Source organism: Artibeus jamaicensis, unplaced genomic scaffold, assembly GCF_021234435.1.
Source record: "Artibeus jamaicensis isolate MK-2021 breed Jamaican fruit bat unplaced genomic scaffold, CSHL_Jam_final contig_3126, whole genome shotgun sequence".
NCBI classification, from domain to species: domain Eukaryota; kingdom Metazoa; phylum Chordata; class Mammalia; order Chiroptera; family Phyllostomidae; genus Artibeus; species Artibeus jamaicensis.
In genome coordinates this window covers 19,582,327-19,790,118 of record NW_026521723.1, presented here as the reverse complement: position 1 = coordinate 19,790,118, position 207,792 = coordinate 19,582,327, and the positions used below count along the sequence as shown (strand labels likewise).

At 40.4% G+C, this 207,792-nt stretch overlaps 3 protein-coding genes across 4 annotated transcripts; 1 reads left to right on the top strand and 2 right to left on the bottom strand.

Moving 5' to 3' along the window:
• Window positions 1-588: 588 nt before the first annotated feature.
• SLC49A4 (solute carrier family 49 member 4) lies at window positions 589-72,155 on the bottom strand. The gene is made up of 9 exons (XM_037132348.2): window positions 71,404-72,155; window positions 61,034-61,127; window positions 46,366-46,631; window positions 38,936-39,065; window positions 32,006-32,114; window positions 28,876-28,943; window positions 25,436-25,563; window positions 9,520-9,702; window positions 589-1,655 (listed from the first exon to the last, which is right to left on the bottom strand). Exons 1-9 carry the CDS (start codon window positions 71,759-71,761, stop codon window positions 1,540-1,542), a joined length of 1,452 nt encoding a protein of 483 aa, XP_036988243.2. The 5' UTR covers window positions 71,762-72,155; the 3' UTR covers window positions 589-1,539.
• A 998-nt stretch (window positions 72,156-73,153) lies between these two features.
• On the top strand, window positions 73,154-122,722 carry HSPBAP1 (HSPB1 associated protein 1). 2 transcript variants are annotated; one of them, XM_037132358.2, is made up of 8 exons: window positions 73,154-73,349; window positions 85,892-86,077; window positions 94,042-94,220; window positions 104,682-104,818; window positions 106,933-107,104; window positions 109,763-109,846; window positions 121,885-121,995; window positions 122,113-122,722. In XM_037132358.2, exons 1-8 carry the CDS (start codon window positions 73,286-73,288, stop codon window positions 122,644-122,646), a joined length of 1,467 nt encoding a protein of 488 aa, XP_036988253.2. In that variant the 5' UTR covers window positions 73,154-73,285; the 3' UTR covers window positions 122,647-122,722. The 2 variants fall into 2 exon arrangements, with proteins under 2 accessions (XP_036988253.2, XP_053519114.1); XM_053663139.1 differs by lacking the exon at window positions 109,763-109,846.
• An 8,644-nt stretch (window positions 122,723-131,366) lies between these two features.
• On the bottom strand, window positions 131,367-175,087 carry PARP14 (poly(ADP-ribose) polymerase family member 14). Its single transcript, XM_037132370.2, has 17 exons — window positions 174,695-175,087; window positions 170,445-170,578; window positions 169,248-169,281; window positions 164,510-164,719; window positions 162,194-162,430; window positions 157,520-159,768; window positions 155,023-155,259; window positions 154,048-154,269; window positions 151,198-151,282; window positions 146,024-146,173; window positions 145,605-145,667; window positions 145,101-145,268; window positions 142,794-143,000; window positions 139,715-140,314; window positions 138,294-138,427; window positions 133,499-133,673; window positions 131,367-133,169 (listed from the first exon to the last, which is right to left on the bottom strand). The coding sequence occupies exons 1-17, from the start codon at window positions 174,879-174,881 to the stop codon at window positions 132,883-132,885; spliced, it is 5,379 nt and encodes a 1,792-aa protein (XP_036988265.2). The 5' UTR covers window positions 174,882-175,087; the 3' UTR covers window positions 131,367-132,882.
• Between the last annotated feature and the right edge of the window lie 32,705 nt (window positions 175,088-207,792).

The following is a 207,792-nucleotide window of genomic DNA, read 5'->3' as shown; positions in this document are numbered from 1 at the left end:
AGTAATAGAATCTTCCTGCATAACTGAGGTGGGTTAATGCATAGTGCTGAATTTATCAAGGGGGCAAGGAGGGACAACTGGAACTATGTGTGAGTGGGTGCGATGATTTATGCACACAGGCAGAGATGACCAGCTTTCCTTAACCATACTTCACCATCTTGGGTGGCCGAAGGAGCTGCCTTGTACTCTGCCCCAAAATACAAATTATATATATATAATATGTATTTGGCTGACCAGGAAGACACAATTTCAAGTGAGGAAAAAAGGAGAGAGGGTTGAATGAAGCTAGGAATAATAAAGGCAAAGTATTATTTTTGACTTTGGGAGGAAATGTTTGGTTTTTCTGTGTGAGGGGAATTAGGTAAATGTGAATAGTGGTAATAATCATAACCCTGCAAGAGAATATTTTATGTCGCAATGAAATACATGCCTGAGAGCCATTCAATAAGTCATTGTTATTTTTTACAAAGTTATCATCCATAGAAAGAAAACCAGTACTGACAAAATACTGCCCTCTCCAATGCACTGACCCCATATGAAACTGGATGTTTTACAACCTGAATTAAAATACAAGAATGTAATCAGAAATCACTGAACAGAAGTTTTAATGTTGTTAAGTTCTTATTTTCAAACAAGGCTCATTTAATAAAATGTAACCCCTGTAAGTATTAGCTGATGCCAGACTTATCATATATATATACACACACATATATATATGCTGAAGACACAGAGTGTTCCATGTGATTTGTCATATTTCTTTTAACAAAGTGCTAAATCAGAAGGAAATTACGCTTTGCATACAATTTTAATGAATCTACATCAAACATTTAGTCACCTTTAATATAACTTTTAAAAGCCTAATAGATGAAACTGTATTTCACAGAAACGAGGGTAAGTTAACACCGAGACACAGTGTGTTCTGAAGACACTGGAAAGCGCGTGACCACCACCGTAAAGGTGGCCACCGGTCTTTGACCTAATTAAAAATAAGGAGTCATGTAAGAAATGGCTTTATTAGGAAAAAAATGTAGTGTACACGTGGCTAATTTTTATCATTGATAAACCTCTTGGCTGTTTCAGAGTTAAAAATCACATATGAGGTTTAAACTTCTTTAGAAGTTGTTGGCATGTCTTCCTATTCTGATATGTGACTTGGGGAGGGTTATCTCCCTGGGGCAGACACTCCGTGTCTTTTCATAATTACAACCCGTCGGTCAGTAGTTTAGCACTGGCACAGAACACAGAGGCAATTATTCAGGTAGTACCTCGTGTGTGAGACATCGATCACACTTCCAAACCCAGAATCACGCACAGGTGTGCGATTTCTAGAGTTTTTAAGTCTCCTTTTTATCACTCAAGTCCCACATTATTATTACTTAGTAGTAATTAAATCAACGTGACCATCTGTAACCCAACAAAACCTCTGAATGAAGTTTCTCTCTTCTCCTTTTTATCCTGTTAGGTGTGCAATTCCAAGCAAATGTGCAGAATGCAGTATTGATTTCCAGTCTCTTTATAAACTCCTTCAGATCTGCGCTATTAAACGGAGACAACCACATCAAGATAGAGTCTGTCATAGGATTCCCTGAAGCACAGAATGAGGAGGAGACTGAGCAAACACGACCCAGGAAGGCACCAGTTGAACCAAGACAACTCTGTAAGACAAAAACGTGAAGACGTAAGCGTTGGGCGGTGTGCCGGCAGCAACCCGCTCTGCGTTCAAAGGCACTTGGGATCAATGCGCCTTAGCAGGCTCCACCACTGGCCTTCGATAAACAGTGATGATCTGGCATCCAAGTGATGCATGTCGCGTATTACAGAGCTCTCATGTGGAGTGTTTTTAATCAATGTTGTTAATAACTTTTCATCAATTTAATCCACCATGACTTGGATGGCAAAAAAAATCTATTAACTACAAAGAAAAAAAACCAATCACCTTTAACTGTTAGTTCGCTAATTATTTTTTCAGTGCCCTCTAATCACCCTCACTCTTGTCCTTGTTTAGAAATATCTGCTGAATCAGAAAGACAAATAAAATCACCTGAACTTTGAGATAACATTTTAACATATTTTTTGGATAGAAACATCAAATTCTCAGCAAAAAAATCAAGTCATAATTCATTGTAAAACAGATGAAAAATATATTAAAAAATAAAGTAAAACTTAAAAAAAATACTAATTCTACCCTCAGAGAAACTACTGTGACTGTTTCAGCTTATTTTTTTCTAGTCTTTTATTTTTTTTCCTGCAAGCATAATTGTTATGTGTGATGCCAATTACCAGAAAACCTACAAGAATCATCAGAACAGACGATTCTGTTGTGACCTGATTTAAGGGCATCAAGAACATGCTTCTTCATAAAGCCTTGCTCATGACTTCTGGACCCTGCAACAGCCCATGCCTGGGTCTCTTGCTAGGGCTCCAGGCCAGCTGTTTAGAGGCTGCCTCCGCCTATTTTTCCTCCAGCTCCAGCAGCCCTTGAGCTCTACATCTGTTCGGCTTTCCTCCACCCCGACCCCTTTTCCAGCCAATCCCAAGACTCTGCGTGCAGAAGTGAGCAGCTTCTTGGGATTGGGGGCAGGGCAGGGGGTAACTTCTATAGTTTAATATTCATTCAGCAGTTTTGATTTTATAAAACAACAAATGAGATAAAGAAGTTCCCTGGTACGTTTTTCTTTGGGCCCTGCTATCGGTTTATATTTTCCTTTGTACTTCTAAAGAATGCTAATATTGCTCTAATCTTCAAAATCATCCTGAAGATTTCCACACTGCTGCTTCAGTGTAATCCATAATTCATATGAGTGACTAAAAGAGCAATTTATGCTCAAGAATGGAAATTCAACAATAAACCGGTAAGAAATGGTGCTGAAATACCTTTTTTTGCTGTAATATGCTCACAAAACATGCCTCCCCACCTCTCAATTTCTACATTTTAAAAGTTAGACATGCTATTATATAGCATGTAACAAAGACATGTATTTCAATGATAGTTTTATGCAAAGCTGTTTTCTGTGCTTTTCTTGGATTGAATATAATCTAATACTCAGAAAGACTGAGACCTCTGGGATCTTGTCTTTATTCTGATATTCCCTGAAACGACACACAGGTGTTCTCTGTTTTTATGTTAGCCACGCAGTGTCTGGAGTTCCGATGCCAGTTTTACTAGGCAAAAAAGCAGCAGTAAAAATAAGGAAGAGAAAGAGCAGCAAAACACTGACAACAGCACACCGCTTGTGGTGAGCATTTGGACTTTAACGTCAAATTTGCCGCTGCATTTTATGGGGAGCTAGAACAAACACATGATGTGTTCTTGCTCCTCTTAAATCTCATCATTTTTTTTTGCCAAAGCAAAATTTGTCAATACTAAGCACAACTTAGTCAAATACTTCCAAAGCAGGCCTTATTTTATCAGAGTTGTAAAAGTATTCCTTCTACCTGGGTTCAAACGGATCCTTAAATATGCCGCATAATGGCCTCATAGGGTCACGGTGGGTTGGCTCGTTTTTAGTTACGCCTCTCTCTGTAAAGTCAAGTCCACCTTTCAGGAAGTGGGCCTGACTCAGCCAACTGTTAAGTGTTCTCTGAAATTCTTTGCCTTTTAAGAAAGCAAAAGGTCCGAGCTGGGAACAGGCACACTTCCCACTGATAACCACTCACAAAAACCGTAAGTTAGGTACTCTGACAAACCGGAAATGGTTCAAAAGCCTCACTGGGCTTAGCAACAGCCAAGCCAACTGCTGTCCTTTCCTGGCCAGTGTCATATGACGTAATTGAGCCAACATAGTTCTTATCCAATGAAATTTTATTCTTATCCTTGAAATCTTTTAATGTGAGCATATTTTCTAACATCCCTTCCCTTTGTCCTTAACTGGAGAAAATATAAATCCATACTGTAAGGCTCCACAATTTGCCTCTATATTTCTAGTATTTATTATCCACACTCTAACCTGAGCACTCCCTTTGCCGATGTATATAGTTCAGACAGGTGCTGTTCCCCTCAGTGAAGAGAACTGCGCCGAGTGGTGATGCTCGGTTGGAGCCAAACTAATTAGGATTCTGCTCGTCCTCTTGGGAAGCAGTTTCCTCCAGAAGCAGTGTGGTACTTCCCACTTCCTCCTTCCCTTCAGCAAGCGACACCAGGCGCTTGTCTGGTTGCATGTACCGTCACCCAGAGCCAACCTTCTATTTTTGTGTGGTGGTTCAACCGGAATCACAATGATGTAGCAAAACTGTCTCCTTTCTCATTTAAGAGGAGCCAGCTGACACCGTGATTTCACACACAATGTAACAGAATTACCCAACAGACCAGACCATCGACCATCGAACACACTGCAGTGTTTTACTCCTTACATATAAAAATACTTCTCACCAGCGCACAATCTGCTGAACCTGCTCTAGCAACCAGTAGTCAACCCCTCCCACCTCAGCCAGGCGCCTGAATCTTTTGAGCCACAGTGCAGCCTCACAGGCACGGTCAGCTACTTTGAAATGAAAGAACTGAGGTAAAAAACAAAACAAACAAAAAAACCCAACCTCTACTGCTTTTAGTCAAAACCTGTTGCAAAGCTTCTAGAACAGCAACCAAAAACCCAGATAACACAGATTTCAGAATCAGTTACACACTACAAAACAGAACACTGAGACACGTTTCAGGGCATCTGAAGAATACGAAACGCTCCCACACTGACTCTGAGTGAGGTGGTCAGAGGGAGGCATCGCGGCGCCATCTGAGATAATTGGCCGAGACTCTCAAATCAAGTATTACAGGAAGCAACTGAGTTTTACGTGCATGTTTATATTAGGAAACAAGTAACAATTTTTTTAAAAAGTGACCATAAAAAAGCCAAGCCAGAAAAACTCTTAAGAAAATTCCGACACTGCCCCAGTCACCCAAAGCAGAATCAAAACAGGACGTGGGAGACTAGTGACCATGGGCTCCAAATAAGCTGGTGGCACTGGCATAGGAGCCGGTGTGACATCTGCTGTCAGTGACGGTGATGGGCACAATCTGCAAGCAAATCACCAGTGGAGCCTTTCTTGCTAAGCAAACCAATCTAACGTGGTCATTTTGGGGTTCGTCTGCACAGCCCTGAAAAGCTGCTTCGGATGTAATTGCCTCCCAGAAAGCACATTGTGGGGAGATAAAGCTCCAGTTAGGAAGTGTAGTGCTTCTCCGAGGAGAGACTTAAAAAACCCACAGATCTTTGTGATGATTAAATAGCTGGCCTTCTAGTCATGTAACTAATAGTTGAACTATAACATGTAACTTAACTTCTAGGTAAATTTTTCAAGTTTTAAAAATGCCTAAATTATGACACTTGAACAGTGGCTTTAATGGAAGGAAATTCAATTTATCATAGAATTTATTGAGCCCTGGCTGGGTGGCTCAGTTGGTTGGAGTGCCATCCTGTACAGAAGAAGTTGTGGGTTTGATCACTGGTCAGGGCACACAGCTGGGTTGTGGGTTCCACCCCTGACCAGGGCGTGTGCAGGGGGCAACCCGATCAGTGCTTCTCTCTCACACCGATGTTTCTCCACTTTTCCCTTCCTCTCTAAAATCAATAAAAACTTATCCTTGGGTGTGAATTACAAAAGAATGTTGAGGGTAAAAGATATTTTTAGGAAATAATTTTACATAATGCTCAGAGTTGCAATTTTTGTGTCCCCATACCTCAGCTGTAAGGTGTGGGGACTTGGTCACACAACACCCTAACACGACAGGACTTCCAGGACAGCATCAGCTGTTCTGCATGAAAGCGCCTCTGCACGGTTTTCACAGGTCTAGCAGCCATAGCCTTTGAGAGGTGTGGGGTGTGTCTGTGTGTGTTCAGTGGACACACTCACAAACATACACACAATAGCATCTCTTTCAAACTGAAGCATAGATACTTAAATTCCCAACTCCAACAATTCCCAATTGTTACTTACCTAGAAGGAAATAAAACAAGCATTTGGGGAGTGCCAGTTATGCCCTGGTCTAGACTCTTGCACAGAGGTCTTCTCATTAACTTTATAAGATGTAAAAATGTGCTCAGATTTTTCTTCCTGAAAATCACCTTGTTGGAGTAAAAGTGTTTATTATTTATAGGAGACCATTCTGCGTGGCGTGGGCCCTGCTCCCACTGGGAGATGCACAGGACCCATGCCACGGATAGGTTCTCCCATGGGGAATCAGGCCCTGTGCCTAGACTGCTACGAGACTTGCTTTTGCTAAAACTCCCTCATCCTGAATTGAGGCAGAAAACATTTACTGCTAAGTGACTTCCTAAAATCCATGCTAAACCTTCCAAGGACCAGTATAACTGGTTCACCACTTTTGCCTTTTCATTTGTAAATATCCCTCTTCTGTGATGTGATTAGTAGCATCCTCTCCTTTGTTTTCTGTAAAAGGTAACAACCTAAAGGGAACCTGTGCATAGTTAATGAGGACCTTCATGTAATGTGCCCAGAAAGACAATAAAAGCCCATCGAAGCAAGGTCCGAGGCTTTTGGCTCCTCTTGAGAGCAAAACCGCCCACCCTTTTTCTCCACAGGATTCGGTAGTCCATGTGAATTTCTTCTGTCTCAGCTACAACGCCGTGGACCCCACAAGCTGGGGTCTGCAACAGTTATTTTAAAAGTTCCCATAATGATGGAGTTCAGGCAGAAACCTTTAACATTTACACAGACATGTGTAAGAACATGTGATCAGACACCAGCCAAAAAGAGGAAAGCTTATTTTCCCTTGCTAGATAAATCTTTGATTACATCAGTGAGACAGGAAGTAGAAGAAATGTTGCTAAATCTGCTGCCTGGGTCAAAGAAACAAAAGTATCTGCCTATATCTGGTCACTATGAATCTGCAGAATGAGCGCCCATTGCCTAATGTCAATATCAGTGAATTCACGTTCAACAGATTGACAGCTGCAGCTGGATCTAGGGGAGTGACAGAGACACTCTCCTGGCCAAACACAATGGCCAGGAGTGCACTGGGCTCCACCACAGTCAGTGTAGGGATATTCCCTGCCTTAAACTGGTCAATAAATACACGTTACAGTCTAGAGACCACATGCAAGAGGTGTATGGGGGAGTAACAGTATCTGGCATCTACTGTTGTTTTTATTTGGAGGACACACCTCTACTTCCAGCAGACAGGAAAAACCACGCTCTAGTAGGCTGCAAGGGTCGCCGACCACACCTGTGCCCATGAGCTGAAAAGCTGCCCTGAACGGGCAACACAGCCATCTCTGGTACTTCACCAGGCAAAAGAGAGGCACTGAGCCTCTTTTAATTGCAACTGTGACATGAGTGAAGTAGATTAAAGGGGCTATATCATAGTTATTAGAAGATTCTGTTTAGAAAACTCACTGGGAGCAAATACCTTAGCCCAACGCCGGGGATGGCACGCTCCCTAATGGAAACATGTTCCAGGAGGACAGTCGAGAGTGGTCTGATGCCATTAACGGCAACTCCTTTACACGATCAAACATACATCAAGTTTGACCAAGTTAAAAGCTACTTCACACGCATTACTCATTGACAGAAATAATCTAGTTTGCTGTTAACTAGAACAAGAAATTAATATATCATTTGTATGCCTTTTGCTGTTAGATGAAAGTACTGTGCCAAAAGCTGTCTGAATCCCAGGGCAAATTCTGTTTCGTCAGCTTTGAAAGTTTCAAAAATGTATTTTCCTAAGGAGGTAAATGTGGTTACTATTTAAACTATAAGCCTGTCAGAAAGTCTTCCATCAACAAGTAGTCCTCTTGGGAGCATCACTTTTTAGACCACTTATTACTACATTTGAATCTTACAGATTCCTTTATGCACAGATTAACCAAATGGACTGATATTTATTTGATGGGTAGTTAGGAGAACAGCAATGGGTAGGAGGAGGGAAGGTAATAATATTAGATTAGTTAAAATGAGAAATAAGCCCTGGCTGGTATAGCTCAGTGGATTGAGCATGGGCCTGTGAAGCAAAGGGTCGCTGGTTCGGTTCCTTGTCAGGGCCTGGGTTGCAGGCCTGGTTCCTAGTAGGGGACACATGAAAGGCAACCACACATTGATGTTTCTCTCCCACTTTCTCCTTCCCTTCCCCCTCTCTAAAAATAAATAAATAAAATATTTTTTTAAAAGAAATAAAATGAAATATAAACCTTGCAGAAATTGATAAAAACTTTATATTCAAGAATCACAAGTAAAAAATTCTTATTTTAAGATGCAAAATAAGCCTTGGCTGGTGTAGCTCAGTGGATTGAGCACGGGCTGCGAACCAGGGGGTTGCCAGTTCGATTCCCAGTCAGGGCACATGCCTGGGTTGTGGGCTGGATCCCCGGTGGGGGCCACCTAGGAGGCAACCACACATTGCTGTTTCTCTCCCCCTCTTTCTCCCTCCCTTCTCCTCTCTTTAAAAATAAATAAATAAAACCTTTTAAAAAATAAAAATATGCTCCAAAAATCCTAGATAATTATGTCAAAATTTTCTGAAATAGTAAAACAGAATTTGGATTACGGAAGACAGAATATCAGAGAACACCAAACAACTGTTCAAAAGGAAGCCAGCACAAACCTACGGACCCCAACGGCAGCTCGGCCTGCCCTCAACAAGCCCGGCAACCTCTCCAGCTGTCCCTGCAGCGCCCCCTCCTGCCCCCTTGAAGGTCGTCCGAAAGTCTCATTCGCTCCTGGAGTCCCTTCTCAACTTTCTTCCCATCAATCAAGTCTTAATAGATCAAATGCCTTCTGAGCAGAAAGATGCTGCCACGAAGAAAGAACTCCTTCAACAACCTGCCCAACAAAGGTACTGCCTCCGGGCCCACCGACACTGCCCTCTCCTCCGGCTCCTTTTGTCCAGGGTGAACTTCTCCCTGGGTTCAGGACCCCATCCCTGCCTCCTTTGTTCCGGTTCTCCCATTTCTTCAAAGGTAGAGCCCTGGGGTTCTAACTTCAACCCTTTTTCTACTCTATACATGCCTTGATCATGTGTAGCTATTAAAACTTAATGAAATAAAAAATCTAGTTCCTTAGCTGCACTCACTTCATGTGGCTAGTGGCTACTGTATTGGACAGTACAGTCAAAACACGTTTGCATTATCAGAGAAAGTTCTGTTTGGGCAGAGCCGTTCTGCACACCCTGTGTATCCTTGGATGAGCTATCACTCTTCACTAAGGCTTTAAACCATGTACCCCCGATATTATCAGCAACTAACACCCTATGTTAAGACAGGAGAGTCTAAGTATATTTTTAAAGCAATAAGAACCTGCATATTAGAATCACCAATGGGGCTTTATATATAAATGGTGGGCTCTAGTCCAGGTTAATTAAATCAGAAATTCTATGAGGGGTAAGGCTGCATTAGATCAGATTAGGATGCATTTAAAAAAATAAATAGCTAGAGGTATTTTCTTTTATTGGTACGTAAAAGCCCAAATAAAGTCATATGCCCTGGTGAGAATTCTCCATATGAACTCCCTATACAGCAGTGCCACACACCTCTCTGCTGACACAGACAGTAATCAAAAAGTCAAGTTTCTTACCTGTGTGATAAAATGTGAGAAAAAATAAAAGTACTCCCATGAATATATTACTTAAAAAAGTGACAACTCCACAAGTAATTCCTTCTGGAACTGGGTAGACAGTTTCCACAAAAAGCTCAAAAAATATAGGTATACTGCTATTCAGGAACACTCCCAGGAGGATACAGGAGGCGTACAACGTCACTGGAAGAAAAACACACACATTTTAGTCTCCCGGCAGCAGCCGCGAGTCGTATCAGACGGACCTTCTGGGTCTCCTCTTCTGTGAAATTTGACTCTGCAATTTCATCTCTTGTCACTGGCAGTCAATAAAGTTTGACAAAAGCATCATACATCTGTCAGCTCTTCACTCAGGTGAGCAGACGGGGAAAGGTTTTGTTGCTGGATGATTACCAGTTTATTTGCTTTATCTTTTGATGGATTATTCCAAAGCACAGAAACAATCTTACCATGATAATATAATTTAAAGGACTCTTACTTCTTAGTCACACACTCCTGGCAAATAGAGAGATAGATAAAATATAGCAACTTAATTAGAAATCTAGACTCGTTCTATAATTTTAAAGAGAACTTAAAAATCTAAGAATAAACATAAGAAACATTATGTGTTACTGAAAATTATATATTTAAAGAGGCTGGTTAATATAGCCCCTTAAGTACAAAATAAAATTCAGTATGCAATTCCTAGAGAAATGCTTGAAATAGAATTAGTTTTCAATTGTTTTAAAATTTGTAACATTTTTGGACAGAAAACATTTTACCCAGAAATATATAATCAATCCCCAATTAACCAACGAAAAGCCTATTTACCCCATTCTGTAGTGGAATCTTTGAATAAGGACATTATTCTTTTTCTTAGATGAAAGTTTAGAGAAATACATCCCACTCCAAATAATTGTATCACTTGCTATTATCTGCATATAAACCTTCATAAACTTTAATTTGAAGGTGCAAATAGAACCAATGAGAAAAAAACTATATTCTATTTAGAAATCTAAAACATCTCCTATAGACTGGGAGTATATCATACCCACTAGTGATGAGGAGAATTTATTCTAAGCTCAAGGTTACCAGAAAAATATTTTTAATAAAAATATTTGTTAAGGATGGGGAGCACTGGAGGGGTGGGCTGGGATGGGAGTAAAAGACAGACAACTGTACTTGAACAATAATTAAATAAATACATTTAAAAAATATATTTAAATACATTTATACATTTAATAAATAAATACATTTAAAAATATTTGTTAAGGAAGAAATTTCTGTACGGGAACTACAGAAAGCGAGGGAGTTATGTAAAACCTGTTATGTATTATTCATAAAACATATCGAATTACCAGAATTTATCATAACTGCTTACAACAATTAATAGTCCATGACGTTGTTGAAGAGGTAAAACAATAACATCCACTGTTTTCTAATAGAATTTCTCCAATTCACCTCAACTCCCACTTCCTCTTCCAATTATACTGGTCTTCCTGGGTCATAAATATTTTGTGCATTCAATTAACATAAACAGCTGGTGATTACTTTGACTTTTTTTGCACGCATAGCACAGGAGAACGCAGAACAAAAGATGACAGCGCGGAACAAACACGCTGCTGGCTAAAGCGGTGACCACGTTATCCACACAGCTACATGGGAAGCATCGGATACTCACAATAAATACCATTTAAATCATGAAGTAACAGTCAAGAGAGTCTTAGAAACGACAAAACCTAACACTTCTCGCTCACTGTTTATTTGCTAGACACAGACCACGTAAATCAATCAACCCGTTCAGCTTAACAACATGACTCATTAGCAGCCCATTAGGAAACCTAGGGATGGAATATCACTAATGGATTTTGTAGAATACTCTATCTATAACACACTTTATAATAATTTATTGGTCAGTTAGTGGTAATCAGAGCAGAGATGGCTCCTGACCCAAACAGAGATGAGCCTAGGAATTTAAAAATGACAGAAAAATGCAAACCCTTAAGACCCCAAAAGTGTTACTTCTAAGTAAGAATTCACAAACCAGTGATAGACTTACTGTTTTTTTAAGGAAATATGTTTGGAAATAATCCTTTTTGACATTTATATTTCTGAAGGAAATATGCCCTCACATGTAATTTGTGATCAGGCAAATTTAAAATGTAATACCTAAAAAATAATCATAATCTGTATTTAATAGATTAAATGCATGTTGTAAAAGAAAGAACGGTAACATAATGATGAGGACATACTGTAAAGGGACTAGCTATTGGTTTAAAGTCTTGAAAACAGAGACTTGATTTTACTGATTTTTATCAGCCATGATAAAAAAAAAAGAGCAAGAGCAGGAGAGAGACTCGGGATGCCCCCGAGGTGAGCTCAGTGAGGCAGGGCCTCGTCTGAACCCCTCAGGGCCACGCCACGCCCATGGCCTCATTTTATCCTCTGCACAAATTTTTGGACTTTGGTTTCCTAGGTACCTAAATTCTGGGAAGGGAAGAGGAAATCTTTGTCATCGGAAAAATAAAATTTGTACTGTGATCAACTTTGTTGATGGAACTGTAAATAGTTCCTCTTCTGGTGGGTAATTGAAAATGCCTATCAAAATAAATAACACACAGTTTGACCCAGCAATTCCAGGTCTAGACATTCATCCTGCAGCTATTCAGGTACAAGTGTGTAAAGCAGACTCACTGAAATATTGTTTGTAGTATAAAATGTATTAAAACCAAGCTAAATGTCTATCAATAGGAGGTTGGTTGTTAAAAAACTTACTAAACAATGGTACATTATGCAGCCACTAAAGAGGAATGAACTCCAGCCCTGGCCAGGTGGCTCAGCTGGTTGGAGCATCGACCCAAACCCTGAAAGGTGTGGGTTTGATCCCTGGTCAGGGTGCATATGGCATGTGGGGGGCAAGCAATTGATATTTCTCTCTCACATTGATGTTTCTCTCTCTCAAACAAATAAACATATAAGAAAAAAATGAATTAACTCTGTAGGTACTGATATTAAGAACATCTGCCCTGGCTGGTGTAGCTCAGTGGACTGAGCGTGGACTGTGAACCAAAGGGTCACTGGTTCGATTCCCAGTCAGGGCACATGCCAGGGTTGCGGGGCCAGGCCCCCCAGTGGCAGGCATTCAAGAGGCAACTACACATTGCTGTTTCTCTCCCTCTCTTTCTCTAAAAATAAATAAATAAAATAAAAAAGAACATCTAAGATATATAAGTAAAAAAAGGTGCAAAAGTGATACATGAAGGTCTGTCCAGAAAAAGCTCAGCCACTGTTAACATAACAAGAACAGTTTGTGCAACATCAGTATAACCTGGGTGCCAAGGAGAGTGGACTGGAATGTGCGTGTGTGAACAGTGAACAATGACGACTTCACGGTACTAGTCAGTGGGGGTGGTAGACGCCACTGAGTGAGCATGTGTACTGTGTGACCATCACATTCAAAATGACCGGGTGAGAAGAGCAATGGATCTGCATCACATTTGGTGTTAAGCTTGAACATTGCTCCACGGAAACTATTCAGATGATTCAGAAGGCTGCGGCCATGGGCAGCTGGTGACTGGCAGCTTCACCACGACATGCCCATTCATGCATGACAACTCATGCAGTCTTTTGGAGACACATCAAATCCCCCAGGTGACTCAGCTCCATTCCATCCCAGATTTGGCACCCTGTGACTTCTGGCTTTTCCCCAAACTAAAATCACCTTTGAAAGGGAAGAGATTTCAGACCATTGATAAGATTCAGGAAAATGCAACAGGGCAGCTTGTGGCGACTGGGAGAACTATGCGAGGTCCCGAGGTTCCTACTTAAAGGGAACTGAGGCATCACTGTCCTATGTACAATGTTTCTTCTACCTTGTATCTTCTTCAATAAATGTCTCTATTTTTCACAGTACATGGCTGGATACATTCTGGACAGACATTGATTTTTTTTTTTTTTAAAGGATATGTCAACATTTGTAAATGTATAGAATACTCTGGGCAAATGCTCAAGAAAGTGACATTCAGGGTTGCCCCTAGAGAGGGAAACTGGGGACCGATGGGGGGCGTAGACCCTTTTTCTACCTGATTTTGACTTTTTTACTATGTGTATATCTTACCTATTTGACAAAATTAAAAGAGAAATTTCACCGGTAATAAAACAGTGAATTGGTAGCTGACCCAACTGCACTTCACACAAGTCCGTTAGCGCACTGGCTCGTCAACACCGTCCAGGCCCAGGGGGCATGTGACCCAGTCCTGGTGCAGGATCCTGCACCTCAACGCTCCCACTTCACCTGTGAAACCCCCATGACACACCGGGAAAATGTGCCGTGGTGGATGATAACCTCGGAGGCCGGTAATGGAAAAGCAAGTACTTTCATTCAATTCTTTTACTCTCAATGTTTGCTTCCTGTGTTACTATAAAAATGACGAGCTAAGGGTTGTTTTACACCGGATAGATATGCTGAAATCACTTCTTATTGTGGAAACAAAAAAAATCAAGGTAATTTGCAAGGAAAGGGTTAAATTAAGATCTTCCTAATCAGAATGGGGGAAAGGTGGCCGGTCCTGACCGACTGAACACATTCCTCCCCAGTGTTCTGGGGCTCGCCTGAAGGAGAAGCTGATTATTAGAGTCTGAATTTGACTTCCATTTCAGTTTTCCACTTAGAGTCTGGTGCAGAGTCTTTATACACTGGTCTGGCAGATCTTGTCGGTGAGTGTCAGCTATTAAAAGTCAGGCAGACAAGATAATTCCATGCTCATCAGAGAGGGTTCAAACTACATGATCATTAAATAGTTCCATGACTTTCTATAGTACTGATGCTAAAGTTGTAACAAACTGTATTTCAATTAAAGAGCCGAGGTAATTGAGCAGAACCAACACAATGCTGATGAAGAGTTCTTTCAAAGAAGCTAATAAAATTTACAAATTCAGAGGCCCACAATTTAAACTGTAAAAAAAAAATCCTCCCATGTAGCGTAAAATACAGTCACAGTGGATGTTTCTCTAACATAAATTAGAGTAAAACCCTGAAAGTACTGGTCCCCCAATCCCACTCCCAATGACAAACTAAGTTACTAAAATTTAGGGAAATAAAACTATGTGTAAATACATTTTTATTAACTAAAACAATAAAAGTTTAGATGAGTAGCAGTTATAAAGCAAATCATAAAATTTCAGGTAAGAATAATAATTATTTCCACTCAACATTTAATGAGATTCTCAAGATATCATCAATAACAAAAAATTCAAATCTTGGATTTATATAACTTTTAAAACATTTTTTTTGAAAATGCTTCCAAATATATTATTATATTTGATCATCCTATCAATTCTTTGAGGCAGGTTAGGTATTTTACAGATGAACTGACCAAACAAAATTCTGAATGTCAAAATGACTTATTTAAAAACCATGCAAGTTAGCCGTGGTAATAATAAAAATAATGAAGGCCCACAAAATCGAGAACATTTCCCACCAACCCACTGAGTCAGATTGGAAAAAAAAAAATAATAAGCTTGGTATTTCTTTTACTCAATGGTACCGACACAACAGGCACACCTCCCAAATCTGTGTTCAGCACGAAGCTGGAAGGGATGCACATTCAGACAGACGGCAGCATCAAAAATAGAACACCGAAAGGTTACAAAGAAAAAGATGAACTTTAACCGCATAAACACAAAATGGGTCCAAAAATTATGGCTTAGATATATAACAGGGAACACTAGCTTCAACCTGTCTTCCAAACCATTTATCAGGGGCCTGCTGTCTGTGAGCCACTATGCTAGAGCGATAAAGGACATACTCTGTCTTCGAATCATTCCCAATCTAAAGGGATATGAGAGATGCCTATTGGCTCAGCAGGCAGTTTGTACACAAAAAAGTATTCAGAAGGTAGTCACACTTCATTGTCTTAGAAAAAGCTATGTCCAGTCATGAGAAACAAGAGCCTCCCAGTATTAGGTGCTGAGGGCAGCAGGAAAAGCGTGCTACATTCTAGGGATATTTTGAGCAGGACAATGACAAGCCATGGTAGGTTTACAAGAGAGGTACCATGCTAGTCAGTGATGGGAATCCATGTCCAGTGAGAAAAGGCTGTAAGAACTAGGGGACGTTTCGATTAAAAGGCTAAGGTCAGACATGATAAATATCTTCAAATGTTTGAGGACCATCAATGGAAGAGGGAAGGAGCTGACTTGCACTGTGGAAACCGTGTTGTTCCAGATCAGCTATCTCAACAGGAGGACGAATCTCCCAGGACCCAGAGCTGACTAACAACAGAACTGGTAATGTGTTTCTTCTTTTGAGATGTATTCAAATTGCAGTCAGAAGATGATCTATCTGGATTGTCATGGAAGAAATACACTGACATATTTATGGTATGATAAATAATATCAGATGATGACTAAGGTTCAATAAGCATATCATTAACAAAATTAAACTGATGTAGGTCGGCAAGTTTAACTAGGATATTAAAAATAAAAATGTTACAGGTGATTTTAGGGAGATAATAATAATAGAGGCCCTGACTGGTGTGGCTCAGTTGTTTGGCCATCATCCTGCACAGCAAAAGGTCAACAGTTCAATTCCCAGTCAGGGCTCATGCCTGGGTTGTGGGTTCAGTCTCTGGTTGGGGCTCATGTGAGAGAGGCAACTGATCAATGTTTCTTACATTGATTATTTCTCTCCCTCTCTTTCTCCCTCCCTTACTCTCCCTCTAAAATTAAATAAAATCTTTAAAAAAGAGAATTTGTTTATAGTTTTATGAAGAAACATAAAAAAGAATTAAGATTATAAAATAACAATACATTTTCATTGTGAAATGTTAAAGATTATAATCAAGAAATTTCCCTAAAGAGTAGGTTTATAAAATTAATATACTTTATTAGATACATTTTTATTACTGTGTATACTGACTAAATTTTTATTTTATGATAGAGTTAGGAAAGTAAGTGGGAATTATTAGATTAGACCTTTATTGAAAATATCTTTATAACTTAAATTTGATATGACAAGTGATAATAATACTTTTGGAAATAAAGGCACATCTACCTACAAAGAGCAAACATCCACATTGTGGGCTTCGAGCCAAGACGGACCCATAGGCAGATACACTTTGACTCCTTGCACAACCAAAAGGAGGACAACAAATTTGAAAACAAAAAACAACCAGAACTACCAGAAAAATCAAACTGTAAGGAAGTCCAACAACCAAAGAGTTAAAGAAGAAACATCCATCCAGACCAGTAGGAGGGGTGGGGACGAGCAGTCAGGGCAGAGAAGATGTGTGGCAAGGTGGAGGACCAGGTGGGTGAGGAGGCAGCTGGTGGGCTAGGCAACCCCACATTCATGTGCGGATAAAGTGGGAGGAACAACTGGAGAGCAAGACAGACCATGCAACCCAGGGTTCCAGCGCTGGGAAATAAAGCCTCAAAACCTGACTGTAAAAACCTGTGGGGGTTGTGGAGGTGGCAGGAGAAACTCCCAGACTCACAGGAGAGTTTGTTGGAGAGATTCAATGTACACAAAACCACCCACCCAGGGAATCAGCACCAGAAGGGCTCATTTGCTGGTGGGAAGCAGGGGAAGTGACTAAAAGCCAGTGGAGAGCTAAGCAGGTAGCATTGTTTCCTTTTGGACCCCTCCCCAACATACAGTGCCACAATGCAGTGAAGTGGGTTGCCCTACCCTGGCAAATATCTAAGCCTCTGCCCCTTAGAATGCAACAGGCATGCCGAGAAAAAAAAAAAACCCTCCAGAAAAGAATGGACCAAATCTCCAAAAACAGAACTAAGTAGTGAAGAGATAGCCAGCCTATGAGATGCACAGTTCAAAACACTGGTAATCAGGATGCTCAGACATGGTTGAGTGTGGTCACAAAATAGAGGAAGAAGTGAAGGTTATGAAAAGCGAAATAAAGAAAAACATACAGGGAACCAAAAGTGAAGGGAAGGAAACTGGGGCTCAAATCAATGATATGGAGAAGAAAGAAGTAAACATTCAACCAGAACAGAATAAAGAAACAAGAATTCAAGAAAATGAGGAGAGACTTAGGAACCTCTGGGACAACTTTAATCATTCCAATATCCAACTCATAAGGGTGCCATAAGGAGAAGAGGAAGAGCAAGAAATTGAAAACTTATTTGAACAAATAATAAAGGAGAACTTCCCCAATCTGGCAAAGGAAACAGACTTTCGGGGAGTCCAAGAAGCTCAGAGAGTCCCAAAGAAGGTGGACCTAAAGAGGAACACACCAAGGCACATCATCATTACATTACCCAAGATCAAAATGAAGGAGAGAATCTTAAAAGCAGCAAGAGAAAAGGAGAGAGTTACCTACAAAGGAGTTCCCATAAGACTCTCAGCTGATTTCTCAAAAGAAACCTTGCAGGAAAGAAGGGGCTAGAAAGAAGTTTTCAAAGTGATGAAAGGCAACTGTGTTGTCATGTAGGTCCGACCTACATCCAAGATTACTCTATCTAGCAAAGCTATCATTTAGAATGGAAGGGCAGATAAAGTGCTTCCTAGATGAGGTCAAGTTGAAGAAATTCATCATCACTAAGTCCTTATTATATCAAATGTTAAAGGGACTTATCTAAGAAAAACAAGATGATCAAAAATATGAACACTAAAATGACAACAAACTATCACAATGATCAACAACTGAACCTAAAAAAAAAACAAACTAAAACTAACTAAGGAAGCAACTAGAACAGAAAGAGTCACAGAAATGGAGATCACATGGAGGGAAGGGGAAGGGAGAGAATAAGGTAAAAGGTACAGGGAATAAGAAGTATAAATGGTAGGTACAAAATAGGGAGAGGTTAAAAATAGTATAGGAAATGGAGAAGCCAAAGATCTTTTATGTATCACTCATGGACATGAACTAAGGGCCGGGGGAGGAAGTAGGAAGAAATGGGGTGTAGGACTGAAAGGAATAAAGGGGTGGAATAAAAATGGGACAACTGTAATAGCATAATAAATAAAATATATTTTTAAAAATTCACATTTTTAACACCATAGTTATTTTTTCATAGATTTCGAGCATGTAGAATAGACAGAATACGTACATACGCACACAGAGATATGCATTTCTGTACCACAGAGCTGCGTCTCTCTTCTCAGAGCCTCACATTTTATTCCTAAAAATGATGGCTGTGGCCTTCATGATCTACCGCTAGTTAAAATATGCAGTGCCTGAAACTGTGGTTCCCAAAGAGGATGGATGGACATATTTCGTTGCAATATTCATTAATGGAGATACTTTTTTCTGTCTTTGTACTACTCATCTTTGGTGCCCCTTGTGTAGCCTTTTTGTTGACACAGTCGAGTCCTGTAAAGGTTGACAGTTGTGTGCAGTGTCTAAGGGCTACATGGCAAAGTAATTATCTGACAGGAATGATGCACAACTAATAATCCTTTGTAGCGGTGGGCCCAGAGTAGAGACTCGTTGTGAAACCAGATATTGTAGAACTAGGTTTAATCAGTAACTTTCCTGTTCCCAGTGACTGACTTTCGGTTCTGAAGAAGGCCGTGTACTATTAAGTCACGAAACACTGACTGATCCCCTGGTCAAGCCCTCTATCTTCAAGAAATACAGATTCTGCTGGAGGGCATATTTTTTCCTAAAAATGTCACGGATAAACAAACAGCACAGGGTCGTCCTCATAGCGCCCTAGGAGCATTTCATGACTCTTAAGACTTGTCACAAATTCATTTTCTTCTTTTAATTTATGTTCTATTTTTTTCATTCTTGATCAGTCATAAACATGAGTAACAGTCACTTAGTTCACAAAACTGAAAATAATTAAGTCACTTCCAGCCTTCTTTCCTTAACACTTAAAACCCCTAATTTCTTTAATAACATGCATTGGTTTAATTATGTTCATCATTCTTTTCTGAATTTTCTTATTTACCACCCTTTTGGCAAGTGTTTTTATTTCCCTGCATGCTAATTAAAATGGGAAATAATTTCCTGAATAAATGCAAAATACATGAAAATATATTAAGAGGATTGCTCTTTTACAGGTGTCACACGCCCTTCAACACAACCGAGTATGTTCTCTTCCCTCGAACACCACCCCAAGTCAGTGGGCAGCCAGTTACCACCGCCAGGGGGCGACCGTCCAGCTAATCGTCCTCTCTCCTTCCCGCCCACCTTCCGCGCTGCTGGCTCCGTAGTGGCAGGCAAGAACTTGGATCAGGCGGAGAACCTCTCCCAAGGCAACTTCTGTTGAACACTCAAATTATATTGTTTCAGCAAACTCAACACCAAATAACATTTTTTCAGAATGCCATTTTCAAAGGATTCATCTGTTCTGTGAAAAATGACTGTGTGGGTTGTGGCGAACGGGGCTGGATGTCAAGCTCTCAGATGAGGTGAGTAATGTAGTTTCATCGTTTTGTTCACGGCAGAAGCTTCGAGACTTTGAGATGTACATTATGTAGTCATGAGTTAATTTATTTGCCCTATTGTAGATACTTCAATTAATGAAGATATAATGTGATTTGAAATACTGAGTTTCCTTGAGGACATGAAAGTGCACTGCTGTAGTCCCCAGGAGGACGTATGCCAGTACATGCACCAGAGCAGTGCGCCCCCACGCGACACAAAGTGACCCGGCTTCCCTCTGTGCGGCACAGCCGTGCCAGGCACAGGGGCTACGGGAAGACTGCAGCGAAAGGTCTTGGTGGCGTGGCACTCACAACGAACACATGGGCTGAACAAAATTAACTAGTTTTTAACTTATGTCAACAGTCATAATGAATGCATATATTTGCAAATACTTTTACTGTACATTCTTCTTATGTACAAAAAGCAGTCACAGAGATACAAAGTTTGCTAGAAATGAGAAATAAGACTAGATATTTCCCTGACTAAAAACAGAATGACTGGTAAAAAGAAAAAGAAACATGAATTTGCTGTTACTGACTTTAAGTAGCCTAAATGTCTAAGATTGTCTACCATTAGATTTTAAAATAAGTTCCCTTTGTGAAGTCTCTTCAACTTAAAAATTAAGTCAGATTTTTATAAAGGCTGTAAGAGTATCTGACAGATTTATTCAAATGCTCCATTGTTCCATTAAAATGTGCCCTTTTGTCTTGCTACAGTGAGTCCCAAATAACGAAGAGTGGCCATGATTGCTGACTATTATTTGCAATAAGTCGTATCTACTGAAATCAAACATGGAGATAATATACATTCCCTTTCTCCCTCCCTTCCTTCCTCCTTCCTTTCTCAGGGCTGGGGGTAGGTACTGTGCTGGGAGCTGAGGCCAGAATTTACAAGGCGCAGGTCCAGGCTGCAGATTTCCAGACAGGGAGGGGAGATGCAACATATACTCAAGTAACTGTTAAGTGGTATCATAAAAGAGAAATAAATATACTATAATTAAGAGAAGGAATGTGACCAAATCTAATACTTAACCCAGTATATTTATGAAATATAAATATATACAAATATTAAAAATGCATCATTCAGGAGTATCTAAGTGACATTCAAAAACTTACTTGCAACTGAAAACAACAGCAGAATTTATAAATTCAGTAGTTAAGATAGCCACATCAAATTCAACCTTTCAGTAATGGTCTTGATTTAATTTAGAATTCTGCTTTCCTTTCTGTCCAACACAATTATTTTCAAGGACAGACTGGGGAAACATCTTGACCTGGGTTAATTACATCACTTTTCTTTTAAGATTAAAAAGATATATTATGCCCTGGCTGGTGCGGCTCAGTGGATTGCACGATGGCCTGAAGGGTCGCTGGTTTGATTCCCAGTCAGAGCACATGCCTGGGTTGCAGGCCAGGTCCCCAGTAGCAGGTACCTGAGAGGCAACAACACATTGATGTTTCTCTCCCTCTTTCTCCCTCCCTTCCCCTCTGTCTAAAAATAAACAAAATCTTTAAAAATATATATATATTGTTTTCAAATATAAACTTTCTCCTGATTATAAAAGTAAATATGTTCACTACACAAATCCCAGAGAAAAAAAGGAGGTAAAAAATTAAATTCATTCCTAGTGCCTGCATTCCAGGACAAAACTGTTAATTTATGTTAATTAGAAAATACATACAATTTAATGAAAGCACAATCTTATAATGAATGTCTACACTTAGTTCAAAGAAAAGAAATCTGCTTGTCAAACAGAATAAAAACAAAGACGCTGAAATAGAGAACAAGTGGGCAGCGACCAGAGGGGAGAGGGAAGGGAACTTAAGGGGAAAAAGGGGGAGGGATTTTGAGGAACAAGTATGAAAGACACAGAGATGAGGACTGGGGGGGGGAATGGAAGGGAGGGGGGAGACCGGGCGGGGGGTGGGGTGGGATGGGAGAAATAGATTAAAAAAAAATGTACTTGAAAAGTAACTAAATAAAATTTAATATTAAAAAAAAACTGAAAACCCTGGTGCACTTTAAATAAAAGGCATGGCCCTCAGGCCCTTTGAAGTATGAGTCTAAAAAAATAAAAAAATAAAAAAAAAGAAATCTGCTTGTTAGGTACTTGTGAGTGTTCTTGGAAAACCTGGCAGATGTACACTGACATACAGAATCACAAAAAAAATCTGAGGGGAATGCCATGAATAAAAAAAGTTATAAACTAAAACTGTTCCTTCAGAATGTTGTACAACTGCTAAATTATGAAATTTTACCAGAATAAAATAAAATAAAATAAAATTCTGGCCTAGAATCCTTTCTCAAATTGCTCAAAACCCAAAAGTTAGTGTATAAAAAGTATATGGTATCCAAAAATTATTACTCTGGATAATGGGGCTTTACAGGAAAAGCGATAAACATGACATAAATGGTCATGGAAAAACATGATAAAAAAATAAAAAAGCTAACCAAATACTGGAGCACAGAGAAGGCCCCACAGCGTCCGCTGCAGAGCAGTGGTTGCCACGCCCACTTCCCCAGCACGCCTAGTGGCGCAGTGAGTTTTTCACGGTGCTCTACAGCCAAAAGTAACCGCGAGTGATTCTCTTAATTACACAGTTAGATCCAATTTAAAAAATATATATGTCCTAACAGTTTAGTAGCTATTTAAAAAACAATACCCATACACTGAAAGAACTATGTTTTTAGTTCATTCTTTACTAACCACAATAACTTAGTAATGGGATGGGCGCACCAGATGGGCGCTGTTCGGCTTCTCGAGTCTTGGTACAAGATCGACACCGCCACTCTCATTTCCTGTTCTGCACTGATTTTGGTGCGGTATTTGCTTTTTATCACAGCAGCCACAGAAAGCCTAACTTTCCCAAGATAGGCCATCATCAAAAAGAACATGGCAGGCTCTCATGCTGAAAGTGGGGACTCCCTGGAGCCAGGGGTTCGCACAGTGTCTGGCAGATTTCGAGTATCAGTTTCCTTTGGAAATTCAAAATAACTTCGTGTTGCCCTTGTGAGTTTGCTGTGGCACTCCAGGGCAACTGGCTTGGCATGGTTTGGTAATTGTGGCTGTAGGACAACCTATCCCATTGCCCTATTGTTACCACGAAACTGCTAGGAACTCCCGAATAAATAGGTGTCTTGGAAAGATTTGATGCCTCTGATGTGTAAGCTGCTGGCCCTCTCACCACAGAGTGCGCGAGTCCTAAATGGGACATGCAGGATACTTAGTATTCTGGAGACAAAAGGCCCTCCTCTCATGGAGTCCCACAGAAACACATGCTACTGGGTACTAGGTGGCTACAGAGACACTTTCAGACTGTTTACTCCGACCCACGCAAGTGCTTGGTGTAACAAATAATCCTGCAGTCTATCTTTATAACAAATACTCCCATAATTAAACACATAATCCACCAGGTGGCTAAATATCATTTGCAAATAGAGTAAAAAATATAGTACTGGGTTGGCCAAGAAGTTCGTTTAGTTTTTTCCCCTAAAATAAAAGACGCAGTTTTCATTTTCACCAACAACTCCATTGATCTGCATATTTTGAGTATGTCAGCTATCTCCCGTGTGGTATAACACTGACTTCTCAGTTAATGTCTCGATTTGATTGCTGTCAGCTCCAACTGGTCCACCTGCCTGTGGAGCACGGTCCAGCGAGAAACCTCCAGCACGAAACTTTGCAAACCACTTCTGACACAGTCGATCAGTCACAGACCTTCTCTAGACATGGCACAGATCTTTTTTCAGTTGTGATTGCAGTTGTGTTTTCACTTCTGTTTTTATCCTTCTTGAAATAATAATGCATAATATGCTAAAAATGTCATGGATTTTCTTCCATCTTTAACATTAAAATGGCTACACAAAAATTCACCAAATTTGATACGTTTTTTAAATGCACACTGGTATGAAAGCTGTCATGGTACAACTAAGCGCTACTAGAGCCGTCTCATGGAAAAGAATAAACGGACTTTTTGGCCAACCCAACACTTCCCACTAAGCTGTGCGGTTTTGCTTTCTGTGGTTTCAGTAACCTGAGGTCACCTTTGGTCTGAAAATATTAAATGAAAAATTCCAGGTAAAAATAATTTGTAAGTTTTAAATCGCACACTTTCTGAGTAGTGTGAAGAAATCCCTCACCTGGGACGTGAATCATCCCTTGGTCCCACATCCACGACACACATGCTGCCTGGCCATACTCACTGACTAGCCTTCTCTGCCATCAGGTCAACTGTCGTGGTACCTCATTTTACTTAATAATGGCCCCCAAACATAAGAGTAGTGATGCGGGCAATCTGAATGTGCCAAACAGATGCCAGAAAGAGGTTTAAGTGAAAAGTTACGTATGTGTAGGAAAAAACATAGTCTATCCAAGGTTTGGTACTATCTGGACTTTCAGGCGTTCACTGCGGGTCTTGGAACGTACTCCCCGGACAAGGTGGGACTGCTGTGTGCATCGTCAACAATCTCTGTTAAAGTAAAAGAAGAAGCAATCCCAGAGCCCTCTTGGTTTACAGAATAATCTGTCATAGTAATTTTACAAAGACTCTCTGGTAGGCAGGATAATGTCCCCCCAATTCCCACTCCAAAATATACTCATGTCTTAGTCCCTGGAACCTGTGAATATGTTACCTTACGTGGCTACCAATGGGATTAAGGTTACTAATCAGTTGACTCTAAAATTGGGATACTATCCTAGATTATCTAAATGGGCTCAAAGCAATTATAAGGATCCTTCACTGTGGAAGAGGGAGACCACATGTGAGAGTTCAGAGGAAGATCTGACCTTGGAAGGAAGATGCAGATGGTGCAATGTGAGAAGGTTGTAACAGGCTGTTTTGGGCTTTAAAGATGGAGGAAGGGACCCACAAGCCAAGGAATGTGGGCATCCTTTAGAAGACAGGAAAGGCAAGGAAATGGATCCATCCCAAGTCTGCCCACACTCTCATTTTAGCCTAGTGAGACCCATGTTGGACTTCTAATGCACAGAAATATAAGGTGATAAATTTGTGTCCTTTTAAGCCACTACCTTTGTGGTGACTTGTTACAGCAGCCAGAGAAAACTCATATAGACCCCCAATGATATCTGTAACAGCATGAAAAATAGCAACTATAGATGCTTCGGGTCAATTGGATGAGCTAGGTAAGACACTTTACTGAGTGTGCTACAAACATCATAGCTTTTTGCCTGTGTTCACTACCCTTTCTGTTGCACAATGATATGATAGCTATGAAGAAGAAAAATGTTTCTGTATTATGCTTCAATATGAAATTTAAAAGCATGTAAGACTTTCCATGCTTTATAAGCTTAGGTTAAAAATTATACATCTTTTTTTTTATATGTAAAATACCAGTGAAAATATTTGGTTATTTATTGAGGTTTTTTTTTTAACGGGATGATGATTTGATGGCTGGACAAGGGGAGACCTTTTTGTATACTTAACAATTACTTACAAAAGCAAGAAAAAGCCTTATTGTCAGAGTATACATACTTCTAGGAACTAAAAATACTTATTCAAAGTTCTAAAGTCTGTGTTCACCTGTGGTTAAAGGCAGGTGTGTGATGCTGTTCAAACAGGTCAGGGTAAACCACGTGGATGACAGAGTAGCCCCAGAAAACAGGAGGAGAAGAATTAGTTTCAGCATACCCCTGATAAAATCTGCAAACCTAAAAAAGAAACAACATTCTATTAATTCTAGCTGGATTTTAAAAATACTATTTAAGTCAGTGATACACTTTCATTTAATAAAATTAAATGAGAAATTAAATTTCTCAAAATTCCATACATTCTTTTAAAAGCAAATTAAAAAAAATTTTAAATCGATACATTTTGCATGTGTGATAAATGTTACTTTGTGATAAATGTTTTTTTCTCTTACAAAACACACAAAAGGTGATCTCTCTTCGGAATCTATAACTTACAGGGTGCATTCTCAGCTTTTAAATGCCGCTTTTTCTTTATCTTTTTCTATAATTGCTCAACATCCCGTAATGAGTGCACATTGTTCTAGTTTTAAAAACAGGCTAACTGGTTGACACAAATTTGCAGAGATGGCTCTCCCAAAATTCAAATTCAGAGAATGAATGGTTGCACGAGTCTTTGGGTCCTATGTGATCTGGTCTCTGCCTCCATCCTCCCTTTGCCTTACTGTGCTCCAGCTGGACCGCCCTGCTTCTGTTCCTCATACGTGCTGGGCTCTTCCCACGGCATGTGCTTGTCCTGTCTGCCTGGAATGCTGGCGCTTCCTCCTGCTTGTTCCTCAGGTCATTCTGGTCTCAGTTCAACAAGGCTCTCCATGCTCCCTGAGAAACCCCCTCCATCCCACTGCTTGATTGTCTTCACAGTATTTATCTCTGTTGGAATATTTTTGTTTAGTTTATTTTCTGTCTTCCCTATTGGACTGTAAGCTTCACGAAAGCAAGAGCATAGCTTTGGGAATAGTGAATACAATTCTTCAAACCTTGTGTTCCATAGCATTTTAAGTTCTTAAAAATCCCTGCTTTTTTCCCCCTGAATTAATATGAAACTAAAAAGCACCTGGTAGAGATGCTCATCATTTAGTTATGAAGAAAAAATTTTCCTTTTGCCAATTGCTTTTCCTCTTCTGCTGCCTAACGGTTGATGGTAAAGGCACAACCGTCTGGCTGTGCCTGCAAACAACTTACTCCGTCCTTCAACTTGTTCCTATTGCAGAACAGATCCCACCCCAAATATGACATTTACCATGTTCTCTTGTTTTAAAATGATTTTACTTTCTTTTTTTTTAATTTTAATTTTTATTTATTTATCTTTAGAAGGGAAGGGAAGGAGAGAAGGAGAGAAATATCAATGTATGGTTGCTTCTGGTGCATCCCTTGCTGGGAACTGGCCCCTGCTGGCAGCTGGCCTGCAACCCAGGCATGTGCCCTGACGGGGAATCGAACTGCGATCTTTTGGTTCGCAGGCCCATGCTCAATCCACTGAGCTATACCAGCCAGGGCTGATTTTACTTTCTATTGGAATTATGTGGCTGTCCCTGTCAACACTCTCAATACTTGCTTTCATTTTGCTTATCTGACGTGATGTGGTTAATCACATTTGTAAGCACCCTCTGGACTAAAATGACTGCCTGTGAGTGCTGATGCCACCTTTTGGTGGGAAAAATGGGGGCAACTTTGCCCAGTGACAGGTTTGTTCTCAACTAGGAAAGTTCACAGACAGAAAATTATTTTGAAAAAGATTCCACAGCTTGATAGCAACATCCCTCAAGAAAACCTAAAAAGTTTGTCTTAATTCCATGTTCACCATATACTTTTACGATCTATATTTTTGGTATGCTGCCTGAACTTACTTGCCAGGTAGGCAGATGGCCAGGTATGAGAGAATAAGACAGTTTCTGGTACAATCAGAGCCGAGTGAAGTGGAACAGGGAGACAGTTTCACAGGGCCAGATCACCAAGAATAAACGGACCACTGGGATCTGCTCTTTTTGGAGACCTAGTCTGTTCAAATGGGCTAATAACATCAAAGTGTATTGTTAGGACCAGTAGGACATTTAGTAGTGGCCTTTGGCAGCATAATATCATAAAAAATCATCTGAAGTGCTCAGGTCTATAAGGAGATTGCATTCTAGAATGCAATTACACCAAATGGCGTTATAAATGTAATTTTATGATTTACTTAAGGCCTAGGAGATACCTACAATTGACTTCAAATCCCAGTGTAAAGATAATAGTTTTTAGAACTTCCATTTCAACAAATTAAAAAGAGAAATGTCCTCATGTTAATTTTTCCATCTAGTTCTATTTCTGCGTAGCAAAGATTTATAGAAAGAAAATAAAGAGAAAGGAGAATGTGAGATGTCATTTCTGATATATAGTGGTTCCCTCCAACCTATTTGGTGCTCAGAATAGAATTTGGTAAATGATGACTCATTCTAATTGTCTTGGACATTTAATTACAATAATTGGGCATGGTTTTTGTTAAATGTGACAGGTCAATGCATTTTGGTAACAATATAGTGATTTGCTGTAGCTATCTTCCTATTCCTCTTCTTTAGCTTTTAGATTTTATTCTTATATTTTATTAACTTATAAAACCCTCAAAATAATTTAGAAATTACAGTGTCAATTTATTCTTTCATTATCCCGGAAACACTATGCAAACTTTAAGATCTAGATATAACAATATCCTGTGTCGGTCATGCTTAAGTGTTTAGATACTGAGGTGACTTACACCTGCCTTATTTCATCTCTCCAAATATGTAATTAGATTCTTCCTCTCCTGGTAAAGCTAGCTGCCTGATTTTGCGTTCAATTAAATTGGTAAAATTATTTAGGAAGTGAGTATCATCTCTTTGGAAAGACCAAGAGTAGTTTTATAGGTAGCCACATGCAGGAGTGACATTCATTCTTTTCTTTTTTTTAGAATGAAACTTTTTCCTTCTTCTGCCTCATTCTAAAACTGTGTTACCATAATGTGTCAGATCACAGGCAGTTTGATGAAACTGTACGTCTTTGTGGATATTTTTCTACCAGAATGGAATAACAATTTAGACACACCTGCCGAAAAAACCAGAAATAAATATCTGCTAATCAGGGTTTGGCCTTTTCATGAAAAATCCTAGACATGCTCTTACAAATGATTCTTTTCAATTCTTTCCTGTTCTCGATAACTATCAATTTGCATTTATTACTGTGAAACCTTTTTTTGGGTTCCATTTGTAGATGTTGTTCTCTAGCAAAGTGGACAGAGGCAGTTTAAATAAATACACTGGAAAAAGGTCTCCAGCCTACAAAGACATTTCAGCACCAACTACTCTTGAGAAGGCTTCTTGTGGCAGCAAATTCTATCCACTGCACGTCAATTTTCTCACAGCCCGAACAAGGACCTTGGCCTATTTTACTTTTCCTTGAAATCTGACATTTATTTAGAAAAGCCAATAGTCCCTTTGGGAATTTTGTTTGTTTCTGGCCATGTTGAACATAAAATATTTTTACCTTGCCATGGCTATTCCGACAACACAGCCTCCAACTATTGACCAAAATCCAATCCAGCCAGCATCTACCTGTTAAGAGAGCAGTAGACACATTTAATACAAAACGATCATGTTGTAATTTAGGAGGCATGAAAAAAATCCTCTATAATCAATATGTTAATAGCTAAATGGCAACAAATCTAGGAAACACCATTTAAGAAAATGAATCAAATGAAAGGATTCATGTGTGACTAATATGAATATCTCATTAATATATCTTTAACCTATTGAAATATTTATATCAACAAAATAATCAATGTCACAACAAATATTTTTCAAATATGTTCTACATGCCTAGCATTATAATAGGAACTCAAGAAAACATGAAAATGACAAATGATGGTCACTGACCTCAAACAGTTTAAATATAGCCAACATACTAGGAAATACATCCAGCAACAGCTAGTGATGTATTAACAGAACACATAAGGGATGAGAGGGTAAATATAGGGTAAATATAAATAAATATTGACTGTGTAAACAATAATGATAATGCCTGTATTATGTAAAATACCTGACAATAATAGCACAAAAATGCTAGACAGTTAAATGGAGTTAAAGGGTTCTAAAAACTTTTTAGACTATTTCAATAACGCAAAAATCAACTATACTCCTATATGCCAGCCAAGAGGAAACATAATTTTTAAAATTACCAGTTATAATAGCTTCAAAAAGTATCAGATATGTGGGAATAAATCTAACAAGTATATAGATGGCATCTTTGCAGAAGATCACAAAGCATCACTTCGGAGACATTAGGGACTAAGCAAATGAAGGAAATAGAATAATCTTGGTTTGGAAGACACGGTATTAAAAAGATGTTAATTCTCACACTGATGTATAAATTTAAAATTTTTCTTCATTGAAATCTGAGTAAAAAGGGGTATTATTCTACTGAATACCCAAACTTACAACATTAGAAAACTTAAGACAATTTGGTACTGGCACAAAGAGAGACAAACAGGCTAGAGGGGGAAATGGGTTAGAACCCATTTGTGCACACGAGGGCTCTTCACAATGACAAGGGTGACACTGGAGAGCGATGGGGAAAGCCTGATCTTCACAAAAGCTGCTATAGGTTAACGGGTGTTTACATTGGGGAGAAATTAACTCCTACCATGTGACAAGGTTTCCAATTGTAGGTCTAAATATGACAGGAATGACAGTAAAGCTAGAACAGCACTATCCAACAGAACTTTCTGTGAAGTTAGAAATGAAATATATCTACACTGATCAATATGGTAGCCACAAATCACAAGTGGCTTGAAAAGCAGCTAGTGCTATTGAAGAAGTGAATTTTTAATTTCTATTTCAACTTTTTAAAATGTGAAATTAAATAGCCATATGTTGCTAGTGGCTACTGCACTGGACAATGTAGTTCTACAAGATATCATAGGTGAAATACATTTATGAACTTGGAACAAAGATCTCTCTCTCTCTCTCATTATAGTCTGTCTGCTAACTCCAACAACTAGACTGCCTCCAAGTTGGTTTCTATTGACTACGTTATTTGTTTTGTTTTTTAAAATATGGCTCAAATTTTCCTGTTTCTTTGCATGTCTTATGTTTAGGTGGTTTTTTTTCTTTATGTATAGTATATATCATGGACAACACAGTATAAAGGTTCTGGATAATTTCATTTTTCTTTAAAATAGTTAATTTTTATGTTAGTAGGCAGTTTGATTACTAAACGAACTTGTGTGGGCTGATTTTGTGTTTTATTATGGCAGAGAGGTAGAGACCAAGTTGTTTCCCAAGAGCCTCTCGCTTGGCAGGAGTCAATCGCCAAACTGTCTCCTCTGCAGGTTTTTGTTGGGGCTTGTTTGTAGGCTTTGTTTACTGGGTATAAGTAGGGTAGGTCTTCCTCTTTCTAGGGCGTGGTCCCATATTCTATAGTTTGGCCTTTCTGGTGTCTCCACAGAACCCCAAGGTGTTAATGAGGTCTTCCCACTCTGGCTGGGCCGGAGCTCCAAGCGCCCAGCATTGCTTGCCCTCTACGGTGTTTGTTCTGCTTTCAAACCTACAGCAGCCTCTCTGTCAAACCTCTGGTAGTTTTGCCCTTTACAGGTGCAGTGCACCTGTCACTTGCTGAGGACCCCACACCCCACACAGTCTTCTGGGGACCCCTTCTGCACGGCTCTCTTCTTTACAAATCAGTAAGAAAAAGAAGCCCAATAGGGGGCAAAAGATATGAATGGGTGTGTCACAAAAAATGAATATTCAAATATCTAACAAACACTTAAAAAGATATCACTGCAATGGTGTACAACTGCACAGCCATCAGCATGTCTCATTTTAAAAAGGCCAACTTTGTCAAGTGCTGGGAATGATGTGGAACAATGAGAAATTTCAGGTACTGCAAGTGGGCCTGTAAGCTGATACAACCATCGGGCAGATGTTTAGCATCACCTAGCAAACCAGGTATGCACTATAACCAGCAATTCCATTGCCAGCTACATATCCAACAGAAATGCGTACAGAGGGGCATCAAGAAGCATGCACGAGAAGGGTTACACAGCACTGTCTGCGCCAGTCAGGGCTGTAAACAAGTGAAATGCTCACCAAAAGCAAAACGGAGAATTTGTTTCCTATTCATACAGTGGACTATCAGACCAGTGTGCCGTATTTCTAGCATGTGCCCCTAAATCTCTGCCCCTCTCCATCATACTGTCTGGAGGCAAGAGGAAGCAATGAACGGCATTGAGAATACAGGTGAAATGGCTATTTTGAAAGACATGAGGTATTTTCATCCTGAGACTGGAGAGACGGTAAGAACTTAGATGTAGGAATAGCCATATATTCTATGATGGGATCTTAATATTTATACAGTATAAAGCAAGAAAAAAATGGAGCCAATAAAACTTAAGTTTTTTTCCTAATTTTTCTGTAATTAGCACCAATAATAACACCCAAATAAATGTGAAATTTGTAACTTAACAAAATCTAGGAAGAAAAATCAATATTGTTTATAACTATTTTATATGGACCTTGCTTTTGCAATAATGGTATAGAATAATGTTTTGCCCAGGCCTTGAAGCTGAAACCAAGAACATGTAAGACACCCACAACATAAAAAGAAATAAAATGCTTACCTGGCTGACATGCACTGGTGTTAAAATTAAGTCCAGAACTCCGGACCAGCCGGCAAATACACCAAGTGGTATGGCATATGCTAAAGCGATCATCAAAAATCTCAAATTGCTGTAAGAGATACGGAGAAGAAAACATTACAGGTTCAAACTCTAGAATTTAAACTCTCACTCACGAAAACAGTCATTTGAAAATTGGAACATAGGAATCAGATCTAAAAAACATTTATCAGTTTGTTAATAAATTCAAAGTTCTTTAAATTTTTTACTTTTAGAAGAATAGTCTTTTTTGTCCATATTGTTTAAAATTGTCAATGTTTATTACATAGATGAATTACTAACATTATTTCATAGAATGAGTACATAGGTTCAGTTCTTATTGAAAGCATAAATTATAGTTGCTTAGGTGGGTACTAGACTTATCAGGTGATCACTTTGTAAGTTATATAAATGCCTAATCACTATGTTGTATACCTGAAATAAAATATTGTTATGTCAACTATAATTGAAAAATAAAACATTCAAATGTTAAAAAATGATGGTTTCTCCTCAAACAAGATAGAGAAAAAATGATTAAAAACAAATACATAATTTGTTAGTTTTACCATTTTCAGAGTGCATTTTAACTTTTATTATCATTTGTCTTACTATTATTTTTGTTTTATACTTATTTCACAGGCAATACAATTCATAAGGCTGAAAAACATACAGGTATAAAATAGGGGGAAACCCTCTCCCTGGAACCCTTTCTTCCCTCTTCCCACAATTACCGACGTTACCACGTTCTTGGATAACTTCCTAGAAATAGTTCATAGTACAGGAGCCAATACAGATATGTATGAATATGCCCCCACTCTTTTACATAAATGACAGCATATGACAACCATTTGCTGAACTTTACTTTTTCAACCTAAGTCTTAAAGCTCCTCTACAGTCAATACACAGAGCTTCCTCATTCTTCCTTACAGTTGCACAGTTTTCCATTATGTCAGTATATCATAATTTATTTAACCAGCCCTGCTGAGATATAGATATATAATTTTATATATTTTATATCATATATAGTTTACACATTTATATATCATATAATTTTATTCCTTTGCTCTTACAGGCAAAGGAATGCATGTGAATACAGGTTAAATAGACGTACACTAGCCCAAGGGGAAGATCAATTTCTAGAAGTGCATCTGCTATATCACTGAGTATGTACATTTGTAACTTTAATACAGAATGCGAATTGCCCTCTACAGAAATTGTACCTCTATGTACCTATCAAAATGGCTAAAATACAAGCACAGTGATAACACCAATGTCTGGTGAGGACGCACAGAAACTGGAAAACTTGTGTGCTGTTCATGGTAATGAAAAATGGTACAGCCGCTCTGAAAAATGGCATTTTTTAAAAAATGAAAATATGTAATTACCATCTAATTTAGCAATTTATTCCTGGGCATTTATTCCAGAGAAATAAAAACTTATGTTTATACAAAAACCTGTATACAAATATTTATAGCAGCTTTATTTGTAATAGCCAAGAAAAGCAGAAACAACTCAGATGTCCCTCAACAGTTAAATAAACTGTGTACATGAATACTGTGGAGTCCTATTCAGCAATAAAAAGAAATAAAAACTGACACACAAAACCTGGATGATTCTCCAGGGAGTTACACTGAGTGAAAAAGCCAACCCCGAAATTTGTGTACTACGTGATTCCAGTTATATAACATTGTTGAAGTGACAACATTACAGTAATGAGCCCTAAAGAGCTTCGCCAGGGGTTAAGGAGTGGTGGGAGGGAAGTGGGTGTGGCTGCAGAAGGCAGCTGGAGTGATCCTTGTGGCCATAACAATGTTCTGTCTTGAAGGTGTCAATGCCAATACCCTGGCTGTGAGGCTGTACTGCTGCTGTGTAAGGTGTTATCACTGGGGAAACTGGAGGAAAGGTCCATGTTTTCTCTCTGTTTGTGAACCTATAATTATCTCCCAATAAAAAGTTTAATTTTCTCCCTCTTTTTTATTGTTGTTCAAGGACAGTTGTCTCCATTTTCTCCCCACCACCCACCCTCCATCTGACCCCCCTTTGGCTTTGTCCATGTGTCCTTTATACATGTTCCTTAACAACCCTTCCCTTCCCCCCAAAAGTTTAACTTTTAAAATATAACTAAAAGTAGATATTTTTCACAATAGCTACTAACAGTTTTTTAAACTATAAAGTAATAATAAACTGCAAAGGCCCAAGAGCTGGGTTGGGGAGCAGCGGAAGAAGCCAGTCAGTGCTGTCGACTGACCCCAAACTCGTCTGCACGTTCAACACAGGCACAGTTAAACTTTCAGCCAAATCTTTTAGAAACTCAAGAACTGTGTTTTAAAGTTTATATGGAAGAATAAAAGTCCTTGGAAAGCAAACATGTCCTTAAAAAAATATGAAAACAGAGGCCACTGCCCTATCAGATATTTGGACAAACCACCGTACACAGCCGAAGTAACAAAAACATATGGGACTGGCTCAAGAACAAAGAGAACGATGGGGGAAAGTAGACACAGAAACTCAATCTCCACCGAAGGTGGCACTACAAATGAAAGGGCTAGGAAACCTGTGGCAAATGGTGCTAGTTCATTTTACGGAGAAAACCCCCCAGAGAAACCCTGCACCACCAGTTAACACCACATAGAAGGGGTAGGTTGAAAACCTAAAAGAGAAAGAGAAAATCAGAAAATTGATAACTAAGGAATTCATGGACAAAAATTAGTAGGCAGAACAGAAATAAATATTTGAACATTAAAAATTTTAAATCAACAAGGAATTTATACCTAGAATATATATATCATTAAGAATATGACAGCAACTACTATTAATAAGTGGGCAGGAACTAAGAGGAATTTATAATAGATGAAACCTAAAAAGCAAACAATTACATGATAAGAGTCTCAAACTTATTAATAACCAGGAAATGCAAATTAAAGACTTTAGTTTATACCTACTCTACTAGCAAAAATGAGAAAGATGGATAATACCACGTTTGCTGGGCACACAGGGTAAAGGCACTGCTGGTAGGCGCAGGCGTTTTTTGGAGAACAGTCTAGCAATATCTGGCAACTCAGGCTCAACCCATCTATGATCCAGCAATCCTATTGTGGGGTGTGTTTTCCAAAGAAATTCTCAGATCTACTGTGATGCCTATGAGGATGTCACTGCAGCAGTATTGCGGGGACAATGAATTGGAGGCAATTTGGGTCCACAGGGGGAGTGGGTTGATAAAACGTGATGATTTCATCCCATGGATTACAAAGAACTAGTTGTATTCAATCTTGAAAACAGGGTGCTAATATCACAAAAATGAATTATCCACAAACCATATGCCTCCTGATGGAAGAAGAAAGCATCACTTATGAAGTAGTCATATAAAACCAAAACCAAAGCAAAAGCAAAAACATGAATCGCAACCTAGCTTTAGCTAACAATTTATAGGCGATATAAAGGGCAGAGACACACGGCAAACTATACTAGAAAGAGGCAATCAACCAAATCTCAACATTGGAGACAAAAGAGTTGGCTCCCCAACAAATAAATGACCAAGAAAAAAGTGAGGTAGAAAGGAAACCTATAGGTGATGATAACCAATAGATTCATACAACTGCATTGTGTGAATCTAATTTGGGCCTAATCCAAACAGTTTTAAAAAAATTATGACATTTATGAGACAACTGAAAATGTAGACAGTGATATGATATTAGCAAACTACTGTCCAGAAGTTTTTTAGGTGTCACGATGGCACTACATTTATGTTAAAGAGTCCCTATCCTTTTAATGTATATTACACATATTGAAATATTTATGGATGAAATGATTTGTCATCTGGATTCATGACCCTGGACATGAACAGAGGTGTGGGGATTAGTGGGGGGTGCTAGCTGGAGGAGGACAAAGGTAAAAAAAATGGGGACAACTGTAATAGCACAATCAATAAAATATAATTTAAACTAATAGATAAAGGGAGAGAATGTTGACATTTGGCTACACAGGTTAAATGCGTATGAAGATAAAGGCATCATACGAACAGTAAATAATTGTGGTGGTAACTCTGGCAAGCAACTATTGACTATTTCTCCCCAGAAAATATAATTGGTCTAGAAAGGAAATTATTCCAATTAATCCATAAAGTAACGAGTAGTCAGGGGTTCTTTGAAGGACAAGAGAAAATTGCATTGGTAGGCTAGGGAATAGAGCATGGTGGCCTCAAAGAACTCACCTGGCAAGCCCCAGAGCAGAAAGCAGCAGGCAATCCTGCAGACCGAACCGACAAATATGGGACGAGACAGGAATGTTGGGCTTTAGTAACAAGGGTTGTTTTTTTTTAATAGAGAAGATCTTACACTTTTTGGTTTAAATGGAGCATAAAGCTCTTGATGCTAGAGCAATTAGAAGCAAACAGAGGTTGTTCAGAGAGATAATTTTAAGTTGTTTTTCCTTATCAGAATAATCTTTTATGTAACTCCTTACCTTAAAATTAATGATCCTTCAATGACCACTCATTTCCCACATCATCCAAAATCATCAGAATAGCATGATATGACCCTAACCTACATCTCTAGCCTTAGCCATTGCTATCTAATTTCTGGCTTGGCATAATAAAAAACTTCAATAACATTTTTAAAAAGCTATCATTTTAACTGTCATCTCACAAATGTCTGCCACTGACAATAATTCAATTTAACTATTTTTTCTTTGCCTGTTAAGTGGAAAGCAATGTACTAGGTACTGTAAAGATATGGTTTTCCAAGACCTTTTACAGCACTCCAGAGCAACAACTATATTTTTATTTTGTGACCTACCCATATATATATATATATATATATACTAAAACCAAAGTCTGACAAAAGATATATATCATTACTACAAGTGATGCAATATTTTTTATTCTATTTTATTCCATTTTTACTTAAAAAAATAAAAAGGTGATCAACCTACTTCACTTGGCTGTGAACCAAAGTTTGAAGAATAATGTTACATAGCTATGCTAACATGGTCAAGCCACTAGCCAAGTGTGGCTATTCAGCACTTGCAATGTGGCTAGTGCAATTGAAGAACTAATTTTTAATTTTAAACACAACTTTATTTTTTTGCTAGAACTACAATTCACTTTAGCTGCTGCACTGGGTAAGAAAGATTTTGTGTGCATGTTGCAGTATGTGTTGCTTTTTGTATTATAACCTATCACTGATTATCTTGGTGTCAGTAAACTACCTCATTTCTAAATATTTTTTTACATAATGACATAACACTGTAATTTTCTTATTTGAATGTTTTATGGAGAAAAGAGTAAGAGACTGGAAGAAAATATGTTGCAAATTTCACAATGAATGGCAATTGCAATTTGCTGCAGGAGAGCAATGTCTGTTGTGTAAAAAAAATTTAAGGTAAGTGGGTAATATTAAGAGATATGTTCAACAAATACACAGTGAATTTTATAAGAACTTCCACAGAAGTGAAGTAAAAGATCTTCAATTAAGGCCCAAACAATTGTCTGTAGAATATAAGACCTTTCAAATAATATTAAAGATGTGTCAATTCCAAGCTTGAAAAATTGCAGGTACTTATTTTTAACTTTTTAAAAAATTTACTGATTTTTAGAGAAAGGAAGGGGGAGAGAGAGAGAAGGGAAGAGAGAGGAAGAGAGAGATGAAGCGAGAGGAGAAGAGAGAGAGAGAAATGATTTGCTGTTCCACATTTTTATGCATTCATTGGTTGCTTCTTGTATGTGTTCTGATCAGAGATCAAACCTGCAACCTTGTTGTATTGGGATGACACTCCAACCAACTGAACTACCTGGCCAGGGCCTAACCCTTATTTTTATTTTTATTTTTAAATAAAATAATGCAATATGGGAGACACTGCTCAGTTGTTAATTTAATAAAATTTAAGTAGAGACCAAGTATTTCTAATGAAAATTTAGCATCTGAATTTATATGAGCTGTAAGTGTAAATACACACAAGATCCCAAAGATTTTGTATGAATAAAAGAATGTAAAATATGGACTACAGGTTAAAATACTATTTTAGATATAACAGGTTAAGTAAAATATGCTACTAAATTCATCTTTAGCTGTTTATTCTACCTTTTTAATGAAGCTACTAGAAAATTTTAAATGCTCTATTATGTGGCTCATATTTTAATTCTACTAGATGATATTACTACACAGGGCACGAAGACACAGTTGTTGACCACAAGGAACTTACTCACCATCTGGTGGGAGAGGAACACTAGAAGAGAAAGAACCGACCAGAGAGAGTTGGCAATGAATCACTAGAGACGGGAGGGAAAAGTTCAAGACCAAAGTTCTAATGGCCCAACTGCAAACCGCGATCACCAACTGATGGTCTATAAAACTAAAGAATTGATTCCAGCACTGCAGCAGTGAAGCCTAATTTAAGGGCAGCATTTAATTTAATTACATTTCAATTATAGCAATAAAGTATGATCCTGCTGAAGGTATATAGGCATTATTTATCTTATTTGTTTTGCCTAGCATTGTTTACTTTAATATGTATTAAGAAATACAGAATGAATAAAAAGAATTTACTTATAGGAAAAAATATAATAAACACATAAAACCCACGATCTCACAGGTACTATTATGTGATATGGTTCCTCATAAAACAAAATTATTTAAATAAAAGATATGATTTTTAAAACATTAAGTAAGTAATAATATAGGTGGTATATAGAGAAGGCAAAAATTATAGAGGTTTTTGTTTGGGGCAGTTTTTTAAGATAGATTTCTGATAGGAAGGTATTTAATCAGGTTTTTATCAATTATTTACAACCTGATTAATAGGTTACTGAAAAATTAGTATTTTAAATGATCTCAAATAAAGGTGGAATTCTGTTGAAGGTGCTAGTCAAAACCACTCGGTGATTCTCAGAATATTTACCTTAACAGTCTGCAAAAGCTCCGCCGATAACTCAGTCGCTGGCTCGCTGCAGCGACACTGGGAGGAAGAGGCGGCCGCGGTGGGAAATAAACTAGAGTTGCAGAAAACAGCAAGCAGACCACTCCGAATTCTGGGAGGGGGGGAAAGGAAAATGTTAACCAGGCAACACAAAAAATTCAATATTTCAAGTATTATTTATCTAACAAATATTTATTGAGCATCAACTAAGCACCAGGCATACAAATATAAACAAAAATATAGTACCTAACCAAAAATAGCTCAGTCTTGTGAGAAAGATAATATATAGAGATATAAATTTCAGCAGGTCATTGGTAAGAACTCATACTATAAGCATAAAGTATGGTGATAGATACAACAGACAAAAAGATTGAGGTGGTAAACAAATGTTACTCTATGGAGAAAAACACATTAAAATCCACAGCACTGAACTGTAAGAGATCCTGAAATAGGTCTAGGATGACTGTCTAATAAGCATGATCCTCGAAAATAAAGAACTCACTAGTAAAAGCAGGACAGGAGGGGTCTGTTTGATCAACAATAGGGTATTCTGATGTAGGACAGACTCAATTTACAGGCTATATGGGAATTTGAACAGAACAGGGAAGCAGACAAAGTAAGAAACCGAGAGACAGAGAGCAAAACTTATTAACACAAGACTAGCTAATGCAGAATAGTAAACAATTGGAACTAAAATGAATATCCCAACAATCTCAGTTTGGCAGCACCATAGGAGAGAGAGTTCCTAGGTATTCTGATTATCCCCTCCAGAGTTCTGTCCCCTAGAAGTCCCGCTTTTTGTTAACTGTGCCTAATGTAGTAGAAAAGTTGGGAAGCCTTGTAGAATCGACCTGCCTATGCTATCAACTTTGGAACTTGAATGAATCACTTCCTTTTTCTGGGCCAATAAAGGGATTGAATTAAGTGATTTCAAGAGGCACTTTCGGCAGGATAATTCCAATACACAGGCTAAAAAAGTACAACGTCCTATGAGACATTCAATCACAATGTCTTTATTCTTCGTCAATCTGAGAAGCAACAAAAGTTAATGAATTGTTTTACTTTACAGTTATTTATTAGTAACAGTGAATGAGCATCTTCCACATGCCTACTGGTCCTTTGTAGTTCTTCTGTGGTTGCCTTGTTCATAATCTTGCCCATCTTCCTACTGGCATTTTTGTATAGACAGTTTGAGGTATAATTCATATAACATACAATTCATACATTTAAACACACAATTCAATGTTTTTTTGTATATCCACAACTGTGCAACTATCACCTAAACAATTATAGAATTTCTGCATCATCCCAGAAAGAAACTCTATACTCATTACCTGTACAAATATCCCAGCCGTAGGTTACCATTGACCTACTTAAGTATCTATGGATTTGAGTATGACGGACATTTCTTATAAATGGAATCATATATGTTTTTTTGTGACTGGCTTCTCTCACTTGGCATGTTTCCAAGGTTCATCCATGTTGGAGCATATATCAGTACTTTATTCTTTTTTTGCCAAATAATATTCTACTGAATGGAATATACCACATTTTCCACTTTTCCTGTTGTTAGCTTAATTGTTGTTTATTTAGAAGAATAGGGCAGAGGGACAAAAAGGTGTGAGGTGGAATTAATTCAAATACAAGCAATTTGCAGAGCAAGCCCATCAGATGTAGTTCCCCTGCTTTCGGTGCCAGTATGGTTTGTTCTTGTGGCTTCTCAGGAGGGTGTGGGCCATTGTACACAGGTTTTCACAGTGGGCTTAGAACATGAGCATAAATCTTGCAGAAATATCACAAGGGCCCTTCCAAAGTTATCCCTCCTGTGGAGGCAGGATAGATGAGCTTCCGTGTCCTTCTCAAAGGTGCGTGAGTTCTTCCCAAGCAGGCACCTCACCCCTGAGCACCTGGTCCTGTTCCCAGACTTGCCTGGGGCCTGGCAGATCTTGAGTGAGCACAGAGGTGTCTGGGAACTGGGAGGACACTTGCAAAGTGCTTCCAGAAGTTCAGTTGGGAGGGTGGGACCTAAACTCCTAGCGAGTAGGAAAGGAGGTTACTCAACCTAGTTATAAAACAAACACAGTGACTTTTCCTCAGGACGAAGAATACCCAGAGCACCAGTCAGCAGCTGGGGAGAGTGAAAAGAAGGGCCAGAAAACTCGAGCATCAACCCCGAGTCCTCTTCCTCCCTTCCACTGTTAAATTCGTTCCAAACACTTCTGAGGAGAGGGAGCAGAATAAAGACTTGGACAAGTTGCACAAGCATTTAGTGCCTGGTTTCCCCATCTGTGTGTCACAGGCTTTTAAAAATATATATTTTAATGTGCTTATTGATTTGAGAGAGAGAGAGAGAGAGAGAGAGAGAGAGAGAGAGAAGGAAGAGAAAGAGAAATGTCTATTGGTTGCCTCTCATAAGCATTAACTAGGGACTGAATTTGTAACCTAGGTATGTGCCCTGACCAGGAACTGAACTCCCAACCTTTCTGTGTACGGGATGGTGTGCCAACCAACTGGGCTGTCGCCCAGCAAGGATTGTCACAAGGCTTTTGACTCCCTATACTGCCCACGAGGGAACTTTTAGCACTGGCTGATGCCCATCCAGGCGGCTGGGGCCAAGGTCAGGCATTTGGGTTGTTTCTGCTTTTAGGCTGTTATGAATAATGCTGCTATGAACATCCATGTACAAATTCTTGCATAGATAGATGTGCTTTCATTTCACTTGGGTATATATCTAGAAATGAAATTGCTGGGTTATATGGCAATTATGTTTAACATTTTGAAGAAATGCCAAAATGTTTCCAAAGTGGCATTTTATCTTGCTACCAGCAACGCATAAGGGTTCCAATGTATAATCTCTGCACTCTCTCACCAACACTTATTTTCCATTTTATTGATTATAGCCATTCTACTGGGTTTGAAGCTTATCTATTATGGATTTCATTTGCATTTCCCTAATGACCAAAAACAGTAAGCACCTTTTTCATGTGCTTATTGGCCATTTGTATATCTTCTTTGAAGAAATGTCTATTCTGTTCTTTGCCCACTTTTCATTTGGGTTGTTTGTCTTTCTATTACTAAATTGTAGGGTTTTTTTTAAGATTTTATTTTTAGAGAGAGGGAGAGAAACATCAATGTGTGGTTGCCTCTCACGTGGCCCCCAGGGGGACCTAGCCCACAACCCAGGCATGTGCCCTGACTGGGAATCAGACTGGCGACCCTTTGGTTTGCAGCCTGTGCTCAATCTACTGAACTAAACCAGCCAGGCAGAATTGTAAATTTTTATAAATATATTCTGGATTCAAGTCCCTTATCAGATATATAATGTGCAACTATTTTCTCCCACTCTGTGGTCTTTTTACTTTGTTGATGGTGCTCTTTGAAGTACAAAGGTTTTAATTTTGATATAACCCAATTTACATATTTTTCTTTTGTCGTTTGTACTTGTAGTGTCCTTTATGAAAAGGCTTTGCCTATAACAAGTCATGGAGATTTGCCCCTATGTTTTCTTCTAAGAGTTCATAGTTTTAGCTTTCACATTTAAGTTTACAATCCATTTTGAGTTCATTTTGTGTATGGTGTAACGAAGTGGTTAGAATGGATTCTTCTGCATGTGGACATCCAGCTATTCCAGTACTACTTACTGAGAAGACTATTTTTCCCCCATTGAATTGTCTTAGCACCTTTGTGCTAATTGCAATTGACGATAAATGCAATAGTTTATTTTTCGGAATCTCACTTCTGCTCCATTGATTTTTATGTTTATCCTTATGCCAGTACAATGCTGTTTTGATTAGTGTAGCTTTGTAGTAACTTTTGAAATTGCAAAGTGTGAGTTTTCCAACTTTGTTCTTTTTCAAGGTTGTTTTGGCTATTTTGGGTCCCTTGCATTTCTATGTAAGTTTCAGAATTAGCTTGACAATTTCTGCAACAAAGGAAGCCAAATATTAAGTGGAATTGCTCTGAATTTGTGGATAAATTTGGGGATATTAGCATCTTCACAATATTAAAGTTTCCATCACTTAAACCTGGGATGTCTTTCCATTTCTCTAGGTCTTCTTTAATTTCTTCCAACAGTGTTTCATAGTCTTCAGAGAACAAGTTTTATACCTATTTTGTTAAACTTATTCCTAAATATTTTACTCTTTTTAAGGCTACTATAAATTACATCATTTTCCTTATTTCATGTTTGGATGGCTCTTTGCTAATGTATAAAAATTCAATTGATTTTGATACATTAATTTTGCATCCTAAAACGTTTTTTTAGGATAAACTTGTTCATTCTTACTAAATTTGTTTTTATTTTAATTTCATTGTTTTTCTATTACAGTTGCCCCAATTCCCGCCTCCCCTGCAGTGGCCCCACAGTCACTCCTCACCCTGTTGTCCATGCCCATGGGTCATCCATACATGTTCCTGGACCCTCCCCCTTTTCCCCCTTCTCCCCCTCCCACCTTCCCTCTGGTCACCGTCAGTCTGTTCCTTGTTTCCAGGCCTCTGGTTCCATTTTGCTCATTTGTTTTGTTAATTAGGGTCCTGTTTTCATTTTTGTTTTTAAATATTTTATATTTTTAGGAAGAAGGGAAGAGAGGGAGAGAAGCATTGATATGAGAGAGAAACATGGATCTGTTGCCTCTTGTATGCACCCCAACCAGGAACCAAACCCACAACCCAACCGTGTGCTCTGACTGTGGGAATGGAACCAGTGACCTTTAACATTGTGGGACAATGCCCCACCAACTGAGCCACATGGTCAGGGCCTAAACTTCTTTTTTAGATCTAATATGTTTTTTAATGGATTACAGACAAAATTCTATATTCAAGATCATGCCATTTTCGACTGAGATAGCCTTACTTCTTCCTTTCCAATTCAAAATGCCTTTTATTTCATTTTCTTAGTTAGTGATCCTGGCTAGAACCTCCAGTGTAATGTTAAGTAGATATGGCAAAGAGTGGACATCCTTGTCTTGTTCCTGATCTCAGGGGGTGGGGAGTAATGCATTCAACCTTTGACCAATAACCATGATTTTATTTGTGGATTTTTCATGTATGTCCTTTATTAGGTTGAGGAAGCTCATGTCTTTATTTCTGATTTTCTTTTATCTTGAAATGGTGTAGGATTTGTCAAATGCTTTTTTTCTCATCTATTAAGATAATCACGTGGTTTTTTCTCCTTTACTCAATTGATATGGCATATCACATCAGTGAGTTTTGAATGTTCAGTCAACTTTGCATTACAGGAATAAATCCTGTATGATTATGGTGTGTAATCCTTTTTGTATGTTGCTGGATTTGGTTTGCCAGTATTTTTTAAGGACTGTGGATCTCTATTCCTCAGAGATACTGGTCTATTGGTCTGTAGTTTACTTATGATGCCTTTGTCTGGAATAGTTTGGTTTAAGATTCATTAATGTTTTAAGGTAGCAGTTCTAGCAAATATTTTGAATGGAATGAAGGTTTATGGGACAATATTTCAGGAATGCAGACTGGCGAATATAAAAGCAATGAAGAAATAACTGTGAAGCTTTGAGTAGGGTTATCTGTTATAGCAAAAAGTGCCTAAAATGCAGTCATTTAAAGACTCAGTCACTGTTTAAATGTTCAATTAAAAAAATGATATAACCAAAATAAAATTTAAAATTTGTTTTAACTGCTTGAAGTTTGATTTACTTACTTACTTTTACATTTCAATATTTTTTTCTTTAAAAGGAGTAAGGTGTCTACAGGAGGGTTAAATAATTTATGTACTGCTACTACTCCTGATTTCACTTTTATTTCCTCCAAACCGTATTCTGAAATATAAATCTCGTCATGTAACTCTCAGCGTAAAATTCTTTAGAGTACAGCCACTGCCCACAAAGCTGTGAACTTCAAACCTTTCAGCCCTGATGAGAAGGTTTGCACGGCCTGGCTTACCTCTCTAGCTTCATCTATCACTACTCTCACCAGATGTAAGCCACTCTGGGCTTCAGACTGCTTCAATGCAACAGGCTTTCTCCTCTTACCAGGCTTCTCCTCCAAGATACAGGTTCTCTCTGCCTAATACATTCTTCCTCCTGACCTTTGTACTTGGCTAACTCTGCCATCTCTCAGGTCCCAACTTAGCTGCTCTATCTCCAGGAAACTGTACTTGAGCTCCAAAATCTGGTTAGGTGCGCCACCTCTGAGCACTTAGAGCAACTGTAGGCCTTTGGCAATAGCACTTACCACCCTGTTTTACAGCCGTGTGTTTACCTGTTTGTATCCTTTGGGACATTGTTAAGTCCTATGAGGACAGGAACCCGGTTACCTCAGTGCCTAGCGCAGTGACAGATCCACAGGAGGTCAAAATATATTTGTTAAGGCAGTTACTGAATAAATAGATTAATACAAAGTTTATTATAATCTGGTTCCTTATCTTTCCAGCCTTATGTTATGCCACTTGCCACCTACATCCAAACACACAAATCCACCCTAACACAGCCTTACCAAATTACATGCAGATCCCAAGACATATTGAGCTCTCTCCAGTTTCTCTGCCTTTGCGGTTGCTGTTGCTTCTGTGCACGACACTCTAACTCACTTAAACATTTAGTGAACTCCTATGAAATTCTTAATTTTATTTATCACAATCTTGGTGAAACCTTCCCCGACTCCTTAAATTCTCTCCAAACTCAGGCTGTTTAGGCCTTCCAAACTCTGTAAATGTCTATTTGTATTATAATGATCTCATTAGTGATCTTACCAATTTCTGGTGCTTGGCACAGTGCTTGGTCTATAGTCAACACATAAAAACATTTCTGAATGCAGAAGGAAATAATAAACAGGTGTATGGGGAAGGGAATGTATTTAGGGAGATCTGTAAGAGACTGTAATGTAAGAGTAGACTATGGCTCTGGAAATAAAGAAAAAGGATCTAAGGTTTCAGATGGATCATTATCCCTTATTCATAGACTAAACATACAGAGAGTAGAAAATGAAGGAAAGAATAAATTGTGGGTGACATGGGTTTATTAGATTAGAGAACATGGCTAATAAAGGGGACACTGCAAGGGAGAAAATGGTTTAACACCCACCAATAGGTGCTTAACTAATGTTTACTGTTGATAGTGCTGTTTAGTTTTATATACTGGTCAGATATCTAGAAAAGCATTAGACAATATGTTACCAGAACTTAACTGTAAGTGGATGGGAAAAGGAAAGTCACGAAATAACCTTCCATGCAGCAATAATACATTTGAAACTTAATAACTTCCTAGAAAGGTTAAGTTTCAAATGGGCATATTATACAACAAAGTACATACATACATACATATGTGTATATTAATTAGTCCTGTTAAGTATTTCATCAGAAGTGATCTAGTACAGAAAAGTAGAGTGAAGATGCTGGAATAAAAGATAAAATATAACAGGAGGAAAACAAACTTCAAAAATACCTGCGTATAATACAATCTCTATACGATCTTGAATGTGGGCCTTGCTATTCTCTGAAGCAAGAAGAGGCGACGTCCCATTGGGAGCTGGAACAAGAAGTGGTCCGACCAAAAATGCACATGCTCCACCAAGATAGCTGAGCATTGATGCAATAGCTGTGGCAGTGGCCCGCTCATCTGCAGAAAACCACGTTGTGGAGAGAAATGGAGCTGCATTCGTTACCGTTGGACCTGCCAGTCCATTTAAAAGCTGTCCTCCATGGATCAGTCTGGAATTAAACAAATTAAAATGGTATGAGGGAGGCGAAGCGGGCATTTTCTAAACAAAAAGATAGTAGCCAAATAGCAGTAAACTAGGGCAGTAAGAATACATATCCCACACCTGAAGGGTAAAGAATGTTGACTCTCTCTGAGGGAGATTAACTACAGTAATAGTTACCCCTTATTCATTTCACAGATATTTACTGAAGCATATGATCTGTACAACATGCTTCCAAATAACCTCGCTTCATTTGTTTTAACAACAGTATGTGGGAGCTATTATTGTCCCCATTTATTGAGATGTGAGACCTTCACTGAGAAAGAATAAGAAACTTGCCCAAGTGCTAACAGGCAAAGCAGATTTAAGTCTGACTCCAAAATCCATTCTCATAAAGAGACCTAGCAAGTGCCACCAGCCTATAAGTAATACAGTTGGGGTCCACATTTCATGCCTACAAAGAAAGAGAGAAAGAAAGAAAAGAAAGAAAAAGGTTATTGGTGGAGGAATCAGATGACCTGGCTTGCAACTAACTAGTTGAATGGCACTGGGTAAAGCATCTTTTTGGGATTCTATTTCTTCTCCCACAAAATGAGATTAAGTTACATAAGCATGTACTAAGCATCTGTTATGTTAAGGTACAGTAATCACAGGATCACTCGGTCCCTTCTGGCTCTAGGTCCCCGACTGGCATTAACTGTAAGGGTTGGTGAAGAGCAGTTTCTGGCTGCCATTCCACTTGTTCTCTTGCCCATCTTTTCTCAGTATTCTGTCCAGTGATTCATCCTGTTCCGTGCTGACCAAACGCTTTCCCCGCATTTCCTGCTCCATGCCCAACACACACATTCACATTCATGAGTAGTCTTGAAGAAGAAAAGAAGCCAAAGCCCAAAAATCATAGAGAGAAAAGGGAGGTGACTCCACCTCTTCTGCCTTACAGGTAAAGGGAAGGGCAGGGACAGAATACACAACATACATGATAATTACTTTTTTTTGGCTTATTTTGCTTTTTAAACACTGTGTGAGTGTTACATTCTCTTTTTAAACAACTGCCACCTTATGCTACCTATTTAAAGGTTTTTCTAATATGGAAGGAATAAACAAGCCTATGAGAGAGAGGTAGGGCCCCAGCGTAGAAGCATAAGTGGGAAGCAAAATATGTTAATTAGGCCCGCTCACATCTTTGTAAATGCTGGGAAACTTATTTAAAGGCAAAACAGCTCCAAGTGTCATTACTAAATAAAGACAACTAAAGACATTTGAAACTCTTCTTGTTTTCTAGATGACAAAAGAACTATTTTCTACATGACAAAAATAATTTAAAGTGTTTGTAAACCAAGTACCTCCCCCGAAAGTCAGTGAATCCCCAGCTGTCACACAGCAATTTCACCATAAAAATATTCTTGAAGCAATGTCATTAAGTGGTTTACTCATGACTCCCCTAACCATGACTTGCGATGGCGTAACACGCAGACAGTGAGCAATGGACTGCAGAAGTAGCTGCTTTGATGTGCAGTGCGGTTAATGAAGTGTTCCTGAAAGACTCATCTCATCTAGAAAGAGAAGGGTTGGAATGGGTACACTTATTATGCCTAAGACTGTTAAGAGTAGAAGGAGAACATGGAAGAAACAACCTATCAAAAGACAAAGCCGAACAAAAACAGGACACAACAGTACGAATCCTGATAGTTAAGGTTAAAACTCAAATTGTTGCCATGGCTTAACATTTGGTACCCACTCTGCAGAATCAGGAATAGACTATTTTTCAAATAGCAAACCCAGCACTCAGAACATGTGAGCTTATAATAATGGAAGGATCATTCGAGTCCAGTTTACTCAAGTCTCAGATCAGAGTATTTCTCTCCGCAATGTGGTACACTAGGGAAAGTAGAAACTAAAGCAGGTACGATACCAGGGGCATTTCTAAGTCACTGAACTTGGGGGGTAAAACTAGAACACATGTATTATCATACTGAAAAGTCATCTCAGGAACTAAAACATGCTGATTTGGAACTTAAAATTGCTCTAATTTAAATAATTATGTGCTTTTTGTATTAAAAGTCATCATACACAAGCACTCTCTTCACAAATGAGCTTATCAGGAAAACTGGGACCTGTAGGATCTTGGACTTACCCTGTGAATTCACAGGTAACCTGGCAGGGAAACCCAGTCTTGTCTTGCCAGCATCTTTAAGTTTTTCCACACATAGTCCCGCTCCTTCTCACACTTGTACCCCTGAGTCCTATCCTGGCAGTCACTAGTATACCTGGTGATAAGCACCTGCTGTCCTGGTGAACATAATTTAACACCAACCTGTATTAACAAGATTTTTACGTCTGTCCGACACTAGTTTCTGTCACCTACCATTAACTACTTCTATTTTATCATTGTTTGTAAAAATATATTTGAAAATAAAATTCAGTTCGGGACTTTTGGCCAATATGAAGATGTAGGTAGATACACTGTGCCTCCTCGCACAACCAAAAGAAAGACAACAAATTTTAAAACGAAAACAACCAGAACTACCAGAAAATCGAACTGTATGAATTGACAACCATGGAGTTAAAGAAGAAACATTCATCCGGACTGGTAGGAGGGGTGGAGATGGGCAGCCAGGGCAGAGAGGACTCACGACAAGGGCGGCTTGTAGACAGGGTGAGGTGACTGCTGGCAGAGTGGGCGGTCCGACATTTGCGTGTGGATAACCTGGGAGGAACAACTGGGGAGTGAGACAGAACACACAACCCAGGGCTCCCGTGCAGGGAAATAAAGCCTCAAAGCCTCTGACTGAAAACTCCTGTGGGGGGTTGAGGCAGTGGGAGAAACTCCCAGCCTCACAGGAGAGTTCCTTAGGGTCCTAGAATGCACACAAGCCCACCCACATGGGAATCAGCACCAGAAGTGCCCAGTTTGCTTGTGGGTAGCGGGGGGAGTGACCAAAAGCTTGCCAGGAGCCCAACAAGAGGCCTGGTCCCCTTTTGGATCACTTCCCCTCATTGAGCACCACAACACAGCAACATGGGTTTCCTCGCCCTGGCAAATACCTAAGGCTTTGTCCATTACTACATAAGAGCCACGCTGAGAAAAAAAATGGCCCAAATAAAAGAACAGATCAGAGCTCTAGAAAAAAATACAACTAAGTGATGAAGAGCTAGCCAACCTATCAGATGTAGAATTCAAAACACTGGTAATCAGGATGCTCACAGAAATGGTTGAGCAGGGTTGTAAAATAGAGGAAAAAAATGAAGGATATGAGAAGAGAAGTAAAGGAAAATGCACAGGAAACCAATTGTGAAAGGAAGGAAACCAGGACTCAAATCAAAAGTTTGGACCAGAAGAAAGAAATAAATATTCGGCCAGAACAGAATGAAGAAATAAGCATTCAACAGTATAAAGAGAGGCTTAGGAGCCTAGGGGACAATTTTAAACTTCCCAGCGTCTGAATCATACAGGTGATTCAGATGAAGGGGAGAGGAAGGAGGAGAAGGAGAAGAGGGGGAGCAAGAAATTAAAAACTTATTTGAATAATGAATTTATCCAGACTTATTTGAATAACTTATTCAAATAAGAATTTGAATAACAAATAAATAATAAACAAACAACTTCTTCAATCTGGCAAGGGAAATAGACTCCCAGGAAGCTCAGAGAGTCCCAAAGAAGTTGGACCCAAGGAAACACACACCAAGGCACATCACAATTACATTACCCAAGATTAAAGAATAGGAGAGAATCTTAAAAGCAGCAAGAAAAAAGAAAATAGTTACTTATAAAGGAGTTCCCATAAGACTATCAGCTAATTTCTCAAAAGAAATTTTGCAGGCAAGAAGGGGCTAGAAAGAAATATGTCAAGTCATGAAAGGCAAGGACCTACATCCAAGATGACTCTATCCAGCAAAGCTTTCATTTAAAATGGAAGGGCAGATAAAGTGCTTCTCAGATAAGGTCAAGTTCAAGGAGTTCATCATCACCAAGCCCTTATTATATGAAATGTTAAGGGGACTTATCTAAGAAAAAAGAATATAAAAAATATAAACAGTAAAATGACTACAAACTCACATTTATTAACAACTGCACCTAAAACAAAAAACAAACTAAGCAAACAACTAGAACAGGAACAGAATCACAGAAATGGACATCACATGGAGGGCTATCAGAGGGGAGTGGGGAGAGGGGGAAAGCGTACACAGAATAAGTAGCATAAATAAGTAGGTAGAAAATAGGCAGGGGGAGGTTAAGAACAGTATAGGAAATGCAGAAGTTAAGAACTTATATGTATGACCCATGGACCTGAACTAATGAGGGGGAATGTGAGTGGGAGAGAGTACGCAACGCAGAGGGGGATAAAGATGGGAAAATGGGACAACTGTAATAGCATGACCAAGAAAATACATTTAAAAAATTAAAAAATCTCACTTATCTAACACATGCATCGTCGCATCAGTTCCAGAGTTTAAATTTAGCAGTATGAAAATAAGGTGTTTTAACAAATATTTTGAAAAAAAAAAGTCTTTAAAAAAGACACTGAGGGTGGTCTAAGTGAGGCCAACACTTCAGGGCTGTCTCAAGCACAGTGGACTTGGGGAAGGTGGGCAGAAGTTAAGAGTGTGAGAAGGCGTTTTGTCTCCTGGGCAATAAGCTCTGGAGCAGAAAGGGAGCCCTCTGGAAACTGACTAATTAATTCAAGGGGTCTAACTCTTTTAAAAAATTTATTTATTGATTTGAGGAAGATGGGGCGGGGGAAGGAGAGAGGAAGAAGGGGAGGGGTGTACAGGAGGGAGGGCAGGAGAGAGAGAGAAAGGGAAAGAGAAGGAAACATCAATTTGTCGTTCCACTTATTTGTGCACTCATTGGTTGATTCTTGTATGTTCAACACCAGCAATCGAACCCACGACCTTGGTGTATTGGGACAATGCTCCATCCAACTGGGCTACCTGGCCAGGCCCAAGGGGTCTTACTCTTGCTTCCTCATTTGAAACTTCGGGTCTGATAAAGATGGTGTATACTCACAGTTAGGGGACAGCAAGTCTGACCTTTGCAGGTCAAGCTGTGACAGATCATCCCAGTCTCCTCTCACTGATCCTAAACTTACACCTTTTCCCTGTCTCCCACCACCTCCCCTTTCCTTCCTTTCTCTCTCAGGTCTCTTTTTTTTCTCCTTACCTACCTTCTGTCTACATCCAAAGCCTGGTTTGTGCCATCCCCATAGGCCGGGTGGAGAAATAGATAAGAGGTAGGGGAATTTCCACAGAGACCGAGAAGAAGATTAAAGATCTATATTTTAAAACTTACAATTCTGCCTGGCTGGTGTAGCTCAGTGGATTGAGCACCAGCTGCAAAACAAAGGGTCACCAGTGCAATTCCTAGCGGAGTACAGTCTGGTCTCTAGTGGAGGCCACATGGGAGGTGGCCACACATTGATGTTTCTCTTCCTCTCTTTCTCCCTCCCTTCTCCTCTCTAACAATAAATAAATAAAACCTAAAAAAAAACCAAAATAATATTTGTAAGCCACTGTATTTAAAAAATAAAATCAAATCTGTAAGTTTCTCCGGCACCTGCAGAACTAGATGGCACAGACTCAGAAGGTTGAGTACTGCCCACTAGTGTCAGTACTGCTGAGGTTTGCTGGCCTGCGGTCGGCCAGGGGGACACCGAAAAAGCCTCACCAAGTCCTGCCCTTGCCCTGCACACTTTCCGCCTTGGAGAGGCCGAGGCCTCAGTGGCATGCGGCATGGCATTCGTACACAGCTGCATTCCTGTTCAAGTTATTCAATATACCACAGCTTTTCAAACAAATGCCAATAGCTAAAGTGCAAACTGAAGACCTACAGTTCACATTTTCTAATGTACTCGACATTTCAGGTTATATTTAATGACATTCTGGTATCCTAACCTTTTGCTTCATCCTGGAACAGATACCTATCATTTCTAATGTATTTTCTATTTAGAATATGTGATGTTTTAGCATTAGAATTTTTATAGCTGAAGTGACTTGAAACCTCACCTAGATAACCCACCATTCTCATTTTACAGATACAAAAATTGAGTTCCAGAAAGGTTATTAACATATTTAAAATCACACTCAGAATTTTATAACTTTCCTACCTCTTAAAGTATTGGGGGAGCTCCAAAGTCACACAACTAGCTAATGGCTAAGCCAGGACTAGTAAGTAACATTAGAACTGATTCCATCAGCCCACGGATTGTTCTACTCTTCCACATGGTCTCATTCTGAAGGTTCTCTGTTCATAATAATAAGAATAACAATAATAATTGATTGTGAAGATAACCTTAGGTTCTTGGATCCAAAGACATACTGTAGCTAGCATATTTTTATTCTGTGCATAAACCTACTTTACAAACTTTCGGTTTATTACAACTAGCACTGGTGATAATCTTGGAAAGTTGGCCTCTTAGAAACTTAGGAGATACTTCCTTAGTGTAAGTACTGCATTTTTAACTTAAATTCTATGTATTTTTAATATGAAATAATTTAGAGTCCATAAAAATACTTGCCTCTAAGGCTCAATATGCCAATGGTTCACAATTTTTTTCCCAATTCTTAATCATCCTACATCAGAATACAATCATGTTATAGAATTTCCTGGATACTGAAAATAGCAAAAGTGCTGGTAATAGACTTCTAAAAAAAACGTAGCCCAAGAAAGACAGGGCAATAAAAGGGGTCAGAGTTGTTACATATGAATTACAGGAAAAAGGAAGATAGGAAGGGAGAAATAGAGATGATGGCGGAAAGCAAATGAGCCTTCTAAACACTGTTATAATAGCCCCAGTTTTCTTTCATAAAAATCTATTTCATTTTTGTATTCTTAGTGATTTTGGCCAATTATATTTCAATTAAAATATTTACTGAGTATCTATTATTGTCAAGGTGCCTGCAGCTAAACACTAAAGGGAATATAAAGACGACTGTAACAGTTTTGGCCCTAAAGAAGCTTATAATAATAACGAAGTAACAGTTATAGAAAGCACATAAAAAACAGTGAAAGAATATTGGATTAGGTATCAGAACACTCAGCGTCCAGTCTTAGCTAAACTTATTAACCATGTAATCCCTTTCTTCCAAAGTACTTTATCTACCTCACCAGGTTTTTATTAAGGCCAAATGCAATAATCTCTTGGCAAAGTACAGAGGAAAGTGAACTGGTCTGAGGTGTCTCCCTCCCCCCCGCTTTGTCTCATAACATTTTTCTTGTCTCCTAACTTTTATTTTGAACTCTTAGCTTAAAAGTACCTATACTAGAAAAAAATCCTCCGGAAAAATGGAATACATTCAATAATTCAATTAAATAACTCAGACTACCACTACTAATATTTTGGTTGTTTTAGTCATTTTCCTTCCATTTTTTTCCCCAATGAATCTCTCAATCAATACTTAAGCATAGGTAACCACAGACATGATACACAGTATACAGTTTTATGCACTAAATCTTTTAACTTTACAGTCTGTCATAAGGATTTTATCATCTCATTAAAGATTTTTTTATAATTTATAATCATAATTATTAATGGCTCCATGATAGTCTATTATGTATATGTATAAAAACCCACTTAAGCATTTTCCTTTTTTAAAAGATTTTACTTATTTATTTTTAGAGAGGGGAAGGGGCGGAGAAAGAGAAGGAGAGAAACATCAATGTGTGGCTGCTTCTCATGCCACCTGCCCCCTGCACTGAAGACATGGCCCGCAACCCAGGCCTGTGCCCTGGCTGGGAACTGAACTGGCGACCCTTTGGTTCGCCACACCAGCCAGGAATAAGCATTTTTCTAATATTTGCTGCTTATTTTCTAGTATTAATAATGCTGTTGTGACCATCTTTATATGTAAACATTTGCCACTTTCCAAATTCTTTCTTTAAGGTCAATGAAGCAAAGGCGTGAACATTTAGGCCTCATAGAACGTACTCCCAAATTGTTTTTCCAGAGGGTTTGTAGTAATTTTCCTTTCCACCAGTAGTGGCTGACAGGCCCTGCCGCACCAGCAGTATCACTGAAATACACACACACACACACACACACACACACACACACGTAACTCGGTGCACTAATTTTCCACTGCTCTTATAACAAAGTACCACTAACTTAGCAGATTTAAAACAATACAAATTTATTACATTATAGCTATAAATAGTGCAACAGGGGTCTCACTGGCCTAAAATCAAGGTGTCTGCATGGCTGTGTTCCTTTCTAGAGGGAATACATTACACAACGGTTCTAGAAAAGTTTAAGACGGCTGTTCCCTAAAGCAATCCTAGGTCCCCAAATCAGCACCAGGCAGAAAGTGCACTGCAAACGCTGTGCGGCCCTCGCAAGGAGCACTTCCCCCAACATTCACTCACAGACGTGGCCACTGAGAATACGGGACCAACGGAGAGCCTTCCAGAGGACAGAGCCAAAGCTGCAAAGAACCAAAGGCACAGTCCCAGAGAGTCACAAAGATGGAGTAGAACCCGGAAATCCTGGATTTTGAGTCAGACGCAATAATTGGGTAAGACTGTGGGTTTTCTCCTTTGAGGAACCTGTTCAAATTGTTGATTCCAGGATTCAATCCAGAGAATGAGTGAGTAGGACTGGAGTGAGGTCCAAGGATCTGTATTTCTAATAAGCAGGTAGTTTATGGACCGTACTTCAAAAAATATTGATCTAGACTCAATATATTGAATATGAACCTTAAGTATTTTACACGGAAGAATCTTAGTTCTTAAATCTACTACCTGTTCATTTTCGCATCAAAAGGTTTACAATTCTGTACTAGGGAAATTTACATATACAAATTTACGTATCTTGTATTTCTTTTTCCTCTGCTGTTATTATTGAATCTCTAATTATTTTACTTAACTGGTGTTCTCTGTCAAAAAATAATATATGCACACAGTGGAAAATATTCCCAAGAGTAGGAAAGAGTTTAACATAAAAAGTAAACCACCTTTCCATCTAGACTTCTAGTTCCCCAGAAACAAGCCATGGTAACAGTTTCCTTCAGAAACAGTCCTTGCCAAACAATGGCACATATATCCTCCCACTTTTTTCTATGTAGGAAGATATTAAACACAATATGTTACATAATAAGTAAACTTTGCCTTTTTATAAAACTCTTAAAGTATGTATTTTGGAGATTATCCGATATCAGCCCTTACAAAACTTTATTTCCTTTTCACAGCTGCATACTATTCTACTACATATGTCACCATAACCAGTCCTCTGTTGAAGACAGTGGGTTGTATCCAACCTCATACCATTACCAACAGAGATGCACAAACAAGGCTGTTCTTGAAAACTGGTAGAGCTTTATATGGGAGCTAATTTTCTAGAAGTGCAAATACTGAGTTATAGGATATATGCATTTTGAATCTGATAAATACTGCCAAAATACTGTATCAGATGTATACATCTGATACAATGCACATAAGATAAACAACACAGAGGTAGAACACCATTTGGAAGGTGGTTAAGACTAGTTATGATTGAGGAAAAGGCTTGTCAGAAAGCCACTATTCTCTAGACTTACAGGAGCTATGAAACAGGAAGCCGAGGGTGCAGGGACACTATTCCAGAAGGCTGGGTCAAAAGTTCAAAAAGCTCAAAGAGAAACAGGGCCACAAACAGACTGCTAAATGCTGTTTCAGTGCTGGACAAATGCACATTAATGGTCTTTATCCCTTTGCGCTGAGTGTCAGATGGAGACAAGCTTGAAAGTGATGGTCTATTGAACCTACTAGTCAAAGATACATATTCCAATTGCGGCAGTTTCATTTTAATGGCTGTATATGCACTACAAATAATACAGCTTAAAGGAAATACTGCATAGACATAAAATGCCATCTCATTTTAAGGGGATAATATTCCTACATTTTTTATAGGTGAACACACAGGGATCGAAAATTCAATTTATATCCTTTTTTCATAAACAATTCAATCTCTCTGGCCTCTTTATTTTACTTCTTCTATTCCTTTCTTTGTTTATATTTCTCTATGAACCCTATTTCTTTTTCATACCACTTTCTCCACCAACGGTGAGTCAACTCTTTGTTATTCCTTGAATTTTATATCTGGGAAGGATACGAGACTAGACAGGAAGAATAATATGCATGGCCCAAAACAGAAGAAAAGCTAACAAAAATATTAATAGACATTTTTAAACAAAGCATTGTTGAATTTAAGTTTATACTGAAGTTTATACTTAAAAGCTGTGGAAGTTTACAAAAAAACTGGATGCATGAAAAATTTAAGAGCATCTCTTACACAATAATGACACTCATCTGTTAGATCCTCACACAGAAGGGCAGGAAATAACAATAGCTTTCCATAGGAAGCCAAATGATTTTGCTGTCTTCCCTTTAAAATATGAAACACTTGGCCCCACCTGGGAATCAGCACCAGAAAGGCCCAATTTGCTCATGGGTAGAGGGGGAAGTGACTGAAAGCTGGCCAAGAGCTGACCAAGTGGCACTGTTCTCCTTTGATCCCTCCCCAACCTATGGCGCCACAGCACAGTGAGTACCTAAGGCTCCACCCCTTACAACTAAATGGGTGCACCAAGACAAGGACATATGGCCCAAATGAAAGAACAGATCAAAGCTCCAAAAATAAAATTAAGAGGTGAAGCCATAGCCAACCTATCAGATGCAGAGTTCAAAAACACTGGTAATCAGGATGCTAACAGAAATGGTTGAGTACTGTCATAAAATAAAGAATAAAAGTGAAGGTTTTGGAAAGTGAAATAAAGAAAAATACACGGGTAACCAACAGTGAAGGGAAGAAAACTGGTACTTAAACAAACAATTTGGAGCAGAAGGAAAAAAAAATCCAACCAGAACAGAATGAAGAAACAAGAATTTAAAAAAATGAGGAGAGACTTAGGAACCTCCAGGACATCTTTAAATGTTCCAACATCCGAATTATAGGGGTACCAGAAGAGGAAGAGCAAGTGGAACACTTATTTGAACAAATAATAAAGGAGAACTTCCCCAATCTGGCAAAGGCAATAGACTTTCAGGAAGTTCAGGAAGCTCAGAGAGTCCCAAAGAAGTTGGACCCAAGAAGAAACACACCAAAGCACATCATAATTACATTAGCCAAGATTAAAATGAAGGAGAGAATCCTAGAAGCAGCAAGAGATAAGGGGACAGTCACCTACAAGAGAAAGGACTTCCCATCAGATTGTCAGCTGATTTCTCAAAAGAGACCTTATAGGCAAGAAGGGGCTGGAACGAAGTATTCAAAGTCATGAAAGGCAAGGAGCTACATCCAAGATTGCTCTATCCAGCAAAGCTTTCATTTAGAATGGAAGGGCAGATGAAATGCTTTCACATAAGGTCAAGTTCAAGGAGTTCATCATCACCAAGCCCTTATTATATGAAATGTTAAAGGGACTTATCTAAGCAAAAGAAGATAAGAAATATGAACAGTGAAAGGACAGCAAACTCACAGTTATTAACAATCACACCTAAAACAAAAGCAAACTAAGTGGACAGCTAGATCAGGAGCGGAACCATAGAAATGGAGATCACATGGAGGGTTAGCAACAGGGGAGTGGGAGGAGGAGAAGGGGGAAGAAGGTACAGAGAATAAGTAGCATAGACAGTGGCGAGAAAATAGACAAGGGGAGGGCAAGAGCAGTGTGGGAAATGTAGAAGCTAAAGAACTTGTGACACATGGACATAAATGAAAGGGGGGGAATGGTGGGGGAGGGTTGTGCAGGGTGAAGGGGAATGAAGGGTGGGGGGGAATGGGATAAGTGTAATGGCATAATCAATAAAATATATTTTAAAAAAGGACTTACCTAAGAGAAAGAAGATGATCAAAAATATGAACAGTAAAATGACAACTTAAAACTATCAACAACCGAACCTTAGAAAAAAAACAAAACCAAAAACCAACTATGTAAACAACTAGAACAGGAAAAGAATCACAGAAATAGAGATCACAGGGAGGGTTATTGGTGGAGTGGGGGAGGGGAGAATGGGGGAAAGGTACAGGAAATAAGAAGCATAATTGGCAGGTAGAAAATAGACAGGGGAGGTTAAGAATAGTATGGGAAATGGAGAAGCCAAAGAATTTGTATGTATAACCCATGGACATAAACTAATGGGTGGGGGTGCAGGGTAGAGAATAGAGGGGGAAAATGGGACAACTATAATAGCCTAATCAATAAAACATGCTTTAAAAACAAAAGGATGAAAAATTCCATTCCAAATGAAAGTCAACATCTTATCCTTAAAATTCCTTCCTTCCTCCTCCTGGGTCCCTCCAGTGAAACCTCAGTCACCTTGCCTTCGATCACTTCCCCTCATGTTCTCTCACACCTGTGCTACCCTTTCCATTCCCACTACTTCCCAGGGCAGGAAGTCCCTTCTGACTCTACTCTTTCTCTCATTCCCCTTATCCAACCCACCAGCAAATGCTTCAAAACATGATCAGAATTCGACCACTTCTCACCACCAACAGTGCCTCCACTGTGGCTCAAGCTACCATGTCTCACCTAGCTTATTGCACTGGTTTCCTAACAGGTCTCCTTACTCCCACCCTTGACCTCCAGCCTCATTCTATAAAGCACACTGTGCCTATGGTTCTCCTTTGCTCAAAACTTCCAATGGCTTCCTGGCTCATTCTCCCACCACCACGTATAACTGCTCTGCTCGCATTTTCTATCACTCTTCATCTGCAGTCTCTCCCTGGGCTCTGACACATGCCTCCCCGCCAAGCCGCATGCGCTTCCCTTCCCACTTTTTACCCTTGCTGTCTGTCTACTTAAAATTCTTGTCTTCTAGATAATGCATCATTCCTTCAGGTTTTTATCGAAAAAAACTTCCCAATGAGGTTTTATCAACCATTCTTTCTGAAATGTTACCACCCTTCCCCTGACATAGCAAATCTTTCTTTCCTATTTGATTTGTTTTCTCCACAGCACATACTATGTATTTTACTTGTTTAACTGCTTTATTGCCAGCCTCTCTAACTGAAGTGTATACTCCACGAGGCAGGGATTTATCTCTTGTGTTCTCTGCTGTATTCCCCATGCCCAGAACACATAGTAGGATCTCAGTTAATTATGTTGAATAAATGAACTAATAAACAGACAGACAGACAAACAAATGCCTGGAGCTTGGGCTCTTTACAGCATCTTCCCTGGTCTCCTGCCAGCAGCCTCTGTAATTAATCCTACGTAACTCTAATCAGTAGTTTGCCTAACACAGGTCTGATTCTTTCGCTGCTCTGATGAGGAACCTGAGGGGCTCGCAACTGTCTGGTGAGGAAAATACAATTCTAGAGAATGGCATCAAGACTCTTCATAATCTGGATGATCTTTTCTCAACTCATCTCTTTAGATCCCATCCTTATAGCTTATGCTACAGACCAGTGTCTCCCAAACTTGAGTGCTTAATGAGTCCTTTTTTTTTTTTTTAAAGATTTTATTTCTTTATCTTTAGAGGGGAAGGGAAGGAGAGAGGGAGAGAAACATCAATGTATGGTTGCCTTTCATGCATCCCCTGCTGGGAACTGGCCTGCAGGGAACCGGCCTGCAACGCGGGAATGTGCCCTGACTGGGAATCGAACCACGATTGTCTGGTTCGCAGGGCCGCGCTCAATCCACTGAGCTACACCAGCCAGGGCTTTTAATGAGTCCTTTTTAAAAGGAAAAAATCTCTCAGTGGCTTTCAAGGTCACATGTAAAGACCTCCATTTTAAGAAAATTAAACACTATTTTAAGAAATGGATGTCCTGGTAAATAAAAATGTCTTTTAGTTACAGATTATTACTGGTAAAATCATTCTTATTATAACCACAGGAAAACAAAATTTTAAAGATCTTCTTATACCTTGCACCCCCCGAGAGGAAATCCACGGACTCCAGTTGCAGAAATGAAACTACCTACCCACCTCAGAAGAGACCTGTGCGTACCTGGCTCCATGCCTTTGTTTCCGCTATTCCTGTCCCTGAGTACCCTTCCCCTAACGACAGTTACCGAAATTCTACTCATTCTTCACTGCCTACTTTAATTATCAGCTCCTTCATGAACTCATCTAAAACTTCTCTCAGTCTTTCAGGGCAATTGTATACCTCTTCTATGGCATTAACTACATTATTTTTTCCTTATGTTACACTATTACTTTCCTGTAGTTATTATAGCACCTGGATAGCATGAAAATGAGGTTGTTCTTTTTTAATTTACATACTAGTATATAGTATCCTCCATATGACAACTAATAAATGTCCGCGGAACTAATCATAATAGAGGGAAAAAGTAAATGCTACCATAAATATGACCCTCTACTGACTGTTTTAAAAATAGAACTGTTCACTAAATATTTATAAGCAAACATATATAACATACTCATAACAAAAGAAAAAAAATGTGGAGAAAACACTTTAAGTTGTCCATAGGAGTTACCTTCTTTTAAGTATTAAGTCTGATATAGGTACGCATCTTAGCCCAGTCCCCAAAACCATAAGGAAGGATGTCAGAAGCACAGTTATCCGAAGACCTGAAAGGAAACAGATATGTCTGGATTATTTTCTATTTTTCTCTTCAAGTTAAGTCCAATGTTAATGCTAAGAACAAAGATATTTGTACTCAATCATACCGATATTATATCCTAGTATTACAGCTTTCTCTATAACTCCCAACATGGAAAAAAGGCCTCTCCATGCTGAAAATGAAATTATTCTAACTTTTTTTAAGAGACTTTTCTTTGACCTTTTTAAAAAAAGATTTTATTTATTTATTTTTAGAGAGAAGGCAGGGAGGGAGAAAGAGAGGGAGAGAAACATGAACGTGTGATTGCCTCTCACATGGCCCCCACTGGGGACCTGGCCCACAACCCAGGCATGTGCCCTGACTAGGAATCGAACTGGTGACCCCTTGGTTCACAGCCTGCGCTCAATCCACTGAACTACACCAGTCAGAGCAAATTATTCTAACTTTAACAGAAAACTTGAATTATCATGTTAAGGACAGAGGAAGAAGTTCCACTAGGTCTCATTTTTAAAAAAAAATAAATGGCTAGAATGTTTTGTTCATGTTATGCTAAAAATATAGAAAATAATTGTAAAGGACTAGGCATTTTAATTTTATATCTCTAATATAAAATTTCTCATTCTCAAGTATAAGCTGAAAAAGCTCTAAGTTTTGCCTAAAATGTTTTTTAATTACTTTATTGTTGTTCGATTACAGTTGTCCGCATTTTCTCCCCACCACTCCCCCCACCCCCTCTAAACCCACCTCCCTCCCTTGCTTCCACCCTCCCCCTCGGTTTTGTCACTGTGTCCTTTATAGCATTTCCTGAAAACCCTTCTCCCCACTGTCCCCTCCCCTCTGGCTATTGTTATGTTGTTCTTAATTTCAATGACTCTGGTTATATTTTGTTTGCTTTCTTCTTTCTGTTGACCTAAAATTTTTTTTTATATGATACATTATTGCCTTAAATTTTCTCCAAAAATAACTGACCAATTACATATTTTATATTATAATCAGGATAAGCTAATGCTTGTTATAGGGTTACAAGAGATGATTTTTAGAATCCTTTGATTATTAACATAATCATGGTCTTTCTCTTTATTTTTCTTGATTTATCAGATGGTTTTCAACCCATAGAAAGATTTTGCTTTTAAAAAAAGTAGAAGATAATGTGGGTTAGACAGCTTTCCCCTTTGCATCCCAATACAATCAACTCTTTTGAAAATGTGTGCCCCTGGTTGGTCACATGGACAAAAGAGAATGTGAAAATAAGGAAACCAAACACTGACAGAACAATCGAGCTACAGCAAAACAGTACAGTGGGACTACATCTTCCTGCTATTGGAAACCTGAACTTGTTACTACTGTTCACTGGCCAAAAAGTTCGTTTAATTTTTTCTGTCGGATGGCTCTAGCAGTGCTTAATTGTCTTTATCTTCACTTGAAACAGTTTTTGTTAGATTGTATTGTGACAGCCATCATATCAATGTACATTTTTAAAAAAACTTAAAAATGGGTAAATTTCGTGCAGCCATTTTGATATTGAAGATGGAAGAAAATACACATTTTCAGTGTATTATGCTTTACTATTTCTTTTTTTAAAAATATTTTATTTATTTATTTTTCGAGAGAGGGGAAGGGAAGGAGGGGGCTATATTTAAAGAAAGTAAAAACACAACTGAAATGCAGAAGACGACTTGTGTGGTGTATGTAGAAGCTGCTGTGACTGACTGAATGTGTCAAAAGTGGTTTGTGAAGTTTCTTGGTACCGTGGTCACTTTGGCCAAATAATCCTTTGCTGTGGGGCTGTTGTCTATGCATTGGAAGGTGTTTAGCAGAATCCCTGGCCTCTACCCACTAGAGAGAGCTTACATGCTCAAAACATCCAAATCAATAACATAATTGGTGAAAATGAAAAACGTACCTCATATTTCATAGAAAAAACTAAACAGAATTTCCTGGCCAACCCAACTCTAACCTAACACAGCCTCCAGTTTGCAAGCAGCCACATCACACCGACAACGCACACTGAGCACGCGGCAGAGGTGGCAACACTCCTTCCAATTTCTCCCAAGTCAACGCCTCTTTGATACCATTTCACAGTGAGTGGACGGAATGTTTAACGCAAACTTTTTTCAGACCTGTCTCTTGTTTGTACAAAGGGAAGATGGTTAAATGGGGGTCTCTCTGGTTGAAGAAAACCGAAAGTCATCAAAACATTAATTATTCAAGTGAGGAAAACACACTTGAGGTCTGGATTAGGTACATGCACTCTACATTGAGGATAACTGGTGATATGACCCGGGTTAACTTTATAATATTCTTACATGATCTGAACATGCTTAATGCAATTAGCCAGAAGGAATAGTACATAAAATTGTGCTTCTTGGTAACAAGTGATACATATATACTGCTCATTTATTGCTTCTACTAATAGAACACAGATTTTAAAATCCCATTATAGCCACAGCAAATAGAGTGTAATTAATAAAAGCACATTTATAATCATCAGCATCCTAAACTTTCAAAATGTTGCTTGCATAAGTTATATTTGGTGCCCTATAAGATACTGAATAAAATTTTATAGATTTGGGACTATTAGGCTTATATTTTATATAATATTTGTTTTTCCCTAAATATTTGGCTTGTAATTAAGGTAGACGGCCACCAAGTGAGCAGTGGGGCATCGCTTATGGCAATATGATCAAAATAACCAGGTTCTCTATTGCTATAGTTCAAGGTCAGCACACTTTTCTACTCAGTTATGCTTTTTATCAAGCAAATGACAATATAACAGCTAATATAAATATTTAAGAATAAAGCTGTAAAAAGCTGACTATTAAAGCAATCTCACAGGAACAGCTTGTGGCTTTCCTGCTTCTTTTAAATTGTTGCTAACTAAGTATCACTGAATCCACGCCTGCTGATGCTCAGCTTTGCATAGAATGCTTTATTTCATTCAAATCCTGACAAGGCAGGACTCTATAATTGCATGTAAAGAAAAAGACATCAACTGACTTTGGGAAGGAGGGGTAAGAAGACCCTAGGAAAACAGGCTTAAGAGACATCTAAGACATTTATATAAATAGATCCCAAGTGATTCTAGTACCAGAGCGAGAGTGCAAAAACCATCTGATGAAATGTATCAGAACAATTTCGGAAAACCAAGCGTGACTGAAAATAAAAATAAATTCTATTCAAATATGGAGTCCAGACACTGCAGGGAATTTCCTTCCAATAGATGAGATAACTCCTTTTTTTTGCTGGGAACCTATTTGCTACAGAAACAGAGTCTCTACAACAGGTGCCTAAAAAATCAGGATGCACATTGACAGGAAACACACACACACCCACACACACCCTTAGCTGATGCCTGGGAAATCAATTATGGCTCCAAAGTTTATCTGGTAAAGGCTGCCCTTTTCAGGCTCCACACTTTTAGCAGCTGGACTGAAGATAAGCTCTGCTTGTCTCTGGCAAAACCTCCAGTCTCCCTGTGCCCCAAAGCACAGCCTTGCCACCACAATCTGCCTTGGAGACCATCAGGACTAATCACATTGTGTTTTTCCTGTTTACATGAGTCTCGAGAGATCCTATGTTGGGATCCAAGTTGTATCCCAAAATATGGCTTCACATATCCCCTAATCTAACCTCACCTCTGCCATCTCCCCAATGTTCCACCCTGCCTGCCTTCTGCGGTACTCAGAATCAGAGGAATCCCTATATTCTCAAGTTCTTCTCTAAATATTCTCGTCACTGTATTCCCACTGAAACCTCTAAGGACACAGCTTCCCCAGCCATTCGCACAGCTCATTGTTACTCTTTTCTCCCAATGCTTTTAAGATTTTCTCTGGTTTTAAGCAATATGATTAAGATGTGTGTTGTTACAGCTTTCTTCATATTTCTTCTGCCGGGATTCTTGAATTTCTTAGATTTGTGAATATCAATTTGGTAATTTAAAAAAAGATTTTGTTTTAGGGAGAGGGGAAGGTAGAGAGAAAGAGGAGAGAAACATTAGTCAGTTGCCTCTCACATGCACCTCAACCAGGTACCTGGTCCACAACCCAGGCAGGAGCCCTGATGGGGAATTGAACTGGCAACCTTTGGCTGTGTGGAATGATGCCCAGCCAACTGAGCTGCACCAGCCAACTGAGCTGCACCAGCCAGGGCAAATTTGGTAATTTTTCTGCCATTATTTCTTCATCTTCCCCCTCACCCACTTCATCTCAATCCATACCCTCTGCCATTACCTCTGTCTTCTTCTGGGACTCTAATTACATGTATATTATTAGGCCACTTAAAACTGTCCTGAATCTCACTGATGCTTGTGGGTGTTTTTGTTTGTTTCAGCCTTTATTCTGTGTTCCATTCTGGATAGTATTTACTGCTATATCTTCAAGTTTACTTACTTTTCTTCTGAAACATCTAATCTGCTCTTAAATCCTGTCCAATATACATACATTTTTTTTTACATCAGACACAGATTACATTTTCATCTCTAGAAGTTTAATGTTGGTCTTTTTTTCTATGCTTCTCCTTGCTTTCTCCTACCTTCCTGAACATATGTAGTACATTTAGATTAGTTGTTTAGATATCTGTCTACTAATTCTATCATTTGTGACATTTATGGGTCTGTTTCTACTGATTGCTTTTTCCCCTTTTTATGTACTGAACTTCCCTGCTTCCTTGCACTAAGTTATCTTTGATCTTTACAAGGAGTACTTTTAAGCTTTACTAGGTGGAACCCAAGCAGCCTTTAGTCTAGGGATCATCTTCCTTTACTACTGAGGCAATGCCCTTCTGAATATTCGACTCTACCTCCTATGTACGTGTGATAAGGTTTCTCTATTATGGCTGTTTGGAAAGTGAACTATTCTCAGCCTCATATAAACTTTGGGAATTGTTCTGCCTACTCCTTTTTGGTTCTCTTTTCTCTAGACTTGGGTAGTTCCCTTACATGTGGTCCACTGATGTGCCGAACTGAAGACTGAAGAGAAACTCCCTGTAGATCTAGACCCTTCTCTCTGTGAAGCCTTTTCCCTCTCTGGTAGTCTATCCTAAGAATTCTAGCTTGTTGGCCTCTTTGAATTCTAAACTGTCTCCTCGACTTAAGAAAACCACAGGGCTTTATTTGGCTTCGCCATCTCTTTGGTGATTCTTGGAAATTCTCTCTAGGTAGTAAGCTGAAGCAATCATAGGCATCACTGTCCTCTCTGCCTGTTGGCCACACACTTTGATTTTAGTTTTTGCTTTTAGTTATTTAAGATGGAAGAATGATTTCAGTTCCTATCTCTCCACCATGGCCTAAACAGGCATCAATTTAACTTAATCAGACTGTAATACTCAGCAGTCCTGGCTGCAACTGTCTACAGACCACCACATACCTGCCTCTAGGTCATTCACTCTCACTACTGAAAATGAACTAGCTCGTCGTTACTCATCAGGACACTACTTCTTGAATATATCTGGCGATTTCATATCCACTAGATGATCCTTTCAATATCCTGGCCTCTCAGTCTCCTGACTTCTTATTCTACAGTCATGTCCTATACCCCACCTCAGTCATACGCTCTCCTGAGTTACACTCTGACCTTAAGTTTACCATAATTGCATCCATGACAATTTTAAGCAGTCTGTTTTTCAAACACACCTTGTTTCTTTCCCTCTAGTACGTTAAATCTTCATCTAATTGGAAACTCTCATGCACCTCATGTGTTTTCTTTTCTCCTTTACCCAGTTTAGATGCCACAGTCCATTGTTATCACTGTCTACATAACTCTCTATTCTTGGCCTGCATTTTCTTAGTCCTACTCACCTGGGAAATCTGCAACTGTGGTTAAATCTCTCTGCCAACTCTGCCCATGCCCGTGCTTGCCTGACAAAACAGGCTAGAGGAAAATACACAAACGTGCTTTTGATATCAATGCCCTATAACAAAGCAGACCCTTGGTGTCCAACAATCCAACTAACTATACGTGATGCATCTCACTATGATGTTTCGGACAATCATAAACATATACAATGAGATTGGATTTGTCCTGTTAGATTATAATGGAGATAAAAAATTTCTATGTCCCAGTTACGTCACAGCTGTTGTAACATCATAGCACAAAGCATTACTCACGTGTTTGTGGTGATGCTGATGAAACAAACCTACTGCGCTGCTGGCTGTATAAATGTATAGTGCATTGAATTATGTAGAGTATATAATACTTGATAATGATAAACAACTTTTTTACTGGCTTATGTATTTACTATACTATGCTTTTTATCATCATTTAAGAGTACTCTTTCTACTTATAAAAATGTTTGCTGTAAAACACTGTTACACAGGCAGTGGCCTCATACATCTTGCCTTTACAACATACCTTGATTGCACCATTTTCTTGTATGTTTGATTTAATCTCATGTTACTTTGTACAGTAACAAGCTGTGCAGGCTTGCAGTCTAGGAAAATAGGCTATAACACATAGCCCGGGTATGTAGTGGGCTATACAATCTAGTTTAGTATAAGTGTACTCTGTGATGTCCACACAATGATCCCATCACCTAACAACGCATTCCTCAGAAGTTATCCCTGTGGTTAAGCAGCTCATAATGATAACTTCTAGTCCATTTCCCCCCACTTTCCTAGGAAATCGTTTCATAACTTATCCTTTCTCTTCAATCCTCCAATAACAGTTCCCATATCTTCACTTGTGAGGTGACAATTTTGCTTCCTATATTCTGAGAAGTATAAGCAAAGATAACTTCTACAAGCTCCTATCACTCACCATATGCATCTATATCTATACGCTCTATCTTCTCTTCTGCTACTATTGGAGAATTAGCTGTCAACGATTCTACCAAAGCTCACCTGTCTACTTGTGCTCTGGAGGACTGCATGTCTAGCCTACTCAAGGATATGGTAGAGCAGGCCTTACCTCTACCTCCAGCACTGTCAATTTCTACTGGATCCACTGGGATAATGTATCACAGAAATATGCTTCAATATCTCTTATCTTTAAAAATGTCTTCTTAGTAGCCACATTGCCTGTGGCTATTGTCCCATTTCTCTGCCACTTTTTATAGCATAACTGCTTGAAAGAAATAGCAACACTCATCTTCTCCAACTTTATCCTTGCAATTTATTTTGAACTCATCCCACCACTCCAGTGAGACTATTTTTCTTAGAGGACACCAATGTGCTCCATGTTGCTAAATCCAAGGCTCTAATGTCAGTCAACACTAGCTGGTTCTTCCTTATTGTTGCAACTGCTATGTGTTAGAATGGCCACAAGCTCAGTCCTCTTCTGAAGCAACCCCCAACTCCACAGGTGATCTCTTTCAGCTCCAAGACTGAATACATTACAGGTTGACAGATCACAAATTTAGTGCTCAGGCCTCTCCCCTGCACTCCAAATTTGTAAGTTCAATGGACAGTTTAACCTGTCTACTTGGCTATCTAATAGGCATTTCAAATCCCTGATCTTCATGCCATCTGCCCCCAAATTGCTCCTTCCACAATCTTTTACATGTCAGTAAAGTGCAGCTTGATTCTCTGACTTACTAATGCTAGAAAGTTGAGAAATATCTTAGACTCCTTTCTTTTCTTTCCATACCACCACCAATCCATCAACAAATACTGGTGTCTACTTTCAACATATACCTGGAACCTAACTACTTCTCAAATCCCCCACTGCTATCACCCTGGCTGGAAGTCACCATCAGTCCCATCCGTGTTATTCCACTACCCTAATGAGTCTCTCTGGCTCTTGTTCTCAACATAATAGCAGAGCCATCATTTTACTCCTCTGCTCAAAGTCTTCCAATGGAGAGAGCCACCCTTATTCCTCAATGACCAATATCTTTACAGTGGCCTATGACGCCCTGCATGATTCAGACTCCCACTATCTCTGACTGTATCTCCTACTGTTGTTTTCCTCAGGGCTCAACTCAGCCACACTGCTCATGGATATGCCAAACAAGTTTAGGACATGCATCTTTTCCCAAAACAGTTTTGTCCAGAACTGGCAAGTCTGGCTTCCTTTTAATCTCAGGTCTCTGCTCAAACATACCTTATTGGTAAGACCTTCCCTGACATTCTATACAGAGTATCACCCAATCACATCCCCCTTTTCCCTTGTCTCGGTTTATTTTTCCCCAAAGCACTTTTCACCATTTGACGTAGTATATATTTAATTTTATTGCTGTTGGATCCTGGATCTTCTTACTAGAATGTAGACTCTGTGAAGGCTATCTCCCCAGGGCTTAGCACACATTTAGGTGCTTTCTTCTTCTTGAACCTGTCTTCATCTGGCTTCTAGGGCACACTAGCTTTTTGTTTTCCTGTTATCCTCACTAGCTAGTCCTTTTTTATCTCCTTGCTGGAAATGAAAAGTGGTGAGAGCACAAAATCGATCTCAGGAGGATAAGCGGTCTTCTAAGCTAAACTGGACGGGGCCCCTGGCAGCAGGAAGGCCAGGGAGAAAGATACGTCAGAACGCAAGGGTAACCGGAACTCACTTCCTACGTGTGCAGATGGGACATGTGCAGGACGGCCAACATACACAAGTTTATTAGCCTTCTCCTACTGAAAAGGAAAACCACTTCCTAAAAGACAGAATTCTTAAATTTATTTTTTATTGCTTCAGCCAGTGGAAAATATAAAAATGAATTCACCATACAGTCATGGGAACTCTGAAACAACTTATCGTAATTTATTTTCTGAAGAGAATAGGTAGTCCTCAATTTTTCTGGCCAGGATAGTAGATCGAATTATAATAATAAGGGTAAAAATGAGCATTTCTCTGCCATAAAAATAAGGTTGGCTAAATTTAGCGAATAATACTGAAAAAATGCTCCTGATTAAAAATAAATAAATAAATAAATAGAAACAACAAAATAGCATTTCCCTCTAAATTTAGCCAACCTTGTAAGAAATGACTGAGAAATTGTCACAGAGTGTATGAGGTTAAAGAAAAATAACAACTAAACACAATCTGGAACCCTCCATTGTTCCAGTGGAACAGGGTGTGGTGGGGGGGAGACACTAGAGAAAAACTGATGAAATTTTTAAATAAAGACTATAATTTAGTTTAAAAGCAAACAAGCAAAGAAAACTTCCATTCAGTACGAGAACCTGGACCCAACCTCAGCACCTAGTGCACATTCTCTGCACAAGAAATTGCTCTACCTGGAAGTCCCACACCAATCAAGACACGCCTTCCAGGGCTGGGCGCCTTTCATTGTCAGAAGGTTCTTCCTTGTGTGGCTTCACCCTTGGCAACTCCTCCCAGTTTAGTTCTTCCTTCCCGAACCACACACACATGAAATCTAATTCCTCTTTTACTTGATCTCCACGTTTTATATTCTGACTCAAGTTTCTTTTTGAAGCTTGACACACCCAATTCTCTTTATGTTACACATCATGATTTTTACATCCTATTTATTCTTGCCACACAACTTTTAGAGTACTTCAGTTTGTCAACAGCCTTAAAATTAATGCTTAGAACTGAACACTGAAGTAGAGCCTATCGAATTATTTCTCTTCTTGTTTTAGACACTACACTTCTCTGCCTAAGATCATCCTCCCTTTTTCCGCAGCTACATCATATTTATCGTGCATCGTTTACTCACACTTGTGTTGTAGAATTCAGTGCCTTGACATTCAATCCTATGACCTTTTTATTTTCTTCCTCACAGAATCACACTGGCAAGTGGTAAAGTGAGGTACCTGTCCAGAGTATTCTTCTGTGAAGAGGAAGTCTCACTCATATGTAAGTTTTTTTCTGATAATTATAAATCTCAACTGACACAGCCACCTAGTCACATTCCCACACTTTAAAGCTGTCATGCACTTTTTCCCAGAAACCAGAGTCAGATCCGAGGATCCCAACAGCTCTTCCTGGGCTAGAGTCATCTATTATGCAAAGGCAACTCATTACTTCCTTACATGTGGGCATCATGTTTATTTTCTGATCTTTCACCCTCAACATCCTTCTGAAGTCAAAGCGTCAGTCATTTTTGTTAGGTGTAAAATGTACACAGCACGTGCACAGGGATGCTCCGAGGTCCATAGTATGCAAAATCGTGAACAAAAAGAGAACGCTTAATCCCTGCTGTTGCATAATGGGCCTTGATAAAAATATAATAGCTTGCAAATAAGGTTTCCCGGATTTGTTGCTTTGGGCACAGAGGGTTCCTAATCAAGAATGGGATGCCGGCAACACTTCCGTCACCTCACACAACCTCTAAGACGAAAACCGAGGGAGGAAGATCCCCCAGCACGGACCGCGCGGACCGGGTTTCCCGGAACCCCTCACCTCTCTTGTCCATGAGCCACATAAACGCGAAGCAGGGCAGGAAACCTATGGGCCCCCACAGCACGAGCAGCGCGATGTCCCAGCTGGAGAAGCCGTAGGCCTGGCGCGCCGAGTTCTGGATGGGGCCCCAGGTGTTCCAGACCAGGCCCTGCGCGAACCCCAGCAGCGAGAAGAGCAGAAGCACCAGCCACCGGCGCCCGTACACCCGCCCGAGACCCGGGATCGCCACGGGCTGTGCTGCCGCCGCCGCCGCTGCCGCTGCCGCCTCCCGGCTTCTCCAGACAGTCCCCGGTGCAGGGCCTAGCCCGGGCCCCAGCAGCGGCTGCCGTTCCTCCTCGCTGCTCCAGCCGGAGCCCATGGCGACGCGCGGCCCGCCGGGCCGTGCCCAATGCGGTCCGGGTGGCCGCCGAGGAGCTCCGCGCTGATGCTGCGAGAGGCGGGAGGAGGTGGAGACGGAGGCTGCTTCCAATGCCCTCCGCCTCGGGGGGCCGCGCCTGGTGCGCCTGCGCCGGTGAGCCGGGACGACTGACGGGCGCAGCAGCTGGAGAAGGCTGGGGTGCAGGGGTGGGATGACCCCTCGGGGGGGTGAGAGGCGGAGTGGACCCGGCGTCCCAGAGGAAGGACGAGGAGGAATCGGAAAGGCAGGAAGGAGCGCGGCCGAACCGGGGGGAAAGAGAACTCCCGGAGAGACTGTATTAGAGGAGGTTGGGCCAGGAACCCGGGTTGCTTGAGGAAGTGTCCAAGTTGTACATCATGTGCCTAATAAACAACTCGGTGACCTCTGGTCACTTAAGCTAATGCTTGCTTCTATATTGGATTACCCTTTTTTTCCTTGGGTTTGCAACTTCAGAAATTATAGGGAAAGGTAGCATGAGGTGGAGGCCTAGTACAGACCAAGATGTTGCCACTTGAAAATCCTTTTGTCTTTATGTACAGTAAGTACTGCCTAGTTTTACCAGCTTTTTGTATTACATACCCAGTATAATAAACTAGCCAGCTTTATTCATATATAAGAGCTATAGGAATGTTTCTATTTTCTCGGGTCATTAATAGGCGATCAATAAAGGACTGTGTTCATTAAAACTGGAAGGTTTGACCCCAAATGACTTAGATCCATATCCTTACGATTTTGACGCGACGGAGAGTAAACGAGAAAAGTGGGGGTTGTCGATCTCTTGATCAAGATGCCAGTTGTTTATTTTGACCTACAAATCCAGAAGTCTGACAGCTGTCGGATAGTGCCCTTGAACACAAGCAATTTGGCATGTGTGGGTGGGAAGATGAGTCGCAGGGAACACAATAAAAGGACATGTGATCTAGTTTCATACTCCCCAGCAGCTACTAAAACAAATGGAGTCATGTTGCTGTCAGAAGAGCAAAAGAGGTGGGAAGAGAACGGAAAAGCGTGAAAACCCCTACTGCGCAAGGCTGGTAGCGGTAAACGAACCGCACCACATTCCACCGCTCCCGGCCCCGGCCCCTCCCCCTGCCCCCAAAACCAAACAGCCCCTAAAGCTGCAATACAATTAAGCAGACGAAAGCGCCGAGGCGAAAAGGATGGGCCTGACTAGAAAACGAAAAGAAGCACAAACGAAGCCAAGAAAACAATATTGAAAGGATAAAGTCTGGGTAAGGTAAAACAAGCCACAACTGACACCATGAAGTTACATAACAACAAAGGCGGGATAAAAACAAACCTGCGTAGCCCCGCCCCACGCCCATCACGTGACTTTCACGTGAGCAGCGCTTCCGGAAAAGCCTGGTGGCAGGTTCTGCGCTGCCTCTGGGGGGCGGTTTGCGCACAGGAGTCTTGCCCCTACTGGGGTCCGGGTCGCGCTCCGCTCTACTTTTGGGTTTCGGGCGGCCTGCAGTGGTGCTCGCCATGGCGGCAGGGCGGGGGACGACCGCTGATACGGGCCCTGCGGATAGAATTGGAGAGGAGGAAGGTAGGTGCCAATTGACTCTCTTGGCACCTCTCATGTGGCCGTTTGGTCTAGTGGCACTGCGTTGAGCTGTAAGGAAAACTATTTGTAGCGAACGTGGCTTTTCTCAGGTTGAGGCATCCAGATTTTTTATCCTCACCCAGGCCCTGCCTGCATCCCCGGATCCTACCGGGGGTGGTGTACGCAAGGCGGGGTTTTGAATGCTACGGTGGATTAAAATTAAATTTGTGAAATTGCAGCCCACCCTTGAGGTACATGCAGGTATCTGGGATCTTTGTGAACAGGGATTATGAGCTTTGTTTGATTTCGGTGGAATCCTGCTATACAGAACGGTTGGGGTTTGTAAGCTCCTGAGACTTGAGATCCGTGTTAGCAATTACTGGAAGACTGCACCGTTCCTGGTACCGCTCTGGGGACTGCCACAGGACCCAGCGGTCGTTTATAATAATGTTTTTCCCCAGTCGAGTAAAGAGATACAAAAGGAAAAAGAATGACTAATATAAGCGTGACGTAAATACTATTAGAAGTGCACCCTGGGTGAGGTCTGTCACTGGGAGGAGAGATCCCAGTAGGGAAAAAAAAGCTTCAAGGTGCGAATAGTTGGAGGTGGGCCTTCATGATTGGATGAGGTAGTGAGAAACTCAGGTGGTAGTAATGGGGAGGCGTGGGAAACAGCAGGAAAACACAGGATGGACATGACTGGAGATCAGTCATGTTTGCCTAGAGGGGGAGATGACCGTTCCAAAGAGAAGAAACGAATTATAACTTTCTATCTGACCACAGTCTCCTGCTTTTATAAGGAGGAGACTCAGATGCTTGTGTACCTTAAGGAGACAGTTTTCGAACTTCATCTATACCTCCAGGTCATTGATGCTTCCTTTTTTGCTCATCTGTATCTCCTAATTCAGTTCAGAGTTCATGTCATGGTTTATCATTATGATCTCTCCCTTGAAAATACACTGTCTCTTGCCCCCCCCCCCCCCGCCTTTTATTCTTCTGGCAAAACCCATACTCTAGATGAACCCAATTTTTTGCCCTCTTTGCACCTCCACCCATACAGATGAATTTTGCTGGGAAAAGGCCTGGAAAAACTGATGATACTATAAGATGAAAGTGGTCACCTTCTGGAATGTTCACTCAGCAGTGGCCTGAGATCCTTTCGATCATCTGTTTCTGTGTCAGCCTACTTGTACGCTCTTTTATCTCTTATTTTCAGCTGATGACTTCTTTGTAAATCAGGTCAATTCTGCATCTAATCCACCACCTTTACCTCCTTCACTATCAGATCCTTGTCCAGATCATCCACATTTCTCACCAAAATTGCTACTATATCTTCAGGTCATGTGCCCTGTGTCCCAACTGGTACACCTCTAAACCCCTCTCTGTTTGGGAGCAAAAAGCGACACTTCCTTACTTAAAATTCTTCAGTGAACGTAGAATAAAATCCAGATTCCTAACCATGGCCTACCTAAATCTTGGATGTGGGCTCTGCTCTTGTCTCCAGGAACATGTCAGTCACCCCCTTCCTCTTAGCTGCTTTTCACATGGCTGGTTCATTGATCTTCAGGTTTCAGAGTATGTCACCACCTGAGACCTTATCAGAACAACCTATTTGAAACACTCTTTGTAGTTTAAATGGCCTCTAACCCTAAATGTTCTATGATACACCATGCTACTTTTATTTTACTTATCACAGTCTGTAATTACTTGTTTATTATTGTTCTTCCATTAGACCTTATGTACTTGGGCGGTAGGACCTGTATCTGCTTTTGTTCACCTCAAGCAGCAAGTACAGTGCCAGGCATGATGGACATTTAATACATATTTGTGGAGGGAATGAATAAGGGCACCCTGTACCAAGTCCAGAGGCAGGAGGAGAGAGAGCTTGGCTTGTTCCAGGAACTGAAAGGAGTTGGTTTGAGCAGTGGTGAGAGAAGAAGAGGGATCCTGAAGGGCACCTTATACCAATTTAAGAAATCTCGACTTTATGACCATGGGAAGCCTTTGAAAAGCCTGGCGGTGGGGGGACAAGTAACATGATGATCACATTTAGTTTTAGGAAGGTCACTCTGGCTGAAGGGTAAACCATAGATCCAAGGGAGAAAGACTAAAGGACAAAGTACTTAATCCCCATTAGTTTCAGTTTTCTTCTCTGTAAAATGCATGATTATTGTGAAAGTTTAAAGATACTTATAGATCATCTGCCATAGTATCTGGCAGGAATTGTGTATTTAAGAATGGTAACCATTTTTATTATTAATAGAAGAAGCTGGCGGCATTGGTGACTGACTGATGTTGAAACTGAGGGAAAAGAAATTAGGGATATCTGAAAATGTCCAGACTGAGAAACGACGTGTAAATTAGGAACCTGAAGAAAAGGGGAGGTGGCCGGGACAGCACTGTTGAATTTTTATGTGGATGTGTAGAGTTTAGTTTGGAAGGGTGCTTCCGAAGATGTCAAATGTGCAGCAGGGGAAGATAAGCTTTTTATTTTTTATGGTATTCACATACCATAAGTTCATCCTTTCAAAGTGTGCAGTTTACTGGTTTTTACTATTTTCATAAAGTTGTGCAGCCATCACTACTATAATTCCAGAACATTTTCATCACGCCCAAAAGAAATCTGGCACCCATTAGCAGTTGCTCACCATTCACCTCTCTCTCCAGCTCTTGGCGGTCACTAACCTACTCTGGGTCTCTACGAATTTGCCTATTCTGGACATTTCATGAAAATGGAATCACATAACACAAGGCCTTTTGTGTCTGGCTTCTTTCCAATAGTGTAATGTTTTTAAGGGTCACCCGTGTTGTAGCATGTACAAGTATACTTCATTCCTTTTTCTGATTGGATAATATTCCGTACATAGTTTGGATGTACCGCATTTTGTTTATCCATTCATCACTTGATGGACACTTAGGTTTTCACTTTTGGGCTATTAGGGCTAATACTGCTGTGAACAAGTATATGCAAGTTTTTGTATGAGTGTATAGTTTCAGTTCTCTTGTCCGTATGTCTAAGAGTGGAACTGCTTGCTGGGTCATATTTAGCTTTTTGAGGAAATTGGTGATTCTTGATCTGGAAGTCCTAAGGAGGGGGGAAAAAGTGATCAATTCAGTTTCATCCCTGGTAAAAATGTACTATTCTGGTGAGTGATGGCAATAATGGGGTGGGAGGGCATACATGTGTGAGTGGAGGGGATGTGTGTGAAATCTCGATACCTTCCTTGTAATTTTGTTGTAAACCTAAAACTGATCTAGGAAATAGCCCTAAACAAACAAGTATGAAACATTTTGTTAAGAGTCAACTTAGATTCTGAGTGTGAGATGTTACTTCCAGGATCACACATTGGTTAAAGCATTTCAGTGAAATAAAAATTGTAATTCTTTAAATCTGACTCTTTCAGATTTCAGTTGGGCTCTCATAGTTTTAGTTATAGCTAGGTTCATAGCTCTGTGAAGAGAAGGATGTGTTCTTCCTAACTGCTCCTTCAGTCCTGCTCAGGGAGGTATCTCATCACAGGGTTGTGCAGACTTGAGTCTAGTGTGTGGCTGACACTCCCATACAACTAGATTTACTCTTTGGTAGTGATGCCATACTGTCTGTGTCATTCTTGTTCTCATTTTTTAAAAAAGGTCAGGGGAGGCCCAGGAATTTAAAGAAAAACAAAAATCTGTGTGATGTCAAAGAGTAAAAAATTCCCATGCTAGAGCACATGTGTAATTCATATGTAGCTAAAATATTTCACACTTGATAATGATGATGAATAGTAGGGAAAAATAATACTACTGAATATTTTTTAATTGTGGTAAACAAGTAACAAAAAGTTTACCATCTTTGCCATTTTTAAGAGTACTGTTTAGTAGTGTTAAATATATTCACATTGTTGTGAAACATCTCCAGAACCTTTTTGTCTTGCAAATGAAACTGCCTTCTCCACCCTCTGTCAGCTCTGGTAACTGCCATTCTAGTTTCTGATTCTATGAATTTGCCTATATTAGATACTTTGTGTAAATAGAATAATGCAGTATTTATCTTTTTGTGATTGGTTTCTCTCACTTGGGATAATGTCCTCAAGGTTCATTTGTGTTGTAGCCTGTGATGGGATTTCTTTAAAAAATGTTTTTATTTACTTAGTTTTAGGGAGAGGGGAGAGAAGGGAGAAAGAAAGGGAGAGAAACATCCATGTGTAAGAGAAACATAGATTGATTGCCTCTCGCACGCCTCCAACTGGGGACCTGGCCTACAACCCAGGCATGTTCCCTGACTGGGAATCAAACTCGTAACCCTTTAGTTCACAGGCTGGCGCTCAATCCACTGAGCCACACCAGCCAGGGCTCTTTCCTTTTTAAGGCTGCATAGTATTTCACTGTATGTCTTTACTGCATTTTGTTTATCCATTCATCTGTCAGTGGACGTTTGGGTTGCTTCCACCTTTGGTTGTTATGAATAGTGCTGCTGTGAATGTGGATGTGCAGACATCTCTTTGTGACTCTACTGTTGAATGTTTTTTATGAAACTTGAAATAAAATAACCAATTTATTTTGGATTATGAAAGATTTACTCAGTGGGAGCTGAAGTGATGGGACTATTTTGGTAGCAATTTTGAAGATACCTTGGAGCATTTTAAAGAGCTTTTATTGAATCTTTTGAGACACTGTTCTTTCTAATGCTCACCTCACTTAAAATGTATATTTACTTTTCCTTGCTTTAGGTTTAAGACCAGTATTACTTTTGGATCTGTCTGGTTCATAAATGGATTAAAGTAAGGAGGAGGGGTAACTGGGCAAGAGTGACCAGTGTAAGAAGACAGGAAGAAGAGGGTGGTAGCTGTCCAGCATGTAACTGTCTCCAGCCTCCAGGTGAACTGCCTTGGGTGTTCACTACCTTCATGTATTGGCATTGGCAGGGTAAAGTCACAACAGCCTCACCATTTCTATTTGTGGTATCTTCAGTGACAACACCTCCTAGACCTTGAAATTCAAAGGATTTATAACTATTCATCCATTTACTGAAGTATTATATTAACTTCCAGAATTTTATTAGTTTGTACTAATGTTTAAAATAGTGACTGTAAAATTAAAGAATTATCTTTGGTGTACATTTTACCATTTAATCTTTCGTCCTTTTGTTAACTAGTACTTGCATAATAATTCCGTGAGTGGCCCAATGTTCATTATTTTTTACCCTAATATCGACCATTCCTACTATCTTCCATTTCAGAGGTTTTAAAATTTCTTGTTTGTGTTTCCACTAGTTGGCAGACTGATGAAACCCTCACAGGTTTATATGTTTAATTTAGGTTATAGGTTTAATTTAGAAATAAATTAGATCACCATGCCAATTTTTTATTCGTGCTGTATCACTATGGTGAGTCTCTGTATTTTAACTTGTGGTGTATTCTTATGTCACCTTCTGAAAGTTTTTGAATAAGATTGAAAATATTAAATTTAAATGTTATCATTATTAAAATTTCTATTAAAATTCAATGTGACATGAGCTGTGATTTAATTTTAATTTCAGGATCTTTGTTGTATTCTATTACTACCAGGAGAGTATTCTGGAAACTTGTGTTAGTTACATGCAGATTCAGGGAAAGTTCCTGGGACTGAAAATCTACCTCTGTAAGAAGAGGGCAGAGAAAGACTGAAGAAAGAGGCTGACCACTCCAGTATGGTAATTAGTGGAGATCAGTAAGGGAAATCTACATATGAGAAGCATCTTGGCTGGCTGCAGGGTGACATGGTTTCCTCCACCTCTTGGCAGGCGTCCAAGAATTACATATGGTAAAGGGGAGCATATCATAGTTACTAGTACGTGAATGCGACCAGGTACAGGAAATTACTTTCTTACTTGTTCAGGATAATGGCCTGATCCAGGAACCAGCACCTACCGAGAGGCAGGGGAAGGTGCTGGTTTATGTCAGAGTGCACGTGGATTACAATCAGACCATCTCTAAAGGGCGTTTGTAGTAAGCAGTCTCAGTTCTGGCTCATGTGCAGCTCTCAGTCCTGTAGTGGTGACATCATGGAACAGTCTCTCCTTCACAGCTTAGTATATTTTTCTTATTCTTGTCTTGAATTGTAAATCTTATGTCCAAATGCACACCAGATATTAATTGACTGAAGCAGGTTGCTAGGAAATTCGGAGAAATTAGATTTCAAATTATCTTGTTCTTTTCATTAATTAACTAAAGAAAAAACTACTGAGAAAGGGCAATTTGCTTTTTGATGTTATTTCATGATCTCCAAAGAATTAGTAGTTAATAAAGCTGTAGTAAATTGCCTGAATAACATGCTATATTTAGAGGGAGGAGAGACTTGTTGTACAATACCTAAATTACTAATCTGTTTTGTTTAGAAGTTTCTAAGTCATCTAATTAGACATTGCTGCTTCCAGCAGTTTTAGACTTAAATGCATTATCCTTTAAAGGCTGTTAAGGTTGCTTCATAATTTTTATAGCTCTTTGCAAATACTTTTGACATGGAATGACTGGTGCATCCCTTAGGCTATCTAATTATTACAGTGTAGATTGCATTCTTCTCTAAAGGAAATTGTAACTCTTAAGTGTATTAATTTAATGGCCCGGTTCATTGTTGATTAAACTTTCAGAAACCAAATTAGTTTTATCTCACAACCAGCTGATTGTTTTATTACACCGATAAAGATTCTCTAAATATGCTAATTTACAGAATTAAATTAAATCCTGCTGCTCTGCACTGTATCTGTTTTGTAACACTTTTCATTCACGGAGCAGGTTTGAGCATTCCCTATATTCCAGTCACTGCACCAGCTGCTTTAGTTTTTAGAGTTTCCTATTAAATAGTGTCTTGCCTTTTTGGGTCAGATCATTAAATACCTTAAAAATTTAACATTATGTTAGAGGAAAAATATGAATTTACTTCTTTGAAGCTATTCTGTCAAAACACTAGTCATGTTGTGGGAACTCTCAAAGCCATACAATCTACTGGCTCTGATTTCAGAGAAGCAGAATAAAGAAAACCCCAATTCCAAAGAGTTGGTGTTTCTATTTATCTCTGCCTTTAAACATCTGGAAGTAAAATGTTCAAAGCTTGAAAATTTTGCAGCTGTAGAGCTGACAGAATGCTGCAGGGTCAGACCAGCCATGGTGCATCCCACGTAAGCCACAGTACATCACAGGGATGTTAAAAAGAGAAAACAACAAAAAACAAAATTCAGCTGAGTAGAATGTAGACATCTTACTGGCTTTATTCAGCAGTTCATGAATCAGGCAGGGTGAGAGTACGGAAGTTTTACTAGCAAAAAGTGGATTGGTTGTGGCGAGGTCATTTTCCTTAGAGAACGTCAGGGTCTGTCAGGCAGCTTGCCTCACTACTGCTGACCAGGTGATGCCTCATTGGTTTACATTCCGTTTCTAGGAGAGGCTGAAACTGTAGTCAAGTCTTGGATTGGTGACTTGGGGTTTAACATAAGTGACTCCATTTTGGGCCTGTTGTGTTTTTAACAGAAAGAATATGGTTGTCCTTGAGAACAATAGCCTCAGAAGGCTAGGTATTATACTAGTTATGCACTAAGAGCAGAGTCTTGACTATAAGGAGTTAATTTTTTTTCTTTGTGAAAGGATTCAGGAGGTAGAATTTCACTGGGTTTGGCTCAGTGGCACAAAGCTGGGCATCTCTGTACCCTTTCAGCTGAAGTTGCAATTTCCCGGGCCTTTCTTTTATCTTTCAAGTTGGCTAACCATTATGTCTGTTTTCCAGGCCAAAGGTAAGAGAGGAAGAAAAGGGTAAAAAGGCTGACTCAGCAACTTCCAGATATATCTCCAGCCATTCCTATCTGCAGAGGAGTCTAGGAAATGTAATTTATTAGCTATTCCCATTGCCCAAAGTTCTTTTAGTAAGAAAGGAGAAAATGGGTATTGGGTAAGGTAGGCAACCAACAGTCTCTGCTGCAGGGGTTAACACCACACACACACACGCACACACGCACGCACGCACAACGTTTCTCCCTCCACAAAGTCACATACGGATTTTTTATCTATGAATCAATCTGAAGCTTTCCTGAATCTGTTCACCTTTTCAGCTTATATTGCCTCTCCTGAGTTTTTAGTGCTAGTGCAGGTCCCTCAGTCTCAACTCTGTGGAACCAGGGTTGTGCAGGGGAAAGAGCACTGGACTTGGAATTGGGGGACCTGACACGGTTCCAGTTCATCCCCAGGGTGTTGACCTTTGATATCTGAGCTACCATGTCTTCCTTTGGGTAGTAGTAATAAAATACCTCTTCAGCCTGTGTTTTACAGGGTTGTTAGAGGATCACATGTGCATTTTTATTTTAATGTATATAAAAGTATGTGGCAAATTTCTCCATCTTTACCATCTCTGCCTTCATCACTGCCCCTTCTTGTTGTTCAGGGCCCTATTAGACTTCTCACATGGCAATTTCAGCAGCTCTCTGGGTCAATTCCAGTCCCTACATCTCTACACATTTCTACATAGCCCTTTATTGTTAATGGAGATAATCTACTGTGGAGAAAATGTTTAGTAAGTAGTTTTTACTTTTAAACATTAAGTTGTTTATATTTTCAGATTTATGTTGTAGTAGTAGATGTTTTATGTATTTGTGTATACATATATAGTATATGAGAATGTATGTATAGTTTATGATTAATTATTTTGTTAAAAGCAACCCCCCCCCCAAAAAAAAAGCAAATTCCATACCCTGGCTGGTGTGGCTCAGCAGATTGAGCTCCAGCACACAAACCCAAAGGTTGCTGATTTAATAGGGCACGTGCTTGGGTTGAAGGCCAGGTTCCCAGTGGCGGGTGTACAAGAGGCAACCGATTGATGTATCTCTCCTTCTCTTTCTCCCTCCCTTTCTCTTTCTCTAAAAGTAAATAAATAGAATCTTAAAAAATAAATAAGCAAATTTCTATAACATGGGTTACTAGGTTAGTGGGTGCTTCTTTGAGACATCTGCTTTATTTTCCCAGTTGTTTTTTAAAGGATAGTTCTAATTTATATGCTATGAATAAGAGAGTATTATGAATGTATTGTGGCTTTTTATGCATAGTCTAGCAAAACTATAAAAATATATAATAAAAATGTAGCTTGTCCATTTTTTACTCATAGAATCTAGGGACTACACGTCCAGAAAGATGTAGTGCATTGCAATCTTGGTAACCTTGCATTTATAGGCCAGTATTGGTTCGGACCCTAAAAGTGGGAAAAGAAAAACATCTTAAGGAAAGAGAAAATTTTTTTTATCCCTCGTCGCATGCTGTTTTCTGTAATAAGACTCTTCAGTATTTAAAGGTCACTTTAAGGCAGACTTGGGGCTTCTTTGTCAGTGAGACCTAAGGGTGCTGGCACCCTCCCTTGCTCCGTGTCGTCCCCAGCTCTCCTGCCCGCCTGCCCGTCCCCACTCAGCATCCACACTGATTTCCTTCTTACTTGGAAGCCCTGACGACGTAGAAGGTGACAGATCATTGTCAAATGTCAACTGCTGAAGGCTTAGAGCCTGCTTATATTCACCAAGGGTTTACAGAAGGATTCCGAGTTTTTGTCCTTGTCTGAGAAACAAGGCCAGATTGGCTTAAATTTTTATCGTCTTTAAAAATAAGCCTTATATTCAGACAAGTACTTAAGTTCCTCTATGAGTCCTTCCCCATCCCTCTTCCTTTTATCAGAATGTTTAGGAAAAAGTTGGATGATGAGAGAATTTGTATTATTTATGAGCTCTTTTTTTTTTTTTTTGGTTAAGTGTAATTATAGATTAGGTAACTGAAATACATGGTTTAAATGACTTAGAGACACATAAATACATGATTTGGGGGTCAGAGTATGAAGCGTTTTTTACCTTTGCCAAAAAACTTTCATCTTAAGATGTCTTTTACTTGTTCTTTTATTTAACAAACATTAATATTTACTATTCTATCCAAAATTAACATTCTCTGATTCTGTGAAATTTATTGAAGCAGTTAGTGCATAGCCCCTGTGTGGTTTATAGATGCAGTTAAGTCCAAGGATAAACATCCTGGTACCTAGTACCTTTTTTATCCCTTTACATCTTTTTTAAAGTATATTTTATTGATTATACTGCTACAGTTTTCCCAATTTTTCTCCCTTTATTCCCCCTCCATCCTGTCCCCGGCCATCCAGCATCCCCCCCCCTTAGTTCATGTCCATGAACATATAAGTTATATATATAAGTTCTTTGAGTTCTGTTTCCTATACCATTTTGATATCTCCCTGTCTATTTTATGCCTACCAGTTATGCTTCTTCTTCCCTGTGCCTTTTCCCCCTTTATCCCACCTACCACCCCCTCCCCACTGACGTCCCTCCATGTGATGTCCATTTCTCTGATTCTGTTCCTGTTCTGGTTGTTTGCTTAGTTTTTGTTTTCGTTGTTTTCTTTTAGGTTATTCGTTGGTAGTTATTGTCATTTTACTGTTCATATTTTTTATCTTCTTTTTCTTAGATATGTCCTTTTAACATTAAATATAATAATGGCTTGGTGATGATGAACTCCTTTAACTTGACCTTATCTGGGAAGCACTTTATCAGCCCTCCATTCTAAATGAAAGCTTTGCTGGATAGAGTAATCTTGGATGTAGGTCCTTGCTTCTCATGACTTGGAATACTTCTTTCCAGCCCCTTCTTGCCTGTAAGGTTTCTTTTGAGAATTCAGCTGATAGTCTTGTGGGCACTTCTTTGTAGGTAACTCCATTCCTCTTGCTGCTTCTAGGATTCTGTCCTTCATTTTAATCTTGGCTAATATAATGATGATGTGCCTTGGTGTGTTCCTTCTTGGGTCCAACTTCTTTGGGACTCTCTGAGCTCCCTGGACTTCCTGGAAGTCTATTTCCTTTGCCACATTGGGGAAGTTCTCCTTCATTATTTGTTCAAATAAGTTTTCAATTTCTTGGTCTTCCTCTTCTCCTTCTGGCACCTCTGTAATTCAGATATTGGAACATTTCAGGTTGTCCCAGAGGTTTCTAAGTCAATCTTCCCTTTTTTTAAAATTCTTGTTTCTTCGTTCTGTTCCGGTTGGATGTTTGTTTTTTCCTTTTGTTCTACATTGTTGCTTTGAGTCCTGGTTTTCTTCCTGTCACTGTTGGTTCCCTGAATATTTTGCTTTGTTTCATTTTGGATATCTTTCATTTGTTTTTTCATTTTTCAACCAAGCTCAGTCAGTTCTTTGAGCATTTTGATTATCAAGGCTTTAAATTATCAGATAGGTTGGCTGCCTCCTCATCACTTAGTTCTCTTCTGAAGCTTTGCTCTGCCCTTTCACCAGGGCCATATTTCTTTGTCTCAGTGCACCTGACAAGTTATAAGGAGCGGGGCCTTAGATATTCACTCTCCTTGCTGCTGTGTGGTGCTGCCCGTGGGGGAGGGGCCAGAGTGGGGGCAGTGCAGCTCACCTGCTGGGCTCCAGCCCACTTTCCAAGGAACTGTTGAACTGTCATGCGAGACTGGGGGTTTCTCCCGCTGCAGCAACCCCGTAGTCCACAGTCAGCTCTGAGTCTCAGTTTCCCCTTCAGCCAGCCCAGTCCGTGTGGTCCGCTGCGTCGCAGCAGGCAGCCCCGCCCCCACGGTCCAGTTGTGACACTGAGGCTTCTCAGCTGGCCCTGCCTGCGGGGTCTACCACCTTGCCACGTGTTCTTACTAGTCTGGTTCTGGTTGACTGTTTCTTTAATTCCTTGGCTGTCTGAGTTCCATGCAGTTTGGTTTTCTGGCACTTCCAGTTTATTGATTTTAGATTGGTCGTCATCCTCCTTTTGGTTGTGCGAAGGGTTTCTACCTACATCTCCATCTTGGCCGGAACTCCCCTTTTAAATCTTTTAGTAAAAATAATTCCCCTTTTCCTGTTGACCGATATATATTTATTAATTCATTAGTCTTTTTGGCATAAACATGTGACAAAGCAAGTAGAATTGTTGCTAACTTCAGCAACTCTACTTGTTCTAGAGATGTTTGTACCAGCATTTCTTACGTAATCTTCTATTTAGGAAGTTATATTTTCAAAAAATGCGTATCTTAAAATTAAAAATTAAAATTGCATATTTTAAATAAATAGTTGGGAAGCCTCTTAAAAACACAGAAAATTGTAAATATTTTCAAACATTTAAAATTTAAAATAAATATTTAGGCCCTGGCTGGTGTGGCTCAGTGGATTGAGCGCCAGCCTACCAACTGAAAGGTCTCCAGTTCGATTCCCGGCCAGAGCACATGCCTGGATTGCAGGCCAGGTCCTCAGCTGGGGCATGCCAGGGGCAGCCGATTGACGGTTTCTCTCACACATCGATGTGTCTCTCCCTTTCTTTCTAGCTCCCTTCCCCTCTCTCTAAAAGTAAATAAATAAAAATTTTAAGAACTTTTTAAAAAGAAATATTTAAGAATTACAGTTGAGGCTAAGTATTTCTGTGAACAGTAATATGTGAAGTGTAAATGCAGTGTAATTACACAAAAAGATTTGCCATAATAAAAACAGCGCTGGCTACTTTTTTATATTATATGAAGTAACTTTACAGTTATCTATATGTTGCTCTATTTCTCCCCCTAGGTAAACACGTCAAACCTTTCACGCCAGAGAAAGCAAAAGAAATTATCATGTCTTTACAACAACCTGCGATCTTCTGTAACATGGTTTTTGATTGGCCAGCACGACACTGGACTGCTAAACACCTCTCCGAGGTCCTTCGTGGCAAGCAGATTCGATTCAGGATGGGAATGAAAAGCACAGATACGGGTAGGACCATGAGTAATCGTAACAGCATTGCCTCTTCAGTGGCATTTCCACATTCCCAGTAGTGGTTTCTTTATCTCTAGAAATCCTTTGTTTGTAATTCTCTCTTTGAGCATTCGCAGACAGGGAATATTTTATTAGAAGTTCTAGAAGGACATGTGTGTTCAGATTGTTTTTTAAGAAGGAACAACCTGTAGTTTGTGATTTCAAGTAAAATGTTTTTGTTCATGTATGGGATAGGCACTTCATAAATCATTGTTAATGTGCCATTATTACTGTTCCTGGGTGACTGAAAAAGACCAGTGCTAGTCTAGTAGTTGCTCCCACTTTGACTCCTATAGGTGTGTCCTTTGATTTGTGGCTTCAGGCACTATTTATAGTGCTCAGTCTTGGTTGATATTTTATCTCTGCTTTATCCGCTGTGTGACCTCTATTGCATTGCATAACTGTGAAATATATGTAAAGCTGTAGTTTTCATTCTCTTAAGCAATGAGATTTTGCCAGCTCCTTCTCTTTCCCTAAAGACTTGTAACATTTTGATTGTTTGCCTAGTCAGATAAAGCAATTGTTGTAATCTCTAAAAAATAGTTAATTTAATGGAAAGATGCCCTGGCTGGTTGGTTGGAGTGTTGTCCCTTGCACTGGAAGGTTGCCGGTTTAATTCCCAATCAGGACACTTGTCTAGGTTGCAAGTTCAATCCCCAGCTGGGGCATGTACGATAGCCAACAGGTGATCTCTCCCCACCCCACTTCTTCTCTGTTGGGAAGCAATAAAAAAATGTCCTCAGGTGACCATAAAAATTAATAATAAAGGAAGGAAATAGTACTGTTTCTAATCGAAAGGAGTTCCTAGCCATTGGCTTCAGAATGTGTGCTTAACTTATATTTAGATATGGGTACATTTGGTAGTTTAGAAATTCAGTGTTTTAAGTACTGCTGTGAAGTGGTTCGTGAACATCCATTAATAACTGAATTGGAATAGAAAATATCTCAGCTTCTCCAAGCTTCTTTCTTTCACGTTGACCTTGTAGGAGATCTCATAGAAATATTTGGATTTTGGTGTCTAGAATCTCCTTGTAGTTCCATGACAGGTGAAGCTGAAACTCTGTGGTTTTCATTCTGATTATAGACCAAAATGTTTACTGAATTTTAAAATTAAGTGCTAGACCAGCAGCAGCTGTGTAAAAGTCAGCTTATGCTTCTTGATTGTAGTCAAATATACCTTCCACTTTTTGAAGGCAATAATTTGGAGAAACATGGGAATTGTAATTTTTTCCCCATTCTGATTAGACTCCAAATATAGTACTACTACTGATAGCTAACAGTTATTGAGAGCTATTGTGTCAGGCAGTGTTCTGTGTGATTTATACGTATTAACTCTCTTAATCATTTTCAGCCCCTCTTAAAACAGTACTGTCACATTATCCTGTTTTATAGATGATGCACAGTAATTTGACATTTTTAAGTTGATATTAAGCATTAAAGAAAGAGAAAGTAGAATGTCTTGGTGATTGTGAGGAACTCCTCAGACTTTTTCCTAAAGACATTTTGTTGTTTTTTTATGATTCAGATAAAATTCACATAATGTAAAATTCACCATTTTAAGTACACAGTGGTTTTAGCACTCGGACAGTGTTGGGCAGCCATCACTACTATCTAATTCTGGAACATTTTCATCAGCCCGTAAGGAAGTCCAGTCACCCTCTATTCTACCTTCTCCACAGCACCTGGCAACCACTGTCTACTTTTCTGTTTTTATTGACTTGCCTATTCTGGATACCTCACATAAATGAAAGCACACACTATGTAGTCTTTTGTATCTACTTTCACTCATTGTAGCATGTTTTCGAGATCCATCCATGTCGTAGCATGTACCCGAACTTCATTTATTTTTATTGTTGAATAGCATTCCATTATATGTATATATCACATTTTGTTTATCCATGAATTAGTTGCTGGCCATTTGGATTGTTTCCACTTTTTGGCTGTCATCAATAAGGCTGCTATGAATATTTATATACAAGTTTTTGTGTGGACATATGTTTTCATGTCTCTTGAGTTTATACCTAAAAGTGGAACTGCGGAGTCATACAGTAACTTTGTGTTTAAACCTTTTGAGGAACTGCCACACAGTTTCCCAAAGCGACTGAACCATTTTACATTCCCACTCCAATATATGAGCATTCCAATTTTTCTGTCCTTGCCAGCACTTTTTCCAGTTTTGATTCCAGCCATCTTAGTGGTTATGAATTATCTCATTATAGTTTGATACACATTTTTCTTGACTAATGATGTTCAGCATCTTTTTATATGCGTATTGGCCACTTGGATATCATCTTTAGAAAACTGTCCAGATCCTTTGCCCATTTTCTTTCTTTCTTTTTTTTTTGCCAGTCAAACATTTCATTTATTTATTTTTAAAATATATTTTATTGATTATGCTATTACAGTTGTCTCATTTCCCCCCTTTATTCCCCTCCGCCCTCGCCCACCCGCATTCCCCACCTTTAGTTCATGTCCATGGGTTGTACAGACACGTTTTTTGGCTTCTTCATTTTCTATACCATTCTTACCCTCCCCCTATTTTCTATCTACCGTCTATGCTACTTATTCTCTGTACCTTTTTCCCTTCTCTCCCCCTCCCCAACTGATAACCCTCCATGTAATCTCCAATTCTGTGATTCTGTTCCTGTTCCTTTGCTTAGTTTGTTTTTTGTTTTTGTTTTTGTTTTTTTGTAGGCTCAGTTATTAATAGCTGTGAGTTTGCAAGTCCCTTTAACATTTCATATAATAAGGGCTTTGTGATGATGAATTCCTTTACCTTGACCTTATCTGGGAAGCACTTTATCTGCTCTTCCTTTCTAAATGATAGCTTTCCTGGATAGAGGAATCTTTGATATAGGACCTTGCCTTTCATGATTTGGAATATTTCTTTCCAGCCCCTTCTTGCCTGCAAGGTTTCTTTTGAGAAATCAGCTGACAGTCTTACGTGAACTCTTTTGTAGGTAACTGTCTCCTTTTCTCTTCTGCTTTTAAGATTCTGTTCTTGTCTTTAATCTTGTCTAATATAATTATGATGTGCCTTGGTATGTTTCTCTTTGGGTCCAACTTCTTTGGGAGACTCTGAGCTTCCTGGACTTCTTGGAAGTCTATTTCCTTTTCCAGATTGGGGGAGTTTTCCTTTATTATTTGTTCAAATAAGTTTTCAATTTCTTGGTCTTCCTCTTCTCCTTCTGGCACCCCTATGATTTGGATGTTGGAACGTTTGAAGATGTCCTGAAGGTTCCTAAGCCTCACCTCATGTTTCTGAATTCTTGTTTTTTTATTCTGTTCTGGTTGAATGTTTCTTTCTTCCTTCTGCTCCAAACTGTTAGATTTGAGTCTTGATTTCCTTCTCGTCGCTGTTGATTCCCTGTAGATTCTTATTTCTCATGTGACCTTCATTGCTGCCTGGGTCTTTTTTATGCTGTAGAAGTACCCACTGAGTTCCTGGAGCATCCTGATAACCAGTGTTTTGAACTGTACATCTGATGGGTTTACTATCTCTTCGTCAATTAGTTGTTTTTTTTTTCTGGAGCTTTGAACTGTTTTTTCATTTGGGCCTTTTTTTTGTCCTGGTGGGCCTGTTATATAGTAAGGAGCGGAGCCTTAGGTGTTCACTAGAGCAGGGCAAGTCACTGGTTGTTATGCTGTATGTGGGGAGGGGTCCAAGAGGGAACAGTGACACTTGCTCCACTCTCTGCCAGATTTCAGTCACTTCCTCTGCTTCCCACAGTCAAATTGGGCCTTTCTGGTGCTGATTCCGGTGTGGGTGGGCTTGTGTACATTCTAGAACCCTGTGGGTCTCTCCAGCAAACTCTCCTGTGAGGCTAGGAGTTTCTCCTGCTGCCGCCTCAACGCCCACAGGTGTTTTCAGTCGGAGGTTTGAGGCTTTACTTCCCTGGGCTGGAGCCCTGGGTTGGCCTATCTCACTCCCCAGTTGTTCCTCCCAGTTTATCTGCACGCAGATGTGGGACCACCAGTCCGCAAGCCACCGCCTTGCTGCAAGTCCTCTCTGCCCAGCTGCCCGTCTCCGCCCCTCCTACTGGTCTGCATGAATGTTTCTTCTTTAACTCCTTGGTTGTCAGACTTCCATACAGTTTGATTTTCTGTCAGTTCTGGTAGTTTTTTGTTTTTAAATTTGTTGTTGTCCCTTTGGTTGTGCGAGGAGGCACAGTGTGTCTACCTTTGCCTCCAGTTTGGCCGGAAGTTGCCCATTTCTAATTGAGATTTTGTTTACTTTTTTTAATTGTATTTTTTCCATTACCATTTATCCCCCTTATACTCCCTCCCTCCTGCAATCACCACACTGTGGCCCATGTCCATGAGTCCTTTTTCCTTTTTGTTCTATCCCTCTACCTCCTAACCTCCCCCCAGAGCTGCCATTCTGCTCTGTGAGTCTGTCTGTTTTGCTTGCTAGTTCAGTTTGTTCATTAGATTCCACATATGAATGAAATCATATGGTATTTGTTTTTCTCTCACTGGCTTACTTCCTTTAACATAATGTTCTCCCAGTCCATCCACACTGTTACAAAGGGTAAAATTTTCTTTTTTATGGCCAAGTGACATTCCATTGTGTAAATGTCATAGTTGTTTTATCCACTCCTCTACAGATGGACACTTGGGCTGCTTCCATATCTCGGTGATTATAAATAATGCCGCAGTGAACATAGGGGTGCTTATGCTCTTTTGAATTAGTGTTTCTGGTTACTTTGGATATATTTCCAGAAGTATGCTCTCTGAGTTGAAAGGCAGCTCTGTTTTTAACTTCTCGCGGTATCTCCACACTGCTTTCCACAGTGGCTGCACCAGTCTGCATTCCCAGTACAAGAGGGTTCCCCTTCCTCCACATCCTCCTCAGCACTTGTTTGTTGATTTATTCATGGTGGCCATTCTGACAGGTGTGAAGTGGTATCTCATTGTGGTTTTAATTTTCACTTCTCTGATGGCTGGTGAAGTTGAGCATCTTTTCCTATGTCTCCTGGGCAGCTGATCTCTCTGATCTCTCCTGATCCACCCTCATCTCTGCTTTTCTTATTTGCCTATAGTACAAAATTTTGCATTTAATTATATGACATCTCAGATTCCCTGTTATTCTAGTTAAAGCTTTATCTTTGTCCGAATATATTCTAACTAATGAGTACTATTTATTTATGTTCCCACAAGCCTGAGCACAGTGCTAGTTATAAACTAGGTACTTGATAAATGTTTCTGAAATAAATGAGTTAATGAATAAATGAACAGACTTTAAATTGCCATTGCTATGTAATGATTCTGAGGATCTGTGCATGATATGTATAATACACAGCATAAAGTCAGAAAATTTTCAAAAGGCTTTTTTTTTTGGTATTGTCTTTTTCTTTTAATCTGAAAAATGGTTGTCAAACTTTTTGGTCTGAGGTTCCCTTTACACTTAAAAATTATTGAGTAGTCCAATGAGCCTTTGTTGATATGGGTTATATCTCGTGACACATCATTAGAAATTGAAATCGAGGCACTTTGAAATAGGAGAACATGAATACACGTTTTACTAGCCGTCAGAGCGGTTGGCGTCAGTACGTAGTGTCCACAGCTTCTGGAAAACTCCACTGTACACTTGTGAGAGGATGAGAGTGAAAAAGGCAAATAGTGTCAAGAAAAGAAAAGGGAAACCATTTAGACCTCACAGACCCCTGAAAAGATCTTGGAGAATTGATAATCTAAAGTATTCCTTTGGCACACTGTGACAAGAAAAAACTCTGAGATCTCTTAAATTACAGCAGGCTGGAGGGTAGAAAGGAGATGAGGGAGGCTAATCAGTTAACTGCAAGGCAGAACCTACGAAAGACTGTTACTTTCCTGACTATATGTTGAAACTGAACTTCCGGTGGTCGTTTCCTCCACTATACAAGAGAAAGTAGCTGGTACCGCAGCCTCGGGGGCGGGGGGGGGGGGGGGGAGGGGGCCCTGCATCTTGCTGACGTATGAATTTCCCAGACTGTTGCCCACAACCAATCCTGAAGAGCAAACAGTTGTTCCTTACAGACTACGCCCCTATCCCAGACTAGCCCCACTTCACCCTCTCCAACCCCCACAATCTACAGCCAATGTAAATTCCTTCAAAACAGCTGATATCTTTCTTCCTGAAACTGTTCACATGAAGGAGTCCCAAGGATTAGACTGCCCCAGGACCTGGTCCTTTTTCTGGCTGTTTTATGGCTCAATAACCCTTTTCTTTCAGAAAAGCTTTTGGCTTTTTTTTTTGTTTAACAACATTGAATCGGCCAATAGTAAGGGTAGACTTTAATCTGAAGGTTAAAACCATGTCTTTTTTTTTTTTTAACTTGGGACATTTCACTATTTTATTTAAAAATGAACAGTTAATTTAATAGTGTCTTTAAAGAATTTTTTAATTAAATTTATTGGGGTCATTGGTTAATAAAATTACATAGGTCTCAAGTGTGCAATTCTGTAATACATCATCTGTATGTTGCATTGTGTTTACCACCACCGTGTTCGACCACCTTTACCCATTTTGTCTCCCTCCATCCCCTTTTCCCTCTGGTAACTACCACACTACTGTCTGCATTTATGAGTGTTTATTGTCTCTTTGTTTTGTTTCTTCATTTTTTGCTTTCAGTTTTATATTCCACATATGAGTAAAATCAAATTGTTGCGGGGAGAACTTGGTTCTTGCTGATGCAGTAAAGAATCACAGATCAGCATGTCTATTAGCATGCAAGCAAAGTTTATTAGTGATACGTTCTCATGGAAGAGAACAGGCCTTGCTGAGGGCTGGGAGGCGGGGGAAGGCGTAGGTTCAAGGCAGGGCAGGGCAAGGCAAGGGCGGCTAAAAGCAAGGGTGGCAAAAATCATCAGGTCCTTTGTCCTGAAGACAATATAGTCAGCGGGATGAAGTGAGAGGGTTACATATTGATTGGTGGGTAAAGGTGGTGTCAGCTTCTCCCAGGGGACATGATTACCTAAACTTAGGCATGTGTGGAGGTCTGTTTCCCCGAATTCTTATCTTGCTCCAGACCACATTTGTTCATCTTGTTGTAAAACAAGATATGTGACAGGGGCCAGTTAATTAAAGTTGGAGCAGTTACGCAGAGTTATTTATGGGCTCTTTCTGTAAGCACTGTGGACCCCCTGCAAAACAGATATGGACCAGAAGCGGGCAGTTAACCAAAGTTGTTTTATGGGCTTTTTCTTGGGCATTGAGGACTCCCTTCCTCTTCCCCCTTTTAGACCTTGGGATGAATACACAGTTTCAAAGCTTTCTTTCCGAGACAGTGGAAATGAAACATATAGAACTTAAGGCCTCACCTTCTTCTGTTCTATCATGGTGTTTCCTGTGATGTTGGAACACCTGGCAATATTATCCGACCAGGCTCAGGACTGCCGAGTTACTGGATGAGACACGTCTCCCTCCTCCTCCTGTGTCGGTTTACTATCTATCCTACCTAACAATGTGGTTCTTGACTTTTTCCATTTGACTTATTTTGCTCAGCATGATATTCTCAAGATCCATGTTATCACAAGGGGCAGTATTTTATCTTTTCTTTTAAAACATTTTTATTGTTGTCCAAGTACAGTTTTCGGCCTTTTCCCCCCACCCCTCCCCCCACCCCACCCCACCCCAGCACGCCCCACCTCCCTCCCCTATCATTTTTTATGGCTGAGGAGTATTCCACTGTATGTGTGGTACCACATCCTTTTTACCCCATCGTATATTGAAAGATACTTTGGTGGTTTTTATTTTTGTGTTTAATCCTGAATATTGTGAATGTTGTGAATTGTTTTAATTATATAACAAATACAAAATTAATTTTTAATTAATTTAAATTATAGTTAACATTTTTGGTTGACATGTTTAATTTTTTAGTAAACAACAATTTTGGAAACAATTTCATGTACATTTAAAATTGGGTTCTCTTACATTGCAGTTCAATTTGAAACCGGATGCAGTTACGTAGAAGCTACACTGGAGGAGTTCTTGACCTGGAACTGTAGCCACTCTGGTACTCCTGGACCATTTAGGGATTATGATTATTCCAGATTCTGGGCTTATGCTGACTATAAATATGTTGCCAGTCTATTTGAAGACAAGACAGATATTTTTCAGGTAAGTCAGTATCTTCTTTTTAATCATGGTAATAATTTGTTTTTGAGAAAAGACCACAAATTAGAGTTTTCCTGGTATCTTTCTTCTTCACTGTCTTTTTTTCTCAAAAGAGGTCACCATGAGTGTTGTTTTATCCACCCAAGCCAAACGATCTGAACAAGGGAAGTGAATGTTTGGCGCACACAGATGACCAGACTTCTCATTGTTTTTTCTACCCTCCAAATTTACCTATACACTTTCTCCACTGTGTATAAAACTTCATTTCCTCTGAACCTACAGATGAGCTCTTGGTCTGCCCTGTTGCAGATGGAGGTACAAAGCTGATCACATGAAGACGCATTTCTAGAATCCTGGAAGCATTCCAGACTGCTGCTTCCATCTCTCCCTGCTCCAGGGTTTTATATAGGTTTATGGCCTGTGCCAGATGCTGGGCTCTCAGTGTTTGATTGTAGAAGTCCTGCGGAAGTGTGGGCATACTTGCAGAAGTAGGAATGTGGACCTTCTTTGCCATGTGTTGATGTAATTGCCGGCAGAGTTTGCAGGCTGCAATATCCGCTTTCCTTTCAAGTGTTTTCTACTTCAAACTGCCAGTTTATCTTGTGGGGTGACTTTGCAGATTGTCTGCTCTGGTTTCTGTGTTAGTCTTAGGCCTGGGGCACAAATGGGAGTAGTTCCAGGAAGCTGTTAGCATGGCTTTGCCTTGCCCACAGTCAGGCACAGCTCCAGACTCCCTTACCCTGCCCCATCCTCTGTGGAGAGAAGCCTCTGGCCATCGCTGCAGGCTGTTCACCCCCCCTCCTGCCAATCACCACCCCTGGACTTCCCGCTCACCTAGGCTGGTAGTCCTTGGACTTCTGAGTAGTTCTTTTATTCACCCTGTATTTTTCTTTTTCACGTTGAGTCAGGGTGTAGATGTCGATATTTATGTAATTACTGTGACACAATTGTTAATACTTTGTAGCTTCCCTTGATTAAATTATTAAAATGTTTACTTAATTTTGGCTTTTTTATTAAAAATGAAAAATATATCATCTGCTTCATAACTGTTAGTTGAGGGTATATTTTCATTTTCATAGCCATCTAAGAAATACCTCAGTTTTCAAAACATTCAGTAGATGCTTTCTGAATCCAAAGTCCACACCAAATCTACTCTTGACTCATTTTTAAATAGTCATTTTGAGGTAATTTTTTTTCTTAGAAACTTAGTTGTTATCACTTTATGGATCTTTAACGCTGGACCTTTTAGATATCATAGTTGGCTTTTGGAGTATTTTGTTATATTTCTTATACCCCCCCATCCACCTTGTAGAACAGATTAATACTTGTTTACTCCATACCGTACTTTAGGCAAAACATTGCGTAATAGTAATATTTATCAAGTACTTCCTTATAAATACTTGGTGCTTTTCTAAGTGCTTTACAGTTACAGTAACCCTATAATTTAATAATTACCCCTATTTTAAGAAGAATGAGACACAAACTGGTTAAGTAAAACTTTTTTGAAAATACACAACTAAGAAAAGAATAACTCGAGCAGCAGTTTGCCCTCCGCGCTTTAACTGCTGCACAGCGTGCCTACAGAGGGTGTAAGTACCCTCATTCTGTGGGGACTCTGCAGCTAGAATTCAAGAATCCCGTTTGTGCTGGGTCCAGGCTCACTCTGCCGTGGATGAGTCTCTCATCCGGCCAGTGCATGATGTCTGTCTCAGCCCAAGCATAACAGCACCCGGCTTTCACGTATCCCGTCCATTAAGCATGGATGTAAAGGCAGTCTTTTGGGAATGTGCAGGAATTCTAATTAATTGAGCCCTTATAAAATCTGATTTTTTTGTTGCATTTTTCTGAGTGCAACTAAACTCCGATTTTTCTGTCAGCTCACATTATGGTGATCACATTATTAATGCTCTGAGTTAGAATAGACAAATCTGCTATGAACAACCAAGACCAGTAAGATTATATTATTTTTTAGCTCAGTTTTCTGAGTACCTCCTTACAACAGGTACCGGGTTGTTGTCATTTTGCTTTCACTGCTGGAATTCATTCAGGCACTAAGTCTTACTGTCGTTTCAGGTATTCTTCTGTGTGTCATAAAATGGTGGCTAAACATTAAAACTGATACATTTTGAAGGTATTTAGTAATTCATTTTAAATCAACCATTTGAATATAAGTAACCTTTTTAATGAAAATAACTATCTAAACATTTTAAGTTCTGAGAGGAATGGTATTGTTTTCCATTTTCATCTTTGTAACGTCTGGCTTAGTAGAAGACAGCGGATTCTTCTGTCTGCTTCATTTGGTCGGTTGTAGTCTGTTTATTTAAAGTGTACGAAGACCATCTTGCCTCACACACATTAAACTGAAAAAGAGAGTTTTTTAGCAGCCTTTTTAGATAGCTGTGGGTTTCTTTTAATACTCCACCGAACTTGACAAGAGGTAGTTTCTCAAAAGGTTGTTTGTTGCAGTAGAAAGTGTGAACCCACAATCGACGGGGTCTTTGTGCTCGCAATAAAATCCCTTGACCTGTCTTGCATGGAATGGAGCTTTTGTAATACCTTTCATCAACCATTTGGAAAATATTGGTTTATTGCCCTGGCTGGTGTAGCTCAGCGGATTGAGCGCAGGCCTGCGAACCAGACAATCGCGGTTCGATTCCCAGTCAGGGCACATGCCAGGGTTGCAGGCCAGTTCCCAGCAGGGGACGCACGAAAGGCAACCATACATTGATTTTTCTCTCCCTCTCTCCTTCCCTTCCCCTCTAAAGATAAATAAATAAAATCTTAAAAAAAAAAAAGAAAATATTGGTTTATTGAGTTAGGTAGATCTTCCAACTGCTGATACATTTCTATATGCTTCGTTATTTTTTTTAAAAGTGATTATTTCTCAGTATCATCACCATTCTTACCAGAAAGTCTTTTTAAGTATTAGGAAGCTTTCAAGCTCACGTGTTTCGGGATACAAGTTTCCAAAATCATTTTCATTCTGTTCAAAATATTTTCTTTTCCTTTTTTAAATTGTTAAAATGTTATTTACAAAACTTTTTTGTTGTACAGAAAGTGAAAATGCTTTCTTGGTGTAAGTGGCAGCAACAGCTGACTCCCTCACCCGTCCGTCCCAGCTGTCCATGCCACAGCCAGGATCTTACGCAAAGACCTAACGACCCTTCCAGTTTTGCTGGTTTGCAGTCCTCAAGATTGGTGGTGAAGTTCCAGAAGGAACTAAGTGGGAGAGAGCAGAATGCCGTTCAGAATATTTTCTAATTTCCCTTGTGATTTGTTCTTAGATTTATGGGTTATTTAGGAGTATAATGTTTAGCTTCCAAATATTTGGGGATTTTCTAGCTATCTTTCTGTTATTGATTTCTAATTTAATTTCACTATAATCAGAAAATATACTTGGTATGATGTTACTCTTCTTAAGCTTATTTACTTTATGGCCCAGAGTATGGTCGGTTTTGATCAATGTTCCAGGTGTACTTGAAAATAATGTGTATTCTGTTATTGTGTTTTATACATATCAGTTAACTTGATTGTTCAAGTCTTCTGTGTCCTGACTTATCTTCTGTACACTTGTTTTACTCTTTATGTAGTGAAATGTATTGAAATTTCCCAGCTATAATTGTATACTTATTTCTTTTTCACTTTAGGTTGGTCGGTTTTAGTTTCACGTATTTTGAAACTATTAGGTTCATGCACATTTAGGATTATTAATGTCCTCTTAAGGGATTGATCTTTCATCATGATGAAATAACCCTCTTTCTCTCCTGGGTTCTTCCTTGTTTTGATGTCTGTTTTGTCTGAAGTCAACTTTGTGTGGTTTGACTTTGGATTAGTGTTAGCATGAAAAAGGAATACTCGCTATATAATTTCATTCATATAAAACTGTAGAACTTGCAAATAAATTGACAGAAAATAGATTACTGGTTGTCTGAGAAGAGGGAGGAGAGAGAGTTGGGTTATAAAGGGTCACAGGGAAACTTTTAGACATGATCAGTATTTCTCATCTTGATTGTAGTAATGGTTTCTCAGGTATATACATATGTAAAAATTCACCAGGTTGTACACACTATATATACTGTTTATTATATATCAATTATATCTCAGTAAAGCTGTTACAAAAAAAAGAGAGCCCTGGCTGGTGTGGCTCAGTGGATTCAGTGCTGGCCTGTGGACCAAAGGGTCGCCAGTTTGATTCCCAGTCAGGGCACATGGCTGGGTTGCAGGCCAGGTCCCCGGTGAGGGGTGCAAGAGAGGCAACCACACACCGATGTTTCTCTCCCTCTCTTTCTCTCTCCCTTCCCCTCTCTCTCTCAAAGTAAGTAAATAAGATTGTTAAAAAATACAATGCTGCCAATACCCTTGGGTTCCACTATCTTGACAGCAGTTTTATTCACCATTGTGTTGTTCCCTCAATATCAGTGTCGACACAGCGAAACAGGCAAATAACATCTTAGCAGTCATATGAATATAATTTTAACCTTACAGATCCCCTGAAAGGATCTCAGGGATGCTGAGGGGGTGTAGGGGCTACTTGGAGAACCTCCAGTCTATGTCACTTCTGAGATTACTCTTTATTCCTCCAGTTTTGACTCCTCTTCTAATTAGTTCTAAAACAGTTTCTTATGAAAATACATTTCAAGTCACGCTCCAGATTAAACACTGAAATATGTTAATCATGTTCACAAACATTTCATGACTTAACACTGAATGAGGAGCCCTGGCCACGTAGCTAGCTCAGTTGGTTAAAGCATCATTCGGGTACACTGAGGTTGCAGGTTTGATCCTTGGTCAGGGCACATACAGGAGTCTACCAGTGAATGCATGAATAAGTGGAACAACAAATTGATGTCTCTCTCTATCTCTCAATAAATACAAAATTTTTTTAATTGTAAGAAAAAATAAGGCTAGTATTTAAGACTCTCCTCCACGTGACTGATGCGACCTTTGTCTTCTTTGTTAGTCCTGGTCTGGTCTCACTGAGTGCTGGACCACTCTGTTCTTTCTCATCTTCTGGCCTTTGCTCATGCTCCTCTCAATTTCTGCCTGTTAAAATCTGCTTCTTTGAGCCTGGCTCAGATTCAGCTTTGACTATGAAGTCTTCTCAACCACTTGTACCCACATTTATTCAGCCCTAGCTTTCATTCCTCTGTGTTTTATTTGGGTAGTTAGTTAAATGGTATATGACATAGAGTTCCTCTAACAATAGTAAGCTCTTTGGGAACGTGGACTATGTTTTGTAACTTTTTATTCTCCAAAAGTGCTAATAACATCATTCTGAATGCAGTAGTCCCCTTCATCTACTGCAGATGTGTCCCAAGACCCTAAGTGGATGCCTGACATTACAGATAATATTGAACCCTGTATAGACTACGATTTTTTCCTAATCATACATGCCTATGGTAAAGTTTAATTTATCAATAAGGCACAGTAAAAAATTAACAATAATTAATAATAGAATGATTATATAACAATATACTACAGTAAAACTTGTTTGAATGGCTTTGGAGCCATTGTTAAGTAAAGTAAGGGTTCCTTGAACACAAGCATTGACCACAGTCAGTCTGATAACCCAGAAGGCCACTGCGTGTCTAAGTACCAACAGCGTATGCAGCGAGGATGCACTGGACGAAGTGATGATGCTTCATGTCCTGGGCAGGATGAAGCTGGACTCTGTGAGATTTCATCACTCTACTTACAGGGGTGCACAATTTAAAACACATGTTTTGTTTATTTCCGGAGTTTTCCGTTTACTACATTCGAGCCACAGAAAGCAAAACTGCACATAAAGGGGGGCAGGACCACTGTACATGATAAGTAATTGAGTGATTACATAAGTATATATTTTTTTCTACTCTTATTTCTCATTTTGATATTTCTTTGTTTTTTAGGGCCTTTCAGAGAATGTTTTAACTTAAACCCTTAGCTTTACCACAGTCAAAATTTTTGTGTCTTCTACTTAATCAGTTGTAGCATTTGTCAATCCTTTTTTTAAAAAAAATATTTTACTTATTTATTTATATAGAGAGGGAAAGAGAAAGAGAGGGAGAGGAACATCAACATGTGGTTGCCTCTCGTGCACCCCCAAGTGGGGACCTGCCCCACAACCCAGGCATGTGACCTGACTGGAATTGAACCGGAGACCCTTGGTTCGCAGGCCCGCACTCAGTTCACCAGCTGTGCCAGCCAGGGCACATCTGTCAGTCTTGATTAAAAAATTACTAGCTTTCTTCTGCCTTCTACTAGTTTTATAAGTTTTTACTTATAGCCTTTACTTAAAGTTTCTATGTGTTAATAACCCATTACACAAGTTAAATTCATCCACTGATAAATTTATAATGTACATACTGGTAAGTACACTGGCAAATATACTGATATGATCAGAAAATATCCAGTGGCCAGAATTGTGATTTTGACACTTAACTGACTCTCATGTGTAACAAATGAAATTAATTAGTCTCACTATTTTTTAGCTAAATATCATATCATGGACTAATCTAAGTAAAGCATTAATTTGGAATATTTTTTTCTCTACGTCCCAAGGAAGATAGGGAATTTTTGACATTATCATATAAAATATTTGTATCTCTGACATATTAGGTAAGGATGGCAGCTATTACCTTTTATAATTATCAGTGAGTATCATCATAATTGAAGCTATTAAAAATCAACATATAGTGCCCTGGCTGGTGTGGCTCAGTGGATTCATCACTGGCCTTCAAGGTCAATGTTCGATTCTCCGTCAGGGCCTGGGTTGCAGACCAGGTCTCCAGTAGGGGGCGTGTGAGAGGCAACCAATTGATGTTTCTCTCAAACATCTCTATTTCTCTCCCTTCTCTTCTCTCTAAAAATAAGCAAATAGAATAGTTTTTTTTTTAAATCAATATATAGCAAAAGGGATTTTGTCCCAAGAATGTTACTCAGATAGATTCTATTTTCATGTTGTGGTTCAGATTGGCTACTCGGAGGTGGGAACCTTGCTAAGTCTCCTGGGTGCAGAGTCCCAGGATGGAGACATGGGAGATTAGTTCAATCTAACCTGTCTTGGACTTTCTAACACAGTTAGGAGAGTATGTTGAAATTGAATCAGGTGATTTACTAGTGATCAAAGGGGCTTGATGGCCAGTAATGCTTTCTGTTGAAACAAATTGGAATGTAAGAATTTGGGTGTTTATGCAAGCCTACCTCTTTTCTGTTTATGTGACTTAAGGTAATTTTCCAAAGGAAAAAGAGAGCCTTAAGTACTTGCTAATTTGTAACGGTCATTTAAGGGTTGTTTGAAATTTAAATTGAAGTCTTTATTCTTTATAAGTTTCACATAATATTTATAGTTAATTATGTCATTTCAAAGTTTCATTCTTATTGTTTTGACCAATATTAGGTTTTTTCTTTTTTCTTTTCTTTAGATATAAGTTCATTATGGAATTATGTGTAGTTTTCCTGTATGTATTTGTGATCTAGGCATGGAGAAAAATAGAAGACAACTTTTATTTATTTATTTTTTTGAAGGAAGACAACTTCTAATGTGACAGGCTCAAACTAACCATGGTCACAAGTCGCCCAAACAGCATGAAATAGGCAAAGGAACAAACACTTTTGAGTTGGTGTGTTCTCAGAGCCCAAGTTCAGTGTGAGCTGCTGTAAGCTCATTTAACCTGCTTGACCTGAGATGACTTATCTGTAAAACAGGAATGAAAACAATAATAATGTATATGTGAAAACATTTAAGTATTTCACCAAATAACATGCCATCTTCTAGAACTAAACAACCAAAAAATTGTTTTTGGTGACTGGTTTACACGGCAGAGGCCAAAAAGCCACCCTTCTCCCTTGAAAGCATCTTACTCATTTCTCTTTAGTTCTGTGGTTAAAACTGCAAAATTATGGAGGACTTGGTTACTTGTACAACATTGTAAAGTGGTGTTTGATTCTGCAACAGTTATTTAACTTGTTGACTGGAACAGTTTGGGGATTTGCCAAGGACAGAAACAGATCTAGTTATCTAGATGTGTGCCTGGGCGTTGTTTGGCATTTGTCGCACTGGCCGTGTTAGGGGCTGGAGTTGCCAGCTCGAATGAAGCCCGGACTCCAGGGGATTTGAATGTTGAATGCAGAAGCCAAGCCTCAAGATGGAAGAGTATGAAGTGTTCTATTAGAGTTCAGTACTGTTTCTGACATCATTTTACCAGTTAAATGTTGTAATAGTTTTAGAATACTACATACAATCAAGAATATTGAATGAAGCATTCAAAAATATACATATTTTTGAATTTTATTTATTGCAACCAGATTTTTAGAGTCTCTCATTTTGGTTAAAGTGTTGGGGGACATTTTTTTAATTAAGCAGTTTTAAAAACATATCCTTATTGTTTTCATGTGGAATCCAGTTTCAAAATAGTGTGATAACAGAAAATAGGTCAGCGGTTGCTAGAGGACTGAGGGTGGAGGGAGGTAGGTTGACTACACAGGAGCAAGAGGGGGCTTTTTGGAAGGGAGCTGGGAGGGAAGGGAAGTAAGGAAAGGAAGCATGACAGTTATTCAGGTAATTTAAGACTGCAGTTTTGGGCATAAGAGAAAATAAACTTGTCTGTATTAGTAAAAAGCAAATCCAGGACCTTCTGGAAGTTACAAGAAAGTGGAGTGTTGTGTAGTAAGCAGTTACCTAGACACTTGTTTGCTCTTTTCAGAGGTAGTGTTGGAGTAGATGATTTCTGCTCTGTATATACATGATTTCTAAAGACTCTTCCAATGCTGGAGGTAGATGTGAGAATAGACTCCAGGTTGCCTCACCCCATCAGTCACCGGTGTTGGTTTCGCTGAGGGCACAGCCTAACAAGGCCGCTTGTTTTTAACGAGACTTAGAGCAGATTCCTTCTGGGCCTATGGTGATTTCAGACGTTTGGCTGCTAGTGCCCAGCGGAACTCAGTTGGCAAGAAAGGCTCGACTCTCAAGAGCCTGTGGGAAAAGAAACACTTTAAAATAGGTACCTCGGACGCTGTTTCCTGACAAACTTACTCTGATTCACTGTCTCTCCGCAGCTGTGCCACCACCCTAGCCGCCTAACCATCCTTTGCCTTGCCGACCTTTGGTTTTCCCAATTTACTGCTGAAGTTTAAGTTGTTTAGGTCACCTTGATTGAATCATTTCCAAATAATTTCCCTTTTTTAGTCATTATTGTGTTAACTAAGGGATCAGGGAAGACTCTTGTCAGTCTCTCATACAGTAACCACCGTCCTCGCCCCCCCACACCTACCCTGCAGACATCTTTTTTCTGTGATTCTTTCCGAAGCAGTGCTGTAGAGCAGGGCTTCTCACCTGCGGTCAGTCTCTCCACTCCCTGCAAGCATGCGTGAGATTTGTGTGTGTGTGCATTTCTTTGTGAGCAAGAGGTGTTGGCATCCTTCAGGTTCCAAGGGAGTGTATCCAGAAGATGAAGAATGACTTAACCCAGTGAGCCAGTGTCTTCTTAGCTAAGGCAAATTTCTTCTTTTGTTTTTGTACTGCATGCCTTTCAGCTGCCTTTAGTGAAATTCCAGACTGAGGTGTGGTGAACTGTTCAACAAAGACCTGGTTATTGGAAGCCTTCCTATGCTCCCTGCTTGAGACCTTCTTCCGTTATCTCAGAGCAGCTTCTGCTCACTTCTTTCAGGGTATTTGCCACATTATAGTGATAGGGACTACCACTGTTTATGGGACTATCTCCCTTTACTACATTTGAAGGGTGGGTCTGTACTGTATTAATTTTTATATTCCAAACACCGGGTATCATACCAGCTATGTGTTAGATGCTTAAAAATGTTCTTGACCTGAACCATTTACCCATAATCAGCCAACAGATTCTTCCCCTTCCCAATCAGCCAATGTTTTGAGCACTTACCCTGAGCCAGTCTTTGGAAATACAGAGGCAAGCTCACTGCATCCAGTGAGCTGCATCTATGGGCTGTATCCAGAGGGCACGTGGTTTTTGCCACTTCCTGGAGCCGCTGCCTGTGAGCATCCACATTTACAATGATTCCGACCGTGCGAAAACCCCCCCTTCTCCAGCAGATGCTAGTTATGTGCACGTGCGCTGCTGTTTTCATCACACAAAACAAAGATGGTAATGCTTTTTGTAGTCTTCCTCAAAACCGTCTGTTAAATGTCTCCCCAAAATACTCTTTCTGAATACAGCTATTAATGGTTTGTCTCTAAAGATAGAAAATGTAGATTGAAGCTACTGATAAAAGAAGTGTCAGCATTTAGAACCGTGTTCTGCACATAGAAATGTATTTTTTAACTGAATAAGAAAAAAATTCATGGTTAAAAAATGAATAAAGCAAAACCTTCATTCCTGGTTCAGTAGTGTGCTCTTTTCTAGCTTATACATACTTTTAATTTCATAGATTTGGGTTTATGTCAAACTAACTGCAACACTACCATACGGAGGAATTGCTTCTTGATGAACTGTAACTTTATTTTCAAAACAGGATGTGATGTGGTCTGACTTTGGGTTTCCTGGAAGAAATGGACGGGAAAGCACATTGTGGATTGGCTCCCTGGGGGCTCATACACCCTGTCATCTGGACTCCTATGGTTGCAATTTAGTATTCCAGGTACAAGGCAGGTAATGCACACATGGGTGCATGAGTGTGTGTGTGTCTGTGTGTCTGTGCATGTTGCACAGGAAGAGGAACCAGGGCTGAGTAGGCAGTAGGACCCCAAGGTTTAGTCCCAGCTCTATCCTGCCATCCTGCCTAGTGACCAGGGCAGATCTCTTGACTTCTGGTTGTTCCCTCCTTTGTGAAGTGAAGGGGACGGTCGGTTTAAGTGGTGGTCAGCCATGTTCAGGATTTTCTTCGGAAAGCTAATCATGGAATTCCAGAATTTCACTTACAGTTCAGCTGAACAGCTCTCTGCTTAGCTCTTTTACCTAAGAGGCTACGTAGTTTTCAGACTTTTATTTTAAAGCAGGAATACCCTTTCTCCAAACCTGAATAAGTAACAGCAGAGCAGTGTGGTTGAAAGAAAGAGGCTTTGCTGGTACCCCCGATCCCTGAGGGGGTGCCAGGGATCCTGGTTTGAGAACTGCTGGACCAGAACCTCCTCCTTCACTCTGAATTTTAGTTCGTGCTGACCTGTAGGCACAATGCAGTATTTTTTTAAATTTTAGGTCAGTTTTGTATCTTCATCTCTATATGGACCCTAGAGATATAAGAGCTAAGTCAGGTGATGCTTTTGATAGTTGCTGCTTCTAGGAGCTATGTAAAAATTTAAGTGTTTCTGCCATTTGGAAGATGTACTTCACCTGCTGTATGTGCGGCCTTATTTCCCCTAATTAGTGACACCCCGGTTTCCTCTCTTGGCCTTTCAGGGCATTTGTAGGGCAGCACATAGGGAAAGGCAGAAATGATCATGAGGGTCTTGACTCCCAGGCAAATAGTGCTTATTCTCTGTTTTTTTCAGCTTGCAGAACCATGAGAAGTGTTTTGAGCAGGGGACGACATGATGATTGACTACTTTTTCTGATAAGCAAAAGAAGGATGCATCTATATTACACTTTAAGCCAAGCCAACTAAATTGTATGGGGTGGTTCTCGTTATGGCTCTTCCTTTGGGAGACCAGCTATGGTGCAGAGGTAGGACCTGGGACCTGGAGAGGCCAGGAGGTCTGGCACCTAGTTCTGGCTCTACCACCAACCGGTAGCCCAGTGAACGACCCAAGCGAGTACTGGGGCGCTCGTCCACTATCGTGAAAGTGAAGCTGACTGATGATCTAGGAGTCCTTCCACCTCTAACATTCTAAACACACAAATGTTTCTAAACCAGTCACAGGTATGGTGGAATGGAGCAGCTTCATCATCTCTAAGGCAAAATAAGCCTTCAGTATATAATCCTTTGTTTGAAAATAGCAGCCTGCTGCTTCCCAGTCTGAAAGGACAGGCTGGCCCCACTGTGCGTGCGTTGTGGGTCACAAGAGCGCTTCAGGCTTTCCTCAGAACCAGGTTTTTCTCCCCGTGTGTGTCTCTCAGCTTCCCCTTCAGTGTATTTCTGTCTGCATGTTCTTCTTTTTGACATTTCTCTCTCCTTTGCCTCCCGTGTCCTTCCTCTGTTGGCTGGAAGTATGCACGTGACTGGTGTTTTGTAAATTAAAACTTATCACCTCCATTTAAAAAATTTTGTAAGTGACTGAAACATCATACAGTTTTTTCTTTTTGAAAATTTCTATATTATACTGCTTTTTAGTTATGTGGCACCGTTTATGCATTTCTCTTCCTTTAATGAATTAACAGATGTTTAACTTAAGGAATTTACAACCCAAACAAGAAGTCTGGAAACCATTTGGTGGATAGAACTACAGTTGGTTGCTCTGGATAAGATAGGAATACAGACACTTGAAAGGGCGGGGGTTCTTCGGGGGAGCTCTAGAATCAGGGCTAGAAACAATTTATCTGGACTTTGATTTTCGATAAGAAAGAATGATCTTTCAAACTAGCTCCTGTCCCAGCAGGGGGGCTGCCTCAGGGCGTCATGCGGTATCCATCAGTAACTGCCGGAGGTACCAGGTTTCAGCAGAGGAGATTCCAGCACTTTCTGAGAGGCAGGCCTGGTGACCACGGACGTTGCTCCTCTATTCTTTTATGGATTGAATGAAAATGAGTAAAAACACTTAGCTGCTTCCTTCTTACATGTTTTGTCTCAAGTTCAGAGTACTAATTCATATTTTATTTTTTTTAATCAGGAAAAGATGGCATCTCTTTCCTCCCGAAGATACTCCTTTTCTTTATCCAACTAGAATCCCTTATGAAGAATCCAGCGTGTTTAGTAAAATCAATGTCGTCAATCCTGACTTAAAACGTTTTCCTCAGTTCCAGAAAGCTCGAAGACATGTGGTTACCCTGAGCCCAGGACAGGTAAGGGGGCTGTAAAACCTTGACCTGTCTGAGGACACCCTAGCTATAACTTCTCTCAAGTCTTATGCCACAGGCCTCTCCCTTTCCTCCCCTTCCCCCAATGCAAATAGGAATGGTTTCTTCCCCTGGTGCTCTGCTGGTGGAAGGTAGTTTTCCCACTTACAGGCTTCACAAATCTGCTTCTCAGGTCATAGAAGGATGGGAGCCAGGAACACAGCTCCCTCTACTGGTAAAGAGGAGAATGGACTGTGGAGGAAGACAGCTTTGGAACATTTATTCACAATTTAGTATCTGTTCAACTGTGCTAGAACCCAAATACATATACTGAAGTTGTAATGCATCTAGGTATTGGGCCAACAGAGGCAGAATGAACAGAGAATGATTTGCTTTTAAGGAAGAATGGATGTTGCTTTGGTAATTGTCTCTAAAACACTTTCAAAGGTATCATACCAAGTAGGGTACATTCGTGGCATTTGCTGTCTCATGTTTTATTAACAGTTTGAAAGCTGTTCTTAGTCCCTTACAGAGAGTTCACTCCCTCAGTTATCCCTCTGCCCTGCCTGTTTTCCTTGCTTTGCTCCCTTCACGCTGGCCCCCTTCCTGCTTCCTTCATACTTGGGTGCTCCAGCTCAGACCGTCTGACTTGACCAGGTTGCCTCAACCCGTTGGCTGTTACTCCCCTTCCCCTCCCCTCTCCCCGTCACCCTGGCAGCAAGTTACCTATTTCCGTATAGAATTACCTATTCTGGACATTTCACGTAAGTGTAATCATACACTTTTAAGTTTTTGTGCCAGTTTTTTTCACTTAGAATAATGTGTTTGAAGTTCACCCATGCTGTAGAATGTTATCAATATTCTTTTTTTTTTTGTGGCTGAATATATTCCATTGAATGGAGATACATTTTGTTTATACATTAGTCAGTTGATGGACATTTAGTTTGTTGCACTTTGGGGCTGTGATAAATAATGCTGCTGTGTACATTTGTGTATGCGGTTTATACAAACACATGTTTTCAGTTCTCTTGGGTAAGTATACCTAGGATGGAGCTGCTGGGTCATATAGTAACTCTGTGTTTAACTTTCTGGTGAATTATCAAACTGTTTTCCACAGCAATTGCACCGTTTTACTTTCCCACCAGCACTGTATGAGGGTTCCGATTTCTCCACATCCCCACCAACACTAGTTATTTCCCTTTATTATATTATTGTCATTGTTACAAACATTTTTCTTTGATTTTAATATCCAAATTCAAATGAGTATTTGTCATAGTTTTTCTTACATCCTGCTTATTCCTTAACCCACCACAAACTGGCTGTCCCTCTCACTACTTCACTGAAGTATACTCGGCAATAGGACATTCATGACCTCGTAATGATGAAACCCAGTGGTGTCCCGTTTCACCAAAGGAGCTCTCTTCCCATCTCTTGGCTTTACTCTGTCCATAGAAAGTGCCACCAGTTCCCTAAACTTGAAGCCCAAAAGCGTCAGGTCATCTCCATTGGCTCCATCAGCCTTCCATGGGAAATCTCGTTCTGAGTCTGGACAAATGCAGTCCTCTTTGGCTCTGCCTGTTGCTTTTGTCTACTATGCCTTCCTATTTAGGTCCTAACCTTTTATAATGGAGCTATTGTCAGAATCTCTTGTCCTTCCCAGACTCTCCTATAATGTCACTATTGTAACCACCCCCCTGCTGAAAGTTTCTCAGCAACTCCTAATGTCAGTAGGATGAAATCCAGATTCTGCCTTCTGATTTCAGGTCCCCCCACAGTCCCTGACCTAACATTCTCCCACTGCCTCTCATTTTCCCACCTCCTCTCATTTTCCTGCAGTAGTAAGACTGGAAGTAGTAAGTAGTAAGACTGCTTGCTATGCCTCAGTAGTCCCATATCCCTCGTCTGTGCCACTTCTCTCTTCTGCTGTGTCCTCATTCTTTGCTCTCAATTTTCTACCAGCTGTGATTCAAACCACACTTCGTCCGTCCAGGTGCTCCTGACCTTGGTTCATGCCTGCTTCTCTCATCTTCAAAGTTCTCTTGTAGCAGCATCCACTCGTCTAATTTCCCACCTGTGTAGTACCACCTTTCTACTTACTGCAGCTGTACTGGCTGCAGTTTAGACTGTGAGGAGACAGAAGCCATGGCCTGCCCTTTCTCAGAGTGCATGCAACTATTTCAGTATGCAAAGGAGGAAATGCTAGAATCTCAGAATCCTTCCCTAAGATTAGATGTAAGCAGAGACGGTCTCAGGTTAAGGAGAATAGAGACTAGAGAAGCTGACACTGTCCTTTCCAGGACATATGAATTTGTCATTTAAAAAAGGAATGAAAGAATTGTGGGGTTATTCCCTTGTTTCCTATAGCAATATTATTATAAATTCATTTGTATTACTGGACTTCTTTTCCTGGTATCTCTATTAGGGTTTGATTCTGATTTAAAGATAAAATGTCTTTATACCATCTGATTTCACTCATATGAAGAATCTAATGAACACACTGAACTAACAAGCAAAAACAGGCAGACTCATAGATGGAGGGCAGATGGCAGCTCACGGGGAGGGAGGCGTAAGAGGACTAAATGGTAATGGAAAAATACAATAAAGATTAACTTAAAAAATGAAAATAAAGGTCTCCCTGTGCTAACCAGTTTTGTTTGGTTTCAGGTTCTGTTCGTTCCCAGACACTGGTGGCACTACGTGGAGTCCACAGATCCTGTCACTGTCAGTGTAAACTCATGGATTGAGTTGGTACTGTTCTTTCATAGTATATATTTCCCTGCTTTTAAGTTGTACAAAGCCTGTTTACCAAACGTAGTGACTAATTTTAAACAACGCGCCAGTGTTACTTTGTGTTGTTAAGCTATAATTTATGTATTCTATGCTCTGTTGCTGGATATTTAAGTTGGAAATAGGATTTTTTGTTATATGCCATTCTTCCTTTTCAGGGCGCACAGTGCGCGCCCCGAGGCGGGCACGCAGGGTCTTTTCCTTTGACTGGTGTTGTTAGGAGAGCTGTGTTGGGCCTGGCTGGCTCTGCCGCGTATGTCCCCTGTGGCCAGCCCCATTTCACACCATCTGGACCAGAAATGTCTGCTTCTTGGTTCAGGGCTCTCAGAACTAAGTGCAGAATTCTCAGTCCTGGCTTGTACATTTTCTCCAAGCAGAGTCTTTGGTGCTAGGATTTTATCATTTCTTCTGCCAGAAGCCTTTTCCTTCCAACATGCTCTGCCTGATTCTGGTGGCCTGTTCTGCTTGATAATTAAAATGGCTACTCATTTGACTCAAGTCTGTCTCTTCAACCAAAGGCCTTAATTGCATCTCTGTGCCCTTTAACCAAAGGTTTTGACTGTACCTGTGCCCTCTTTAACCCGTGGGCTTCACTGCATCTCTGCTCTCCCATACCCAAAGCCGTGGTTGCCCCTCTTCCCTTTGGCGGCTGTATTCTCCCCTCAGTCAGGCTTTTCCTACCCTTTGGTAATGGGAAAGGTTTTGATGGAACATAAAGCACTACCACAGTAGGAAGCTGTATTGTGTGAGCTTAGAGAAGACTCGTAGCCCACGGGAATTAGGTGAGAGGTGTGGCAGGAGATCAGTGGACTCAGAAGTTTTGCAGGTAGCCTGCTGAACTGGAGTTAGAGCCAGTGACACGGTGTAGAGTCTATGGAGTCCGCTTGCACTCCAGTACCAGTCACATCTGCAGCAGCCCCGACACATGCTTCTGCTCCCAAGGTAGCTCATTCCGTTGTTAGACACTGGGGCTGTCATCTGCCTGCTTCTTGCCATACCCATTATTTCTGAAACTATGCAGAATTATTTTCTTTTCTAAATATGAGGTCTGTCCAGAAAGTATCCAGCCATGCAATATGAAAATTTGAGGTACTTATTGGACAAGATACAAGCAACATTGTGCATTGGACAGTGATGCCTCCGTCTCCTTCAAAGTAGGCATCTTGGGACCTCACATAGTTCTCCCAGTTGCCATCAGCTTCCCCGTCATATTTTCCTGAGTGTTATCAATGGTCTGAAATCTCTTCCCTTTCAAAGGTGATTGTAGTCTTGGGGAAAGCCAGAAGTCACAGGGTGCCAAATCTGGGCTGTAGGGGGGCTGAGTCACCTGGCTGATTTGATTCACCAAAAAAGTCTGTATGAGACATGATACATGAGCAGGTGCGTTGTCTGTTGTGGTGAAACTGCCAGTTGGCAGTTGCCCATAGCTGCGGTCTTCTATCCAAATACTTCCCATGGAGGAATAGTCAAGCTTAATGCAAAATTGGATGCAGATTCATTGCTGTACTCGCTCAGTCCTTTTGAATGGATGGCCACATGCTCACTCAACTGCGTCTACCATCCACCCCCATTGACTAGTACGGTGAAGTCATCATTCTTCACACATGTGCTTCCTAGTCCACTCTCTTTGGCTGCCAGGTTACATTGATGTCCTGCAAACTGTTCTCATTATATTAACAATTACTGGACTTTTCCCAGACAGACCTTGTATTTGAGGATACCTGCTATGTGTTTCCTTAATCTTTTCTTTCCAGGCTTAAAAACTCTAGTTTCTTGAACAATATATTTATGTGACTTTCTTTTCAGACTCCCCACCATTTTGGCCATAGACTTCGGAATTAGGCAGACTTAGTTAGCTATCTAACCTAGATGGTTACTTAATCTCATTGAGCCTGAATTTCCTAACTTGTAGAACAGAGATTGTAATTGTACTCACTTTGGTAGGGTGTTTATGAGGCTTGAATTGGGCAAAACACGTATGAGCATTGAATACAGTGTCTGGCACATGAGAGGTGTTTAAAAATAGAAATTGCTGTGAGGAGGAGTAAGAACTATTATGCCGAGCGTAGACTTCTTAATATATGGCACCTAAACTGAATACCAGTGGGCCTCATTTGGTGAAGTATAAGATTTCTCCCTCACAACTTAGATCCTACATTTCTTCAGTACTGATTATAATATTACATTAACTTTTTTAGTAATCTTCTCTCACTTTGGGTATCTCATATTCAGCTCTAAAATACCCATGGTTTTTTGTTTTTGTTTTTTGGGTTTTTTTTTCACATGATCAGCTCCCATGTTAGAATATCTGCCGCCCTGAACCTGTAAAGCTGGTTCTTTAAACCTAAATCTTGTTGTTTACTCATCTCTTAGTTTTCATCATGTTGATTTGGTTGAGCATTCCAGCTTCCCAAGGTAATTTTGAATTTGAGTCTCATTTATGCTTTTAGTGAAATTCTTTCAAGCTGGCCTGTGCCTTTTCTGTACATTAGTTACCATTGATCTTCTGTTGATCCTTGCTTTCTGATATGTAGTAGTAGATGCCCCAGGATCACCTTGTACTTGTCCTGCCCCAAACTTGGAAGTCAGTAATTTTTCCAGGTGGCCAAGGTTTCTTTTGGTGGCAGTGGTATTTAGAAATTCAGCTTTGGGCTCTGAGGCTGCTCATTGCTACTGGTGTCACTATTTCCAAAGTCTTTAAGCAACAAAGCTAGAATGTGATGTAGATAAATAGATGATAGGGAGAAAGAAAGAGACAGAGAGATTGGTGGACTTCGGATTCATAGTTAACATTATAGGTTTTTTTCTTTTTTGTTTCTGTACTGTTACCTCTTCTCGTACAGAGTTTCCGGGTCCTTAGTTGCAGTAACATATTTACTTCTTTGCTTTATCCACCAATGTTTTTTAAGATGTCAAACTTATAATTCCAAAATTCCAGTATTAATACTACTAACCATGAAACTTGCCAGTGAAATTCGATTTCTTCGCAGTCCTTTTTACCATGAGACCGCACCCCACTCAGAGGTCCAGAGCACTGTGTCCAGTGCTCATCGTGAAGGTCTTTCCATTTGTGTTGAGTAACTGATGTCTGTCAGGTTCTTCGTTTCTGTTTCCAGTGTTAGGATTTGTTTTTTTTGTTTTGATCTAATTTAGTATTTTGGACATGGAAAACATTTAACTTATCAAAATTATATTGAAAGGTGTATTCAGAGAAGGCTCCTTTCATCCCTGCCCCCTGCACTCCGTTTCGCTCGTCCCCTGTGGGGATCCACTCTCACTCACTCCTAATTCATCCTTCCTGTGTGCCTTCTTTGGGAATATATATACACACACATGTATATTTGCTATTATATATTTATTTACATATTAATATATTTTTATATATCATATATTTATAACATATATATTATATATATATATATAGTATCCTGATTTTGACTTGCAGTCGAAATCAGGATATTATTATAGTACAATAATTTCTGTAGTAGTATAGAAAAATCTCTTTTTTTCACTAGCTGTATAAGTACCCTCTTATTTGGGTGCACCATTGCTGATTCAGTAGTTCCCATATGGATGCATGTTTGGTTTGTTTCCAATCTTTTATAATTACAAATAATGCCAGTGAATAACCTTGTGAAAATGTTGTTTAATACTTGCTGAAGTGTGTCTTCAGGGTAGAGCCTCACTGGTTGGTTTATCAAGTCATAGGTAAAGATATCTTTAATTTTGTTAGATTTTGCCATATTCCACTCTGCTGTGATTGTGCCATTTTGCGTTTCCGTCAGTAGTGAATGAGAGTGCTGCTTTCTCCCACAGCCTCACCAGTAACATGTGCTGTTAAAATTAACTTTACAGTTTCTGGTGTGTGAATTGTCATGAGACAGACTCGTCTCTCTTCTAGGTCATAAAGGAATTCTCTAATGTTTTTAGAATTTGGATTTTTTTCCAACATTTAGATCTCTTGTTCATTTAGGGGTTTCTACTAGCATATGCTATAAGGTTGAGATCCAGTTTTATCTTTTACTAAATGACAATAGAATTGTCAGGGCCATCATGTATTTTAAAGTCTGTCTTTTCTCTGGTGATTTGAAATGTCACCTCATCACATACTAGATATCTGTACTTGGGTCTCTTTCTTCCATTGGTCTTCACATTCTTTCATCACTTCTCTCGTTAATTATTTAGAGAGATCTTACTGTGTGCTTTTAATATCTGTAGGGCTAACTTACAGCTTTTCATTTGCAGTGCTTCCTTGGCTCCTCTTGATTTTATTTTTCTCCTGTAATCTTTAGAATCAATTCGTCTAGCTTCATGGATGAATACCAATTGGTATTTTTATTCAATCCATATTAAATTTTATATGACATTAACTTGTCCTATCCAAGAATGAGATACCTCCCTACTTGTCCAAGTCTAGTTTTCTTTATTTCCAGTAGTGACTTAAAGTTTTCTTCTCATAGCATTTACATATTTCTTTTTAAGGTTTATCCCTAAGTATTTATCTTTTTCGTTAAGTCAAATCTTCTCTCTCATTATATCATCTGACTGGATATTATTTGTGTGTATGAAGGCTATTGGATGTGTTCATTTGAATTATTTTATCCACATGTAGTGATTTTTTTAATTGACCATCTTGTGTTTTCATTTATCTCTCAGACTAAAAATTAAAATAGTTTTACCTCTTTCTTTCCTATTTGTTTGCTTGTTACTCTTTTATTTCTTTTATCTGATTACATTGCCTAATACCTCAAATTCAATAATAAATATTAGGTAGAAAGTGGCATCCTTGTCTTTTTTTTTAACTTTACAGGGAATTTCTCTAGTGCTTTCTCTTTATATAAAATTCTGGATTTGGGGCCAAGTTGTGTATATATTTTATCATGTAAAGTATTTTCAACTCCTATTTCATTACTTTTTTGTTTCCTAAAATCAAGAAAAAGTGTGGAATTTTGTTGAGTGCCCTTTAAGCATCTTTGGAGATGATCATACAATACTCCTCTTTGGTAAATATCTAGTATTGCAGTAAATGATATCAGTGGGTTTCCCAAAATTGATCCATCCTTAGTTCCTGGAACAAATACACTTGATTTTAATGGGTTATTTTTTAATGTACTGTAGAATACTATTTGTACATATTTTATTTAGATTTGAATTCACACAGCTTCAAGAGTTTGAAAGCCTTCACCCTGGTCTTTTTAAAGCTTGTTACCATATATACCATCTGTTGTAGTTGTCCCTCCTAGAATTTTCCAGAGGATTGGTATCAGAACTTCTTTTGTATACATCAGTTTGAAGACCATTCATTCTTTCTTTAAAAACTAGAGTGCAGAAGAGAAGTTTAGTAATTATATCTTTCTCTGTCATGTATTGCTTTTATTTATGTCTCTACAAGCACTGGACTAGAATTCCTTTCTGTTGCTGAATTTAGCCCCCAAAAGCCCTGAGCTCTTAAAGCCTGTCTGCCATACTCATCAGCTCGAGCCAAGTCCAGGCTCTGGTGTTCCTGTCATGAGTCACTTTGATTTGGAAGAAAGTAGATACTGGTTCAGTTCTACTGAACTGAGGTGCAGTAGTCATTTTTTCTCAGTTTTTCTGTAAAAGATACGTAGATTCTGTCTGTTCTAATATGCCCAAGGGTATAAAGTAAATTCTCGATTCTTCCCACCGGTGCCTTTTTTATTCATTTTATATTCTTACTACTTTAGTGTTGAAATATATTTATTTAATCAGTATTTTTGCAAACTTTTTTGGAAAATATTTTTTTTAATCAGTATTTTTCCAAACTTTTTTGGGAAATATTTTTGTTAATTTTTAAAGGCTATCCTCTTACTTTCATAATTTTTCTTTATTATGTATTTATTATATGCATACATATAGAAGAATATATATGTTGTTGGGAACTGTCCTGCCTGGTTTCAGGAGCTGTAACCCTACCAACAGGTGAGAAGGTCCCACGGCTAGGGCTAAGCAAAGAGATCCTGGGACCATAAGACAATAAGGAGACAAAACTTACCCTCCTGGCAGGGGTGCAGCCTCTGCCCCCTTTACTTCACCCTTCTTGGCCCCTGGAGGATGGCTGGATAGCAAATGACAGGCAAGATTTCTCAAGGAAGGAACAACCTAAGACAGGACAGTTATGAAGGGACCATCAGGGAAGGACTTAGGGGACTATAGAAAAGGGGTAAAATACCCTAACCCCTTGGCTTTGTCATAGCCCGAGTCCTCATTCTATCTGTAAAAAGTCTTCTAATCACTTGGCTGCCTTGCTTCCCCCGCCTGACTCAGACCTGAAACAATGCCAGAGGTGGGTGCAGCCCTGTGCTGGAATCGGCAGTTCCCGGGGCTGATCAGGCCTAAGAAAGAAAGCACTAAATCCTGTGGAACCTGCTTTACCAAGAATGCCCTCAAGTCAATGTATACTAAATGTTTAGGGTCCAAGCACAAAATGAGTTTGTTTCCCCGGGTTTTATGGCCGATTGGTGTCACTCTGTCTGCCAGACCCTGACTCAAAAGGACCATTGTGATCCCAGAAATGTTATCTGTAAACCATATCTTCTTTATTTGATATGTATCCCTATACAAGCTAAACTCAATACAAGCCCAAGGAAAAAGGTGCTCAGGACTCTTCTCCTCTGAGAGATTAGCCAGCCTTTTTTCCCCAAGCGGATCATGTTTTGGTAGTTTTATTCTCATCCATGGCAGCTGGGGGAGTTCTGTGGGATGGAGTTCCCCCGCAATACATAGCATATATATCTTCAATATGAGGGTAATGTAATGAATACCAGTGAACCCAACCCTAAAACTAGCACGTTACAGAAAACTTGCATTGGTGTTGTGCTTTCCCATCCTGTCCCATATCTGAGTCCTTCACTAGCTTCATTATCTTCCTTAAACAAAAAGTTTTAATATGTATTTATATGTCCCTATAAAATATACTGTTCAGTTTTGCATATTTTTTAGCTTTATGCAAATCAGATAATATTTAATGTAGTTTTCTGGGCTTGTGTTTATTACTATTTTTATTTTTTTATTGTATTATCAATTATGGTATTAGAGTTGTCCTGATTTTTTCCCCTATGCTCCCCTCGCCCCCCTCTACCCTCTCAGGCAATCCCCACATCTCTGTTCATGTTCTGTCAGTCACGCATACGTTCTTTGGCTACTCCATTTCCTGTACTGTTTTGTACATTCCCACGGCTATTCTGTAACTACCTGTTTATGCTTCTTAATCCCCTCACCTCTTCACCCATTCCCCCACACCCCCTCCCATCTGGCAACCATCAAAACGCTCTCCATATCCATGATTTCTGTCTCTGTTCTTGTTTGCTTCTTGTTCTTATTGGTTGTGTGTTTAGATTCAATTGTTGATAGATATGTATTTACTGCCATTTTTTTGTTCATAATTTTGATCTTTTTTTAAAATAAGTCCCTTTAACATTTCATATAATAATGGTTTGGTGATGATAAACTCCTTTAGTTTTTTCTTGTCTGGGAAGCACTTTTATCTGCACTTTGATTCTAAATGATATCTTTCCTGGGTAGAGCAATGTTGACTGTAGATCCCGGCTTTTCATGACTTTGAGTATTTCTTGCCATTCCCTTCTAGTCTGCAAAGTTTCTTTTGAGAAATCAGCTGACAGTCTTATGGGAATTCCTCTGTAGGTAGCTAACTTCTTTTCTGTTGCTGCTCCTAAGATTCTCTCTTTATCTTTAACCTTTAGCCTTATAGTTACGATGTGTCTTGGAGTGGACCTCTTGGGTCTATCTTGGTTGGAACTCTGAGCATACTGGACTTGCATGTCTATTTCCTTCACCAAATTAGGGAAGCTCTCCCATTATTATTTCAAATATATTTCCAATTTTGGGCACTTTCTCTTTTCCTTTTGGCCCCACTATGATGTGAGTGTTGGACCACTTGAAGTTGACCTAAAGGCTGCTTACACCAGCAATATTTTTGGGGGGGGCGCGTGGGGACATTTTTTTTCTTGTTCTTATTGGTTCTGTTTTGCTTCCTTGTGTTCCAAATCATTGATTTGATTCTTGGCTTCATCTGCTCTCCTGTTGTTTCCCTGTGAATTGTTCTTTATGTAAATTAGTGTATGCTTCATTTCTGACTGTATCTTTTTTATACTATTGAGGTCCTAAGTTCCTTGAGCATCCTTATAACCAGTGTTTTGAACTCTGCATCTGATATTGCTTGTCTCCTTTTATTTAGCTCTTTTCCTGGAGTTTTGAGCTATTCTTTCATTTGGGCCGTGTTTCTCTGTCTGCTCATTTTGGCAGCCTTTCTGTGTTTGTTTCTATGTATTAGGTAGAACCGCTCCATATCTTGATAGCGTGGCCTAATGTAGTAGGTGTCCTGTAGGGTCCAGTGGCAAAGCCTCCCCTATCACCCAAGCTGGGTACTTGAGGTATGTCCTTCATGTGGGCTGAGTACACCTTTCTCTTGTAGTTGAGCCTTGATTGTCATTGGCAGGTCACTGGGAGGGTTTTACCCAGGCCAGTCAGCTGCAAGGAATGGCTGTGACCACTGACTACCAACCTCTGCCCTCTGGAAGATCAGCTGTACAGGGGCAGGGTGGTGATGTTCCGGTGTGGTCTGTAGCTGTCCACTGGGTGTGCTCTGGGGTTCCCCAGATGGTGCAGGCCAGGGTCAGCCCCTGCCTGTGTTTTGCTTAGGGCCACCCTGCCTGAGCTATGAAGCAACTTTAGAAGGCTGCTTCTTGTGCTGGGTTTGGAGATTCCCAGGTGAAACCAAGCTGTGAATCGAGTCTTTTTGCCTCTAGTGGCAAGCCTGGGACCATAGAGCAAGAGGTACAGGGGCCAGGGCCTCACTGAGGCTGGCTGCCGCTTGTTTGATAGGATTTAGGAAGTTGTGTAGCATGAGCCAAGACCAGCCATTTATATGGAAAAGCAGCTTTGATAGGCATGTATGTTGGGTGGGACAGAGTCTCTGGGGATCTCCAGGGTGGGACAAACAGTGTTAGCCAGGTTGATGGAGTCTTAGATATGGGACCAGCCTGTTCCTCTGTGGCTCCAAGCGGGGAGGGCTCAGAAAAGGAACAGTGGCCTCTGTTCGCCTTTCTGTCTGGAAGAGAGCTGTCTGCCTACTCTCACCTTGATGCCAGATACTTCGGTTCCTCTCTGTCTGCCACTGGTGCCTTTCAAGCTGCTACTATGGTGCCAGAGCCCAGAGGGAGTGAGTGTGAGTAGCTGAGTAAAGAACCCATAAGAGGAGCTGCTTGGGACTCCAGAAATTTCTTCCGCTGACTCAATCCCTGCCAGTTTTTGCAACCAGAAATTATAGGGACTTATCTTCCTGGCACTGGAACGCTGGGCCAGGGGGCCTGGTGTGGAGCTGGGGCTCCTTGCTCCCAAGATATCCCTCCTAAATTTTATCCATCGCACGTGGATGCAGGACCAACCTGTTCCACATCTCCATCCCTCTTACCAGTCTAGATGGATGTGGTTTCTTTAATTTCGTAGTTGTTGGACTTACATTCAACTCTATTTCTGACAGTTCTGATAGTTCTATATTTTAGTTGTAATTTTGATGTGGTTGTGCAAGGAGGCAAACCTTGTTTATCTATGCCGCCGTGTTGCTTGTGTTTTTCTAAATAATGGCTTTATTAAGATACAGCTTACATACCATGGAATTTATCCATTGAAGTTTACAGTTCAGTAGTTTTTAGCATATTCGCAGAATTGTGCAACCGTACCCAGATCAAATTTGGTATCTGTTTATTACCCTAAAAAGAAACCCCATATCTATTAGTAGTTACTTGCCCATTTTCTTCTCTAGCCATAGGCAGTCAGTAACCTTTTTACTGTCCCTTTAGATTTGCTAGTTCTGGAATCATACTGTGGTGGTTTTTGGCTGGCATCTTGGACTCAGCATAACGTTTTCAAGATTCATCCATGTAGTAGCATGTATCAGTACTTTCTTTCTTTATGGCTGAACGTATTCTATTGTACAGACATATCATGTTTTGTTTATCTACTGAAAAGCTGGTAGACATTTGGGTTGCGTCTGCTTTTGGCTGCTATGAATAACAATGCTACTGCTAACATTCAGGTACAAGGTCTTTGTGGACATGTGTTTTCATTTCTCTTGGATGCACACCTTGGAGTGGAATTGCTGGGTCATATGATGTATTAGTTAAGGCAGCCGGCCGAAACTCAAACAAGAGTTGAAGTGGCAGCCTCAAGTCTGAAATCTGTAGGACAGTCCAGCAGGCTAGAGACTCACTCAGGGTTTCTGTTACATTTTTGAGGTAGAACTCCATCTTCTCCAGGAAACCTTGGTTTTTGCTCATAAGACCTTTTACTGATTGGATGTGGTCCACCCACATTATTCAGGACAATGTTCTTTACTTAAATTCAATTGATTGTAAATGTTAATCACATCTACAAATGTCTTCACAGCAATATCTCTGCTAGTGCTTGACCAAGCAACTGCACACCCAAACCCACTCAAGTTGACTTACAAAATCGGCCGTCACATAGAGTAACTTTATGTGTAACCTTCTGAGGAACTGCCAGACTGTTTTCCGAAGCAGCTGTACCCTTCACACCCCCACTAGCAGTGTATGAAGATTCTGGTTTCTCCACATCCTGGCCATTCTGGTGTAAAGTGGTGTCCCTTTGTGAAGATTTCCTTTTTAAAAATTAATATTATTTTTCTAAAACCTATCTGTGTTGTCACATGTAGCTGGTCATTCATTTGACTGTGGTATATTATCTTGTGCTAATGTACCACAGTTGGTTCATTGTTCTATTATGGATAATTGGATTTTTTATAAGTTTTTACTTGTATAAATAGAATATTCTTGTGCAGATGTGCAAGGGTTTCTCTAGAAAATATGCGTATATCCAGAGTGGAATTGCTGGGCCGTAGGGTGTGTGATGCTCAAGTTCACGGGATAGCGACAGCGCGAGGTCCACACGGCTCTGTCCATTCGCACTCCCGTCACCAGTGTGTACGATTTCTGTCAGTGCACACTTCCCGGCCACTCGGAGTCGTCAGACCTTCTTCAACTAGTTTCTTGGGTTTCTCAATTTACGTTTCTCATATTATGGTGAGATTGAGCATATTTTTATAGGCTTATTAGTCATATAATTGTTTTTTGTTGAAATGCTTGTCTTCCTGTCTTTTGCCCATCAAAAAACATTGGGTCATTTTTTTAATGGAGGTGTGTGCAGATTCTTTGTATATTCTAGATATTAATCTCATATCAATTATATGTTTTGACATATTTTTTCTTTAATGGTATATTTTGATGAACAGAAGTTAATGATTTTTAATGTAATTTGTCACTAATGCTATAGATTATACCTATTGTATTTTAAAAAACACATTTAGCCCCGGCTGGTGTAGCTGAGTGGATTGAGCATGGGCCTGTGAAGCAAAGGGTCACCAGTTTGATTCCTAGTCAGGGCACACGCCTGGGTTGCAGGCTGGGTCCCCAGTAAGGGACACATGAGAGGCAACCACACATTGATGTTTCTCTCCCACTCTTTCTCCTTCCCTTCCCTTCTCTCAAAAATAAATAAATAAAACATATATACATGTTTAACCATCTCATTCTTGTGGCTAAGCATATTTATTATAATTTTTCTCCCATTCCTAAAACAATTAGCTTATTAAAATCAGTAGGGATTTTCCTCAATATATATAACTTTTTTTTTTTGCTTAAACATGTCAGAGAATGGAAAAGATCAGAAAAACATCACAGGGTGGTTTCTACTCCAGGCCTGTGCCTTACAGACAGGATATATACTTAAATGTGGTTAGTGAAATACTCTGTAGCTCTTCTAGATGGCAGATGATGGTTAATACGTAAAAATAGTGTTTGCCAACATATTCATGCCTCAGGTAACAAAACTTAATGAGCACAGTGCACATAATTAAGAGACTCTACTCTCTGTTTTAAGCCATGAGACAGAGACAAATGAAAAAGTTTGTTGATGGGGTTTTTTTTGTTTTTCTTACAACTTAGGAAGAGGACCACCAAGCCCGGGTAGAAGAGGCAATCACCCGCACGCTTGTCTGTGCCCTGAAAACCGCGGAGGAGCCGCACGGTACCAGAGCCTGGTTAAACCCAACCGAGGTAGTAGGCTGCTTCTGGTTTCCATCATGACTGTTAGCTTCCTGTGAGACATCAACCCTGGCCAGATTTATTTTCCAGTTTGTGTAACCACTCTAAAAGGTTCTTCTTTTTCCTTAGGTTGAGGACACATCTCATGAAGTCAATTGCCTCTACTTAAATAGAGCCGTTTGTGCCTTCTTCGATCATTACAGAGCATCTAAGACAGTAGAAATCCAAGCACTCAGAACAAACAGAGAGTGCACGAAAAAGGAAGAATTGAATATGCACAACCTCACGGAGGTAGAACAGTCAGGTAGCGAGAACTTAACCTTGGGAACAGCAAAACAGAAGGCAGCAAGTCCCTTTGGCCCTGCTCTGGTTCCTGTACTGCCAAGTTCTGAAGAACCACCTTCAGAAAGAGGAGACATATTTAAAAATGATGGTAAAGACTTGGTTGGCAAAGATGGAGAACACTTTGGAAAATTACACTGCACCAAGGAGCAACACATGATGAGTAGAAGGGAGAATGCAGTTGTCGACCCAGTTGCTTCAAACAGCACTGGGGCCCCATCTCAAGCATGCGTTTCTACAGATGACTTGCTGGACTGCTTGGTGCATCCGCAGGTAACCAAAATAGTGGCACAGCTTTTGATACAAGGAAGAAGTTTGTGACTATAATAGAAAATGATTGTTTAAATAATATTTTAAAATATTTTTATGTAGTATGATTTTTAAATAAAAGATGAAAAAGCAGAAAGTCTGTTTGCATGTGTTTGTAAATGTACTTATTCTTACCTAGTTAAATATCCATCTCTTGCCACCTTTTTGCATGCACATTGCTTGTTGGCCAAATTGGCCCTTTGTTATTTGTGAGGCCATCTTTCCGTGCCTTTTCCTTTCTTCTCTCATCCCTTCGGCCCATTTCAAATGTAAGCCCCAAATGTTCTCAACAGGAAACAGTCTCTTCATCAGCTTTAAGCAGGGGTCAGCCTGCTGCTTGTTCTGTGATAGTTTAACTGGAACACAGCCGTGCGATTCATTTACATATTGCCGGTGGCGGTTAGGGTTGCAGTGGCAGAGTTAAGTAGTGAACTCTGTGACCCACAAAGCTGAAACTCTTTCTATTCCCTTACAAAAAAAGAGAAGAAAGAAAGAGAAAGGAAAGAAAAGATGCCGACTCTTGGCCTAATACATCCATTGGGTAAATTCTAGCCTTGACCTGAAGCGATCACACTTCTAACCCCAGCAGGATTCTCGCATTAATCCTTGTCATCCAGGCCAGTCAGGAGAAAAGTAGGTGGGGGACCAAAATGGAAGGAACCAGAACATGTAGGAATACCAGTCCCGGGAATAAAAAGGCCCAGGTGCTACTGACTCAAACCTTGGTTTGGTGAAATTATCCCACGTTTGCAAGAAGATCTGGGGATTAATTGTTACCATAACTAAGTAAGAATTCAGAAATTAGAAAAGCATATTGATCTGTGTAACTATTTGTGAAACAAATACATACCAAAAGATATACAAAGATGCTATTGACCACATCCTTCTCAGTCTTCAGGCTGAGGCTGTCAATAAATCCAAAGAAAGTATGTGCTTTCCAGGAGAGAGGGAGGGAGGGCGGTATTATATGAACATAACCAGGAAAAGAAAGGTCTGGAAAAAACCCGTCTGTAGCACTCACCACCATCTGACCACTGTATGTTTACCTATTAATTTGATTGCTGTTTTTCTTCCCTAACCCATATGTCACTGCATGAGGGTATGGACTCCGATTATTGCTGTAATCACAGAGCCTAGGTCATTCACCAGCACATGGCAAATGCTCATTAAATATCAGACCAAGGAGATTATTTTAAAAAGCAGACCTTGTTGGCAGCACTTCACCAAATACATTGGGGCAAGGGATGTTGTAGCCAAGGAAGGGACAATATTTGTGAACCTTGGTAGATGTGTCTCTATTGCAGAAACAGACTTACCTTTGTGTTCAAATATTTTTTTTGTCTGTTGACCACTGTTATTCAAGTTTCAGACTGTGACCCATTAGTGATGCATTAAAATCAATTCCATGGGTAAGACCAGCATTTTTTTTTAGAAATTTTATTTTATTTATTTTTAGAACCAGGGGAAGGGAAGGAGGAAGAGAGGGAAAGAAATGTCAATGTGTGGTTCCTTCTTGCATACCCCTCCAGGGGGTACCTGGCCCACAACCTAGGTGCCCTGACTGGGAACCAAACCAGCAACCCTTTGGTTCACAAGCCTATGCTCATTCCACTGAGCCACGCCAGTTAGGGCAAGAGACCAGCATTTCTTAAAAAAATGAAACATAATAGGTAATTTCAGTGAATTCAATAGTAAATATTAGTATGTGAAACTTTACACCAAAAGTCTTTTTTCAAGGTAAATGTACTTCATAAAACTTTCCAGTTATATCTACGTATGTACTGAGCCTAATATAAAATGCTTTTTTTAGTGTAAGTTGGGGTGAGAGATGTTTGGAAATTGTTCTGAAACAAAGCATTGAACTCAGAGGTAATAGACTTTGACGTGCAGAAACTTGGAAACAGACTTAAGACATTGGTGTGAATGGATTCTAGGTGTAAACAGGCAGTAGGAGATAATTTCCTGACTTCATATGAAGAGAGATTACGACACAGCAAGAGATGCTGGCTATCTGCAAGGGGGGGCCAAAGGGTGAGAAAAGAGAGTGGAAGGGGCAGGCTGTCAGCCACCCATATACCGGGGCCCCGCTTCACCCCACGTTTCTCGGATGAGCACACTGGAGTGAGTGAAATCTATTATTATTTTTTTATTGATTATGCCATTACAGTTGTCCCATTCCCCCCCCCTTCATTCCCCTTCACCCTGCACACCCACATTCCCCCCTTTTAGTTCATGTCCATGGGTCATAAGTTCTTTAGATTCTATATTTCCTATACTATTTTCTCCCTCCCCATCTATTTTCTACCTACCATCTATGCTACTTATTCTCTGTACCTTCTGCCCCCTTCTCCTTCTCCCACTCCCCTGTTGCTAACCCTCCATGTGATCTTCATTTCTATGGTTCTGCTCCTGATCTAGCTGTCCTCTTAGTTTGCTTTTTAGGTGTGGTTGTTAATAACTGTGAGTTTGCTGTCCTTTCACTGTTCATCTTTTTAATTTTCTTTTTCTTAGGTAAGTCCCTTTAACATTTCATATAATAAGGACTTGGTGATGATGAACTCCTTGAATTTGATCTTATCTGAGAAGCATTTTATCTGCCCTTCCATTTTCTAAATGAAAGCTTGGCTGGATAGAGCATTCTTGGACATAGGTCCTTGCCTTTCATGACTTGGAATACTTCTTTCCAGCCCCTTCTTGCCTGTAAGATCTCTTTTGAGAAATCCACTGACAGTCTGATGGGAAGTCCTTTTAGGTGACTGTCCCCTTATCTCATGCTGCTTCTAGGATTCTCTCCATTTTAAGCTTGGCTAATGTAATTAGGATGTGCCTTGGCGTGTTCCTCCTTGGGTCAACCTTCTTTGGGACTGTGAGCTTCCTGGACTTCTGGAAGTCTATTGCCTTTGCTAGATTGGGGAAGTTCTCCTTCATTATTTGTTCAAATAAGTTTTCCACTTGCTGCTGTTCCTCTTCCCCTTCTGGTACCCCTGTAATTTGGATGTTGGAATGTTTAAAGATGTCCTGGAGGTTCCTAAGCCTCTCCTCATTTTTTTAAATTCTTGTTTCTTTATTCTTTTCTGTTTGGTTGTTTCTTCCTTCTGGTCCATTCCATTGATTAGAGTCCCAGTTTTGTTTCCATCACTATTGGTTCCCTGTATACTTTGCTTCATTTCACTTAGTGTAGCCTTCATTTTTTTATCTGATTTGCGACCAAAATCAACCAGTTCTGTGAGCACACTGTGCATATGACAGGTTGGCTATCTCTTGGTTGCTTAAAAGTATTGGCTCTAGGGCTTTGATTTGTTCTTCTGTCTGAGCCATAATTTTTTGGTCAGGTTGCACCTGTTACGTATAAGTGGCAGAGCCTTATGTGTTCACCAGGGCAGGGCAACCTAGTTGCAGGGCTGTGACACTGTATGTGGGAGCAGGGTCAGAGACAGAACAATGGCACTTACTCAGCTCTCTCGGATTTCAGTCTCCTCTGCTGCTACCCACAAGCAAATTGGGCCCTTTTGGTGCTGGTTCCCAGGTGGATGGGCTTGCATACATTCTAGGACCCTGCGGGTCTCTCCAACAACTCTCCTGTGAGGCTGGGAGTCTCTCCTGGAACCTTTTGAATAGGTGCTTTTAGGCTTTATTTCCCATCACTGGGGCCTTAGGTTGCGAGGTCTGTCTAGCTGCCCATTTTTGCTTAGTTTTTCTGTGTGCGAATGTGTGTCCGTGATCAGCCAACCACTTTGCATGCCTCACTGGCTCTGCCTATTTCCTCCCGGTGCCTGGGGTCTGCTAGCCCCGAGCCGCCTGTGCTCCCAGGCCTGGTGGCCACCGCCTTTTCCTGCCACAATGCTGCCCCTCGTACAAGTCGGGATGAATGGTTCATTGTTGGACTTCCATACAGTTCAATTTTTTGTCTGTTCTGGTTGTGTTTTTTGTTTCTAAATCTTTGTTGTCCTTAATTTTGGTTGTGTGAGGAGGCGCAGTGTTTCCCCCTATGCCAGCATCTTGGCCGGAAGTCCCCTACCTGAAATCCATTATTAAATAAAGCACTGACCCTCTGGGGCCTGAGGGATTAAAGAATACAAACTAAGCATACACCTAAAGTCACCGTATCCGGGCGTCAGCAGGTGCCAACACCGGCACACTGGCTAGGGCCCACGGGCTTTTAGTGGTCCCAAAAAAAGGTTTTCATTTCTTCTAAAATTGTGTGTGTATACATATGCATTTTCCAGCCTTGATTATATTCATGTGTGTATCAATGCAACTGCAAAGTACATTTTTAATACTTCTTGTAGAGTGAGGCCCACAAAGGCAAAAGGGCCTGGGGCCCAGGAAAGTCCCAAGTGGCTGTGGGAATCAGGGATATCAGAATCATTTGAGATGCTGAAAATGCAGATTTCTGGGCACCCCTCTAAGAGCTACAGAATCTGACTTTTTTTGGGGAGGGGCCAGGATTTGCAGTCTCAGCAGATACCTCAGGTGATTTAAAAACCAAACAAGTTTCAGAATCTGGCCCTAGAGATGCTGAGAGTACACCACTAAGACCTATCAGAGGCTCCAGGTGGGCTTGTTTCAGCAGGGGCTGCTTGCTGGGGTCAGTTTGCCCTTCACATTTACTGAACTAAACATGCACTGTACCCTTCCTGTAATTTTCAGCCAAATATTATTAATACTCTGAGTATCACTTGATGTTGTCTTATTTAACCGTCATCTTTTATCAGTCTGTGTTCATCATCAGACTCTCCTGTATTTGCCCTTAATAATAAAGATGTTTACCACCAAATGACATTTTCCAAGTATTTTACTCAAAAGAGGTAAATGACCTGTTTTTCTAGATTGGGGGTAAAGGTAACATTTACTGACTGTATCACTGTACCTTGGTTCAGTGCACCCTGATACTCAGCCTTGCCCTAAGTTAACCACTGGAGGAGGGGCAAATTAGACAGCAACCCTCTCCTTTTCTGTTTCTTTCTTTTATTGTAAAGCCCGAGTTGACATGCTGGTGGCTGAACACTTCCAGGCAATAAGGAGTGTCTGGCAATGCACTTTAACAGCAACAGCAAGAGTAATGTCAAGATGTCTGTATTAATGACGCAGCAACTGTGGCCCTCTACCAGCTGCACTACAAGGACAGGTGGTGTTTTCCTGGGCTTGGGAAGGGCACCTTTATTCCCCTATCAACCCCTGGTGCCTGGGTGCATCATCTGCACTGGTTTGCATGGGCAGCAGCTCTGACCTCAGCCTACAGATCGTCAAAAGAAAACTATGATAGGAAGGGAAACAAAGCCAGAAGGAAATATAACGGGGAGTCACAGATTGGCTGATATGTTCTTGAATTAGTAATATTAATTAGGAGTCATGTTCTGTAGTGGGTAGAACAAAAGGCTTGGTGACACAAGGGACCAAGATTTAGTTGCTTGCTCTGAGGGCCGTGACCCCAGTGACCTCAGGCAAGGATGCTTGTACTCAGAGCATCAGTTTCCTCAGCCTTAAAATGGGGATAAGAAAATTAAATGGATATAATTCTTACCTCACAAGACTTTGGGGGAATAAAATAAATACTGTATGTGAAAGCATCTATTGGGTTGGCTAAAAAGTTTAGCTTTTTTCTGTAAAATAAGTCTTCATTTTTAGCAATAACTGTTGATTTGCATATTTTGAGTATTTTGGCTATCTTTCACATTGTATAACATTGATTGTTCTCAATTAATGGCTTGATTTGATTGCTGTCAACTCCAACTGGTCTGTTTGACCTTGAAGCATCATCCAGCAAGAAATCTCTAGCATAAAATTTTGCAAACCACTTTTAACATATCCATTTAGTCACAGCACCTTCTCCATACACTGCTTAAACCTTTTGTTTGTGTTTCAGTTATGTTTTTACTTTTCTTGAAATAAAGCATAACACACCAAAATGTTGCGTGTTTCTTTCATCTTCAATGTTACAGAAAATGGCTACAGAAAAACTCACTAACTTTACTTCCGGCAAAGATGGAGGCATAGGTAGACACACTGTACCTCCTCACACAACCAAAAGGAGGATGACAACAATTTAAAAACAAAAACAACCAGAACTGATAGAAAATCGAACTGTATGGAAGTCTGACAACCAGGGAGTTAAAATAGACACATTCATCCCGACCGGTAGGAGGGGCAGAGACAGGCAGCTGGGAGGAGAGGACTCGCAGCAATGCAGCCTAGCATGGAAAGACCCAATGAGGTGGAAAGACCCAATGAGGCAGCAGATTGTGGAGGGGTGGGGTGCACAAGGTGGCTGGTGGCTGGGACCCAGACAACTCAGGGCCCTAGTGCAGGGAAATACAGCCTCAAACCACTGATTGAAAACACCTGTGGGGGTTAAGGTGCTGGAAGAAACTCCCAGCCTCATAGGAGTTCGTTGGAGAGACCCACAGGGTCCTAGAATGTACCCACCCACCCAGGAACTTGCACCAGGAGGGCCCAGTTTGCTTGTGGGAAGCGGGGGAACTAAAACCTGGCTGAGAGTGGAGCAAGCACCATTGTTCCCTCTCAGACCCCTTCCCCACATACAGCATCAGAAACCAGTGATGTGGGTTGCCCTACCCCGGTGAACACCTAAGGCTCTGCCCCTCACTACATAACAGGCACATCAAGACAAAAAAAAAAAAAAAAAAAAGGCCCAAATGAAAGCACAGATCAAAGCTCCAGAAAAAAACACAACTAAGCGACAAAGAGGTAACCAACCTATCATATACACAGTTCAAAACACTGGTGATCGGGATGCTCAGAATTGGTTGAATTTGGTCACAAATTAGATGAAAAAAATGAAGGCTATGCTGAGTGGAATAAAGGAAAATGTATAGGGAACCAATAGTGATGGGAGGAAACTGGGACTCTAATCAACAGTGTGGACCAAAGGAAGAAAGTAACACCCAATCAGAAAAGAATGAAGAAACAAGAATTCAAAAAAATGAGGAGAGGCTTAGGAACCTCCAAGACATCTTTAAACATTCCAACATCCAAATTATAGGAGTGCCGGAAGGAGAAGAGGAAGACCAAGAAATTGAAAGCTTATTTGAACAAATAATGAAGGAGAACTTCCTTAATCTGGCAAAGGAAATAGACTTCCAGGAAGTCCAGGAAGCTCAGAGAGTCCCAAAGAAGTTGGACCCAAAGAAGTTGGACCCAAAGAGGAACACACCAAGGCACATCATAATTACATTATCCAAGATTAAAATTAAGCAGGGAATCCTAGAATCAGCAAGAGAAAAGGAGGCAGTTACCTACAAAGGAGTGCCCATAGGGCTATCAGCTGATTTCTCAAAAGAGACCTTACAGGCAAGAAGGGGCTGGAAAGAAGTATTCCAAGTCATGAAAGGCAGGGACCTACATCCAAGATTGCTCTATCCAGCAAAGCTTTCATTTAGAAAATGGAAGGGCAGATAAAGTGTTCTCAGATAAGGTCAAATTCAGGGAGTTCATCACACCAAGCCCTTATTATATGAAATGTTGAAGGGACTTATCTAAGAAAAAGAAGATAAAAATACGAACAATGAAAGGACAGCAAACTCACAATTATTAACAACCACACCTAAAATAAAAACAAAAACAAGCTAAGCAAACAACTAGAAAAGGAACAGAATCACAGAAATAGGGATCAAATGAAGGGTTATTGGTGGGGAATTGGGAGGAGGAAAGAGAGGAAAAAGGTACAGAGAATAAGTAGCATTGATGGTAGGTACAAAATAGACGGGGCAGGGTAAGAATAGCATGAGAAATGTAGAAGCCAAAGAACTTACATGTATGACCCATGGACATGAACTAAAGTGGGGGGATGTGGGTGGGAGGGGGTGTGCAGGGTGGAGGGAAGTGAAGGGGGGAAAATGGGACAACTGTAATAGCATAATCAATAAAATACATTTTAAAAAATTCACTAATTTTGATTTTTTAATGCATAATGATATGATAGTTGTCATAATCTAACAAAATTGCTTCTAATGAAGTTAAAGACAACTAAGTGCTACTAGAACCATCTTATAGGAAAGACCAAATGAATTTTTTAAAGATTTTATTTATTTCTAGAGAGAGGGGAAGGAAGGGAGAAAGAGAGGGAAAGAAACATCGATGTGTGAGAGAGGTACATCAGTCGGTTGCCTCTTATAAGCCCCCTCTTAGGGACCTGGCCTGCAAACCAGGCCTGTGCCCTGACTGAGAATTGAAACCACAGACCTTTACGTTCACAGGCTGGCACTCAATTTGCTGAGCCACACTAGCCAGAGCCCCAATGAATTTTTTGGCCAACCCAATACTATCTGATAAAATCTAAGCGCTAAGTAGGTGTTCGAATCTGAAATTTACTTGTGGAAATTAACAAAGAAAGTTTCTTACTGTCCAACAGATACTGAGTTAGAAAATTAGCATTATGCTTAATACTTTTGGTTTATTTATGCACCTTTAAACCATCAAAAGTTAGGCTGCCAAGGAAAATATGCCATTTAATAATCTCAGAATTCATTTAATCTTTACCTAGCAGAGGGTTTCACACTAAAGACGTAGCAGGCTGTTATCCTACTGTTTTCACTGGGCAAAATTAACACCAAAAGAACTTATCAGAAGGCAGGTTTGGATTCAACATAAAAGGACCAGCTGGAGCTGTTACCAGTGAGAGACCCAAGTCAACCCCCCAACCCCTCCCCTCAGAGTTGGTTCCTTTAGTCTTGCCTCACTCCCAAGAGACGGATTCAAGCAAGAACAACACGTACAGTGGAAATGAGATAGCCAGTTTATTTATCAAGCATGAATGCAAAGCTGCAAGCAAGCACCCTGCTGATCTGCTCCACGTTCGGAGGAAATGCAGCTAGTAAGTTTGTTCTGGGCACTTGAGCTAAGACTACAACTCAGCTAATCTGACTGTGCCAACTATTGAGTTCAGGGGTTATGTACCTTAGCCAGCTTCTAGACTCCCCTCCTCTCCCTTCCAAAACTTGGGAATAACGTACAGCTATAAAGGCTTGCTTTCTCAGCTAGTAAAGGCTCTTTGCCTTAGTGAAATTGCTACAGAAGCTCCCTTTCCCAGCACAGAGTCTCAAGGGCTCCCCTCATCCTGCGCTATCCCTGCTCGTGATGTTCGGAGCACCCGGCAATCTTCTCAGCCCAGGCTCTGGACTGCTGAGTCAATGGGTGAGACATGTCTTCTTCCTCCCTGCCTTAACTTCCTACCTATCCTACCTGACGGGAGCCACGGCCGATGTGCTGCACAAGTCCATGGGTCATCTGACCACAGCTCCTGGGCTGTGCGGGGCACAGCGGCACTGTAACCCCAGAGCCCTGACTGGAGGCCTTGTGTCATGGGCCAGCTCATGAAAAACAAAGTTCACTATCACGGAACCTGTTCAGTTTGAGGCAACCTGACAAGAAGTCAAGGATGTTGAAGAAATGGTTCCTACCTGAGTAGGAGTTTGACTGGGATTTTTCATTTTTAATTGGCTTATGAAACATTTCTGGACTATCCATTGGACATCAGGCACAGACCCCCAACCAGGGATTAAAAAAAAATGAGTAAGACACCCTGTCTGCCCCCAGGAAAGACAGCAGTCCAACCCACTAAGTAAGATTGCCCCCCACAGTAAGTGGCATCCTGACGTGGGACCAGCTGGCTCCTCCGTGGCAGCGGAAAGTGCATAGCTGTGCCGTCTGCTTGTAAGATTAATGTTATTCTCATTCCTGAAAGTACAAACCTGTTCTTTTCTTCTGCGGATCTGATGTCCGTGGTTGTGGACACACACTTGTTAACTAAGTTACCTGATTTAAATCCCCAAGTTCACTGATTTCAAGAATGATTTACTCCAGTTATAAAAGAGAAGCTGAAGGCAGTCTAATTTCAGTGGCAAGGATCCTTTGATCTTAGAAAAAGATATTAAGATAAAAAAATCTAAAACTTTTTTTACAACTACACAGGTATATAGATCATCAACTTTCAACCAGTGCGCCACAAGAAGTTTTGAAACACGAAATACCTGACTGTTTAGTCAGGGGCACTGACCTCTTTTCCCTCAGTGCATCAAATAAAGCAAATGACAACCGCCCACATCACAAGAGCTTCCAGTGTAAATGAGTCAAAATGACACCTTCTTTTGTCAAATCAGCAAAAAATATATTTTTTTGGTTTTCCGCAGAATTTTGGTAACTCGTTTACGTGTGCTGTACATGAGAGGAAAAAGGCTGAAAATCCACTGGTAGAGGTGAATAACATCTTCTGGGAAGGATACCAAAACGTTATTTAAAAGTAATCAGGTACTCCGGGTAGGTATGGTTGTCATAAAATACCACAAACAAAGTTGGATTGTTCACATTATCTGTGACAGTGTCGTACAGGTCAGTAAAATTTTGAACGTTCTTTGGAGGAGGCACAATTAACGATGAATTTCCATTTGTGTATAATCCAGTAAGTACTCGCACATAATACATATGCTTTTTCCCATGTATGTCTGGTTTGGAGTATGTATTATGGGCAGAATAACTGGCATGGACGGCAAAATAGGTTCCCTTTCCATATGCCGCAGCTGTGAAAAGAAAAACATTTTTAGGCATTCCAATTTAGTCCATACTTTGATATATTGACCCAATATGTCAAATAATGTTAATATAATGTTCAGTTCTCTCTAACACCTCTTAAATTTTTTTCTATGTTTTTAATTTTAAAAAACCACTCCTCCACCTCAGAGGGCCAGCCAGTCCCTTTGGGATAAAACATGGTGAGTGTGAACATGTTGGCTGCCACATACATGGCCATGAACTTTGAGGGAACACAAGGCTCCACGTGGTTCCTTAGCCATTTTGGCTTCTCACGTCTGAGCCTCATGTGGAGCAGCCCCATCACTTGCTTCCTTACCATGCTTTCCGGCGTAACTGCGGTTAAAGCCATTTTTGTTGACATATGGCAGTGAGTCAGCGTCTGTGCCATGGAAGAGCAGCTTCTCGTTTTTTGTATTACCATTCTTCTCATCCATATTTTTTTTCTGGGTCTGGTAGACTTTCCAGAGATGTGGATTCTGGATCCTCTCAATCTGCAAATCAAGAAGGAAAAATATTCTGTCAGTGCTAAGAGCCTGCAGCAAGATAGAGCAAATAAAATATGACCACTATTTTTTTTTTTAGTATTTAAATTTATCCATTGTTACTTTTGTATTTACCTGCATAATTTTGTGCTTTCTTAGGTCAAATTACAGGATGTAGCTTATATTAGCTTGGCTTTTCAAAACTGATTAAAGTGTTTTGTGACATTACACATGCCTATTTTTTTAAAGTTCATAGCATTTATATATTTTTTTTATTGTTTTTCGGGTACAGTTGTCTCCATTTTTACCCCACCACGCCCTCCTGCCCCACCCATCCCCACCTCCCACCCTGGAACCTACCCCCTTTAGCTTTATCCATGTGTCCTTTATATATGTTCCTTGATGGCCCTTCCCATATTATCCCTCCCCCACCTCCTCTCTGGTTACTATAAGTTTGTTCTTTATTTCAATGTCTCAGATTGTATTTTGCTTGCTTGTTTGTTTTGTTGATTAGGTTCCACTTATAGGTGAGATCATATGGTATTTGTCCCTCGCCACTAGGCTTATTTCACTTAGCATAAAGCTTTCCAGTCCCATCCATGCTGTCACAAAGGGTAGGCACTCCGTCTTTCTTTCTGCTGTGTAGTATTCCACTGTGTAAATGTACCACAGTTTTTTGATCCACTCGCTTACTGATGGGCACTTGGGTTGCTTCCAAGACTTGGCTATTGTAAATTGTGCTGCTATAAACACTGGGGTGCATAGGTTCTTTTGAACTGGTGTTTCGGGGTTCTTAGGATGTAATCCCAACAGTGGTATTGTGGGGTGGAAAGGCAGTTCCATTTTTAGTTTTCTGAGGACATTCCAGAGTGTTTTCCACAGTGGCTGCACCAGTCTGCATGCCCACCAACAGTGCACTATTTCCACAGCCTCGTAGGCACTAGTTTGTTGATTTGTTTATGATGGCCATTCTGACTGGTGTGAAATGGTATCTCATTGTGGCTTTAATTTGTATTTCTCTCTCTTCTTTTAGTTTTTAGAGAGAGGGGAAGGGAGAAAGAGAGGGGAAGAAACAAATGTGTGGTTGCCTCTCACATGCCCTCTACTGGGGATCTGGCCTACAACCCTGGCACGTGCACTAGACCAGGAATCGAATCTGAAACCCCTTGGTTCACAGGCCCTCACTCAATCCACTGAGCCACACCAGCCAGGGCAACTCTCTGATGGCTAATGATGCTGAGCATCCTTTCATATGTCTCCGGGCCCTCTGTGTGTCCTCCAAGTGTCTGTTCAGGTCCTTTGCCCATTTTTTAATTGGGTTGTTTTATCTCACTGCCATTCCCCACTGAAAAGAATCAGGATTTCTTAGAGAAATGTCTGGTTCAAGCCTAAGACAGAGAAAGCAAAAGGTGAGTGAAGAGATCTTGTGCCAGAATGTGAAGAAATGCTAAAAGATTAATGGGGTCATCAAAAGGACCTCAGAGCCAATTTGAAAGGGTCCCTACTAGCCAAATGTAGGTTAACTTGTGCATCTAAAGGACTAATCACTATAATTAAATATAACATACTGATTTTTAAAGCAAAATATAAGAAAATTTCTTCTTTATAAAAGTGCCAGATTAAAAATGTAGAAGAAATGACAGAACTAAAAAATGACCATTTTCAACCTCCACTGTAAAAATGGATTTAGGAAAGGATCATCAATAAATGTTGTAGTTAATCCATAAAAGGTTGCTGGGGAACAGGGTACTTACTCCACAGTGACTAGAGTGTCACCCCACAGACCACCAGCTGATCCCAATGGGGAAACGTGGTGGGTGCCACCCGGACTAGTGGCCACACTTAGCCTTGTTAATAGTGTAACAACCTTGCCATGTGAAGCTTCATGTGCTGTGTCACCCATGAAATTTTCTTACAAGAAAATATTTACCTGAATTTAACCAAGCCCTTCAACCTAATTTCTGATTTACTAGAAATAAAAAGGATAGAGGAATAAACTAAACGACACTATGAAGAACCTGACAGATATAGAACCTGTAAGAAAACTGGCTTGGGTTCTTAAAAAAAAAATGACAATGACTGGCAGATAGAGCCAGAATGTGAGACATTCTGTAACACAAGTGGTTTAAATGCTTTAAAAAATTCAATATCATAAAAACATACTTTAAAGTGCAATAATATGATAGCCCTGGCTGGTGTAGCTCAGTGGATTGAGTGCGGGCCTGCGAACTAAAGGGTCACGGCTCGATTCCCAGTCGGGGCCCATGCCTGGGTTGCAGGCCATTTCCCAGCTGGGGATGCACGAGGGGCAACCATACATTGATGTTTCTCTCCCTCTTTCCCTCTCCTTTCTTCCCCTCTAAAGATAAATGAATAAAATCTTTCTAAAAAAAGTGCAGTAATATGAGTACTGTTCCAGATCAGAAGAGATGAAGGAGGCACAATGACCAAATGCAGTGTCTGAACCCAGATTAGGGAGGGGGTGGTGAGAATTAAAAATGTTTTCAGCAACAGGAAAAATTTGACTATTGCTTGTATATTGGAAATTATTGAATTATTGTTATTTTCTTACATGGGATAATGGTATTTGTTATTTGGGAGAGTGTTTTTATTCTCAGAAGATATGTGCTAAAATATTTAGGAGTGTCGTGATGTCTGCAACTTACTTTCAGCAAAATCTGAAAGTAGGGGAGAAAAAGCAAACGGGGCAAAATGTATGAATCCAGGTGGAAGTTTATGGATGTTACAAATTGTAGTCACAAGACGTAACAGTCATGGAGGATGACAGACCATCCATTTTCACGTTAATGTTTTCACACGATCAGAGACCTCCACAGAGGTGCCTTAAGTACTACCTAGCTCTGCTTTTGTTGGTGTCATGCACCAAGATGTGACATAAATTTTTTTTTGAAAAAAGGGTTCCACTACAAAAGAGTAGTGAAATCATTTCTCTGACAATACATGGCAAGCCTCCAGGTCACCGCAGCCACTGCTGGTCAGCAGGACGGTCCTGCCGGCTGGGCTTGCCATCACGTTACAGCGCGCCACTCGGTACCATCAGATGGTGTTTGAAATGAACCTTATTTGTCATCTCAGAACCATATCACACTTGAATCCCATTGTCTTACTGCCTCATGGAATTGTTTTTGCTCAACTGGTTTTCATTGAGAGATTTTTTTAAAGTGGTATAAAATTCAATATTTCATTTATTGTGAGGATGACTTTGAAGATATTCTCCGGTATTTGATTCACAGGATAAATCTCTTCAGGAGTCAGTCTCAGTACTATGAAAAGCTGTGAGTCTCCTGATCAAGTGGTTTGCTTTTTGATTTGTGGACAAGATTATGAATCTTGTAGCTGGTTATTTACTTCTTTGCTTTGTCTACTAGGAAGCTCAGGGACAAACTTGGCGGACCTCCTCTAGTAACTGTCTAGAACTTCCTGCTATGTACTTTTGTGAAATAACAATATTTCGGTGTCATCTTATTTTCCCTATTCTCCTTTTCTCTTTGTCCATTTTCTTCATCTATGTATTTTATCTGAACATATGGTACATATCTTTTAGGACACTTCAAATCTTTTTTGAATTATTATGTGCTTAACTACAGGAATAAACAGAATGGCGGCAGTGCAAATAGAAAGTCTGCAAATGAAGGAAGTGAAGACTTTACTGGCACACTCATGACTATGGATAAAGAGAAGGCACTCCAATCTCTAGCTTTACTCAGGCAGTGGTGGAACCAAGGACAGGAAGGAGGAAGGGAAAAGATCATTATTTAGAGATGATGAATTAGGTTTTAGGGATACTGATTTAGCAGATAGATAACCAAGTGGAGTTGTTTGGGTTTGTTTTTTTTTTGTTCTTTGAGGCCATTGAGAATATGTTCTAGAGCTGGAGTCAAAGATCCACACTGGTGATACGTTGATTTAAGAGCTATTAACACTGAAATAATAGCTGCACTTAAGAAGAGTAAAAACATCACCTGGTGAAGCAGAGACACGAGACCGAAGTAGAAATCCTGCAGGTAAAGCTGGGGTTAGGGCTTTGGAGGAGAAACAGGTGCCAGTGATAATGAAGAGAGATTTAACGAAGAAGAAAGCATCAAAATAATATTGCCACAGAAGTCAAGAAAGAACATAAATGTCAAAGAGCAATATTAATTTTTAAGAGTGGAAGATGCCAAAATAAATGAGATGAACAACGAAAGGACCAATGAATTTCCTAAGGAGACAAGCACTGTGACCAGGGGGGCAGAGACACATGCACAAGCCTGAGCTGAGAAGCCTCTGTGCGTCTCTCTGTAGTGGTTTGCTCCATATCAACTCCGACTTTAAAGCCGTATCTCTGGATTTTTACTAGCTTGCTTTACAAAGGAAATGTGTGCCTTTAGTATTCTAATATCGTATGGTAACCTGTTATATTGTAATAAATGACACAAGAATTTCAGTCTTAATGCCTCAGTAATTATGGTGACATGAATAGAATCTAGAGTCTAAAATGTAATTGCTATAAGATATTCTAGTTCTGGGTTAAAAATATATTAGAAAATGAATCCAAATGTATGCATCGAGGACCACAATACCCCCTACTTCTCCTGTGAAGAAACTCCACACCACCGGAAGGCTTACCTTCTCAATCTTGAAGTTTGAGCAGGTCTGATAAAACACAGTTGCCACATTGTTGTATTCCGCATGACTAGGTGGCAGGTCGACCAGACGGACATACTGCTGCATCATATCACACCAGTGAGCCGGGTTCCCAACTGCAATGTAGACATTTGAGGATACTCTCCACCCAGGAATGCTCATCTACACAGTCCCCCTTCCCAGTATGCTTTGAAAAACTGAGTACCCCTTGTGTTCTTATTTTACCATCTCCTAGTACAATGGGTTCAAGATAATTTCTTGGCTTTCCAGGAGAAAGCCAAGCGTTTTTCAAGCATGAACCACAGACAACCACAGAGCCAACCATGATGCTTGTTAAAACACACACACACACACACACCCCTATTACATCAAAATCTCTGAGGGGCAGAACATGTGTCCCTACATCTTAACAAGTTTTGATCATGCTCAGATCTGGGAGCTGCTGGTATAGTGACCCAGCTGCATGTGCTGCTCAGTCTCCAATCTGTCATAAGTTAATAGCTTAACAATAAATCATTTCCCTACAATGTTTTTAAATAGTCATTATTGTCTTATTTACAGTGCATGGATTTTTGCCAGAACTCCCCTCTGCAAGGCTCTCCACATCTGTTCTTTCATTGTTCTTCACAACTCCCTAAGAGTTGAGTCGGTGGTGGGTTTTGCTCTGTGGTGGTTTGTGATGGCAGCTCTGCCTCCCCGTCTGCTGAACAGAGTATCATTCCTGGCTTCTCATTTCTCCAGGGCTGCCCAGGGTCTGAGGAGTTCATTCACACTGCTCTCACAACAGATAAAGATAATGTACTGGAGGGGAAGCCATATTTTACTACCTTTCAGTGAAGGACAAGCATTCCCTTCTCGGGCAGCAGATCCAGTCAGAGAATCTGCAGGCTCATGTGCGTGTCAAAGAATCTTATTTTCAGGGCAGAGGAGGGAGTAGCTTCTGGGAGAAGATCCTACAGGCTTCCGATCCTCTCTGGGTATCAATTACAGATACAGAAAGTGCCCACTCCCTTGGTCTTCTCCCAGAAGACCAAGCTGTCTTCTGCCTTTTGTTCTATAAAACCCTGAGCCACTTTTCTTTGAAATTCATGGCTTTCCCTTTCCTAACAGAAGCAGCCATTACCACCCAGAAGAACTGGTTCTGGGAAGCTTGTAAACTTTAAAAATGCAGGGTCTGGCTAGTGTTACCACTAAGATGGTCATCCTTGGGCTGTGGGGCTCCCATGCTGTATTTTCCCAGCCATAATATAAGCTCCTTAAGCTGAGAGACACAGTTTTCTATTTTATTCCCTAAGAGTCATTTGAACTTTATCTATTTGAATACAGTTTTGATGTATGTACAAGAGTGTTAAGCCCAAAGGAAGTGTAAAGTAATGGGTAACAAGCATGAAGGTTTGACTCACCTTCAGATTTTGTGAGGCGCTGAACAGGTAAACTGTGTCCCTTTGTATCTGTAGCGACACACGATTTCAAGTCCACAGTGTAGCTCTGATTATTAATTTTGACATTAACTGTATTTTTATTGCTTTTTTTTGCATCCTCCAATTGCAGATTGGTCATTTTGTCAAAATGATGAAAAGTGTTATTGTCATTATATTGCCATTCTACAAACTCACTGACGTAGTCCGCTCTGGATTCCTGCTCTTTGGCTACTCTAGTCTTTTTGATCATTTCCTCAACTGCCTTCCTAACCTGTTCCACATCTCTGCTAATTCCGGTCACCTTAATCAAAGACCTTTGAGAGTCCCAGCAAAAGCTAATATTCAAGTTCTCGTGCCGCTTAATCAATTCCTGACATTCCTTTTCATCGAAGTCTTTGATACATTCGTCTTCACTGATGTAAATACTCTGTTCATTTTGTAGCAGATCCTGGATACAGGAGAGGGCGCGGTCCACACATTTTTCATTTTCACCACAAACCTGAAAAACTGCTGATTCTGTTTTCTTTTCCAAAACCAAAGGCTTTTGTTTTTTGGGAGTTTGCTTTGAGAAGCCAAGGAATGCTAAAAAAGAAAAGAAAAGAAAAGGGCATGCAACAAACGTTTGGATTTTAAAAAATTAGCTCTTAGCTACTTTTCGTTTCCTTCCTCCTTCCCTCCCTCCCTTCTTTCCAACCTTTTTCTTGTTTAGTCACTGAGCTGTACAACACACCCCCAGGACTTACTTAGGATTGCACCTTTGACCCCCTCCACTCATTTCGCCTGCCCCCTACCACCCCACCTCTGGTAACCACTCGCCTGTTCTCTGTATCTATGAGTTCTGTTTTTTTAAGATTCCACATATTAGAGGTATCATACATTACTTGTCATTCTCTGTCTTACTTCATTTAGCATTATGTCCTCAAGGACTATCCATATTATGGCAAATGGCAGGATTTCCTTCTTTTTTGTGACTGAATAATATTCCATCATATATGCAGGATAGGACAAAATTAAAATTGTGTGTATGAAAAAAATACAATCAATAACAAATAATAATACCAGAGTAAACTGTTTCACACACTCACGACTGTAAACCTCCGTTTGACCCCATGTGTGCGCATCACATCTTCTTTATCCATTTGTTTGCGATGGACAGTAGGTTGTGCCCGTGTCTTGGCTATGTACTGAATGCTTCAGTAAACATGGGGGAGCAGGTCCTTTTTGAGATCATGATTTCATTTCTTCCAGATAAATGCCCAGAAGTGAACTTGCTGGATCATGTGGTAGTTATATTTTGAATTTTGGGGGGAACCACCATACTGTTTTCCATAATGGCTCACCGATTTACATTCCCACCAATCGCGCACAAAAGTTCTCTTTCCTCCACATTTTTGCCAACACTTATTTCTTGTCTTTTCTATAATAGCATTCTAACATGAGATGATATAACGGTTTTGATTTGCATTTCTCCGATGATTAGAGATGTTGAGGTCCTTTTCATGTTCGTATTGGCCATTTATTTATATGTCTTCTTTGGGAAAACACATCTATTTGTATCTTCTGCCCATTTTTAAATTGGATTATTTGTTTTTTTCTATTGATTTATATGAATTCTTCGTATATTTTTTATGTTAATCCCTTCTCAGGTATGTGATTTGCAAATATTTCCTCTCAGTCAGTTGCCTTTTCATTTTGTTGATGGTCTCCTTTGCTAGGCAGAAGCTTTTTGGTCTGATGTGGCCCCACTTCTTGATTTTTGCTTTTGCTGTTTGTATTTTTGATGTTGAGAAGCTTACCCCCTATATTTTCTTCTACAAATTTTATGGTTTCAGGTCTTACAATCAAGTCTTTAATCCATTTTGAGTATATTTTTTGTGAGTGGTGTCAGACAGTGACCAGTTTTATTCTTTTGCATAGCTGTCTGGTTTCTCTAACACAACTTACTTTAGCATATGTGCTACTGGAGTGAGCACCCAACACTAATTATTAAAGAGACTATCCTTTTCCCATTGTATATTCTTGGTTCTTTTGTTGTAAATTAATTGACCATATGTGCACAGGTTTGTTTCTGGGTCCTCTATTCTCTTTCATTGATCTATGTGTCTGTTTTTATACCACACTGTTTTGATTGCTATAGCTTCCCAATTGCTATAGACTTTGAAATCAGGAATTGGGATGCCTCCCGCTTTGTTCTTCTTTCTCAAAATTGCTTTGGCTATTCAGGGTCTTTGTGGTTCCATATGAATTTCAAGTTTGTCTGTTCTATTTCTGTGAAAAATGACATTGGCGTTTTGGTAGGGATTGCACTGAATCTGTAGATTGCTTTAGGAAGTAGGGACTTTTTAACAATATCAATTCTTCCAATCCCTGAGCAAAACACATGTTTCCATATAGTCAGGTCTCCTTCAGTTTCTTTCATCAGTGTCTTACAGTTTTCAGTGTACAGGTTTTTCACCTCCTTGATTACATTTATTCCTAGGCATTTTATTCTTTCTGATACAATTGTCAATGTGATTATTTTCTTAATTTTTCTTTCTGATAGTTTATGAAAGATTCGCCTTTTCAAGGTGGACAGAAAAAGGTGATACCATAAAACCTTACATATATGTGGAATCTAAGCAACAACAACAAACCCAAAGTCATAAAAAAGGAGATCAGATGCGTGATTCCCGGAGGTGGGCTGGAGGAAGGGGAAATCAGAGAAAGGTGGTCAAAGGTACAAACTTCCAGTTACAAGATAAATAAGTACTGGGGATACTATAGTTACACAGCTGTACGATATATGTGAAAGCTGTTAATGCTAAGAGCTCTCGCCACAAGGAAAAAATTCCTTTTTTGCTTTCTCTTTTATTGTAACTGTGTAAGATGATGGATGCTAACTAAATATATTGCAGTGATATATGTAAGTCAAACCATTATGCTGTACACCTTAAACTTATACAATGATGTATGTCAATTGCATCTCAATAAAACTAGGGGAGCTAATAATACAGAATTTTAGCTATTGCTCATGTGACATCAATATTAGGAACATGCACTTCATAAAAAATCAACAACTCACATGCAATTTTAGACATCACAGACTGAGGGGGAGAAACCTGAGAGTTTTCTCTTTTTTTCATGTTGGCATAAAACACATCCAGTATTTGAGGCAGAAAGATAACAGCTTTAACTTTTTTCACAGACTGGACTGATCCTTTCTGGATAAAGTCTTCAATGGCATCAATTATGGCTTCAGCAACCTTATCTGGGTCTTGGTTAGCACTTCCTGGAAAGATAAATAAAAATGACTAGGAAAAAAAAAAAGACCCAACTGAAAAAGGCTGAGGAATAAATTAGGGATTCCAATTCTCACAAGAATGAATCCACACTCCCCCAATTTTTTTTATCTCCACAGATTTTTCTCACAATGCATCGGCAAACACTTTTGAAGTCCTAGATGCAATGGAGAGTTCTTGTCAAGAAGCCAACAGCTCAGCAATGAACAAAGGACTGAGAAATCTAACTTGTGGTGTCCAGTGTTGAATCTGCTCTACTCAGTGGATCCCAGCTCACTGTGTTCCTCTGTGTTGCAAAGCACACTTAATCTTTCTTGGCTCACTAGTGTCCTCAAAATATCCATGAAAAGTAGAAGATATCAATATATGTCAAAATATCATGCTCTTTAAAGACAACAATATTTTTTTTTGCTCAATCATCACTTTCTTTATGCATGTATCCTTATTCTCCCAGAAGTCTCTGGGGACTTGATTTACACTAAGATAATTTTGCAAGACACCTGGAGCTATAAGCTATCTACTTTTTTACATGCAGGTGGTCCATGAGCCTCCAGGAAGTCTTTCTTCTCACACCTGGTGAACTTTTAGCTGACTAGCAGGGTTCATGGTTGTCACCTGACCTGGTCTTTTCCTAATTAAGCATGTTCTATACCTTGTTTCTCCAACCTACTGTCTAGGTAAGATCATGAAAAGTTCCTTGAAAAGTCTCATGAAAACCATGGAAGACTCATATGAATGGTAGCTGTCACATGGGGTGAGGGGCGGGAGGGAGGGCTGTTAGCAATGTGAAAGCCCCTTGACCAAACTGGTATGATAGACTCGGGGCCCACTTGGATTATCCCCACTGATGGTGTCCACCATTATTGCAGGAATAAAAGTAGAGCTCTTTGACTTGACTGTGTAGATAAGAGTGGGAACATAGACAAACACCAAATAAAACTAACCAAGAAGATTTGTTCAGGTTTTCTTTGTTTGACTGTTTTTTTAATTAGAGAGCAGGGAAAGAGGGAAATTCTCTTTTGCAAAGCTGCGGTTATCTCATGATATCTGGAAGAATTTAAATTGGAGTGTTTAGATATATTCACTCACTTTCTATAAACATTTACTGTGTCTCATCAAAAGCTAGACACTCATCTAGGCACTTAGGACACAAAGGATATGTAAAGATGAACAGATGTTCAACAGGACTAGTATGAAAAATTGAAGGAAAGCCTAGAACTGTGTAACAAGGGTGTGATTTGTTCAACTTCAACCTTGTGTGTTGAGGAAAATAGATCTGTTTTTTAGAAAAATCAATCTGGGGTCTGGGAGGTGGTGGGGACAGGAGGCACTGGAGCAGAGAACCCAGGTCTAGATAGGAGGCTATAATGAAGGTTTAGGCAAAAGGCAAGAGCTGGAAAAAGAGAAGGGGCTGGAATGAAGATGAGGGTATAGGGGGCAAGGAGACATTTAGAAGTAGTCAGCAGGACCTGGTGACCAACTGTGTGTACCCTTGACCTTTCTCCCCTTTTGCCACCCACACGCCTTCCTGTGTTTATCACGGGCATGTTGTATTGCGTTGTTGTCTTACATGCCTGCCTCTCCTGATAGGCTAGGTGCTCCTTGTGGACTGCATCCTTTTCTTAGTCATCTTTCTGTCTCTCATGCCTTAGCACAGTGCCTGCCACATGACAGGCACTCAAAAATATTCCATCAAACTAATTAATAAGCAAATGAACATGGGAGTGATAAAGAAGGTAGAGTCAAGGATTACAGATCAAAAGTAAGGGCTGGAAAAAAGAGAAAGGAACACATGTAAAGAGAAAGAGGGATGGCCTTACTTTCTATTGGCTCCCTTCCCCTCTTTTCCTCTCCCTCCCCCACCATATCAGAGAGCAAATGTCTCCCTAATATCCCAACGCTCTCTTTTTTTTTTCATTTTTCCCCTCTTTTTCCACTTAAACCACTCACATTCCTTGCTCATTCCCTTTTTGGCTGCCTTGGGGTGAGGAAGCTGCCCTTCCTCAGACTCAGAATGACATCTGCATTATAATGCACCAAATTGGAAGGAAAGGGTATACCTAGGAATTTAGCCTCAAGAGGCTACAAACCTGTCCCAATGGCTGGGAGGCAAATGGACGAGTAATTCCGTTTTTCACACTCTTGCAAAATACAGGAAACCGATCTCTTGACATCATTTCCGCCAACAACATGAATAATATTCTTGCACTTCAGTAATCCACCTCCAGTAATTATATAACCATTGTTGCTCTGATGAGCTAAGAAACACAAAACAAAAAGATACAAAATCAGATTCTAAACCCATTCTCTAGTTGTTAAGAAAGCAAAATGTTTCATTTGGCAAATAAAACATTTTACATGAATAAGAGATTCCTGAAATATACCTTTGATGAATGTTTCTTGCTTACCTTCTCTTTTTTACGGTGATTTCATTTTTCACTTCTTTTCATTCTAATTCTCTATGACTGGAATTCTTTAGTAAAAAGTGTGATTTTAAGATTAATATGTTATCTCCCCAACCCTCAGCCTCTCTACAGCCTCCATTTTCAGCCTTCCACCTATGATTTAGGACCCAAAAGCGCATTGTGCCTTACCTAGGCGAGAACATTCTGTTTCCACATCTTGCCCAGCCTGTTCCAAAATTGCTTTGGACACCCCTACACGAGAACATCAACATGGTCACAAACATGAATTTAAAAAATCAGTACAGTATATTTGGATCAGAATGATTGCCTCATTGTCTAAATGTTTTCCCCGTCATCAAAGAAATCCTATAACCTGAGTATTTCTGATCACAAAAAAGAAAAATTCATAAATAACTGTTACCAATGATAAGAAACCATGTCAAAATAATTTTTAAATTATTAGTTAATACCAATAAACCAAAGTTTTACAACCAAAGTTGTAAAAGCCAGTTTGGCTATAGCAACTGTACAATATTTTGGCTATAGGAACCCTCCTTCATGGGATCTACAGTGACAATTAAACTAGTAAAAATCAAAAAGTAAAGTACCTGCTTTGAGAGTGAATGTCTTTGATGTTGAATTAACAATCACATCTGCCTCTTCTTTAGTAATATCTCCAGGGGCCACCTGGAAGGTGATGGGACCAATTTTCATTTCATGTACTCCTAAATCAGAGCTAGTTACAGTGCTATAGAAACCTGAAAAGAAAAAAAATGAAGTTAATAATCAAGTCAACAATAGCAAGAATGACTTAGGTCTTATATCGCTCACATGTGCCCCTCCCATATTTCTCTTTCTCTGCTCCAACCCCCATATCTCTGGCCTCTAACCTGAGCCTGACCATTGGCCCCAAAGACAGTCTGTCTCTAAAAAAGGGTTATAAAATGTAATGCGTATCAAATGTGGACCTCTGGTGATGGCCAAAGTGAAGTCAGCCTGCTAAAGCCTCTCTCTCCCAGTGATTACAGCTAAAGCATGGGACAAAGACTCGACACCCCCCCCCAACCGAGTTCTGAAAAGCAAAGAGCAGGAAGATTGGGGATCAGCGTCAAAAACCTAAAGAGGCAACCTGTACAGAGGGGAGTTTTGTTTTGAAATGTTTCCTCAATTTCTGCCCAAGATGGAGGCGTAGGTGGAAATGCTATACCTCCTCACACAACCAAATTTAAGGACAACAAAGATTTAGAAACAAGAACACAACCAAATCAGACAGAAAATTGAACTGTACTGAAGTCCAATAACAAGGAACCATTCATCCAGACTGGTAAGAGGAGCGCAGTTGGCCGCCAGCGGAGAGGAGTTGCGGCAGGGTAAGTGGCGGCTGCCAAACTGACCCAGGTGCGCAGGCGGCGGTTGGCAGATCCCAGGTGTGGGGTGGCAATGGGTGGACCCAGTGAGGGCGCAAGTCGGCTGGCTGATTATGGTCACACATTCACACTGAGATAAACCAGGTGAAAAAAAGGACAATGAGACAGACCGAGACACGCAGGGGCCCAGCGCCGGGAAATAAAGCCTAAAAGCACTGATTGAAAAAACTTTCGGGGGCTGAGGTGCCGAGAGAGGCTCCCAGCTTCACAAGACAGTTTGTTGGAGAGACCCACAGGGTCCTAGAATGTACACAAGCCCACACACCTGGGAACCAGCACCAGAAGGGCCCAATTTGCTTGTGGGAAGCAGCAGAGGGGACCTAAATCCAAGAAAGAACGAAACAAACGCCATTGCTCCCTCTCTGACCCCACACCCACATACGGTGTCACAACCCAGCAACTGGTTTGCCCTGCCCTGGTGAACACCTAAGGCTCCGCGCCTCATATGTAACAGGCACAAACAGACCAAAACATTATGGCTCAAACAGAAGAACAGCTCAAAGCCCCCAAGCCAATACTTCTAAGCGACCAAGAGATAGCCAATCTATCAGATGCACAGTTCAAAACACTGGCGATCAGGATGCTCACAGAACTGGTAGATTTTGGTCGCAAATTAGATGAAAAAATGAAGGCTACACTAAGTGAAATGAAGGAAAATGCACAGGGAACCAATAGTGATGGAAAGAAAACTGGGACTCAAATCAAGGGAGTGGACCAGAAGAAAGAAAAAAATGACCAAACAGAAAACAATGAAGAAACAAGAATTTTAAAAAATGAGGAGAGGCTTAGGAACCTCCAGGACATCTTTAAACGCTCCAACATCCGAATTATAGGGGTACCAGAGGGGGAAGAGCAAGAGCAACAAGTGGAAAACTTATTTGAACAAATAATAAAGGAGAACTTCCCCATTCTGACAAAGGAAATAGACTTCCAGGAAATCCAGGAAGCATAGAGTCCCAAAGAAATAGGACCCGAGAAGGAACAAACCAAGGCACATCATAATTACATTACCCAAGATTCAAATGAAGGAGAGAATCCTAGAAGCAGCAAGAGATAAAGGGACAGTCACCTACAAAGGGGTTCCCATCAGACTGTCAGCTGATTTCTCAAAAGAGACCTTACAGGCAAGAAGGGGCTGGAAAGAAGTATTCCAAGTCATGAAATCCAAAGACCTACAACCAAGATTGCTCAATCTAGCAAAGCTTTCATTTATTTATTTTTTAAAATATTTTCTTTATTTATTTTTCGAGAGAGGGGAAGGGAAGGAGAAAGAGTGGGAGAGAAACGTCAATGTGTGGTTGCCTCTTATGCGTCTCCTGCTGGGAACTGGCCTGCAACCCAGGCATGTGCCCTGAACCACGATACTCTGGTTCACAGGCCCGCGCTCAATCCACTGAGCTACACTAGCCAGGGCTTATTTATTTATTTAAAAAAAATTTTTATTGTCATTCAATTACAGTTGTCTCCATTTCCCCCCCATTACTCTCCAATCCTCTACCCACCCCCTACCTTCCATTTTCGATCCTCTCCCCGACCCCATTGTCTTTACCCATAGGTCCTTAATACCTGTTCCCTTTTTTATATTTTTTAAATTTATTTATTTATTTATTTTAATATATTTTATTGATTATGTCATTACAGTTCTATTTCCCCCCTTCATTCCCCTCCACCCTACCTACCCCTCCCCCACCATTCCCCCCTTTAGTTTATGACCATGTGTCTCAAGTTCTTTAGATTCTATATTTCCCATACTATTCTTGCTCTCCCCCCGTCTATTTTCTACCTACCATCTATGCTACTTATTCTCTGTACCTTCTTCCCCCTTCTCCTCCTCCCACTCCCCTGTTGCTAACCCTCCATGTAATCTTCATTTCTATGCTTCCGCTCCTGATCTAGCTGTCCTCTTTGTTTTTGTTTTAGGTGTGGTTCTTAGTAACTGTGATTTGCTGTCCTTTCACTGTTCATCTTTTTTATCTTCTTTTTCTTAGGTAAGTCCCTTAACATTTCATATAATAAAGGCTTGGTAATGATGAACTTGAACTTGATCTTCTCTGAGAAGCACTTTATCTGTCCTTCCATTCTAAATGAAAGGCAAATCTTTCACTTAGAATGTAAGGGCAGATAAAGTAAGGGCAGATAAAGTGCTTCTCAGATAAACTCAAGTTCAAGTTCATCATCACCAAGCCTTTATTATATGAAATGTTAAAGGGACTTACCTAAGAAAAAGAAGATAAAAAATATGAACAGTGAAAGGACAGCAAACACAGTTATTAACAACCACACCTAAAACAAAAGAAAACTAAGAGGACAGCTAGATCAGGATGAAACCATAGAAATGGAGATTACATGGAGGGTTAGCAACAGGGGAATGGGAGGAGGAGAAGGGGGGAGAAGGTACAGAGAACAAGTAGCACAGACGGTAGGTAGAAAATAGATAGGGGGAGGGCAAGAATAGTATGGGAAATGTAAAAGCTAAAGAACTTAAGACACATGGACATGAACTAAGGGGGGAATGTGGGATGGAGGGGGTGTGCAGGGTGGAGGGGAATGAAGGGGGGAAATGGGAAAACTGTAATAGCATAACCAATAAAATATATTTTAAAAAAGAAATGGTTCCTCATTTCTCTTCCACCTTTGACCCAAGGATGGTCCTAGTTGTGGAATTGCCCAATGAGCTCAGGGAGCAAAACTCTCAGAGGATCCCCGTCTTTGTGGCTGGAGGACTGAGAATAGGGAGTCCTGTGAGCTGAAGAGTGTGGCAGGCATCTTTTTCATTTTCCATATTAATTCCTTGGTAATACAGACCCTACCCCCAAGGCGACCCCAACTGCGGAACACATAGTGGCACCATTGGGAGCTGAAACTCCGAGAGGCATTTTGTGTTTCTACCCAGAAGAATCAGAAAAAAGAGGTCCTTGTGGCCTGAAAAGCATATATGGGTGTGTGGAAAATCTCTGTTATTTTTTTGCTCTTTTCTCTCTCCACTTTACCCAAGGGCAACCCTGACCATACAAAGTTTATGAGGCAACAGAACAGGTATCTTAAACTCCACGAGAGCACTGTCTCTCTGGCGAGAGGCTGGAGAATGGGCCCCTGCAAGCCAGAGAGTGTGAGGGGAGCCCTGAGGAAGGTGATCCTCTCTTCCGTGATGAACTGGAATAAATCCTGAGCCCACCCCAGAGCTGCACGTGTGGGAACAGTCCCAAGCAGCAAGGCAAGGGCTTTGAGAACTCAAGTGACGTTGCAGCTGCTGCCCACCCACAAAGTGAGACACAACTGTGGGAATGAACTTAACCGACGGCCTGCCTGCTAAAACAACAGCCACCATTTTCCAGAGGATTTTAACGAGACCCAAGTTTCACAACGTAATATTTAAAATAATTAGTCTATGATCCAAAACTGCCTGTCATATAAAGAACCAAGAAAATGTGATTAGTTCTTAAGGATAAAGATACTCAGTACAAGTGCTAATCTCAAAATGATCCGGATGTTGGAATTATCAAAGACTTTAAAGTGTCTGCTATAAATATGCTCCCTGAGGTCAAAGGTAACATATTTGAATGAATGGAAATGATTTTGAATTAACGGGAAAACAGGAGTATCTGCAGAGAAATATAAAGTAAGAATCAAATGGACATTTTAGAACTTAAACATATAATATCTGAAATAAAAAAAATTCACTGGATAGGCTCAATAGTGTAGTAGAGAAATGAATCAGTGAACTTGGAGGTAGGTTAATAAAAATTAGCCAATCTGAAGAACAGAGAGTAAAAAAGATTAAAAGAGGAAAAAGAACACATCATCAGGGAGGGGTATTCATGTTACTGGAGCCCAGGAGAGGAGAGAGAGACCAGTCCAGAAAAAATATTTGAAGAAATGACTGAAAGAGTCCCACATTTAATGGAAAGCATACAGATTGAGACTCAAGAAGCCTCGGCAAACTCAAAATAGGACAAAGTTAAACATGTAACAGCAAAGTTGACAGAGAAGCATTTGGTTGGCATTGTCTCTTCCATTTCCAAAAACACGTGTCACATCATCCCTAGAAAACGGTAGCCTCATCCCTACTTAACAACCCATTGTACAGATTATCTAACTTGGCCTGCTGGCTCTTCCGCTCCAGATCACACAAACACAGCCATGTCTTGCCTGCTCAGGTGTATGGAATGTAATTTAATATCATTATCACAAATTGATTTTCCCATTAAAATCATCACTATCTTTCAATTATTATTAGTTATCTAACAACTAGAAATAATTTCTCAATTTAAAATCTTTATCGAACCCCCAAGGAAACAACAAACAAATAAGAACAACAAAAAAAAGAATAAAATAAAAATGAAAAGAATCTTTACTTGAATCTTGTGTATTCTTAGCCTTGGGAATTGTGTCACTGACGAAATTTTTATTAGCCCTTCTGTCAAATTCATCTGAAAATGCCTGGAATTACAAAGACAGTTTTGACTACTGCAGTCCTATATAAATGAATGAATCTGATTCATCACAGTTTTGATCCTGCATCCACAAATATTTACAAGAGAGCAATCCTCAAAATATTGTTTATCATTATTGATTTTTAAAGCTATAAAAATACATATATTATTTCTACATGAAATAATATAGTATCTCATCAAAATTATCAAAGATAAAAACAAAGATATAAATATTAAAATGTTCATTACAATGCTTTTATAATCAAGAAAAAAATGAAACAGTTTAAAATCCAGTAGGGAAATGTTTAAATAAATTTTGGTATATCCATGTATTAAAATATTTAGTACACTAAGAAGTGCATTTTCAAAGAATAGTTAATGGAATGGGGAAATACTCACTTTATACTAGTAAACAAAAGAGTAACTTCCATTATATGACACCATTTTACAAAATGCACATGTATAGAAGACTACAATGAAATATGACTAAATGAATTTATGCATTTCATATCGTCCAAAGCTTCTACAATGAACATGTATTATTTTCATAATCAGTGAGCGCAAATAACTTGCCAGTTATTAATATACAGCTTTAAGGGAAAGACAATCACAAGGACCCAGGCACTTCGATTTTAACTTCTTACTAGTGCCAGGAGAGGAACAACTAGGGGAGGAGTGCACTTTGCAGCAAGAGGCTGTATTTCAGAGTTAAAGGTCCAGTGAATTCCATTTCTTTGCCTGACAGTAACACACCAAAATAATCACTTTCTTCCTCTTTGTAAACGAGCAATGGAGAATTTTGTTGGTTAAAGAAACGTAACACCTTGGCTAAAAGGTTGATACAATGGAGGGAGAGGGACTGGGAGAGACTATGGAGCCAGGGAGTCAGACTCACAGACTTCCAGGGGCCAGGAGAGGAATGGGCAAGTGCAAAGGCGAACTGGAGGACCGCCCCGCCTGCCACAAAGCCACTGAGAAGTCCATGTCCAGTGTGCCAGAACATTTACATCCAGGTCACAGTGAACATCTGCAGTTTTATGTGAAATGTTTTGAGTTTTAAATATTAGCAAAGGATTCAAATTCTTTTTAGACCAGTCCAAATAAAGCACATTTCAAGGCCATGTTCAGACCATGGGCTTCTGTTGTGCAGCCTCTGTTACAGTGTGCACCAGTACACATCTCAGTCAGTTATGTGTGTGTGTGTGCAATTATAACCACAGTTATAATTTAACTGTCTTTAAAAGTCTTAAGAGAAAAAGTGTCATTTCCAATGACGGTCAAGGTGTCTATATAGACTAGTCCCTCTACAGAATACTTGCAGAGGAACCTGAGTCTTTGGGAAAGAAAATAGGGTCTTGGGTTACACAGAAATAGTGAAATTTGAAGCTTCAGGTCTATGTCACAGGACTCACTCCCCTGTTACCCATTCAAAACCACTCATGACTTTGTCTCTGACTTAGTTCATTTTATGTATAAACCTGAGCTGCCAAAGTAATTACATTTACAAGAGGAGAAGCATGAGTGTTACATACCCATTCCATGTTCCACATCACCTTGTATAAGGCAAGTCGGAGGAAAGTGCTTCAAAAAGCACTTATTGACTAGAAATTACTGTAGTTGTGTAGAGCAACTAAATGGATCACATATTTTCCTTAGGTGGTTTGGCTGTCTGATTAGAATTTAAGATTTCTTTGCTCCCAAATAACTTAAAGGTAGTATTTAGATCTAGAAAAAAATTAAGTATGACCTAAAAATTCAGATAGTCCAAAGATCCATGGACATCTCCTGGGTTGCTGGCCTTAATCTACTTGTTTAATTCCTGCACTGCCATGGAACTTTTCAAACATTTAATGTCATTTACTTTACTGGACTCTAAGGACCTGGAGGGAAGGGGCAATGGCCTCATCAAATACCTCTTGTTCTCGCATAATAGAGTCTGACGGCTCACCCATGGCTGATGTTCAGCAGATGGGAGCTGGTCAATGGACTCAATGACTGAAGACAGTTCTAGCACTTCTGGTCCCACTTCTGTTCCCATGGGGATGTGCTGAGTTCATTCTAACTACACCCTTCAGGTGTATTTCATCCTGACAATCTCCTATTGTAAGACCACAACTGTGCTTTTATATTATGCATAAAAATTCCTGTGTTTATATGGAAGGGAATCCTACCAATTAAAAAAGACTTAAGAATATGTCAACTCCACTGCAATATGTAAGCCTCATTTAGATTCTGATTCAAACAAACAAGCTGTAAAAATAAAACATTTATGAGATAGTTGGCGTTTTGAACACTGACTGGATAATCAATGAAATAAAAGCATGACTGTCAATTTCTTTTCTGTGTGAAACAGTATTGTGGTCATGCTACTTTTTAAAGTAAACACTGAATTGTTTATGGGTACAGTGTACATCTGGGATTTGCTTCAAAATGTTAGGGAGAAAAGTAGAATAAATGAAGATAGAGACAAAACATATTAGCCATAAGGTGATAACTGTGAAGATGAGTGATGGGAAGAGGGGGGTTTTATTATACTATATAATATTATGTCTACTGTTGTGTATGTTTGAAATTTTCCTTAATAAGAAGTTAAAATTTTTCTTATATCCATAAATTTGCTTGAAATTTGCCACGGTAAAACCAGTCTACAGTGCTCTTTTTACTTTCCTATTTGAGAAACAACATGAAAGAAACAAGCTAATATACCAAGAAGACACTGGATACCATTAGGGCTCAAAATGCCAAAATATTCAGAAATGAGTGAGGCCGTACCTGAATATTCTCATGATCATTCGGGTGCAGCAGAAAGCAGACTTTTTGTAAAGCTGTTGGTTGGTTGTTGCTACTAAATTTGAACACTTCTGAAATGATTAATTCAGCAAAAACGGTTTTGGGAAACCCCAAATTGCCTGTTCCTATGGCTGGGAATGCAATTGATTTTAAGGACAAGTTCTCAGTGGTTTCCAAACATTTTCTGATTATGTCTTCCATTATCTGAAAAATACAAAGCATATCCTTAAATATTTTGCCCGGAAATGGGAGCTATGACCCCCCCCCCAAAAAAAAGAATTTAGCAACCTTGTGAACTCTGTCCACTTCTTTTTGCTTTCGACAAAGGCAGGCTAAGGGCAGTCAGAAGCGAGAAAAAGAATCCAGGAAAAGGAAAAGAGAACGTGAGAAACCCTCCCAAAAGAGTCCAACTCACACAGAGCGAAAGAAGCAAAGCCTCCATCGTTCTAAACCCGTGTGCTCTTCCATTCCTCATGGCCTCACCTTGCCTTCCTCACTAAAGATGTGTTATGTTCAGGCCCTGGCTGGTGTAGCTCAGTGGATTGAGCTCGGGCCTGCGAACCAGAGTATCGTGGTTCAATTCCCAGTCAGGGCACATGCCTGGGTTGCAGGCCAGTTCCCAGCAGGGGATGCGCAAAGGGCAACCATACATTGATGTTTCTCTCCCTTTCTCCTTCCCTTCCCCTCTAAAGATAAATAAATAAATTTTAAAAAAGATGTGTTATGTTCAATAACCCTCCCCTAGCCCCAATAATGATTGAGTACTATAATCAATTTTTATTATTAACTAGCCTTCATGAGAAATCAACTACAGCTCCAAAAAAGGGCCATAATCATGGAATCTGCCAAGAACATGAAGTTATTACAGAAGAGAAATAGACAGGGTCCAATCTACATTATACTGGAAGGAGTCCAAAGGGGTACACAATTCCTGCAGAATTTAAAACCAGGCCCCACCTTGCGTGAAGATGTGTTGTCATTTTGCCAGTCTGGAGCCACCACATGAAGCACTTGGTGGCAATGCAGATTGCAACCGCTGGTTTGGAGAATCGTGCCCACGTCAACAGGCAGCTTCTGTTCAGCTGCGTACAATTCCTTCTGGAGATCTGGCCCAGCTTTCTTCAAGAGGGCCAGAGAAAGGGGTCCTCTGTTAAGCTCAAGATTGCCAGGAATGGAGTTGACGACAACATCGGTCTTAAACACAAAATCAACAATTTGTTTCAAATTCCAACAAAAAGCATTGATCAAAAGATTACTATATTTGAGCCACTGGGCTTAGCATAATGGGAGACAACTAATATGAAGTTGTCAGAGATTAAGTTTTCAGAGACTGAAATGCCACACAAGACAAAGTATTATTAGACACTTACTTAAATTACACTTCAGGAGAAAAGAGAGCAGTCAAAAAGCAATATATCATGGTATGGGATCAATGAAGGAGCCCAGAGGAAGTGCCCTCAGTGGGCAGTGAAGACACCATGAGTGATGCGGGGTCCTAGAACTGGGAATAGTTGCAGCAGGCAGAGAGAGACAGGGAAGTCATTCAGAAGAGGGAACACATTCATGGTAGGTTGTGAGCTGTGAGCAAATTAGTGTGACCTGATAGAGAGCTTCTAGAGCAAAATGATGCAAGCAAGGCTAGAAATGATACACTGGGGATAGTCTGCAGAGGACCTGAAGTGCTAGGCCAAGTGGACTTCCCGACAGTGAAGAGCCAGGCAAGCTTTTCAGCAGGACAGTTAATGTGAGCAGGCTAATGAGGTAGATTAAGGTACCAAGAGAAGAGGGAAGAAGGAATGTGACGAAGTCATTTTCAAAGCTGCCCTGCACACGTCAACAAGGAGCAACACGCAGCAGGTACTGTGGCATCAAAAGCCAAACATCTACAGGAGTAAAAGAAATGGAAGGAATGTCTTACTATTTATTTGATGTTCAAGATGGACAAGGAACTGAACTCATTCCAATTACTGACTCTTGGTCAAAAGAGTTTCTTATTTGTTTGGTTTCTCAAATGAGAAACAAAATTATTTTTAATATTTTTGAAAAAGTGCAATGGTTAAGAGCCTGCACAAACTCCAACCCTGGCTCCACCATTTGTTAGCTGTGGGACTTTGGCAAATTACTTAACCCCTCTAAGTCTCATTCCTTCATCTGTTTGAGAAGAGTAATTATCCTGGAATCCACCTCATGGCCCCGAATGAGAAAATACAAGCCAAGCACGTAGCATAGTGCCTGACACATATTAAATAATCAATGTCCTTAGCTATTATTTTTGTATCCTCACTTGGGGACATTTTTTCATTGCTTTTAGAGAAAGGACGAAGAAAAGAGAGAACCAGAGAGAAAAGGAGGGGGGGGGGGGGGGGGGGGGGAGGAAGGAGGGGAGGGGAGGGGAGGGGAGGGGAGGGGAGGGGAGGGGAGGGGAGGGGAGGGGAGAATCATCGATGTGAGAGAGAAACATTGATTGGTTGCTTCCCATGCACCTCCTGACTGGGGATGAAATCTGCAGCCTAGGTATGTACCCTGACCTGGAAATTGAACCCAAAACTTCTCGATGTACGAGACTGAGCCTCACCAGCCAGGGCAGCTATTATTCTTGTAATTATTATTTAAGCTTAAGGAGAATGACCCACAAATGGGAAAAATATTAGCAAATCATATATCAGGTAAGGGACCTGTATCCAAAATATATAAAGAACTCTTAAAATTCAGTAATGAAAAGATAACCTAATTTAAAAGTGGGCAAAGGGTCTGAATAGATATTTCTCTGAAGAAGACAGGTCCATGGCCTTCCCTGGGAACCCCTCCCCGGGCCTGCCGGGAACCCTCCAGAGCTGCCGCTCCTACTCAGCAGAGCCTGTGTCGAAAAGGCTGTTAAATACACTTTTTAAAAACACATCACCCACTGGCAGACCTACGAGAACTGTCCCCATGTAATACCCAGGCCCTTCCCAGGTCCAGCCTCTGCTTTCCTTCCCACGTTCTCTTACTGGTGTTGGAGCCCTGCAGACTCAGGGCTCCCTGCTCAACCTGGTTCAGCTCCATCGACAAGATTCCTTTCTTCTGTCCCCACTCTGCACTCTAATTTTTCTGTATCTGATATCAGTAAATTTGTTAGGAAATCAACCTTAGATTTACCAAAATGTGACAGGTGTGAAGGCACTGAAAAACTACAGAGCCTTGTAACTGTAAATTATTATCGTGGATTTTCACATTTACTAAAAGCCTAGGGATCTGAATACATTGCCAGTTCCCATATATAACTGGCCAATCTCCGTCAGTAAATGCTGAGATGAAGTAGCCCGATTTTCTAAGGAAACCTTTTTCCAAGACAGGATGGAGGACACGGGATTCTCTCCTTTAATTCCCCCCTTGATCCCAATCTTCCTTTGGCAACAGACTCCCTGGAGTTGCAGCACCTCTGGGTGGGCACGCTATAAAGACAGACACTCACCGTAGCATTCTGCACTTCGTCTTTCACCAACAGGACCCTCAGGCCACCAGGGCACAACAGCACTTTGCTGTTTTCACCATCTTTCCTCAAGCTGGGCCGGATTGCAGCTGGTACACTGGGCTGGGAAGAAGTATCAGGAGCGGTGTTTTTAAATACAGTTTTCACAGTTTCAGCAAAGGCCTCAACGGTCTTCTCAGATGTATCCACAAGGTAAATCTCCTTCAAGGTGCATCCATCCCAGTTATACTGGAAGGTTTCCTTCACTGCCAAAACGATGGCTTCCACACACTGAGGTATGGGAAAGCCAAAGACTCCAGAACTAATAGCAGGGATGGCTATCGAGCGGTACTGGAGTTTTTCAGCCAACTGGAGGCTTTGTCTCACGGCTTTCTTTAACTGGAGCACACAGCCCTGGGCGTCCTCCCTCTTCCACCTGGGTCCTATTGCATGGATGACCTGGCGATAAGGGAGCTTTCCTGCTCTCGAAACAACGGCATGGCCAACTGGGATTGTGCCTTTTTCCTTCACTATCTGGTCACAGTCTGCTTGGAGCTCAGGGCCAGCTTCTTTGGAAAGGGCAGCGGCAAGGCCCCCGATGTGCTTGAGGTTCTCATTTGCCGCATTCACCACCACTTCAACGGGAAACCGGGTCAGGTCACCTTGCTGCACGACCAGAGAGACTCCGGGGACCAACACTGTCTGAAAGAAGCACTTCTGCCCAACAGCACCACCTCCCTCCTTTTCTTCATTCTGCAGCAGTTCCACAAAGCAGCCATGTGACCATACCTCACGTTTATAATACCGTGCCTTCTCCAGGAATAACTGCTTGGCTCCCGGCTTATCAATACAGACCCTTTTAACACAGACTGAATCCCTGGCTTGATTGAGGATGTTCATTCCCTCCATGACTTCAGCCTTCGAGCCGGTTAGTAAAATGCCCTTTGGTTTGTTCCCAGGATTGAAATTCACCTGAACATTTAACTTCCTTAGCTTCATCTTTTGTAAGAATAGCTTCTTCTCTGCCTTTAAATAATCAATAACTAAGGGAGGCTTTACTTCAATCAGTCTCTCTATTTTCATGTTTTTTCCCACAAAGTCCAAAAGGAGGACATAGGTCTCATGTACTTCTTTCACACAGCCTGCAAGAATGACCTCGGGTGGGGTTTTTGAAGTTAACTCACTGAGTATTACAGTCTTTGAAGAGGAATTATGTTTCTTAAGCAAATTGCCAGTGATCGTTTTCCATTTCTTGCTATTAAGAACTTCCCTGTCCTCAATGTCTATGCACTTATAACTTAAGGCACTGACCATATGCTTTTCAGCTTCTAATAGGGCTTCGGCAGAATAGCTGATTAAGAGAACAGTTGTACCCTCTAGCTCACAAACTGCAAGAATTTTCTGTGCTATAAAAAAAGACTTGGAGAATTCTGCACAGTCGACCTGTTGCAAAAACTGGAAAACTTCAGGCGGAAGCTGAATGCATTTCTGAGCCATGGTGTACACCTTTTCCTGGACTTCACACTTTACTTTATACACATCTACACCGAGGCCTTTAAAGCACATGTGTTGAGTGGCTTCATCGTAAAAAATCTCCATCTCCGGGTACTCCGTGCGGAGGCGCTCCTGATCGCTGCTATAGAGCAAAAGAGAATACTTTCCTGGAGAGATGGCCACTTTTTCCTTCACACTTTGCTCTTCTCTTTTAATTCTTTGACTGGTGTTTTCTATTAATTCCTTGATTTGTGGCTCTCTGTTTTGCACATCTTCTGATTTCCCTGCCAAAGTTACAATCCCCATAAGCGTATCAAACTCTATCAAAATGCTTTCATCTTCTAAATCGTTTTTTATGGTGTCCCACACTACTGGGTCGGCTTTAAATTTGGTGACTTTATACCTAGACCTGATGCCAGAGAATGCTGAGGAAGCATCTTTCTTCCAGTTCTTGATGGTTTGTCTTCCTTGGTTGACTAAGGTGGCCGCGGGTCTGATGGTAACTTCACCACTGAGCTGGGACCATGTTAGCTCACAGTGAAAACGGCCCACTTCTTCATTTATCGCCTCAACCAGGTGATTCTTTTTGTATAAGAACTTCCATAAAGAAAGATCCAAAGATTCTCTAAATGGTGCTGGAAGCTTGATCAGGGGCTTCTCCTTGCCGTACAAAGCTGTACCCAGAGACTCATAGTATGGGAACACAGACAGTGGCATGTTATTGAGATCAAGTTTCCTGGTCAGGATAGTGTCTAACACTAAAAAGGAAAGAAATAAAATGAAGTAATCCCAGAGTAATATGTTTCAAATGAAGACAAACAAACAAATGAACAAAACCTTTCCTATTCCAGGGAGGGGAAAATCCTAATGCCTGTAGAACTCTGATCCGGCATGGTATTAAAAAGCAGCTCTACTCTCAGAGGGCTCAAATGTCAGTGAATGTGTATTAACACTACATAGGTATCCCTTGCTTAACTGAATAATTACTTTCCAGCCAAGATCACTCCATGTTGAAATTCTGTTACATGAATTCTGCGTTCTGCTTTTCTGACAACACTATCACCACCTGGTTAAGAAACAGATATGACTTTGGTCACAAGCATGGGGATAGTGTTTGCCTTAGTGTAAAGAATATTTTGATGCTCCAAGCCCAGCTCGTCTAAGAATCATGCTATTTACCGTTTCTTGAGTTCTCCCAATTTCAGGCTTCACAGATGACTTCTCAGGGGAGGAGCATAATAATAATGATCATAGCTTACCACATGTCAGACACTAGTCTAAGCACTTTATACATGTTTACTTAATTTAATCTTCACAACCCTTTGAGATAGGGACACTATTATCATCATTATCACTATTTACCAATGATAAAACTCAGATTAGTAAAGATTAAATAACTTGAATAGGGTCATGTGCTGTAAATATCGGAGCTAAGATTCAAGCCAGAATCTGCCTGACCCCAAAGCCCATGCTCTTGCCCTTCTCCTGGGGGTCCAAACCAAGGTCATCCTCAAAGTTATCAAATTGCTCGGCCCAGAAACTGACTCACCTCCCCTGACCCAGCTACAACCCACTTTACTGGAATAGTACTTAGTTACACAAGCTGTGTAACCTTTGTCAAGTTATTTGATCTTTCCGTCCCTAAGTTTCTTCATTTGTTTTTGTCTCTTCCTTCCACCCCAAAATCACCACACTGTGTCCATGTCCATGAGTCCTTTTTCCTTTTTGATCAATCCGTCCATCCCCTGACTTCCCCACCCCCTCAGCTGTCATCCTGCTCTCTATCTATAAAATAGGGATTACAGTAATAGCAATGCCTAGACAGCAATGTCTATAAATGTGCTTTGTAGCACCCTGCAGAGCTACGCAAATGTCCAGAGAGAGAAAGGGAAAGTCAGTGTATCTCAGACCCTGGAGTACAGGGAATGAGTGAGGTTCGAGGAGGAGGTCTGGCCAACACAGCAGATGATGCAAAAAAGTCAGATGAAATGGAACCTTTGAGAGACTTTTACTATGCAGAGGTGTAGCTCTGGTATGAAATAAATCTTAATCAATAGTTCATATTTTTAGTGGTACACAAGTAACTAGACATCCTGGGGACATACACAACTGCCCCATGCTCTCCAGATGTTTGAAAGCCCCAAAGTTGTCCACTTCCCACCATTAGCTGGAAGCTAACTTCCAGGGTAGACAGATTTATGTAATTCTCTACCTGAGGCCAACCAAGCACAGGCTGAGGAAGATTTAAAGAACACGCAACAGAAAGTCCTCTTTTGTTCCTTTGCCCAAGGAACACTAGGCCCCTAAGCCCATTTTAATGTAAACCATACCCTCACCCCATTTTCTCCAATTTAAAAAAGCTGAAGAAGGGTTCCTCCAAGTACCCCACGAAACAACATTTCTCAAGTTGGTGGCACATCACGTGATCCTGTCTCATGCTCTCCCGGTTAACACCAAATACAAGGTTCCTTCTTTCCCTAACAAGTCTGGTCCCCTAATTCCTACTCCTCAGCCTTGACCTCTAAACATCAACAGACTCTCCAAGCTGACTTTGCACATGCCTCAGAGAGCTGGCAATCTATGTCTACAAAACACCCAGAAGTGTTTCTCTAAGGTTCAACTGGACACGGTCTTCACAGCGTCACAGCACAGAGCAATCCAGCAGGCATCCGCCGATCGTGTGAAATCGGCCCTATTAATTTCTGAATGACGACAATGACAAGGTGAAGGGGGAAGTAGTGCCACTGTCTAGGAACTGTATGTGTTTCGGACTATTTCTTTACCTAACCTTGTCAAAATTAACTTAAGAATTTCTACCAAGTGTACAGCCAAAACACATTTCTTCTTTAATACAGTATTTCCAGGATGTTAAGAATTATATATATATTTTTTTCACATTTTTTAAGAATTATATATTTTTCAGTTTATCACTGGTAGAAACTCATGAGAGAATCTCTTTATATCCTTCGAAAATCTGAGATTACTTCTCTAAAGTTTGAATCACTGGACACATTAAGCATCATATGCCAGATGAACAAGATTCCTAATTGGAGTACCAATTAAATATATGAATAAGAAATATTAATAAAATACATCAGAATTCAACTAATAACTGTTAAGATATGCTAATACAGTTTAAATTACGCTTGGTGAGGTTTACAAAATCAGGCTAATAGAAATTACCTTTTCTGTCAAGAAATTCAATCAGTGCTGAACTCTCTTCAGGAAAATATTCAACACTGACAACTCTTCCCCCTCCATTTTGAGGATCTTCAAATAAACATTTCAAATTATAGCTGTCAACACCAGGCGGCAGGTTTTCGACCCTGATCTTTCTTGTCACTTCCAGAAGTCTTGGAGAAAGTTGAAGATGTTTCACGGAACGGTTCATGGCACAATTGTGAACAAATGTCACAGGATCTTCAAACCAAAATCAATCAATCAGAAAATTATGATTACATCTTTATATCACATAGAAAAAAACTGTCCGAATATTATTTGAGATAAAGGGAAGAGCTAAGTACTCAATTTTTAGATGCAAGATTTTAACTCCTAAATAAGAATCACATGCCTAAAATTCCCATTCTCTGAACGACATTCATCTTACCAGAATTACTGCCACTGGGCTGTGTCCCCACCTCCGTTCACAGCCCTCTCCACCCTCCCTGACATGGCCACCTGAGCACTCTCTCTACCATACAAATCCCATTTCACTCCTTTCTCAAGTCCTTCAATGGCTCCCCATCCCCTGAAGGCATGAGTCCACACACTCTGTAGCTAGGCTTACGGCCCTTTGCTATTTGACTCCAAACTAATTTCCAAATTTCACCTTTGGTTATTCCCTGCCATTCATTTTATTTTCCATATTACCACAGAAACTAGTCATTATTTTGAAAAGCCATGCTCTTTTGCCTTCGTATATATAATTTCCCATGCCTAAAATGCTCTCCAATTTTTTATCTTGGTCCTATTCCTCCACTGAGACTGAGCTCAGTTATCTCTTTCAGATAAATCAATATCGATGATGGGCCCATGATGATGAGACATTTCAGGCAGAGGGCACAGCAGTGGCATGAAGCAACACAGTATATTTGGGACCCAACAGACTGGTACAGCTGGAGCCTAAACTTCACAGAATGGAGTAGGCAGGGCAAAGCCAAGCCCCCTTGTTTGGGTGCCCTTTCCTCCCATTCCCCACAGCCTGCTGTTCACAGCCCAGGGAGGCAGCTTCTCCTCTTGCATCTTCATTACTCGTTATACATGGGTTTCCTCCCTGCCCCTTATGAGTTCCTCAAGAGCAGGGACTAAGAATTATTGACCTCTATACCCACAGCACCTAGACAAGCACACATAGTAGGCATTCAAAATTTTGATCTGTGAATAAAAGCAAGCCCATTTAGTTTCACCTTTATAAGAAATAAATCATAAATTTGAAATAAGAATAGCTCCCTGTATTGATTCTTTACTATGTCTCAGGTGCTTATTTCATTTACTCTTCACAGAAACTATATTGGGTAGAAATTATTACCCTCATATTATGGGTGAGGAAAGTAAAGCACACATAGGATAGTAACTCAGCCAACCTCGGGTAATTAGTTCAATGGGGAGGCCAGAATTCTGACTTTATGATCTGTGCTCTTAATTAACCAATCCACCACCATGGCTGCGAAATAGTGAGGCTTGGAATTGGAAAATTTCCTTGTTTTTCTGGAGATGGCTCTTCCAAACCACAGATTCCTCCCCCAGACCTCAAAGCCCACTCATTTTCTGCAACACACGCACTTACTCTCACTGCATATGTGGGCGACAGTGAAAGTACGAAGAAGACACATGGTAAAGGGGGTAACACCACAGGCTGAAGAGAGGTAATGCTGCCTGGGTCTGAATCCAGTTTATCCATTTATTAGCATCTCTGCACCTCTGTCTCCTCAAGTGTGAAATGAGGAATGATGATAATAATCTCAAAAGGTTGTTGAAAGGAACAGACTGATTAATACATGTAAAGGCTTTAGCGTAGGACCTGCCTTCTAGTGACGCCATGTACATGTTTGCTATTATTATTGTTAGTACCTTCAAGTCCAGTTTGGTAACACAGATCAATATTTACTTCTCACAGTGAGGTACACATGTGAAAGTGAAGACTCATGCATGGAATCACTTTACTAACCTTGGACTTCAGATTTCATTTTGGGTGCACTGGTTCTGCCTCCGTCTCTCTCTGTCTCCATCTCTGCCTCTGTCTCTGTCTGTCTGTCTGTCTGTCTCTCTCTCACACACACACAACTCATACAATAAAGTTTAATTTATTAAACACACCAGAATTTGGATTCAAAGCAAAACTGTTTCTCTTTCAAACAAAAAAGGATCTATATTAACCTAGAGTCCTCTTACTAGCTACTAAAAAGCATCCAACTTCCAGAGACATTCCATGAGCTAAGTGTCCCCAACCCCAAAAGTGTGGTGCAGAGAAGACTGAAAATGAGTGTCACTTAATCTTACCTATAGATTTTTGGAAGGTAACCACGGCAACATTAAAATCTCTGATGACTTCCACTTGAAAATCATCACTGGACAGGCCACTTATGTTCTCCACCAACAAGATCAACATGACATCAGTCACATGTTCTTTGAGATTTTCAAATGCAACCAAAAAAGGAATATTTTCACATTCTTTTGGGATAGCTTCCATTTTTGTATCTTCTGACATATCTGATTTTAGAAATACAAAAGAGGTCAAGATGTTGTGTTTATCTACCATGGTCTTAGCAAAGTAAATTATCATAAGACAATATAATCTTTCCTTCCCAACCTCTTAGGTAACTCAAATAAAAAGAGATTTAGGGGCTTTTTGCTTAAATGAATTATGACAATGATGATGATGTTCAAATTTATTATACCTATTTCTGTCGATATATACACAGTACACTTATTATAAATTATTGAATTCAGTTTCTCAAAAGCAAGGAACACTCCTGGTCAGGTGGCTTAGTTGGTTGGAGCATATCCCATACACCAAAAGGATGCAGGTTCAATTCCCAGTCAGGGCACGTACAGGAGAGAACAGATCTATGTTTCTCTCACCCCTCTCTCTCTCTCTCTAAAAATATCTTTGGGTGAGGATTTAAAAAAAGCAAGGACGATGTTTATGCATCCTTATGTTGCTAGCATATGGTATATATATTTGAGGCTCAATAAGTGTTTGCTGATTTGGATATTTAGTTCTTGGACCACTGGAAAAAAGCAAGAATATCTGATGATGCTAAATGTGAGCATCATCTAACACTTTATGCTCTGAAAAGCAGTAACTTTCCATCTCTGAAGAGAAAAAGGGATACTTGCACTGAATGACTAAGGAATACACAGAGGAAGTAAAATGGCCCATATATATATATATATATATATCAAACTTACTGAATAGCAATCACCCCAGCCAGCTTGTTCCTCCCCATTGTTGACCATAAGTGAGTTACACAATGTGTAAAGTCAGTCTCACTCTGTGCTTGCCTAGTGCAGTGAAGCATAATGGGTACCATATGATCTTTAGGCCTTCTTTGAGCAACTATTCAACTGGAGCCCTTATTATGTTAAAAGCACAGGGTATGTGAAGGTAGGTGCATATAAAAAATATTGGATATGGACTTACAGATTTTCTAATGGAGGCATTAAAAAAAAAACCCTAACACTGAAAAATGTTTATTGTGGAAGAGTAAAATGCCATGCACTCATCAAATCCATTTTGTTTCCTTTCTGGGAAACACTGCCCAGACTTCCTGCAGCTAAATTCCCATGGTAGAGTTCACATGGCTAATGGAGTACAGGTGGAAGTGGTGAATTCCACTTCCAAGGATGGACAACACGAGTCTCTTTCATATGGATCTCCCTTCTCCCTTGCAGTGACCTTAGAGGCCACGTATCAAGGATAATGGTATTGAAATACAGAAAGGAACCTGGATTCCCACATGACTGTGTGAAGCAATCTAGACTCCACCCACCACACTAGCTGCCAACTACGGTGATCTGGGTGGTTGTTTGTTACAGCAGTTAGATCACGCCGACAAGCATTCCTGCTGTGTGCTGAATGAGGCACCACACACACACACACACATACACACACACTCATTCATGCCAAATAAAATAGCATAAGGATTCAATAACAACATAAACTAGCATTCAATGAGGCAGGTATGACAAACCAGAATGAGTAGTGGTCTGGGAATGAGGGCAGAGAGTTCAACCGGACCCTGCCCCTTTTAGCCATCTGACTTGGGGCACATCTCTTAATTATACAATGAGAGTATTGGACTAAGTGAATGGTAGGAGCCTTTCCAGCAATATAGTTTTATCATCCCATGACTATTAGAAGCTTCATCACATGAAAAGCTTGGTTAACTTCCAAATAAAGAGTACCAACAATCAAGCCAGGATCCAAGAAAGAGAGAAAAGGGGATTGGGCTGGCTTGAAAAGGCTTTAGAGAAGAGGAGAAAGCTGAGTAGATCTTGAAGGGTCAATAGAATTTAGGTAGAGAAAAGCAGGGTAGAGAGGATTGTAAACAACAGGAGTACAGTCAGAGTGTCATGACTGAGCCAAATTTCCTACTTAGGAAATGGTGATCTGACTGATAATTCTATCTTATAATCCTCAAGGAGCTCTTGTGTACAGAGATGTAAGAAATGAGATCAGAAAAGTCAGCTTCATCCAGAACATGGTCTGGACTTTACCTTGCAGTTGGTGGTAAGGGTGAGTCAGGGAAGGTTTCTGTGAAAAGGATGACCAGATATCCAGCCATACAAAGGGCTGGTCAGGTTTAAGGAGAGGACATCAGATACAGAGAGACCAAGCAGGGTACACCTGCCATGCTGGATCTGTGAAATGATAACAGTAGCCTGGGGTGAGGGAGGAATGGATGAGGAAAACTTTAAAAAGATTGGTAAGTCTCTGTGATCAACATATGTGAAAGCTGAAAGAAAAGACTCAAAGTTTTAGTCAGTTCAAACAAAATAAAAAAGACAGAGGAGGGCACTGATTTGGAGGAAGATGGCACAGGCAGCTTCAGGCATGTTGGCTCTGACACATTTTCTAGACACAAGGTCTAGAACTCAGAAGAGGGTCCAGGCTGGAAACACAGACTTAGAAAAACCAGAATTTGCTGACTGCAAGTAGCCATATTTCTCTACTCTTGCCTGTTACTCTCCTCTCAGTTCTTCCACTTGCTGGTTTCTACCTTTCAGGCCCAGCCCAACTCAGCTTAGCCTGGAACAGGACACTGGCTTAGTGCTCACATCCCGCCATGTCGGTGTGTGCCTTGACTGACTTTTCCCTGATCTGTCAACTGCCTGTGGATCTTTAACTTGAAGCTCGGGGTTTCAGGCATGCTTAGTGCATCCACGATGCAGTGTCCTCTGCTTTCCTCATCCCTGAGATATGGGACCTATTAGGTAACCACCCTCCATCCTCATTTTGCTCAGTTCTGAAAATTGTCTACACCATTCCAATGAACTTCAAGAGTTCTAGCCTTAGAGTGATTGTCAGGGCTCAGTGTAGACCAACCATTCAACAATGACCTCCACTGGCATCTCTTAAAGGGGCCAACCTAAGTATCTTGTTGAAGCTACCCAATGTTTTGGCTGGTTAGAGGCTGGGTCAAGTAAAACAGGTTAATAAATGGGTTTAAAATTTCCAGGACAGTGAAAAGTCCATTGGTGCAGTGGGGCTGGATGACTCCCCCTGAGAACACAGACACCTGGAATCTTAAGCGAACCTGAAGCAGTGCTAATAAATCAGTAAAGACAGAGTTGGGGTAAAATCTATGAAGCCATAAGAAACCCACACTTGATTAAACTCTCAATGTGGGAAAGGGCACAGATACAAAAATACAAATATAAAATCACTTCCTGGTCTAAAATCGAACTTGAGGGTACAGCATATACCTTCCAAGAAACAGATAAGGATTTAGGGGGTCACAATGAACAATGGGAGTTGGGTGAGCCAGTCTGATATCTGAAAAATGGAATGCAGGAATTACTCTAAAAATACCAAAAAAAAAATCTCAGCTCAGCCCTGGCCCATGGCTCAGTTGGTTGTAGCATTGTCCCATATACCAAAAGACTGCAGGCCTGATTCCCTGTCAGGGCACATACTGGGGCTGCAAGTTCCATCCCCAGCTGGGATGGGTCCAGGAGGTGACCAATCAATGTTTCTCTCACATCAATGTTTCTTTCTCTCTCCATCCCTCCCTTCTTCTCTCTCTAAAAGCCATAAACATAGCCTCAGGTAAGAAGCTTTTTAAAATCCTATATCAAAGAATCATGATTTTCATAAGAAAACCATGCATACTAGATTCCACAGTTTAATAGTATATCCATGTTAGGTAAAGACAACCTATAAATTCCTATCCAGTCATTTTACCAAGTAAAGACAGCTGTTATCCTAGTGCCATTTAAAAATCTAAACATGTTCTCAAGACAATTTCAACTTTAGAGAAAAATATTTATACATTTTTTGCAATTTCTTTTCCCTAAGGTCTGGATATGTGTATCACTTTATCTATGTTGATCAGCCACTCAACACGTTTCGTCATTTCCTCCCCTTTATACAGCATGCTTAGCCAGGGAAACTAGTCATTTCTTTAGTAAATACCAGGTGCTATATAGGCTAAAGCCCAGACACTAGTTAAGCAACAGAGTCCAAAATAGCTACTAGGTTTCAGGCTCTTTCTTACAGCAGATGGGATGAGGAGAGCCACTGATGGTCTGCAGGGCTGTACCCACATCCTGAGCACCCCACTCTGAAGATTTCATCCACAGAGGACCCGCACCTTCCTGTTGTGGCTCAGAGGACAGTGCTTTCCACACCCAGTGCTCAGAAACCGACTCAACCACATACAGCACCCACTGATACGCCATGCCCTTGCTTCTCAATGGCAGCATGGGTACGAGTGGCCTCTGAAGGTCAGCTGATCACCACCTTCCAGTCACCCTTTGCCCATGTCTCCCAGTCACCACAGAGAGAGTTGCTCCCATCGTTCTGACCTGAACCCTCAGAGCTTAACAGGCTCCCCCAGTGTTCACCCTCTGTACAGCTGGCTAAGAGTATGAAGATGATGCAGCCCCAGGCACCTCCAAGCTGAGAAAACCCTGCCTTATGAGGTAAAGAAGATAAGGATGATGTCTACCTCTGCCATTTTTAATAAAAGCGAAACTGCCTTGCAAAGGCCGGCCATCTCAACTGAGACCTCACCTGGTTCTTTGGCATGTTCTTTGGTCTTGAATTCCTGAAATTCAAACAATAAAGTAGAATTAATAAATTACTAATAATTTATTTTTTAAATCCTCACCTGAGGATGTGTTTATTGATTTTAGGGAAAGAGGAAGGGAGAGACAGAACATCAATTGGCTATCTCTTGTACACATCCCCATCAGGGATCAAACCGTGGTAGATAAATATAACAGCTTGACCCCTTTTGTAACCCTAAAATCAGACACTCCAACTAACTGTACCACCTGGCCACGGCTACTGATAGTTTCTTTACATTAAGAAAATGTGCTGACCCTGGCTGGTGTGGCTCAGTGGATTGAGTGCCAGGCTGTGAACTGAATGGATGTCGACTGGATTCCGGGTCAGGGCGCATGCCTGGGTTGTGGGCCAGGTCCCCAGTAGGGGGCACTCAAGAGACAACCATACGTTGATGTTTCTCTCCTCTTTCTCCCTTGCCCTCTCTCTAAAAATAAAATAAATAAAATCTTCAAAAAGCAAAAAGAAAAGGCGCTGGAAGCTGGCCCAGAGCTATAGGAGAGTCAACAGAAATGATCATAAAAAGCTCTGGCAGTGGTGCTTTTGAATGCACCCCATGTGCAGTAGCACATCCACTTACTCAGCACAAAAATCATTGGTGAAAATGAGTCACAAATCACAGAAACTCCAATGGGCACCAAGTGTCCAGGGAAGGGGGTAAGACCTAAATCTTTTCTCCATTTAACATTTATTGAGTGTTTCCTATGAATAAGTGCTAGGCGATTTGTTTTACAGGGGTTGTCTCATCTAATCCTCACAACAATCCCATGATATAGATACTATTACTATACCGTGTAGAAAATACTTAGTACAGGCAGATGGATCACTGTCCCCTCAGAACAATTTAAAAATAAATATAGTAAGTTCCAGGTTAAGAGCACCCAGGACAAACACACCCAACATTTTACATCTCACACCACCCTTATTATAACCCCCAAATCTTGACTTCTCTGAAGTGTCCAAAATGGAATAAGAAGTATCCCTCCCTCACTATTCCATATCTATTCCGCCACACCTGTAAGTTGCATTTCTCACTACAGTTGACTTATACTTTTTATTCCACTAGGTTTTCCTCATTGTGCTTCCAATCCCACACACCTTGGAAGAATATCCTTCTTCCCTTTCACTCACTCCTTTACTTACCTTTGTTGGAATTTCCTCTTCAGAAATATCATGGACTTCATCTGGAGCTGGGGGCATCTGGACAGTTAACTTAAATGTTTCTTTTTCTGACCATACTAACTCATGGTTCCCTCTCTCCAGAACTTTCTGACGAACTGAAATATCAGAAAAGAAGAAAAAGAGGTGGAGGAGAAGATGAAGGAGGAGGAAGAGGAGAAGAAGGAGGAGGAGGAGGAAGAAGGCAAAGTTAACTCGATCGATCTTTATTCACAAAATTATTTCATGATTTCCACAGGCTTTGTCATCATCAATCAAGGGAGGCCTTGTGTGGCAAAAAAAAAGGAAAAGTTTAGCAAGCAGACATGGATTTGAATTCTATCTTTAAACTTATTTTTTAACCTTAAGCATCTTCCAAAGCCTCTGTATTCTTGTATATTAATAAGTAGTTACAGTAATAAAGATGGTCTTACATGGGTGTTACATGGATTAAATTAAAGAAACATTATAAAGAATTTAGTAGAGCACCTGGTGTTCAGCAGGCACTCAGAAAGGGGGCAATATTTACTGTACAGTAAAGGGAAATAACTAGAAGACCGGGTGCTGGGCAAGGCATGATAAAAGCCTTATTTTAGGAAGGTGACTCAGGGTAACCAGGAGCAAAATGGCCAGGAGACTAGTTAATAAGCTATTTCGATTAATTCTTTAACTTGTGAAGATAAGAGCCTCACATCTGATAGTAAAAGGAGAAGAAAAGAAGGAATGAAGAGATTTTAAAAAATCAATAGCCCATCAGGCAGCTGAATGGTAGTAAAAAAAAGGGACAATACACATAAGAGTTTAGAAAATCTGGATTTAAATTCCAATTCTGCCACAAACTCCATGAGTGACACTGAGAAAATATCTTAACTTCCCTTAAATCCGTTTCCTCGCTCAAAGGATGGTCAGTGAACTAATTTTGTAACATCCACAGAGCTATGCAAATGTAGTTTTCACGACAAGAAAGAGCAGCCAGAGAGAAAGGGAAAGCTGTGTGTTTGAGACTGTGAAGTAAAGGGAACAAGTGTAGATGAGAAAGTGCGCTCGGCACAGTCAGATGGTACAGAGATGTCAGGGTGAAGGAGAACCTGTGAAACGAAGAATAGGAATCTCTCAAAAAGAAGGGCTTGAATAGCTTTTCCACTTCAACATCCATGACGAGGTAGGAGAAGTGAGGTCTTAACTGGATGCCAACTGGACAAAACATCCCCAGAATCAAAATGAGAAGAAATGCCAGACTCTAATTCACTCTTCCTGGGAGTCTTTACCCAAAATCCTTAGGGGCTGCCCTAAGCTTGAGTGAGGCGTGGGGAAGGCCCCAGAAAGGAACCTAAGTTTTCTCAGTTGTGGACCTCTGTGATGCATTCACTTTATTATTCCCTAGACTTGGGTAGAGTCACATCCAGGCATTTAAATGTATCAGCCTGTTCTCTGTGCAGCATGTGTGGGGACCACTACTTCAAAAGGGCAGATGGTAGCAAGATCAGTAAGTGCTCCCCAACCAAGAGGAGGTGAACCTGGGAGAAAAAAAGACCTGAAACTCTGATGTCCAGCCAGGCTTGCCTGAGTGACCCGTGTCCCACTAACCTCAAACCATCCACATTTACTTTTTTTAAATGAGAAGATGGGTTCAAAGAGAAGATGGGTTTCCTTACCCCAAGGAGACTGACAATAATCAGGAGCCAAATTATGTCCAGAGAAGATGATAAAAGTACACATGTGAAACAGGATTTAAACTCTTCTAAGTCAATTTATACTCAACTTATAGAAACTCAGTGAACTATGTAAAAGTAAGATACAGCTTCTAAACAGTGCCTGTGTGCTCTAGAGTAATTTCTACAGATAAATGTTGGTGGGCTCATTCTTATTATGGGAATTATATGACTAAAGCCATATTACACAGTGAGCCTGCACCTGCTGAGGCCACTTCCTGTGTGGAGAGGGAGGGTACCCCTGTACGAGATCTGTCCTGGGGCTGCTGGGTCAGGTCGTTCACTGTTAGCAAATTCCTGGCAACTTCCTGCTGAGAAATCTATTCTTCTGATAGGAAACTGAAACTGACTGGGACTTCCCACTTCCCAAGAACCTTGACCATGTCAGCGCCTGAGTCACTAAGTTTTGAGGTGTCTGTGCAGGAGGTAAACAAAAGGATCACTGGAACAACCTGGGGTGCAGGAAGGGGATCCCCAGTAGAATATGTGAAGAAAGAAGCCTGGCAGGAGACTGAAATTAGTTCTGCTTTGAGGAGAGAAGGATGGTATCATCACAAAATTATATTTTGCACTGATTGTATTTTTTGCTGTTTGTGTTTTCTAGAATCATCTCCCTTTTTGCTCATTCAGGGTCAACAACAGAAAACGGGATCTCAGACTCTAGGGCGTTGGAGTCACCCGGGGTGCTGGTTCAAAGTGCTGACTCCCTCTCACCCGCAGACACTCAGGATTCTGAGTCTAAGGGACAGAGCTTGGCTGTGTCTGTGCAACCTGCGGTGAGCTGGATGCACAGGGGCTATGGCCCCAATCTGAGAGCTCACTCCTGAGGGTAACGGGATGCCAGGGAAGAAAGGAGCGTCCCTGAGGGCCAGCCCCACGCGGATGTTAACAGTTGGAATCAAAGCGGTAACATCCCCTGAGAAAACGACTTACATCATACGGCTGCCCTTCTGAGCATTCCTCGGTGAAATTCACTCTTGGAAAACTTTGTACTTTGTTTTCTTAACAGTTCTGAGCCAAGTGGGTCTCCTGCCCCGCTGCCCACTTCACTTCCTCCACACTTATCTGTGTACCCCTTTCCTCTCTGGGTCTCATCTTTCCTTTCTGGATCCTTGCATAAAGCTTTCCAATGGCTCTCCTGGCCTTGTAAGCCTCCTTGCCTCTCCTCCGGCCCCAAAGATTCTCAAATCCCACAACAGGAAAGCACAGTCAGAGGGTGTCCACATCCTTTCTTATGAGATTTCAATGGAAAAGAGCAGGTGGGAGCAGGTGGTCACGTGGCTCCCACTACAGGACCTGGTGGAGGCCTTAAGCGAACAGATGTTTGGTGGATATCTGTCCTCCACCCTTCTGAAACAGCAGCAACAGCAAGCAGGAGGAGAGAACTCAGCTGCTCAACTGCCTGTGAGGAGGGAATTTCCCCCTCAAAAGCGTGAAACTCCCAACCTTGGTCAACCCAGTCCACCGGCCACCCTGAATCCCAGGGACAAAGTACCGAACTACCAACAAAGATACTGTGTTGGTCAAGAACAAGCTGTCACCCCCGCTCCAGTAACTCTCCCTATTTTGCTCAGACAATGGGATTTTAAGCAGCGTCTCTGCCCCTGTCTCAGTTGACCCCAGAACCGCAGGGCATCTCCAGGACCCATGGGGAAGTCATCTGGACTCCTCCCATTGCTTAGCCCCTCTCTTTCCCCACCTGTAAAGCAGTTTACAGAAAGAAAGGGGCTTTCCCTCTCCTTCCCTCTCAAACGGAGCACTGACCATTCCCACATAATCGGTCACCACATCCAGAACGACACACAAATGTGTCTTCCTTCCCCATGCTAACGGCCACTGTTTAAGGACTCACTGTCCTCGCTGGAGCACTGCACAGATCTCCAGTGCCCAGGGTGGCTGTGCATGGGCCCAACACAAAATCCTACACTTAGTTAGAACAATATGAGATATTTTTGTGATTACGTGTAGCAGTGTACTTAATGTGTGGCCCAAGACAACCCTTCTTCTTCCAGTGCGGCCCAGAGACACCAAAAGTTAGGACACCCCTGTAAAGGTCTGAGTTTCATGGTGTCTCTCAGAAGAAATCAATGTACTTATTTTCAACCAAATTTATCTCACTGAAGTATTCGATATATTGAACATACTGTCCCCAGAAACTGTTTCTTCCCTTAAAATTATGTTCCCATAAACCTTGGGAGTTCTAGAACCGCTGCTTTAATAGGCAGAAGGCAAAAGGCACGATTGATGCAACTCTGCCATTCATACACTATGTCCCCTTGTGAAATGAGGTGATTCTATACCCTGCGCGGTTCTGCCGCCACCTCCCAACAGCACCGCTGAGCACCTGCAAGCGCAGAGCAGGGGAACCGCAGCGACCCCCAACCCGCGCACCCTTGGACCATTTTGCAACTCTCTACGTCTGGAGAGCCAGGCGGATTCTCCCACCGTGTGCCCCAGTCCCAGGTTTCCCCAGCCGGGAGAGCCGGGTGGTTCCCGCCCACACCCGCCCCAGGCGCCCCTCACCGTCTTGCTGGTGGAAGAGCACCAGGAAGCGGACCGGATTCCCGGGATCCTGGCGGACCTCACACTCTCCGCCTCCCGCTCTCTTCTGGCTCTGGAAGTATATCTGCAACTTGGTGCTCAAGTTCTTCGGGGGGTAGGGGCCCCAGGACCCCTCGACAAGCAGCGGGAAGAAGCCCGGCGCAGCCATCCTCAGCTCCGCAGCCAGCACTGCCAGTCCCACTCCGGCTCTGGGCGGTTAACTTGGCCTCTTTCGCTTTCGTTTCCTGGAGAACTCCCTGCCCCTAAGATCTGCCTTTGTGAACAGCGGCCCCGATTTGATTAGTCACCGATCTTCACTTACATCTGGGGCCCACAGCAAAGGCATCTGGGCATGCACGGGTACCGAAGCTCAGGTCTTATTTGCCCCTCTCGCACAAGTCACAGGTGAAATCAGTAGCTTTGGGCCCCAAGACTTCATGCGAACAAAGTTTTTTTTTTTTTTTGCCACACCCATTCTTTTTACAAGGAAATAAAATGGCTCATCAAACAGTGTTTTTCTAGAATGCTTGGGGCCCATTCGGGAACTTCTTTCAATCAATTGTTAGGATTTTATCTTCCTTCGTTTGCAGTTTGTTCCATGATCTGTTAATTACATTATATATCTAGAAATAGGGTCGGGAGGGGAGAATGGTACATTAATGGTTGTTTTTTGTTTTGTTTTGTTTTGTTTTGTTTTGTTTTGTTTTGTTTTGTTTTGTTTTATCCTCACTCAAGGATATATTCATTGATTTGAGAGAGAGAGAAACATGGATGTGAGAGAGAAACATCCATTGGTTCCCTCTGGTAGTTGCCGGACCGGGATTGAACCCACATTCTAGGTATATGCCCTGACTGGGAATCAAACCTGCAACCTTTTGTTGTGCAGGACAATGTTCCAACCAACTTAACCACCCAGCCAGAGTCATATATAAAAGTGGAATATATACATGATGCCATGCACTCAGGGTAGATTCAACCGTCTCACCCAGGCTCCGCCCTCTCTGAGTTCAGGAAGCTGTGGGACTCAGAGGAGTTAAGACCCAGTGGAATAAATGCTCTTGGAAGGAAGAGGCAGGTGATCAGGGAACAAATGGGAGGAGTTCAGGGAGGGCTTAAGGGGAGGTGACGTGTAACCTGAGGTTTAAGGGTAATGGGCATGGTAACCTTGGAGAGTTGAGAGGAGGAGCGTTTCGTAATGTGACTTCCTTGTAAAGAATCACTCTGTCTGCTATGTGGTAGCTAGAGTACAGGTAGGGAGGCCACCAGTGGGCTATTGTATTGTCCCAGGTAAGAGATGGAAGTGGCTGGGACCAGGGTGCTGGCAGAGGAGGAGCCTCTGAGAGAAGGTAGGGTTCTAAATTAATCTTGAGCCACAGCTCAGGACTGGCTGACGATGTGGGGAGTAAGAGAAGATGCTCACGGATGACTTCCTGGTTATCCACAGGCGGCCTGAGCAACTGGCTAGATCAGCGACTTTCAACGAGTGTGCCTTGAGCATGTTTAAAACATGCAACACCTGACTCTTTAGTCATGGACACTGACCTCTTTTCCCTTAGATTGTCAAACTAAAAATATATGTATGATAATAGCCAACACAGCAATAGTTGTCTGGTGGGGATGAATGAAAAAGGTTGAAAATTGCTGGGCTAGATAATAGTGACATCATTCAAATGGGAGCACCAAGTGGAGGCCAGAAAGGTAGAAGAGAGGCTAGGAATGTGTTATTATTGACTCAATAAAAGAATGTTTCCAGTGAGGAGAGATCATCATTCAAACACCACCAATGCATCCAGTGAGAGAAGTGTCCCTTGGACTGCTGGGGACCTTGCAAGCACTGTCTCCTAGTGAGGGGACAGCAGATGGAGATGGCAGTGGAGGGAGAACCGGAAGCAAGGGAAGGAAGGGGAGACAACAAGAGAGTCAGCTCTTCCAGAAGTGTAACCAGAGTGGAGGAAGGAGTTAGGCAGCAGCTTAGAGGACTATAGGATCCAGCCGTTGTTGTATTTGTTTTCTGGTTTTTAAATTAATTTTAAGATGGAAGAGTTTTAGGCATGTTTAATATTGTTAGAAAGAAGTAAAGGGAAGGTTGAAGAGACAGGTTGTGAGACAAGGTGGGATGGAATCCTGGAGGCAGTAACCTTAGGAAGGGGACACTGTCCCACTACACCAGGAGCAAGGTAGAGATGGAGTACAGAAGTAGGTCATTCTGAGTGACTGTTGATGGACCGTGTGGGAGTCCTCCCCTGACGGACTCTGTTTCCTCTGTGAAGGAGGTAGTGAGGTCTCTTAGACTCTGCCAAAATTAGAGCTGCATTTCCCTGCAGGGCTGGAACTGACGTATTGTCCCTCGATCACAACAAAACTGAATTTTGGAGATGCAGAGAGCCAGAGATGGGCTGGAGTTCAACAGGCTTTTGTTCCTGATCCATAATGATGCTAGAGTATTCGGATATCTTCTCCAGTTTTCTACCTGCAGGTAGCGCTCACCATCCAGTCCAAACCTGCCTGGTTTCTGGTGGAGGAAGTGGGGAAGGCACAGAAGGGGGCTAGTGGCAGCTGTCGGTCACGCAGTGGTGACTTTTTCCACACAAAGCATCCTGCCACAAATCACAACTAAAATCAGCATCCTCTTCTCCCCAAAGTTTCAGAGTCAAGAACTGGACAAACAGTTTATCTTTTTGCTCATATCATCATTTTACAAGAAATAAAATCAGAGTGAAACCGAAACCCTTTATAGCAGAAGTTTTAGCTGGCCATTTCTGTTTTTTTCTTTCAAGGATTCATTTAATTATCAGCAGCAACGTGGCTCGCCACTGGAGGTCTGCTCATCATCCCTGGGCAGATCGGGAAACAGCCATCAGGGAATCAGGATGGCAGGTCTTGAAAGCCAAGGAAATCTGTTCTACAAGAAGTAGATTGTTGACTGTCATCAGCCCTGAAGTACACAATACTTTGTCATCTCTCCTAGGTTGTTTTGACCTGATTCACTGTTGAACTGGTACCCTTTCCCCTCCCATAGTGTGCTTATCCTCTCAATTCTCTCTCTCCAGTGGGTATCTACCTCCTGAAACTCATTTCCTCCCAAGGAAGCAAGTGTCCTCTCCGGGCCTGGGGGTGGTCGCCCTCCAGCATAGGAATGACTATGTTCTCATGGCTGTTCTAGGTTCTCCTTTCACCTCATAGCCACAGCTGATCTTAATATAAAAACCCACATCTGGCCTGGCTGGTGTAGCTCAGTGGATTGAGCGTGGGCCTGCGAACCAGATGATCGCGCTTCAATTCCCAGTCAGGGCACATGCCTGGGTTGCAGGCCAGTTCGCAGCAGGGGACGCATGAAAGGCAACCGTACATCGATATTTCTCTCCCTCCCTCCTTCCCTTCTCCTCTAACGATAAATAAATAAAAATAAAATCTTTAAAAACCCACATCTATATTTTTGAGCTGAACTTTCCTTTCTCAGCTTCATCTAAACTTCCTCTTTCGGCTTCTCTGAAACTGTCAATGCAAACTTCTAACAGCCGGCTCCTTTCAACTTCTGTGCAAACTTCTCCTACAAACTCTCCCCATTTTTCCCACTGCAGTGCATATCGCGGAAAGGATGGCTTTCCCATCTGCTCTGGACCAGCGAGTTCTGAGCCCCTCAGGTCCACTTCTCTGCCTCACTTTGCCCCTGAAACTCCTGGCCTAGTCCCACAAAATAGGATGTGACTTCAAAAGAAGAGGGTGAACTCTCCGTTACCACTGCAAGTTTAGTTCTTAGAGAGTCACCTGATGGACACGCCCAGTTCCGGGCTTTGTTCCCTGTGCCCATGTCCCTTTCAGGAAGTTCATCTTCTTCAAGCCTGCGCAGAGAAAGTCTCCAGTACATCCCAGCCTTCCAGCACAGTAATTCCTAATGACCATTTTCCCAAACAGGAGTCATTTAGGTTCACTAATACTACCGTCGAGTAGGAAGTGGAGGGAGGCTTCTGCGGAAGAGTCCAGAACAGATTGGATCTTTCCAAATTTGTGTGAGATGAAGAGTAAAGCAGAGTAAAGATCCTTCCTGCTCATCTAGTAGGTACCCACCGAACCAGATAGAGAGGCGTATATCTTGAGACAAGCACTAACTCTCAGAAAGAGTGCAATCTAGGTCATGTTAAAAAAGGAAAACGCAGTATTTTATTTTTACACCATATCATCATGATCACTAGTGATGTGCTGTTAAACACTGAACAACCAGCTTGCCGGGGAAAAGAAGTTTGCATATGTCTTTGTTCATTACAAATTTTATGAGTATAAAGGGCATATAACACATAATTTACAAGTAATAATAAAATGTACAGTATTCTTTATTGTAAGTTTCCAATAGCCGGTGGATTCTCACATGTTTCAAAGATTTTCGCCCAACACACATCTGTCGCCAACCTATGGCTGCAATTACTGATGCAGCTCTGATCTAAAAGTTAATTTATACTTTTGTTCACATTACCAAGTGAGATGAAAATGAAACAATGAAGACATACATCAGAACTTCTCTTTCTTTGTCAGTGGCATGAGCTCCTTCCTGCCTTGCTGAATTGGATGACAGTTTTCAAATACTGCAAGACTATTTTCTCAATTGTTTGTGCTCTTTACAATGTAATGGCAACAGACATGACACACTTTTAAACTGAATCTTCCTAAGTTCAGACAATCAACAAAACAATAAGTCATAAGACCCTGACATATAGAGTTTGCCAAATACATAGTATAAATATTCTTGTCATGACTGATTTTAAGTTCCCCATGTAATATCACTGAATGCAGAGTTGGGAAGAGATGACCAGTAGCACTCCCTTACTTAATACTTCTACCTCACAGATACAATAGACATCAATGACTCAAGAGTACAGATCATAGTGAAGTGTCGTAAGTAATTAGGAAGAGATGAATTTTTCAGTATTCATTATTTTTTAAAAGAAAATCTGTTTTATTATACATTTACACAATGTAATTCTAAATAATGATAATTAATAACTGGCTCACAAAATGTCTGAAAATTTAGCAATCAGCTCTGGTGAACCAAGATGGGCCTACTCCAGCACAAAACTCAACCCTTCTCCCAACAGAGGTAGTATTATCAGATAGAGCAGTTGGTACACTCCCACACCCAAACCCCACCTACCAACTGTTGAACTAATATTCTCCTAGTTAAGCAGATTTTAAAAGGGATTGCTTCTCTGCAGAGAGTTAGTCACCAAGACAAACATTCGTTAATCTATTTGTGACTTTTGAGACATCTATCCTGAAAGAAATAAATATTCTTGAAAATTGTAAAACAAGCATAAATGTAGCAAACAAAATTTAAAGTGTAATAATTGATAGTTATAACATATTTATAAGAAAATTAATATTAGCTCCATATTACTATGAGGAATCTGAGACACACAAAAAAGATTAAGTATCTCTTTCGCCAAGATGGAGGCATAGGTGGAGACGCCGTGCTTTCTCACACAACCAAGTTTAGAGAAAACAAAATATTAGCAACAGAAAACACAGCCAGAACACAGAAAACTGAACTTTTCAGAAGTCTGATAACAACAAATTCTTCAGCCTGACCGGTAAGAGGGGCTAAGCCAGCAGCTGGCGGAGCGGGGTTGCACAGGAAAACTCGGTCAGACAGACTCAGGCTCGCAGATCCCAGGAGTGGGGTTGCAAAGGGCGGACCCAGTGAGCAACCCAGTGAGCGACCTGCGTACCCAGCGAGGGTGCGGTGCAGCAGGTTGACTGTGGTCCTGCATTCGTGCTCAGATAGACCAGCAAGGGACTGGGTGGTGAGATGACAGGACCGAGCAGGCCCCAGTGGCAAGAGGCAGCAGAGGGGGCCACCATTTCCCCGCTCTGACCCCGCCCCAACATACAGCGTCACAACCCAGCTACCTGGGTGGCCCTGCCTGATAAAAAATATGTAAGGCTCCGCTCCTCAAAATTATCGGGCGCAAACAGACCAAAAATGGCTCAAGAAGATCTCAAAGCCCCAGAGCCCATAAATCTAAGCGACCAAGAAATAGCCAAACTTTCAGATGCACAGTTCAAAACACTGGTGATCAGGATGCTCACAGAACTGGTTGATTATAGTGACAAATTAGAGGAACATATGAAGGCTAACTAATTGAAATAAAGGGAATTGCACAGGATACCAATAGTGATGAAGAGGAAACTGGGACTCAAATCAAGGGAGTGAACAAGAAGGAAGAAAATAATGGCCAAACAGGAAAATATAAAGAAACAAGAATTCAAAAAAATGAGGAGAGGCTTAGGAACCTCCAGGACATCTTTAAACGCTCCAACATCTGAATTATAGGGGTACCAGAAGGGGAAGAGGAACAGTCACGAATGGAAACCTTATTTGAACAAATAATAAAAGAGAACTTCCCCGTTCTGGCAGAGGAAATAGACTTCCAGGAAATCCAGGAAGCTCAGAGAATACCAAAGAAGTTGGACCCAAGAAGGAACACACCAAGGCACATCATAATTACATTAGCCAAGATTAAAATGAAGGAGAGAATCCTAGAAGCAGTAAGAGATAAGGGGACAGTCGCCTACAAAGGAGTTCCCATCAGACTGTCAGCAGATTTCTCAAAAGAGACCCTACAGGCAAGAAGGGGCTGGAAAGAGGTATTGCAAGTTATGAAATCCAAAGATCTACAACCAAGACTGCTCTATCGAGCAAAACTTTCATTTAGAATGGAAGGACAGATAAAGTGCTTCTCAGATAAGATCAAATTCAAGGAGTTCATCATCATCAAGCCCTTATTATATGAAATGTTAAAGGGACTTACCTAAGAAAAAGAAGATAAAAAGGATGAACAGTGAAAGGACAGCAAACTCACAGTTATTAAGAACCACACCTAAAACAAAAGCAAACTAAGAGGACAGCTAGATCAGGAGCAGAACCATAGAAATGAAGATCACATGGAGGGTTAGCAACAGGGGAGTGGGAGGAGGAGAAGGGGGGAGAAGGTACAGAAAATAAGTACTCTCTACCTACCATAGATGGTAGGTAGAAAATAGATGGGGGGGGCAAGAATAGTATGGGAAATATAGAATCTAAAGAACTTGAGACACATGGTCATAAACTAAAGGGGGGAATGGTGGGGGAGGGGGTATGCAGGGTGGAGGGGAATGAAGGAGGGAAATAGAACAACTGTAATGGCATAATTAATAAAATATATTTTTAAAAAGATTAAGTATCTTACCCCAAGGTCACACACCTGGTGAATGATCAGGCTAAGACACAAACTCAGGTGATCTTGCTCTAGAGTTCAGCAGTATGCGGTACTTACATGGTGATGCTCTGCTCAGATCTCTTCTTCAGGGTTATAAAAACATTTTTCAACTGCTGGGGCTGTTGACAGCTGATGGAAGCGTCCCTGATTGGCTTTGGCTTTGTCTCATCTCTCCTACCTATAGTTTCTGGCTCCTACATTTGAGTCTAGTTCTACCCCCAGGCCAAGTAAACCATATCACACTTATGTGATCCGAATAACAGAGCTGTGGCAGTGAGAGTATAGGGTCCCATATGTGGTGTGTAATTTGTTAATTTCTCTTTGTAAAGTAGTCCCTCCACCTTATCTTCAGGGGATACACTGCAAGCCCCCCCCGAGTAGATGCCTAAATTGTGCAGATAGTAAAGAACCCTATATATACTCATATACTATGTTTTTCCCATATGTACATACCTGTGATAAAGTTTAATTTATAAATTAGGCATATTAAGAGATTAACAACAATAGCTAATAATAAAATAGAACACTTATAATAATATACTGTAATAAAAGTCATGTGAATGTAGTCTCTCTCAAAATATATTATTGTACTACATGCACTATTCATATGATGACATGAGATGATAAAATGCCTTCAGGATGAGATGAAGTGAGGTGATTGACAGGCATTTTGATGTAGCATTAGGCTACCGATGACCTTCTGATGATACTTCAGGAGGATCCTCTGCTTCTGGTGATCCTGGATCATTGAGTCATGACAATGTTGATGGTCGGATGTCAGGGGCAGATACTGTTGATGGTTGGGAAATTTAATATTTTTAAAGTATATTTTATTGCTTATGCTATTGTAGTTTTCCCAATTTTTTCCCTTTATCCTCCCTCTACCCTTCACCCCCAATCGTCTAGCATTCCCCCCTCCTTAGTTCATGTCCTTGGGTTGTACATATAAGTTCTTTAAGTCCTCTGTTTCTTATTCCACTATTTCTCTCTCTCTGTCATTTTTATGCCTACCAATTATGCTTCTTCTTCCCTGTACCTTTTCCTCCCTCTTCCTCCCTTCCCCCTCCCCACTGAAAACCCTCCATGTGATGTCCATTTCTCTGATTCTGTCCTGTTCTGGTTGTTTGCTTAGTTTTTGTTTTCATTGTTTTTCTTTCTTTTATTTTTTTAGGTTCATTTGTTGATAGTTGTGAGTTTGTTGTCATTTTACTGTTCATATTCTTTATCTTCCTTTTCTTAGAGAAGTCCCTTTAACATTTCATATAATAAGGGCTTGGTGATGATGAATTCCTTGGACTTGAGCTTATCTGGGAAGCACTTTATCAGCCCTTCCATTCTAAATGAAAGCTTTGCTGGACAGAGTAATCTTGGGTGTAGGTCCTTGCCTTTCATGACTTCAAATACTTCTTTCCAGGCTTTTCTTGCCTGCAAGATTTCTTTTGAGAAATCAGCTGGTAGCTGGCTCATATGGGCATTCCTTTGTAGGTAACTCTTTCCTTTCCTCTTGCTGCTGTTAATATTCTCCCCTTATTTTTAATCTTGGGTAACTTAATGATAATATGCCTTGGTGTGTCCTCTTTGGATACAGCTTCTTTGGGACTCTCTGGACTTCCTGGACTTCCTGGGAGTCTATTTCCTTTGCCAGGTTGGAGAAGTTTTTCTTCATTATTTGTTCAAATAAGTTTTCAATTTCTTGCTGTTGTTCTCCTTCTGGCACCCCTATAATTTAGATATTGGAACATTTCAAGTTGTCAAAGAAGTTCAAAGTCCCTCCTCACTTTTTTGAATTCTTGTTTCTTCATTCTGTTCTGGTTGGATGTTTATTTCTTCCTTTTATTTCAAATCTTTGCTTTGAGTTCTGGTTTCCCTCCTGTCACCGTTGGTTCCCTGAATATTTTGCTTATTTTATTTTAGGGTTCTTTCATTTTTCAACCAAGTTCAATCAGATCTGTGAGCATTTTGATTACCAGGGCTTTAAATTTTTCCTTGGATAGGTTGACTATCTCCTCATCATTTAGCTTTCTTTCTGAAGTTTTGCTCTGTTCTTTCATTTTGGTCCTATTTCTTTGTTCTGGGCACCCGTTGAGTTGTAAGGGGGCAGGGCCTTAGGTATTCACCAGGGCGGGCAACCCTCCTTGCTGCACTGGAACACTGCTTGTAGGGGAGGGGCCAGAGAGGGAACAATGCAGCTCCCCTGTCACCTCTAGCCCGCTTTTCAATGAGAAAATCTCCAAATCTCATGTGAGATTGGGAGTTACTTCCCCCCTGGTAACTGCTGTAGTCCACAGCCAGTTCTGAGTTTCAATTTCCCCCACAGTCCACAACCTCGACTTAGGTTATCCCTGACTATACCGCCTTACCAGTCTGGTTGTTCTGTTTGACTGTTTCCTTAATTCTGTGGTTGTCAGAGTTCCATGCAGTTTGATTTTCCGGCACTTCTGGTTACTTATTGATTTTAGATTGGTTGTTATGCTCCTTTTGGTTGTGTGAGGAAGCAAAGGGTTTCTACCTACACCTCCATCTTGGCTGGACTCCCACAAATGTAGTATTTTCAAATTGGTTGACCACGGGTAACTGAACTTTACCGTGGAAAGTGAAACTGTGGACAAAGGGGGGAATACGGTCATTGAACCACTTTTTGCATATCTTCTTTTGCTTAAAATAAGACTGCATTAAAGTTCATAATTTTTATATCATCCAAGTGACTTGCTCCTTTTTGTCATTGGTGAGTATCAATCCTCCCTTATTCCTTCTTGTTATCTTAAAATTCGTCTTGTTTTGTATTAATACTGCTATGACCACTTTAATTTAGCTAGTCCTTGCTAAAAGTTACAGACACTTCAGGCAGGTTGGTTATTTACTCAAAGGCAGTCTCTCCTTCCTTGATAGAACTTCAATTTTGTTTAGATACTGAACAGCAAAGTACTCAGGTAAAGTAGATAGATACCCTTTCGAACACACACTTAACTAGTGGTTGGGCTGAGCCAGTTTTAGTCATCTTGTTCCCCTCTAGTGGGATTGGTTTGGGGATGGCCCTGTTCCAGGCAAAGAAATACAGAGGAAATTCTGCCCTTTGTTCCTAGAAAATACTGCCTTCTTCCATAAATAGAGATACTTATGGAAAAATCCTTTTTCTCTCCTGGTTTTAGGATGTTATGAAGTGGGATGGGATGACAAGAAATGCTGCAACCATTTTTTTAACCATGCAGGTTAATATCTCAGAAACACCGAGAATGGCAAGTTGGAAAGATGGAAGAGCCTGGTCCTTGGTGGCTTCACTGATCTTCAGAACCAGTCCTAGAACCACTCACCACCAGATCCCTTATTGAATCAGTAAATGTCCTTGTTGTATAAGCCTCTTTTAGTTTGATATTCAATTGCCTATGGCAGAAAGCATGCTGTAGGATATACCTGAACAACTTTTCCATCAGTTTTCTGTCAAATGGTCTATGTCCTTAGTTTAGTTATTCTCATTAACAGAATCTGCCTAGATTATTTTTAATCCAATTTCTTATAATCAGTACCTATAAATTTATAGACATTGTTAATGCCTAACATATTCATTTATTCCCACCACTTATTTTGTGAGACTTGAAATGAACTGTTTTTCCTTGCTTATTTTTCTTCCTTTCTTGCCTTATATTATATTGATAGTTTTTCTTTGTTCCTTCTTTAACACTCTATTTGGTTTGAACTTACAAATTCTATATCTATTCTTTTGCAGATCCTAGACTTAACAAAGTCTGAGGTTAGTCAATACTCCTCAAACAATGTACAGACCTGAGGGAAAAAATTATTCTTATTTTGCTATCCTTTTGCTATTGCTCATTTTCAAAAGTTTAAGTCTTTTAAAAACTGGTCAGTATTTATTTAGATTTATCAATGATTTCTTTGTTTTTGAAACCCTCTCCTTTCTTCCTTGTTCAATTTTCTTCTTCCTAAACTAGATGTTTATGCTTTGCAGTTCTCTGTGCAAGAACTACATAGTGAAACTTCTCATCCTCTTTGTTTGAAAGTGTCTTTAAAGATAATTTTTACTTTGAAATAATTTTTACCTTACAGAAAAGTTGCAAGAGTAGTGCAAAGAACATTTTCCTAAACAATTTGAAAGAAGTTGACATGATTATTTCATTTTTCATCAAGTATAAGTGTATTAATTTATTTTAATTGTTAGATATTTAATTTTACTTAGAAAAGCACACCATAAAAGTCCTCGAGGAGAACATACACAAGAAAATCTCAGCTATTCCACACATATGTCTCCTAGAGCCAGGGACATAAAGGAAAGAATAAACAAATGGAATTACATCAAAATAAAAAGTTTCTGTACAGCTAAAGAAAACAGCAGTAAAATGAAAAGGGAACCAACTGTATGGGAAAATATATTTGTCAATGATACCTTGGACAAGGGTTTGATCTCCAAAATATATAAAGAACTCACATGACTCCACTCCAGGAAGACAATCCAATTTAAAAAATGGGCAAAGGACCTGAACAGACACTTCTCCAAGGAGGACATACAGAGGGCCCAGAGACATATGAAAGGATGCTCAACATCACTAGCCATCAAAGAGATGCAAATTAAAACCACAACAAAATACCACTTCATATTGGCCACAGTGGCTATCATTGATAAATCAACAAACAACCAGTGCTGATGAAGTTGTGGAGAAAAGGGAACCCTAGTGCACTGTTGGTGGCAATGCAGACTGGTGCAGTCACTGTGGAAAACAGTATGGAATTTTCTTAAAAAACTAAAGATGGAACTGCCTTTTGACCCAGCAATCTACTGTTGGGATTATACCCTAAGAATTCTGAGACACCAATTCAAAAGAACCTATGCATCCCAATGTTCAGAGCAGCATAACTTACAATAGTCAAGTGCTGGAAGCAACCTAAGTGCCCACCAGTAAATGAGTGGATAAGAAAAAACTATGGTTCATTTACATAATGGAATACTACACAGAAGAAGGAAGGAGCTCCTCCCCTTTGCGACAGCATGGATGGAGCTGGAGAGCATTATGCTAAGTGAAATAAGTCAGGCGGTGAAAGACAAATATTGTATGATCTCACCTATAAGTGGAACCTAATCAACAAAAAAACCAAGCAAGCAAAAAACAAACAAACAAACAAGCAGAGACACTGAAATAAAGAACAAATAGACAGTAACCAGAGGGAAGGAGGGAGAGGGATAATGGGGGAAATAGGGGAAGGACCATCAAGGAACATGTATAAAGGACACATGGACAAAGCCAAAGGGCATAGGTTCAAAGGTGGGAGGTGGGGATAGGTGGGGTGGAAGGGCATGGTGGGGTGAAAGTGGAGACAACTATACTTGAACAACAAGTTCAAGTATTGAAAAAGTTCATATAAAATTTTTTAAAGAAAAGCGTGCATTAATATGTAAAAGTTGTCTCTTATTTGCTTTCTCTGGAAGCAAACTCAGAGACAAAGAATTGAGTGCAGAGATTTATTAAGGAATGCCTTAGGGAGATTTATCTGTAAAGAATTAAGGAAGGCGGGTCTGGACACAGGGAGAAACTGACTCGCAATGCAGTTGCAACGGAAGTCTCAAACATGCTAGCAGGAACTCTGGAACTAGGACGGCTTTTGCAGTTGTCCCAAATTGAAAAAAGAAATAACTCTTTCAGTCCTTTGAGTGGGAGGCAGTTCTCTGCAGGCTCAGATCAATTTCCAGTGAAGGATGCAGCTGTGACCTGTCAGTGGCAGACACTCCTGGCAGCTGGGGGAAAAGTTAGATACTCCTAAAATGGGGATCTGGATGGACAACCTTGTGTCCTCTTCAGGGGCATTAGGAGTTGAAGTAATACGATGGTTAAGGTCTAGGTTAGACAGACTTCGGTTCAAGATTTTACCAGCTATGCAACCTTGGGCAAATTAACCAAAATCTATAAATCTTAGTTTTCTCATCTTTAAAAAACAGGTGTACTATTACCTACCAGAAAATGTTGTTTTCATGATTATGTAAGAAAAAGATAAACATATAAAGAGAATTATATAGTGCCTCACTTAAGTTTCAATTATGCTGTTATATTTTATTAGTCTGCTATAGGTCTATCAATTTATTGATATTGTCAAAAAACTGGCTTTCATATTTATTGATTTTCTTCTCTATTCTTTTTTAAAATTTTTTATTGCACTGATTCCTACTCTTACCTTTATTATTTCCTTACTCTTGCTTGTCTTGGGCTTAACTTGCTCTTCTTTTTCTAGTTTCTTTAGATGTTTAATACTACTGACTTGAGACTTTTGTCTTTTTTTAGATAAAGTGTCTAATGTTATAATGTTGTAATTTCCCCACTTAGTACTTAAGATGCATCCCATCTCTTGCTTGGGGTGAAGTGCAGGGAGGGGTGATGAGGAGTAGTGACGTAAAGGCTTCTTTCTGAGGCTCCTTAGAAAATATAATGGTGATCTTGGTTATAGAGTTTTAGTCCCAAATTGTATCAGCTCTGTGGGAATGGCCAGTAGTGGATACAGCCTTTCCATAGTTGGCCCTTAAAATGTATCCTTTGTCTTCTATATTAAGCACAGAGCCTTCATTCACTCAATGTTATGAGTAAATATGACTATTTCTGGCTTCTATTAAGGAAGAAGTATAATTGAGAGCTATAATGTACACATGTAGACCGTCATAGGGAAATAAGAATTTAATTATATGTACAACAATAACGTTATTTTGGGTTCCCCCAGCCTGAGTTCAGTAATTCTCTAGGAGGACTTGTGGGACTCAGCATACAGTTAACTGACAGCGGTGGTTTATTAGAGCAAAAGGCTACAGAGCAAAACCTAGAGAGGGAAACATGCGTGGGAAGAGCCTGGAGGAAACCAGGCACGAGCTGCCAGGCACAAGGGTTTTCTCCCAGGGGGATCGCACAGGATGTGCTTCATTCTTCAAACAGTGAAATGTGCACTAGGGAAACTCACGGGTGACTCAGCACCTTGGTTTTTATTCGGGGCCAGTCAGGCAGGCAGCCTCTGCCGAGCCCATACCAAAATTCCAGGTTCCCCAAGGGAAGTGGGTGTGCGCCACAAACCATGTTGCCTGCTATAGGTATATCAGTTTATTGATATTGTACCGTTTAGGTACTCTGTGAGCTGCTCTTCTTATCAGTCAGGGAACTGGGGGTCCTTCCCAAATCTAACTTGAGACACAAGCCAGGGAGCAATCGTGCAGGGCTTTCTAACTGTGTCCGGCCTGCTATGTTAACTCTCTTTTCTCTGCACAAGGATGTTCCTGTCAAGTCAATTGGCTAAAACTATATTCTTCAAAGTAGTAACTTGAAATATAATGCCGTCACTTGGGATTACAAGATTCCTATAACTAAAAAAGACACAGGGTACGAGGAAATTGGCTTTTAACAATGTGACATCCACATATGTTTTTATTAAATCCTGTGTCTTTTCTAATTTTACTTCAAAATTTTTTTAAAGCCTGTGAGCAGTAAAAGATGTGATCAAGTCCAAATATCAGAAACTAAAATATGTTCAGAGACTTGAGTAGACAAAAACATTGCTCAGAATTTGGCCACATAACCAGAAATTGCGGAATTCGAGGGTTCATAAAATCATCCCTTCTTGACTAAGCCATGAGAGAAGGACCATCCTTTTCTCATGGCTCAGTCAATTTCACTTGAAACTCACCACCCTGGTTGGAATCTTGAGGTTTGCACTCCAAAGTCAGACTTTGAGACAAAGTGGATGGTCCATACTCAGCCAATATTTTAGTCTCTTTTGAAGTATTCAGCAACCTCTGGTGGTCACAGTGACACACCACACAGTGTCCCCTTTAAGGAAGGACTTGTTGACTCAGCTGCTCAAGGACACTGCCTAATAAACACCCTGCACGGTACACTGCAGGCCAGAGTCTGATCCCTGGAGAAGCCAGCCCGTGACATAACTGGGTTTGACATTTTAAGGCATCAGCGACTGGGAACGAGAGCCATCTGCTCAATCCCAGTGTCTTCCCCAGCCCGGCCAGAGCACCTTCTGAGGAAATCAGCAGGGTCCTTCCTCCTTGTAGTCTCAGATTCAGAGTATTTGGATGTTATATCTATTATCGGTCAGAAGGCACAGTCATGTGAGTTATTCTACATACAAGAAAGCCCTTACATTCTAGCAGTCTTCAATCTGTGGAAGAGGTTTGGTACATTTTTTTCTGTTTCCATTAAGTTAGTCATATGCACAAATTAAAATAAATAAAATCTCCATCCTACATATCAACTTCTTCCCTAAATCTTATAACCTGTCAGTGGAAGAACAGCATGAACATAAAGAAATTTCAGTATAAATTAGTCACTTTTTATATCAAGCAATGTGCCTAACTTAAAAATTCTTTTCTTTTCTTTTTTTCCCCTCTAAACATCAATGTGTGCTTGCCTCTCACACACTCCCTACTGGCCAAACCCCTGGCATGTGCCCTGACTGGGAATCCAACCAGTGACCCTTTGGATTTGAGCTGGCAATTAGTCCGCTGAGCCACACCAGCCAGAGCCTAACTTTTAAAAATTCTTGACTGGGACAACTCAAACAGTGGTGGGGGAGTGGGGACCACAACATGGGCAGCTGGACTTCTGACAGGGCAGCTCAGTTCCTAAGGCATGCAGGTTGTGGGGGGTGGGAGGAGAGGAGAGAGAGAGCAGAGCTGTGTCAGTTTTTGTGCTCTCAGAGCATAAAAGGCTCTCAGAGCCTTAGCTCTCAGAAGTTACCAATGTCACTTCTCTGGCATTTCATTCGTTAGAGGCGAGTCACTGAGGCCAGCCCATGTTCAGAGAAAGGAGAATTAGACCACTTCTTTGTAAGAGGAGTATTTAAGAATTTACAGACATGTTTTAAAATCACCACATGTACCAAACCTTTTCCTTTTGAGCTGAAAAGTGGTAGCACTTCCTTTATTTCTTTCTTGCAGCTGTTGTGTCCTGGCCAAGTGATCTGTTTCTGGATGTATTCCAGAAAATAATAGCTAATTAGAAGAGCCAAAATTTATTGAGGGCTTATTATATGCTAGTCATTACTCTAAGTCCCCAAGTTCACTATCTTGTTTGAATTATTCTCCACTAATATCCATAAAATATCCCAAGTTCCTATCCAAAGTATGGTTGGAAGGTTCAGAGCCCATTCTAATATATCTCTTTTCAGACTACATTTTTTCCAGAGAAAGTCTACATTGAAATCCGCTTCTTGGCTCTTGTTCCCACCCTGCTTTTATGCTAGAGTTGCCACCCCTTTTCTTTCCTTCAAATCATCATTCACACATCACTAAAGGCTTACCCATTACATCTCAGTGCAGGAATCAACTCCAAGCTCAATGTCAAATGTAAGTATTTCTAGGAATTTATCAGCCGTTTCTTACACTTACATTTTCTCACTCATTGTTAACAGAGAGAGGTCCTCTTCTACTGTCTAGATCAGAAGTTAAACTCAGCAGTCACCAAACTGAAGCTTGTCTTGAGATCTGGTTTTCAAATTTGAATTAGATGCTGGCATTTTAAGAGCGAGTTTTTATATTAAATCTCAGATTTTCAGCCCCTCTTAGGAAAAAATTGGGTGGTTTGCCTATACTGAATTGGTTTACTTCCTCACATAGCAATCAAGTGGAGCCAGGACTAGGTGACTTCTGGCTTCTATTCACTCAAATTTCCATTTGGCCCACTTCGCTCATTTACTTAACTTCCAGCCCCTCTACACATTTGGGGTTGCACCCTAAGGTCCACCTCCCTCTCTATACCTTCCCCATGTTCCCAGGCCCCTACCCATGAACTTAGCTTTTCCAGGTATCCTGTGCACACACCTAGACCAGGAGTCAGCAGCAACCTTTTTCTACAAACAGCCGGATAATACATATTTTAGACCATTTATATAGTCTTTGTTACAACCACTCAATTCTGCCATCATAGACCAGAAACAACTGCTGGGGACATATCATCAAAAAACCTATCTTCTGCAACCCAGAAAACCTCTCTACAAAGTAGAAGTGAAAGAAAATAGTTTTATTATTGATTAAGCACTAAACCTGAGTGTGATACTCATCACAGGCAATCCACTAAAAGGATTACAAAGACAGAAAGAAATCTCACTTATTTCTACAGCCAGGCAGATACAACCCATCACACACATTTTCTCACGACAAATGGTAACTAGTCCTCAAGGAAGTGGACTTGACAGCACCATCTGTCACACTAGTTCACCCCAACTTCACCCCGGAATTGCGGTGTCCATCTGGGTTAGCTAACTGTTTTATTCAAAAGAAGTTTCTCATACCTCCCTGACAGGCACGTAGTTACAACCTGCAGCCGGACGCTGGTGGCAGATAGGCTCCTGCCATCCAAGGGAGACTGGGAGGCGGGTGCCATCTTCCTTGATGACTTTGTTTCAAAGAAGTGGTTCCTTGATCCTTGGGAAAACATTCCTGGGTTGTAAAACTGGCAAGAGGCCTTTTTAGCTTTCAGAACCATTCACATATATCTCAACAAGGCAGAGATGAAGAGTGGAGGGAAGATTTCTTCCCTTTTTATCACCTGGGCAAATTAATTTTTTAATGTTTTCATTTATATTCACTTTTACACAGCCATAGAATTCATTTAAACAAGTAAGAATGTGTTTTAACAAAACTCTATTAAGGGTACAGAAACTTAAATTGCCTTTAATTTTCACATGCCACAAAATGCTATTCTTTCTTTTTTTTATTCCTTCTCTCAACCATTTGAAAATGTGAAAGCTATTCTCAGCATGCAAGCAGCAGGCCGTAGCTTTGCCAACCCTACATAGACTATGCAGGGGTGGGTCCCCATACAAGGTGCTTTCCTGAAAACCACTCATCATGACTTTTGCCGCTGTCCGAGAGGCTTCAGTCAGTTTTTTGTTTTAATTAGTATTTCTGCCAGGTCATTCACACTTAGTCCCTGTGTTAGTTCCCCAGGGCTGCTATGACAAAGCACCACAATCTGGGCTCCTTAAACAGCAGAAATGGACTCTCTCCCTGTTCTAGAAGCCCCATGTCTGAAATCAACAGGTCAGCAGGGTGGGTTCCCAATGGCGTCCCTGAAGGAGAAACCTTCCCCTGCCGCTCCCCTAACTTCTGGCTCTAGCCCCCAATCCTGGGCATTCCTTGGCTTGTAGCTGCATCACTCCAGCCTCTGTTCCCATGGGCACAGTGTGCTTTCCTGGCATCTGCCTGTGTCCAGATCTGCGTCTTCCTTTAAGGACACCAGTCATCAAATCAGGGTTTGCCCTGACCCAGGAGTTCATTTTCGCTTAACTACATCTGCAAAGACTCTGTTTCCAAATCATAGGGGTTCCAGAAGGAGAAGAGGAAGAGCAACAAGTGGAGAACTTATTTGAACAAATAATGAAGGAGAACTTTCTCAATCTGGCAAAGGAAACAGACTTCCAGGAAGTCCAGGAAGCTCAGAGAGTCCCAAAGAAGTTGAACCCAAGAAAGAACACAGCAAGGCACATCATAATTACATTAGCCAAGATTAAAATGAAGGAGAGAATCCTAGAAGCAGCAAGAGATAAGGGGACAGTCACCTACGAAAGACTTTCCATCAGACTGTCAGCTGATTTCTCAAAAGAGACCTTACAGGCAAGAAGGGGCTGGAAAGAAGTATTCAAAGTCGTGAAAGGCAAGGACCTACATTCAAGATTACTCTATCCAGCGTAGCTCTCAGTTAGAATGGAAGAGCCGATAAAGTGCTTCCCAGATAAAGTCAAGTTCAAGGAGTTCATCATCACCAAGCCCTTATATGAAATGTTAAAGGGATTTATCGAAGAAAAAGAAGATGATCAAAGTCTGAACAGTAAAATGACAACAAACAACTGTCAACAACTGAACCTAAAAAAAACCCTAAACAAACAACTAGAACAGGAGCAGAATTACAGAAACAGAGATCACATGAAGGGCTATCAGTGGGGAGAGAGAGGGGGTGGAATTAGAAAAAGGTATAGGGAATAAGAAGCATAATTGGCAGGTACAAAATGAACAGAGGGAAGTTAAGAATAGTATGGGAAATGGAGAATCCAAAGAACTTATGTATACAACTCATGGACATGAACTAAGGTGGGGAGGGAACACAGTGTGGGTGGATGGTGTGCAGGACATAGGGAAATAAAGGGAAGAAAAAGTTGGACATCCGTAACAGCATAATAAATAAAATATATAAAAATACATATACTTATATTTGATCGCTTAATTTTTTTAACTTTTAAATTTTGGTGTCTCTTTTCTTTCTCCCTCTCTCTCTTTTTTTTTATGCAAATCTTAAGCAGCAAGTCAACTGGCTTTGTGTGATGGGGCAGTTCACACCCCGAGCAAGTCAGAGACGGCAAAGTCAGGAACTGGCATGGCTGATTGGTTAATGTGATAATTAGTTTTACATGTCAACTTGGATGACTCATTGTGCCCAGGTATTTGGTCAGACATAATTCAGATGTTACTGTGAGTGTGTTCTTTTGGATGAGATTAGCATTTAAATTAATGGACTTTGAGGAAAGCAGATTTCCCTCCATAATGTGGATGGGCCACCTCCTATCTGCTGAAAGTCTAGTAAGACTTTCTGCTGAAAGTCTTACTAGAATAAAGACTAACCTTCCCAAAGCAAGAAGAAATTCTAGAACAAACTGCTTTCGGACTCAAACTGCAACTCCTCCCTGAGTCTCCAGCCTGCTCCATCAGATTTTGGACTCATCAGGCTTCCACAATTCTTTAAAATAAATTACTCTCTATAGATACATGATCTATTGGTTCTAGAAAATCCTGACTAACACAGTTTTGTACCTTCAAGGCCAAGTGAATAGCAAAGAGCTTTTCTAAGTTCCATGACTAAAATGTAAAAATGACCCAGAAGCTCTTTCAGAAAAATATGATCTAAAAGTTAAGATGCAATAGGTATGAAACTCATATATAGAAATATTAGCTCATATCTCAATTTTTTTCTTTTTCTTTTCTTTAAAAAAATACTTCAGGGTGATGGAAGGAAGGAAAGAGTTTGGAAGGAAGGAGGGAAGGAGGCAGGCTCAAAGTTGGGAGGAGTAAAAACTAGAAGGACCCTAGGAGAGGAGAAAATAAAGTGGCATAGAGAAGGGAGGAGCGTTCTGTATTTTACAGGCTTTATGTGATGAAGATTGGGCTGAGGAAACTGTATGTATTGCCTCTATGGGCGAGTTACATTAAAGGCATGTGGTATCCTTTCCCCCCTACAGTGTGGCTTCTTCCTTGGGGAACCAGGAGTAAAAGCATGTGGAGCATTGGTTTGGGGTGGCATGCATGTGTTCACACCACAGAGGGAGGAGAAGAAACCAAAGTAACTTTCTCATCCTCACCTTCCAAGTCAGTGACGATTACCTGAGCCACCTTCCATGTAGACAGAGCCCACTCTTAGAGGTGACTCTGGCAGAGTTAGGGTAGGGTCAGATGACGTGAACAGCTGTCCTTCTGGAGAGAGGAAATAGATGTTCTCCCAAGGGCAAAAATGCAGGTCGAATCCAATTTGGAATTCTATTTTTTTCTTAATTTGGGAACTAGTTTACTTATGTTTTTTAAATTTATAATTTCTTACACCTTTCCTCCTACTTTTTATTTGGTGGGGATTTTTTTTGAAGACTTTATTTATTTTTAGAGAGAGGGGAAGGGAGGGAGAAAAGAAAGGCAGAAAAGCATAAATGTGTGGTTGCCTTCCATACACCTCCCTATTAAGGACAGGACCCTCAACCCGGACATGTGCCCTTACTGGGAATTGAACCGGTGAACCATTGTTTTGCAGATCAACACTTAACCCACTGAACCACATCAGCCAGGGATATTTATTGGGTTTTTAATTGTGCCTTTTCTGTAGTACACCTGCAAGCCCTGACCTGCTCTTCAAAATAATTTAACATTCTAATCCTCATTAGAATGTTAGCAGAATCTAACATTCTGCTCTAATTTAACATTCTAAATCCTCAATACTTAATATTGTCAGACATTATGTTTTCTCAAGCTGGTAGATATGAAACAATACATCATTATTGTTTTAATGATATTAAGCACTTAAAAATCTATTAGACATGCCAGTTCCCTTTTCTGTAAATTGCTTTTTCATGGTCTTATCCATATTTTTGTGGGGATTCTTGCTTTTTCTGTTGATTTATAGAAGTTCTTTTGTATTTTCTGGATACTAGTCCTTACTGGTTACATGCATTGCAAATCTCTTCTTCCAAGGTTTTTCTTACTATAGTGATTGCTTTTCAAAATTACTAGACAGAAGTTTTAAACATTTGAGGGATAGTGCTTGTTGTTCTTAAATAGATAATAAATTTGTGAGATTCAAAATTTTAAAAAGCATGAAAATATGCAGCTTTTTTCTGCATCTAGCCATCTAGTTGCCTTGTTTGCAGAAGAAATAATGCAAAAATGCTGTGATGTTGCAATAAATAACCTTGCACATAGATCATTCCTCACTTTTATCTGTATGACATGTTCCTAGCAATCATACAGGATTGCTGGGTCAATTGCTTCTTGTGTATCCTTCCAGGGCTCTTCCAAGCATATCAAAACATGTACAGGTGCAGAAGAATTTCTCTTATTTGAAGAGACTTGTATTTTCTCCTGAATTATAGTCTATAATGATTAGAAAGCTCTTGCCAATATTGATAGTTAGACATTTCTTTCTATGGAAATTTTGAAAGCATTTGTTCCATTTTCTTTAAGCTTCCAGAATTAATGTTGAGAAATCTGAAAACATTCTGATTCTTTATCTTTTGTTTTATTTTCTTTCCTCTAAAAGTTTATTCACAGTGTTTCTGAAGTTTCCCCATGATATACCCTGGGATTGATCTTTTTTTTTTTCCTATTGTACTGAACACTAAAACTTTCATCTGGAAACTCATTTCCTTTAGCTTGGGGATGCTTTCTTGAATGATTTCATTGATGAGTTCTCTGCTTTCTGATCTCTTTGCTTCGAAATAACTACCAATCAATGTTGGGCCCTTTGGACTGGTCTTCAAATTTTATCTTTGTTTTCTATTTCTTTTTTGTGTGTGTTTTTACTGTACATTCTGAGATTTCCTCAATTTTCTTTTCATTTCTGCTATCCTACTTGTTTAAATTTCAATACCCATTATTTCCTTTTTTGTTTTTTTCTTTTAAATATATTTTATTGAATATGCCATTACAGTTGTTCTATTTCCCCCCTTCATTCTCCTCCACCCTGCACACCCCCTCCCCCACCATTCCCCCACTTTATTTTATTTTTTTAAATTTTTTTTATTGATTATGCTGTTACAGTTGTTCTATTCCCCCCTTCATTCCCCTCCACCCTATCCCCCGTCCCCACCATTACCCCCCCTTTAGTTTATGTCCATGTGTCTCAAGTTCTTTAGATTCTATATTTCCCATGCTATTCTTGCCCCCCCATCTATTTTCTATCTACTGTCTATGCTACTTATTTTCTATACCTTCTCTCCCCTTCTCCTCCTCCCACTCCCCTGTTGCTAACCCTCCTTGAGATCTTCGTTTCTATGTTTCCACTCCTGATCTAGCTGTCCTTTTAGTTTGCTTTTGTTTTAGGTGTGGTTATTAATAACTGTGAGTTTATTGTCCTTTCACTGTTCATGTTTCTTTAACTTCTTTTTCTTAGATAAGTCCCTTTAACATTTCATATAATAAGGGCTTGGTAATGATGAACTTGAATTTGAGCTTATCCAAGAAGCACTTTATCTGTCCTTCCATTCTAAATGAAAGTTTTGCTGGATAGAGCAATCTTGGTTGTAGGTCTTTGGATTTCATGACTTGGAATACCTCTTTCCAGCCCCTTCTTGCCTGTAAGGTCTCTTTTGAGAAATCCACTGACAGTCTGATGGGGACTCCTTTGTAGGTGACTGTCCCCTTAGCTCTTGCTGCTTCTAGGATTCTCTCCATCATTTTAATCTTGGGTAATGTAATGATGATGTGCCTTGGTGTGTTCCTTCTTGGGTCCAACTTCTTTGGGACTCTCTGAGCTTCCTGGATTTCCTGGAAGTCTATTTCCTCTGCCAGATTGGGGAAGTTCTCTTTTATTATTTGTTCAAATAAGGTTTCCACTCATGGCTGTTCCTCTTCCCATCTGGTGCCCCTATAATTCAGATGTTGGAGCGTTTAAAGATGTCCCGGAGGTTCCTAAGCCTCTCCTCATTTTTTTTGAATTCTTATTTCTTCATATTTTTGTTTGGTCATTTTTTTCTTCCTTCTGGTCTACCGTCTTGATTTGAGTCCTAGTTTCCTTTCCACTACTATTGGTTTCCTGTACATTTCCCCTCATTTCAATTAGTTTAACTTTCATTTTTTCATCTAATTTGTGACTAAAATCTACCAGTTCTGTGAGCATCCTGATCACCAGTGTTTTGAACTGTGCATCTGAAAGTTTGGCTATTTCTTCGTCGCTTAGATTTATCGGCTCTGGGGCTTTGAGTTCTTCCTGAGCCATGTTTTGACCTGTTCATGCCTCTTATGTATGAGGAGTGGAACCTTAGATGTTCACCAGGGCGGGGCCACCCAGGTCGCTGGGTTGTGACGCTATATGTGGGGGCGGGGTCAAAGCGGGGCAATAGTTGTCCCCTCTGCTGCTTCCAGCCACTGGGGACTGCGCGGTCTGTCTCACTGCTCGCTCCTTCGCTGGTTTATCTGCACGCGAATGTGTGACCATGGTCAGCCTGCTGCCTTGCCCCCTCACTGGGTCCGCCCGTTGCTACCCCATGCCTCGGATCCACCAACCACCTTTCGTGCCTGGGTTGGGGGATCTTTCCTGCCTGGCCCCACTCTGCTGCTGGCTCCACCCTGTTACATCCTGTCCTCGCGAGCAAGAAGGGTCGGAGACTGCTGGGTAGTCAGAGGTGTTGTATTGGCCAAAGTTTCAAAGTTTTACCTGCTCAGGGGCGAACTCTCTGGGTGCCTCTGGAGACACATGAGTGCCAAAATGGCTGCAAATGAGAGTCGCGCCTAACGCTTACAGGCTAGGATTCTTATGGAGGCGAGCAAGCAAGCAACTTCCAGAAGCAGAAGGTGGCAGTTAGCTATTGGCTCAGGGGCTCTACTAAGGTGCGTGATCTGACCAAGGACTGGTTACTAGAGCTCGTGGACAGCTCGTGATAGTATGGCTGATTGGCTCCTAAACCTCATGCTGTGGCTGTGGTCTTTTTACCCACCCCCTCCCCCCGCCCCGCTTGGCGTTCCAGGAGCTGACTTAACACAATCAGCTCTGTACCTCCTTTAAGTGCACCCTGTCCTTATGGTCGAGCGAGCAGCTAAAATTGAGATGACTTCCTCATTTCCCTGGCTCCTTCACACCCCTCTTACCAGTGTGGCTGAACGGTTCATTGTTGTTGGACTTTCATAGTTCAATTTTCTGTGTTTTGGCTGCGTTTTTGTTACTGAAACTTTGTTGTCTTTAAATTTGGTTGTGCGAGAAGGTATAGTGTTTCCACCTATGCCTCCATTGTGGTGGCCCCTTTGTTTATTTCTTAAATGTTCCCTTTCTATAGAATTTTCTTTCCAACAGTAGTTTTTTTTTCTTTAAATTTTATGTTCTGAGTTAGAGGCTTTCTTGAATGTCTGATATACTTTGGTTGTCTGTTTTCAGAAATCTAAAAAGCTATAGGAAGCTCTGAGCTAGTGAATGGGGTTTATTTACTTCCAGTTTTACTGTAGGAGTGCTGGCAGTTTGCGATGGGGAAGCTCTGCCATCAGTATCTTTAGGTTAAATTTCCTCTTGACTTGGACAGGTCCAGAGTCACAATTTCTGATCTCTTGTTTGGAGAGTCAAAGTCTGGATGCTGCTGATTTGGGGGCCAAATGAAAAGGGGATTTTGGGAGTGATCATCTCAGGATTTGGTGTTTACAACAGTTAGCCACTGACTATCCTATTTTTGCTATAATACCCAAGACCTCACCTGTGCATGGTGTCCTCCATAGAGATCCTTTACTTTACCTTTTACAGAAAATAGCCCCCAGATTTCTGCTGGGGTAGGTGAAAGGTCATTCTGGGCAAGAAGGGTGGGAAGAATATCTAGGGATTTAATGTTCTTAAATGGTTTTCAACTTATTATTTCAGCATCTGCTGTTCTTCCCTGCTTCACTCTTAGCTCCAGGGGCACTCATGTTGTAGTTTCTGAGCCTTTTAATGGTAAAGCAGGTTGGTTCTTGGCTTTTTTCCCACTTCCTAGCTTAAGGTTGAGCTGTCTGTAGTCATCACCACAGGTCCATCTACTTTCTAACTTCTAAAATGGTTTTTGCTATCATCTCCTATTCTCATTGTTCTTAAAGACTTATATATCCTTTGAAATTCCTTTACTGTGGTTTTCCTAGAATTTCAGGAGAAAGCAAAATTAAATTCACATGTTCATTCCTAACCCTGAACCCAATTTTTAAAACATTAATGTACTCACATGTATTTATCTTTGCCTATATAGTTTGTGCTATTTATATGTTGCCTTCCAATTTTTAGTTTAAAACTAGAATATATATTTTTCAATATAATTTTGGTATTTACACTGAAAAGTAGCAAGGCAGAGATCATTATCCTAATTTTAAATATGAAGAGCCGATGCTCTGAGAGTTTCCAGTGATTTATCCAATTTTACACAAATAACATTAGTTCTGGGAGCAAGACTGAATCCAGGTCTGCCAACACTGGGGTAATATTAAGTGATGCCATCTATTAATATTGTAACAAAACTAAACTAGTTTTGTTTCTTTCTCATTTTTATTTCCATTTTCGTTGTATTTACATCTTGAATTTTTATTGTCTTTCAATCTGACTTGCACACCGACCTTTTCCTTATTGATGTGTTGGCCTTATATTGATTACCGATGGGAAAATAGTGAAGATCCTAAAGCCCTGGATTGTCTGGCAGCAAAGTACAACCTAAGAAAATGGGTTTGAAACCAGAAAAGTTGGTATTTATGTTGTCTGTCACTATCAGAACCAGTAAGTAGAGACAAGGATTGAATTTTTATGTGCACTTTATTCAGATGCCAGTGATCTAAGAAGATGGTGAGTTAGGTACCCTAAAAACATTTTTAGAAATATATATATTTTATTGATTATACTATTACAGTTGTCCCCTTTTCTCTCTTCACTCCCCTCCACCCTGCATACCCCCTCCCACCCACATTGTCCCCTTTGGTTTGTGTCCATGGGTCGTACATATAAGTTCTTTGGTTTCTACATTTTTCATACTATTCTTGCCCTCCCCCTGTCTATTTTCTACCCACCATCCATGCTACTTATTCTCTGTACCTTTTCCCCCCCTCTCCCCCTCCCATACCCCTGTTGATATTCCTCCATGTGATCTCCATTTCTATGGTTCTGCCCCTGTTCTAGTTGTTTGCTTAGTTTGTTTTTGTTTTTGTTTTAGGTGTGGTTGTTAATGACTTGCTGTCATGGTGAGTTTGCTGTCATGTTACTGTACATATTTTTTATTTTATTTTTCTTAGATAAGTAAGCCTCTTTAACATTTCATATAATAAGTGTGTGGTGATGATGAACTCCTTGAACTTGACCTTATCTGAGAAGCACTGTAGCTGCCCTTCCATTCTAAATGAAAGCTTTGCTGGATAGAGCAATCTTGGATGTAGGTCCTTGCCTTTCATGATTTGGAATACTTCTTTCCAGCCCCTTCCTGCCTCTAAGGTCTCTTTTGAGAAATCAGCTGACAGTCTGATGGGAAGTCCTTTGTAGGTAACTGCCTCCCTTTCTATTGCTGATTCAAGGATTCTCTGCTTAATTTTTATCTTGGCTAATGTAATTATGATGTGCCTTGGTGTGTTCCTCCTTGGGTACAACTTCTCTGTGCTTCCTGGACTTCCTGGAAGTCTATTGCCTTTGCCAGATTGGGGAAATTCTCCTTCATTATTTGTTCAAATGAGTTTTCAAGTTATTGGTCGTCCTCTGATACCCCTATTATTTGGATGTTGGAATGTTTAAAGATGTCCTGAGGTTCCTAAGACTCTTCTTATTTTTTTGAATTCTTGGTTCTTCATTCTTTTCTGGATTGGGTGTTTCTTTCTTCCTTCTGGTCCACACTATTGATTTGAATCCTGGTTTCCTTCCCTTCACTTTTGGTTCCCTGTACATTTTCTTTTATTTCACATAGCATAGCCTTCATTTTTTCATCTAATTTGCGACCAAATTCAATCAATTCTGTGAGCATCCTGATCACCAGTGCTTTAAATTGTGCGTCTGATAGGTTGGCTAGCTTTTCACTTAGTTGTATTTTTTTCTGGAGTTTTGATCTGTTCTTTTATTTGGGCCATTTTTTTTACTCACCTGTTATGTAGTAAGGGACAAAGCTTTAGGTATTCACCAGGGTGGGGCGACCCATGTTCCTGGGTTGGGATGCTATATGTGGGGGAGGGGTCTGAGAGGGAGCAATGATGCTAGCTCTGCTCTGTGCCAAATTTTAGTCACTTCTCACAAGTAAATTGGACCCCTGGTGCTAATTCCTGGGTGGGTTGGCTTGTGTACATTCTAAGACCCTGTGAGTCTCTCCAGTGAACTCTCCTGTGAAGCTGGGAGTTTCTCACTGCACCACAACCCCCACAGGTGTTTTCAATCAGTGGTTTGAAACTTTATTTCTCTGCACTGGGACCCTGGGTTGTGTGGTCTGTCCCACTACCCAGTTTCACCTGGTTTGTCTGTGTGTGAAAGTAGGACCACCTGGTCCACCAGCCACTGCTTTGCTTAGAGTTCTCTCTTCCCTGGCTGCCCAACTCCGCCCCTCCTACCAGTCTGGATGACTATGTCTTCTTTAACTTCTTGGTTGTCAGATTTCCATACAGATTGATTTTCTGTCAGTTCTGGTTGTTTTTAGTTTTTAAATTGTTGTTGTCCTTCTCTTGGTTGTGCAAGGAAGCAAAGTGTGTCTACCTACACCTCCATCTTGGTTGGAAGTCTTCTTCTTTTTGTTTTAAATTCCTTATTCCTTCCTTTTCTTTTTTTTATTTCTTCTTCCTGCCTTCCTTCCTTCCTTCCTTTATTTATTTATTTTTAAAGACTTTTATTTATTTATCTTTAGAGGGGAAGAGAAGGAGAGAGGAAGAGAAACATCAATGTATGGTTGCCTTTTGTGCGTCCCCTGCTGGAAACTGGCCTGCAGGGAATGGGCCTGCAACCCAGGCATGTGCCCTGACTGGGAATCGCACTGCAATTGTCTGGTTCACAGGCCTGCGCTCAATCCACTGAGCTACACCAGCAAAGGTATTTATTTTTTAATTTTACTTTTCTTAAATTTCTTCTTCCTTTCTTCCCTTTTTTTCTTCTTTTTCCACAGGTGAGACAATAAAACTTACAGCTACAAAAATACCAGAGTTAGACCCAATCAGGGGTCATTCCAACAATGAAGACAGTGAGGCAAATTTCACTTTGCTACTTCAGAGAATTTGCAAGGTGGGAGCGGTTAACACCAGTACACCTGCTGAAAGAAGAAACTCACCGACAGATAACAACAGAAGAAGGTGAAGGAAGGAGTGGAAACCACATTAACCTCAATCCAAGACCGATCTAGAAATATCACTAAATGCTGGAGAAATTATCTGCAACAAACAACTGAATAAGAGAGAGAGAAGCCTCAAAACCTTGTACATGCAGAGGAATCAGCTTCAACAAAACCTGTATACACGTGCACAACAGAATACAAGATGTGGTGGATGGAGTGACCCTGGAGTGACCCTCAGTTAACCAGCTGGAGGGAAAGACCCACCAAAGAAAGACCCAACAACAATCAAAACCCAAAAACATACAGAGGCCAACATAAATGACAGCCCAAGACCAGCGGACTCAGAAGATTAAGGAGACTGATCCACTGAAACTCACCGGTGATCTACCACAGAAGTTCACACCATAAACCCAGGAAGTCAGAACAGATCGATTTAATAAGCAGAGGCTAACAAGAAGAGTCTCACAAACAATGGGAAGACAAAAAAAAAAAAAACAATCCCAAAATGAAAGGAAAAGAGGAAGCCTCAGAAAGAATACTAAATGAAATAGAGGCAAGTCAACAATCAGTTATTGAATTCAAAGCAATGGTTATCAGGAAGCACAATGAGCTCACAGAGAATTACCAGAAACTACAGAGAAACTACAATGAACTCACTGAAAACTATATCAATATGAAAGAAGAAATAGAAACTATCGACAAGGGCCAAGAGGAAATGAAAAATACAATTTCTGAACTGAAAAACAGTAGAAGGAATCAAAAGCAGGATCAATGAAGCAGAGGATAGGATCGGTGAGCTAGAGAACAAGGTAGAAAAAAAACACTCAGAAAGAGCAAGGAAAGGAAAAGAGGCTCAGAAAGAATGAAGAGGAATTAAGGGAAATGCAAGAAAACATGAAATGTAATAATAGCTGTATAATAGGGATACCAGAAGGAGAAGACCGAGGGACAGAAAACCTGTTTGAAAAAGTAGTGATGGAAAACTTCCTTAATTTGATGAGAGAAAAAGTCACACAAATTCAGGAAACACAGAGAGTCCCAATCAAGAGGAACCCAAAGAGTCCCACTTCAAGACACATCATCATTAAAATGCCAAAATTCCAAGACAAAGAGAAAATCTTAAAGGCAGCAAGGGAGTAACAGGAAGTAACATACAAAGGCTCCCCAGTAAGGCCAGCAGCTGACTTTGCAATGAAATTGCTCCAAGCCAGAAGAAAATGGCAAGAAATATTCCAAGTAATGAAAACCAGAGGCCTGCAACCAAGGCTACTTTACCCAGCAAGGCTCTCAATCAAGATAGAAGGCCAAATGAGGACCTTCCCAGGCAAAAGAAGTCTAAAAGAATACATCTCCACCAAACCAGCTCTTCAAGAGATGCTAAAGGGTCTGCTTTAAAAAAGGAAAAGAGAGAGAGGAAAACAGGTATGAAAAATGGCAATGAATAAATATCTATCAATAATAATCTTAAACGTAAATGGATTAAATGCTCCAATCAAAAGACATAGAATAGCTGAATGGATAAGAAAGCATGACCCACACAAATGCTGTCTACAAGAGACCCACCTCAAAACAAAAGACCTACATGGACTGAAAGTGAAGGGCTGGAAGCAAGTTTTCCAAGCAAACAGGGGAAAAAAGCCGGGGTAGCAATACTCATATCAGACAAAATAGACTTCAAAAAGAAGGGCCATAAAAAGAGACCCAGAATGTCACTTCATAATACTCAAGAGAAGACTCCATCAAGAAGACATAAACATTGTAAATATATATGCACCCTACATAGGAGCACCCAAATATATAAAGAAAATCTTAGAGGACTTCAAGAAAGATATTGACAGCAATACAATTATAGTAGGGGATTTTAACATCCCACTGTCAAAAATGGACAGATCTTCCAAACAAAATATCAATAAAGATGTTTTGGTATTGAACAATGCCCTAAATGAAATGGACTTAACTGATATGTATAGAGCCCTTCATCCCAAAGAAGCTAAATACACATTCTTTTCAAGTGCACATGAAATATTTTCAAAGATAGACCACATGATAGGACACAAACCTCAAAAAAAAATTTAAAAAGTGAACTCATATCAAGACTTTTCTTTGAAACTCGAAACCAATCCCAAGGGAAAAACCCCAGAGCACTCAAAATCATGGAGATTGAATAGCATGCTATTAATCAATGAATGGGTCAAGAATGAGATTAGGGAAGAAATCAAAAAGTTTCTGGAAACAAATGAAAATGAACTCAGAACAACCGAAAACTTATGGGACACAGAGAAGGCAGTCCTGAGAGGAAAGTTCATATAGCAATACAGGTCTACCAAAAAAAAGATAGAAACATTCCAGACAAACAACCTAACCCTACACCTACAAGAACTCTAGGAACAGCAACAAAGACAGCCCAGAGCAAGTAGAGGGAAGGAAATAACCAAGATCAGAGCAGAATTAAATGACATAGAGATTAAAAGCACAATTCTAAGCATCAATGAATCCAGGGACTGGTTCTTTGAAAAGATGAACAAAATTGACAAGCCTTTAAGTAGGCTCATGAAGAAAAAAAGAGAGAGGACCCAAATAAACACAATCAGAAATGAAAGAGGAGAGATTACAACTGATACCACAGAAATACAAAGGATTGTAAGAAATTACTATGAAGAACTGTATGCCAAGCAATTTGAAAACCTAAGTAAAATGGACATATTTCTAGAAAAATACAATCTTCCAAAACTGAATGAAGAAGAAGCAGTAAGCCTGAACAGACCAATTAACAGCAGATGAAATTGAAGCTGTAATAAAAAAAAATCTCAATATACAAAAGCCCTGGACCAGATGGTTTCACAGAAGAATTCTACAAGGCATTTAAGGAAGAGCTAACTCCTATCCTTCACAGACTATCCCCCCAAAAATCTAAAATGTTGGAAGACTCCCAAACTCTTTTTATGAAGCCAGCATCATCCTAATTACAAAACCAGATAAAGACAGAACAAAGAAAGAAAACTTCAGGCCAATATCGCTGATGAACATAGATGCTAAAATCCTCAACAAAATATTGACAAACCACATCCAGCAATACGTTAAAAAGATCATACACCATGACCAAATGGGATCCATCCCAGGGATGCAAAGATGGTACAACATTTGCTAATCAATAAACATAATATATCATGTAAACAAAAGCAAAGACAAAAATCACATGATCATATCAATAGATGCAAAAAAACATTTGATAAGGTACTGTGCCCATTTATGATAAAAACACTCAGCAAAGTGGGAATAGAGGGAGCATTCCTCAACATAATAAAGGCCATATATGAGAGACCTACAGCCAACATCATACTCAATGGGCAAAAACTAAAAGCTTTCCCACTAAGATCAGGAACAAGACAAGGTTATCCACTTCCACTACTTCTATTCAACATAGTATTGGAAGTTTTATCCACAGCAATCAGACAAGAAAAAGAAATAAAAGGCATCAAAATTCAAAAAGAGGAAACAAAACCATCATTGTTTGCAGATGACATAACAGTGTACATAGAAAATCTTATAAAAAACCACCAAAAAACTGCTTGACCTAATAAATGAATTTGTCAAAACAAAACTTGGTAGGATACAAAGTCAATATCCAGAAATCAAACGCATTTTTGTATACCAACAATGAAATATCAGAAACATATATCAAGAAAAAAATCTTATTCAATATAGCAAAAAGAAAAATAAAATACCTAGGAATAAACCTAACCAAAGAGGTAAAAGATTTATATGCAGAAAACTACACAACACTGAAGAAAGAAATCAAAGAAGACAGACAAATGGAAGCATATACAGTGTTTGTGGACTGGAAGAATTAACATCATTAAAATGCCCATACTACCCATAGCAATTTATAGATTCAATGCAATACCTATTAAAGTTCTAATGGCATATTTCACAGGTATAGAACAAACACTTAAAAATTTATATGGAACTGTAAAAAAACCCTGAATAACTGCTGCAGTTTTGAGAAAGAAGAACAAAGTAGGAGGGATCACAATACCTGATACAAAACTGTATTATAAGGCCACTGTAATCAAAACAGCCTGGTACTGGCATAGACACAGACAGATAGACAAACGGAACAGAACAGAGAGCCCAGAAATAAACCCAAGTCTCTACAGTCAACTAATATTCGACAAAGAGGACAGCAACATAAAATGGAGTAAAAATAGCCTCTTCAACAAATGGTGTTGGGAGATCGGGACAGCTGCATGCAAAAAAGTGAAACTTGAGCACCAACTTACACCATACGCAAAAATAAATCCAAGGTGGGTAAAGGATTTATTATAAGTAGTGACACCATTAAAGTTCTAGAGGAGAACATAG

What these genes read in the sequence shown, in the direction of transcription:
- SLC49A4 (XM_037132348.2), bottom strand. Translation starts at nt 71,761, where the DNA reads ATGGGCTCCGGCTGGAGCAGCGAGGAGGAACGGCAGCCGCTGCTGGGG. An exon ending in AGCTTTTGCAGACTGTTAAG is followed by an intron (nt 32,115 to 38,935) that starts GTAAATATTCTG and finishes TATCTCTTACAG; the next exon opens with CAATTTGAGATTTTTGATGA. An exon ending in GTCGGAATAGCCATGGCAAG is followed by an intron (nt 25,564 to 28,875) that starts GTAAAAATATTT and finishes TTTCTTTTTTAG; the next exon opens with GTTTGCAGATTTTATCAGGG.
- HSPBAP1 (XM_037132358.2), top strand. Translation starts at nt 73,286, where the DNA reads ATGGCGGCAGGGCGGGGGACGACCGCTGATACGGGCCCTGCGGATAGA. An exon ending in TAGAATTGGAGAGGAGGAAG is followed by an intron (nt 73,350 to 85,891) that starts GTAGGTGCCAAT and finishes TTCTCCCCCTAG; the next exon opens with GTAAACACGTCAAACCTTTC. An exon ending in ACAAGACAGATATTTTTCAG is followed by an intron (nt 94,221 to 104,681) that starts GTAAGTCAGTAT and finishes TTTTCAAAACAG; the next exon opens with GATGTGATGTGGTCTGACTT.
- PARP14 (XM_037132370.2), bottom strand. Translation starts at nt 174,881, where the DNA reads ATGGCTGCGCCGGGCTTCTTCCCGCTGCTTGTCGAGGGGTCCTGGGGC. An exon ending in TACCTTCCAAAAATCTATAG is followed by an intron (nt 162,431 to 164,509) that starts GTAAGATTAAGT and finishes TTTGGTTTGAAG; the next exon opens with ATCCTGTGACATTTGTTCAC. An exon ending in ACGAAGTGCAGAATGCTACG is followed by an intron (nt 155,260 to 157,519) that starts GTGAGTGTCTGT and finishes TTTGTGTTTAAG; the next exon opens with ACCGATGTTGTCGTCAACTC.